This window comes from Rhinolophus ferrumequinum, chromosome 9 (assembly GCF_004115265.2).
Source record: "Rhinolophus ferrumequinum isolate MPI-CBG mRhiFer1 chromosome 9, mRhiFer1_v1.p, whole genome shotgun sequence".
Taxonomy (NCBI): Eukaryota; Metazoa; Chordata; class Mammalia; order Chiroptera; family Rhinolophidae; genus Rhinolophus; species Rhinolophus ferrumequinum.
In genome coordinates this window covers 86,008,531-86,296,888 of record NC_046292.1, presented here as the reverse complement: position 1 = coordinate 86,296,888, position 288,358 = coordinate 86,008,531, and the positions used below count along the sequence as shown (strand labels likewise).

The 288,358-nt window shown below is 42.1% G+C and overlaps 2 protein-coding genes and 1 pseudogene across 2 annotated transcripts; 1 reads left to right on the top strand and 2 right to left on the bottom strand.

Annotated features, from left to right (window-relative positions):
• Positions 1–69,316: 69,316 nt before the first annotated feature.
• Positions 69,317–217,071, top strand: BMP6 (bone morphogenetic protein 6). The gene is made up of 7 exons (XM_033113919.1): positions 69,317–69,978; positions 186,801–186,993; positions 200,290–200,438; positions 201,112–201,309; positions 214,619–214,695; positions 215,671–215,781; positions 215,878–217,071. Exons 1-7 carry the CDS (start codon positions 69,351–69,353, stop codon positions 216,025–216,027), a joined length of 1,506 nt encoding a protein of 501 aa, XP_032969810.1. The 5' UTR covers positions 69,317–69,350; the 3' UTR covers positions 216,028–217,071.
• LOC117026711 (EP300-interacting inhibitor of differentiation 1-like) lies at positions 117,228–125,035 on the bottom strand (annotated as a pseudogene).
• A 193-nt stretch (positions 217,072–217,264) lies between the features above and the next one.
• TXNDC5 (thioredoxin domain containing 5) lies at positions 217,265–242,929 on the bottom strand. Its single transcript, XM_033113920.1, has 10 exons — positions 242,748–242,929; positions 238,904–239,053; positions 234,258–234,363; positions 230,746–230,842; positions 228,169–228,284; positions 225,558–225,644; positions 224,778–224,921; positions 221,805–221,887; positions 220,177–220,306; positions 217,265–218,942 (listed from the first exon to the last, which is right to left on the bottom strand). Exons 2-10 carry the CDS (start codon positions 238,990–238,992, stop codon positions 218,820–218,822), a joined length of 975 nt encoding a protein of 324 aa, XP_032969811.1. The 5' UTR covers positions 238,993–239,053; positions 242,748–242,929; the 3' UTR covers positions 217,265–218,819.
• Between the last annotated feature and the right edge of the window lie 45,429 nt (positions 242,930–288,358).

The following is a 288,358-nucleotide window of genomic DNA, read 5'->3' as shown; positions in this document are numbered from 1 at the left end:
TACCATGATTGGCTCCATAGACCCACCAAAGTCTGCCCATGGAGTTGAGAGAGACTTATTCCCATACAAAGGACGTGGCTGCCACACAGTGGATCTGCTGAAATGGAGGGTAGAAGTAATGACAATTTTCACCCTATTTAGTAAGTTGCTCAAGGTGATGTAGTTAACAAGTGGTAGCTAAGATTCTGATCCAGCAAACTGACTCCAGAGACAGTTGTCTTAACCCACATAATACAAATCTAAATATCTTTATAATAAAAATTATTTGAGTGAATACCTCAATTCAAGTCTATTCAATACTCAATTTTAAGAAAGACTATGTGAGAAAATATTTTAAAAGGAGAAAGAGAAAAGATAAGTAATTCTGTATCAGTTATCAATGCTGTGTAAGAAATCACCCCCAAACTTAGTGGCTTACATTTTGTAGTTTTTAGGGATCAGGAATTTAGGAAGGGCTTGGCTGGGTGGTTCTGGCTCCAGTCTTTCATGTGGTATGGTCAGACAGTGGCTGGAGCTGGAACAGCTGAGGCTGCCCATACATTTCTTGCTTCATGTAGTCTCAGAGACTTGTCATGTGGTCTCTCTCCATAGGCCACTTAGCACTTCCTTCCAGCATGGTGACCTCTAAATAGATAGATGGTTGACATGGTAACTCAGACCTCCAGAACCAAGTGTCCCAAAAGAACCAGGGGGAAGCTTTGTCACCTTTTGCCATCTGGTCTCTGAAGTCACACAGCATCCCTTTTACCAGTTATGAGCCTATCCAAATTTAAGGGTTGGAAACAGACTTCCCATCAATGTGGGAGGGTTGTTAGTCAATTGCAAGTAAATGGTGTGGGTTGTGAGGTATTGTGGCCATCTTTGGAAAATACAATCTGCCACAATTTCTATACTTCTGTTTTTGATGGGTTCCTGAGATCTTTAAAACAGAATTAACATGTAATGAGTAGCCTACAGAGTTGCTTAGAGACATCCATAGCTGTTGCTTGCTTTCAAATTTCAATGAACTTCTTTAAAACATGGTTTCAGAGGAAAGTGGTGATTCCTTCCCCACCACAGCTGTGTTATGCAGGAGTTTACTTCTGCATACCATTTTTTTCAATGGCAAGAACTTTGTTTTTCATGCTTGTGAGTTAGAAAAGGATAAAATTGGGAGGTTGGGAATAGAAAAGAGAGATCAAGAAGAGCGGGTTTTCCACTAAAATTTCGGCTAAAGGAAGGAAGATGAGGAAAAGCTAATCTGGGACTTGGACCATATTCTCCTGTCTGTGGAAGGGAGGAAGCTGAGACATTAGTCAGAGTTGCTGACAGCACCTGCTTTGCCTTGAAGTGATGCTGGATAAGTCAGGCTGTGTACCCTGGGTGGGGGGAAAGGGTGGGGAGAAATACCTACTCACCCAAGAGGCGGAAGAACAGGGCTCCACAAAGCTCCCCAAACATCCAAGTTGCTCCATGTCTCTACAATCACAGCAAGAATGAAAAATTCCATGTCATAACACTAGTTACAAAAATGAAAAAAAAATGTTATGTTCATTATCTATAATAAAGAAAAGCAAGCATTTCAGTAAAATCAGAAGAAGGAAGATTGGGAAGGTTTTCTGACTATTAGGGCATGATAAATAAAACAATAATAGAAAACTATTACTGCAGATTTAATATGCATAAAATATCATTGGCAAATTAAAAATAGAATGACTGACCTTATGATGCAATCCCATTTCTAGGTATTTATCCAAAAGAATTAAAATCAGGATCTGGAGGAGATTACTTGCACTCCCATGTTCATTGCAGAATTATTCACAATAGCCAAGGTTGTGGCCAACCTAAATGTCCATCGAGGCATGAATGGGTAAACAAAATGTGATGTACACATACAATGGAATATTATTCATCCTTAAAAAGGAAGGAAATTCTGACAAATGCGTAGCTATAATGTGTATGAACCTTAAGGATGTGATGCTAAGTGAAATACTTGTAAGCCAGTCACAAAAGGACAAATATCATATGATCCCACTTACATGAGGTACCTAGAGCAGTCAAATCCACAGAGGCGGAAAGTAGAACGGTGGTCTCTAGGGGCGAGGGGAAGGGGAACGGGGAGTTGCTGATCATCGGGTAGAGTTTCAGATTTGCAAGATGAAAGACTTCTAGAAATACGCTGTACACCATTATGTCTATAGTTAACAATACTGTACTGTACACTTAAAAATTGTTAAGAGAGTAGATCTCATGTATGTACTTTTTGCTACTATAAAAATATTATTGGTAATTTATTTCATAGTTTGTCTTTATGCTTACATTTTTATGAATATAAAATGTTACCAAAGAGACATGGAATTTGTATGTTTACTTATAATTTCTCCTTTCCCTCTTTATTTTTGCCTTCGCATTTCCAAATTAAACTTCACCCTGAAGCTCTTAGAAATCTAGCTCTCATGGCTGGGGGTGGGGCACGACAGTGATGCCAGATTCTTAGGGAAACTGTATGTGATTATCATTTTTTAAAATCAAAATTTCATTAATTAGTGCCTCTGAGTCTATAATGTGAGCAATTTTCTAAAAGTGTTTTACTGTAGGAAACATGCAATGAAGTGGGAGCTCTTAATTAATTGCTTTCCTGTTGGTTACCCCTTTATTGCTTGTATTTTCAACCAATTTTCAGAAATAATTTTTGCACTTCAAAATGAGTACACAAGGTCAGGAAAGTGACTAAAAGATATAAGCTTGCAAGAGTAGACTATCCGAACCATGTTAATTATTTCTGGTCTTAAAAAAATATTTTCAATTAAAGTGATTTATTCATTTTTTACTGTTTTATGCTTTAAATAAAAAAAAGCAACCTTCCACTTCTCCACAATAGAACAAAAACATGCTTTGGGAATAGAAGGTACTATTTTGACAGTTTCTGAATAAGAGTTTTAAAGTGACCAGGAGCTTTCTGAACCAGGAGGTTGTGGCTCCAGTTTTAAAAGTTTCCCCCTTCCCTTGAAAAGGATTTTATCTATAGTTATGTTTCATATTTGAAAATATAGAGTTGTTCAAACTATTCTCTAGGTTAAGAATTAGTAAGAAGAAGCCACTGAGGATGGCTAAAATGAGTATCAGAGTTCTATAAAAATCTTAATAGACCCTCAGGGGCAATCCAGTCCTATCTCTTCCTTTTTCAGATGAAGAAGGGGGACACATACTCTGTTGTCCTACCTGACAGTGTGATAGAAGGCTGGAAATCCGGCCTGGAATCTAGAAAACTGGGGACACGAGGTTGCAGTACCTGTGATCTCGGCCTCGGTGTTACTCTGCTCAGGCTGCCATAACAAAGTACTATAGACTGAATAGTTTAAACAACAGAAACTTATTTCTCTTAATTCTGGAGGCTGGAAGTCCAACGTGCCAGTTAATTTGGTTCCTGATGAGAAATCTCTTCCTGATTTACAGAAGGCTGCCTTCTTGGTATGTCCCCATGTGGGAGAGAGAGAGAGAGAGAGAGAGAGAGAGAGAGAGAGAGAGAGAGAGAGAGAGAGAGAGAGAGAGAGAAAGGAGAGAGCTCTTTGTCATAAGCGTCCCACCCTCGTGACCTCGTTTAACCCTAATTACCTCCCAAAGGTTTTATCTCCAGTTACCTTCTCCTTAACATTGCAGGGTAGGGCTTCAACATAGGAATTTTGGGGAGACACAAGTCAGTCCATATCAGCCTCCCGTAGTTACCTTCTTTTTGAAATAGATTCTGAGCTCTGATTTTCTGCAACATGTTCAGGAAGAGAATTACTTCTCAGTATATTGGTTTTAATATCTGAAAAGTGATTCTTTCCAGCAACTTCTCAGAAATGTCAAAGTTTATTTGGATAATAATTGCATGTTCTCAAATACCAAATCTACTCTGATGCCTTAATTGTAAAAGGTAATCCGAGGTATATTTTAATGATTGTGACCATTTTTTGAGAAATTGTTACTCTAAGTACATTTTTATTAGGATTCAAAATTCCTTTTAACTTGCAGGGTCCACTTGGTGTAGTAGAATGAGTTCTAGTCTAGATGTCTCAAACCTTGCGTTCTAGCTCTGGCTCTGAAACTCGCAAATCTAAACTGTCAATTTTCCCACCTTTAAAATATCCCTTCCCTCCAAAATATTTGGGAAAGATGGATGGATGTCTCCCATCTGCTCCAAAGGTGTTCATATGACTTCTTAGAGCTATGTTCCCACCCCTTTTTTTTTTTTTTAACTTTTATTGGGGGATATTGGGGAACATTGTGTTCTCCCATGACCCATCAGCTGTTTTTCAATCTCGTTGTGGAGGGCGCAGCTCACTCGCCCACGTGGCAATCTAACCGGTGACATTGGTGTTATGAGCACTGCGCCCTAACCAATTGAGCCACCCGGCTGCCCCCTGTTCCTACCTTTTTGAATTTAGACTTCATTTACTTCACCTTTGGTCTCAGTCTGGAATCCATGGCTTAATTGTGCATGCGTGTTGGTGTGTGTGCTCCGTATACCTGGACATACATACTCGGCGTAAGGAGATCGAGCAGGAGCTTTATCCTCCAGTGATACTCATCCAACACCAACCAGTTTAGAGAAAGAGGAAGGTGTTGACTCATATAAGCAAACAGTAGAAAGAACAGGGATGACCAGAACTAAAGCTCTCGTTCACTTCTTTTTTTCTTTTTCTTTTTTTCACATGCCATCATTCTTTAAAACTCTTTTTCTCCATAGGGCTAGAATTATTGCTGCTGGTAGCACTGGGCATACACCTTCCTGACATTTCACTCTGACAGGAAAGGGCTTCTTCCAGCTTCAGCTGAACAAAACCGGGTGAGGGTTCTGATTGGCCTGGCATGCATCCTGGGCCAGCTGGAAGAGCCTAGCTGGGGGACCAAGAGCTTCCCTTGGACTCATGTGGCATGGAGGTGGCACTGAGCAGCTCACATGTGGACCACATGTTAGAGTAAAGCAATTTCCCCAAAGAAGAAAGTGGGGCAAAGGCATCACTACGGGAATTGTGAGCTGGGCAGCCACCTAATTTCTCAATCTGTTTTTACTACAGTGAAATGGGCCTCACACCCCTCTTTGTAGTTCTGTGGAGCTTCTCTTTATAGCTTACTACACGTAGTTATATGGGTGAATCAGATTTTACTGAAGGACTGGGGAAAAACCTAAGGGAATGACAACATATGGTGAAAAGAATTGCAAACCATATGCTGACATTGCCCATGGTCTAAGGAGCAGCATGCAAGGTGGTAATTCATGTCTCATAGGGGACTGTGTTCTGATAATGCCAGTTCCTGCCCTCAGGCCTTCATCTCTCTGTGCCATGTCCCTACTTCCTCTAAGCTCCACCTTGACTCTGCACCTGCCATTTGGGAAACCCTATTGCAGGGATTGTTATGCCCAGGAGACATCCTTCTCCTCCTAGCAGTGCTTTCCCAAAGTCTTAGCAAGTCAGTCTAGAAAGATCAGCCTAGGGAGGACAGATGTGGTGGCTTTTGCCACTTTAGGTCCCCCAGAATGGTTCAGGCAATGGACTTTGGTACCACTGCATCAAAATATCTTGGGTGAGACTCTTCCATGAGACCGTCCTGACCGACTTATCATGGTTGTTTTTTATGCCCTGCCCACCAGTGTGAGTTTTAGAAATGCATAATTATTTTCCTGATTGTCTAGCAAAATAGATTAATACTGTCCTCATAATTCCATAACTGCAAGGCCTACTTACTCACAATGAAGTTCTGTTCACCTTGGATTTCAAATTGTTTCCCTATGCGTCTGTTGGGGATAATAAACAGGCCCATTACTCAGCCATACTGAGTGTCTGCTCCCTTGGCTACTAAAAACAACTTGCCAACACACTGAATTTCCTGCTCAGAGGGGCTTGATTAGCTTCTTTGATAAGGATCATGCTTCCTAATCTCTGTCTGGGGAAGAGAGGTTGTTTTTTTTCTCACTCCATTATGCCAGTTATTTTACTTTGGATATCCACAGCAAGCGTGAAAATTTCTTTGAAGTTTATGGTGTACTTTAAAATTAATGTAAATTTTGTATTCTACTCATTACATTTCTGTTTATTATATAAGCAATGTGTTAAAGCACTTTCTATTGAGAAAAATATATTTTCTGAGAAGATGTGTCATATTTGTCCTGTTATCCTGTTATTTTCTAGCTTTGAGTAATTCTTGGCAATGAGTTTGAGAGGCCCAGTAATACGGAATCACAGTATAGCCTTACTGCCTCCCTCTCCTCCAACCTCCAATCTTCTAGAGCAACTTTGAGGATTCAAAGCCTTTGTAAAACTGAATTTTAGGGGATCTAACCTCACCCAGATCTTAAAGGGTGATGAATGGAAAAGAACTTTCCAGACAAGCTTAGGACAGTCAGAATGCCCTTTGGCATATGTGACACTCAAACCTTCTTTCAACAACTTCCTGACTTGGGACTTCACCTTCATATACTCACTGGCCTCTTAGGAATCACTGATTCAGATATTTCTCAGCTGCATGTAGCACCACCAACTGCTGGTCAACTCTTAAAGTCAGGAGGTGGAGATCTTGGGTTGGGTGTTTATGTGAGTCAGGATATTCATACTCCTCTGGACTGGTAGATGTGTTTTCCTGCCCAGTATCCATTCACTCTACTCTGATAACCACACCCCAATATCCCTGTGGGAACCACCCCATAATCCATTTTCATTCCACCTACTTCCGGTGGTTTTGGCTTCTTCAAGGTGCAGAACATATGACTCAGCTATGGCCAATGAGGGTGTCTCTGTTCCCTGGCCAGGAACCCAGTATGACTCAATGAAGGAGAAGAAAATGAAATCCTATTGGGCTTAAAGCCTGAAAGATATACAGTCTAGATCTTCTGTAGACATCTTGTGATCAGGAAGGGAGAGACTGTCTGAAAATAAGGCCAAAACACAGGATAGGCCTTGGCTAGTAGCCCATGTGATGAAGAAAAACTGGGTCCTGGTGACATTGTATGGCATTTAAGAAAGTTATGCTTGAAGCCAATAATACCCCTGAACTTTTCAGTTATCTTAGCTAATAAATTACTTTTTTTTTTTTGGCTTAAGCTTATTTGGGTTAGATTTTTGGTCTTTTGAAACTGAATGAATTCTAACTGTATGCTCCATGTAAGCAGGAATCTTGCCTGCCTAATTTACCACTGTGTCCATAGAACTGAGAAAAATGGTTGGCACATAATAGGTACTCAAGAAATATTTGTTGACTAAATGCGTGATAGATAAATTAGCACCAGGAGTAAAAATTAGCAAGCAGCAGATTCTGGAATAGGAAATTGGCTGAATCAATGTTGAATGGAAGCCTATTCAAGAAATCCTCTGTCCCTGGTTGTAAAGTTGGCAATACTTATTAAGTGGTAGTGAAAATGTTGGTCTAATTTTCACCTGGTATGTGTTGGAACTCACATAGTAGACTACCAAGGGTAACACTAGGTGACTTGGTAGGAAGAATTCTTAGTGTTGGGGTGTGCTGGTCACTTTTTGTGGCCTTCAGTGAGGGCTTACAAGAAAAATGCAAGTTTAGGCCAAATTCAATTTGTCATTACTTAATTTTGAAGACAACCCCCAGTCCTAAATTCATGTCACAAAGAAGCGAGTTGGTAGAGTGTAGCTTCTAAGTAAAGCATTACCTCTTAAGACCATCTCAAATGTGACTACGAGGGATAATGGACAAGAAGATCTTCTAAGAGGGAGAAACCTTGAGCCATGGAAGGAAATGGACAAGGAAGAGCCTCCCACACCATCCATATGAGCTCAACAAGGATCCAAGGCCAATGCCAGGAAGTAAGTTTTCTTGTTTTTGTCCAGCAGGACATGATATGTGCTTTGGATTGGTGAGCACTCTGTTATTTCCAATTCTTGCCTTCCCCAAATGGTGGGTTTATGGCACATATCTTGTTCTCTTCCCACCATTGTACACTGAGTGTCAGGGGTTATTAAAATTATCATTTAGTTATATACTATCACATTATGAGGCATGACATTTTTCCTTGACTAACCAGATTGCCTATCATCCAGAGATCCTAGGCTTGGTACTGGGTTAGATTTGGATTATTTTCTTTTGGAAAAGGGTAAAATACCTTTGGAGAAGATATTTTAAGTAGGTGAAGCAACTTGAAGGGTGTGGGAATAAGGATGTGTGTGTGTGTGTGTGTGTTTGTGCGTGTGTGTGTGTACGTATGTACGCAGGTACACAGCCAAAAGGGGAAGACTGTAATTTACCAGTGGGATATGAAACATTTCTAAAAATCAAAAACCTTTAAGCAGTGATGACTCAAAATGGGATGGATTCAGAAGTCAATGAGCATGGACTCTGAATGCCCTCTTCTGAAGAAGCTGAGAAAAGCCAGGACAGCTAATGCTCACTGTTGATGAGGCGAGTCCAATCCTTGCCATATTTGAATTCCAAATCTAATCTGTGCTAGTATAGGCTGGCAACCAAGTCAGGAGGTGTCATATTAGAATGCAAGGAGATAATCTGGGGGGCGGGGGGGGCGGGGGTCCTATCCTTCTAGTTAATGTGACATCAAAGCTCTCAAAAACTTCACTTGATTGAGGAGCACTAAAAGGAATAAGGACTTACTTTCAGGAGAGTATCTAGGAGTCACATGGCAAATCGATGCTGACTTTCATGAGGAATCCTGAAGGATAGACAACAGATAAATAATACCCTCATTCTCCACTAGAAGTAGCTCATTCTACATAATGTGATTTGGACTCTTATTGGTCAAACTCTTGATCCAGACCCAGAATAGCTTCATAAACTTCACCTAAGGGACAAGAGGTGCCTAAATCTTATTTCAAGGTTTGGCTTTGGCTCTAGAGTTTATCCTAAGCTACTCTGCTTCTAGCAGTTGGAAATAGATACCTGGGTTGAAAATTGGTCTTTTCCCAGGACTAGGTCTGATGTGGATGTAGTTTGTGCTGGGGTTTCTGCACCCTCTTTGCCTGGGCCAATTTCAGGGGGTGGGGCACTATTATCCATAATTTACTATTTGACCCTCTGTAGGCACCCTAATATGTGGCTGCTGTTGACCAGATGGGCTGTGTTACATGGAGGAAAAAAAGATTTGGACTTTATTAGGATAAAATAAATTTCCAAATTAATGAAAACCTGAGGAATCAAATGCTTCTTACATGTGATTATCAAAGTAAAGCATTGTTTTAGAATGTTGTTGACACAGGTCTTGGAACTGTGAGTTCATAGACATAGTGCTGTCATGGGTGGAAGAAAATTCTAATTTAGGTTATTTTTAGAGAAAATTATAGGTTTTTTGTTTCTCCTAACATAGAAAGGACCATGTTTTCAATGTCTTTGTGGCTATATCATGTTAATGAGGATAGTAAAAACATGTGTCCCTAACTGTGGTTAGATCACTCCTCATACAAGAGGGCAGGCAGTCCACACATGCATAGTTCCTTTCTAAAAGATTTAACACTTATTTATTGCTTATGTAATAGGTCTAACATACTGCTAAGTGCTGAAGGAATATAAAAAAGTATGTTACATAAGATACATTTATTCCTTTTCCACCAGGAGATCCACTGACTGAAAAAGGGCAGTTATCAGAACACCTTCTGTGGCTGTTGGCCAGATCGCAGTGGCTTTATCTCCAAGCCACATTACCACACCTTCCACGTTCATTCGTATTGTCTACCTGTGGTCCTTTGAGGGGATGGGGTGGAATACTTTCTCCAATTTGTTATCTTGAAAATGATTAACCATTTTCAACTCAGGGTTCCTAGTAACTTCAATCCTACTTCAAATCAGCAAGCATTTCTTTCATGGTATTGCAGCTGTAGGAGATACAAGGCCGACTTTGTGAATTTCTACCCTTCCAGGGTCACAGGCTAGAGCGGTGATTCTTGGTGCTGGCAACCTATCAGAATCATCTGGCAAATTAAAAAAATATGTAGATGCCTAGGCCCCATTCTGGGACTAGGACCCAGACATCATTTATTTTATTTTTTAAATAAACAGCTCTTTAGATGGTTCTAGTAGGCATCTAGGGCACTGATCTAGACCGAGCAAAACAATAACAACATCTTGATAAATATAATAAGTAAGATGTAAAGAAAGGCGGGAAGAAATTAATATCAAACGGGAATATTAAAGAGCTCTTTTTGGAGAATGCAAGTTTGGAGCTGGGCCAGATTACTTAAAGTTTTGAATTTTTATGTCTGCCTTTCATAATTCCTTCCCTCCCCCCGCATTTTCCTGTCCTATTAATAGGTGATTAGCTGTCCCTCTCACAGCCGTGGGTATATGTCTATGGCAGCCCATTTCTAATGTAATATTTCTAAGCATCTGGGGCTAGGAAATTTAATTTCTAAGTTTGTTGGAATTGAATGAAAATTAAGAATAAATAGGTTACACTTTCCACTAAAAGAACTAGGACTCCTTGGAGAAATGGCTGACTCTAGGTCTGGAGCAGGAAATGTATACAGTAAACCTAGGTCATCTTATTATGCCAGAAAGCAAGGAAGCTATCAAAGACTAATGGGGTTCATATCATAAGGACACAAATCCATCTTGAGGATGCTCCCATAGGCCAAAGAGGGAGAAATGTAAGTTTCAGGAAGGATAATAGCTGCAATGGATTAAAACACATTAAATATATAAATAGCCAAGGGTTCATAATGATACTAACACCCCAAAACAATAAAAGCAGGAAAACCTCCAACCCTAGTCATGAGTTGGAATTACTAGGGAACTATGAAAATTCAAAATTAAAAGGAAGCATCAAGTACTTGTTCTCCCTTTCTTGTATTTACACTTTCAGGGTAAATGAACAGTTGTTGGGAGAAAGTTCTCTTTTAGCAGATTTCCAGTTAATCAATGAAGAAATTTTTAAAAAATCACATTTTGCAACCCCCAGAGAGTCCAGGCAATGGTCATCAATGGATCTATCTAGCAATCATCTATCTATCTATCTATCTATCTGTCTATCTATCTATCTATCTATCTATTTTTCTATCTATCATCTATCTATCTATCTATCTATCTATCTATCTATCTATCTATCTATCATCTATCATCTCTATCTTAGCTACCTCTTGCTGCATGACAAACCACCATCATGGGGGTCTCCCTCGGTCACTCAGGTGGCTACATTCTACGGGAGCTCGGCCAGGGCTGGAATGTCCAAGGTGGTCCAACTCACACCTGGGGCCTTGGTGCTGGCTGTCACCAGGGAGCCTTTATTCTCCTCCAGGTGGCCTCTCATCATTTATATGTCCCAAGCTTCCTCACATGGTGGTTGCTTCCGTAAAGGTGGAGACATACCTGTCAAAGCTGGCAGGTCTTTTAAGGACTAAACTGGCAAAAGACACAGCATCACATCTGCCACAGTCTGTTGGTTGAAGGAAATCACAAAGTCAATCCAGATTCAAAGGGAAAAGAAATAGAGTTCAGCTCTAACGGGAGGCATGGTCATCCTTGGGAACAATGTACCACTGTGTGTCCCTGGCCACAACAATTCATCCTTTCTACATGCAAAATATACTTCACTCTCCCCTCAATATTTCCAATTTGGCATCAGCTTAAAGTCTGGATCTTGTTTTCTAAATCAGGTCCTGTGGTATGTGGCTTCTATTAATCTGAGACCTATGAGCAAAGAAGACAAGTTAGCTCCCTGATACTCACCCAACGTACAATGGAGAGACCACACACAGTAGGCACTCCCGGTCTAAAGAGGGACAAATGGAAAGCATGTAGCCGTCACTCTTCCACAGCAATTCTGAATCCAGATGCACGTCACCAGTTCCCACAATTCTGGGGCCAAAGGTGGGAGCAATTGCTGGTAGTGATCTCTGGCAACCATATATCACAGATACTAAAGTATTAGGTGAAGAGTTTGTGGAGAACTTTGCGCTGGAAAGATGAGGCTGACATTGTGTGAATCTAATGACCAGTTTTGGCAGTACTCAAATGGAGGCAGCCAGAATTATGAGCCTTGTGATGCAGTATGATAGGAAGCACATAACATCACTTAGCAAATATTCCTGTCCAAAAATTGATCCATCTAGACCTGACAACTAGTGTACTGGAAACACAAGAACTAGAGGAACAAGTTAAACGGCACAGGGAAGCAATGAGCCAGATCCAGAATGCATGACATTCTGAAGGATAAATGACCTCATTTCCTCAGCAACTCAATGGCATAAAAAATAAACACAGAAGGGCTATTAAAGAATCAAAGGGAATTAAGAGGCGAAGCAATCAAATGCAATGTGTGGATCTTATTTGCATCTTGATTCAAACAAAACTGCAAAATCACACCTTTGAGACAATCAGCAAACTGTAATTATAGTTGGGGTATTAGATGATATTAAGGAAATATTTAAGTTAATTTTTTTAGGTGTGATAATGGCATGGTGGTTATATTAAAAAATGGAAAGTTCCTTTCAGTTGGAGATGCATACTAATCTGCTTATGGGTAAAATACAATGTTTGGGATTCGCTTTAAAAAATTCTGGACAAAATAAATGGGGCAGGGTGGGTGTGTAGAGGGAGAAACAAATAAAAAAAATTGGTAATGTTGGTAATTAAAGGTGGGGAATGAGTAAATGGAGGTTCTTTCCACTTCTGTGCATGTTTGAACATTTGCATAATAAAAGTTAACAAATAATTTCGAATGAAGGAACTGGATTAGGGACTTTCCTAAATAAATAAATGAAGTGCCAGCCCTTGGGGGCAGCAGCGTCTTTGGTAGTCGCAGCAGTGACTCAACAGCCTGACTTTGGCTCACTTTCTAATTCTCAGCTGGATGAGGGTAGGAGGAGACTGTGGTTAAGGCAAGCTGTGAGTTTATTTGATAGCTAGGCTCCACTCCTGACTCCTGGAACTTTTTATTGAAAATCAAATAGTCCTTTGGCTTACACTAGACAAATCAATCAACCAATCCATCATTTATGGGGCTCCCTTCCTTTTAAAAAGTTAATATTTATTATTTTAAAGTAACACATGTACACAGTTTTAAGAAGTCAAATAGTTGTACTCAATTTACAACAAAAAAGTGTAAGCAGCTCTTTGCTCCCCTCTTCCCTACTTGGATTTCCTCTTGCCAGAGCTGCAACTTCCAACACTTTTAGTTCTTTCTCCTGTTATTTATTTCCATATGTCAGAATAATCTGTTTATCCCTTTTCTCTCTTTCATTTTCCAATTTTAGATATAACCCTCTGACCTCCTACTGAAGAAAGTGAGGATTTAGCTCTTACATCAGCCTCCACACAAACAAACTTGCCTCTTTTCCTATTTTTCCAGTAGCTTCATTTTTTTTTTGTTAAATCAATATTCAGTGTTTACACTATGAGAACCAGGTAAATATTGTTCAAGCCCAGCCAAGTAGTGAACTCAGATTCTATTTTCTGTCTTGTGAAATGTTTTAGTTTCTCAGATGTTAATAATTGTCTCATCTGGTCATTTATTCATTTGCTTAGTTCCCTAGGTACCTATGGCTCCAACACCCTACTGGAGTTGTGAAAGTCCAGCAGGTTTTAAATACACTCAAACACATTGGGAGTTTGATTCCATTATTTTTTTTCTTTCTTTCTTGGAGACATCCTTCATGGATATCTCTCCTGCTCCTGAATGAACTGTCACTTTGCAGGCCCATTTCACAGATGTCATCTGGAGCTTCCTTTCCCCTCTTTCCTTTGCTGGATCCCTTGCTTCCGAGATCCCAGGTCTCTTTCCAGGTTTGATCCCATATTTTGGTGGAGCACACCTTTCTGTAATTTCTTGAGGAAGAGCATGTAGCGAGGGAATAATAAATATATAACGATTCCATACAAGAGAAAAGTGAAGAGCCAGGTGTATCTTACCACAGGTTGGGTTCCTTGTGAAGCAGATTCTGAGAAGCAGATTAATGTGCCAGAGGCTTATTAGGGACACTCTTGGGATCAGTACTCTAGAAGGGAAAGAATCAGGATTGGGCAGAGGGAGAAGATGAGCTGCGATGCCATCTCAGTGAGGCCTTAGAGGCCGCTGCAAGTTGTTCTGAGCCTTCAGAGTGATTCCCAGTGGGGTGAGGATGCCAGGCCTTTATCTACCCATAATCAGGAGATGGATTTTGGCCGCTCTGGGAAGTGGGTCTGGGCATGAGTGAGGCACCTCTCTTCAGCCAAGGTAATCCCTGTGGGGCTGAGGGGTGACCAGGGCAGCACATCACTGCGTCCACCACAGTCCACCCCTCTGCCGCTTGAATCCACTTCCTGGTATAGAGGCTGGAAGCAGTTCCTCCAGGATTCCAATGGGCTTCTTTTCCAGGGAAACTGAGAAGAGGGCGGGGAGTGGGATAAACTATAGCTCTTGCCAGTGAAGCTGGTCTGATGTCCATCACCATTCTCCTCCACTCTCTAGTCTACATTCCTTTCACCCTCAGCTCGCACCTTTGCTGGTCTCAGCGACTTAGTTGGAGTCATGACCCAAACCCTCATCTTTCACGATCTGAACTTCCAGTCACCATGCCTTCTGTAGGCCATGGCTGCTGCATTTGTCCCTTTACTGTCGAATAAGGCAAGGGAGGGCCAAGATGCCATAGTAGATCACCCAAAGGCCAAATATATTACTGTATTTTGCCATATAATGAACTTTTTTGCCCAGATTTGTGAGGAAAAATATAATGATGCGCATTATACATGGGTAGTACTAATTCCATATCTATATAAATGTTTTTAATTCTTTTATTTATGCTTATGAGTTAAAAGTGTAACAATAAAATAAATAAATGCTAAAATTCCTTTATAATACAAAAAACAAGTACCTAAACATAAACAAATAAAAATTTGAATTAAAAAATTAAAATGGAAGACTTTTTTCCCTGAAAGTTTGGGCCAAAAACATGGGTGCGCATTATACACAGCAAAATACAGTATTTCCTGATCCTCCTGGAGAACAGCAGCTGAACCTCCTCTCGACAGTTAGGTTCGATTTCCTCTGCCAAGATGGTGACTCCTCTTTGTGCTTGCTGGTCTTTTGGCAGAAGAAGTCTGAAGTGCCCAATTCGCAGTTATAGCTTGAAGTTTAATGGGACTCCTGCTGTGTCTCCTGGCAGAAGGCTTCCCTCTTTGGGATTCTCTAAACTTGCAGAGCCCAGAGGTGCAGAAATATGAAGAACCAATTCCCCAGGCAGGTTCCTGGAAGTGATGGTGAGCAGGGCCACTCCTGCTTCTGCCGTTTGATTCCTGGGTCACGTATTCTTCCAAATGAGAACACAGTGCCATAGGAAGGTCATTTATTTAAAGTACACGCGGCCTCCCAGAGGATGCCTCTCATCCTCATTAGATATTACATCCCAGCTGGCACTTCGCTTTTGCTTTCCGTCACTCACTCCCACCCGCAGCCTCTGGGTTGGGCAGTCTGTAATACGGCCAGTGTCTCCATAGCCACGTACTCAGGCTCACGTCTCCTTTGCTATTCAGTGGACCTCCTTTTCTGATATGATGCCATGTGGACTCCTGCACTGCACGGTGAGCTCCTAGAGAGTGATGCTGGCTGAGGGCTTATGAGCAGAAAAGACAATTCCATATTCATAATATGTGTGTATTCTTGTCAAAATGAATCACTGTCCCTTCTTGGATTGAAGGGATCCAAGAAGGGATCACTACCAAGTGGCTGGTTGGTTTTCTCGAGGGACAATGACACACCAGGGCCTCAGCATCTGTCTCTGCTGTTGTCAGTTTTGACATTCAGTAGTGGCAGTAGTTAGAGCTCCCTTGATACGTGGATGAAAAAGGGGTCACATGCTAAACCTGACAAGCTCAGGGGAGGCCAGCGTGGCAGGCCTTGCAAATTCAGAGACAGAAATTAACCACATACAATGGTCTGAACATAAAAATTCCTAACTAAAAGTGGGTCATGGCCGGTAGTCACATCCTAGGCCTGCAGCTTCCTTGACAAAGGTCAGTCTTTACCTTAAGTGAGACTGTCTATTGTCTTTTTGCATCTAAGATAACATACCCTTGGAATGTCAGAGTAATCGCTTTTTCCAGACCTGTCAGGGCACAATCCACAGCACCAGAGCACCAGACTACAGAACCCCTCATTGTTATCTTGTTCCCCGAATACCATCTCTATGAGCTATAAAATGTTAATTAGCCTGTGCCCATCAATGTCCAAGAAGTATGTGTCTCTCCATTTTACTTTTTATCCAATCCCAGAGATTTTCCTGCTTTGCTTTCTCTCACCCCCTTAATCTACTACCACCAATGGATTTCATGTAACTTTCTTTACATCACCTCCTTTTTATTCTAATATATAAAATAAGCTGCGAAAAGTGCCATTTTCTGGAGCATTTTCTTAATCCCTTTGGATTTTGCTTCCCGGCAATTGTCAACTTGGCTCAAATAAACTTATTACACTTCTGTAGAAGTTTGGATGTGTCTTACGTCAACATATGGAAGCCTATACTTTTGCACACATGTTTAGCCTCCATCCCTGCAACTTTTGATTCTCTGTTCATGTGCCTGTTTTCATCAGCACTATTTGGCTGGTGATAGAGTCTGGCTGATGTCTACAGCTGGACCATTTCTATATGGTTGTTCAGTGCCTCTACCATGGGAGATGCTCTCTGGTGGGCACTAACATGTGATGCAAAGATCCTCGCTTCTGCTCACTCTCGTATATCTATCCACATGCCTTGTCCCCAGGCCTCCTTGTCTCTGAGCTTTCAATCTTTCTCCATCTACTCATGAGTCCATGTATATTCTAACCTCCAGTCACATCTCTTTCCACATAAAGTGGATGACCTGGTGCACCACTGGCAGCTCTGCCATTGGGAGGTTTCTCCTTACTATTCTCTTTCAAGGCCACCCTGAGTGGTGCTGGAGTACAGCTGCCACCCACTTTTGGTTGAACCCACAAATGGAGCTGACCCACCCATGATCAAACTCAGACGTTTTTTACTCCAGTCAGTTGGTCATAAGGAACCCCCTACATAGCCATAGATATGAGTGGAGGGAGAGGGGCTGGCACAGTAGTGATGGGTGACATATGGGGGGGTCCCAGTTACCTTCTTATGCAGCTTGCGTGGGCCTTCCTGTCCTGCTCTTTCTCAGTCTTCGATGAAACACTTCCATTTTGTGATGGGTTATTGCTGGACCTGCCTGACCTTATAACTTGGTATATCTGACAGAACCAGCTTATGACAAGCAATGGTGTCTGTGATCAAGTGGTCTGTCTTTATTAGGGCCTTGTAGAATATCAGGAGCTTTTTTAATTTATTTTTTTCATTTTTGGAGAGGTATTATGGTCTGTTGCAGATACCATGGCCTTGGTCTACAATGGGGTTGGCAAACTACGGCCTGTGAGAAAAATCTAGCTCACTGCCTATTTTTGAGCTAAGAATTGTGTTTACATTTTTCATTGTTTTTACAGTTTTAAATGGGTGAAAAGTAATATTTTGTGACGTGAAAATCATATAAAATTCAATTTCAGTGTTCATAAATAAAGGTTTATTGAAACATCGTCATGCTTATTCATTTGTGTATTATCTATGGCTGTTTTTGTGCTGAATGGCCGAGCTGAGTAGTTCCAGCAGAGAGTATCTGGCCCGTTAATCCTAAAATATTTACTATCTGACACATCATAGAAAAAGCTTGCTGACCCATCCCTGCTCTAGAACCCTAAGACCTGTGTTATAATTTATGCCATAAACTCTACATGGCATCTTTTTCTACCTCTGATACCTCTGATGTCCTAGGGTCTGTTAGGTTGTACGGCCAAGGGGCAGGGCCGCTTGTTCTGCAGCCTGAACCCACTGCAGCAGCCTTTCCTGCTCTGGAGCTCCCTCACAATGGGCAGCTCTTCAGATCACAGCAGATAGGCCAGAACAATATTCCCAGCTGTGGAACATGCTGCTTCTAGAACCTAAAAAGGCCTAAAAAACTTTGTAATTCCTCCTTCATGGTGAGAGGTGCAAGATGCCAGGTGCCAGGTGCAATAATTTCTCCTTCACTTTGGAGCAGGTGTCCTGGCGTGCTCTAGACCATGGGATATTTAATAGGTTTTGCCAATGTAAAATAGGCTCCTAATCTTTGTAGGGTTATCGCGACGCTCTGGAGTGCATGTATCTTATCAGGGCCTGCGATGTACTGGCCACTTCTTGCATATCTAGTTCAGTGAAGATGATGTGGTTTATGCAGTGGGCCAGTGTGATGTTCTGCAGGATGTCCAGCTGGTGCTGGTCTTCTCAGACTGCATTGTGACAGGGGGTGGGAGAATCACATAGCCTTGAGCCAAGGCCTATGTGTAATGCGGTTGTCTCTTTCCAGTGAATGTCTGTTTCTAAGCTGGGTTGTTTTTTGCTAGGAATAGAAGAGAATGCATTTGCCACATCAATGGCTAGATACCATGTGCTTGAAGCCACGCTAATCTGCACGAGGAAAGACACCACATCAGGCACAGTGGGTGTAATTGGGATACTCCCCAGTCAGGTCTGCCGCCATCCTCCAGCATCCTCCAGCATCTGGATGCAGATATGATGAGGATCACCACCCTTTCACCCTTTGGGTCTTTAAGACTGGCAATAATCTCAGCCATTCTCCATGGGACATAATATAGGCTTGGCTGGGGAGGGGCAGTTTCAGAAGCTTCTACTTTGTCTTTCCTACTGGAAGAGCTCTTACCCCACAGGCCAAGAAATCAACGGAAGAGACTACCAAGTACATCTATTGCAATTATACATTTAGAGACTGGGGAAATGAGCCCTGGGTGGGTCTACGGAACCAGCGATCCACCGCGAGCTATGTGTGTCCCACTCTAATAAAGGCATAATGCCACTTTGGGTCATCGGGCATCAATGTCAGCTTGGACCATGTAACCAAGAGTCTTGAAACATTTGACATTTGAGCATTTCCCTTTCTCTAGTGTCCAGCTACCTAAGTTAATGCCTGTAGGTCAGGGAAGACTGGGAGACTCATTACCATGTATATTTTCTGAGGTATTTCAGGGTTGTTTTTCCTGGGGCCCAGGATCTCCTTTAATCAGCGGGTTCTGAGTCTAAAAACTGCCTTTGGTCTAGAAACAAAGAAAGTGATGATGACTGCTGGGGCGACCACCTCACCTCTAGCTCACCCATCCTTGATTTGCTTTGATTGTACAGATTAAGGTGTGGCCGTGAGGCGGCTCATCTATTTTGCCTTGAGGGGCACTGTGTTCTATTAATTCTTTCCCAACTCCCTATGGGTCAGGCCCCCTGGCTGCCCCATTGAGCCCGACACTCACTGTGATAATTGCCTCCACCTGGCCTCTATAATTTGGTGGGGTTTCCCATCTCCTTTCCTGTTAGTGAGCTCAGTTCTGTGGCAGCATCTCCTGCGGAACCACCACTGAACCTCTGAGTGCCACTGGAGCCCCTTTCACCAGCACCTTCCTTAGTGCCTTGGGATACAAAGCACCCTCTGGGCTTCCCCTGTTATATTGTCTGCCCCAGCATGCCCGGTTTTCTGAGCTTTTCATTCTCTTCATCCACCATCTGCAATGGCAGTTCTGGCATTTATACCTCACTTACTGAGAACCATTGTTTTTTCCACACTTCCAGGATGTGTTTGCACCATCTCCTGAGGCCTTGCCAAGGTGTTAGATCCTGTATCCCAGGAAAAGGCTCCCAAACCGACAAACCCTCATCCAACCCTCTCTAGGGCTCCCTTGATAAAGCACCCTCAGAACCAGTGCTGTGTGTGTTCTCCCAGCTCCTGATAGTATGTGAAGGCTAAGGTCAGGTGCTGCAGCTCCTCTTATCTTTCCTCCCTTAGCAGGACCAGCACAGCCCAGCAACGTGATGAAGTGACTTAACCCTGGTTATTGGCCTGGTGGCAAGAAGCTGGGGGCGGAACAGATCTGAGTGGGGAAGGGGAGGAATGTATCCTGTGGAAGAAGCCTTTGTATTGTTTTCAAGCAAGGAGGAGTTCTAGTTCTTAAAGCGAGGGCAGGGCACTTCTGCAAGCTCCGAGGGTTTAGGGAAATCTGGGAATTCAAGACTTCTGGATGCATCAACCTAGAGGTCCTCATTTCATGGGTCAGGGTCCTGTTGTTTCTCAAAAAGGGCCCTGACCTTGGTCGAGATGACCTACCTTGGTTGGCTTAAACTTCTTTTGAGCTGAACTAGTTTCAGGACTTGAATCTTACTTTTAGGATTTAAATTCTTGAGCTTGTTCTCAGCCTCCTCTGCCCTCCACTGCAGGAGATGAGGATCTCTGCATGCTACCGAGGAGGCCCTCTGGCTTTCACACTTAACTGTTTTTAACAGCTTTAGTCTGATATGACTCACAAACCATAGAATCCGCCTCTTTAAAGTGTACAATTTAAATGTTTTTTTAAAGTATATTCGTTGAGTTGTGCAACGATCACTCCATTCTAATTTAGCAAAATTTTTTCCCCTATAAAGGAAATCCCCTATTAGCAGTCACTCCCAATTTTCCATTTTCTCTAGCCCCTGGCAACCACCAAGCTACTTTCTACCCTGTAAATTTGCCTATTCTGGACATTTTACATACAACGAATCATACAATATGTGGTCCTTTGTAACTGGCTTCTTTAATTTAGCATGATGTTTTCAAGGTTCATCCATGTTGTAGCATGAATCAATACTTCATTTATTTTTATTGCCAAGTAACATTCCATTGTATAGCTATAGTAGATTTTTGTTTATCCCTTCATCAGTTGATGGACATTTGTTTCCACTTTTTGGCTATAAGTAACTAATGCTGCTACCAACATTTATGTACACGTTTTTGTGAGGACATATGTTCATTTCTGTTAGGTAAATACCAACGAGTGGAATTGCTGAGTCATAGGGTCACTCCATGTTTAGAATTTTAAAGAACTGCCAAACTGTTTTCCAAAGGAACTGCCCTATTTTACGTTCCCACCAGCAAGCATGAGGGCTCCAATCTCTCCATATCTTTGCCAACACTTGTTACTAACTGTCTTTTAATTATGGCCATCCTCATAAGTGTGAAGTGGTATCTCATTGTGGTTTTGATTTATATTTTCCTGCTAACTATTTTATTGATGTTGAACATATTTTTATGTGCTTATTTGCCATGTATATATCCACTTTGGAGAAATTTAATCCTTTGCCAACTTTTAAATTTGGGTTGTCTTTTTATTGTTGAGTTGTAAAAGTTCTTTATGTATTCTAGATACGAGTCCCTTCACACATACATGATTAGTAAATATTTTTTCCCATTCCGTGCACTGTGTTTTCATTTTCTTGATGGTATCACTTGTATCATAAAAATTTTTAATTTTAATGTAGCAAATTTATGTTTTTCCTCTTTTCACTTGTACTTTTGGTGTCATACCTAAGAAACTACTGCTTAAGTCAAGTTTACAAAGATGTATTTTTGTTTTCTTTTACGAATTTTATAGTTTTAGGTCTGTGATTCATTTTGAATGAATTTTTATGTATATGAGGGGTAGGAGTTCAACTTCATTCTTTTGCATGTGGATTTCCAGTTGTCCCAGCACCAATTGTTGGAAAAAAACATTCTTTTCCTAGTGAATTATCTTGCTCACACTTAGCTTTTAATTGCTAATTTTAATCATTCTCAACTTTTCGTTTCTTCCCTCCAGGGCTCACTTAAACTTGGCAATAGCCATCCATTTCTGTTGTCCTTATATGGTATACCATCCAAGTTCACCTCTGGTGAAAGTTTTAACAGTTCAGCTTCTACCTGCTCATCCACAGAATGCTTACACAGGTGTCCCTCATATAAGAACACGAGCATCTGCCTGCACCGTCTGATGTCATTTCATGGTATTCTTGCCCATTGCTTACTAGCTCCATCCACATGGCCTTTTTCTTCAATCTCCTGCCTCAGGGCCTTGACATGTGCTGTTTTCTCTGTCTAGATGTTCTCACTCTTTTCCTGTCTCACACCTATTCAACCTTCAAGTCTCAGCTCAGATGTTACCTCTCCAGGGGGACCCACCCTAACTGCCCCAACCTAGATTAGTTCTTGTTAGCTATTTTCTCACGGAATACTGCTCTTTGCCTTCATATTTTTACACAGTACACTTTTTCATATTTATTTGAGTGTGTACTGGTCAGTCTTCTCCACTGAACTCTAAGCCCCTGAGGACAGGAACCATAGTTTGTTTTGTTTTGTTTTGTTTTTATCATATCTGTTTGCTTCATTCCCAACACTTAGCACAATGCCTGGCACAGAGTAGGTGCTCAGTATACATTTTTTTTGAATGAACGAGTGAATGTGCCAACAGCAGAAAACAGAGAAAGAAAATACCAGTGCAGCATCGTGAAAGGTGGCACTGGATGAGATGGGCACTTTTTATGCTACCCCTGGCAGCTTTTCTCAGTATTTCTACCATTGTCATTTGGGGCCAGGTAATCCTTCATTGTGGGGCTGTCCTGAGCATTTTGGATGTTTAGCAGCATCTCTAGCCTCTATCCACTCGATGCCAGAAGCATGTCCCACCTCCCCACACCCTCCCAACTCCAGTTGTAACAATCAACAATATCTCCAGACATTGCCAAATTCTGAGGGCAGAATTGCCACTGGTTGAGCACCACTGTTTTAAGGAGCCTGAGGTTGGGGAACAGGGGTGGGTGTTCACTTTTATCACCATATGCTTTTGTAATGTGTAAAATTTTCACAGAAAGCAGGTATTCCTTCTATTAAAAATGAGGGGGAAACGTTGGGGTTGATGACCACATCAGACGCTATGGAGATAAAGATGGTCATTGGGAAAGCATGTAGAAGTGGCTTCCAGATGCTGTTGGTGATTTGTGGGCACGTTCAGTGGTGTGGCGAGAAGATGAAGCCAGGTGATGGAGGGGTACAAAGGGCCCAGGGAGAGAGTGGTGGAGGCCCAGCATTTGGCAATAAAAGGAATGAGGAAAATAGAAATAGATTAGGGGCTGTGGTGGTAAAAGCTTCTCAAATGCTATCACTTTTCCTAATTTTAAAATCCTAAAAAAAGGCTTTTCTCAATTTAAGATATTTGTGAAAATACATGAAGTTTGGTGACAATTCCAGAATACTTTGACTTTGCAAATCCTAGTAGAAAGTCCTATTAATTTGCTATGGCTGCTGTTCTTTCTGGAACAAAATATCAAACTAGGTGGCTTAAACAACAGAAATGTATTGTCTCACAGTATAGAAATGTATTGTCTCTGGAGCTAGAAGTCTAAGATCAAGGTGTTGGCAGGACTAGTTCTTTCTGAGGGTTGTGAATATAACTGCAGAACCAGCTCCAAGTGGTCCTATCCTGTTTAACAAGATACTGAGTTGCTTTTCAAAGACAACGGACAAAACCACAAGTCATGATGCAGCTGAAGCATGAGCAGAGGAGAGAAGTTTGACCTTCAGCTGCACCCGGACTAAAGTCTTGTCCCTCCCGCCACCGCCACCAGGGAACCAAAAGAAAAGGAACTTGAACACCAGAACCCTTTCAGAAGCAAAGGGTCTGTTTTCCAAGAAGATCCGGTGCTGACGCTTCTTATCATGAATGGCCAAGCTCCAAGGTCCTCCAGTTACAATTTGCCCCACTAGTGCTTCCAGACACCTATTTCCCCAAAACCCATAAAACCCCGAACCCTGGATCTGGGCGTTGGGGTTTTTCCAGTGCAAGCTGCCCATTCTCCGTTTGGTACCGCCATATAATAAATGCCACTTTGCTCAGACACTTGAGGGAGAAAGATCTGTCCCAGGCCTCTCTCCTTGGCTGGTAGGTGACCGTCTTCTCCCTGCGCATATCTGTGTCCTAATCTCTTTTTATAAGGACACCTGCCAATTAGAATAGCGTCCGCCCTGATGACCTCATTTTAATTCAATGACCTTTTTGAGTTAAATACAGCCCATCCTGAGGTACTGGGGGTTAGGACTTAAAACAAATGACTTTTTGGAATGGGGGGCCAGGGGGACACAATTCAGGCCATAACACTAGTGACCATCTCAGATGGGCTGGAAGGCCAGGGTTTCCTACAACCAATTTTCTCCATCTGCACTACAAAAGCAGTCAAGGTGGCCACTGCTGACCACTGTCCTCAGCACTCCCTCTCCCTCCTTGGTCCTTTACATCGTCCCCTTAGTGACACACACATTACACTCCTGGATCCTAAATGTGTCCTGACCGCTCCTCATTTATCCTGGGTGTACCCAACGTATTTGAATCGTCTCAAGGCCACTCCTCTTTCTTTCCTTGCTCATTGGGCACTTGAACTTAGAGAGGTTAGGGAAACTGAGGGTTCAAAGCCACAGTGTATATAATAGTGTTTGGGGCTTGGGACATAGACAGGGAACCTCCCTAAAGTGTCCCCACCTTCACAGTCCTTTGGGTGAACTAAGGCATGCCTAGGAATAGCTGTGCTCCTAGAGAGACATCCTGTTTACTCTGAAGCATTTCTGAGAGAGTGTGTCAGCTCATGTTCTGTGGCAATTTGCTAATGACACGGTATCGCTATTAAATATGTATATAGGAAGGTAAAAATAGGTTGAATATTTTCTAAATAGCTCTGGCTCAAAGTGAAATGGTGCAAGAGTTGTTGGTTCTTTTTAAGGCAAAATAAAGCTGCTCTTCATCCTTCCCAAACCCCCTTATACTTCATCCCAGGACAAACAAGAAATCCCCCAACTGAAGAAAATGAAAACGCTGTTCTTGACTGGATCGCTTCAGAAATATGCTTGGATCTGAGAGTTCCAACTTTTCCGGGACTTATTCTTACAGAGTCTAACCCTTGTGGTTTTTTGGTAGGAGGTAATTTCTATGCTGGTTATGATTTGAAGGAGCTGGCCCACAGCTCAACCTTGTTTAAATTGGAACAAGATGTCACCAGTGGTCTTGCTCTCATAGTAGGCACTTGAAAATAGATTCTTGTAGACAGACGGGCCCAGACCATTCTGTGGGACTCTTGTTCATTTCCATGACTAGAATGACACCACCACTCTTTCATTGCATTTCAAGTGCCTTGTGCCGTGTAGGAAGTGCGAGTTGTTATGGGTTTTTTTTTGGTTTTTCAAGCAATGAAGGCAATGGCAAAGAAGTTTTCATAAAAACAAGTGACAAATTTCACTCAAGTAACTGACACATAAAAGGAAAAAATTAGTTTGTGCTTTGAGCTAACTAGAAACAAATGGGACTGGTTCTCCAAAGGAAAAGTTGGAGTTTAGTTATGATACATCCCCTCCCAGACATCTAGGAAATTATACATACTGTACCCTCTGTTTATAAGAATATGAATAACATGATTGTGTGCACAGGGTCAATTGCAGTTCAGATGAGAATTTACTGCTGTTAAGTAGCAACTGCATAGAGGCAGAAAGAGCTGCTGTTAACCCCTTATTCACATGCTCCAAATGCCTGTCTTTCCAGAAACCCTTAGATTGATAGCTCCTTGAAGCCAGGAACTATGTCTTTGGTATCTTTAGATATCTCCCCACACCCAGTGTGGGACATGGTGGTTGGCACACAGTAGGTATTCAAGCGAGTGAGTGAATCCCATTTGATCAAGGAGAAGCAGTATCTGGTTTTTTTTATGGTGAGAAATGGGTGTGGTTTTATTTTAGCTGCATTGTTCTGAGTCCCCCGTGTGCTGAGCAACTGAGCACTACAAGAACCAGGAACTCGCTCTAAGACCAGTCACTTCCAACCACTTCTCTCAATCTGTTAGTGCTATTTGCACCCCACACAGTATCTCTACAGCAGCAAATGCTGTAGCCAGGCCCTGGGCCTCCATTCCATTCACCTTCCCACCCACCCAAGAATGGGCACTGTGTCAGTTTGGAGAGGAGGAAAGCGTGGCCCAGAACGGTTAAGCAGTCTGCCTGAGGTCATGCAGAGAATGACATGACCAGGATTCACACTCAGACTAGGCAGAGTTCAAAGGCCACCTCCCATGCTGCCCTTCGTGAGCTTCCCAAAGGGCTCATGCTTTATTTCTAAAGCCCAGCCATCTGAAGTACCATAGAGTCCCAGACCTAGGCACAGAAATCAGGCCAGCCTGAGGGGTGTTGGGGATTTCCGGAAAATCCCAGCCTATGATCCACCCCCTTACTTCACTGGAGACTTCTGTTTTGAACATGATTATCTAGGGCAGGCTTCAGCAATGGAACCACTAAGAACACCAGCCTTAGGAAAAGACGTGGGTGGAAGAAAGAAGCTAAAGGGGAGGGGATGTCCAACAGGGCTAGCGCAGCCCCAGGATGTGGAAGACGGGAATGGGGGAGGGAGGGAGATGGTGTTTTGCACCTCAGCTCTTGCTGCCAGGCCTCCGTGGGAGGAGGGCGGGGCCCCTCAAGGGAAGATTGTTTATAAGCACCTCAGGCCTTTTACAGCACCAGCGGATGGCGCCACTTCCTTTTCTTCCAGGTTAAGGCCCATCTGAGTCACTGTGCCATTCCAGCCACCTGCAGCCCCCGAAGTGGGGCTGGGGAGGAGTCAGACAAATCCAGCTGTGATTTGGACCCTCTGTGGGCAGATTACTTAGCAGCCTTGTATCCTCCTTGGGGGTAATAATACCCACCTTATTCAACTCCTGTGAGAATCAAAATGAGTCCAAACATGTGAGGTATTTAGAAGAATGCCTGTCACCTAAGCAATAGTCATTGACTGTTAGTTCCTGTTCTAAACTCACCCGTCCTCAGTCCCCCAGTCAGGGGGATACTCCACATTGTGACCTTCTTGGGTCAGCTTGAGGTGGGGTACATTTGTGTTCAGACTTGAGCCCTTCTTCTCCTGTGGTGCTAAGTATGACCCTGGTTTGAGGAGGGGTAGTAATAAGTGAATGAAAGCATGGACATCACCTGGTCTGTTCCATGTTTCCTGAAGACCAACGATGTGCCAGACACTGTGCTTGGGGTAGAAAAATGAACACACACGGCCCCTGACCTCAGGGACTTGCCATTCTATCTGAAGAGGTAGACACATTAAATAAGTTAAACATTGTGCGCTAACTGCCATGACAATAGTTTGTGTAGAGTGCTGAGAAAGCATACAGACTCTCAGACCCTTCTGGGCATGCCCTGGGAAGCTGAAGATAGTTTCCTGAAGAAAGTGGTGCCTTAGTTGAGTCTCAAAAAATGAGTAGAAGTTAGCCAGTGCAGTGACCTAGCACTTGTCAATTTGAATAAGTTGGAACTACGTTCCCCAGAATTCCCTTACCTATATGGTTCTGGACTAATGACTGACCACAAGAGACGTTTATATGAGGCCTGGAAGGTAGAAGAGAAGCAGCAGCCACGCTTATGTCCAGAATGGCAATGCATGGCCAGCTGTAGTTCACACTTATGGTTGCAGACCTGTTGCCTTACCTTGTTAGGATGGGACAGCAACTGGGCCCGCAAGGACTTCTGTTCCCACTGGACTCCTCCTTCAACTTCTCTGACTGCTGGGCCAGGTGTGTGTTTAGCTCTGCGATGAAGGATGCCAGCTTTCTCTCCAGTATCACTGAAGTTAGAGGTGTGAGGAACCAACCCAGGCTCCCTCATCCTTCTGAGCTCCCAGCTCATCAATGTGCGTTCTCATTTGCCCTTGCTCTCCCCACTTCACGTCCATCTTTCCTTCCTGACTGCCTGCCCTGACTTCAGGCTCAGCACCAGATGCAGAAACAACAGTCATGCATTGACCGTTTAACCAGCTCCCACTGCTGTGTAGGACCAAATCCCTGTAACGACCCACTTGTTCCATATCACTGCCCTGGTTCTACTTCTCTGGTCAGAACTTGACAGGTAGATCAGTTACAGATGTCAGGGAAAAAGATGGTCCAGGCAGGAGAAAAAGAATGAGCATAGTCATGAAATGGTGGGGTATATGCAGAGAACCACAGGCAGCTTCGTATTTCCAGAAATGAAAAGAGATTCAGGGAGAAGAAGATGAGGCTAGAAAGGGAGGAAATGGCTAGACCATGGAGGGAATCGAATGTCATGCTAGAAGTTTGGTCAGTACAAGAAGCAGCTGACTGAAGGAAGCTTCGAAATGCGTAATAAAGCTGCCGTGGGCGATCTATATAATCTATTATTTGTTCTATGAATAATGTTATGCTATTTGTTCTTTGAATAATGTTCCATGTGACAAATCTTTAGATTATACTACTTGCTTTAAGAAATGTTGTCTTCTATTGTCAGATAATGAGACTTAAGTAATGCTTTCTACTGGGATAGGGTAAGTTAATGGCGTCTAAGAAATAAAGCACAGATTTTAGTGGCTTAACACCACAAAGGATTATTTTTTTTTTCCCCCACAAAGGATTTTTCTGATCATGTCATACTGGTCAGATGGTTTTCCTTGGTGGCTCTTTATCAAGCAGCGTCTTGGGGCTCCAGGGTCCTTTCATCTTGTACACTGCAATCTTAAGTGTGTGGTCTATGAGACTGCCAAGAGAAGGGAAGAGACTGTGGACCATCCTGCTTGTGGGGGCAAGGTTAGTCTTTGGCCGAGTCTGAGAGTGGCTTATATAGCTTCCGACAGCTCTTCTAGTGTAGTACCTGGTCGCGCTTCCCTGACTGCTTGGGGACTGGGAAATGTGGGCCAGGAGAAGGAAAATCAGAGGGGACGCATAGCATTGTGTCTGCCGCCCTTATCAGCTTGGGAGCTTTTATTTATGGCTCCGTCCCAGCAACAGAGTAACTGTGTTAGCACATGGTTGGGATTTACAGGCCTCCTTTTCCATTACACAGTTTAGATTTCTCTTTTTTGTTCCCATACTTTTATATATTCTAAGATAAAAAAATTAAGTCCAACTTTCACATCACAGCTGAATGCTGTTATTCTAACATTTAAAATGACTCCTCTATTTCCACCCAGACAGGGCAACCCTTGCTTGATAAACAACCTTTATACGGAAATAAACAGAGTAGAAGGGACTCTCTCTAGAACACTTTTCCTTTATTCATTGGGTGCCAGGGTCTGAGTTAGAGAATATCAGCTAGTACAAATGTAGAGTGATTGTTCTTTATGATTACAGAAATGCAGAGAGAAAACGAGTGACTGGAGGCCAAGAACACAATCACTCTTCCCGTTTCTGTTCATCTGGGGTCCCCACAGTCATAACTAATTGCTGGGGAAGCAGCATAAGCAAGATACCACTGGTGTTTTGATTGTATTTCCCCACAGACACAATGTTACCAACAGTGATTAGGTGTGTCTGAAAGAGAACCACCAGTCTTACACACTTTTCAGGCATGTGATAGATTAAGTAGGTGAAATCGAACCATTTATTACATTGGTTGCTGCAATTACTATATTACAAATTCCAAGCAAAGGACTTAAACTTTTGAAAAGAGACCCATTCTTTCCAATTTTCAAGTGGTTCCAATTGTAAAATTTTCATGTCATAATGTCTTAAAGGTCCAAATAAAATGTTTTGAAAACTGTAAGATACTGCACAAAAGGTGATCATGTTTTAATTTCCTTTTAGAGAACCTCAGATTGAACCTTGGCCAGGCAATGGTACCCAGATATTTGGTCACACCAGTCTAGATGTTGCTGTGAAGGTATTTTTTAGATGAGATGAACATTTAAACCAGTAGATGTTGAATAAAGCAGATTACTCTCCTAATGTGGATGGGCCTCATCCAATCAATTGAAGGCCTTAAGAGAAAAAGACTGATTCACCGAGGAGGAAGAAATTCTGCCTTGAGATTTGAGCTGCAATATTAACTCTTCCCTGAGTCTCCAGCCTGCTGACCTGCCCTACAAATGTCAGAATTGCATGAGCCAATTCCTTAAAATAAATTTCTCTCTCTCTCTTTCTCTCTCTGTATATGCAGGTGTACACATATCCTATTGGTTCTGTTCTTTAGAGAACTTTAACTAACACACACGTATTTTCTGAGCAAAGGAAAACAGACAATTTTTCCTAATTTTCATCTAAATTGTTTAGATTCTACACACCTACAAAATGTTCTTTGAGAGATACTATAGTGCAGGGGATCCTGCCGACTTCGCCATGTGTCATGCAGGGTGTCATGCGGGGTCTCTGGTCCCGCTCCCCACATAAGAACGCAGGACATGGTGAGGCCAAAAAGGAACACCCACGGAGCCATAGGTAGGGGAGTCATACTACTATATTCTCGCTGGCGGCACTATACTCTCACTGGAGGCTGGATCCACACTGTCCGCAACCCACCATCCTAACTGTAATCCACGCTTGCCAGCTCAGCCACCGTCTTCTTGCTAGCCCCCATTTTCTGCTAGCGTAGCTACGGCAGTTATATTATTGCCCAGTGGCTCACTGGTTACAGCTGACGGCCAACTAGCCACAGCTGATGGCCATTTGATCGCAGTCGATGGCCATTTACTACCTGAGCCAGCACCTTTCTATGTGAGGCCGAGAGCCTGGAAAATGCTTTTTGGGGCTCTGTCCCCACAGACACCAACCCAGCTGATTAGGAAATCTGATATTTCTTATTGGCTTTTCTTTAGCTGTCTTCAGGCTTTTATTTTGTATAAATCTTTTATGATGTGTCCCACTTCTGCATTCTGGGCTTGAGGGCAGAACAGCCAAAACACTCTTAGGTAGGACAACCCATAATCCAGCAATAAATCCAGGACTCTTCACTCTTCAGTCTCTGGAAAGGATTGTTCATACTTTCTGCAAACTCTTATTTCGACTATGATAAGGAGTTAAATTCATATTAAGTACACATTAGATACATTCCCAGAAACAAAGGAAATTGGCACTAACTACTATTAAATAGCATGTAGGACAGAAGCCAATGGAAGAAATGAAAATTTAAAATATGACTGAGACTGTCTCTGACCTGCCCCTCTCCGCCCAGGCTTGGCTGGCGTTCTGACACTCTGTGATGTTCCATGTTTGGAAAATGGTTGGGTATTTGAACAAGAAGGGTCACAAAAAGAATAAAATGTCAGCTTTATGAAGGTGATTTGTATTGTGGGAGATCTTGCCTCCTAAATAATGCACATAGAAGGACCTCGGTCCTGTAGAGAAGTAACAATGCTGCTCTTATGGTCGTCCTTAGGGCCCGTCAGAAAGCTTTCATGTCTGTTGAAGGAATTAAAATGAAGCAAAGTGAGAAGCCGTGAAGAATTACACACAGCAGAGGTTAATTTACGGATATCTAATCCAGGATACGTTTTAGGAAGCATCTCATTCTTTTCCTTAGAAGACAGTGAATTTAAAAAGATTCAAAAGGAAGGAAGGGGAAAGGAGGGGCCGATTCGGAGTTCAAATCGTTCTAACCCTTCTCATGTGCTCTCTTTCTTTCCTTCTTTGGAAGCTGGGGAGGTGGGATGCATCTCCTAGATTAAAATGACCCATCATAAACCTCATAATGTCAGAAATTTGAATCTTATTTATCATTCACATTGAAGACAAAAGCGATAGCGTTTGCAGCTGTAGCTTGAACTGGTATTTGAGGAGTTAAAAGTAAAAGCATATAGCAATACAGGTATGGATTTAAAGTTAAGACTTTTATTTCAGAAGGCACAGATGAGAACAACTGGGGGCGCAGAAAGTTGAAATTTGCACGCACAGAGGAAACATGGTTAGTTAAAATACCCAGTATTACTGAACTAGGAGTAAAGATCTATCTGACTTCATACAGCCCTACCGTGTGGGACCTTGGTGGAATGACAGTCCACTTTCTGCTTTTCTAGTGACAATAACAACTATTTTAATTTACATACTTGTAGGGTGATGGTCTTTACCCCTGAACATTTAGTATTGTGCCTGGGACACAGCAGGCTCTCTCTGCATGGCTAAGAAATCAATTTCCTCAAGAGATATTCTAAAATTAACATATCAATACTGTGCCATAGTATTCCATAGGATTGTCCAAATTAAATCCTGGAGAACTTGTTTTCAATCTTGGGTTTTCGTTTCTGATTGTGTGTCGTCGGGTAAGTCAATAATCGTTCCAGGCCTCAGTTTCCTCATCTGTAGGTTCAACTAGATGGTCTTTAAATTCTCTCTGGCATTAAAATCCTATGATTCTATGAAACTAGCTTCACATAAACCTTATTTTGTAATTCGATCCAGTTCAACCATAAATATTCAAATATTTATTAAGTCCAGTCATCCCTCAGTATCCATGCAGGAGTGGTTCCCGGACCCCTCGTTGATACCCAAATCCGCGCATGCTCAAGTCCCTTATTTAAAATGGTGTAGCATTTGCATATAACTTATACATATCCTCCTGCATACTTTAAGTTTCTCTAGATAACTTCTAATACCTAATACAATGTAAGTGACGTGTAAATAGTTGTATTGTTTAGGGAATAATTACAAGAAGGAAAAGTGTGTACATGTTCAGTATAGATGAAACCTTCGTAGGTCTCACTACATAGTACACGTCAGCAACAACGTAACTTTTTAAAAAACACCATTTTCCATCTCCAGTTGGTTGAATCCCTGGATGTGGACAGGGAGGCTGACTGTACCAGTATGAGCGAGACGCTACCTTAGCTACATGAGGTACGTGACTATGAAGGCCTGCCCTTGACGGCAGAGCAAACTCAGAAAGGGTAGAAGGCGTGGCATGAAGTAAGTACCAGAAAGTTCCAGAACCCCTTGAGCGAAGCCTTGTACCCTTCATATTGGGATGGTGACGTTCTGAGAAGTGGGGGAGGAGCTGTGTGCTGAAAGAAGAGAAGTAGAGTGGAGGCCCAAAGAGAAGTGACTTCACATATCGCCAGAGATGGAGGAGAGCTTCGTGGAGGAGCGAAACTCAGCACGTGTTCGGGAAAAAGCAAGTATTCCTCTTGAGCAGGATTAAAGGTGTGTACAGACGAACAAGGAAGGTGAGATGGTAAATGTTGGCAATTTGCAGAGGGCCTTGAATGCAGAACCCAGAGACTTAATTGACTCAAAATATTTCTGTGGAAGGACATGAGAGGATGTCATGTGACAGATGAATCAAAACAGAGAGCAGAGGTCGGGGCACATTCATTTAGTAAGAACTTGGGGATAGATGGCGATAGGGCAACTTCTTTACTCTTGCCCAGGTTCAGCAAGGAGAGCTTGCTGCAAAAATGGCCTATGGTGAAGGAATGTGGTTGTGGTGCTAAGATTTAGTGCTTCTGAAGGTGCTTGCTAGTTTTGTTAGAGTCTCCCCTGGAAGCAGCTTTCTAAGCCTGCTATTGACACAGTCCATGGTGGGGGAATTTAGCTTTCCTCCTGGCTCATCTCCCATCGCCGGTTTTTTTGGCTGTTCAGCGGTGGCTGGGTACATGTCTGGATGAGGTGGCTCTGAAGGGCACGCCTGTCGGTGATCCCTTTCTTCTTTAGAAGGATAAACCACATATAAGGATACACCACATATAAGGCCATGCTGAAAATGGGAGAACCAGGAGTCCCTCTGGCTTTAATTGTTGACTTAATTGCTTTTTAATTTTTTGGCTAGCATCGATGGCAAAACAAATGAGGTTGAAATGTTTATTCTTAGTTATTCATCATAATCATAATAATTAAATGATCATTGTTATTATACCAGGAGGATCATGTTACAAAGCATTTCATCTCATTTTCTTTACTTCTTTTTAACCTGCCTATTTTGTTTGTTCAAGCAACTCCCAGCATTTTGTATGCCTTTTTGAAGTGGCAGCCCCTGAAATTTCACACAAAAAGGGCGTAGGACAACAATCCTGGATAAAGGGGCTGGGGGACTTGCTTTGTGTCTCATGGGATATTTATTATATTGGGAGTGGCCCTGCTAGGAAACTGAGGGGGATGATGGAAGGCTGCAGTCCGCCAGCTCACTCCAGCACGCCTCCCTCCCTCTCAAGTTCATCTGTTAACTCACCCCCTCCTGTTTTCTAATTTTGTTTCAGGCTATTGAGCCACTGAATGACCTTTTCTCGTTTTGCTGCTTTCTTCCTGGGGATTTTTGTTCCCTTGCCTGTCTTTGGCGAAATCTCTGTGTGTGTGTTTGAGTTTTTACTAAGTTTCTATTGGAATTTATTTCATACCTTTTTTTCCTATTGTATTTTCATTTACACGATCTTGCCTTTTTGCAGATTAAACAATGGATCATTCGTTCTTGAGTTTTAGATGGTTGGATATCTTGACACACATGTAAGAACAGATGTTTTCATGCAAGTATGACTGTCAAAGTTAATTCAACTTTGTTTGCAACCACTATTTTAATGAAATTTGGATTTTTTCAGCTCTCACTCTTTCCTGCTTGTGGCATTTTACTTATTTAGAAATATAATATTCACTACAGAGTAGAATTATATGTTATTCCCTTGTGGTTGATATCTTAGCCTCTGAAGCTGACTTTCTAAGTTTTCAGCATGTTCGAATGTGATGCTTCCACAGTGGGCAGGAAAACCCAGTTCATGGTAGTTATATTCTTCCAAACAGTTGCCCTAGAAGTGATGTACTCAAGGTTTTCAGTAAGGTTATCTTGCTTTATCTGGTGAACAACTAAAACACACACATACACACTGCAATGCAAACCTTATGCTCAACAAAGAAAAAGGTACAGTGCACAAAAGGAAGGAAAACAAAGAAGAAAGGCAGAGCTAAAACCTTCTCAAAGTAGTGCATTTGTTTAAAGTTGCTAAATTATGCATTTTGGACCCGAAAAATGTTTGTGAAAAGTGGTCTGAAATTATTAGAGTGTAATAATCCTTTCGAGCCCAAAAAATGTTTTGAGATTTTGTGATGTGAAGCAGGACTCTGAGGTGGCCAAAGAAGGAAGTGCATTTGGGAGCCCTGACGATAGGCTGCGAGACAACCCTGTGACAGAGAACTGGTTTGTCCCTGCATGTTTAAAGAGTGGGGATGGAGGAAGCAAGGGGGTGACAGAGCTAACAAGAAGGGAACGTTGGTCTGAGAGAGAACATGCCATTTCATTCTTCCAAGGTTCTGTATGTGACCATGGGCAGTGAAGGTAGCTGGAGCTGAGGCCAGCAGGGACCAATGAGTTGGGCAGGCTGCTAGGTGTTCTGCATGGATGTCAATGTCACTCAGCTAGCTAGCAGCTCAGGATAGAGAGCAGAACCACGAACCAGAGAAAGACTGACTCTTCTCATTGCCCTCTATAACCAAATGTCAATCCATCACCCATTCGACAGTCATTCAAAATTCAATGTGCCTTAAGTACCAATCATATGCTAGACACTGCTACTGGAGTTCCAAAACCACTCCAGACAGGATTCCAGAGCATGGGAGCTTGTGCCTGAACGTAGCAGGTGTCTCAAGCAGAGCTTGCAAACTCCCGGGGTTCTGGGGGCCAAGCTGGCCCTGTACGTGATGAAGCCAGTAGGTGGAGTACATAGGGAATGTTTGGCAACTGTGGTAACTGCAGGATTCATAGCTCACCTGACGGAGGCAGCCATGATTCTGTGTTAGCAAATCTTCTGATCTTTTTTAAAGTGAAAAATGTAGACTTGTGGGAGTGACATTTCCCAACCCTAAAATTTTAGCAGGCAATTAAAAAAATTAAAAACATAGTATGGGCCAATGATTTGTGGTCTCTGATCTAAATACTTAAAGCTGCAGGCAGCCTTGGGTTCCTATTCTGGTTTTGCCCCTCATTTGCTCGTGATTTTAGACAAATCACGTAACTTCTCTGGACCCCAGTGAGCTCATCTATAAAATGGAGCAGTATGCTGTAGAGGATGAGACCTGGAGTTTTTCCCAGTTCTACGATCCCATGATTTCAATGTCTAAATAGACTTCTAATGAATTTTCATCTGCGAAGAAGGGTGGGAAGCATGGGGACCATGTCTTTTATGCTCCTTCTTCTGAAATGTGTAGTGTCAACAAAGCACTGCCACTCTGGGGGCATTCATTTTGGTGAGCAATATTGTTTAACTGAACTCAGAGAAGGAGCCAGATTTAGAAGCTACCATAGTCAACTTTTGTTTCTCTTCTCTCCTTGTGGCCAACAAGAGAGGTAGGATGGTATAATGGAGTTGTGCAGACAGACACATGCTGGAATCTCAGATCTGTTACTTATCTTCCCCAAGTCCCAGATGTCACCAGCTGTAGAGCTAGAAAAGCGAATGAATGCCCTCCCATAAGAACTTGTATGCTTTCCTGTGCCGAGGTGAAGCATATCATCCACTGTCTGTATGTCTATTTGTCTTCTGTTTTGCCTCGAGTGCTAGAAAGTTTACCAGAAAATAAAATACCTGGACCAAATTAGCTTAATTCTCTAAAGAATTGCTTAAATTAATTATAATTTAATGTCATAATGTCAGATTTTCAAAAATATGTGCTGTCTTCAGAATTGTAATTAAAGCTTGATTCAAAATGGTTGCTCAGTATTTCTTTTTTTTAAATTCTTTTTTATTTCTTATTTTTTTAAATTTTAACCATTTTCGTGTTCCAACTTGTCTTTTTTTTAAATTAAAGTTTATTGGGGTAACAATTGTTAGTAAAATTACATAGATTTCAGGTGTACAATTCCGTATTACAGCCTCTATAAATCCCATTGTGTGTTCACCACCCAGAGTCAGTTCTCCTTCCATCACCATATATTTGATCCCCTTTATCCTCATCTCCCACCCCCCACCCCCCTTACCCTGTGGTAACCACTAAACTATTGTCTGTGTCTATGAGTTTTTGTTTCTCATTTGCTTGTGTTGTTCTTTTGTTGTTTTGGGTTTATATACCACATATCAGTGAAATCATATGGTTCTCTGCTTTTTCTGTCTGATTTATTTCACTTAGCATTATAATCTCAAGATCCATCCATGTTGTCACAAATGGTCCTATTTCATCTTTTCTTACCACCAAATAGTATTCCATTGTGTATATATACCACAACTTCTTTATCCATTCATCTATCCAAGAACATTTTGGTTGTTTCCATGTCTTGGCCACCGTAAATAAAGCTGCAGTGAACATTGGAGTACACGTGTCTTTATGGATAAATGTTTTCAGACTTTTTGGGTAGATACCCAGGAGAGGGATTGCTGAGTCATATGGTAATTCTATTCGTAATTTTTTTGAGGGAGTATTTCTTATATGGCAGATAAACTAAAACTTCCTGTGAATAGGCTGGAGGGTTTACTGTTGGTTGTTATTTGGCTCCCTACTGAGCTTTTGCTTTGCTGAGTAAGGTACGTATGAAGGTGAAGGGCACCAGGCTGAATTGCTTGGATCAGATGAAGAGGATTTTTAGAGCCTGTGGGTGAGGAGTAGGGGAATGGGAGCGGGCTGGGAAAGAAAAGCTAGCTGAAGAGGGGCTGGAGGAGAGGCCTTGGGACAGACAAGGACAGAGATAGCTAACACCAAATTAGATGAGGTTCTGCCGAGTGCTGTGAGACATGATCCTTTCCTTCATCTCCTCGCAATACATTCAGGAATATCAGCACCACTTGGCAATGATTTTTTCTTTTCTTTTTCTTCTTCTTCTTCTTCTTTTTTTTTTTTGCCAACGATTTTTGCTTTTTGTTTTTTTGATGTGATGAAATGATGAGGCAATTTCAAGTTGTTCAGGGTAAGATAGGCCACCTAAATGGTTCAGCCACCCATGGGTTACACTGATAAAAGTTTCCCCAAAATATTTTCTCTCCAAATATTATTGTCAGGAAACAGCATGTATTGCCAAATAAAAGGATATGTTTCCTTCTGCCTAACGAGAATTACGTGATTCATTGAATGTTTTATTTATTTGTTTAGCTTTGGCTAAACAAGGTTAGAGTGAGATTCAGTGCTTAATTGTATATCACCAATTCCTAATACACTTCTTTCTCTATAATTTCTAATCTCTCCTTCCTATGTTTATTTTAACTGTATATCTTATATGTTTTAAAGACATCTCAAATTTGTGTGTTTTGAGACACTCCAAATCATTGGTGGAAGCCAAGGAGGGTCTAAACCAGTGTTGTTCAATAGAACTTTCTGCAACAATGGTAAAGTTCTGTATCTGTGCTGAACACCAGTCGTAGCCTCTAGCCACATGCGGCTCTTGAACAATGCAATGTCGCTAGTGCAGCTGAGGAACTGAATGTTTAATTTGATTTAATTTTTAATTAACTTAAACTTAAGTTTAAACGCCATCTATGGCTAGTAGCTTCCATATTGGACAGTGTGGGCCTAACCATTTATATATAAACAAATGCGTCTGAACTTCTGAAAAGGGGTCCTTCTCAAGTTTAAATGTTCTTTTTTACAATATCAATTTACTTAGACATTATTTTGTATAATAAAGAATGCTTAGTGCATTGCATTTGTATAATACGGAATTATAAGGAAGTTTGAGCCCCATTTATTCATTAAAAATAACAAGATTCACCAAGTACTTTGCATTTACTGGAGCTTTGGTAGTTCCACTATCAGTTATATCCAAACTTTTACTAAATGACTGAAAATGTGACTTCCTAAACATCAGCACCAGCTGATAACTATTATTTTAAATAGGAAGTTTGTGGAAAACAACTTAAAAAAATAAATTTCAGTTCTACTTTTAGACCTGGGTAGTTACTTACCCAGGTGTTCCCTTTATAGCTATTTGTTTCAATGTTCTTACATATTTTATGCGCTTTCCTGTATCTATGTTAATTTTCACAATAAAAATACCAAAAAAAAAAAAATGAAGGTTAGACTTTTTCTTGTTTAAAAACTTAATATGATGAAACTAAAAGTGTACATTTCCAAGACTGATTAAGGAAAAATCATGAAGAATCTAGAAGTGAACCCAAGAACAAGTGGGGATTTACTATACAATAAATGTAGCATTTCAAGTCAGTGGAGAGGAAATATGAATTGCTTCACACATGGTGATGGATTTATTCTTATCTATGTAGGATAACACTACATATTGGAATTTACATTTACTGGTATCAAACTATTGCCATGTGAATTTACAGTTTTAAAAAACCCAATGGGGTTTTCTAAAATAAATGGTGTTGGGTATACTGTTTAGCTATTCAAGATCAAATTATATCATTAAATTTATATTTATGTTGCAAATATTTAAGTTAAGAGCAAAACTTGATACCACATTTCCCCAAGAAGTTTCTATTACGTTCAGTTTTAATTAAAGCTGAAAAAAGTAAAAATTTCAAAAGATAGTAAAGCTGGATTAAAAGTGACTAAAGAAGTTAAATTTAAAAAATCACTTTTGGAAAGAAGTTTATTAGTCCTAAGACATTTTCCACCTTTGTCTGCAGATTTTAATTTTTCTTACTTAATTTTAATCTCAGTAGGTCGAGATCGTTTCCTTAATAGTCACCCCAAAATTAATTCCAGATAGATTAGTGTTTACACAGAAGAAAGTGAAGTAAAAGATAATAGAAAGCATTGGTGAAATTTTTTTGATAATCTTTTAAGGGGGAAAGGACTTTCTAATCATAATACTAAACACAGGAACTAAAAAGGAAAATAATCAGAAATTTGATTATAAACTTAAGAAAATCTCTTTGTAGCAGAAAACTTCATAAGCAAAGTAAAAACACAAGTAAACTTATTTAGAACATAATGACAATTGACAGTCTGATTTCCATAAAATATAAAGAGCTCTTTCAAATTACTAATAGAAAAATGGGCAGTGTCCAAACAGGCCCTTCACAGAAAGAAATACAAATGGACAATGAATATAAGATACTCAAAATCAATTACTAAAGAGCTTCAGAAAAGAACTTTTGATACGTAAGTTCATTATTTTTAAGGAAGTTGAATACTTTCAATTGGCCTGCAGAATTATATTAATGTATACTATCTCTTCCTTAATTTTAGACTCATTATGTGTACCTTTTACAGAATATTTGGCAAATGTTTTCTTTTAAAACAATCTCTTCACCAATTAGAATGACTTTTTTAAAAAAGACAATATTAAGTGCTGGTGAGGATGCAGAGTAACTGGAATTCTCATTCATTGCTCGTGGGCATGTAAATGGCACAGCCACTTTGGAAAAAAATTTGGCAGTTTCTTATAAAACATACATTTACCATATAATCCAGCGATCCCACTCCTAGGTATTAAGCCAAGAGAATTGGAAACTTTCCTTTACATAAAAACTTGTACATAAATGCCAAAAACTGGAAACAACCCAAATACCCTTCAACTGGTTAATGGATAAACAAACCGTGGCACATCCAAATACTGGAATACTATTCAGAATGAAATAAAAGGGAACAAATTACTAGTTCACATAAGAACATGGATGAATCGCAAATGCCTTATGTTAAGTGAAAAAAGCCAGACTCAAAAGACTACATTTTGTATGATTCCATTTATATGACATTCTGGAAAATGCAAAATTATGGGACCAGACCAGTGCTTGCCAGGCGCTGAATGTACAGGGTGGGGTTGACTACAAAGAGACAGCTCGAGGAAAGCTTTGGGGGTGAGGGAACTGTTCTGTATTTTCACGATGGTGATCTGACTCATTAAAGTGTACTCCAAAAACAGTGAATTTGACTGTATGTAAATTGGAAAAGTGAATAAAAAGCTAATGTGTTTCTAAATTAAATATTGGATTGAAAACAAACTATATGATTGTTTTGACTTAGACTTGGTTATTTGTCTCTTGTTTTGGAAATAAACTTCTTTTAGATTGATATCTAACATACATATAAAAGTGCACAGATTATAAATGTCACAACTTGCATATGCTGAGCTAATCACCACACAGATCAAGAGATAGAGCATCACCAGGGGCCCCTTTTCTATCCCCTTCTTCCTTTCCAGAAGGAAGCAATATTCTGACTTTTAACACCATAGATTAGTTTTGCCTGTTTTTGAATTTCATATAAATAAAATCATACAGTATTGAATATTGCACTCCTCTTAAGAGGCATAGTTATATTTTAAACTAGTTTTCTATATAATTATGTATAGATAAGCCAAGTAACAATGAAGAGATTGGACTGGTAATCACTATGATTTCTTCTAGGTCTCAACTTGGGAGTCGGTGAATCAACAAAATTGTAAAATATTTTTTTGTTTGAAATGCATTTTTGGCTAACCAAACTAACCACCTTTTTTTTTTTCCCCCCAAGCTAATCTAAAGGCAATGATTTGGGAAATCATACCGTACTGTTTCTTTATGATCTCCAGAATTATATTTTTCTCCAGTATTATTTTCCCTGGTATGGATAGACATCAGTCTTAAAATTGGCCTGATATACTGATCCTGTCATATGATACATCCTCAGTACTTTACCAAATGATGATCTATGAATTTTTCCTGCTTTGTTCTTTTGAGATCATGCTTGACTTTTGCTCAACTATATTTAAAGCTGTGGAGAGAAGCGACTTCTTGAAAAATATGGTTCTGAAGTCTGCTCTAAACTTAAATATTTGGGAAAGTAAATCCATATGGCAGGTCTGGTCCCAGCTTGATTCCTGAATGATTGGGTCCAAGATCCTTTATGAATTTGTATGAATGTGTGTGTGTGTGTGTGTCCGTCCTTTGTTGTGGAAGTCAATTATGCTGGTTTTTGTTTGTGTTATTCTTTCCAGTGAGAGAAGCTGGAGTATCAGTTCTGAGTTTCTGGGTTGGGGCAGGTTTTATTTTCTTAGCAGTAACCAAGCCACAAAAGGGAAAACCAGAACAATCTCTGACAATTAAAAAAATCTTGAAAAATGACATCAATAACAAATACTAACTTTTTAAGAGTTCAATGCATTCTCCAACTAACCCAAAGCCTAAATTAAATATTACAGCCTTAGATCCTTTTCACCAAGCCTGACGGACCAACTGCTCTCCCCATTGTTGGAGTCAACCACAACCACACAGCTCAAGTGAAGGGTGTCCCCCGGCTGGGTGTGACCAGCAAGGCCACCAAACTATGGATACCTTGGCTATTGTAACTCAAAATGCTCCAAAAACTGGCCTTTGTGAATAGGGCTCAGCCGCAGACTCTTCAATTACATTCCTTCCTTTCCTCTCTCTGCCTCTCCTTAGAATTCCAACCTTGGGTTTCTTGTCTCATGGTGAGAGTTTTAACGCAAATAAAATGAGTTTGAGAACATGACACAATTCACATATGTAATTATAAACGACTTCCATAGGACTAAATAAAAGTTGGCACTAAGGGACTATAATTAAAATCACAAAATGTTAGAAGTCTAATTTTTTTTCATTCTGCAAATGAGTTACTTGGCTCAAGAAGGTACGTGATCGGCCTACGCTCCATTGGTAATTAGTGGCAGGGGAGGGCTAGTATCTTGGAAACCTCTGATTTTTCAATCAAGCACTCTTTTTCTGTTTTTCTTTTTTTCTCCCAGAATATACTAAGGTACGTTGAGACTATTGCAGTGGAAGCATGTACATTGGAGTAGTGTCTCAGGAATTTTAGTTAAGATATTTAGTTAGAGGGATTTATTAGACCATGTAAATGGATAGTCTGAGAGAGGGTGGACTTTAGGAATGGCTTGATCTGGCAGCTCAATGATGTCCTCTAAGACAAGGTTTCTTTTCCAGCTTTCTATTCCATGGTGTCATCTTTTGTGTTATAATATGGCTAATTCAACACCTCCCTGGTCTGTATGCTTCTGTATCAGGATCCAAGAAGTGAGTGAGGGGTTTATTCTAGAAGCTCCCAGGAGACCTCATCAAACCTCTCCTCACATGTCATTGGCCTTAATGGCTGATGGGTCCTTTTCTGAACCTGCAACTGTGGTTAGGGGGTCAGGTTCTGCCAATTAACTTACGTCTCAGTCATATATATTGTTCTGAAATCACATTCCCCTAAAGCATGTGCTGGCACTGAAGAAATGTGGATAAAACAGTGAAAATCAAGGTAGTTGCTAAGAAAGGGAAAATACATGTAAGGAGGTAACTCCAGTGTCTACTATAGTTACAAATATCTGAAATTAACCTGAGCTAGCTTAAATAAAGGGTGGGGATTAATTACACGGGTACAGGTATGTCTCATGGAACTCAAGGACAGGAAAGCAAAAGGGGAGTCAAGAACCTGAGAGCCATCAGACACCAACATTGTCACTTCCTCTGCTTTCTCCATCCCACCCCACCCCCACCTCATCACAGGGCTTTGTTGTTTCTCCATAGACCATCAGGCCTTGGGCTTCAGTGCGGGTGGCAGGAGGCGACTATCTCTCAACTCCTGGATATTCACATTCCTCCACCTTCAGCACATAGACACAGACTGACTGCAGTCTCTATGTTGAAATCCTCATTCCTGGGAGAATCTGCTTATGGCAAGGTAAGCTCAGACATCTGCCCTGAGATAGACAGAGCCCAGACAGGGCTGCTGGGACCTACCTGTGTGGCGTGGGATGAGATCGGGTATCTGGTGGCCAGTGGTTCTTAGGGAAGCCAAGCAAAAGGAGCATCCTGGAAGGCCCCAGAAGAAGGATGTTTGTTTTCCAAGAGCTCCTGGTCCTGGGGAAGAGTAGATGGCGAAACGCCTATGTGAGGGAGGTATCTTTTGCCAGGTAATCACTTCGACTCCTCTAGAATTCTCAGCTCTAGAGTGCGGAAGAAGAGGTGTTGGAAGAGAAAGAAGCAGATAGCATGGGTAAGAAAGGAAAATTCTGGCTTCTACATAGTCTCAGAAATTTGAGAAAATTCTACTTTGCAGCCATAAAAACCAAAAGGAGGTATATTGGTAAATCACAGGTAACCTTTTCTGGTGTTTGAAACTAAAAATCGGCCATGTTAATGAGAGCTGGTCCACAATGATCTCTTTCAAGCCCGAATCTCCATACTGATGACCTACCAGAGCTGGGTCCCCAAGATAGTATGTTCCCAAGGTTCTCAGACTTAGGTGTCTTGCTCTCTGTTTACTTTTGGCAGCCCCACCCTTTCCTCTGGGAGGTGAGTCACCTGTGAGGGTGGCAATGTCTGAAGTCTGAGAGCAAAGTCAGACATGACTCTTTTGGGGGCTTAAAACTGTCAATTGTAGTGAGGGGTCATTTTGAATTTACCTTTGAGGAAAAAATCTGTCAGAGAGCTTTTGTCTGTTTTACTGTTTTACAACTTCCTCCTAAACCCAGTACAGGCAGGAGGGAAAGGGAAGTAAATAGAGCAGTTGGTGCCTTTTATGTTATCTCATTTAATACAGATTTGAGAAATGAGAAATTTCAAGAGGGTTTCACCCCAAGTGATTTCAAACTTCCCACAGGAAAGAGATCATTTTGAGGGACCTTGGACTAGTAATGAGTACATAGGGGAAGGGAGCCGAAGTTGAAGGGTTAAGAACATGAATAAACTCCAAGGTAGCTCTCATTAAGGAAGCACTGCTAAAACCCACCGGAGTCTGACAGCAGAGTAGGGAAAAATGGGAGACGTGAAAGAAGAGGAAAGAGGATAAGATCAGTGACTGCCATTGTTAAACCTAAACTGAATTTTTTGGTTTGGATACTTGTTAACAATAACAAGAGCTGGGCAGTAACTTGTTTTTTGGGTTTTTTTTTTGTTTGTTTGTTTGTTTGTTTGTTTGTTTTTATACCATCCTGGACTTTCTAAAGCTCCTTTTTCAGTCATGATATCATTTCATCCCCCAAAGCCACATTCCAAAGTAGGCATTCTACCCATTTTGTGGATGAATAAGGTGAGGCTTGGTAAGGTAAGCACCTTGCTGAAAGTCTCTTGCCTGGTAAGTTTTGGAGCTGGGATACAGATTCAGATCTTCTAATGAATTATGCTGTCTTCATACTTTCTCACTATGTCACAATTAAGAAAGCACTTCAGCCTTTATTATCTCACTTGATTTTCACAATGATGCCGTAACACAGATCAATTCATTTCTGTTACGCAGATGAAGAGATTCGGGTTAAATGACAATAATATTTAACACGTACTAGTTCCTTATATGGGTCAGGCTCTGCATTAAGTTCCCTGCACTATTATCTCCTTTGATTCTTACCACAGTCCCAGGCTTCTCCATTGTAAAGCTTGAGAAACCGAAGCTTGGAGAGGCTGGGATGTTTGCCCAAAGCTGCACAGCTGTGAAGTGTTGCAGCCTAAGTTCCCGCACAGGCGATCTAACCCCGGAGCCTGCATTCTTTGGCAGTCCGCCAAGTGACGTCCACACAGGATCACTGCTGGGCCTCTAATCCAGGCTGACCAGTCTTCCTACCGCAGCCAGCACAGCCCCGCTTATCTTGTCAGCCAAGCCCTAACTCCAGCTCATTAAATTTACTTATTTAACAAACATCTATCCGGTCCCTATCAAATGCTAGGCACTCTGCTAAATGATAAGGAAGAAAACGCACAAAATGTGTTTGTGCGTTCAAAGAGCTCACATACTAATGGGGAGATGAGACAGCGATGTTCCCAGTAAGTGCTGTGACAGGAGTGTTCTGTGTGCCTGGACCACCTGCACACTGAGCATCCATGTGTTTCCGTGCGGCAGAGTTGTCACAGTCAGGGCCTGCCCAGCCCATGGGCACAGTGGACCCAGTGCTGAGGACCCACGGTACCTTCAGCGGTCCAGGAAGATACTTTAGTTTCTTATAAAGTCAGCGGAAGAAATTAACTTTCAGGTCTAAGAATTTGTCTTAATATATGATACTGATATATTTGTCTTGTACTGATACAGTATATATAAATGCAATATATGATACATATAATAATTGTATATTTTATATGTAATGGAGAAAGGGGCCAGGACGGCAAAAATGCCTACAGCCCACAAGAGTCATAGTTTGTCCCTGATTGTGCCAATGTACTGGAAGGCAAAGCCCTTGCCTGGGTCTTCGACCTAGTTCCACCATGTGCTATGTGACATGTGACATGTGCTCCTTCCATCCAACTTCCATTCATTACCTATTGAGGATCTGCTAGTTTTATGTGTCCACATCATTTTCACAGCTGCACTGGGCTATTCTGCAAGGACTGACTTGTGTGAGGTGGCGGGTAGGAGGACCTTGCCTAGGCATTATCATCCTACCCTCTTCATTCTTGAAAATATGTTTTAAAGTCTTAAAATAGTTTTCCCCTTGAAGGAACTTTGCCCCCACTTCTTGCTGTTGATGCAGGAGGTCTCGTGGCTGTGAACCTGGGTAGGCTTCAGCTAGCTGGAGGTAGGCGAGGAAGAGAAAGGAAGGCACAGGAAGCGGGCTTCTAAGGTGTGGACCTACCTGGGTAATGGAACCCGCAAGAGGTTGGCCGTGGAGGTTCCTGCAGAAATGCACTGGGAAGGTAGGGCTTAGAAGGGCATGGCAGCAGAACCGCTCTCTAGCTTTAGGAACTCTGAAGGCTCTTTCACATCAAACAAACCCAGACACAAAAATGCCTCTGGAAGGATAGCTGCAGCTAATGCTCTAGCATCCTAACAAGCAGTCACTACTCTGGGCTCTTCCATTTGCCCCTTGTCTGCATTTTCCTTTGCATTTGGAGAAGCCCAAGGACTAGGCCACTTGGGTTCACTAGCCTGTTGGGGCTATTGGATCTGTCTTGCCCGAGCACAATAAATGACAAAAATAAATAAATGACAAAAATAAATGTTTGGAAACAGGTGAGTTGGGATTGGCCAAAACTGACATGACTAATGGCAAAGGGTACCAGGGTTTGGGTCCACCTTCCATTACCACGAATAGAAGAATTATTGTCCTTGCTAGAAAACTAACATATGCCGCGTTTATTCTTCATATGTGTTGCTGGGGATATTCCTAGCAATAATTAATAATTAAGGCAATAATTCATTTTGGAGTCTCTAGGAGTTTTGTTTTGTTGTTACTTATCCATTAGCTCGTGTGACAAATACAAACTGAAGTCTATCAAGTCACCCACTACTTACTCACTCCCACACCTTAATGGCTCCCTGCTCATCTCAAAAGAAAGACTGAAATGTTTGTCAGGGGCAAGTGGTTCCTGCGTGGTCTTGGTCCTACTCAATCACCATCCTCACCCTTGTACGCCCACCCCCTCTGGGGCTCTGCTGGCTGTTTAGGGGTACCACACGCTTCCCTGCACTGAGCGTTTGCATTAGGAAACAACAGTCCCCCACCTGGATGGCTCTCTGCTTACTCTTCACTCCCAGGGAACTGTCTCACCCTTTAGGTTTCTGCCCACCCTTAGGTCTCTTGTCTACTTAGAGATGCCTCTCTTGACTTCCTGGATCAGGTCTAACTCTCTTGATACTATGCTCCGTCAAATGTGATGTTCTTATCGCAATTGTTTTGCCAAACTTATTTTGTTATTCTTTGATTCATGTCAGTTTTTCATTCTCGATTCCCTCTCACGAGGGCTGATACTGCTCACTGTTGTATCTTGATGCCTAGAGTATGATAGGTATTTGATAAGTCTATGTTGAATAAATGACAAAAATGAAAAAAAGGAAGAGTAAGGCAAAACAAAATCTTGCTGAGAGATTAGAAAAGCAAAACAAAGCATTACTTAACATACAAGTCATTTCTTTGAAGTAAAATTGGCTTATCACTATGATACCTAAATTATTCATGTCACACACAGTTGGGTTGTTTTTAGAGTCCCATAACTGAGCCTCACATACAAAATGATAGATGGCTATTATGTATTTTTTCCTTCTCTGTATTTTTCTTAATGGAAGCAAATGGAACTTTCCAAATATCACTGTATGATTGGAAAAAGTGAAGCAGTCTGTAGTGCCATTTTGGGGAGAGGAGGGGGAAGAAGGGGAAAAGATTCTGAAAAGGGTTTATGTTTTCTAATCAAAGTCAGATGTAGTAGAACTGATTTTATGTTGCTTAAGTAATATGCTTCATTTTCTCCACCAGTGGTCTTGTCTAGCATAGACTGTTCAGAGAAAGTCCCTTGAAGATAAGTGTGTCCTTTTAATTCTGAATATTTTATACCTTAGCAGTCTGCTCACTCAAGCTTTCAGCACGGCAGAAACAACACTTTGGGCAGACCTGAGGCAACTTTGAATAAGAACCTGCTTGAGAAAGATTTCCCTTACAAGCTAAATGTTACATTTCCACTCAACAGAAAGGTACTGCTGTGTGGCCATAAAAAGCTGGCCCAAACCCTGTAACCTTTGCAGCTAGCCATGTTATTTTTGGTTCATGCCAACATGGATCACAGCTGTGACTCAACAGAGCCACTGAAGCAAGAATTCAAAGAGTTTAAAGAACAGCAAACTCAGAAATGACTTTTTTTTTCTTATGGTGTCATTACGCAACATTTCTTGTAGTTTACCTTTTCAAATTTACCAACTCCATACAGATGAGCTCAGTTGTTGTTTGGCAAATGAAATCCTGAGTTGCGTCAGCACACTTCCCCAAATCCCACTGCAGGCTAAGGATGATGAAGCTTTCCTTTCTGGGGTGTTTGTTTTACGTAAGTAGTGACTTACTTTTTAGAGGTAAAAAAAAAAAAATCTCTGTTGATATATTTCTCCTTCAAATAAACCAAAAATAGGATTGGAGTTTGGTTTAAGCATTAATAGTTCCCCATTTGAAGATGACGGAAAGTGCATATCAGTTGGTTCTGTTTTTGTTTTTGCTTTTTACTTAATCTATGTGAATTAAATGAAGCTGTGAGCTTAGAGGTCACCAACTAGAAAACAGGCATGAATTCCAGTAGATAAGATATGAGTATATTTATCAACATCCTTTAAACTTTGGGTTTCATTTTATTAATTATCACGTAAACTTGAAGAACAGTCCAGTTCTCCCATTTGAAGCTGCATAGGAAAAGGGGACCTAGAAGAAATGATGAAACTTATCCCATAAGTACTGTTTTTTAAGCTTTGAGTGTGACTTGAGAATTCTAAGCACTAAAGGGTCAAGGTGTTATTTTTTGTAATTATTTGCTAGATTAGATCATTAATCAAATGTTTCAGAGAACCGAGGGAAAAGGCAACACATCCAGTTGATTTTTTTCTTTGGGAAAATAAATCTAGATTTTGTTGTATGGTTGGGCTCATTGCTTAGGCTTGCCACTTAGAAAATGCTGTTCATAGAAAATGCTTCCACTGAGACCAGACTCAGCTCTTCATTTGCTACTTACATGTAAGCTGAAAATGTGGAAACACAATTATAGGGCTTTCCTTCCAATAGCAAGGTGTTAGCCTAAAAGAAATTATATTACTATGGTACCCTTTCGATGTGGTAGGGAGCCACCTCTATAATCCCCTTAGGTGCTGTCTTCAATCATTGATGGAGCAGGGAAAGCAGGAGATGCTTTACCAAGTGAGCGTCTCATCTGGGACTGGTCCGGGACTGGTTCAGTACATGGCAGCAGCAATTCCTCTTTAATTTAAACTGATGGAGCTTCTGCTTTCTTTGGCCTTGTTCTCTTGTTTTTAACAAGTTCTTACATATACTTGAAAGCTAGGAACATTAAAGTGATCTAGAAAATAGTTCTTATTTTTAACAGAGATTAATAGAATTTTTTGAACGAGGAGATTTAACAGAGGCTAGTAGAATTTTTGAACTAGGAGAGACTGCAAAAATCATGTAGGTTTCCCATTTTATTTATAGATGTCGAAAGTAGCACAGAGAGGTTAAGGGGCTAACGTTACACGCTAATATGTGGCAAAACTATGATTCACAGCCAGGTCCAATGTGACCTAGAACCACACCACCTGCTTTAGAGAACAAACTTGGCCAAAGAACAGACTGCTCCCAAGAACTTGGATTCATAAATCTTAAAACAAATTATTTAGATCACAAACGTCATGAGAGACAACATTGAGAATATTAATACAAATGGAAGTTGTGACTTTTTAAAGACAAATAAAGCGTCGCCTGTACCCTTATGCGTATAATGATTTTCAGATTATTTTTTAAGTTGTTGAAATTCAGTTTGGCAAAGCGATTAACTTTGAAAGACAAGTTAGTAAACTAAAGTTTTATATACTGACTTTCTGTAAACAAATGAACACTGAAATGTTATCTATAGAAATGAAGATTCATTTGTTCCTAGCACACATTAGGAGTTCAACAAATATTTGTTGAATGATTGAAGAAGAATTGCAGTGCAGTGGAGGTTAGCATACGATTATAGACACATTAATAAGGTGTATAAAACAGTGTTGAGCAAAACAAGCCAGAAACAAATCAGCATACTGCATGATTTCATTTATATGAAGTCAAAAACAGGCAAAGCTACTTCTGTCAGAAGCCAAGATTGTGGTTATCCTAGAGACGGGTTGTTGGTGGAAGGGGTGTGAAGGGCTGATTGTGTTGTTTCTTGATCTGGGTGCTGGTTATAACAAGGGCTCAATTTGTAAAAACTCATCAAATTGTGTATTACAACATATGCACTTTTCTGAATATATATTATACTTGAATAAAAACTTTTAAAATATGTATAGCATTTTATCTTATGAACAGAACAAGTTAATAAATGCTAAGCCCTCAGAAGAAATCCCAACAGCATGAGTTAAAACAAAACAAAACAAAAAAACAAACAGAAGTTGGAATGAGGGTTTTATTTTTCATAATGCTGTAAAATTTGCAACTCTTACACTGTCACAGGATAAATAGAACACTGACTTTGGTTTCGAAATTTATGCAGCTGCCTCCATAGAGTTTTGACAGTTTTATCACATATTTGGCAGTTACAAAAACATGTTTTAGACAGCAGGATGATACATGCAGATGTTGGTAGGGCTTATATATCCATGGTCTTGTGAAATAGAAAAAAATTTCAGCAAAAAGAAACCATTATGCTGGTCTATTGAATTTCTTTGTCAGCTTTATGAAAGCACTTTTAGCACAATTGACTATATAGTGTTGAAGGATAATCTTTTTAAATTAGTTTTGAAAAGTCACATCTAAATAAATGCCCTTTTTAGAAAGAATATGTTAGACATATTAATTCTAAGTGCCCCCTCTTTTGTTGAAGCAAGGCTATCCTGTGAGGCACTTAAGGGAAAAGACGCAGGGATCATGGGTAAAAGGATGTGGATGACTTTTTCACATGTAGCTATCTTGTGGTTGTTCTTTGCTGAACTAAAAAGTTCATTTACTTAGGATTTTTACCAGTTTGATGTATAAGCTCTTCTCCAAGAGAGGATGATGTGTATTTCTGTAGCCATCTTTTAGAATTTAAGAAGTGTACGATTTCAAGACTCCCGCAAGGACACAGGCCCTCCTGCTTCTCCCAAACGCCATGTACTTTGAAGCTAGTATCCTGTTACTTTAAGTATAAGAAAGGCATTCTTTTGTTTAAGATCTTTGTTCATTCAACTTCTCATGGCCATGTTTCTTGCTTTTACCAACTAAGTTAAATTGTAGGTGAATGAATGCACATCACAACATGTTGGTCTCAATAAACTAATGCAATTAATACATCAATTTTTTTTTTTTTGGTAAATAAAGAGTTTCCATGATTTCTCCTCAACAGAATGTGTGGTATGTAGTTCTAGGTGAATTGAAAAAATAGATGAAACTAGAACCAGGTGACAGCTACGGGCATACATAGTTTGGCAATACTTAAGCAATTAATTGGGCTATTTTTTTGGTAAGGGAAACTTACTAAGGAAACAAGCCTTCTCTAAAGAATGAAACCTAGTAGCAGCATCATATTAATGTTTATTTGGCACTTTACAGTTTACAAAGCACTTTTCATATTGTTTCCCTTATTCAATCCTCACAACAATTCTACTAGTGCTAGTTAGGAATGAGTCTTACTCCTGTTTTACAAATGAGAAAACTGTGACTCAGAGGTCAGAGCCAGGGCTGTGTCCCTGTGTCCTTAGCTGGGTTATAGCCTTTCCATGACACCATGCCATCCTGTGACCAGAAATGGAGGGATTATTTTTTTAATTTTTGTTTGCAGATGATATGATATAATTGATATACTGAAGGCATTATTACTTTCAAATTGGACGAAGCTATTCCACAATAATAACTCATGTTATTCAACAGATATTTGTTGAGTGTTTCCTGAGAGCCAAAACAATGCTCGGTTCTGGGAGGAAAATACACATGGGTCTTGTTTTCTTGGAGGCGATAGTGTTGTGTCAACAAGACACACATGAAATATTCCTGCATAAATAGATAAGTAGTTTAAAAATATGATAAATATTACAAAGAAAATCTAGAGAGTGCTATGAGAGATTATTACAGGAGAAATAAATCTAGACTGGGTAGGCTTCTTTGAGGAAGTGACATTTAAGTATTAAATAAGGATTGAGCTAGGTGAAGAGTTGGGGTTGGGGAGAAAAGGGACAGAGAGAACAAAATGTGCCAAGGCCCTGAGGACTTGGAAATTGAAGAAGTCCAGGTGTGACAGGAGGGCAGTAAGCATTGAAGAGAGGGGCATGACTCTGATGCTGGAGAGGTTGGCAGGACTTTTGGAAGCCATTGGAAAATTTGAGCAGGGATACAGTTTACATTTAAGATCATCAAGGCTGATGCAAGGAGAATAGATTGGAGGGCAGGTAGGACAGAGCCAGGGGAGGACAGTTTCATAAAAGCCGAGAGATGAAAGTGGTTTAAGAACAAGGTATAGGTCGAGTTGGTTGCTATGAGAAGTTTCTAAAGTAGCTCTTGGACTTGATAACGTGGAAGCCAATAGTGACCCATCATGGAAGCCAGATCGGGGTGGGTTGAAGTGAGACTGCACTTCATAGGAACCTCGCTGTCAAGGGAAGAGGAACGATGAGGAAGGGGCTGGAAGGGGTGTGTGTTGGGCGAAGATTGAAGGGAAGGTCTTGAAAGTGGAACATACTAAAGCATTTAAGGGGCACAATAAGGAAAGTCATCTATCATTGAGGGGAAAATTGATGGTGATGATGGTGTGTGTGTGTGAGAGAAAATGTCAGACAGACACACACTGTTGGCTAATCAAATGAGCAAAGTCCTTGGGAAGTCACAAGGCCATGTGACTAGAGTGCATATGGAGTATATTGTACTGTTTTACGCTGTTCCTGGGAGAGGAAGAGATACCTCCTTTGTTGTGACAAAGTGGAACATACTAAAGAGGGGAGAAGGAAGAGTTTGGTTTATAGATTTGGTGTGGGAAGATGAAGACATTTCATTCTTGTAGGTTCTCTTGCCCTCCTTATGAGGCACAAAGCAAGGTCATAGTAAAAGGCAAAGGAAAGTTAGAGTTGGAGCAGATTGAGGAGGTATGAACTTGGCATTGAGTGGAAATGGAAAGGAAGCTACCTGGGCAGTATCCTTGGGAAACTGGTATGATCTTGAAACCAGTTCATACTGGTTTTTTTTTTTTCCCCAGCAGTGTTTGGGGCTCATTTAGGTTTGGGAGAATATTGGAAGAGTTATTGGTTGATTCAGATTATTAACAATTTATAGTTAGGTATACTTCCAAAGATGCTTATGACTTCTTTCAAAATACTAGGTGTGAATATAATGCTGTAAGAGCAACTGACTGAATTCACAGGTCTTCAGTGGCACTGACATAGCACTCCTGGCTTGTGTATTTCTTCTGTTGGGAGTATAAGCAGAGATTTAGGCAAAGAATTGAAATTTAGAAGTTGGAAAGTTAGTTTCTGGCTCCTAAATTCTACTGGAGTATTACATACTTCATGAGGCTGGTAAATAAAGTTTAGTAAGTCCCATCATTAGTTTGCATCTCTAGAAGTATGCTTCTCTAGAACTTTAGGTTATCTCAGCATACACAATTTCAGTAAGCCCTCAAAGTGACTCTCTTGTCCCTTGTCTGAATTAAGGCGAAACCACTAGCAAGCTCTGTTACCTCCACACGCCATCCTTTCTTGGCCCTGCATCCTTCTCCAGATTTTATTGTCTCTCTATTATTTTTTTTCATGGTGGACCTTCTTCTCTTTCTGCTCTCTCCACTTCTTCCCTTTCCATGAACTCTTCAGCTGCCTGTACACCAGCTTCCACCCCTCTGCTATTCACTTCCCAAGATCTCAAATAACATGCTGATGGTTACGTTCAGTGGCAACTCTTTAAATACCATCTCCCTTGACCTCTCCTGTAGCATTTTCATTGTAGAATCTCCTCCTTAGTGAGTTCTATGGCACTATTCTCTCCTAGTTTTCCTGAGTCCTCTTGTCACTCTGTGCTTAACCCCCTCACACTGGTGGCTCCAACTTCAAATCCAAGTCTCCAGCCAGGCTGGTACTGAGGGATATTCCTGTGCATCCAACTAGGCGGCTCCATGTGAATGGCCTGTAAAGGCCTCACACTCAGTATGTCCAAAGTGGAACTCATCATCTTCTGCTCAACCCTCTGTTTTTGCAAATGTCATTGCTATCTGTCAGGTTCCTCCAGTCGGAAACCAATGGACCTTTGTAAATGTCTCCTTCTCCCTCCTTCTGATTAATCCGATTAATCACAAAGACCAGTCTGGTCTATATCTAAATACCTTTTGCCTCTGTTTACTTCACATATCACAGTTGCCATCACTCTAATTCAAGCCCGTTTGCCCCCTCTTCCTGAAGAATGGCAGCACCCTTCTTTCCTTTCCTCCTGTTTCTAGATGCATCTGCACAATCTACCTGCCACACTGCCAGCAGAGCCATCTTTCTAATATGCAAATTGAGTCTTGTCACTCTTTTGCAAAAAAATTCTTCAATGTCTGTGTATTACCTATAATATATGATTTTACTCTTTAGAGGGGCACACAGGTCTCTTCATAATTGGGTCTCTTTCTGTTTCTTTAGCCTCAGCCTTTGACTCAGGTCTCAGAGCCCTTGCAAATCAAGCATATGTATCTACTTATCAGTAACTGTGATCTTTCATGCCTCTTGGCCTTTTCGTATACTGTTCTCTCTCTCTAGAATATCCTTCAATGAGTCTTTTCCACATAAAGTGAGGCATTTACTATTTTCCTGGCTCAGAAATTGGGGGCCCCAAATGGAGGGCAGAGAAGCTGTGAGTACCAGCAACTGCCCACATGTAGGGCCAGACACTCCATCGGTGACTATTAAAAGAGTCCGCAGAAACTTCCCTCCCACCCTCAGTCGTGACGTCTATCCCACATTCCCAGAAGAGGGGACTCAGTGGAGTCAGGAGTCCGGGCCTGGTGGGGAAATGCATGGCTTTGTCATATCCTCACCATGGAGGCGGGTGTCTGTTTCCCATCAAGCCAAGCAAACATGCGGAGTGGCAAGAGAATCACTTACAGAGATGAGTGAAACACAAGAAAGGAAGGATGGTGTCTCACCTCTTGGCTTGATGCTCATGAAACTGGAAACCTGTTTCCACTCTGATGCTGCTATAGGAGCAGAGGAAAGTATGGTGAAGGGATTTGAGGGGGAGCTTGGCATGTGTCCCCTGGAGTTTAGGAGCATACATATCCATAGAAACAAGTGCCTCCTCTGCCTGCAAATTCTAAAGTGAGAGGCTTTCTAACCCTTGCCAGCAGGGTAAATAAAGACCACAGTTTAATATGCTTTGGTTGAAGAAGATGGATGTTGGTGGTCTTCATTGTAGTTCTCTCCGGCCTTCAGGGGACATGGGAAGGATTTTAGTGGCTTACATGGCTCAATATAAAGGAGCACAAAAGTTAGGTGAGAGGCAGAAAGGAGGCATGTAGGAGGCATCTAGGCCAGCAAGGGAATGCCCAACCTGAGGAGATGATTGAGGGCACAGACCACTGTTGGAGCCAAAGACACTCCTGGTACCTCTTTCTGAAGGGATTCTCAGTGATGGAGAAGGCAAGGGTGAGCCTGAACACAACCCCCAAAACCATACATCCTGGGTATAGAGAAGCCACCATATCCGCAGAGGGCACCAGCCTCCGATGAACTAGAGTAGATCCAAGATGCTCCCATCACCACCACCAGTAGGGCATCAGTTGCTTAGGATAACCTCTGTTTTCTTGTTTGTTTCTCCAAGTCCTCATGTGCGGAGGAGTTAGCCCAAGGAGACAGAGTGGGAAGAGGTGTCTCAGAACCAGATTACACCCTTCTATCCAATTCAAGGTGCTGCCATAGGAGAGTGTTTGAGGGAGAAGAATAGCTTTAAATTGTGTACATGCACGCACACACACACACACACACACACACACACACACACACACACATACTCACACACACAGTTTTAGTAGTCAGGGAAATATATTTGGAAATGGAAACAGTAATTCCAGTGCTTCAGTGTTCCTATACGTCAGCTTATCCCAGGTTTTCTTAAATACTGAACACGTTTACATCATAAAATTGACAACACTAGCAGGGGCACCTGAGATATTTTGCAAACTTGGACTAATGTATTGTCTCATTGATGAATTAATCCCTCTAAGAAAACCATTCCAAATATATTTGTATCCATTTAAACATTAGAGATATTCAAGGAAAAAGAACAAAATATCAAAAAAATTGAAATTTTAAAGAAGATAGCTAATATAAATCAATGGTCATTGAATTAAGATGTACATCAAGGTAGTAACAAATTAAGAAACGTTCATATCCATCAGTAAGCAGACTGAAGCAATCACAACCAACAATTCCCAGCATTCTCTGCTTGGGCACACCATTTTTTAAAGGCAGATTATCAACAATAAAGAAACACAACTTTATAATGCAGTCACAGAGTTTTCTTGTAGTTTATTATACTTGAAATGAATTCTAGAGAAAATTAAGAGAGCATATGCTTATTTTATTTTGGCATACTGTGAAGAATATACTAAGGAGCTATAGTGTTCTGTGGAATACACTTTGTGAAATGTTATTCGTATAAGGTTTAAAGCACTGGTTATTCAAGCTGTGGACCAAACAATTGGCTGGGGTGGTGCTTCAAAATCTTAGACATTTTAGTGATGTCATTGGAGTGTTAAACTGTATGGTCTTTTAAATTGAAAGTAAGTGACAAAGTTATGAAATCTTCCCCAGCTGTGTTAAGGAATGGGGAATGGGAATATGAGAGAGTACAGTGGAACATGTTAGATTAGAGAAAAATACAAAATGTTTTACATTTTGACCCCATTGAAGTGAGACTTCTTAATAAACCGGTTATTCAACACCATCCATCCTAACCATAGTTCTCTAGTTAACTTGATTTCTTACTGTTCAAGGTTTCTGTTTCTGGCTTTCTTCTCTGTATTTGATTTCTATTGCTGTGGAACAAGTCAGCCCCAAATTTAGCAGCTGTAAACAACAAACATTTATTATCTTACGGTTTCCATGGGTCAGGAATCGGGGGATAGGCTACCTGAGCATCTCAGACTTAAGGACTCTCGTAAGTTTGTAGTCAAACTGTCAGCTTGAGCTGTAGTTTTATCTGAAGGCTCAGGTGAAGGAGGACCCCTTCCAGCCTCACTCATGTAGTTGTGGGCAGGATTCAGATCCTCCTGGGGTGTGTGGGTTGAGGGCCTCGCTTCCATGCTGGCGGTTGTCCAGAGGCCTCCCTCTGTTCCTTGGCAGGTGGGCTTCTCCACAGGGCAGTTCACAACATGGCAGCTGGTTTCCTTCATTACAAGTGCGTGAGTGAGAGTGTCTGAGAGGGAAGCAACATTCTTGTCATAACTAATCTCACAAGGGACATCCTGTCACTTCTGCCATTTTCTAATCATTAGAAGTTAAGTCCAGTCACACCCAAGGGGAGGAGATTAGACAAGTTCATGACTAGCAGGAGGTGAGGATCATTGGTGGCCATCGTAGTGGCTTCCTACCAAATCATCTCTCTGCACAGCGCCCCCGACTCTCTATGATCTGCCCTGTATAACTCCCATTTGCCTCTGATGACCTGTCTGCCTACTCTTTAAGAAAGTAGTTGACAAGTTGTCTTTTATCTTCTTGCAACTAAGTCTCACACCTTCATCTCCAGCCATTTCTTCTTCTTTCCTCTTGTTTTCAATGATGAATTGCCTTCCTGCCATCCCTAATCACAAATAAAAACGTCTCTAGGCTCCTTGTCCTCCTAGAGCTGTCATCTCATTACTCTGTTCCCTTGTACAAAAGACTTTTGAACAAGGTGTTTTAATAGTTTCTCCACATCCCAATCCCAATTAAGGAATCATGCTTCTGCCCCTATCACGTCACTGAAATTATTTTTGTCAAAGTCACCAATGATTTCTATGTTGCTCCATCCAGGGAGCATTTCTCTGTCCTGGACTGCATTCAGCACAGTTGAACATTCCCTCCTTCTTTCTTGATCTTAATGACACCACACATTCATAATGTATATTTTCCAATCAGTCTGGTCACAACGTTTCAGTCTCCTTTGTTACTTCTCTTCTATCCACACTTTAAATGCTGGTGTTTCCCAGAGCTCAGTTCTGTGTCTTCCTTCTCTTCCTCTTTCCATAACTGACCTCATCCATTGCCGGCGTTTTAAATATCACTTATATGTAGATGAACCCAAGGTTAATTTATTCAGCTAATGCTTTCTCTGAACTGTAAGAATGGTTTCTCTAATTGTTTTCTTGGTAACTCCATTTGGAAATCTCAGAGGGACCTCAAACTTAACATTTATAATTGAACTTCTGTTTTCCAACTCTCCTGTCCCTAACTTATTTCTCTCCAGAGTTCTCCACCTGAATAAATGGGGACACTAGCCACTTGCTGCAAGTACAAATCCTTGATTCCTCCTCTTCCTCAGTGCCCCATTTTAATCTGTTACCAAGTCCTATAATTTCGCTATCTCCAAATATATGTCCAATCCATCCACTTCTCCTCCACTGTCTCTACCCTCCTCTGAGCCACCGTCTTCTGTCACCTGACTTACTATAATTGTCCCCTACAGGCCTTCCTGCTCTTATGCTCTGCAAAGCAGCCAATTAAGTAGTTTAAAATCCTGTATCAGACTGTCTCCCTTGGTTAAAATGCTTTGATGCTGTCCTTGGAAAGATCTAAATTTCTCAGGATCCTATATGATATGTCTCTTGCTTATCTTTTCAACCTCAGATCATTGAATTCACCCTGTACTTACTATGGGTCGGCTGCATTGGCTTTCGTCATTTCCTAAGCACACTGAGTTGTTTATTTCCATGCCTTCGTGCATGCTGTTCCTTCAGCCTAAAATGCTTTTCTTCACTTTTCCTCCATTGTCTTGTGCATTTGTCAAAACTCGTAATTATAGATTTATTCATTTATTTATTGCCTACCTTATTAGACTCTAAGCTCCATAGGGACAAACAAAGCCCATGTCTGCTTCGTTCATTTGTATAACCAACACCAAGCACTTTGTAAGTACTTAGTAAATATAAATATTTGAGCAAATGAACAATCTCACAGTCATGCTCCAAATCTCACCTCAAAAACTGCCTCCTAACAACGTTCCCAGCCCCTGGAGTCTTTCCAGATTCCTTCAGGCTAACCTTGGGATTCCTTTCCCTATATATAAATTTGACGTACTGTCACTGTAGCATTTGCCATGATGTATTGAAAGTTCTTTGCACGTCCATCTCCACATAGACTGAAAGCTCCCTGAGGGTGGGAACCTTGTCTTTTCATCACTAAAACCCAGTGCCCTCTCTACAGTGCCTGCTCTACACCCAGTGCTTGACAAGTGTTTGCCAAATGCTGTGCTGAGGGTCCTTGACAACAACCCATTCTTGCTCATGGGTGAGAAGAAGGAAGCTCTTTTCCGGGCTCAGGGACAAAAGCCAGGCCCTCAGCCGCTCTGCCAGCTGACCCCCCTGGAACCTGAACTATTGCCGGTCTGAGCTTCTCCGGGAAGTGCCCCTTAGAGGCCTTGATATTTTGCTGAGTGAAACATACTTAGAGTAGAAAAGCAAAGAACATAGCAGTCTTTTTTTAAAACATCACCTTTATTGAGGTATAATTGCTATGCAAAAAGCTGCACATACTTAATGTATACAATTCAGTGAGTTCCGCCATGCATTCACCCATGGAACCATCACCACAATCAAGGGAATAGACATAGCCAGCACCTCCCAAAGTTTCCTTATGTTCTCCCTCCTTTTTTGGTAAGAACTTAACATGAGCTGTCCCCTTTCAACACAATTTAACTGCATAATGTAGTATTGTTGACCATAGGCTCTTCATTGTACAGATCTCCAGAACTTATGTAACTAGAACACGGCAATCTTGAAAATAATGTTTCTTGAGTTCCTCCACTAAAAGGTAACAGAACATGACATACAGCAAAGGTAATTATGATAAAATGCTTAACATGAAACACACACTCTCCTAAATTTGGAAGTGATCATAGCATCATTTTATTAATTTAATAGAAGTAGCACTTTTATTTCCCTTTAGCTCATTTCTAATGACAGGGACAGGTCCCTTTCTTTTCTTAGGAAAGTGACAGGAGCCCCATTCTACTGATGTCATCTGGAAGAGCTTTCTTTTACTGATTCTGGGGAGTCTGAATTTGAAACAGGTGTATGTGTGCATTCGAAAGAATCTGTTCCAGATGCCAGAAGATTCAGTTCTGGTGAAAGACGTGAAGGAAAGTTATGAGAACAAGTGTCCTATTCACATGCTAGGAAAATAAATGTTTTACTAATCCTTGAATAATATTTTACTCTGAGGTGTATTGGCAAATTTCAGTTTTATTTCTTTATGAAAGTCTCATTTTTAGGAATGTGATTTATATACATTTAAGTAGTTGAGGTGACTGTTAAATTAGTTTCTGTTATCCCATGCTAATATGTATGTAGGAAGAGAATAATATAGTTTTAAAGCTATGACATTTTGGTTATATTTAGTGAATAATTTAATATTTATTATCATTGGCTCCAATTTAGTTTAACTATTACAAATGCACATAATTTTCTATGCTTTGTGGTCTCTTCGTGGTAGAGAAAGTATGTGATCAGAAAGGCGTTCTATGTGTTCTCTTTCCCCATCCAAGTCCTTAAGCAATAAAATTCTATCATTAAACAAATGTTTATTTAGTACCTTCCTATGTGCCAGGCACTGTGCCATGTGCTGGGGTGCAGTGGGGCTTACAGTCTAGATTTTTGGCTCGGTGAAATGAGGGATAGTAGATTCTCACCTGCACAAATCAGACTGCATATCTGGAGGGTGGCTTACAAGACAGCTACTTGTTGCCTGTTCTGCCCACTTCCCCAGTTCACTTGTTCCGAGAGTAAATTCACTAGTCTCCATATGGAATTTGGGAAACAATGCCATATAAAAATCCAAGTAGCAGTTTCTACTAATTTCTGAAATATACCATATGAATGTTATTGGAGTAGATTTGGCTTACCCAAGTAACAGGAGAGATCAATGTGTCTTTGATCTTAGCCAAAAGTCCGAGAAGCAATCGCATATACTCATCACCAGGGAGGAGTGACCACACTTGTTTTGCAGTCATTAGAGAAACTAACAATTGACATTAGATAATCAACATGTGGGTGTTTCAAGTGGGCTCCAAGAAAGCCTCCTCTTCCCCAAAGGCTTCTGCTGTTCCAGCAAGGGACATCTGGTGGCCTGGACTGGGGAAGACCCTTCTGTCCTGTCAGATAGCACCAGCAGGGATGAAGGGTACCCCACCACCACCAGACAAACCAAAATAACACCACAAAGTCTCCAAAAATTAAGTTGCCATTGGAACCATGGCCCACAAAAGTAGGCCAGGACCTGCATGCTAAAACTAAGCAGGGTGACCACCTGATAAAATAAAAGATTTAAATAGGCCCCAGAGACTCCTAATATAATAGACATAATGTCCAGGATACAAGAAAGAAGAAAAAAATCACCTATCACACCAAACTTGAATGGAAAAAGACAATCAGCTGAGATGTAATACCAAGATCAATAAGGTATTGAATTCTCCTACATTATCCAAATCATCAAGGATTTACAAAGTAGCTGTCGTAAATATGCTTCAACAATCAATTACAAATTCTCTGGAAACAAATGAAGAAGTAGAAAATCTCAGAAAATAAACACAAGTTATAAAAAAAAGTAAAAGAATCAAGTGGAAGTTTTAGAACAGAAAGAATACAATTACATAAATAAAAATCTCTCTGGATGGGCTCTCGCAGAGTAGAAATGACAAATGATAGATTCTGTGAACTTCAGGATACCTCAATAGAATTCATTCAATCTGAAAAACAGAGAGAAAATAGACTGAAAAAAAAATAATCAGAACCATCAGCTATTATAAATCTAACTGGAATAAAAATATGACTTCCTACAGTAGAGGAGGTAGCCAAGCTTTAATTATTACATTCTAAGATTAAAGCTATAGGAGTATTTAAAAAAATAAACCATTTATTTTTACATAATTTAAAATCTACAGAAAAGTTGCAAAGATAGTACAGAAAGTTCCCGTATATCCTATACCCAGTGTCTCCAATTGTTAACATCATACATTATTATGGTACATTTGTTACAACTAATGAACCAATATTGATTCATTTACCAAACTCCATACTTTATTCAGATTCCATTAGCTTTTGCCTAATGTCCTTTTTTTCTGCTCCAACATTCCATCCAGGATACCATATTTACAGAAGTCCTTTTAAAATTAAGTCTTAATGGCCAAACTTCATATCTTGGAAGAGATTTTATGTTCAGAGATGGAGCTATTATATTATTACATAGGGAATCTTGTTGGAAGGCTGTCAGGGGACTTGTCTTGAAGCTGTTCTTGGGTAGCAAGTACTCTGTTGATTTTGAGCAGCTGTTATAGTACGGATGCTGGTGGAGATTATGGGTTGGCTAACATCCCTCAGGCTACCCCTTCTCAGTGTTTTAATCCATAAACACTAGGACATGTTTTCCTCAATCCACAGCAAATTCACACTACTACACCAGGCCTTGTGCAACCAGGAAACGATGCTTTGTTGTCCCTGTACAGGGAGAGAAGTTGTTGGCATGACTTGTTTTTATGTGCAATTAGTACCTTCTCTTGGCATAGGGTCTGCCTTCGAAATGTGTCCAGAATCTAACCACTTTTCTCTCTCTGCTGCTTCCGTCTGAGCCTATAAGTCATCATCATCTCAGACCTGAACATTAACAAGAGTTTCTTACCTAGTTTCCCTGCTTCTGCCCTGGCAGCTCTATAGTCTGTTCTCAACACAGTGGCCTGAGAAATTCTTTTAAAATTTAAGTCAGCTCACATCGCTCTGCTCAACACCGTCCAACGATCCTCCCATCTCATGCTTTTTGTTGTTGGTAATGGCAGTTCTTGTTTTTAAATCAAATTTTCATTGCACTGTAACATACATGCACAACAGTGTATGAATCACACGTGGACCGCTCACTGACTGCTCCTGTATAACCACCCCCCAGGTAATAAAATAGAAACTCTTGGGAAACTCCCTTGGTTACATCCAATTGTGACTCCTACTCTTCTCTACACAAGTAACCACTAACCTGACTTCTAGATTCGTCTGGTTTTGCATTTTATATAAATGGAGTGACAGATTGTGTTCTTTCGTGTTTGGTGCCTTTTCCACATTATGTTTGTGAGTTTTATCCATGCTGTTGCGCCATGTTATGCTTGTTAAAAGCTGAAGTCCTTAGGATACCCGGGGCCCTATGCCATGTAGGCTCCCAATTCCCACCCTCTGTGGCATTCTGATATAATTTCCTGCTGTTAGCCTCTCTCATGTCCTCCGCTGTAATCTCACTGGCCTGCTTGCTCTTCCTCTAACTCACCAGGCGTGGCCCTGCCTCAGTGCCTTTGCACTAACTGTTTTCCACCGCCTAGAAATCTCATTCCCCAGATATCCTCATGACCAGTTCTCTTTAGTCTGTCAGGTATGCACTCAAGTGTTGCCTTCTCTGTGAGCCTTACTGGACCATCCACACACTCCCTATCCCCTTGTCCTTGTTTGATTTTTCTCCACAGCACTTATCACCACACTATGTACATATTAGTTTCCTGTTGTTGCAAAAAAAAAAAATACCATGCTTTTAGTGGCTTAAACATGATCACAACCATGATCTCACAGTTATGTGGGTTGGAAGTCCAGTAGGCTTGGCTGCTTTCTCTGCTCTGGTTCTCCCCCAGGCTGAAATCAAGCTGTCTGGGGAGTCTCTTATCTGGAGTTTTTGAGTGTGAATCCGCTTCCAGGCTCATTCAGGTTGTTGACAGAATTCAGAGTTAAGACTGAGGTCACTGTTTTCTTTCTGGCTGTTGGCTGAGGTTTGCTCTCAGCTTCTAGCGACCACCTGCATTGCCTGGCTTGTGGCCCCTTCACCTTCAAAGCCAGCAAAGGCAGGTTGAGTCCTTCACAGGCTGCCACATCTCATCTGTCTTCCTCTTCTGCTTTTAAGGACCCATGTGATTACACTGGGCCCACTCGGATAATCCAAGGTAATCTTCCTATTTTAAGGTGACCTGTTTAGCAAACAATTCCATCAGCAAAAGTCCCTTTTGCAATGTAATGTAACATATTCACAGGTGTAACATGGGGCAGAGGGCAAAAATCGTGGGGAACAATATTCTGTCTACCACAATATATTTTGTTACTTATTTTGTTTATTGTCAGTCTCCTCCTTCTAGAATCTATGAGAGCTGGAATTTGTGACTTTCTGGTATCCCAAAACCTAGAACACTGCCTGGCACATAGTAGGCATTCAAATATTTGTTGAATGAATGAATGCATACTAGGTAATAAGTATCAACATGATTTCCCTTTGATAAACATCCCAGACTTTCTCTTCCTCTTTAAAAGGTGGCCTTGACTTTTATTTTAGCCTGATTTTATCTAGTCGGTGGGGTTTCCCCCACCCCCACTGGTTATAGCTCTGCTAGTTAAGGGATTGGCAGCATGGTAACGTTATATGGCACCTCCTAGTGGGTACACAAGAGACACATTGAGGACATGGGATACAGAGGGGGCCCCAGAATGGAGCGACACTCAGAGGCTAGCACAGGCTATGAAGCTTCAGGCACTGCCCAGTGCACCTAAGCGTCCAGTGAGTTCTTGGAATAAAACTTTTCAGGGATAGTAGAGCTAGTCATGGAAATGGGTTAAGCATTGTTTTGCTCAGTAAAAATAAAATAAAATAAAATAAATAATAATAATAATAATAATAATAATAATATTTAGTCTGCACATGTCAATTATCTCATGAAAATTTTAGAAACTAATCATCTGGATGTTTCTAAAGACTCCATTGCTTAATATTCTGTAGACAGCCTCATTCCTAGGATGATAAAGATCTGAGTTTGTGCAAAAATTTTGAAGCACACACAAGTAACAGATTTGCCATTTGGGTTACAGTGTGGAAAAAAATCTCTGGAAACAGATTTATGTATTAGTTTTTCACTTTGCCACCAGATGTCCTTCATGAGTAGGAAAATATGATGGCTTGAATGATATTTTGAAGTGTGAATGCCCAGCATTTTTGAATAGTTGACAGTGAAAGGAAAGTGTGAGTGAATGTAAATGTTACCACAGGCTTTTGGATGAGACACGTATTTTGAAGGCTGCCTTACAGGTGTAGCTTTCAGAAGCAATATTTGTTTAACTCTCAGATTTTCATTTCTCATACTCTACAAACATTTACTTAACATATTTCCTTTTCACTCGACTCCAAATTGATATTTAAAAAATTTTAGTAAATTATATTTAGAAATTAATATTAAGAAATACTCAACCCCTTACATTAATATTAAAGATAAAAATGCAGTAATTTTAAGTGGAGTTTCCCAAGGATTCAAGATGACCAGACCTTAGGCTTTTCAACACAAGAGCAGCATAGCTTATTAACAGTTGTATGTTAAATTAATTCTAAAAGCAGTTGCTTACATCTTCAAGAAAGTCAATTGAAATGGGCCAAGGTATGTTTTTAGTATAAAATCAAAGACTGCAATTGCAGTTTACTGGGAATAGTGTAATTCAAAGGAAAGTATAGAGCATAGAATATTTAACATACCAATTAATAAACAGCATCTTTAAGACATAGAAATTATTTGGTCATGTGTGTTATAAATGTATAACAGAAATCCTCATGATATAACAGGAATAAGGACAACTGCTGCTTCAGTGAACTTGTTGTGCGAATTACCCTGTGCACTAATAATGAACGCTTGAGTACGGGGTTCTCACCCATCCCAGTATCACCAAAGGCATGGGACAAACCTGTGCTTTATACTGAGGCTTTCTCACTCCTTCATTCAGAAGGCAGGAGTGGGACAGGCAACCTATTTCCAGAAAACTGAGGGCCATCTGTGTGAAATGTCAGCCAAGCAACCAGATGTTTGATATGGATTGGCTCCCACATCCGGCTTCTTGACCGAATTCCTCCTCTTCCCACCCAGATGTTTTGGAGACACGTACAGAGAACTTGATGAAGCTTGTCCAGCGACCAGAGGAAGGGACGGTAATATTTTGGTGTCCTGCAGGGGGCGAAGTTACCTCTGCTTTTTCTCCAGTCTGTTCACATGTTCCAGCAAACTCCAAAGCCAGACCTACTCCTGTCCCTTTCTGCCATCCCTCCTGAATCACATCTGGACTTTGCCCAGCTCCCTGTCCTAAGACTTCTGGAGAGAGTGTGTGTGTGTGGGGGGGGGGGCGGGGGGGTAATGGGGTTGGGTCAGAGAAGCGGGGAGTGGGTGACATAGTGGTTAGGGGTTCCTCATCCACTTGGAGTTCCTATTGGCTTGGAAAAACAGTAGTTCCAATTTTTAGGTTATTAACATTTTAGAACGGTTTGCCCCTACTGGAACCAAAGGCTTTTCTGAGTGTTTTCTGACAATCATGTGTACATGCTAGGACTGGTGGGGATATGAGAAGAGCACACCCTCTTTTGTGGCCCTCTCTTGAATAGTTATTGTCCTTATGATCATTGTCATAACTCACTTCACATATTTTTTCCCCTGGCTCTTAAGAGAGTTGTGTGCTCTTGTTTTCATCATCTGGAGGTAACTTCAGTGTCCCCCTTTCCTAGCACTACACAATAGAACCAGAGAGGCCATCTTGGTGGAGACGGGGAGCCCATGGCAGACCTGAACCAGGGTTGCTGCTCAAGTGTTTAATTGATAATTAATCATTAAGTATCATTTTGTACCCATATCATACAGGTCCATCTACTTCTTACCAAGTGTCTAAGAAAAGAGAAAAATGGGGTGTAGTGTGTGTGTGTGTGTGTGTGTGTGTGTGTGTGTGTCTCCACTGGGTCATATATGCATTTATAAGAGGTACATATATAATACAATAGATGGGTCCCAACCTGCTTCTGTGTTTTAAATGGCATAGCCCAACCTAGGTACCCTTGTCTAAGCTCAAGGTTTTTACAGTTTCCTAGTGCTTTTCCCACTGCTCTTATAGGTTGCAACTGCTTTTACTCTGCTTGTGTCTCACTAGAAGTCTTAAGAAGGTGTGATTGGTTTGAAAAAGGAGCACCTTGGCAGGAAGCTTACATGTACTGGCTGAGATTTCAGATCTTCTGATCAGTGTTCTTGGCTGCTGTGATTTTATACACTGCAAAAACTTTATGCTTGTAACGAGTCCCATACAGAGAAAGATGTGATGGAGGCTCTTGAATTCTAAGGATCCTTGGCATCCTAGACCAAGTAGTGATGTCTTTTCATTTCAGGTGAATAGAATGCCTGCAGAGGGTGAAAGACTGGCCTCCAGTTTTGCTGAAATTGTCTTGCCTGAGATCAATGGCTTTGGGGCATTTATAGAATAAAAAACTGTCCTAAGTGACCACTGTGTCTGGGCCAAGATGGAACTAATGAGAAAGAGCGATTCAGTAGATTGATGGGATGCTGGGAACCCCCACACCCAATCAAAACATATTCTTTGAAATAAGATGAAAATGCGTATAAGCTTTGGATCAGCAGAAACCCCATGATCTTATCAGTCCACACATCCCATTCTCTGGCTCTCAAATGACCTGGACTATATGAACTAAGGCTGCCAGGTTCAACAAACTACAGTTTTGGTTTGGATGGTGCAAGCCAAATATATTGGCATCCTGAAAGGCAGATGGTGGCGGTGGTGATGTTTGGTAGAGGGGGCAGTGCCTTGGAGAAGGGTTCCTGCCATGAAAGTGTACGATGCATTTTACCTGCTTCATCTTGTCTAATGCTCACAGCAATCTGTTTCAGGGCCCTGCCTGCTATCCTGGATGGCAAGCCCCCACCCTAACTGGAATTAGCTTTACTGCCTTGCCTCAAGTTTCATTTATCTTGCATCATGTATCTTGCATCTATTGTTTCAATACATTAAAATGCAATGTTAACAAACTGGAGAAGCATTGAAACATTTCCAAGAAGGTAGGGGGTGGCTTTTCTATTATATTACCTGATTACACCCTCTTTCTTTAGGGCATAAACTTAAGAAGCAAACCAAAGCCCAAATGAAGAGATACGTGAAAATATTTGGCCCCAACATTCAGGACGACGGGTCTGACTTATATTTGGCCCCCTCTGCGGGCCAAATGTGAGCAGCTTCTGGGAAGGTGTGTCCCAACTTGCAGCAGCTGCCTTTGAAAGCCACGTGTCCGCTAAATGCCTATATTACATCAATAAGAGAAACCAAGGAAGGAATGGGAAAATTATCACTTTTCTGTTCTTCTTCAATCCAGGCAGCCTTGATTTAACTGGATTTTGCTTTTATCTAGTTAAAGCATCAATCGAGGAGTTTCATGTGTTCGGTTGACATTGGGTTGTTGATTAGATCATTCTTACTAGTGATGATTTCTTTGCCTTTGCTACCTCAAAGCTCCTTGGGTGCCTCCAAGAATTCTCTGTGTACTTGAAACCGACGCGCCGCCCAGGCGACGCCTCCGGGGAGAGGGAGGGTGAAAGAAGGGGGCGGGCCTATTTAAATACAGGAGAGACCGGCCTCTCCATTGGCTGCCGGCCTGTCCGTTACCGGGGAGGGCGGGAAGTCCCAGGGGCTGGAGTGCGGTACCTGAGCTAGAGGCGCACCAGAAAGCCCACGTTGGCTGCTGCGGGTAGCGCAGCGCTGGGAGGCGGGAGACTGTGAATCCGGCGCCGACGCCGCTGCCACTGCCCCGCGCACCGGTCCCTTTCTTTCTCATCCCTTCTGCGAGCGGGGTTTGCAGGGCAGCCGAAAGAGCACTGAACGTAAAGGAAGATCCTTGCCGCCTCCGCTTGGGGAGTCGAGCAGCGTGCGGCGATTTTGAGGGGGAGCGACGGTGCCCGAGGGCCGAGGGGCGCGGAGTTCGTGAGCGAAGGGAGTTAAGCCTCGCGGAGAAGATTGGCATCTCGGGACTTCTTGTCGCCACAGCCTGAACCCTACCGCGGGGTAAACTTCACAGCGGCCGTGCGAGCCTGGGAGAGGCGTGCGTGGGGATGCTGCCTGGCTTCCCCCGCAGCTGGTGAGCGGCCCGGCTCCCCAGCCGCCCCGGGTCCCACTCAGCCGCCTGGGAGGGCGCGGAGCAGCGCACGTGCGTGAGCAGCGAGGCCGCAGAGCGACCGTGCGGTGACCTGACCAGGGGCGAGGGCGCAAGCTGCAGCGCAGCCCAGACTCCGGCGCACCTGGCCTGGACCTTGCGCTTCTAGAGACCTGCGCGGGAGTGTGGGGCTCTCCGTCCTCTCCTCCAAGTTGTTCTCCGGCTGATCGGCCCCTTCTCCTCTCCTGCAGTCTGGGCAGTTGGGGGCGCCCCAGTGGACCATGAGAGATAAGGACTGAGGTCCAGGAAGGGGAAGCGAGCCCCCCGAGAGGTGGCGGGGGCTGTTCACGCAAAGGGCCACAGCGGCCGCGCTCCGGCCTCGCTCCGCTGCTCCACGCCTCGCGGGGTCCACGGGGCCAGCCCGGCCGGGCGGGGATGCCGGGGCTGGGGCGGAGGGCGCAGTGGCTGTGCTGGTGGTGGGGGCTGCTGTGTAGCTGCTGCGGGCCCCCGCCGCTGCGTCCGCCCCTGCCAGCCGCCGCCGCTGGCGGGGGGGCGCTACTGGGGGACGGCGGGAGCCCGGGCCACGCGGAGCAGCCGCCGCCGTCCTCCTCCTCCGGCTTCCTCTACCGCCGGCTCAAGACGCACGAGAAGCGGGAGATGCAGAAGGAGATCCTCTCCGTGCTGGGGCTCCCGCACCGGCCCCGGCCCTTGCACGGCCTCCAACAGCCGCAGCCCCCTGCGCTCCCGCACCAGCAGCCTCGCGGGGAGCCCCCTCCCGGGCGGCTAAAGTCCGCACCCCTCTTCATGCTGGATCTGTACAACGCCCTGTCCAACGACGACGACGTGGACTCGGCGTTGGACGAGGAGAGGAGGCAGTCCGGGCCCCGTGGAGGGGCCAGCGCGTCCCAGCTTCGGCAGCCGCCCCCCGGAGCTGCGAACCCCCTCAACCGCAAGAGCCTCCTTGCCCCGGGATCTGGCAGCAGCGGAGCGTCCCCACTGACCAGCGCTCAGGACAGCGCCTTCCTCAACGACGCGGACATGGTCATGAGCTTTGTGAACCTGGGTAAGAATTTGGGGTAGCGTAACGACCAGAACATTACCCCCTTTCCAGGTTCCCGGGCCAGGTACGGTGCAGGGTGAGAGGGTGGAGCCCTTGGAGCGCGAGTCCTGGCTGGCGAGGCGGGGACTCATGGATAGGCGGGCTGCGCTCCCGCCACCTGCGCGGCCGTGGGCAGCACGTGCGGTATTCGGTGCCGCGGGCCGGGCTGCGAGCGGCGGCAGCGGAGGCGGCGGACCCGCGGAGACCTCAGGGTCCGAAATGCAGCGCCTCGCCGGCGCGTCTTTGCGGGCGCCCGGCGCACGTTCCGCGCTTTCCTCAAGAGTGCCCCGCTCCGGCCGAGTTAACTCGACTGTGGCAGAAAAGTCCGGCTTGAGTGTAGCCAGCTGGGAAGGAGAAGGCTCCACCACACTCTTTCTCCTCCTAATTGTTTTCTTTTGCACCCTTAACGCGCTGAATGTCAGTTTTCCCACCGGGACTTTTAGGGAATCCGACAGTAGCTGAGAAATTTGGAAACTTGACGTGACTGTGTTAAGTGGTATCCACGGAACTGGGGGAGGAGAGTTGCCGAGGAAGGTGCCTAAAGGACCGCGGAAGGCGCGCTAGTCCTGGCCTGGCGGGGCTCGCGCGGGTTTGGGGCTGGAACCCGAACCCAACTGGAGTAACCAATCCGGCACTCGTGCTCACATGCCTTTTGCTAGTTTCCCCAAAGGCTGAACTTCTCATCAATGCAGCCCAAGCTTTAAGGGCAGAGAAAGGGTGCGGGTTAGGGGCCGGGGTTGGGCGCTGAGCTGGTCTGCACCAGTTGCTAGGCAACAGAATGGAAATTCAAGGGCGGCTAAATCGGGCTCCGCCACAAATGTTCTGTGGCAAACCCGGACGCAGTCACATAGCCTTCCCCCCCACACACACCCCGCCCCGAGTTTTCTCATCTGTAAATGAGAACAGTGTGAGGAAGCCTTTTTTTGTTGTGGTGGTGGTGTCATCAATGCCTCCGATTAGTTCTACTCTTCATTCATAAACTGACTCAGCGTACACAAAGGGATAGTGGGGACCAGTTCTTGGCGGGGAGCAATGGGGCTGAAGTAGCCACGCCCGGAGTGGGTGCAGCGGCGTTGTGGGGTGCGTCTCCGCAGACTAACTTACCCGTGGGGCGCGTGGCTCTGCCCAGGCCCTAAAGTGGGTTGGCAGACACTTGCTAAAGTAGCACGCATGTCGCCAAGCCACGTCAAAGACCTCCGTCCGTCCTTTCAGGACGCTATTTACTTGAATGACTCCCATGTAAAATATTTTGGCGCGTTCTTTACAAGTATATCTATGGGAGGATTCCTAACTCCGCTGAGTTTGGGGGGAAGAAAGGAGGAGTGGGGCGAAGGGGGGCGGATGTGGAACAGAACGATTGGCATCCAAGTGGCGCAGAAATCCTCCTGGGAAATTCATGAAACCGAATCTCACAGGGAGTGGAGGCTCCAGGCCTGCCAATCTTGCTACTTGCAGTGCCAGGGGTTCTGATTGGACAAGAATTTTCACAATTTATTGGAACCAAATCCAACGTTGAGCTACTTCCAGGAAGCATTCTAAGGAAATTCTCCTGCCAGTCAATAAAGTTGGGGGAGGAGGGTGCAGGGGACCAGCGCTATTCCTTATGCTGACATCTCTGCTGCTTCTGGCTCAGTAAATTCCACCTCTTGCCCTCTCCCTCACCACCTCCACCCAAGTTCCCTGACAGCCATGGGGAAATGTTTTATTACCTCTTGGGGGTAGTTTTACCTCTGGCTCCTTCACAGAGAATCACGCTAAAGGCTCTGGGAAAACAGTGCCTGGGGCTTGGACCAAGATTCTCCCCCTTGGGTGCCCACCAGCATCACGGTGGGACGCTTAACGGACTAAGGGACGCTGGGACTTCTCCCCAGAGCCGTTAAGTCAGAATCTTTGAGGGTCTCTCACTCCTTTTTTTTAAGTGCCTGAGGTTTTTCTAATGTACCACCAAAGGTTAAGATGCACTGGCACGGGACATCCTGATGTCTGAAGAAAATCAAAAAATCATCCTGGTAAGAGATTAAGAGCAATGCTTCTTTGCCGTGGCTCCCAACATTGTGCACATTAGATAGAACCACCCGGGGCTTGTAAACTCCCAGATGTCCAGGTGGTACCTGTATCAATTAACTCTGAATGTGTAGGGTGGAAGCCAGGTATCAGTATTTTTAAAGATCCCCAGGTGAGTCCAGTGTTTGAGAACCACTGCCTTAGATGGTATTTGAAATTGTCAGAGTTGATTTGAGGCAAGTTTGTAAAGTACGGTGACATTTGCTGTATTTAATGACCTCCAAATTCTCATTCCTTACTTTTCTGACCTTTCCTGGTCTACAGGTACACACTGCTTCTGAGTCACACTGCTTGAAGCTGGTTGTCAACTAATCCTGCTAAAGTGATGGTTTAACATAGTATCTCCCTAGGGATATTTTCACTTTTCATAAAGGATTATTAAAGATCAACAAACCAACCAACCAACACCACTGAACCATTTAAAGAGAATTCAATACTAGTATTAATGTCAGGCCTGGGACAGCTTGAGGAGGAACTGAAAGAGATTCCTGAGTAGGAAACTGTGCCTCAAGCCCCTCCTATCAAACCACTGGACTTTCTGACTACAGGTTATAGCTATTAATCTGTAGGTCCAGTGCTGGATTCCACGTGGGTACTTTGGAGGAGAAAACCTTTTCCAGATAAGTAGAATCAAGTCACAAAGCCATGCCACCTGCCAGTCAAATAATTCTCTTAATCCATTTAGCAGTAGGAAAGGAGGATTTCATAATAAGGCTAAAATGGCTCTAAGCAGGACAGTTCATTTGAAGAAAGTAATTGCTTAGCAAGGTGGATTCTCTAAATAAGGATGCTGGGAGAATTCCACAGATTTCCTAATCCATGTGAATGGCATGTTAGCTTTTGCATTACATGACTCAACTATTAAAGAACTTACAGAAAGATACACGTTGTAGTATTGTGTTATAAAGTACTCTTACGTCCACTGAGTTAGATTAAATTATAAGCAAAGTATAAGGGAAAGTGTTACATAGTTGTAAACATCATTTTTCCTTGGGACTGGGGAATAATTTACTCATGAAATACATTTAGAAACCCTGAGCCTTGTCAGCCAGAGTGGCTATCAGGAAGTATGAATCAACAGGATAAATTTCTCTCGCATATCCCAAATGCTGGTCATTGGACCAGCTCACTGTTGTTTTTGCTGACTGTTTTAAACTCCCTCTGGGTGAATAGGTTGGGGGTGTGTTACCTCCTAAGTGCTAACTGGCTAGTGTGCAGAGTGCCCCAGGGAAGTTGCTGTACTTATGAATCTGCATTCAATCAGGGCCACAGATGCCATTTTCTATTTGTTTTCTAATGCTAAAAATGTCTTGGCAGCCTAATAAGCAAGCCTGCCAATTTGGTGACCTTGGAGAAGTATCCCGAAATATCCTTCAGGTCTTAGCTTAAAATTCACCTTCTTAGAGAAGCCTTCTCTAACCACTCCACGGAAATCAGCGCTTGCCCCCACCCCCACCCACTTCTTTACCAGCACACCACCCTGTTTATTTCCTTAGTTGCACTTATCACAAGGAGTATATTTTTTTCTTTGTCAATGTGCTTACTCATTTATTTGTCACCCCTCTGGGATATCAACCTCAAAAGGCAACCAGGCTTATCTACTATTGTAACCTGAGTCCCTAACATAATTCTGAGCACATAGAAGGTGCTTAATAAAAATTGAATTAATGAAATTATAGACATATCCCTCATTTAAAATTTATATTTCACTAATCTGGTGATCTTTTAGAAATGGTATACCTGTAAGTAAGGAAGTGAGGATATTTAGGACATGGAGGTATGGTGGTATTTGATGTATATCATAATGCTTTGTTAACAAACCTCTTTTATACTAGTTACCCATATGTATATTAATTTGTAATATGCATCACATTTGAGACAAGTTCAAAGGTTTCTTTAAATCTCTGCATTTCAGACTTCATTTAAATATTTTGAATTAATGATTTGTTGATCTACAGGTGCTAGAATAAAAATGAAATAAACTCAAATTATGCTTAGAAAAGGGAATCAGTATGTATTCGTAGAAGAAATAAGAAACTTGTACTAAAAATACTGGCAGTCTTATGACAAAATTACTCTCAGGAATCATAAATTAGAAGGAAAATGGAATTATTTTCTACTTGTATTTGTAACCAGGTACACTGTACTTTTTCTCATAAACACAGGATCAGTTATACTATTTTTCATTTAAGCTGACTGTAGTTGTGTAGATTTTTGTTAGCAGAAAATAAATCCATGCTGGCAAGCTACTCACAGCAAAAATAGTTTCGAGAGTGGTTCAAAGAAGCAATAGATTTTCTCCTAAAGAGATTCAAAATAGTAAATGTGAAATTCAGTGGTATTTCAACAAAAAGTTGTACAAAGTGTTCTTAAACTCAGATCAAAGGGCAAGCAGATATCATTGTTTAGACCTCAGATGGTGTTTCCTCTGGTTGTCCTTCTAAGAATGGGTATAAATCCTTTTTTAAATATGCTGAATCATGCTTAGTTGCTCTACTTAAGCGCTTACCTCTGATTAGCATGGAGGAAGGATTCCCAGTGCTATAACAGACTGAGTAAGTGAAAAAAAACCCCTCAATGTTCAGCACTTTTTTCAGCAGGAAATAATTATGTTTCATCACTGTGTCTTCACAGCTTCTTTAAATATTGGCTTTCAAATTAATATTTTACTTGAATATGGGGGGAGTGGGTAGGTGGGTGAATACTGGATATCAAAGGTAGCACAGCAAACTCTTAAAGATAACAGCTCTGTTATCTTTGCCTCCCCCTCATCTGTTTAAGAGCTGAGTTAAAGGAAATTGAAGAGGGTGAAATTTCTTGGATAATTAACCAGCTTTCTGTAACTTTTTCACAAGTCAATCCCACTCTCTGCTTCCCATCCTGTATTTAATGTGTATTTTTTTCTTAATATAAAGCCATTACAGTTTTCTTTTAATTTTTCTATTTTGTTTCTTATTGTGTTCCCTCCACCCCATCCTCTTGTCTGAATTTTAGTCACCTTACCTTTGCCGCTTTCAGCAGTGGGAAGGAAAGTAGGCAATATTTTAAATCAGATAATTGTGTTTCTGATTAGAAGCTTCTATAAGTATCAGAGTAAAAGGAGTAGAAATCAATGTAAAAACTCCCTAAGATAGAAACAGTTTGCAGAGTTGCCATGCATATAAACAGCTACCATGTTTCCTCGAAAATAAGACCTAGCTGGACCATCAGCTCTAATGTATTTTTTGGAGCAAAAATTAATATAAGACTCAGTCTTATTTCACTATAATGTAAGACCGGATCTAATATAATAATATAACATAATATGTAATATAACACCGGTCTTCTATTAATGTTTGCTCCAAAAGACGCATTAGAGCTGATTGTCCGGCTAGGTCTTATTTTCGGGGAAACACGGTATTACACATTAACTCTCAACTCAGCCACGAGCTGGGCAACATAGGGCCGGTATGGGGGACAGCTAGCGTCTTTTCGTCTTTTGTGTTCCCCACAAAGATCTAGTGCTTTCTGTTGTTCTTCTTTGTCTGTTTTCATCATGACAGCGAAGTTGCTTTTATTCAAACATATTTCTCCTCTCAAAGTCCCCTCCCCTCTTCAACACCCTGGCTCCCATCTCTCTACTTTTGCCCTCTGGAAACTTGTGAGCCAGAAAATGTCCCCATTCTCAATATATGGAAGTGATGACAATTGTATCAAGGAACAGGAAAACTATTCTTGGTTTAATGAAAGTTAGAGTTACAAAAGAACCAGGGCCATCAACCTCTGAAGTTTTTGATAATGCCAGAAATTCTCAGAACCTCAGAGTTATACTTGCTAATCGTCCAGCACAAGCATTAGACATAAATTACATTGTAGTTCACTGAAGTTGGTTGGCTTGTTTGGTTCAGTTACTAATGTATTGAAAATATTGTTCTCCACTGTAAATATATAGTATTTCAGCTCCTGTATGGATAAAGTAGACTCTGGAGCTGGCTACGCTCACAGCTACCTTCCATAACATTGTTTTTCTGGGGAAACATGCCCAGGCAACCTATTTTTATATAGGGTGTTCTCTATCATCAATAGAAAGTTTGGGGTTATTGGTAAAATTTGTGGTATCCGTAGATCATAGAATTTAGAACTTTAAAGATTCTTGCATATCATCTAGTCTCATGTTTGCAGTTAAATGTGTTAGATTTATTCAGGATCATTGCCCCTTCTCTGCTGTTGCATCTTAAGGCTGAGGGACCACCAACAGAACCACAGGGAGCCTAAAGCACAGGGGAATAGGGCTCTAGGGCTGCGGGTCAGGCCTGAGTGGGTAATTAAGGCGAAGTTACAAAAGCATGCGAGAGTACAGCCTCGGGCAAGAGGTGGGTTTGCCCAAATCTGGAATTCTTTGTTTTCTCTTAGTGGACAGCATTCTCTCCTAGAACTCTGCTTTTAGAAAAGAAAAAGCTATGCACATCTATAAATATCCACTTGTTCAGTGTGTGGAAGGACGGTTGACCCCAAAGAATTGTTTTCTGCTCCGAAAGTGAGTTGAAAACCACGTTGCTCTGAGCCACATTGTTTCTCTGACTCCTGCAGGCACCGATCCTCTTCCTGCCCTTCCCATGTCTATTATTAAAGAGATTGGGTCCATAATAGAGATGATATCTAAATTACATCAGGTAATTCCTTGATAGGTCCCTATGGTCTCGTTATCTCTAACCCAGTCCCAGAGGACTGGGTCGAAGACTCCCCTTCAAACATTTTTGCAGAATGAGGGTCTGGCTCTCAGTGGGAGAGCCTTCCTGACGTCCAGGTTCCTGGGCATACGCCCTTGATGACGAATCCTGCTACATAGTTTGGGATTGTCCTAGGCTTGAAACATCCATTCTCCACGGTGCTGATTTTCTGTTCGGATTGTTTTCTCATCATCCGAGAGCGCGGCTGGGGGGAGGAGTGGAGGAGAAGCTTCCCAGCGGGCAGCAAACAGCGCCCCCGCTGGAGCCCCGGTGGGGCCTCGCCACCCTGAACTTGGATATCAGCCGGGCTCCTAATTAGGACTCTCCTGCCACTTACCCTTTTCACCTTGTCCAGAATGTGACTTCCACCTTAAACATCTGCGTTTGTTGATCGTGGTTCCTGTGTTTATAGTCTTGTTGGCTTCCTGTACATGAACATGGGCTGGCAAAAAGTTCTGATTCGTGTATCAGCAGAGCAGAGCGTGAACTAACCACACGGCCGGTGTGAGCTGCTTCAGGTGCTGATCAGGCCGGGAGGTTTTTTGAACTGGCCTGGCTTGATCTCTGAGAGCAGTTATTTTCTCTCCCCTCTTTTAAATCTGTGAATTACATTTAAAAATTCTAAAGACAGAGCATTGTCAACTGAAAAATTAAGCACTAAAAGGTTCACTTGACTGTTTTTTTCCAGATTTGATTTGAACATCCATATCACAATCAGTTAACAACAGAGAAACTGGACATTTTTTTAATAGACTTTAGTTTTTTAGAGAAGTTTTAGGTCTACAGCAAAACTGAATGGAAGGTACAGAGATTTCCCAGATACTCCCCGTCTTACACATGCACCGCCTGCCCCGCTGTCAACATCCGTGGGCTGACTGGTACATTTGTTACTATTGATGAACCTACTTTAATACATCGTCATCACCCCAAATCCGTAGTTTACGTTACCATTCGCTCTTGGTGTGGGACATTCTATAGGTTTGGACAAATGTATAATGACATGTACCCATCATTACAGTATACAGAGTAGTTTCACTGTCCTAAAAATCCTCTGTGGAAAAGCTGTATTTTTAACCAGAAAACCAAATCACTAAAAATCTTAAAAATCAAAATATACAATTTGGGAGACTAGAAATAAAATGCCTTTGTCGAGTAATATTTTGTTTCTGGTGTTTTACCACATTGGTGCATAAATAAGTAATTTTGATTGACTATTTGGGCCTTAATTTCTACCTGTGTGTTGACACCAAGTCCATTAGAAATTTTTCTCGCTCTGTTTCTCTGTCTCTCCCTCTCTCTCTCTCAGTCCCTCTTGTCTAGGAGTTTAAAAATCTTTTTTCTTCCACATACTTTCAGTGAGGTGTCTGTCACCATAGTACCTAGACAATCCCTCAGGCAGAGATATGAGCTATTAAATTTCTTCCTGCCTTGTGCCCTGTTTGATCCATGCTCGGCAGGATTTGGGGGAGTAAAAGAAAGAAGCCTGAAGAATGAACAAGAATTATAGGAATTCTGTGCTTGTAAATTATTGAAATTTGGGGGGTTGTTAGGGGAGGGCTTAAATAGTTTTCCTTTATGAAAATGTATATTAAAACTTAGTGTGACTTTGAATTGAGAAACTTATAAAAATATCTTTTGCTGGCCCTAGAGGCAGGATCAGGGGACTTTCAAAGGTTTCGTTAGGAGAGACTGTTTAGAGGAGATTAAAGCTAAATGAATAGAGACTCCATAAATCCAACGGTCTTTGTCAGTGATATGTGGATTAAGCTGATTTGCTTTGAACTGTTTTCTATGAGAAAAGGCTACACAGATTAATGGTAAATAAATGAGAAAATACTATAATATAAATTAGCAACATACAAGGTCTGATAATTAAGTTCAAAAACTTGTTGCAACAATGTTGCTAACCTTTTTTGATATCAGAGGGATTATTCATTATGAATTTGTACCACCTGGACAAACAGTTAACCAAGGTTACTATTTGGAAGTGCTGAAAAGGCTGCGTGAAAAAGTTAGACGACCTGAACTTTTCGTCAACAATTCATGGCTCTTGCATCACGACAATGCACCAGCTCACACGGCACTGTCTGTGAGGGAGTTTTCAGCCAGTAAACAAGTAACTACATTGGAACACCCTCCCTACTCACCTGATCTGGCCCCAATGAGTTCTTTCTTTACCGGAAGATAAAGGAAATATTGAAAGGACGACATTTTGATGACATTCAGGACATCAAATATAATACGATGACAGCTCTGATGGCCGTTCCAGAAAAAGAGTTCCAAAATTGCTTTGAAGGCTGGACTAGGCACTGGCGTCAGTGCGTAGGTTCCCAAGGGAAGTACTTCGAAGGTGACCCTAGTGATATTCAGCAATGAGGTATGTAGCACTTTTTCTAGGATGAGTTCGCGAACTTAATTGTCAGTCCTCGTAACTTTAATGAGTGCTGTTGAACAAATAGCAATTCATTTGAGATGTTTTGGGAACTTGTGAGCACTTCTTTACACATATTGTACAGGTGAGACATTTCATGAATTCTCCCCAGTTCTCCTCACGTGAACTATCCATTTTCTCACTGAATTCTAGTTAAATCACCCACTTCTTATCCTCGCTCTTCCCACCCTTGTCCCCGGAGATGAAACCTCTCAAAAAGAGGGAAGAGCTTGGGGCCATGGCAGTATCAGTGGGCTTGAGAAATTCAGCTTTGTTCCATGACATCTGACTTAGTATGTGCTGTGGTTTAGCTACCTCTCTGCTAGGATAGATGTTTACCTGAGCCAGAAATTAGACGATGCCAAAGGGTAGTGCTAAGACTTCTGGTGAATAACACTGAAGAGGACACAGGTGCCTTCAGCTGAAGATATTTGGAGTGTTGTGTTTCTCCCAGGGGGCCATGACACAGGCCTTTGCATTTTTATGGGGGTCTACTTAGAGCAAAATCCTTTAACACCAGCTTTGGGAACAAGTCCCACAAATCTGGCACCTTGGCTATTTCATCTCTTTAACTGAGGTTGTTTGACCTTATTGTTACACACGCATACATGTGTAGTCCCCAGTGGAGGTTAGTTTCCTTCTTTCTGTCTTGCTTTTCCCTCCTTTCTTCTCTTTTTTTCCCCTCCCATTAATGAATTTGGCAACTCCATTGCATTTGTGTCAATTATGTCTGTTCTTTTCCCGCAGTGTTGGTGACTTCAGTTACCCTTAACCTAGCAGAGTGGACTGGACTCACCTCCATGGGCCCCAGTCGTTTCTTCCCTCAAAATGATTCATTGCGCACTCACCACCGTGGGTACGTAGCTGGTGCTAGGAAGCGCTTAAGGCCTGTTCCGTACAGAGTTGAGGAAAGAGCCCTGACTCTTTCAGGAAACTTGAATCTACCCTCTAGTCTTAGTATTATCCCTTCCCCTAATATCTTGCTCAAGCCACTTAACCAAATGTCTCTTCTTTTCTTTCCTGTAAAATGTGAGTATTGGGCTAAGTGAACATTTTCCAAATAGTGTTTCATGAAACACTACTTTTCCAATATGTTCTGTAAAAGAACATCATAGAAGCACTTTGTGTCATATTCCTCTGTTTGAGATTTACAAGTCTATTAGCACAAGAAAGCCCTGACAAGCCCAGTGGAGCAGAAGTCTGTTACGGAGTTTTTTGAACTTCCTTTTGCCCAGTAACCCCTTTTTTCTGACACACCCTTGTGTCAGACCCGGACCTCTCTGCCCCCAGATCCACTCCCGACCCATCCCCTGGTCTTCTGTGTAGGGTAGGGGCGGGACCCTAGCAGCTAGAAATGCAGTCCCCAGTTCTCTCTGGAAGGGCCGCCTTCTTCCATCTTCTGGCCCGAGGTGCTCCCCTCCTTCCTGGAGCTGGAATTGCTAGTCCGTGTGTTGTCTCACCGTGACCTGCTTGGCTGCTTAGCTCTCCCTCTGCTCTGCCACCAGCTAGCTCCCTGCATTAAATTCCCTCTGCTGTGAACACTTGCAGGGGTTCTGTTTCTCTGGTGGGACCCCGATTGTTACGGCCTCTTAATTTCCTGGAACAAAATAGGGAAACCCCAGACTGGATGGTACTCAGAAATCAATTCTAGGAGTGTTCCCTGTTGTGTATGTCTGAGTGATTATTTCTTTAAACAGCTTTTTTTTTTTGAGGTATAATTGACATACAATAAGCTGCTTGTTTAAAGTATGCAATGAGGTAAACATTGATAGCTATGTGTACCTGTGAAACCGTCCCCACAGTCAAGTTAGTGAACATATCCAGAGCTATTCTTTTAAACAGTTCCCTAAGTCAGGGAATGAAATAATCGGTCCTAACACACAGGAGCTGCAGTGAGAATTCCCATCCTTCACTGATGCCGTTGCTTTTCGTGCTTTTACAGGCTTTGAACAGCCTTAAGAATATGCTGAAGATGTTTGTGAATGGTTTTCTTGGATCAGAGAACTGTGGGATCAAGCCGGCTCTTAGCAGACGTGACTGGCCTGTATCCTATATCTTACTTCCCATATTTATTTTAAGAAATAATAAAAATGGGCAGATATCTTTTCTAATTTTGAGATCAAGCGTCTAGAGCACTTTGGGGTTGTTAGAGATCCTATTGGCATCTTGCTTCTAAATACTCCAGTTTAAAAGATTTGATCCTCCTGGAAAAATCAGAGATGCTTCCCATGTTTCTGTTTTAAATTCTGGCAATTTAGGTAGGACACAAATTCAAGAAATTTATGGAAGTAGACTCCAACTTACCCTCAACTTTCCCTCCTATGCTTATCCTTCTCCAAATGTTCTGTAAGCTTAAATAGAAATTGCATTTTTTTTTTTGCAAGAAAACATAACTATTGTATATCTGTCTGTATGGCCCTTTGCCTTAAAGAATGCAAGGCAAAAGCTGAGATTTTTATAGTTGTAAATTTACATTAACCAGTAGTGGATAGTAAGATAGGGGAGAATTTGGAGAAAATTATTATTTAGCATAGCGTTAAGATTCTGAGTAACACCCAATCACATAATACAACAGTTTTATGAAATTATTTACTCCCCCCCACCCCCACCCCCCGCATTCAGGGAAGCTGCTCTTTCCTTCCCACCCACTTTCTCCTCTCCCCTTGCAGGCTGATTTCTGTCCCCATCACACTGCTGAAATTCTTCTATGAGAGGCAACTCATGACTCAGTCTGGAGTCTTCATCCTTCTTTCTGAGAGCCTTTATCAAGTTGACACCCTCTTTTCCCATGCTGTACAGTGCTTCTAAGAAATTCTCTCCTTGGCGTCTGTAATGCTGCGTGTTTACTTTTAGTTCTTTTTCTATCCCATAGACCGCTGCTGTGTTTTGGGATATTTCCTGAAGGAAGCAAAAGGTTTGGAAGGGTTGCCCTGTGGCACTAGATCTACCTGTGGGGCTGAGATAGCCGTGGTTTGGGGTGGAGGGAGCACTTCCAGCCTCAGGAGTGAGGAGATAATATGTGGCCATAGGGCATGATGACAGGCAGGTGCCAGGCTTTCAGGTGAACCACTGTGGAGGCTGAGCGGCCTCGTAGGAGAGAGAACCATGGTGATGGGGAACCCAGCAGCTGGTGTATTCAAAAGGCCACATGTCAGCTACAGGGAGGTCTCCGTTCTGAACACCTCCTCCTGTATTTGCCCTCTCTTTTACTAACCCACGTATTCTAAGTGTGTCCTGCGCCAGAATCATATGTTGACTGCAGTGCTTCCAAACTGGCTTGAACCACTTATACAAGAACCACTTTGGTGTTTTTTTTTTAATTTTAATTTCTGTGGACCTATACTTTTGTAAAATTCACTAAAAATGAATTACTAGAAAAGTGAAATGGGAAAAATCCAAAACGCACATGAAATCCAGCCTCGATTTTAATTATTCGAATCCACTGGTATAAAATGGTCAGTGAAACTGCTGTCAAACTGTGTAGGTAGTCTCCATTTCCGTACTTACCTCCCTGCAGGCCAGTCACAAAGAGTTTGTGGGATCAGCACAGACCTGGCCGATGTACTCATATGCAGCTTATTGGACCCTCCCCGACCAGGGGATCTGGTGTGAGGATCTACTTTTAACAAACTCACGTGGACATGAGAGTGGTGACTAACGTCTGGGAACTAGCTACGTCCTTACGCAGGCTCAGCCTCTGCCCTCACTCCCTACATCCAATCAATTTCCAGACGTACTGTTTCTGCTTCTAAACTGTCTCACTCCCATCTGCCAAGCTTTTCTCTCCACTCTCTCCCTAAGTTCCCTAGATGAGGGCTTTAAGATCTTGAGCTTGACTTCTCTGCTGGTCTCCTCCAATGCCAGTCTATCCTTGCATCAACCCCAGCTCAGTTTTTCTGTAGCACAGATGTGATCTGTTATCCCTCCCCTGTCACCTTCATTGGATCCTTACGGTCTACTGAATACAGCCATCTGACTTCCACTCCCTTTCAATTTCAGCTCCTCCATTCACCTCTGCATACGTGTCATTCAGCCAACTAACTCTGCTCCATGATTTCTCCCATTTACATGGTGCCATTGCCCACTTCCATATTCTGAGTTCTATCTGTTCTTTAAACCCCAGCTCGAGTGCCGTCTTATTAAGGAAGCCTTTCTGAAATTTGTGACTTTCCCTAGTGCTGAACCCCACAGAGTGGCATTCTAATTTCAGCTGTATGTTAGCAGACAAGCTCGGTGTGGCTTAGAAGAAAGAGTTGGGAGCCTTGAGTGCCACTCAGTTGGCTCTGCCACCCAACACCTGTGTGGAATTGGGCAAATCAACACCAACTTCTCTTGATTCTTTATCATATAATGCTGTATTTGTCTTGATGCTTCCTCTCCCCACCAAGTGCGTAGCATGGTATGCTACTAGCTGATGCTCAGTTTCTCTAAAATAAGATAAAATAAAATTGGTGTGTGCTGTCTTTCTTTCATCACTAATAACATTAAGCATTTCAATGAGAGAATTCTACGCTGTGAAACTGTGCAGATAGGAGAAATGCTTACTAATTTCCATTTGCAGCAGTAGTTATACAAAGATGTTGCCTTCTTTCAGGGTTCATGTTCTGTGACTCTCTAGATGGTTTAGAAAAAAAGGCCTCGGGAAGAAGAAATATTATTTTCCCTCTACCTGATGTCCCGACTTTAAGAAATATTCCTAGGAGTCAGAAAGAAGTGCCATTGAGTCTAAATTTAAATGTCCTGGTCACGCCTAGCAAGCTCGCATGCGAGGAGGTACGATTCCTCCTGCAGGTACCGTCGCAAAATACTTATCTTGTCAGCTTCTGCTTCAGGCCGGCTGGCTTGGCTTACATGGTGAAGGTGTTAGACATTCTGTTTATATAAGGGCTGAGGGGGTGACATAATGTCTATTGAAGCAAAGTCACTTAGTTCCCCACTAGGCAACAGGGAGCATTTAAAAACCGAAAACAGATCAAAGCCATGGGCAGGGTTGAGATACCCCTACCCAGGAGCACAGCAGCCTGGCCAGGGAGGGGGTGGTCTCTTGGTTAGTTGCCCGGAACAGACGTGCATTATTGCCTCGCTGTATTTCCAGACCATTGGTGAAATGAACCAGGCAGAATTAAACTCTGAACAGCCAATCCAGAGAGACTGCTTAAGTAGGCACAAGTGTGTCCAAATAGGTTGGAAAAAATGTCAACTGAGAGTAAGCACATACAAGATGTGATGTTTCTCTTTTTATAGCCTGTTATAAAAAGTTGTTTAAAATTAAACAACTCTTCAGTACTTAAATTATGTATAATGAGACAGGTAGGTCCTGGAACAGAGAGCTTTTCTCAGCCCCTTATCCCACTTAAATTTTGCTCTCTCTACCAGAATATGCAAGACATAAACACTTTCATTTCCAGGATATAAGCCTTCTCATGCAGGGAAGGGAGAGAGATAGAGTTGATACAGGCCACAGAAGTAGCAAATCTAGTTCTCTCTCACATTTTATTTGATGAATTTCAAGGCTGTAGCCAAGGGAAATATGAAAATAATTTGAGACTCGTATTTGTAAATCCCATCAAGTGATAATTTTTTCTATTTTATACTTTTAAAATATATGTAGATACAGATGAAGGTATATTACAGTATACACTCCCTTTATGACCCAACCCCAAATAAGTAATTTATTGTTATTTCTTTCAGCTTTATTCAGGTGCAATTGACAAATAGAAATTGTATATATTTAATATGTACATCATTACGATTTGATGTATTGTGAAATATCCACATTCAAGCTAATTACCATATCCATCACTTCACAGTTATTATTTTCTTTCTTCCTTCTTTCCTTCCTTCCTTCCTTCCTTCCTTCCTTCCTTCCTTCCTTCCTTCCTTCCTTCCTTCCTTCCTTCCTTTCTTTTTCTTTTTCCTTTCTTTTCTGTGTTGAGGACACTGAAGATCTACCCTGTTAGCAAATTTCAAGTATACAATACAGTATTGTTAATTATATTTACATTGCTGTGTATTAGATCTCCAAAACTCATTCATCTTGCAGACTGAAACCTTGTACCCTTTGACCAACATTTTCCCATTTCTCCATTCCCCACTCCCCAGCCCTTGCAACCACCATTCTACTTGTTGCTTCTTCGAATTTGCCTACTTTAGATTCTACATATAAGTGACATCATACAGTATTTGTCTTTCTGTGTCTGGCTTATCTCATTTAGCATAACGCCCTTCAGTTTCATCCATGTTGTCGTAAATGGCACGATTTCCTTCTTTGTTAAGACTGAATAATAATAATATTCTGTTGTGTGTGTGTACACACACACACACACACACACACACCACATTTTCTTTATCCATTCATCCATCAATGGTAAACACTTAGGTTATTTCCACGTCTTGGGTAATTTACTCTTTTATTTTTATTTTTTTGGCTACATTTATGAACAAGTAATAGTGTATACTGTTGCATTATTCAGGACTTAAGGTTAAGGTGTCTTGGCTATTGTAATATCTATCCCTTCCTTGGTATTATTTTGTTTCCATTTGGCTGGATCTTGTTAGAATCACGATTTATCTTATGTCTGTAGGATGGCATCTAACCACTGCCCTTCTACTCCCCTCTCAGTGATGGATGACACTCTTTTCTGAAGCAAATGGGTCATCCTTTGTTTTCAGGGCAGTAAAAATGCTTGGTCATTCTCATGCCCTTGATCTCTCTCCGTCTATCTCATTGGGAGTTATATTTTTGTGGTCCTTCTGGTGCTTGGGGCCTGGCTCATAGGAAGCTGAGCTCAGAATTGAAACATCTGAAGTGCCACCTTGCATCACTAAAACCACAGAGACAACTGGGATAGCCCTATTAACACTACAAAAATAAAATATGTCACCAGAACATTTCACTGGAATGAGGAATTTATTTCCATGAGTCCCTAAGGTCAACTACGGTACATGCTTTTTCCTACTGGGCAGCAAACATGTTTTACCAAACTCTTACCTAAGTGCTTTTTGTTTACAATTCCACAATGAATTCTTGGCTGCCTCCATGTTGATTCCTGCAAATATTGTGATTGACGTCCACACCTTTCTGAGGAAGCAAATTCCAAGGTGCAGTCATCTTTTAATTTTTGCCAACGTTTATTGTGAAAATTTTCAAACATAAAGAAAGATGGAAAGATTTTTTTACAGTGAATATCTGTATACCTTCCACAGCATGCAAAAAAGATCTGTTTATAAAAGGATTACATGTAGCATATGAAGATAAAAGTACATAAGTTCTATTGTCACATCATTTTACGTTCTAGAAGATAAGGTGACAGCGTGCCTTTCACCAAATGGAATCCTAGACACTGGGTAATGCACCCCGAAAAAAAGGTTCCTTAAACTCAAGAGTGTCTTCCAATTAGAAATGGCGGGTTTAATGTGGTTGTCCAGTGTTTATGGAGCTTTTTTAAGGCACCAGGCTTGGTGCTGACTACGGTAGGGAGGGGAGAGACGTAGTTACTGACTCCAGAGCAGGCAGCTGCACGGACACCTGACCTTGACCCTGAACGATGTATGGTGCTGTCTATGATAGAGGTCAAAACAGGATATTATGGGAGCACCTCGGAGGATGTGATGAATTTATGAGGGCCACGGCATTCAGGCTGAGTGTAGACAGAAGAGTTGAATTTGTGCTGTTGGACTGGAAGGCACAGGCCGTCCTGACTGAGGAGCGCAGGAGGTAAACAGTGGTGGGTTTGGGGCATAGGGAGAGGTCAGGAGTGCTAGGTGCAGGGGTGAGTGGGTCCTGGGGGTGGTATGGGACTCAGGCAGGGAGGAGGTTGGGAAGATAGGCTAAGACCAGATTGGGAGGGATACTGAACCGATTCTAAGGAATTTGGACTTTATTTTATAGGCAGTGAGGAACTATTCACAACTTTTCATTAAGACTATGGAATGACTGACGTGTGTTAGGAAGACATTTTTGGTAGCAGTGCAGAGGAGGCCAGGAACAGAGGCTGGACGTGGGGAGACCAGCTAGGACATTTTTGCTGTTGTCTAGGTAAAACCCCCATTTAATCTGTATCTGCAGCATTTGAGGGTCTCTTTGAAATTTTAAAAGTGTTTTGCATTTTTCCTTTCCTCCAATTAAGTTTAGAATGTTTAATAAAGAGGGGAAATTAGGTGACAAATTCATGAATAGCACCTAAGAGATTTTAACTTGTGGAAAAAGTGCTACTTCCAGTAACTAAAATCTGAAAGGTTGTGATTTAAATAGACATTTAAATAGACTCAACCTGGCCTTCCTGGAACTCTCTCCCTCATTTCTCCTTACGATTAAAAACAGCCATTTGTGTGCTTACACTTGCGGTCAAGGTGCAGAGAACATTCTTGTCTCTGAAACTAATTGGCTCAGGAGGAGCCTGTGGCAAGTGACCTAAGCCTCGTTCACAGGCGGCTCAGCCCAACTGAACTGACCAGATTGAGATTCCGCTTCATTTTCCACCTGGTTCGTCTGCACTCTGTTGGCCAACCCACACCTGTAACAGGTAGTGTGAGAGTTAGGTGTCATCTCCTGGGGCTGGAATTAGCCAGTGCCAATTCAAGCTGTTGGCATGCTGTTCTCCTTTTTACCTGCCCAACTAATACATAAGGACCCACCCCTAAGAAAGTTTTGTTTACAGTGTGCAGGTCAAAAAACGTCATTACCTTTGGCCACATAAACCAGGACAACCATGTGTATGAGAGAGAGATGGGTTACACGTGCAGGCATTCAGTGTCAGCATCTGCAGAAGGCGGGGTTCTGGCTCCCACAGTATTTGCCCCCTGCTATCCTGTGAGTATGTTACCTTACCTGGCAAAAGGGAATTAAGGTTGCTAGACGGCTGACCTTAAAATAGGGAGATGAACCTGGATGATTATTCACATGCGTCCTTAGAAACAGAAGAGGAAGGCAGAAGAGCTGGAGAGATTCATTCGATGGAAGAAGAGGCAGAGAGAGTCAAAGGGTGGCAGGGACTTAACGGGCTGTTGCTGTCTTTGAAGATGGAGGAAGGAGGCTCAAGCCAACGACGACAGTGGCCTCTAGAAACTGGGAACAGCCCTCAGCCGACAGCCAGCAAGGAAACAGGGACACCGGTTCCACAACCGCAAGGAGCTAAATTCTGCCAACAACGCCAATGAGCAAAGAAACAGATTGTCCCCGAGAGCCTCCCGAAAGGAAAGCAGTTCTTTCCATACCTTGATTTGAGCCCAGTGAGACCCCGGGTGGACTTCTGACCTACAGAACTGTGAGATAACAAATTTGTGCCGTTCTAAGCCGCTAAATGAGTGGTAATTTGTTAAGGCAGCAGTAAAAAATGAATATAATGTTATTTGTACATGGCTTTGATACTACTCTTGCTCCTTTGGAATCCTCTGAATTAGAGCGATCTGAATAGTGGCATTCTGGCAGGGTTAGACCCACAGGTGCTGGAGGCAGATGGCCAGGGTTTGAAGAGGGGCTTTACCCCTTACTTGTGTGGCGTTAGGTCACGTGTCCTCTCTGTGCCCCGGTTCTGTCACCTGTAAAAGTAGGAAATAGGAGTTGCATTTAGTTAGCGTGGTTGTGAGGGTTGAGGCACTACATGTACCGAGCTTAGCACGGTACCTGGTACATCCTAAGTCCTCAGTAGTTACAAGCTATTGTTGGATTTGTTTGCAATAAGGAGCCATTTTAAAAACCCTCCATGTTCTTTGCCTGTCGTACTAATTAACGTGTCATGCTGGGGATAGGAAACCATCGAAAAAGAAAACTGGAAAACTCATGCAGTGCCTATTTATTAAGTTCTTTTGGAACACACTTATGTATTACATACTCTCTGGAACTTGAGGAGATAATGTTTATGAGAGACATTTATAAAGCTAAAGCACTATGTCAACTTAAGGTAAAATAAAGTAGGACGTTTGGGGGCTACACCAGTTGTGGGAACCACAAATAATACCCTATGAATAAATTCAGTGCCTACAGCCAGCTTTGACTGGGTAGAGACGTTTGTCGTTATTAAGCCTTCCCAAGCTGAACAATCCAAGGCTCATTGTCAATGTCCAAATAATCATCGTACTGAGAAGCATTCAAATTCCATAGGCTTATAATTTTGGAATTCCATAGTCCCATAATTTCCATAGTCCTATAATTTTCATGCATCCTGTGATGGCCTAGTTTCTAGGATTACAAGTGTACTGTTGTGTTATGATGATGTTCTATTCCTGGAATCAGTAGGGGATAAACCTGTCAAAAATTTTTTGGACGTTCCTATATCATTTAGCCAAACCAGGTATCCTAGTAAAATAGGGACATTTTTCAGTACTGCCATTTTGAGCTCTCAATTCAATGCCACTGGTTTTCTGTCCTTCAGGATAAGTGCTTAGAACTTTCTTGTAGATATTCATTGTCTGCTATGTGTTTCCTCTACAAAGGCAACCTCTGTACCTCCAATGGGGAGGGGTGGGCACCGGTATTCCATGTTATTGATAATGCTTGTCAGAACATGAAACTGCTTAACTCAAATTTCCAGCGTCAGAGAGACTCAGGACTTTTTTCTCTAACCAACTTTTGTTTTATGTTATGAATATTGAAAATATTGTAAATAATCAGGTTTCCATTTTCATTTGTCACTAGGAAACTCAGAATTCTTTCTATTTGTTGTATGGTATTTTTTTTTAATATATTAACCTCGTTATTTTCTTGCCTTGTTTTCCTTTCATTCCTAATTCCACATCTGCTTAATGTTTATTCTGTAGCACTGTTATTTCTTTAAATTGCCTCAGATCTATTTCAGAATGGGGCAGGGGAGAAATATATTACCACTCAAAATCAATAATAAATTGTCAGGGAAACCGTTGCGTGTTGTCATGGGAGCCAGTAGGTGCCACCCCCTCCTCGATGGCCATGCCTTTGGGGCTCTTCTCTAAAGAGATGGCCTATACCCTATATTATGTCACCATGCATGTAGGGCTGGAATCTTTTGCCAAGTAGTTATGTGTCATACACAATTCCCAGTGCAGATGGGACGATGTGACATTTCCTGGTTGATTAACTCTGAAGGCAAGTTTGACTTGACATTAAACTTTCTTCGAGTGTGGTCTGTGGATAACGGGCATCAGAATTATTTGAGGAGCTTGTTTAAAATTCATAATGCCTGGCTTCCTTTCCAGAGGTTTTCATTCAATATGTCTGCTAGGGGACCAAAGAATCTACATTGTAAGAAGCATCCTAAATGGTTTTTAATCAAGTGGTCCGTGGACCAGACTTTGAGAAACCCTGCCTTAAAGGATGGCTAGGATTTAAAGAAGCAATAGGTCATACATTCTAGATGATAGAACTAGTGGAAGCAAAGGCACGAATTATGATAATAGGAAAAAATGGGTGCCAGACAGGGAGGCCAAAGGGTGGATACCATGTACGTTGAGGGCGCTTTTCCTACTGTCAGTGCCATTTGTATATCCATCCATTTAATCATTGTACTGCCTATCATGTGCCAGCTGCTTTGCCAAGTGCCAAGGATACCAAAATATATAGATCACATTCTTTTAGCAGCAGATTTTTAGAAGGATGAGGCTGGAGTGTATATACGCAGGACTTTTGGAGTGTCGCAGGCACTGTGATAGAAATATGTTTGGGGTATATCAACTAGGGAAAGATAAGGGCTGCAGGAGGAAGCAGAGGAGTTCTGAAACTGAAAGTTGAGCAGGTGTTTTCTTCTTTTGAGTTTCTGAAGTTGTACAATGCAGTGATTTAGCCTGGGATTTCCCACAGTGACTTTTACAATAACTCATTATTTTTATTGGATGGTTTGCTTATGGTCTACCTGTCTTTTTGATGCTTAATTAAATGACCTATATAAATATAGGGACCTCTACTAGGTGTAGCTTGAGATTTTTCCAGCTCGTTTTGGAATTTGAAATTAAAAAAAAAAAATGAAAACTTCTTTGAGTTTTAAATTCTCTATTCTTTAAAAACAAAGTGAACATTCTGTATTTGAAAGAGAGACTTAATAAATGCTAAGATTTTTTTAATAACTTGGCTACTATTTATTTATTTTTAAGCCTGGTTTCCATGGTTTCAAACACTTTGAGGTTAAATGTCAGGTAACCTCCTTACTCAGCTACACTTCTGCCCCAGTTCTGTGATGTCTGAGCTCTAATTCTCGTCACCTTGAGTGTCTAGTTGAACTGTGTTAGCTATGATGGTGGATGGATCCATCTCAGGATGCTGCTTAAGTCACTCTTAATCTAGAGCTAGAGCGAAAATTCTTAACCTATTTGTCCTTGGCTAGAACCCAAAGCTTTGAATGTTGTTGGATTCCTCTGTACTCAGCCACATTAAGCTCAGCGCCTTTGATGTAGCTGAAAGGCAGACTGGACCAAGTGGTATTGCCTCCCGCTGATATTTAGGTGAAAGCCAACACCATAAAAATGAACGTTTTACTGAGAGTGCTCGCTCTCCTACCTGCAAGCCCAGCCAGTCACACTGCCAAATTGGTCAAAGAAAGAATTGGCCTGAGAATTGCAAAGCGTGTTCCTCTGGCAGAGGAATGGAGCCCAGATCAATCTCATGAGGCTCCCTAACTAAAATGTAGTAGATATGTCAAACACTTTAATTGGAAACTTAAAAAAAACAACAACAACAAAAAACAACCCTCTTAATTTGCTATATTATTAAAGCAATTTAGCTAAAAAATGAAAAAACAATGATGAATCTTTGACTTTTTAAGTCTTACCTTATTTCTCCATTAGCCCACCCTCCTTGGTCTCTAGAAAACAATACTTACTGTTGTTACTGTTGGTACTGTACAAGAACCCAATGATGCAGCAGATACTTGAAAGTATATAATTGCATCAACACATACATTGTCTGCCTAAGAGTAAGATTACAGAAAGATCTGGCAATCTGGATTACACAGAGATGTCATTAAATTATACATACAGATCTCTGCGGAACAATCACAGCATGTGAAGAGCTATAATGGTCGCAGAATTAGACGTGGCTTCTGTCCAGCGGAGTCACTTCTGTGGGCCAGTTACAGACAAACTGGCCACCTGAAGATACCCAGGGCTCTCCTTTTCAAGGTGCATGTGTTTGTTGTTTTTTTGTTTTGTTTTTTAGATTTTCTTAGCTGTAAGGTAAGATATTTTTCTTTGTGAGTCAAATGAGACTATTTTTGAAGAAATCTAATGTGGACCTCTGTGCAATTGATAGCATAAAATGATGTGGAATCTCAGAAATGATTTAAGAAACCAACTCTTTGAGTGATACATACATCCCCTAGCCCACAGTGCTAAGGTGGTAGACACCTAAAAGTTGCTTAGACCCTTCTAGTTACAGGAAACTCACTGCTTCACAAAGATACTTCACTTAGATTTTTTACTGTGATGGTTGATACCGTTCTGCTCAGTAAAATAATTTTCTACCCCCTTAAAACTTCTTGGTCCTTGCCCATTCTTCTAGAGCACGGGTTGGAAAACTTTTTCTGAAAGGGCCAGAGAGTAAATATTTTTGGCTTTGCAGGCATGGTCTTTGTCACAACTACTCAATCTGCTGCAGTTGTGCAGAAGCAGTCCTTTAACAAATGGGAGTCGCTGTATTTAAATTAAACATCATTTACAAAACTAGGGGGCTGGCTAGTGGGCTGTAGTTTTCTGGCTTCTGTTCTAGAGCTATATAATCCAGCTCCTGAATATGAATTACTCAAACTTTTAATTCCAGGCTGGTTGCCCAGCATATATAGGGGCCTTTACTCTCCACCTCTTCTGCTAGGAAAGTCTATCTAAAGTCATTCTATAAATCTGACAAAAGTCTTTAAGGCCTAATAGAAATGAATTTGTAACTGGAATTATCTGCTGTTCTAAATGTGAATAATATGAAATCCAAGATAGTTTTTCCTCTATTGTTAAAGGGTAAAATTTTTATACTATATAATTTTTCATGCCAGGAAGCAATAACTTCAAGAAAGTGCTTTTAGTGCTCTGCCATTGAGCTTTTGTGGCTGGAAGCTGCCATTTGGAGATGAGGACGATACAGGTGAACAAAAAATCTTTTGTTCATCTCCAAAGTGCAGAATCTTTTTCCGGTTCTGAATACCACCATCCTTTTAGAGTTATGGGTTGTGATTTAGTTGGATGCACAGAATAGACGCATGAAGCATTGCTCACATGGTTTTCCCGCTTCCCTCTTGCCCTTTGTAATTTTCTCCTTACTGATTAGCCTCTTCTCTAGTGCCATGGTAGGGCCAGAGTATTATGCGCCGGGCATGATAAACACCTACACCTAGCTCAGGGGATCAAGAATGGAGTCAGCCAGGAGTTGTAGTCTATCGCACTGCAGAAGCAGGTACTATTAAGCACAGATTCAGCCTCATTTTTAAGATTTCACATTATTGTGGTAAGAGCACTGCTGTTGTTAAAAAAAAAAAATTACTGGTCTGAGTCCAAAGTAATTTTAGGCATTAAAAAAAGTTTCAGAACATTTTAAATAATGGTTATTAAATCCAGTCCTGATCTCAGTCAAACACCTGCTACTTAATTGATCAAATAGTCACTGGTAAGCCTTGTCTCTTCCATATTAAGTAACTTTGCTTCAATCACCCATTGACCTTTTTCCAGAATTTTCTCCAGAGACTGGGCGAGGACACAAAAAGAAGTGAAAAATCAGATTTGGTGGGAGAAATCGTTTCTGGTTAAAATGAGTCTTATGTATTGTTGCGGAGAGAAGGTTCTCATTCCCTGCTACTGAAAGTATGGTTTGCCACACCAGGGAGCTGGTTACAAATCCATCTTCTCAGGACTAACCCTTTATCTTTTAATACAGAATTTTTTTAAAAGACCGCTAGGTGATTTGTAGCAAATTAAAATTCTGATCTAGTTCACAGGCTTCCTTCTTCACAGAGGTAACATAGCAGGGCTTTCTTTGTTTCAGCTATGCCCATATTTACAATGAGCTTGAGTTTCTTTTTGAGAGAGCAGGTTGGGGAGAGAAGTCATGCTGCCAATGGTATTGAGACTTTGCCAGGATATCTACAAAATAAAAATATTCTGAATGCCAAAATTATAAGTAAGTGCTATCATCATTCTGGTATATGAACCTTTCTTCTTTTCTAAATAAGCATTAAATGGTATAGATTTTCCAACCATTTACTTTTAACATATCTGTGTCTATATGTAAAGTGGATTTCTTGTAAATACCATGTGTCCCCGAAAATAAGACGTAGCCAGACCATCAGCTCTAATGCGTCTTTTGGAGCAAAAATTAATATAAGACCGGGTCTTATTTTAGTATAATATAAGACCAGGTTTTTATAATATAATATAATATAATATAATATAATATAATATAATATAATATAATATAATATAATATAATATATAATACCGGGTCTTATATTAATTTTTGCGCCAAAGGACGCATTACAGCTGATTCTCTGGCTAGGTCTTATTTTCGGGGAAACTCGGTAGCATATATTTAGATCTTGTTTGTTTTCAAAAATGATCTGGCAATCTCTTCCATTTAACTGGAGTGTTTAGATCATTTACATTTAGTGATACATTTAGTGATTGTTGACATTGCTGAGTTTAAATCTACCATATTTCTACTTGTATTATTTGTCCCATCTGTTTTTTGTTCCTTTTTTCTTTCCCTTCTTTTGGATTGTGTAATTTTTATGATTTTATTTTATCTCCATTATCGGTTTATACCTTTATTTTTTTAAGTACTTGCTGTAGGTTTTACAGCATACATATTGAATTCATCACAGTCTACTTTAAATAATGTTTTACCACTTCACATACTATGTAAGAATTTTACGAAAGTATACTTCAATTTTCCTCTTCTGTCCTTTGTACTATTGTTGTCATACTCTTTACTTTTTAATATATTACAAACCCCTTAATGATATGGTGCTATTTTTTGTTTGTTTGGAGCAGTCAATTATGTTTTAAAAAATTGAAAAATGAGGAAAGCCTTTTATATTTATATACATATTTACCATTTCTTGTGTTGTTTATCCCTTTGTGTCAATCTAAATTTCCATTTAGAATTATTTTTATTCTGCTTGAAGAACTTTTTTTTTAACTTTTCCTATAATACATGTTTGATGATAAATTCTCTGAGCTTTTATTTGTCTGAAAAAGTCTCTGTCTCCATTTTTGAAAGATTTTCACTTTAAATTTTTAATTCTTTCAAATTATAATTTTAGATTGACAGCATATTTTTTCTTTCTCCACTTTAAAGATAGCATTCTATTGACTTCTACCCTGAATGATCAGATGAGAAGTCTGCTGTCATTTTAATCTTTCTTCCTATGTACATAATGTATCTTCTTTTATCTGGCTGATTTTTAAAATTTTCACTTTATCACTGCTTTTCAGCAATTTTATTATCATGTGCCATGGATTTATTTTATGTTTCTTTTATTTGGAGTTCTTTGAGTTTCTTGGATCTGTGAGTTTACAGTTTTATTCAAATTCAGAAAAATTTGGCTATTACTTTTTCAAATCACTTTTAAGTCTTCCTCTTTTCTTCACCTCCTTCTGGGACTCAAGTTACAAAAATGCCAGACTCCTTTATATTATCCCACAGTTCACCAAATCTTGTTCATTTATTTTCAGTCTTTTTCCTCTCTGTGCTATCGCATTTGGCATAGTTTCTATTGCTATGCCTTTAACTTCACAATATTTTCTTGTTCAGTATGTAACCTTCTGTTAATCTCATCTAGTGTACTTTTTATCTGATTTCTAGAAGTTTTATTTGCATATTTTATAGCTTTCATTTATTTTCTCCTCATGCTGATGTTTTTCTTTGGATCCTTCCGCATATTTTTTAGGATTATGATAGCTATTTAAGGTGCTTGCCTACAAACTCTATTCTCTCTTTCATTTCTGTGTCTGCTTCCATTGATTGATTTTTCATTTGGTTGTGAGTTGTATTTTCCTGTGTCTTTGCATGCCCACTAATTTTTGATTTGGTGCTGTGTGCTGGATTTGTTATATTCCTACAAGGAAATTTAGATTTTACTCTGATATGCACTTAAGTAACTTGCAGATCTGTTTGAGGATCTTTTTAAGCTTTGTTATGGTGTATCCAGATCTGCCTTGAATTTAGGAATAATTTATCCCACTATTGAGGCACATTTTTTTACCCAATACTCCATATATTATGAAGTCTCTACACTCTGGTTCTTGGGCACACAACCCTTCCCAACCTTGTGTGAGCTCTGGTCATTTTGTGTGTGTGTGTGTGTGTGTGTGTGTGTGTGTGATCTCAGTGAAGGCTCTAGGAGATAGTCTGCTCTATATTCTTAGCAGTGACCTGGGGCAATTGTAGGGCTTGCATTATTTGTTTCATAACTTTTATCCAGTTTTCTATTTGTTTTATGGTGGAAGGATAATTCCATAGCAGTTAATCCTTCAGAGACCCAATTGGAAAGTCCCATTGTGTGGTATAACGAAGTAAAATTAAAGACTATACTAGTTATATTGTTTCATTTGCAAAATACATAGTATGGTGTATTGATATCCTAGGGCTTCCATAACAAAGTAGCACAAACTGGGTGGCTTTAAACAGCAGAAATTTATTCTCCCACAGTTCAGGAGGCTAAAAGTCTGAGATCAAGGTATCAGCAGGGTTGTGTTCTCTCTGAAGTTTCTAGGAGAGAGTCTGTTCCATGCTCTTCTCTTAGTTTCTGGTGTTACTGGCAATCATTGGCATTCCTTGACTTGTAGAAGCACTCCAATCTCTGCCTCTGTCATCACATAGCATTCTCTCTATGTCTGTTTTTGTGTCTCCTCACATCTTATAAGGACATTAATCATATTGGATTAAGGGCCCACCCTACTCCAGTATGATCTCATCTTAGCTAATTATATCAGCAAGGACTCTATTTTCAAATAAAGTCACATTCTGAGGTCTGGGAAGGATATGAATTTGGGGGGGATATTATCCAACCCAATATATATGGCAACTGTGCACCTCCAAATTTCCTTTGATCCCTTGAAGCTCTGCAGTGTTTCTAATTCTTTCATCCTCCCGCAGAGAAAAAGGAACTTACAGCAGTTTTCACTCTTGATAAGGAATTCCTTTTGCTGATACAAGAGTAGTTTCAGAGATGCTCCTGCTTCATTTCCAGGCCTTTCCCCTTATGTCTCCCACCCCACCCGGCAATCCATTGGTGTTCTTTTATAGTTATATAAGGTACCTAAAGCTCCATCTTCAAAGATATTCTTGCACTCTCTCCCTTTGAAAGCTCACTGCATTGCAGAATAGAGAGGAAATCCCATTTAGCATTTCTCTTCATTCTTTCCGTAGCCCTCAGTCATAACTGCTGGTTACCACCCGGTACCCTGCTCAAGTGGCCACTCTGCTAAAATGGCTACTCTCTGAAAGTTCATATATTTTAGAATCCTGCCTCAGATTATCTTCATAAGTTCCCTTCGTGACACATTTCCCCTAGAAGTGGCTCCTTTTCTAGATCAAAGTTCTGGAGATGAGAAACAGAATCATGGCAAATTATTCTTTCTGGTCAGAGAAGAACGCTCACGCATGGGGAAAACACAAACCAAATATATAACATTTGCCACAAACACTTCACATATTGCTTTACAGAGTTATAGCTCAGCTTCTTTCTGGAAAGATGGTAAACTGTAGAGGTGCCAGCTTCTTTTTGAATTCATAATGAGATTGTGAATGCAAGTTGAATAGCCACCACACTTAGATAAACGATATGCCTACTATCCAGACAGGGAGCTGAGTAAAGAAACAAAGATTCTCACTCAAAGCTAGAAATCACTGGCAGCATCAGCAATAGTGAATTTGGGCTAAATGTTCACCACCAGACATTTTTAAAAGACTAAGACATTTATCTGGGTTTCTACTAGGTCCTTGTAGGGTCTTATTAGATTTGTATTTTGGAAAATGGCCATACCTACAACTATGGTTTGCAACCAAGCCTGTTTGAAACAAGCAGAACAAAAAAAGCTCTGTCTTCTCCACAGTGCCTTGTGAGCGTTGGGTGTCAGTTTTGACTTATTTTGAAGAGCTGTGGTGGTAGTCATGAACAGGTGAAGCATTAGGATGCTTTAGAGGGATTGTTCCCAGAAGGCCGGTTGCCAGACCTGACACATTAGAAAACTACAGCCTTTAGGTCAGGCCGTGCCTGCCAGTTTTGGTGTCCAGTCTTTCCTTTGACCTAACCACAAACCCCCTCGCGCTCTCTCCAGCTACGTTCTGCGTGCTCGCGTGCACAACAGGAAGTGGAGCCAATGTTCCCTTCTCTGCTTGCTCACCTTGTACACAAGTGTATCTGTGGTTTGGGGGGAGGCCATGTGGCGATGGTGCAGCAGTGGCTCATGTAAGACCAACACGAGTGACCTGTTCACCCATCTGTGTTTCCCCTAGACCAGCACTCGAAGAATAGGTCTTGTCGTATTCCTGTGTATGTTCAAGCAGAGCCTGGCACATGCTAGCCATGGAATGATCTTCTGAATGGTTAAATAGTACAAGGAAGCCTTCCGTTTTTCACAATATCATTCTCACTGCTGATTTTGGGCCTCGGGAGCTGTTCCTTAAAGTTACATGTTCTTTAAGTCCTTCACGACCATGGAAGTGTTCTCAACACTAGTAATAGTGTCAGTCTTACCGGGACACTTAACAGCGCCCCTAGGAAGGTCATATATTGCCACAGAATAATTCCATCAGATGTGAGTTTTGCCAGATGTTTCCTTGGGCAGCTCAAGGTAGAGGGGACATGTCAGAGCTTGGGTGAAAAAAAGTGCAAGCAATATACAGTTAGAACTCGCTTTTTTCCTGAGGCCCTCAGCCACCCCTGAGCATGCTGAAATCCAAAGCACTTTGTTTCTAGTCTTGGTTCTGCCGCTAACTAGCTGGTGACTTAGGAGTCACTTAACGTTTCTGGATCTCAGTTGCCCTGTCAGTAACACACATGCTTTTCAAGGCCTTTCTAACACTAAACTCTTGCCTTGAACTTGTTTTGAATTTTAAACAAAGGATTTGTTATATGCGATTAACCAAATCAGATTTCACAAGTTTGAGTGAAGTAAAAGAACAAAGAAGTAAATTTTAAACACCTGCTAATTTCATTCTTAGTTTTAAGAAACCAGAATTCCAGAATTCTTTGAGCCAGTGTGATAAACGGAGACTAGTGAAGGAGAAACAGAAAATGCAGAATTATAATTTATTTGGCCCTTTTCCTGAGTATCTTTGTCAGTTTGCGTGTGGATTAAAGAAAGTGAATCAGAGTGTTAGTGAGGAGCCCCGTTTTTCCACCCTGACTTGGCCACTGGGTGGCTTTGGGCAAGTCACTTAACTGTCCTGGACCATAGTGTTTGAACATGTAAAAACAGAGGCCCGGTGATTAAAATGTGAATATCAAAGTAAAGGTCTTGGATGAATCAAAAAATTCTCTGTGAAATCAGCATTATCTTACGGGGCCTCCCAAGTGAGTTTTCTTTGCCTAGTGCTGTAGTGAATGGGTGGAAAGTCTCCAGTTAATTTTCTAAAATAATATAAGCCTATATATATATATATTCTTTCTCCCTAGATCAGCAATGCCAGCAGATGTGAATGCAAGTGGCACGTTTCGTTTGCGGTCGATTTGGCCCTTGTCTTATAGTGAATATTAAAGTTACAATACAAAACGGTATTCTCTTCAAGAGTCAAACTTTTTCCTCTCACTTTATGCTTTTCTCTGTAACATTTCTGAAGGACCATCTTTGGATTACTTATACACACAGCTGTTTTATGAGACTACGTTGGAGCTTATGAGTCAGATTACTGTTACCAAAATGTTTGTGAAATCACTTCTTAAGTCATATATTTGCATCATGTACAACCTGTTTGACAATCAAAACATTATGCCCTTCAGCACTTGGCTGGTCATTATAGTAAGTTTTCCAGTAGAGTGTTCCAACATAATATAATTGGGTAGTAGACAGAAGGAGCACAGTATATTATTTTAACATAGAATTCCAAGTGCATTTCTCTTTTTGTAAGATTGAGAAGGACATCTGATATTCTGTAATAGACTCAGTGTGATCAGTTAGTAGCATAGAAAATTCCAGTTCAGCTGAGGGATAACCAAACCTAGCCATGGTTGCTGTTTAGTGCAGGAAGCAGGGATGGAAGCATGGATGGGGCCAGAAAACAAGACTCAGCCATCGCCACTGACGTGGTGAGCCAGGAGCGAAGTCTGTATGTCCTCCCTCAGCTCTCACCATCTGGGGTGCCCCCTGACATGGGTGTCTTAGCCAACCTTCAAGACCCATCTCAAACTGTAGCTCCTTCATTAACGTCTTCACTGACCTCTTCTGAGTAGACTTAACTCCCTTACCTTGAAGACTTCACAGCATTTATTTGCACTTCCTGATGGCTCAGTTGTCATTTGTTAACTCTTTACTGCCACTATATGTCTGTAACCTCCTTAAAGACAACGACGTGTCTCACTCACCTTGGATTTGTTATAGGAAAGAGGTTTTGTCTTCATTAAGATGTGAGTAGCCATGTGTTAATGAAATGTTATGTGTTATTTTTCAAAGGACATGTCCTGGCCTGGCCCGTGACTTCCTGGGTTGCCATTTCATGCAGACTATCAGGTTTGCTTTAATAATGAGTTATCTTTCTCAGTGTTACTGGGTACCTACTTGCTAAGGCACTGTGTGGGGACTCAAACCCTTATGCAGAAGTTCTTGGAGTTCACAAGGTATCAGGGGAGATAAGAGAAATACGTAAGAAAAAGGTATGGCGTAAGTATGTTCTATATGCTAATTAGTAGGACAGTCAATAAATACTATAGAAATGTAAACTTAATCTTAACCCATGGTTTACCAAACATTCTTTCTAGCTGTGAACATTATAGTATCTATAACAAAACTTACATTCTGACTTAATGGAAGGATACCACTCGGTGTGCATGTCTGCGTGTGTGTTCACACATTGTAAATGTTTTTCCAATGGACCTATCAGAACACTGCCTGTGCATTCACATTCTCACATTTCTCCTTTAGGGGGTAGGTAGTAAGATGGCAGAGGGAATCCTGATAGTTGGCTTGGTGTGTAAGCTGTCTGGTGACACAAATGTGCCACCAGCTGAAGTCTGTTTTGCAATTATGGTATCCTGGGAGTTTAGAAGAGAGGCCTTTTAACAACTGTGAGATGTAACCACAGCCCACAGAATGTGGCCGTGATTTCCGTTTGACCTCTACACTGCTGTGCATGTTTGCACCCCACACTCTACTTTGCAGGTACTCCTGTGGATACCAGAAGTCTTGAATAAAATAGGTTAGCCTTTAGAAACCTGTGTTTTGAAGTCTAAAGCATACATCTCATCTCAGAAGTGCATTTAGAACTTGGAAAAAGTTCGCCAATGTTTTCAGCCTCTACTCTCTGCAGCCAACCCCAGGGGAGGAGTAATATAAAAGAGATCTCAAAGAAATGAAAGCACAAGACACCCCTTTTCTTTGAAACAAGAGGGCTGTTAAGTATTCATTTCAAAAAAAGAACAATGTTAATTAAGTTCTGTAATTTTACAGAGAATAATGATCTTCTTCTAGATGATTTTATTTTAGAAAGTTGAGGGGACACTCTTGTGGGAATAAAAAAAACACACCAAAAAACAAAAAGTATTTTTCTGAACAGGAAAAGTTTCAAGAAAACATCTGCATTTTCTTTTATGTCCCAGACTTTACCCTCATCCCTTTAAAACACTACTTAAAAAAGAGGCTAGTGGGTTTCATCCAAAAAGCTATTTGCTACAGGGGACCATTTGCCAGATATGAGAGTGTGGTTTGTGGTTTGTGACAGCCAAGTTGGCTCTCTCTCGCTTGGGCAGAACCTCTGATGGATGCACAGAGCTGCTTAGTGGGCCATCCATCCTCTTGTGTCTGAAAAGTGGGGACCCCATCCCTCTGTTGTAAGGAAGTGGCAGGTTCAGATGGACATGCAGGTGCAGCCTGTTGGCCTTGCTTAAAGGAAAAATCTGTCTGTCTATAGAATGTGGAGCCGATAATACAAGGTTCCTGTGCTTGGCGACTGTCTCTCTACCCACCCTTTTGGCTCACCCCGATGGCAAATTATAATTGGACGACAAGGTTGAATATATTGTGTAGTCTGGAGGAGGGGATGCCAAAAGAAAAACTCTGCTGGATCAAGCGTGTGTATCCTGCGTTCATTTCTAGTCCTGTAAACAAACACAGCTGTTGAGTGAAGGATCTGTCCTCAGAAATGGTGAAAAAAAAACAGTGGTGCCCTGCCAGAGAGACCACAGCAGGGGAGAGAAGTTATGTGACAGGGCTTTGGAGGAGCAGGCAGCCCTTTGCAGGGCTGGGACCCGGGATCTGCTGTGTATTCCAGGATAAGCTGGGTGTGATGGGAGGCGATTCTGTATTTTCAGCTGAGGCAGTTCAAGTATTTAGAATGATTGGTGTGGGACGGCTTTGGGGGGAAAGGAGTCTGAAATTTCATCTGCTTTCCTCAAATTAAACCTCTGTTTAATATACAAGCCCTTAGCTGTCCTTTTCTGGGAGTGAGGAAGGGAACTTTTATCTCTCGCCACTTATTCTTGTTTTAAAATAATCTGCAACTTTAAGACAAAGGCATTAGAAATTCATGGGCCCAGCAGCCTGTATTTATAGCTCTTCCAACTAACAATAAGTCTTGGACCACAGTCCTGTTTCTCTCCTCTTTACTGCAAAATGTAGATTCATAGTTTCGCAAAACATAGATTTATAGTATATGTGCAGCGTGCAGAGAACCTGCTGTTATGATGGGCCGGTCCTTTGCAAGTCAGTTGTCTGTTCCAAGACGTTCTGTGGAGGTCAGATTTCTGCCTCCTGGTGAACTCTGGGCCTGGTGTCCCCACATTCTCGTTGCTGGAACTACAGTGTCCTCAGCAGTATCCACACAGTAGGGAGGTCCAGGGGAGACCAGACAGTGAAACCAACAAGGGATTTATTTTGTGCATGGACATCTTGTTACCTTGGCAATTGACAGCTTGAGGGGTTCTAGTTATGCCTTCATTTACTTAACAGGCATTTATTAAATACTTACTGTGTGCAGGAAATTAGTTGACTTTACAGCCAGGCCTTCTCTCAGTAGTGGGAGACTTGTCATAGGTTTGAATTTTGTCTCATTCCCAGGGGTCTTCCTCTCCTCTCCCTGTTTGCAATATCATTTTCAGTGAGTCACTGTCCTCGGCTCTTGGTTTTAAAGAGATCAGAGATTGAACTTTTAAAATGTTTGACTTGAATAACTTGAGTCCCCTCCAGGATGCAAATCCAGTCTTATTCCTTAACAGTTCCCTAGAATTGTTAAGACTGATCACTTGGTGTTTCGTGACTGGTTTTGCGGAGACCGACATTGAGTGCACACTGCGGGAGTCAGCTGGACCACTCAAAAGGGGAATGCTGTGAGCTCCGACCACAGGTAGTGGCTCTTTCACCTGGCGCTCCATCTTCATGATGAAAGTTTGGTCAAATACACTCACGCAGTGCTCTGTTTTACACAATGGGATGTAGCTCATTCCTTTCGTTATAAAACTTTGTTCTTCTAACAAATGGTGGCATATAAAATGTTCCTGGAATGGACATGCCGTAAGACTGTAGAACCTTGAATTTCCCGGTGATTGGTTTAAACATCTCCCTCCAACTTCGTTAAGTTAGTTGGCTGGCACAGGGGTGTCTGGAGTTGTGGGTTTATTTTTCAGAAAGCCCAGCCTGGTTTCCCAGAGAGGGGACACCCCAATTCATTCAACCATACTCGTTGTTTTACCTGCTTCTCAGGATTGTAGGAAGGACAGGGGAAAATTGCATCAACTCTCACCATTACAGGTTCAGAGAGAAAGAATCCTCCCCTCCCAAAAAACAAACAGCTTGGTTGGTCAACCTTTGCTTGGTTCAGTTAGGTTAACTCTGTCCTATGATTCCACCTAACCTTAACAAGAAAGGGCATCAAAGCACACGGTAACCAAAGTACCTACCTCACCTTGTCTGTATCAGTACCTCCCACTTAGGGACCCCGATCCATGTTCTCCCATTAGCTCACTAACCTGACACCCTTTCAGTGCATGCTTGTAGATGCCAAGTATGTCACCTGTTGCTGCGGTAACAAATTTCCACCAAGGCTGGTGGCTTACAACAACATACACTTATTTTCTTACAGTTCTGAGGATCAGAGGTCTGACATGGGTCTCACTGGGTTAACTTCAGGGTGTTCACCAGGCTGCATTTCTTCAGGAGACTCTAGGGGAAAATACATTTCCTGGCCTTTTCCAGCTTTTAGAGGCTACTGCATTCCTTGGCTCATGGCCCCTTTCTCCATGTTCAAATCCAGCAGCATAGCATCTTCCAATTTCTCTCTACCTCTGAGCCCTCTTCCTCACATCTCCCTTTCTGACTCTGCAGCCTCTCTTGTACGAGCCCTTGTGGTTACATTGAGCCTAACTGGATAAGTCAGGATTATCTCCCCATCTCAAAATCTTTAACTTAATCACGCCTGCACAATCCCTTTGGCCATATAAGGTAACATATTCCCTGGTTCCAGGGAGTAGGCCGTGGTCACCATTGGGGGGAGATATTCTGCCTGCCACAGTAAGTTTGATGTCTCGACAACAACTTAACAATTTTTAAGTGGGAGATTCTTTCTGCATTTAATGTATGCTTCCAGTTGGTCTTCTAGCAGAAGGAAGGAAGATCCTGTGCAGAGTTTTGAGGGTTGTACCTCATCTGCAGACTTTTGGAGTAGATTTGTAATTTACCTCTAATGATGAGCGAAATAAAATGGATTATTAGAAACTATTAATTAGAAGGTATGGGTTGGTGGACTACTTCCTATGCTTAAATGTAGACTTGCTGTCTTTAGAATAATGTATACAACTGAATAAAATTAATATATATTTTGAAGGCATGTCCTCTATGCAGGAGACTTTGCAGAATGACGTGTATTTTAGATACCATCCCTAGCCTACTGATGAGGCCCAACTTACAGCCCCACTTTGAAGACTTTTTTTTTTTTAAATCAAACAAGAGCAAAAAAAGAATTAAATACCTCAGGCAATTAGAAATGCCCCAGTAAAGACCAAACCAAAGGGTGTGTAAATAGCATAATATTTTGAAGATGTTTTTATGCTTATTGTGCTTACTATAGAAGACAGTCAACTTCCAAGTAAGTCATTCACTACTATTTGGGGAGCTTCTGGGTTGGTTTCTTTTTGGCACAGAACAGTTATTCCCAAACTGCCTGATCACCAGGGTGTCGTGGTCCCTTTGCAAAGTGTAGAGTTCTGAATCCTGCCTTGAAGATATGATTCAGTAGGTTGGGGGGCAGTGCTCAGGAGACTCGGTTCTCAGCTGTTTTTCTCCCAGCTACAAAGCTGTAGTTATTATTTGTTATCGTAGGTGAAAATTTAATACTGGTGGTATATTCAAGCCAGAGATAATCCTTTCAGGTACCAGCTGGCAAATCTTTTGCACCTGACAATGGTAGTTATTTTTATTTCCTGATCTCATAATTCCAACATGCCTGCCATATCTGAATCTGGTTCTGATCCTTGCTCTGTCTCTGCAAACTGTGTTTTGTTTTTGGTTTTTGTCTTTTAGTATGCCTTGTAATTTTTTTGTTGAGAGACTGACATGGTGCACTGTGTGAAAGGAACTTCAGTAAATAAGCCCTTAGTCATGTGGTGGTGAGATATAAGGGAAGGGGAGCATTCTAGATCCTATGATTCAGGCTTTGGCTTCAGTGAGCCTGTGCCCCTGGGTGAACTTCATCAGTGCTTCTCAGTTTTCCCCCACTTAGGTGGGACAGGATGGCTAGAGGTGGCTGGAGTTGGGTATTTTCTTCCCCTCACAGGTTCGTTAGGCTCTAGTGAAATAATTTCTCATGAGTACAGGCCTTGCTAAGAAGAACAAAATACTCTGGTATACTTCAAAATGGCTACTTGTCCCCCTCCTGTTGGATGCACGAGGGAATTTTTCATGGCGAGAACCTGGTCGAGTTTCTGAAGAAAGTAAAACTCACAAAAGTGTGGGGCCTCCCTGGAGTTTTTAATTCTCAGACTTGTCCACACTGAGGCTCCAGCAATTCATCACTTACAGTTCAGGCTTTCCTTCCCTTGTACCAGTTTCCAGAGAGGTTTCTGCTCTGGTCACTTACAATTCTCTGTATCTGCCTATCTGCCTCTCCAATTTGTGGGGTGTTGGCTTTCCCTGTGACCTCACTTCTCTGATGGATCTAAGTAGAGTTGTTGATTTTCAATTTGTTTTGGTTTTTACTTGTTGTTAGGATGGTCTGGTGACTTCTAAGATCCTCACATGCCAAACCGGAAACCAGAAGTGAAAATTTCTTGTTTCTGTTGCATTTGGTACCCTACCATAGTCAGAGCTGGGTCCCCTGGGTTTTTGCAGACATCCTGACCTCAGCTCCTTTTGCATCTGCTTCTCCAGGCTGTCTTCTGGTCTTGACTTCCAGCTTCTGAACCTATATCTCCAGCCCCTGTGAGGCCTCACCTTGGCTTCCTTGCCACATGTGCTCACCAATTCCATTTTTTTTTCTCCTGTTCTTGCTGATCGCTGTGGCTCCTCTGAAAAGTAGTCACCCCACACTCCGGTATCACCTGATCACACCTCTCCATTCTGCTCACGGGCCTACGAGTTTTCTCTTTCATATTCCAGCAACCCTCTAGGATTGGCTACCTTTTCTTCTAATCATTTTTGTGGGGTAAAGGAATATTTCTTTCTCCATTGAGCTCCCATAATGTTTTATTTGTGCCTTTCTTGTCCTCATTACAGGTCACTATGACCTGTCGTGTGTTGTGGTGATTTGTGTTCTTTTTCTACCACATTGTAAATCGTGAACACCAGAGGGCCTATTCATTGCTGTCCCCCCAAAACACCAGCACAGTAGGTGGTCAATAAATATGATGGAAGCATTATTATACTGACTAGATAAAGCAGTTGTAAAGGGGTTGTAAAGGGGCACTTTCCCCCCAAACCGAACTGATTTAGTAAGTACATAATGTGGTAGTACAGTGATGCAGATAGGAAAAACAAAACAAAGCAAACAAGGTACTCAAATGTCACAGGTAATTTCTGAACTAGAAAAGAGACCAGTGGCAGGTAAAGGGAACTGAGCTAGCTGTTGGACAGGACAAAGCAAACTCTACTGACCAGCTCTTTGCAGACCAGATTTGCCCAAATGACGAGCAACTTACTTAAGCAAGCAGTTCCCAAACTTTGTTCTGCATTTGACTTACCTAGAGAGCTTGTATAAACCTGATGCCCAGGTTGTATCCAATCCTAATTCAATCATGGTGCCTGGGGGTGGGAGCTGGGCATCAGACTCTTAAAGATACCCCAGCTGATTCCAGTGTGCAGAAGAGTTTGAGAGCCACAGCTGTGCAGAGTAGGGGTCAAGTTCAGCACAGGTGAATGTGATCTTCACATCCTGGTTAACACGACCTCTACAGGGTTTTTGTTTTTCTGCATTTTTCTGGTCTTTGAATTTAAAACCTGAAAGACTTATCTGGTAGGATCACAAAGAAGTCAAGCATGGGAAAATACATAAGGTAGTTGCCGTCCATAGAGTTTGGGAATGTCAGGGGAAAAAACATATTTGGAAAAGTATTCTTATAATTTGTAAATTGTAATTTATAATTACAATTATTTTTTTAAAGTTACTGATATGTGGGATATAAAACTGAAAGCAACAAAGGAACAAACAAATAAAGAAACAAAAACTCATAGACACAGACAATAGTTTAATGGTTACCAGAGGGTAAGGGAGGAGAGGGGTGGTAGAAAAGGGTAAAGGGGATCAAATATATGGTGATGGAAGGAGAACTGACTCTGGGTGGTTGAACACACAATGTCATGTATAGATGATATATTACAGAATAGTACACTTGAAACCTATGTAATTTTACTAACCATTATCACCCCAGTACATTTTAATTAAAAAAAAAAAAGTGAAACAAAAATACAATGTAATGAGGTCGATTTTCTTGGATTTTTGAGGTAGATCCTCATAGCGTCTGCAAACAGATAAATTTATATTTTTCTTCCAATGTTCCGTCTTTTTCTCATCTTTCATTATCTAGGATCTCTGGGAGGTCCTAAAAATAATTTTATTATTATAAAGTATATAATAATAGCAACAAGCGGTATCCTTCAGAGTAGTGACTTATGTAAACAGATTTTCTAACGTTGAATCGTTCTTCCATCCTGGAATAAACCCTTATTATACATAATTATTTTAATAGACTACTATTTTCAGATCTTCAGATACAGTCAAATGAGTTTGCTATGCATTTTCATTTTTTTCTATCCTTGTCTACCTATAAGTGGGTGTCGTGTAGGAGACCCTGCTCGCTGTGCCATTTGTTGTGCGAGGCGGCCTGTGGGGCCTCTAGTCCCGCTCCCCATATGAGAACGCAGGATATGGCTAGGCCAACAAGGAACATCCATGGAGCCATAGATAGGGGAGTCATACCACTATAGTCTCACGGGAGGCACTATAGTCTCACTGGAGGCTGGGTCCACACAACCTGCAGCCTGCTGTCCGCTTCTCTGCCTGCCAACCAACCAACTGACCAACCAACACAGCCACAGCAGTTATATCAGTGGCTAATTGGCTAACTGGTTACAGCTGACGGCCAACTAGCCACAGCTGATGGCCATCTACTACCCAAGCCAGCACCTTTCCACGTGAGGCCGAGAGCCGGGAAACTGCTCTCTGGGACTCTGTCCCCACAGTGGGTATATAGTCACTTATATTGTGAACTTAAGGAATGAACTTGAAAGTCTTCTGCCTTGTTTTTAAAAATGCTTGGAACAGTTTAAATAATATGGTATAAAACTTTTAAAAAAAATAAGCCACATCCTGTTTTTAAGCAGTTGAACATATTTTCAAGTGAATTGATATCTAAGTGCTTATTCAGTGATGGGTGTATAGCTTACATCATTGTTAAATTGGTTCAAATAATAGTGGGGAAAAAAAGATCTCTTAAGGAAGGACAGGAATGACATGTAACTATTGGTTCTCCTTTCTCGGATCCTCTGGCCTGCGAGTAAAGTTCAGGTGTCTGCAGAGAGGGGAGTTTTTTTCACGTTTTGTCTGTTGGCTAAATCCTGGACACAGATTGGGACTGGAACCAAATCCCACAGGGAGGGATTCTGGATTCATGGATATAAATATGTATACTTAGAGTCGTTATTCTCAACCTTCCTTGTTGATTTTATGATATCGCCCACACCCTTTTCTAAAAGTGCACCCTGTTTTCAAACCTCCCTGACTGTACACACTACCTTGTTCTTGTAAGGGGTGCCTTGTAAGCATGCAGGTTTCTGGTCCCCATCCCAGATTTACTAACTCAGAAATCCTAGGAAGGGACCTGGGGAATTTATACAGTCAAAAGTTGTCCCAGGTGATCTCTATTATTAGGAAAGTTTGGGGAACAACCTATGTGGAAATAGATTAAAATTCATTACAGCAATGGGTCTCAACATTGACTACACATTAGAATCAACTGGGGAGCTTTAAAAGTTCTTATAATTATCATTAACAAGACAAATAATAACAAATGTTGGAGAGGCTGTGGAGAAAAAGGATACTCATACACTGTTGGTGGGAATGCAGACTGGTGCAGCCGCTATGGAAGGCAGTGTGGAGGTTCCTCAAAAAATCAAAAAAAGAATTACCATATGACCCAGCAATCGCTCTCCTTGGTATCTAACCAAAAAATTTGAAAACATTGATCCATGAAGATATATGTGCTCCGATGTTCATTGCAGCTTTATTTACAGTGGCCAAGACATGGGAACAACCAAAGTGTCCTTACATAGATGAATGGATAAAGAAGTTGTGGTATATATACACAATGGAATACTATTCTGCCTTAAGAAAAGATGAAAAAGTGCCATTTGCAACAACATGAATGGATCTTGAGATTATTATGCTAAGCGAAATAAGACAAACAGAAAAAATCGAGAACCATATCATTTCACTGATATATGGGATGTAAAACTGAAAACAACAAAAGAACAAGACAAACAAATTAAGAAACAAAAACCCATAGACACAGACATTATTTTAGTTGTTACCAAAGTGTAAGGGGGGAGGAGGGTGATAGATGAGGGTAAAAGGGATCAAATATATAATGATGGAAGGAGAACTGACTCTGGATGGTGAAAAAACAATGTGATATATAGATGAAGTACTGCAGAATTGTACACCTGAAACTTTTCTAACTTTAGTAACAATTGTCAACCCAATAAACTTTAATTAAAAAAAAAGTTCTCATAACCAGGCTTCACTCGTCAAGGGAGCCCATCTCTGGAGGTGGGGCCTAGGCATCTGTATTTTTTAAATGTTCAACACTAGCACTGAGAGTCACTGACCTTCAGCATTCTGGAGAACTGAGTGGAATTCTTTGAGATCATTGTAGATTCCTTGTCTTGTTGGGAAATCAAGACTGGGTATAATGTAGTACCGTGTTTCCCCAAAAATAAGACCAGGTCTTGTATTAATTTTTGCTCCAAAAGATGCATTAGGGTTTATGTTCAGGGGATGTCATCCTGAAAAATCATGCTAGGGCTTATTTTCCGGTTAGGTCTTATTTTCGGGGAAACACGGTAGATTCTGTGTATTTGCATAATAGAAATAAGACTGAGACCCTCTTTCTGCTCTGATTTTCTTTCCCTCCTCCTATCTCATTGGTTTATAATTCTTTTTAAAAATCATACTGGTCAATCAAGTTAAACCTCTGCAGAAAAATAGATGAGTACCCGATGTTCAATAAATGTCCATTACTGTTGGTAGAATCTAGATGTCATCTGGGCTCATCCAGCTCCTTAAGCTCTCGACCTGATTGCATTGAGTCTCTACTCTATGTCCTCCTCAAGCATCCTGCTGCCTTGGTGTTTGTGTGGTTCTGTGGGCCACAGCCTCTGGGTGTCTGCTTCTGTGCCTAGAGGTTTTGTTCTGCACTGAGTTGAACCAGATTTGAAATCAACCGTCCCTTATAATAGTGCCATACATGCATAGATAGGTAGTTGTGATCATTCTCCCCACTTTTCAGATGAGGAAGCTGAGGCAGAGAGATTATATAACGTTTTCTGGGATCATGCAATAAGTAAGTGGTGGAGCCAGACATGGCGCCGAGGCATCTAGCTCCAGAGTCTGTTTTGATGCTTTTTCTAGTCCTACAACGTGGCCTCTCAGTGGCAGGTATTACTGAAGACTTTGGATGGCGGGCTGCAGGGGGTGTCACAGGGAGTGATGGCTTCGCAGCCTGCATGGCGGAAACCTGAAACTGCACAACAGTCATCCCTTTTATTAGAAGTCACTTGGTCTGCATCTCTGGCAGTGCCATTAGTCACCTCCCTACCTTCCCTCTCAGGATCACCCCTGGGAACTCCACATTCTTCTTCGTCTGCTTTACAGCGCACTCCTGCTCTCACCTTGCATAACCCTCCAGGTCCTAAGCCCACAGAGAGGCCTCCAGTTAATGGAGACACCCTCCATTTTATTGTCATTCGTTTCAAAGGTATGTTTCCCTGCGTCATTTTCCTCACTCTTTCATGTGCAGAATCACTCCTGCTGGGATTCTTTTCCTTGGTAAATTCAGATCCTGTCCCATAGTTGTAAAGGCCCACAACCCATTCTGTCAATAATGAATTTATTGATTTTTGATGAGATTATAACTCCTGAGGGGACTAGACAAATATATCAAAGAGCAAATCATTCTCACCCTGTAGATGGGCTGTAACAAGCCAGATTCCAAACATGATGCCAGTTCACTGATTTACAGTGAGAATGGTAACTGCCAGTGGGACCAAGTACTTGTGTCCTCCTGCCAGTGTGTTCTGTCCTGGAGGGCTAATGCCACAGAGTCAAATTGTAACCCGGTGTCATGAGGTGTTTCAGCTCCCGCTCCCCATATAAGAACGCAGGACATGGTGAGGCCAAAAGGAACACCCACGGAGCCATAGATAGGGGAGTCACACCACTATATTCTCGCTGGCAGCTGGGTTAGAGACACAGGAAGCAGGAGCCACACTATCCGCAATCCACTGTCTGCTTCTCTCTGCCAACCAACCTCACTTGCTAGCTGCAATCTGCCATGCTAACTGTTATCCGCTCTTGCAGGCTCACCCACCATCTTCTTGCTAGCCCCCATTTGCTGCTAGCATAGCCACGGCAGTTATATTAGTGGCCAATGGCTCACTGGTTACAGCTGACGGCCAACTAGCCACAGCAGATGGCCATCCAATCACAGTTGATGGCCATTTACTACCTGAGTGAGCACCTTTCCACGTGAGGGCGAGAGCCTGGAAACTGCACTCCTGGCTCTGTCCCCACACCAGGACTTGGTTAGGCAAAACCAGAACTAGCATGCAGTGAATTAGACTGCTAACATCAGGATTCTGCTCCGAATCCCCGAGGCTAAGGCTCCCCTACCTCTGGCAGCACTTGGGTACAACCTGTCCGTCTTAATGTGTGGACCTTTCTTTTGTTAGGTCTAGTGAGAGCACCTCTCCCCATGCTTACCGCTCATTAACAGCACGTTCTTACATTTTTTCTTTAGAACATTTGTTCTGATTACTCTCATGCCTCGCAGGCTTGGGAGTCAATCTTTCTCTTTATGGTGGCTTAATTGGATTCTTTATGGGGTGATTTTAAAATTTCATTTTCCAAGGACAATTTGCTCTCGTTTTCAGATTCTTGGAGGGGATTCCTCACTATAACCCTTGTATGCTGTTCACAGTCAGGAAAATGACATAAGAAAGACACTAAGAAGAGCCAAGATTCTCTATTTTCATAGAATGCTGCGCACCTAATGTCTGGTACTGCTTCTGTAGTTGCCACTTACACATGTTCTCAGGTGGTGCACGGAAAACCCAGGGGAACCTCCCTCTGCCCTTCATCTCCTTTTACACACATGTATGCAGCCTGATAGACCTAGTTTTACTGTTGTTTATGGCATTTTTGGCAAAGCCAGATGAGTTCCCTTATTCCAAAGGGAATTAGAAAAAGAACGGGAGAACAGAGAACATCTGCTGTTAATCGTGTTCATTCATCACAATGCTTTTTCCTAGTGAATGTGGTTCGGCAGAATGTGGTTACTTGAGGGAGTAACAGAAAAGCAGAGGTCACTGTGGAGAGTATCCTGTAGACAAGAGCAGGAACTGGGAAAGGAGAGGTAAGCCAAACTTTGCCACAGGCCTGCACTGTGCATAAACATGGACTCCTAATGAATATGTAAATTACTCAAATGAATTTAGAATGTGTACCCTCATTTTATTTCTATTAATATGTATGTGCATTTGTAGACTTTCAAAAGAGCGTCATCCTAAAGCCACAGGTTTTAAAAGGAATAGGGATAAAGAGAAATGTGAACAATGGGCCTACTTAAGCATTAGGACTTACAATTTTAAATATTAGGTAATTCTAAGGTGAGTCTTCCAGTTTCATTAATCCATGTGCAGGTGACGTTTTCTGAGGCTGCTGACTACTCATTTGGAATTTCCATGTATTTGCTTTCCTACATTTGGTCTTCATACTCAGGCTAGATTTAATGGGACATATTCTCTCCCTCCATTTCTCCTTCTCCTGGGAGAGACCCTTTCTTGAGCTTACTTGGAATTTTTGGGTAATGGCATCTTAACCAGTTTGCAGTGATTTCTTGGGAGCAGATGGAAGGGCCAGCAGCCCTGAAAGTCTTTGACCATCACCTCTGTTATTTCCAGAGGGGCCTACGTCATTCCAGCCTTGCTGGCTCAGGCAGGGCTAGTCGTGGGCCAAATTTGAGGAGTGGATGGCAATTAGTGGTGGAACCTGGATTTCGCTGAAGGGTCTTACAGGCTAGAATAAGGTTCCCTAAAGAAATTGTATTTTAATGAAGAGCTACACGTGGCGCACAGGGCACTCCAGGATTTGGGTGGCTCCTTGAGGTCTGCGGCAGAGATAATTCTCAACTTGCTAGCTTCCATTCCGACTCTTTCCTTTCCACCCAAGAGAGCATATCAAAATGCAAGGAGGTGAGTGAGATTGGGGACAGCCCTGAATAGATCTCATTTATAAAAAATGTGACTTTTTTGCAGACTTTGGTATTCTATTACATGTGGTTATGACTCAATGTGGTTGAAAACCACCAGGCTCAAAAGCGGCCCCAGGACAGAGCTTCAGACTCGGTTGTTGCTCAGCAGGCAGGCAGAGGAAGTACAGAGAGGCGGGCAGTTGATGTCAGGTGTGCACTGGTCATCCCGCAGCACATGGGGGCAAGAAGGTGGGGAAAAGCCATAGGCAGCAAACAAAACCCCATGAAAGAGTGAAGGGTGATTTTGAGTGCTTACCATGGACCTGGCCAACCAGGCACTTTAGGATAAAGTCTTGTCTCATTTCATCATTTACAGCCTGAGTGGTACTACACTCATCATTTTACATATTAGAAAACTCAGGCTCAGTGAGTTGCAGTACCTTGTTTAGGTTGTCAGTTGTCAGTGACAGCTCTGTCAGCTGTCAGTGACAGAGCCTGGATTTAAACCCATTTCTTTTGTTCTTTCTATCACATCAGAGCTGCCTGCTTACTTGGGGGCAGGTAGCAGGCATCCAGGTAATGTGAATGGGGTCAGGGAAGAACAGTGGTTCCAGGAATTCTGGAAGGAGGGAGTACAGCAGGAATCTAGTCTCAAAAGCAACACAGAGACATCTCAGTGTCCAGAAGGGAGTGACATGAGCAGAAGGCCTAATTGAGGGCAACTGCCGACAGTGGACAGCAGCTTCTCCTAGGCAGAAAGTGGCTTAGGCTGGTGTGGATGGGTATCCCCGCATTTGGTCCCCAGCTGACTCCAGCAAGGCTGCCTTGTGCCTGTTGTTTTTTGGTTTGATTTTGAGGGGGTTCACTATATTGTATATTACATCCCCAAGACTTACTTATAACTGGAAGTTTGTATCTTTGACCCCTGTCACCCATTCCCCGTGCCCCCACACTCCCACCTGCCTCTGGCAATCACCAATATGTTCTCTGTGTCTGTCAATTTAGTTTTTAGGTTTTTTTTGTTTTTTTTTAGATTCTACATATAAGTGAGATCACATGCTCCTTATCTTTCTCTTTCTGACTTATTTCACTATAATACCCTCAAAGTCCATCGATATTGTTGCAAATGGCAGGCTTTCCTTTTTTTGTGGCTGAATAATACCCCATTTGTGTGTGTGTGTGTGTGTGTACATAAAATATCACATTTTCTATAGCCATTTGCCCATTGATGGATACTTAGGTTGTTTTCATATCTAGGCTATTGTAAATAATGCTGCAGTGAACATGGCGTACAGATATCTTTTCAAGATAGTGTGTTTTTTTTTCCTTCAAACATATATCCAGGGCTGGCCTGGTGGCTCAGGTGGTTGGAGCTTCGTGCTCCTAACACTGAGGTTGCCGGTTCGATTCCCACGTGGGCCAGTGAGGTGCACCCTCTACAGCTAAGATTGTGATCAATGGCTCTCCCTGGAGCTGGGCTGTGGTGAGCAGCCGGAGGTTGGCGTGAGCTGCCGTGGGCTGCCGCGGGCTGCTGTGTGCTGCCGTGGGCTACCGTGTGCTGGTGTGCTGCTATGAGAGGCTGGTGGCCAGCCTGAGCGGCAGGCAGCCATCGTGAGCGGCTGGCAGCCAGCGAGAGCTGCCGGGAGCTGCTGTGAGCGGCCGACTGCCTCAGCCTGGGGGAGCGCAAGGCTCATAACACCAGCATGGGCCAGGGGGCTGTGTCCTACACAAGTAGACTGAGAAACAGTGGCTTGAACCGGAGTGGGGGGGGGGGCGGGGGGGCAGAAGAAGGGAGAAAAATATATATATACATATATATATCCAGAAGTAGAATTACTGGGTCATATGGTTGTTTAGTTTTTATTTGTTTGTTTTTACACAGAACAAGAAATTTTAATATCTTAAATGTTGGTGCATAACCAATAACCTTAATTAGAGGAAGAGACAGAGGGAAACTTCAGGTGGATTTCTGGACAGGTATAAAATCTTTAAAGGTTGATGGCATAAATGTTCATGAAGTCTTGTTTTAGATGTAGAGCTTTCCTTTTACTTGACAATTTTTACTAAACAGTTCTTACGTTATGAAGTTCAACCAGTCTTGCCTGTAAAGTTAAATGAAAACCAGAGAATGAGTAAAACAAATTTCTCTAGTATATAAGGGTGTTAGAAAGTTTTTCTTTGTACTTTCACATACATTTTAATGTCTAAATTTGAAAATTTAGACATTAAGGACTTTTTTTATTTTTGACTTTTAAAAATGGTCAAAGACAATGAATTTTCTTGAATTACAGATCACAGTAGCTTTATAAATGATCAAGATACATGTATAAACAACATTTCAGATGGTCTTGGAAACATTGTAATATACAGCACGCATGACACATATTTCTTTTTGGGTTTGCTTATCCTTCTGGGATACTAAGAATACTTAATTTATCGGACACTGAAAACTTAGCTTTTGATAGATCACAAAGTGGAATCTTCGAAGTTTTCTTAACAGTCTTTTAGTCCAAATAACTCAAAGACATCTCATTTGCTAAGTTGGATATGTTACTTTTTCTCACGTAATTAGTATCAGTGGGCTCTTGTACTGGCAGTTTGTCTTGGTCATAATTTATTCTTGCAAAACCATCTTGTACAGTGAAATAAGAAAGTAATTTCCCCCAATGCAAAGAAAATAATCTGGATCAATAACAAAGTCAAAGCCATATGTGCTTCAGGACATTCTTGAAAACAGGTTTGGGCAGACCTGAGATCCTTTTTCTTTGTTTTCTTTTTTCTTTTTCACACTGTACAGTCACTGCCCTATTCTATTCTGCAAAACAAAACCAAAAAAAATTTTTTTTTTCAACATCAAGTTTTTCATTGGCACAGAACTATTTGGAATAAACCCAAGAGACAGTGGAATGTTGGGTCTCTCCTCAAGTAGTTTCCTCCCCTGGTAACTGCATTTAACTACTCTCTGTCAATAATCTCATCACAGCCGAGTTCTTTGGTCAGACCGTTGACAACCATAAGTGAAAAAAGCTCTTCGATAAAAGCCAACTGATCAAACGGGGTCTTCTCATAATACATCTGAAAACCACCCTCCAGGGCTACTTCTCTTGCTGTGGATGTCCTCTGAAACATCTTGCTGGCTTCTTCAAGGGCTGTAGATACTCTGGCCTGCACCACTCAGTTGCTCGTTTTCCGGATACAATAGTTGTAGTCGTCCTTCCAGGCATCAAATTCCTCGCTCTCGTCCTCACTCTGGAAGTCAGGGCTGCGATCAGGCCTGGCTGCTCCTCAGGGCTGGGCCCATTAGCAAGGCCTCGTTCCCCTTCTGGCTCTGCCATTGGCTGGGCCACCTCCTGCTCCATTGGGCCTTCTTCCTGGAGCTGTGGTGGGGCACGGTTGCAGGAGGGGTTTAGGGATGACTCCCGGCTCCCTGCCTACTTTCATCTCTGGAAGGTCACTCTCGCCAGGCATCACATCCATCTGCAGGTTGTTACTCTTCATACAGCTCGGACAGCTTGTTCATTTCTGACGTTGTACAAGCAGCTCAACCTCTTGCAAGGCATTTTTCTGGTTGTTCTGTTTTTAATTTTGAGAACTCTCCATAGTGGTTTCCATAGCGGCTGCACCAATTTGCAATCTCACCAACAGTGCATAAGGGTTCCCTTTTTCCCACATCTTTGCCAATACTTGTTATTTCTTGTCTTTAAAAAACAATAGTCACTCTAAAAGTTGTGAGGTGATATCTCAGTGGGGTTTTGACTTGCCTTTCCCTGATGACCAGAAGGGGGATGATTCAGAGTGAGGAGGATCATCCAGCTCCCCGCCTGCTAAAGTATCTGCTCTCCAGAAGGAGAGCTTCCTCTAGTTGGCAGGTAGATGTAGGATGTATAGTTTGTGGGTGGGGCCAGCGTCTGCTGCACCCTCCTGGTGTGCCTTGCTGTACCTCAGAAGCTGGGATGCTAAATGTACCATTTCCCAGACCCAGTGCCAGCCAGGGCAAGTTCAAGGTATGACTTACGTTCCCCCAGTCAGATATACCAGAGAGGACTGAAGTGGAACCAATTGAGAGGGTGGGAGTCAGGTGCCTGAGACCCCTCTTTCCTCTAGGACCAGCAGGTCCTGCAGCAGCTTCCTGTGTCTCTGGTGGTGTCTGACATGGTGTCTCGTCCTGGGGCCAGCATGGGGAAGTGGCTTTCTGACTGACCACTGACAACTCTTCTGGCAGGCCAGTTCTGGAGTGTTCTAGGCCTCAATTTTGGAGGCCCAGCCCAGAACCTGTGCCTCCAGCTTTTACACCAAATTGCCTGAATTAAGATCCTTTCTGCTTCAAATGGCTCAGTTGGTTTTTGTTATCTGCAACTGAACCTTTACTGCCTGGGTGAGTCACTGCATAGTGGCACACAAGTACTCACCCTGCTCGGATGGCAAAGCAAGCCAGGCCTTGTGCTTATGGGAGTATTTCCATCTTCCCTCTTCCTTTTCTCCCCTCCTTTCTTCCTGCCTTCTTCCATCTTTTTTTTAAAAAATACTATTTTTTTTAACTTTTTAACTTTGAAGTAAGTTTAGACTTACAGAAAAGCTGTGAAGTCATGTCTGTTAAATGGTCTGAATGAATTGGAGGAAAGATTTTATAACAACATACATGTTTACAACTGCAAAACCTGAAACGGGCAGCTGGATGGCTCAGTTGGTTAGAGCGCGAGCTCTGAACAACAGGGTTGCCAGTTTGATTCCCACATGGGCCAGTGAGCTGCACCCTCCACAACTAAATTGAAGAAAATGAGCTGCCACTGAGCTTCTGGAGGGGTGGCCGGATGGCTCAGTTGGTTTGAGCCTGAGCTCTCAACAACAAGGTTGCCGGTTCAGTTCCCGCAAGGGATGGTGGGCTGTGTCCCCTGCAACTAAATATTGAAAACAGCAACTAGACTTGGAGCTGAGCTGCACCCTCCACAACTAGATTGAAGGACAACGGCTTGGAGTTAATGGGCCCTGGAGAAATACACTGTCCCTCAATATAATTTATAAAAAACAAAACAAAACAAAACTTGAAACATATGAGGTGTGATAAAAAAATATGGCAAATGTTTAAATAAAAAAATGTATTACAGTAAAAGACACACTGCCATTAATCCCCTTCCAAATACTCCCCCTTGTTTTGAACACACTTATCCTATTGTTCTTGCCACTTTCTGAAGCAGTTCTAGAAGTCCTCTTTTGTGAGTGTCTTTAGTTGTGCTGTCGTAGCTGCCTCGATGTTCTGCATTGATTGAAAATGTTTTCTTTTCATAGTTATTTTGACTTTGGGGAAGGGCCAGAAGTCACACGGTACCAGATCCAGTGAATAAGGTGGATGAGGACACACCATAATGTTTTTATTTGACAGAAATTGCTGTACCAGAAGCGATGTGTGACATGGAGCATTGTCATGATGGAGGATGAAGTGAAGACACTCATGAAAGAGGACTTCCAGAACTGTCTCAGAAAGTGGCAAGAACCATGGGATAAGTGTGTTCAAAGTGAAGGGGAGTATTTTGAGGGGAATTAATGGCAGTGTGTCTTTTACTGTAACAAATTTTCTTTTTAAGTTAAACATTCACCATATTTTTCGATCACACCTCATATATCTTTCTTTCCATCTCTTCCCACCAAAAAAAAAAACATTTCCAAAGTACTGAGGCAAGAAATAAAATCCACTTATGGAACCCTGGGCTAGTGTCTTGCTCAGTGTATGTATATGCTGCCTGACGAGCATATAGTAGGAGGAGCAGGAATGTGCCCTTGGTTTACACTCCTGCTACCTCACCTCTCCCACATCCCATGAGTGAAAAACTTTTTAGTAACAACGTATCTTTGTAATAACTGTATATGCAGACTGGGATGAGTTAGCTGCTGATGTTATCATTTAGCAAGATCGGATCTGATGTCCTGATAGAGATGAGTAATTGCAACAGGACATGAGGAATCAGTAACCTTGTGCGTGTGGTCGAGTGAGTTGTACATGGGTTCTGCTGTTCTGTTCCGGATCCTCTGACAACTTGAAAGAATGTAAGTAGATGTTTCCAAGAATTTCTGAAAACAATTTCAAAACATTTGTGTTAAAAGCTTCAGTGACAAGTCTAATGCTTGAGCGAGGCCCCAGCAGAGTGGTGTCATAGGAAACACTGGACTTGAAACCAGAAGGTCTGGGTTTAAATCCTAGCTCTGAAATCTTAAACTTTGGTTGAGTTGTTTAGAAACTCCTGGCCTTGTTTTCTTATCTGTAAAATGATAGGGGTTGAGTGGACCGTTCTGGAGATCTTTCTGGCTTTAAATGTCTCAATTTGTAATGTATTACTGGCCCCCATAGTTGCCACCGTGTTTCCCCAAAAATAAGACCTAGCCGGACCATCAGCTCTAATGCATCTTTTGGAGCAAAAATTAATATAAGACCTGGTCTTATTTTACTATAATATAAGACCCTGTCTTATATAACATAATATAATATAAGACTGGGTCTTTAAAATATAATATAATATGATAAATATGATATAATATGATATAACACCAGGTCTTATATTAATTTTTGCTCCAAAGACACATTTGAGCTGATGGTCAGGCTAGGTCTTATTTTTAGGGAAACACTGTAGTGTCGGTAGCCTGATTTATTCTTGGGCAGTTGAGGGGCAGATCCATTGCACACAATAGGTGAGATGTCCCCCTGTGCCTGCTGAGTTCAGATTTGGAGTCTGATGTCTCTCCCAGCCCTGCTCTGAGGACAAGAAGAGTCCTGACTTATTTCAGTTCAACCTGTAGCTTACAAGTGTTGAAATTTGGCCCAAATCCACTGTTGCCCTCACAGTATACTGTACAGTGTATGCTTCATGCATTCCCTGGAGCCCAGGAGGCTATTCATTCCTTGTTTTTGTCATGAACCAAGAGTTTGGCATCCATGGAGAGAAATAGGCTCTATACTGAGTTCTCACCATAATTGCCAGAAGCCTGTCAGATTTAAGTTCATACTATGGGAAGTTCTAATATTTCAAGTGCTGCTTTGCACTTTCATTCATTCATTTACCTATTCTACCGGTATTTATTGGGTGCTTTTTATGTGCGAGGGGATACTGGATGGACAAAGCTTTTGGTCCATAGGCCAGAGGACAAGATAAAGGATAAATATCAGCCCTGACCAGTAGGCGCATCCTAGTAGGGTGTGGGTCAAGGATAAAGTATCCTGGATAATATAGGTGAATTTAGAATCAACTGAAAACCAAGGGCAACTGGAAGGTACTGAAGGGAGGAGCAGTTCCACTCCTGTCACTGCCTTCGTGACAGAGAGAGTACCAGGGATAATTATAAGATAGGAAGCTCATAACACTTTTCTCAGTAAGAGTTGAGCCACCTACTTCCCTCTGGTATGGCCACCTGACTGAATCACGACTTAGTTACCTAGTGTCTGCATTGCTAGGGTGGCAGGTGGGGAGAAAGAGGCACGTATGGGATCGGAACAGTTATTCTAATTTGCCATTTTCTAAAAGGTGTGCTGGACTATTGTGGTAGTATTAAGAGACATTATGTTTTCTTAAAAAAAAAAAAGGATTCCAAGCAGTTTAAAAGATTTATTTACTACAATATTCAAAGCCTTTTCACATTAAGCTGCATTGTGAAATTCTAAGAAATGTATCTTTTTCTAATCATGGAGTTTACTCCCACCCCATTCATACTAACTCTAGGGCAATATAAATCAGAAGGACCAGGAGCAAAGTATGTCCCATAAGTAAATGCCAGTTACTTTTAGAATTTGAGTGGAGGAGAAGGGCAGTAAAAAGCATTGAATGCATTTTGATTCCAATTGTAATACTTTGGAGGTGGTGGAGATTTAGAGCTTGTATTAATCAGGGTTCTCCAGAGAAATAGAACCGATAGGGTGTGTGTGTATAAATTATTATAAGAAATCGACTCATGTGATTATGGAGGTTGGCAAGTCCAAAATCTGCAGAAACAATGTCCCAATTCATGTTTAAAGGCTAGAAACTGCTGCAGAACAACCAATATCTCCACTTATCAGGCAGAAAGAGCTGATGTTTCAGTATGAAGACATCGGGCAGAAGATTTCTTCCTTACTTGGGGGGAAAGTCAGCCTTTTGTTCTATTCAGGCCTTCAACTGGTTGGATGAGGCCCGCCCACATTAGGGAGTGCAATCTGCTTTCCTCAGTCTTCCATCCAAATGTTAATCTCATCCAGATACACTCTGAAAAGCCAGAATAATGTTTGACTGAATATCTGGGCACCCTGTGGTCCAGTCAAATTGACACATCAAATCAGCCACCACAGAGCTTATGTGGTTCAAAGAGGTAGTGACTGGCCTAGGGTCCCACAGCTGCCTTGTGTTAGGACCTGCCATAGGGCCCAGGTCTTCCAACTTCTTGTCTAGGGTTCTTTCCACCAGCTGCTTTATGGGAGAGTATATCCTTGGAGGAGTCCTAAGATATAAGGGATTAATAGAGCGTGTCTTCCTGGACCCTCAGTTTTCCTCAGTGATAAAGACTTTAAACAGTATTTCTGTATGAAAACAAACATGGGTATGTTGTGGAACATATTGGCAATTCACATGAATGTTTAAAATAAGGCGTGCACTGTTAAAGAAATGGTGGACCCTTAGCTAAGCTGGAGGTATCTGGGTCGTAAAACTTCTCTCTCCTCTGCTCCAGTGATGACCTTGATGGGAAATTTTGAGAATCACAGGGCTGCTGAAGCAGCCTCAGTGGCTGTGGAGACCCAGTTTGGATTCTGGAAAGGTCTGGAGCACCCACAGCCACCACCAAAAGCCTATAATTTTTTTTTCACATTTTTTACAGTCTCTTGAAAAATCAAGCAAATTTTTCTCTCTGTCCATAACACACCTTGTTTATTTTTAATGCAAAATAATGTTTTAAATGATCTCTTAATGAGTAAAATGGACTCTCCAGGAAGGCGATGTATCCTTAGCCTATGAAACTGACTACCCAGTTGGCAGAGACTCAAGGGACCTGGGACTTCTGTCCCCCAGTGGGAGGAATGTGGCAAGGTCAGCTCTCTGACTATGTGACCTTCCCACTACCTTGCTTCCTAAATCAAAGATGACTTTCTTTGCTTAACCTTTCAGGTCAGGTTAGGTTTTTGTCATTATTGGAGATGAATTTGCTAATGTTCTTCATCAATTCCAGTAACTGAGCTCAGTGTTTATAATCTCTCCTCCATGATTCTCAAACGGAACATTTGGGGTAGTAAAGGAGGCATCGTTCTACATCACCTCATGAGAAGAAATTATTTTTGGTAACTTACTTTCCACCCATTCTCCTCACATTAGGATGAAATAGCACTTCAAATATAAGACTTCCAATATTTTCTTTAATTAAAAAGTATTGATTAAAACATTAGACAATGCCCCTAATTTGTTATATAACCAAGGGAGGGACTAAAAGGTAAGTTTTATAATGCTTGGAACTGGACTGTTTTACTTTTGAGGGAAGGTTACCCAAGTTGATTAAGCAAAATTCAGAGCTGATATAAGGAATTTAGTTATTGAAATGGTTGCCTGAGTTATCCATGAAAGCACTGACAGAACTTCTCATACTGCCTTCCGTTGGTTCACTTTGGCCTAAGAGCTCTAACTAGCTGGAGCTGGAACATTTAAAAGTGACTATTTTAGAGACTTTATATAATACAAGATATATTAGCAGAGAAAATGACATGAAGCTAGGTTCTCTGTCATATATACATACATACCAGGGGTACCAAAAAATGTATACAAGTGGACACTTTGGTCAACGTGCTCAAGCAGTAGTTCACCGTAATCTGAAGTGTCTGGACGCTGATGGTAACCACTTGGAGCACCTCTTGTAATGGCAGAAGTCAAACGTGACTTTTATTCATCATTTGTTATTGGTATATGTTAAGTATTACAATTTTAATACAGTTTTCCTTTCTTAAAATGTTTATACTGTTTTTGGCACCCTCTGTATATCTTGCTTTCTTGGGTCCCCAGGAAACAGGATGGTGCCCAAGGAATCTCTCCATTTTCTTTAGACAGTGAGTCCCCTGCCCATTTCCAGTCTCTCAGGAGGAAAAACCTCACGTCAATGTCAAACATATATTCACTAGGGTTGTTTCTTCAGAGTGATCTGCTCCCCAAAATTTGGTCTTGTGTTTCATTCCCCAACTTTACTATTGGTTGTTGTCAAATTAAAAGTGTATTAAGTACAATATATTGAGATGATGTATTTTTATTGACATGGGAAGTCCCTTAGGACTGTACCCTAGTTTACCTTATGGTAGTAGGAGTGAAGAAAAGGGGAGAAGATATTAAAACAAAGAGACATATGGTAGGGTGAGACTCAAGTGCTCAGGGATATAATCTGGTCATGACTCGAATATCTAGTTCCAAACTTTTTCTTAGCAGGTCAAGAACCCACATTACCACAATATGAGGAGGTCATAATCAGAAACTACTGTAAAGCTAGGTAGGAGTGGATCTAAGCTTTCTGACAGCCTCACCTGGGGTTTCCAGCAGGGAAGTGCAGCATTTCCTATGTCCCTGATAGAGAAAGGAGATCTTCCACCTGAGAAGGTTGTCCTCTGAACTGGCCTGCGTCTTCCGGGCCAGGGTACCTGGTGAGGGGAGGAGCACAGGGACGTTGGCTGACTTGGCCAGATCAGCCCTGGGTGCTGGCAGGTAGCCCCCGAGTGAAACTTCAGCCGTCAGACCATTAACATCTATCCTGTGTGTACACTGCACAAGTGTGTACATGCACACGCACGGATACACCACACACACTCTTCAGACAGGCAGCTATCAAGTTGAGAAAGTGGACTGGATACATTTTCACACATTGCATTTTAAAAAATTATACAAGTAATACATGAATACTTGCTTTGTAAGAGCATGTTCTTTAAAGCATTCTAAAGCTCCCCCAGAGTGACTTTGTGTTAAATGAAACATCCCCTCTCTCACTCTAGTACATGTAATGGAAAATGGGAGATACACAGCGTAAATTGAGCTCCCTTGAGGCCAGTTGCACGGGCAGGAAGTGCCTTGTTTCTTAGGAGACTTCTGGCCTTTGCAGGTTTGGGAAGGGAGGTGGGAGAGAGAAGCTGGGAAGACAGGGAGGGAGCTTAGGCCACTATTCAAATAAAACAAAACAAACACAGACACCTAATGAAGACCTGTATCTTTTCTGGCATCATTTCTTTTTTAATAAACAGCTGAAAGTACAGCATAAAACCCTAGTAAACACATCAGAGCTACCAAATTAGTGCTCTTTGCAAACATACCTTTATATTTAGAGCTGGAACCACTCCGGGAGTGACCTCCTCGGAGGTGGCTTGCTTGGGCCCCCGCCCGAGACACGGCTGTAAGCGTTAGTGTTTTCTTTGGCTCACAGAACATTAAATAGTGATGGCTTTGCCGTTCTGTTTTCCTTCCTTTCCCAAAATGAGTGCTAATCACTTTTATATAAGGAGCATTACCTGTCAGTGCAGAAGTCTGGTTACATACATGCTCCTGTTCAGAGATGCATCTATCTCCTCAGAGTGAACAAGTGTGCCATTTGGAAATTATTTTCAATAACTGTTTACTGATGGTCGGCCGGCTTTCAGAGCACAGTATGAAACCTTGTGGGGAGAGGGGTGCTACAGAAGATGTGACATGTCTTTTAGGCATCCTCATTTGAAAGCAGCGGAATATACAGATGATAAATACACATTATAGGGAAATAAATGTGTGTGTGTGTGTGTGTGTGTCTGTGTAACCTCAAAACACAAACATTATTGATAGCTAACATATATTGAGTACTGGCTATGCACCAAACAGTGTATTCTATTCGTTAAGTGTGTTACCTGATTTCATTTCCACAACAACCCTCTGGTAATTGCTGTTATCCCCATTTTAGAGATAAGTAGGCTAAGGTTTTCAAGCTGAGCGCCTAGCTCACGGTCATACAGGCAGCAACAGCGGAGTCCACGTGTGTCTGACTCTGATCCCATCCCTTGACCCCTAGAGGATTGTGCGTCTCTATAAATGCGCCAACACGGCGCTGTGTCCTGGACGCGTTCCTGTGATTGTACATTTACAAGTTTCCCAAAATGAGGGACAGGAAAAACTTGAAAGAAGTAGAGAAATCAGAACGGATGTTCCAGTCTTAGTCACGTCAGACCTAGAAAAGAGTTTGAGATGATCTTATCTTAGCCCATTACCCTTTTACTAGAGTCTGGTTCTACAAAGTGAATTCCCAAAGTCACTGAACAAGACAGTGGCAGAGTTTGTCTTGAGTCTGGGATGCCAGACTGTTCCCCCTTATGCCATTTTGGCCTTGCTCCTGCCCACTCAAGGGGGGTTTTATTCTTTTATTATCTCTGTCGTCCATTTGGGATTTAGTCATCGTGCCTCGCTGATTGTCTTTTTCTCTATTGGTGTGTTATTTCTCCAATAAGATTATACACATTGAGAGCAGGTACTGTCCCACTTTTTGTTTTTCCCGAAGTACATAGTCCAGTGCTTCAAACCATGTAGGTATTCAAATATTTGTGATTTTGAGGTAACATTAGGCACACCACACAATTGTGCTTCTTGGGGAGTAGTATTTCCTGACTTGGGTGCTGCTGGGGGAACTATCGAGGCAGCTGTGGATCCCTGTGAGTCTCCCTAGGAGCTGAGCACCAGGACACAATGCTGTGCCAGGACCCACGTGACAACCCAGCAGGTGTTTGTGGTGGGCACCCACGTAACCAGGCACTGCATTCAAGTGTGATGTCCCAAGTGCCTACTGACCAGGATGCCCTCTGGGCGATGCTCAGGTCATTACCTCCGCTCCCCCCCTGGGTGGATTTACTCTCCGATGAGCTTTCAGTTTGCAAATAGTGTACTTATTAAGAATTATAATAAAGGTGTTATTGCTCCTGCATAGAGCTGTATATTTTCCAAAGTGTTCTCAGGTGCACTGTTTCACTTCATCTGCAAGGTGTTCTCATGAGGCCATTATTCCTATTTTAGAGATGGAGACACCAAAGCGGGGAAGATACTTAAATAGCAAAGAGGTGCCATCTGGGGTCAAGGCGGGATGGATGAGAACAGCCTTTCACTGGTACGTCCTTGGTGCTCCCTGGGTCTTTTCGTGGTGTCTGGTGAGAGTGGGAGTGTAAGGTCTTTCCTTCCTGAAACCACAGGCTGCCTTTGGGAAACGAATTTGCAGCTCTGGTTCACCTCATTCTCCCTCCCTCCATAGACTGTGCGTGGTTGCATTGAGTAGAATGGAGATAGTGCACACACCCAGTAATTTATTTCTGTGCTGCTTCTACTTAACTGGAGTGCCAGTGTGTCATGGCTAATTCCGGAAAAGCAAGATGCTCTCGCCCTTGTGTTGTGTTTCTGTGACCAATTTAACTCTGCATCTCCTGATGTGCACTGCTGGTACCAGACTGTCTACCCACCACAATAGCATTCTTAATTCTTTTTTAAAAATAAGAAAGACGCTTCAAACTCTCTTAGTTATCCTTAATCCTTGAATTAATCCAAATCCATCTTTTATGTTCCAAAACAGCTAGTACTTAGTAAGGGATCAATATATATTTGTGAAATGTGAGTGAGACAATTATGTTTTTAACCTGTATCTCTTAGCAACTTTCTAATCCAAACAGGATAATGCATTGTGTGATAACACAGCTTTTATTTGCCCTGGCACTATCACTAAAGATACTTCCACTGCTTCTTCTAGCCTCTTCTAATTGAAGGCTTAGTATTCAGTAATCAACAGACTATTTGCATTCTATTTAACCCTTACCAAATGTCTATAAAGTAAGTAGTCTCGTTACTCTTATTATCACTTTACAGATGAGGAAACTGAGGCACAGAAAGATTAAGTATTGTGCTGAAGTTCATGCACTGGCCAATAAGTGGTAAAACCATATGCCGTCTCTGGCAGCTTCCCGGCATGCTCCTCGGTGATGCAGACCAAGTCTGTGTGAGGTAGTTTGCTGTTACTCCGTACGGATTCAGATTCAACAAGCATACAGTGAACATTTGCTGTGAGAGGCAGTGTGGTGCAGCGGTAAGAACATGACCTTGTGTTTGATAGGCCTGGCTCCAAATGTTGGTTCTGTCACCCACTGCCTTAGCATGTTATTTGACTGAATTGCTCATTCATTTATTTGTTCATTTAATAAAAGTCTACTGAGTGCCTATCAAGTGCTAGGAACTATGCATGGGATCCAATTAAATGAAAAACAGACATAAGTATCAATCAAGTAATTATAGTGGTGATATAAGGACAAACTGAGGCAAGTGCTCTGAAGGAGCAAATGCTGCTAACCAAGTCTGGGAGGTCTGGGAAGATCCCTTGGAATAAATGGTGCTTGGTCAAAGGCTGCGTCGGCAGGAAGTACGGAACTTTTGAAGAACTTAAAGGTGGGGTGGTATGTGCAAGGTCTTGCAGGGTATATTTGGGATTTTAACCTTTATCTCAAGAGCAATACGATAAAATCATTAAAAGGTTTTTAGTGACTGGTAATGGGGACTAACTTGATCAAATATGCATTTGAAAAAAAATCACTGTGGTTTGTGTAGAGAACAGACAGCATGGAGAGGGTGCAGTGACTGGGGAGCCCATTTAGGAAGCTATCTTAGTAGCTAGGTTAGGAAATTGTGAGTTGAATGATGGAAGAGATGAAGAGAAGTGGATGAATTTGAGAAAGATTTAGGAGGTAAGTGGGCAGGACCTGGTGATGAATGGGACACAGAGGAGTGAGTGCCAGGAGTAGAGGATGATGCACAGGTTTCTGGCTTACAGATCTGGGTAGAGAGAGTGTCACTCATTGAGATAGGGAACTCTGGAAGCTGGAGGGGAGTAGATTTTAATTTTGGTCATGATCATGTTGAGTTTGAGGTGTGTTTGAGGCATCAGGGGGACTGGTTGAGTAGACATTGGTTCATGGAGTTCTGGAGTCCGAAGAAGAGATGTGGGGTAGATAGATCTATGATGCTGTCGGTGTGTGCAAACTAACTGGAGCAATGGGCATAGATGAACTTGGCCAGGGAAAGAGGATAGAGTAAGTGAGAAGGCCCAGGATGGAGCCTTCAAAAGAAACTGAGAAGGAACAGCCCAGGGAGGCAGGAGAAAAAGCAGGAGCATTGAGGAGAGGATATGTCAAGAAGGAGGGAATGATTAACAGTTTCAGATACTGCTGAGAGATCAGTAATAGGAGTAGTATGAGAACAGAAAATTGTCCATTGATTTTTGCAGCATGGTGGTCATTGATTACTGAAATTCTTTTGATGCAGAGATCCAGCAAAAGTCAAATTGGGATGGGTGAGGGTAAGAATAAGAGGTAAGGAAATGAAGATGTAGGATATAGACAACCTTCATGAAATCTGGCTGTGAAGGGAAAGAGAGAGAAAAGATACCCACTGGAGGTGATAGAAGGACAAAGGGGAATTTGTGTGGTTACAGTAGGGAGAGATTTGAGCATGTTTAAATTATCCTTGGAATGATCTAGTTGAAAGGAATGGTTAACTCTACAAGAGAGAGAATAGATGATTGAGAATATAGAATGTAGATATCATTCCCAGATGATTACTATGAAAATTAAGTGAGATAACACATGAAATTCCCTGAACAGTTGATGTTTCCATTCTCTTTGATGTATATTTTTTATTGGATTCTTTCTAATGTTCCATCTTTCTGGTCTGAAAAGTCTTAATTATTTTTATTCCTTGTTACCACTTATTTCTTTTGCATAGAAAAATGATTTCTTTCGATTTTCATTCTCTCTCATCTTTTTTCTTAAGTTCAATATTTGTTTATTATATGGCCAGTTGATATAAACATTCTTTAGCAATTTGGGGGAATCATTTTATACATTATATAAAAATTTAAGATGCCTTGATTTCTAACCTTCATACTGTTTAATACACATAGAATCCTAAAATGTTTCCTTCTTCCTAGTTTCCTTTTGTGATTGTTGACATTTGTTTTGCATTTAATCATTAAATTTATGACTCATCTTCTTGCACCTCCCCATGGTTATCTAAATTTATTTATTTTTTTAATGAAATATAAAAGTTAGTAATCTTTAGTGCCAGTCTCTTTTAAAATGGCCATCTTCAAGGTGGCCATCTTGATGGTCTGTGTGTATTTATTTGAGTGTATGTTCAAATCATGTGATAGTAAAATATTCAGAGTGTTATCACTAGTGTTATTGCAAAATAAAGCTTTTCTCTGCTAGGATAAATTTTTTTAAATTTATACCTCAACTCCGATATATTTTTCCAGAGTTCCTTTATTTTTTAAAATTAACACATTTGGTGAAATTCAATTTTTCTTACAAAATCCTTTGAACTTTAGAAGATAGTATTTGATACGACCATGGGGGAAGATCAAACACAAAAGAGAAGGAAGTGCAGTGTAGTAAGTTGATCTTGGAAGAAGAGTGTTAAGAACTCATCTTACTTCTCAATAGGATGCTAACCCTGAGCTTATAGGAGCAACAGAGGGAAGAAGGGACCAGTTGTCTCCAGAGTGATTGGCTGCCTCCTACCTCAGATTGCCAGTCACATGGCTGCTTTCTCCTTCCTGTGGCTCCAGAGTGTGCTGAGGAAGTGAAGGAGGATTTTGTATTTATTACAGTCTGAGGTGGACTTTTCAGTCCAGGAAGAGGAAGTCCCTAGAACCATCTGTCACCTATTTAGCTATTAGAGATGACTAATACTTCAGTGGCCAAACAAAAAGAGTAGTCATGGAGATGAGGAAATATAGATGAATTCTAGAGAAAACAGATTCCCCCCCAGACACCTGTCCTAGGCAGCTAGAGGAGGGCTGTCAACATTTAAGAATAGGATGGTATACCAGATAGCTTTTTGTGACGATCCACTTTTGGTATTTATAAAAACAGTGCTTGTCTCCTACTCACCAATGCTATAGAGGGAAAGAAGATAGCAGGTTTACTGAGTTTGGCACTCTTCAAGTAAATGATGTTAAAAAAAATCAAGAAATAAATGTGCTAGTTAATAAATATATAGTTGAAAGAGTGATGGTTAATTTGCTGGTTTCTCTTCATTTCTTGTCATGTGTCATGACTTTGTTATTAGCTTTCTCAGGAAGTGAGAAAAGGGTTCTTTGGTGTTTGAAATTCAGAATAGTCAGACACTTAGTAAAACTGGTGCTTTTTCATCAAGATTGTCTTTTTGAGTGGTGCGATAAGCTGGAAAAGAGGCCTTTTTGCTGACACAATATGGAGCATCTTTGTTTCATTTTATCTTAAACTATTTTATCTTAAGCCATTAGAGGTATAAATGGAGGCATGCAACGTGATGATCTTCTTAAATTCATACTATGTCTGATGCTGGGAGAAGCATGAGGAGTAGCCTAGTATTTTGTTGTGTCTTGCAGACCTCTCTTGCCTCAATAAAGTCTGTTTATGGAGAGGGAGGACGTGGCTGAAAAAATACTTGTACATAAAACAGCTGTTAAGCGAATCTCCACACACTGAGATCAAGAGAACGTGAAGAAATATGTCCTTCCATGGACCCTTTTGCCAACTTGGAGCCTCCTCCAGAAAATAAATACAGCCACGCTACAAGTTTCTGGTAACTTAGTTACTGAAAAATAAATTGAGCTACTTAGACCCTTGAACCTTGATTTTAAAAAAAGATTTCTGAATTCTATTGCAGTGATGCACATGAAGCCAAAGAAACTATGCCGAAAGTTCTTTGCCCTTTTATTAACTAATATACCCCAAAGAGTCCTGAAAATTCATGAAGCAGAAGCCGAGGCTTCCCAGTAGAGGGAGAACAGGTCCACGTGCGTTTGTTTCTTTAAACTCCGTAAGTTAAGTTTTCTTAACTTCCTTAAGTTTCCTAAGTTTCCGCTGAATGTTCCCTTCTTTGTGGCTTGGTGTGGTAGAGGCCAGTTGTGCTCAGAGGCTGCCAGGAAAACTGGACTTCCCCCAAGATAGCACCTCTGGGCACACCTTTTCTTCCCTACTAGGAACACTTCAAAGCAATGATTGCCTATGGAGTCCACTATGTCGTTGTTGTTTCTGAAAAATGAGGTCCCTTTAAAATTTCATGCTCATACTTAGACAATTCTGGTCGTGTGCTACAGATGTTTTACAGTTTATTTCCAAACAGCTGTTTTCCCCTTCTTTAGTCTGTTTTTCTTTTCTTTTCTTTTCTTTTTTTTTTTTTTAATAAAATCCCTCTGGAAACCTTTCAGCTCACATCCCTGGCAATGCTCCCTAGAGAAAGCCCTCACATTCCATCCCATGCCATGCTCCCAACCAGCACCTGTTACAATAGGCAGGCCATCGATTTAGCAGGTTGCTGTTCTGTGAGTTAGAAGTAATTTTGTGTATGTGTATTAAAACTCCATATTTAATCAGCCTAGAAAAGATAGCCCCCAATGACAAGCTAGCACTACCTACCCTTTTCTGAGATAACCCAGAAAGTAGAAAGAAAAGCAGTGGTTTATAATTTATAATGTTTACTCAGCGCTTCAGGTAGAAAAGCCCCATGCAGTTGACCAAGTTCAAGGGTCAAAGAGAAGGATGTCCTTGAGGGTGTACCAATTTGACAGTCTGTCCCACTTCATCAGCAGCCAGCTGTTTATCACGCCTGTTCTTTCCAGGTAGGAAGAAAAGGAGTTGCTAAGATTCACAGACCATCCCCAAATCTTGGTCATGGTTTTCACATCCTTGTCCCATGATCCTTTTCGCTAGAGCAGCCGTATGGAACTAGGTTGCCTACTTTGAGTTCAGTCTGCTTTCGTTTCCTTTCCACTAATCCTCAGATAAAGATACTGGGTAGAAGGAAAAGTCCAACGGAAGTGGGCAGCATTGGGGAGGAAAGAGAAGTAAGGAGTTTGGGAGATCAGTCCCTGAATAGCTAAGTGTGGATCAGCTCTTAGAAAAAGGAAAAAGGGTTTATTTGTCCTCTTGCCAGTTGTACATATGCAGATACACCATCTGTGCCGAAAAAATGTGCATGATTTCTCTGAAAGAGCCTAAGTGAGTCACTGTCTGAAATGGAGTTCTACCTCTAAAACAGTTATCAAGTGTTTAGAGATGAGGTGCTGCAGAGCCAAGAGAGTGAAAACAATCCATAAAGGCGTGTTTGGCCAGCTCTCAAAAATCTTAGACACTTGCAACACAGTCCTTGGCTCAAACGTTGGATTTTTCCCATTCATGCACTTTTTTGACAGATGAATTGTTGCAGGCTGCGAAAGAGCTCTAGAAGAAATCTGTTAGACTCCTCACTCAGAGCAGGGATCTATTTGCTTACAACCATGTTAGCAAACCAAGGGGCCGTTTGCTTTGTGCTGTGTGCCGCTGGCCGCTTTTTCTCAGCCAGGGCTGCTCCGTCTGAAAGGGTCAAGGCCACACTTGGCTCTGGCATATTTGTGTGTTAGTTTGGAATGAAGACTCTCAATTTAGTAAATATTAGACACTGGTAGAACTTTGCTGGAATTCGTATTTCTCAACTCCTATGGAATGTTTATTGCTTTCATTATAGTAATAACAAGATTTCTTACACAGAATCCTATAAATCACTTGGTCTTGGCATTTCCCTCTAGAGTTCTCCTTCCTTTTTACTGATTGGCAGGCTCACATTTATATTTGGCATAATTCGTCCACGTTTTGGATTGCTGACTGTGGTCTACTGATTTTTTTAAATCAAAAGTCATTTTGATAAAATTATATCAGGCTGGGATGCCTGTTTCAAGTATAGCTTCACACCATATGTGATAAATGTGACCTGTTGGAAATAATGGAGACTGATGACTAACGTTTAGTTACAAGAATGGTTCAGCCCCTCGTTTTGGGGCAGTCGTTGGGCGAGTCTGGAATATATTTCTTGAATCAATGGGAGAAGATAAGAGTCGTTGGCAGCATTTTGACAGAGCTCAATCAGTGGAATTTAGACCTCTAAGTATTCTTGAGCAGAGGCCCGGTAGGTGAGGGTGCTAGAGAAAGAACAGGCATCATTTACATGAAGTATGGAAAGAACTGGGGGTCATACATACATCAGTCTTCCCAGCTAGACGCCACATGTACTCTGAATAACTTGAACTTAAGAGAAGAAACACAAGAGTATACTAGTGTATACTGGTACAAAATGGATAAACGATTAGTCACGTGCCCCCAAACTGTCTTCCATGTATATGCTAAACAACTACTGACCCCTTCATGCATTTTTAAGGCAACAGTTAAGATTTTTTATAAATCTGAATAGTTTTAAATGTACAATCGTCTTGTAATGCTGTATATGTGCTTAAAATATATTTTCATCAAAATGTTGAAGTTGTGGATTTTCATATTTGGAAATGTCCACCATTATGTGTAAAACAAATGGTGGCAGAGCCAGTCCTCATTATAAAACTAATCAAGCAAATCAGAAGTGGTCACTGTGTTTTCTCATTTTAAATAACCATGTTAACCAGCATGTCTAAACAACCATCTGACTTCTAAACTCAAACTCTAAAATATATAGATCAGAAAGGCAAGGGACTTGCTGTGAATTTGTCACCGGGTAGAAATAAGCCTCCCTTCCCCCCATTATATCGTATCTCTAGTTGTTTTTTTTTAATTAAAGTTTTTTTGGGGGTGACAATCTCTATTTGTTTTAAAGAGAAGTTTTCTGTGCTTTGCTCTCCAGGGCTCTCCCTCAGGAATGCATTCTCAAATTACTTCTTGTATTTGGCACCCGGAGGGTTTTGCATCCCCTGACAATGTGCTTTGAGATTCTGGATGGTAGAGAAGGAAGGGGAGGTAGGAAAGGAAAGCCAGCATAATCTCAGGCTGATCAGTTTCAGGAAAGAATTCATATGGAAACTGAGGTTCTACAGAGGTAATCTACTTTTAAAAACCATTCATGCTCGTGTCCCCTCCAGAAAAATCTTTGTCACTCCCCATGGGTTTGTGGACCTCAGTTGGGAGATTACTGATTGTGAGCATGTACCTCTCAGCAGGCCTATTGTAGAAGCAAAAACCAAAAAGAGCTTCTCCAAAGAAACTGTGAAAAATTAAATTAACTGAAGAGTTGATGGAAGTTTAACAATAGGTAGAAAAATGCAAGGAAGAATGTGTCCCGTGCGACTGCAGTTCACATGGAGTCTTGAATTGAAAACGTGTAGAGAATGTTAGAGCGGGAGACAGACAGACAGGCTGGCAAATGCTCCAGGAGTCTCATGGTGACCGTGTAACTTGCTCCGAAGAGGCCAGTTCCACAGTGTCCTCACAGCTTCCTTTCTGGAAGTGTTCTGGGCTGGTAATCATTTCCCAGCTTGTAGGATTTCTTTGGAGACTCTCCCTAACTGGCCTTTCAAAATGACACTTCTATCTTTTCAAGATTAAGAAGGTTCTCTGCAATCTCTTATGACCCTGGCCAATCTACAGTGGGCCTTGCTGGACCTGGAGGCCCCTGCTTTTCACACCCTCTGACCACCCCAGGAGTGGGGGCTGCTGGGCTGGCCCTTGTCCTGAATCCTGAAACACTGGCCCAAGTTCCTTGCTTTCTCACAGTCGCCAGTGCTGGTCAGTATTGCTCAGTGTTTGTCCAGTTTTCACTTGGGGCCATTCCCTCTGTCAGTTCTCCTGAGAGATACCCCGGGTTCCAGAAGCCTCTTGTATTTTACCAATCGCCACAGCCAGCTTTCTGAACCTGTGACACTTGTTTTGATGTTGGCTCAAGAACGTGCACACACACAGCTGTTTTTACTGGGTGTGTGTGCATTTGTATGTTTATTCAAGTTTGTTTTCAAGTATTTTCTTCACGTGGTCCCTTCCTCCGGCCCCTCTGACTTTGTGAGAATTTTTGTAGCATCTGGCAGAGAGTGGAAGTCGACAGTGCTGGCAGAGTGTCATTGTTCATCGTGGTCCTTGAGGCCCTCGTAGTAAAAACAAGACAGAATAAAAGAGAAACTACGAAGTTTGTCTCTCAATGCATGTAAGATGTCACTGCCTTTCCAAATACTTCTTCCTGTAGGTTTTCCCACCACCACACTTTTAAGCTTGTCTAAAAAAGCATCTTTTCCTCTTCTCTTCTTGTCACATGGAAGAGCTCTAGCTCCTGTCGTGCCAGTTCCAGCTCTTCCTGCCTCCTCAAACCCACTGTCTTCCTTCCTCTTCACAGGTTCAGATTCACCCTTTCTGCAGGCTCCTCCCATGAGCACTTCAACAGACTTGTATCAGTCTGTCTTTCGCAGGAAACTCCCTTGACCTTCTCCTCCTTAAGCACATACTCTGTCTCCCTCCTCCCCTGCCCAGACAAAATTCCTGAAAGTGTTGTCAACACTCATACTTCCCTTCATACCTCCCCTTTCCTGGCCTACCTCTGCTGCCTGGCTTCCCCCACCCAAGGGTGGAGGGGGAGTGCTGATTTGCATGAGAGGGTGGCAACGTTTTTATTTTCTCTATTAAAATTTTGTGATTTATACAATATCCCAGCACAAATAGAATCACACCTTGTTCCACAGGTTTCTTTAACTGATTTCACCTACTTCGGACAATTCTGAAGTAGACACATTATCTGCCCTGGGTGTTTACATTTACTCCCACCACTTCAGTGAGACTACTTGATGAGGTCCCTTTTGCTACATCTTCTCTCCTTGGGGAAGCATCATCTTCCCCTGGCTTTTGTGCTGCCCGACTCGTAGTTTCCCTCTGTAATTTCTGGCTCCCTGCCTCTCTCTCATATTTACAGAGCACTGAAATGGTGTCAGGCTCTGCCCGTGGCCCTCTGTGCCTCTTCCTGCACCTGTGGCAATCTCACCTCCTCCCAGGGCTTCAATTTTGTCTGTTGAGGCTGTATTTTAACTCAGAATGAGTTAACTAACTAACTAACTAACCCCACCCCCTCTCTTTCTCTCTCTCTCTTTTCAGACTTTCCTGTCTAGCTGCTCTCTGAAAATCACTACTTAAAAGTTCCAGGAGCCCCTGAAATTCAATATTTAGAAAACTTACTTCACCCTGTCTCCCAAGCCTGCCACTCTTTGTGTGTTCCCTGTCCAGTGAATGGCATTACCATATGCTCAGTTTCCTAAGCCAGCAAAAAGGGCACTATCTCAGATGTTTTCTTTTCCCTTGTCCCCTGCCTACCGATTTCAGTGGCCACATCATATCATTTCTACCTCCTTAATATATTTTCCATCTGTACCTGTCTACTTATTTTTATCTTTCATCTCTTAGATGTCAATACTCTGGAGGACTTTCTGGATCTCACCAGCACAAGTTAGGTTCTTGTATCAGTCAGAGAAGCAGAACCAGTGGGATGGATGGATGGACGGCTGGATATATGGATGAATGGATATATGGATAGATGAACAGAAATTTATTTTAAGAAGTTGTATCATGCAATTGTAAGGGCTGACAATTCCACATCTGTAGAGCAGGTCAGCAGGCTGCAAACTCAGACAAAAGTTGAGGCTATATATAGTCTTGAGGCAGAATTTCTTCTTTCCTGAGAAAACCTATTTTTACTCTTAAGCCTTCAACTGACTGGATAAGCCCCATGCATATCATCAAGTGTAATCTCCTTTACTTAAAATCAAGCTGATGGTAGGTATTGACCTCATCTGTAAAATACCTTCACAGCAACACCTTGATCAGTGTTTGATTAAATAACTGGGTCCTATAGCTTAGCTGAGTTGATGCATAAAACTAACCATCACAGTTCTCCTTCTGGGTGGTTGTTCCCGTAGTACACATCTCCTAACATATATCCCATGTTTTTAAAATGGTCTGTGTACTCCTCTGCTGGACTGTGGGCAGGCATTGTATGGACAACATAAATTTGCATAAAATAAGAATACATAGATACATACTCATACACACACATTCATACATAAATATATCGGAGTGAATGGAGGAATGAATGTTTGTTTTCTCAGTCTCTTTGTTTTCATGGATGGTCTACGGGAAGCAACATCCCAACAGTGCAGTGCCAGGAACAAGTGACATTTGATGGCAGTGGATAATTGCCAGGAAATGAACAGCATTACAACACGCTATACTACCAACATTTCAAGGTTTATCAGAGCCTAGGCCTGGTCGCCGACAAAACTGCAAAAGAGCAAAATGAAGAACAGATCAGTCACTTTGCAGCTAAATATTTTCATACTCAAGAGACTCATAACAATAACTACTAATTTTTATCTACCATATATTCTGTGCTCAAAAATGGTTACATGATTTTTCATTATGTGGCAAATATACATTTCCTTGAGAGCTTGTTTGGAGGTTCTAGCAGGGGAGCGCAGCTACTCCTATACCCTAGACGGAGAAGAGGGTCCTCTCCTCTGTCGGGGAAGGTCGTCCTCTTCGACCGAGCGCGCAGCAGCTTCGGGAGGGACGCGCATGGATCGGTGAGGGAGGAAGGGGACACCCGCCTAGCCAGCCAGATCCGCCGAATCAACCCTGGCGATCAATGGGGTGACAGATGTCGCATCCAGATCGCCCTCACATCCCAAATATACATTTCCGATCACATGCTTTGGGGTTTCAAAAAGTATAAATTCTTTATTTTTCTATTAGTTAGTTTGTCTTCCATTCTCCACTTATGCCCAATGGCAGATACTTAGTAGAATTAATGCCAGGAAAACTCAATCAATTCGAAGTTTTCTCTGTGGGGTTGCATCTCATTTGTCGGGTGTTCACAGAGGTGAAGGGAGGACATCTTGTCTTAGTCGCCATCTTTCCAGGAATGTCCCCTGGGAGGTAGGTTTGCTCATCTTGTCCTCAGCGCCGTCCTCGTTCCACCTTGATGTCTGCTGATAGGTTTGTGGTTCCACTTGAACCCCAGCCATCTAGCCCCGACCAGCATTTGCTGCTCTCACACTGTGAGGCCTTTTCAGAGCTGCCAGCTACATCTCAGCTAATTCCATTCTCAAGCACATGGGAGGAAATATTCTCTTACTCCCTCTGGGATCTCCAGGAAATCCTCTGTGACTCTCCCAGTCACCCATGCAGCCACTTTTGGTCTGCTGCCTCTGCCCCTGGTGCTGTGAGGAGTCCATGGGGGTTGTAGCCCAGGGCTCCAGATGGATCTCCAGACCCATGGGAAAGTTCTAGCATTCTCATCCCTGAGCTCTGCCTAAGGGTGAGGCTTGTCCTCAGTGGCCCATGTCAGTGTCTCTCCTTTTACTCTTCTTTCTTGCTCTTTACTGTCCCATGACCTGGAGATTTCCTTTCAGGTGTCTGAGAAAGAGTGGAGGAGATACACCTGGTTCAGCACATGTGCTGTCAAAACTATTGTTAGTGGAAGGATCTTGACTTTTGAAACTGAAAAACCAAATGTTGGGCTGTTTATTCTGTTGTTCTGCTGTGATAGTTTCTCAGTGAAATAATGGGTTGGTTTATGTCAACCAAAGTCTAGTATCCCAAATGGGGAAAGGGTGGGAGAATGGGAAGTGGCATGGGAAAATAATTTATTAGTTGAACTCGCACCATAAATTCTGCTACATTTACATTCATCCAGGATCTAGTTTCCTCACTCCAGAGTACAGAAGAGGAAATGAGATGCAGAGTTGACGAGCTGTCACCTGCCCAAGGTCATTAGTGGTAGGATAAGCGTTTGGACAAAAGGTGGTCCCACTTTACTATGCCTGCTGTTCTTAAGAAGAGACCATGGAGGAACCATCATTTTCTAGGGGACACCTGACACGGTGTGAAAGGAACTATTTGTCATAAACTCTTCCTACTCCTGGAGAAAAGTTTCTAGACCTCACAATGCCAGTACTGTCTAGGGAAACAGAGTCCTTTTCAGGAAGCAATTATGTTTTCTCATTGTTTATTAAATTGAAAAATAATGTAACAGCTTCCCAGGTAAAGAAAAAGAAGCATATTGAACATCTCTCTTCTAGACACTGGAGGTAAAGCACCTACTGTGTGCTAGGGTTTGTAGATACAATGGGAATGAGAACCTTTCATAGGGAAAAACATAGAGGCAGGAAAATTTCATTTATACAGTCTGGGATTTTGAAAGAGGCTTGCACAAGGGGCAGCAGAAGCCCCAAGGAAGGGCCTGGCCCAGTAAGAAGTGGTTGGTACAGGTTTCCCAAGAATGGAGTCAAGTCTTAAGGATGGAGGAGTTGGCCCAGGAAGGTATCTGGAGGATGTGATATTGGTGATTGTGGTGGTGGTGGTGGGGTTTCCAGGCTGAGAAGACTGAGGAAGAAGTTGTGGGGTTGTGAAACAGTCCTGTTAGTTCAGAGACTCCAACAGAGAGTGATGTGGCTGGACAGGGTGGCAGGTTCTCAGCCACAAAGAGCAAGTTTGTCATGAAGCCGCTTAGATTCAACCCTGTAGGTGATAACATACCATTGAAGGAATTCAATCAGGAGTGGTGTGACCAGACTTGTGCTTTTAGGTGCACTGCTGGTAGGCAGTGAGAGAGTGGATGGGAGAGAACTTGGAGATGGGAAGTTATGATATTGTCCAGCAGAGAGTTGAGGGCCTGGGCTGAGGTAGTAGCAGTGCAGATGGAGAGCAGGAGACAAATTCAAAGGACTGGGGAAGTCAGACTGGTGGGACTTAGCACTAAGTGGAAAGGGAAAAGGATGGTGGGGAGTGAGGTATTGAATATATTGAAGACGACTCCAGACACCCGTGTTGGATGTGTGGGAGGAGGGTGATGCCTCTAAATGAGAAAATAAGGAGTGTATTAGTCAGGGTTCTCCAAGGAAACTGAACATATGTCTCCATTGGTTCAGTTTATACTCTACACACACACACACACACACACACACACCCCTGGAGTTTGTATATTTACACAAATTCATATATGTTTATATATCAAAATTATATATAATAAATTTATATATAAATAAAAGGAGATTTATTATGAGGAATTGGCTCATGCAATTATAGAGGCTGAGAGAGCCCATGATCTGCAAGCTGGACACTCAGGACAGCTGGTGGTATATGTAATTCACCCTAAGTTCTCCTGAGAACCAGGAGAGCCAATGATATAAATCCCAGTTCAAGGTCAGGAGATGAGATGTCCCAGCTGAAGCAATGAGACAAGAAAAAAGGGGTGAATTTCCCCTGCCTCTGCTTTTTGTTCTATTCAGGCCTTCAGCAGATGGGATGATGGCCACTCACATTGGGAAGGGCCTTCTGCTTTACTGAGTCCATCATTCAAATGCTAATCTCATCCAGAAAGCCCATCACAGACACACACAGAAGCAATGTTTACTCTGGGCACACCATAGCCAGTCGAGTCAACACATACAATTAACCATCAGGACGAGGAGCAGTAGGTTTGGGGGAGTTCAGTTTGAAATAAGTTGAGTTTGGAGTACCCTTGGGAAATATCAAATAGGCAGTTGGAATCAAATCTGTAATTTCTAGGAAAGGTCAAGACCAGAGGTGTCGGATTTGGAGTAATACAACCTGGAGTAATACTTACCACCATAGAATGGACGTGCTTGACCAGGGAGAGTATGTAGGGTGAAGATAAAATGGTTCCTGGGATAGACTAGGATGCAGGTAGAAGAACCCTGCATCCTGTGAAGGACACTAAACAGAATCGGAAATGCATGGGATCCCAAAAGCAAAGGCGGCAAGCAGTCAGGAAGGAGGACGGTGGCATCCATAGCGTCCCAGTCTGCAGAGGTCTTTAAAGAAAGAGACACAAGGGTGCCACGTGGGTTACTATTGGGGAGCTCACTGGTGCCTGCAGGGATGGAAGTTGGGGCAGAATTACTGAGGATGAAGCCACACTGCAGCCACCAGGGCTCTGAAGGCCTCGGTTCTGTTGCAGGAAAGTTCTTCTGTGCCTAGTGGAAAAATAATGTTATTTTCACCTGGTTCCCCACATTGTTGCATCAAGGTATGTTAAACATTTCCCTTCCTCATATGTGGGAATATGATGCCAGAATAGCTTAGCGAATTTTTCCTGAATTCTTAGTAATATCATGGACAGTCTGTTTAGAGAAAAGAAAAAAAAAATCTGTGTGTGTCAAATATCTTAAATTTTATGGGGCCTAAAATGATAGTGAAGAAGTTGCTATTTTGCCAGAAAAATGACTGCTTACAAAATAATATTTTCTCTTTACTGCTTTACTCTTAGTATAATCAACACATGATGAAATTTTAGTTTCATTTCATACAATATTTACTCCACAAGCAAATTAATAGCAGACTTTTTTTAATATAAAAAGGTTGCTGGATTCACAATTTAATCAAATTTTTAGATTTTATAAATTAGTGAAATAATTCAATAAAATCTTCTTTTTCTCAATTTATAGTTATCCAAATCTTTCTGGTAATTTGTTCTGTTTTCCAGATAATAGCACAGTCAGGTCATAAACAGAACTCCAAGTAATTTTTTTTGTCTTGTGAGTTGGGCTTATTTTTTATTATTTATCAATTTAAATTATAAAATTCTGGACCTATGTGTCTTCTTCAAATAATACTTTATTAAAAACTACTGATTCATAATAAGCTTCAATGTAGATTAACGAATCCAATAATGTGGACAATTTGGTAAAGCAATAGGAAACTTTGCAGTAACTACAACAAATATACATCATCATACTCTTTGTGGAGATGACACACTGGAAATTGCAGGTGGTGCTTATTTTTAAATGTATGCTCTATTTAATGTGTCCCTAAGTTCTCAGTCTCCAAAATAAATCTAGCACAGGCAGCACCCCTTCTTTCATCCATCGTACAAAACATGGGCTGTTACAAATCTCAAGCAATGAAGTGTATAGTTGCTTCAACTTTCTCTTGGCATATAAAGCTAAGGAACTAATATTCTAAGAGGTGATGTATTTTAATCCTAATAAGCACCTAAGAATTCATTGAGTGAAAAGTTAAGGTTAGCAATCGACCTTGGCAAATTGATGCTTATAAATTATTTCAATGTGAAATTGTGTTTTAGGTGAGAAACAAGAGTGGGTGTTGAGAGGGAGTAATAAACCATCAAACTTCAAATGGCGACATGTCATCACACCACTGTTCTCATTGGACATTATTCACTAGTGTACCTTTGATTTATTTTTCTCACTGGGTCTGTAAATCTCTTTCTTGGAGTACAAACTGCATGAGTAGTAAGTTCCATGTGCCAAGAGATTGTTTGGTTCATCTCTTAGACTTCAACTTTATTAATAACAGCAACAAAAAAGTGGATTGACGCAAGCTTTAGCAAACGCCAAAGTGAAAAAAAAAAGTTTTTTAGTCTCCACTTTTTTGTTCTTTGTGTATTTCTTTTTGACTAAATGAACTTCTCTATGATAATTTGTTTCATTGTGATGCTTTGGGAAATGTGAAAACTAATAATTCAAAAGATCAGATGTCAATTGATCCATCTTTCTCCCGGGATAGGGTGGCTTCTGCTTGCCATTATATTGTGGAACTTGTGCTTCTTTATCATTCTTTCCTTTAAGCTCAACATGCCTCTAGAAATGCTCCAGTAGTCTAATCTCAGTCTTTTAATTAGTTGACTCTTTGGTTGAGTGAAGTACTAAGGAGACCAAGTCTTGGATTTAATAATGACAGAAATCACCCTATATGTACATAAATGTACAGGGTACATTTATCTCTGTAGAGTCAATTGGCTTTCTTATATTTAAGGCCACAAGCTATACCTTTTAGAGCAAGTCAGCCAAGTCCTTGCCATGAGTCATGAGGTGAACTGGTGCTACGACCAGGTGGCTGAGGACTGGACTCAACAGGAACCACAGCGCTTGTCTCGGTCTGTTTGGGCTGTTGTCACAGAATACCGTCGGCTGGATGGCTTATAAACAACAGAAATGTATGTCTTGCAGTTGTGGGGGCTGGGGAGTCCAAGGTCAAGTCACCGGCATCTTTGATGTCTGGTGAGTCTGCTTCCTGGTTCATAGACAGCCACCATGTTGCTGAACCCTCGCATAGCAGGAGGGGTGAGGGATCTCTCTAGAGTCTCTTTTTATAAATTAGGACACGGATCCTATTCAAGAGGGCCCCTTCCTCCCAAAGGCCCACCTTCTCATCCTATCAGGATTTCAGGAATATGAATTTAGGGGACACAAACATTCAGTCTATAGCAGAGATGATCTAAGTCAATTTCTACACCTTACAGAGGATGCTCTGAGGAGGCCCAAGGAAATCAACTCCCTGTTCACACAGCCTCTTAGAACTGGGCCTGGATGACCACCTTCCAGTCCAGTTTGCTCCTGGCACCGTGTGTCAGATATCTCAGCACATGTCCCATATTATTGTTGGAAGCAAGCAAAAACACCCCGGTTTAGTGTTTGTCTTCCACGCGTTCCATGTTCTCATGTTCTTAACAGTGTATGTTTTCCTGCTCCCAAAGACAGTGACATTTGGTCAGTCCCATTCATCTTGAGGGTGAGGACTCAGATATTCCTTCCACACCCAGGCAGTGAGAGCGGCTGCGTGCCTCCCACTGGGCCAAGGGTGGGAGTGCAAGGACAAATCCTACACCTGCTACTACAAAATATGGCTACATTATCCTTGGTCCCCACAGCACATGTAGCCTAAGGAGGATGACATACAAACTGATTTTCTTAGATTCAAACGTTAGAATAACTAGCCTTAGCTCAGGAACCAGAGAAACCCCTGCTAGGATTAGAGGTGGCTTTATTTCACAGATTCCACAGCTAGATGCCAGAGTGATATAGGGAAACCAGGAACGTGGTCACCAGTGGGCTTTCTGGCAGGCCGAGGGAGATTGGATCATCTCATTACATCATTTTTAATTATTACCTCTTGACCTCACTCACTCACTTTCTCTTAACACATCATGTACTGATTTTAATTGGTCAGTAGCCTAAGAGTAACAAGCTTACCCGAACTTTCCAATATAGAGCCTGAAAACTTCGGCTACTGTGAATTCCAAGGTTTTGGATGGTGAAGTCTGGCAAGGACTCCAAAGGAGGCAGAGAGGAGAGAACAGCTTATTCAACAGAGTAACCTCATTTTAAAGCCTGAGTGCCAAGCTAATTTGTTAAAATTACTACACTCAGTTCTCAATTATCCATTTCAAGGATTATTTACCTTGTGGATTTTCAATGGTCACCAAGTCTCAGCCAATCAAAGCAGAGGGTGAGGGTCAGATGCTACATCAGTAGTGATATATAAAGAGAATTCAGAAAACTGCCAGTAACACGGATTAATTCAGGGGACGGCCTGCTGAAATTATTGAAGAGATTCAAGTTATGATTGTTTCCCCTAACAAAAGGCTATTTGATTCTAGCTGAATGTCACTGTGCAAGTTATTTAACTTTTCTGACCTCAGATTTTCCCTGTAAATAAGGAGGATAGACCAAGATGAATGTTAAGGTCTCCTCCAGTGCCAACACCCCATAAGGATAGGACCATTACTTTAAAATACCCGTGGTATCTGGTAATGAGCTAGTCAATCATTCTGAGCAATCAGCTTACTTTAGTTGTGATTTATAGTTGACAATGGCACCAGCCAAAACCTACCTTTCCTGGCTTATGTTATAGTAGTAGTGCTTGTGAAAAACGAAACATAATGTCTACAGGGCTCAAAAACATATAATCTTGGAATCTTTAAAACTTGATTTTAATTCCAACACCCATTAACATTTGAGCTCGTTTTCTTACATAGGTGTCATTTCCATTTGTTTAAGGAACCCACCGCTTATTGATAAGTGCACATGGTGAAAGGTCAGGTACCAGCAAATAAGTAGACATTCCAAGTTAATGAAGTCTTGAATTGATGAGGTTCTAGTGCATGATGCTTTTTGAGTTTTTCTGTTGTTTACATTATCTTCATCAGTATCTCTTATCCTGTTCCAAACAGATGAGTGTTAATGCAAGAAAGGAAGGTGTGTGTGTGTGTGTGTGTGTGTGTGTGTGTGTGTGTGTGTGTGTGTGTTACCATATGATTTCCTCCCTTTCCACATGACCACCTCCAAACATGTCACATTGACTGCTATCCTTTATCTCAGATAAAGGCTATAAAATGGGATAATCCTTCTCTTTCCTACCTCATAGTAAGTAGTACAGACAAATGAGATAATAAATATGAATATTCTTTTAACCCCTAAGGAGAGAGATTTTAAATACAGACTTAAAAAAATTATTTCTTAGAGTCAAATAATTCCAGTGGAAAACTTTGTAGATAATAATGCCCATAAAACATTACATTTGATCTCACATATTGGCCTTTGCCTCCAGAGCCCAAATGTCTCACAAAACCTTTAACATTTATATCTTGAAAAAGTTCTGCCTCTGCCCTTCTCCCTTGCTGCACCACCGCCCTCCCTACCCCCCTGTTTTGGAAAGCCAGATCTAACCATATCTGGATGGTGGGATCTCTTAGTTCTCTTCTTACTAAGTTCTAGGGCTCTGATGGTAGCTCACCCTACTAACAAAAAAAGTTTTATTTTAGGGCTTGGGGGTAAATTTATATATTTATTCATTCTGTGGTTTCTTTATTGTTCCATTTTATTTCCATGTTTATCAGCATAGTGGAAGTATTTATTGAAATGATTTTATTTTACAAACAAGTTATCAAATTGATTCGGTGGAACTTTATTAATTTAAAAAATTATATTCAATCCACATTTTCTAGTGCCAGTAATTCTTTACCTGAACTGGTCAAGTTAGGTGTCCAGGATTTGGCCGTAAAATAAAACAAATCAAAGGTGGGCCCACAAATCCTTAACCTTGGCCTTGACTCATTTGAAATGGTCAATCCCAACCACGGTTATTTCAGTTTCAGGAACAAGGGTCAGCTTGCCGCAGATTGGAGGTTAGCTGTACATAAACTTTTCAGAATTGAGATTGTTCTCATTTGGCTACTTAATTTGGAAGAGGACATGTGTCTCTGTTCTGGAATGTAGTAATGAAGGCAAAGATGATGAAGCAAAATATTTTTAAATTTTGATGATCCCTCCCATGCAAATAAATAGTATTCCTTCATTCTGGTGGCTTAGCGTTAACTTTTTAGTAGACCACTTATCAACTTAAACTGTGTCCTCTGAAAAACTTCCTTGCGGAATTTTCAGGCTGCTTTGTTTATTGTTATCTTGAAATCCAGTCCTCTTAGTTTTGGCATTACCTGATACCATTGGACTTAAACCAGCTCTTCATCATTGAGCAGTGACGCACTGAGAAACTCAATAGAGAAGCACCTGTAGTGACTGACACCCAGGCCAGACTTTGCCAGGTTGGATCTGAATACATCCTGAAGAGTAAACCCAGGTGAACAGGAAATCATTTCCTTCTGGTCAACACTGAGCTCTGAGATGCACAGTAATCAAATGCTCAGGCCCAGGACAATTGCATGCTGCCAAGTCATGCTTCGCTCACAGGCTTGGCATCCCCTATGATCTCAGGTGGTTTCATAAAAGAGCTCAGGGACTGAAGAGGTCTGTCCAGATAATAGAGCAGTGTCAGAGGAAATGTTTTCCCTCCACGTTTCCCTCCCAGTTGGGAGATGTATGCCAAACTGTGTGGGCGGAGAGCTCCAGTGGCTTGCAGAGTGCAGTGTGAATACAGATGCCTTCTGTATCTCCACGAGATTTGTGGAGCACTTAGGCATGAGCATGGCTTCCATGAGTTAGTGGGCTCTGGAGCCACAGCAGACATAGCCGACGGTGGTCCTGGTTGGCAGAAGCAGCAACCTGACCGATATCTAGCAAGACGTGAGGCAGGTGGTTCTATAGTAGAATTGATGAATAAGATCAGCTTGATCTAGATCAGGGAGATGTATGTACTGCCCAGAAATCTGTAGAAGGCCCTTTCTGTCAGGAGATATGAAGTGCCCTCAACCAGACAGGAATCCTGTGGGTAAATTCCCAGTCAGCTTCCTGAAAACAGAGAGCCTGCCAACAGGCCACTTAGACGGTGGAATGCCCAAGAGAGCTTCAGCTTGAGTGAGAACTTTATGTGAGCCAGTTTGTTTACTACCTAACTTAGCTTATCTCTTATCATCATCAGTTATTAAAGAAAAAGCTCCATTGTTTACCGATACTTTGGATTCAAAGAAAATTGTGAAGCCCAGTGGGAAGAGTGTCTTATTGGAAGTCTTCATTCACTCAATCAATAAATATTAACTGAGTACCTCTATGTTCTTGACACTAGCTGTGTACAGACAGGGGTGAATAAAACAGATATGTCCCTGTCCTCCTGCAGTCTATTGATTCATATGGCAAAGCATCATTCAGGAACTAAGGATACCCCTGATAGTTAATCTTTTCTGAACCCTTGTTTCCAGGGGTGGTAATATTTCACAAGCAAGGTACTCAGAATGAATGGAATAGGCACCATGTTCAGCGTGACACTGGATTTGTGGCATGGCTGAGTTAGAAAAACACTGTTTGATGAGCTTGAGTTAGATACCCCCATCAAGGAGGGGGGACATGGCAGTCACTTGAGCAGCAAAGAAGGTGCAGCCATCGATAACATATGCTTCTCCTGAGCAGATTGCTAAAAGGAGAGGGAGGTGGCAATGGCCTTGAATGGACTGAGAGTTTTCTTTTGGATTGTCATCTGATAATGAAGCATCATTGTGGTTTCTTCTTCCCGGGTAGACAGTCTTAGGCAATGTCCTCTTTCCAGATTTTGAGACTGAGTAGACCTGGCGCCCATCTGGCATTCTGGCTTAGAGCATATATACTGTAGGGGACGAGTGGGCTAGGGGAGGAATTCACTTATTCACTCAACAGATACACATTGAGTGCCTGCTTCATGTTAGACACTGCTCGGTGCTCGGGTTCAGCAGAAGATAAGAAAGACATAGCCCCTAGACTGATGACCCTTTCAGTCTAAGGAAGGAGACAAACTAAAATCAAGTGAACAGAATATAAATGAAATCACCTCAAGCTATGATGGGTCCTAGGAAAGAGGCATATAAAGGGTTGAATAGGAAAATAACAGACTTTGGATGGGGTTAACCATGGCAGGTCCCTCCATCTGAGGAGGTGTGTAGAGAAGTAAAGGATGGGAATTTGCCTTGTGAGGAGCCAAGGAAGAGCATCAGAGGCGGAGGGAGCAGCAGGTCCAAACGCCTCAAGGTGGGCGACCATGGCTGGTTCGAGTGTGGTTGGAGGGTGAGGTGGGCTAGGCTGTGGAGAGAGGCCGTGGCCACATCATTCAGGGTTTGGGATTTCTTGAAAAAGCGCTTGGAGTTTTTTCTAACTAGAATCCACTGAAGCATTTGAATACAGTTGTGACGCAATCCTAGATACCACTATAAGATTAATGGTGTCTTTCAGCTTGTCTTTCTTTTCTTCCCTTTATGCAAATTAAGCTCCGCCCTAATGTCAACCTCTATTCTCTTCACTCTCCTACCTCAAACCTTTGTCCATGCCATTATCTCCATCTCCAGAAAACTGACCACCCTTGAAGGCTCAGTTCACATGGCGTCCCCTTAACGATGCCTTTTTTTCAGTTTTCCCAGCCCAGATGTGATCTCCCTTCTCCACCAGCCCTTTGTAACTTATGAGTACCACTATATTTCATTGATTTCAAGATGCATATTTTCTCCACATTTAACTTCTGAAGTTACATTGTGCCTAGCAGTTGATAATGTATCATAGTTTAGTTGGCAGTGCTTTTAACTTTCTTAGCAGTTGTATAATGAATACTGCATCTTACAACCAGTGGCATCTTCGATGGGATGAAATTTGGTAATCAGCCTACCAAGTAATGTTGTAATCGATATAGTTACATTTCCCTTCCTGAAATGGGGGCTCTGAGCTGAGGGACCACATGGTACCCTTTTTTGTATCCCAAGGTAAGCACACTTTCTCACATGTAAAGTTGATGCTCCAAAATAAATCTAAAATGATAAATGAGAGAAAAATGTGCAGGAAACAATAAAGAATTTACTTTAGTTAGATCTGAGGGAGTAAATGAGAGCATTATAAGAGATGGTGTCATGCAGGGCGGCCTGCAGGGTCTCAGCTCCCACTCCCCACATAAGAACGCAGGACATGGTGAGGCCAAAAAGGAACACCCACGGAGCCATAGGTAGGGAAGTCATACCACTATGGTCTCTCTGGGTTTACACGACGTGCAACCTGCTGTCCGCTTTGCTGCCAACCGACCGACTCTCCTCCACTCTCCTCCACTCTCCTTCAGTCTCCTCCTCTCTCCTCCTCTCTCCTTCAGTCTCCTCCTCTCTCCTCCTCTCTCCTCCACTTCCCTCCGTAGCCGCGGCAGTTATATTAGTGGCCAATTGCTCAATGGTTACAGCTGACGGCCAACCAGCCACAGCTGATGGCCATCTACTACCTGAGCCAGCACCTTTCCACATGAGGCCGAGAGCCTGGAAACTGCTTTCTGGGGCTCTGTCCCCACAGATGGAAATGTCTAGAAAGGGGTAGGTGCCCAGTTTAGTAGAGAGTCCAAATAGCAAGCTAAAGCACTGGCATCTCCCCTGTAGGGTTATCTCAGGCTACAAGTCAATGCAAAGTCATTGTTACGGACCGACTGCTTGTGTCCTCACAAAATCCGTGTGTTGAAACCTTATACTCTAATGCAATGATTTTAGGAGGTGGGATCTTTGGGAGGTAATTAGGATTAGATGAGGTCATGTTGGTGGAACCCTCATGAATGGGATCCGTCCCTCAAAAAAGTTGCTAATGAGCTTGTTTCCTCATTCCACTATTTGAGGACACAGCAAAAAGATGGTCTTATATGAACCAGGAAGCGGGCACTCACCAGATACCAAATCTGTTGGTGTTTTGCCTTGGAATTTTGGCCTCCAGAATTGTGAGAAATAAATTTCTGTTGTCCATAAGCTGCTGAACCTATGGTATTTTTGTTATAGCAGCCCAAACTAAAATAGCCACTAAGGTAGAAAATTAAAGCAGAGTAGTTTAAGTAAGAAGTAAGAAACTAAAGAAGGGGGCTTATTATTAACTTTCTTTTGGTTTTTAACCCTCACTTCTGATCATTTTGCTTATGATTCTCCCACTTAAAGCAGTGCGGATTTTTAAAAAACCTACCTCCTTTTGCTACTAGTCATCTTTGCATGTAAACTGGTTTTCAACACTTCTTTTCTTTTTTCTTTTGTTTTTTTCTTTATTACTCAGTGGAAATCCTAGTCTTAGACATAGTGAATGTCAGAGCAGAATTTTCAGACAGCTCTATGACTATCGTAACCAGTTACCCTAGTCCTTTATTTAAATTATTAATTTCATATTCAATCTGAACTTCAGTGGGGATAAATATTTTAGAATCCAAAGATACATGGGCAATACTGGAAGTCTCCTTCTCTTTCTGTATTATTGGAAAACTCATTCATCCATTCATTCATTAAGCAAACATCTACTGTTTTCTGCATGCCAGTTACTCTGCTGGGTTCAGAAACTACACAAAAAAGTGTGCTCCTTTCCTTCATACAGCTTCTATTCTAAACACAACGAGAGTTGGGTAGTAGGTTATTTATACAGTGTAAGGGAGAGAAAGAGCATTCTTAGGACTATTACTTTTTTTTCAAACAATGGTACCATAATTGATATCTGTTATTTTCTGTTGGCAGTTGATCATTCTATTTACGAGACTTTTTGCCAGTGATTTTTTTTAACCATTAAAATGCAGGAACATAAATTATAGATGCTCTCAAAATGGATGAAAGTGTTGATTAATTAAATCAGATATTTTAAAATATTTTAAAACAAAATTTACACACTTGCAAAGGCACATTTGACCTCTGTATTATCTGCTTATAATGTTTTTAAAATATTTCCCAAATGCAAATCCTTATGATCTAAGAACATCTCAGGGTTTAGCTCAAAATAACCAGATTGTGGTACAACAATCCATTTAATTACTTAGGACTGTTATTAGACATGCGTGGGCAACCATCTGTACTGCATTGGTTTAAATTAGATGATTTCATGATTGGACTAGGTGACTTAAAAAATATTTTCCATCTTTTTCTATGACTGATTTTTAGTATACAAAAAACAGGCATTTCCCAGAAATACTATCCCCGTCTCCACCATCCTACTGCTTGTGAACTTACTTCCGTGTCGTACCAGAGTGATAAAAATCTTTCATAGAAAGCAAATTACTATTAATTTCGAAGCACTTGTATTGTTCAAAACATAATGATATTTACATAATACTGTCATCAATCTGCTGTAAATGTTCTTTGCCCATTTCAATTTTTTGTCCTTAGTCTAGAGAGTCATTAGACCTAGTAGACAAAGCAGCACAGAGACTCAGGACTCCCACCTAAGCTTTTCCCATGTAAAAGAGCTTTGTTGGTCATCTCATCTGTCATCCTTCCAGTGGGGCCAGAATCATCCCCGAGCTCACTGCCAATACCTTACACGATGTGGAGTCATAAATGTTATCTTTTGGATTACAAAGCTATGCACTGACACACAGGTATGTGAAGTGATCTGTATCTATTCGACACATACAACATTATTATCTGTTGCATTATTATCTGTCTAATAAGTTGCAGTCATCTTAGAAAGTAGAATGAATTTGTGTCTTTTTAATTCGATACACTGAGATGTAACTATTCTTCGTGGTTCTCTTTCAGGTTCATTTAAAGAACTGTCTGTCCTGCTGTCTTATTTTAATGGTTTAGGAATTTAATGGATGGAATTTTAATAGTATAGACGCATCAGATGCTCTGGAAGGAGACCAGATCTATCCCCGTTAGAGTTTTGTAGAGGTTTCAAGTAACAGGAATGAAGTGAATCAATGAGCACATATTTCATTATGACTGGGGAAAACAAACAGTGTCAATATTTGGTTCAAGAGCTCCTCCGTTTTAGAAGAGCACTTGCAGGACCATGTAGGGCAGAGTAAAACCCCTCAAAGAATATTTTGAGGGTCAGTAGAGATCATAAAATATTCTAGCACAGAAGTCACAAGGCCATTGAAATCTTATACGATGTGAAAAATGTCCCAATGAAGCTTCCCACACTAAGCGAGGTCATCATGGAAGGTACATTTGAGTCTGTTTATCTCCAGTTGGAATGACACATGACTACAGTCACATTTAGACTCATTACTGTTGAAGTGGGAACTGTCTGCTTGGAAAGAATACAGTCTTCCACACATAGGATTGCTGCATTCTGAGATGTGGGGTCAGCGGTGTGGTTGAATGCTTCTTAGGAGATTAAAATCGAACATTTTTCTACAAAGCCTGCTTAACGCACCATGTTAACCACTTGCTGCCAGCCTTCCGGAGGCCCAGGGAACATGAGGCAAGTGCTGCTCTCTGGATTTCCAGCACCCTGATGCCCTTGCCATCTGCCCCTCACATGAGGGAGGAGGATCTTCGAACAAGGGGACACATACATTGTTATTCAACCCAGCCTGATGAAACCCATTTCCATTACAGTGATCACGCCCTTAGCGTGGATGGGCAGCCTGGAAGCTACATTTCCTATGTCCCATTTCTAGAATTGCTAACCAGATGCTTTCCTTGTGTACAAACATCTTTATAATCCTTTACATTCGCATTGTGAACATTTATGTAGCTTTTCTCATGTGTAAATGGTAATTTCTTTCCTTCCTCTACCCAGACTTTTAACTTGCAGATAAATGTATGGCTTTCGTGGTTATACAAATGCATTCCATCGGCTCTTGATATTTTTCTCTGATTCTAAGGAACACATATTTCTACCGGTGCTGACAAGTAAAAGTGACTTAAATAAAGGGAGTATATCAAAGTAGTCTCCAGAAAATTTTCAGTATGGCCTTTCCTTAGTTACCTCTTTCTAACTTTGGGTTGGACAACTCTAAATATTTTACATCCTAATGAAATTCATATTTTCCACTTAATACCCCATCTTATTAAACTGTGATTAGATTACTTTAAAAAGAAAATTGTAGCTTAGAATTAAAGTTTCATGCTTTATCAAGGGGCTGATTAACCTAGTGTGGCTCGACAGGTAGGAAAGGAAAAACTTCACCTATCACAGGAAGGGAATCAATCGATTGGGTCAGCATTCTCCTCTTCGGTTTAAATCATACCATTGAATTAAAAGTTGCCCCTAGACTTAATAAGTTCTTGACAAGAGGATTTCCCCGTCTCTCTGCCATCCCATTTCAATATTTAACAACACTCTAAGCATCTGATCTCAACATCTCTTGCTTCAGTTGGCTAATTCTCCACTTCCTCTTACAAATAGAAACCAGCAGTCATCTTATATATATAATGCTCTTTATGATTCTAGTTGGGGGAGAGAATAATACCCCACAAAAAACCTTACACCTCCTATTCCATCTTCACCCTTTTCATACACACCTAGCCGTGTTTCTCAAAGTATGGGCTACAAATCAGCAGATCAGCATCTTCTGGGAATTTGTTCGATGTGCACATTTTGGACCCCACCCCGGACCAACTAAACCAGAAACTCTAGGGGTGGGACCCAGCAGTTTGTGTTTTAACGGATCCTCAGGTGATTCTGATGTGTGCTAAGACTGCTATGTAGGAAGTTGGGGAGAGGCAGTCACAAAAGGGAAAGGAACACTCAAACCACCCTAAGAAGAGCAGACTGCCTTCTTCCTCCATCACCCTCCAAGTGCATCTTGAAGACAACCATGGACTGCAGCCCTGCTATGCCCACGTACCTGTGAGTGATCACAGTTCTTTTTTCTGTTACTTACCTAAAGTCTTTCCATGTTAAATAAAAGAAAGTCAGTATGTATTTAAAGGATTGTCAGTTGTGCTTTGATTGGTAGAACAGAAACTTCTGTAAAATCTGAACATTTACTTATAGATAGGGAAGCAGTTCTGAAACAGATCTATTAACCATGCACATTTCATTGACGAGAAACTGCTCAGTGCCTCTTGGAGGGTCGGGGTGGAGGAGCAGGTATTGCAAACCAATTGCCTTATGAAAACCAATTGCCTGGAATTTCTGTGCTGCAGTTAACTGAATTGTCCACTAAACTTTGCATTCATTCTTGGGGCTTGGAAGGTCTAAAGAAGATTCTGATGGTCCCTGAAAATCCTTCCGTCTTCCTTTCCAAGAGGTGCCAAACTTGTCAGATTGTATTTACCTTGAAAGAGAAAACCAGACAGTTGTTTGGTTCCTGTGACCAGAAGCTTCCATTAGCACTTCTGAGCCTCAAGACTCCTGAGATCTTGTGATCATAAGGAATATTTAGAGCTATTTGTTTTTCCAATACAGGGGTTTGGAAAGGGCCCTGCTTCTTCTAATGGATGTATAGCACAGAAATATATTCCTTTTAATGTCTGTGTTGATAAAGATTTAAAAATGATAGCTTAAACATCCTTTAAAAACTTTTCACTTCAGTATACTTAGGTGGAACTCTGATAGCTTTTTGCAACCTGTAATAAACTCACTGGAATGAGTGGGAAATGGATATCATATGTTTCCGGAACCTTCCTTGGGCCCATGGCCAGCAAAGAGCTGTTGTTCAAGGGGTTAATGGTGTCCAAACCTTATTTATGTGTGTGATTAGGAGTGTGCAAGATGTGCCTCTTGCACTCAATCCAGGTTTGTGAAAGATTAGCTGTTCTAAACAGAAATGGAAGAACAGCCCAGAAGAATTGGGAAAAGAATGTGTAGCGTGAGCAGCAGGATTTCTTTTTTTTCCTGTGTGTGGCTATATAGAGGTGGAAGGGGATGAAATGCAGTTTAAAAATTAAATGCAGACTAACTGCTCTCTTCCTCTGAGAAATGCCAGAAAACATTTAATCCAGGAGATACTCCCTACCATTAACCACATTCCACCACCACCATTCAGTGGAAATCTTCTCTGTAAAATAGACTGACGTGGTTATTATTGCAAATGCTGTTTGTTGTTTTCTAGGGTTTACAGCCCCCTGGGTGAACAGTGTGTGATTGTGTCTGGATTTATATTGCACTCAGTAAGTCTTCTGGGGAATAAAACATTATCAAAGATAGAAAAACTGAATCTGATCATGAAAATTGATTATATTACTTCTCTAAAACCTTTTACACTGAGATCACTTATTCATGTATTTGTTCACTGAGAAAATATGTGTTGGCTACTTACTATGTGTAAAGCTAGAAAATGTAGCCCAAAGTTTTCAAGTAATTAAAAAAAAAAAAATATATATATATATATATTTATTTAAATATATAAAAAATGTATGTTTGGCTCACTGAAGAATAAGAATTAAGCATTTTCTCCATGCGAAGTAGTTCATCTTATCCATAAAAAGCAAAATGATACCACTCAAGTTGTGTAACCCCCAAAGTTTAAAAAAACAGCTACATAGCATCATGGGATTCTTAAAGCTCCAAAGGGTATTCAAGAAAATCAAGTTCAATATCCTAAATTTGCAGATGAGCATCTTGAGGCACGATAAGCTTATCTCAAGTGGCTGTCCCAAGGCTACAGAGGCAGTGGTGGAATAGCCAAGCACAGGCGCCATGTTGCTTCCAATCTCCACATGCACCAAACTCTTGCCTTGGTTCCAGCCATTGGAAGTGGATTCAATGACTAAAACAATAAGTAAAGGAAATTGGAAGTCCCTGTTCTTGAGTAGCTCACAGTATTTGTATTTGTCTTAGGTCTTTCTTTGAACGCTATAGACTGGAAGCTTATGAAGTGTGAACATTAACCAGAGGATCAGTTAGGAAGATTATTTTGTGAAATATTCATTAAATTTATTAGTTGCACTCATATTTGAGTGCAAGTGTTTATAAAATGTTAAAATACATTTATTCTTGAGAGAAGGGAAATCTCAAAGTATATGAGAGATGCAGTTCTTGCCTTGCCTCTTTGCTACGTGGGCCAGCGCTTGATTCTTGGGGACAAGGTTTGAGATGAAACGTCCTTCCTGTGTGTCCCCCATGGGGACAGCAATATATAGAGTCTGCTGGAACTGGAATTCTAACCCAGCCACAGCCATACTTTGAAACCCAGGGCCTGAAACGTGTCCCCCCACTTTGATGTATCGTTTCCCCTGATTACAAAATGCCGTGTCAAGAGCCCGAAAAGTGCACCATTATCTCAGTGCAGCTCACACTTGGTGACTAAAGAGTCACATTTAGAAACTTATGAGGCTCCTGCTAAATAGGGTCAAAGGTCAGTATGTAAATATGACTGCTGTCTTCTTGAGAAGGCACCCACCTGTCATCGTATCACAGGCTCTTGTCTCCTTCCCAGGCCACCATCCTCAGTCACTATAACAATGATTCCTGAGTGAACAGATCTGCCCCCATACCCACCCCACCCATGCCTGTCTCCAGAAATCCAAAACATCCTCTCCTGGGTGCTCAGCATTCCCAGCTCCTCCATAGGCATGAACTGGGGATCCTCAGGGTTGGGTTCCAGGAGCAAGAGTCAGTGGGCTATGGAGACTCATGAGGGCCAGGATTCAGGATGTCTGGCTGGTCATGGAGTGGGAAACGCTTGCTTGAGGGATAAAATGACACGAGGAAGAAATCAATGGTGGAAGAGGAAATGGGAAAGAATATTTGGGAGGGAGGTCTGATTTGTAGGCATAACTGTTGCCTGGTAACTAGTTGCCATGGGGGTGGGCCCCCTGTTAAGGCAAATGTATATCCCCTCTGGAGAAGCTTTTTCAGCTGGCAGTTTGTGACCCACTCTAACTGAAACAACTTGGTTAAGGAGACTTTGTTTATAAAGCACTCTGTGTTCTGAAACAGGGTCTAAGTTCAGGGTAGTATTCTTTTCTGCTGTTCCATTTGACTGTAACAGGAGGAGTTTTGCACATGTAACACAGGGTATAATTTGCTAATTGATTCCAGGCGTCATCATTGTCTCTCTAACATCTTTTCCCCCCTTTATTAAATTCACATGGGTTCTCTTTTCCCTTGGTTAAACTTTTCCAGTTAAACTCTTGCAGCGCTGAGAACTCTTCCTGCAGATAACTTCTGTAATGACAGCACCTCATTTTCTCTTTGGGCAGTAAAAGCCCCTGGTGATGAAAATATTTGTGTTTTTGTTTTTAAACTGGGATTCTTAACTAAATGAAAAATGTATGTATGAAAATCACTGCTCTGCAAATGGTTAGAAGAGAGCAGGGTAGTGGCTCGACTCTGAGCTTTGTGTCAACATGGGCAGGTGTTCAAATGGAGAAAACAGGGTGCGGGGAGCGAACCTAGGTCTGCGATTCCAAATTCAACATTGATTTAGTTGTTTCGGGTGAGGGTTGAGTTATATCAAGTCTTGGTACACTTTATATACTTTGATAGAGCTGTGTTATAATTGGATTGAAAAAATGGAAGGACTTTAGGGAAAGGAAATAAGTGAATCTGTTTGCTTGGTCTCAGGACTGATAGTGAATTCATTCCAGATAACAAGTATCCATTTTGAACTTTCAATCTTAGAAAACGTGTCCTTTTAGTTGCTTAAAGAACACTATCCATTCCAGATCTTTGAACAATGGCCTGAACCTCAGATGCATTTTAAAATTCAGTAGTGTTTAGGCAACAGAGAACTTAAAACTTAACAAAATTTAAGCCATTACAAATTGGAAGAAAATAAAGGTGATTATTTAAGTGGTCTAGAGATGGAGAAATGCATTCTAGCTATAAAGTAGTAGGAGACTGTATAACCTATGTGTACATTTATATCTATATCTAGCTATCATATATATCTATATATGGAAATATATACCTATATATTAAACATAAAAATTTTAAACTCACATGTCAAAATGTAAACCAAAATTAAACAAAATATAAAATACATTCATGATATTAACCCTGTGGCATAATTGTTGCAAATATGACAAAAAGTTATTGTACAACAAACCCATACACATCATGAAGGAAAAAAAACACTAAAATTGAATTTAAACTGCGTAAAGACAAAAGTCAGAAGGTAAAAAAATATGTAAAAGACGGGAAAAACATCGAGAAAGAACTATAAATGTCTGTGGTGTATTTTCAACAACTTCTCTTGCACAACATGATGTGGCATCCCACTAGTGAGGACCCACCTGAGAATTTTCTCCCAGGTCTAGGCTTTTTCAGAGCCACTTATCTCTGTGAATGGTATAACTGGCATGGTTTTAAGGAAATCATTACATTGAATAATATATCTTGAAATGCCTACAGATATTCCATAGTGTCTCTGTGATTTATCTTTGGATTTCCTTGATTCTGAACACCTGTGTTGTAAACCGTGGCACAGTATAAGTAGCCAGCTAGAGAATGGACTCTTCATTCCTGCTGCCCCTCTGTTTCTTCCTTTTCTCTGCTCCACCCAGGGATTCAGAATGAAAACCAAGCTGTTCTTGTTTGGTGGCACCACCTGCTGGCCAGTTTTGGGGAATCCAGCTATTCCAATTCTTCCTGGCAAGTAGCTGGTAGCCTCTAGGTGCCAGGACCAGCACAACTAAATCAGTCTTCCCACGGACTTTCTGAGCTGTGTGTTATTATCTCCATTTATAGATGGGGAAATGAAGAGATTAAGTAATTTGCCTAAGATCACAAATGGATGACACGACAGAGCTAAGATTTGAACCCAGGTCAGCCAGTGTATTAATTGTTTACTGCTACATAGCAAATTACCACAAGCTTAAAGGCTTAAAATAACATCCATTTGTTAGCTCACTGTTCTGTAGCTGAGAAGTGCGGGGGCTTGGCTGGGTGGTCTGCTAAGGGTCTTACAAGACCGAAATCAAGATATCGGCCAAGCTGGCCTCTTATCTGAAAGCTTGGGAGAAGAATCCACCTTGAAGCTTATTCAGGGTTTTGCAAGAAATCAGTTCCTTGTGGTTGTAGGACTGAGGTTCCCATTTTCTAGCTGGCTGTCAGCCTGGGCTGCCCGCAGATTCTAGAAACTTTCCATATTCCTCACCAGGCGTTCCCTCCATCTTCAGAGCCAGCAGTGACACACGATGCCTGGAATCTCTTGGATTTCCTTTTTCTGGCCCCAGCCAGAGAAAACTCTGCTTTTAAAAGGCTCCTGGGATTAGATTAGGACCACATGGATAATCTCCCCCTTGATGAACTCAAGGTCAATTGATTAGTAACCTTAATTACATCTGCAGAGTCCTCTTTACCATGTAATCTAACATAATCAGGACAGGATATCTCATCCTGTTTACAGTCCTAGGGATTAGGGCACGTAGTCTTAGGGATCATTTTACGAATTTGCCTACCACAGTCAAATGTCAAAAACTCTTAACTTTTCTTCACTCTTAAGGTGGTATTTATTGTATTCCCCACTTCTGTCTTTCGGTTGTTCACTAGCTTCTGCCGTTCTTTAGTTTTATTTCATGATTTTTCATTCACGTCATGTCCTCTTAAGCTTATCCTTATCACCATCTCTGAATTCTTCAGTAGCAGCTGCAGGGAGTCTCTCTCTTCACCATTCTCTGCCTCTCACTGTATCTCACTGTTTCTTCAGGCCATGGGAGAAGTGTAGTGGTCTGAGGGTCAGGAGGCCCAATCTGTCCCTAAAACACAACGGACGAGCTTGATCCCTTAGTGCCTTGGTTTCTCAGCTGGCAATAACTACTGAATATCTATTAACATGTTTGTGATATATAATGAGCTTAACTAAATGTTTTTTAAAACATTCAAATTATGTGATGCCAAGCTCCTAAGTCCCCTGTTGCAAGACTGTTCTTCCCTTTTTGGGGTCCTGTCTCTCATGATAAACTCTAGGACGCCTGGGATTTATTCAAGGGCTCAGCCTTGGTTTCTCTCACCAAACAATTTACTTGGATGCTTCCTGGAAGTGTGGACTCCCGACCTCCACCAAGTGCTGTGGCACCGAAACACTGATGAATTAATGAATGTGGAGATATTTCTGGATGTTTGGCAGCTACCTGTATGTGTGCGGAATAGCAGAATGGTTAAGAACACATACTTTGCAATAAAAATATCTGGGCTGGAATCCTGGCTCTGACACTAAAAAGCTTTATGAATTGGGGCAAATTTCTCATCAGTAAATTTGGATAATATTGGGAGTTGCAAAAAAATGAATTGTAAAGAGCCTGGTACTGCTTGGCACATAATGTGTTCAATTATTAGTCGCTATTATTACTTTTGCTGCTAAGAATTAATGGTGGCAATAGCAATGCCACAGTCTTGGTTAAAAATGCATTGTGATGAAAACACTTTAGAGGTTAAAGTGATCATAGAAAGATCATATAGTTGAATCATAAATTAATATTAAAATTTTAAAAATAGTTATACACTATAATAAGGGCTTTAAGAATGGAGAAAAATAGCTTACTTCATTCCTATTATAATTAACAATGAACACTTAACAGCAGAGATGTGCTTAGTATTAACAGTTTCCTTTGTCTCCAGTTGCTGGACTTCCTAATACAAACCATTTGTTCAAAAATAGAACAAGAGGAAATAGAACATAGTAGCTTGGATATAGTAGTTCTGGCCTGAAACCAAGTACTTGGCAGGGGCATTTTACTTACCATTTGTGTATTGATATGGCTTAAGCTGTGCTTGCTGGCAAAATGGTTACAGTGTGATTTTGTGACACTTCAGGATGGGGTTGTACTTTTATGTTAGAATGTCTCCCACAGTGAGGACTTAAGGACATCCTGCCCTCTAGGTTGCAAAGCCGTCAATTAGTAGGACGGAAAATTGCTAGAAGCTTGTGCGTATGTTCCCCTGACAAACATATTGAGAAAGGAAGAGGAAAGAGGTGGAAAAGAGAGAAATACCGTGTTTCCCCCAAAATAAGACCTAGCCAGACAATCAGCTCTAATGCATCTTTTGGAGCAAAAGTTATTATAAGACCCAGTATTATTGTATTATATTATATTATACCCAGTCTTATAGTAAAATAAGACCCTGTATTATATTATATTATATTATATTATATTATATTATATTATATTATATTATATTATATTATATTATATTATATTATACTATATTATATTATAATATTATTATAAAAGACCCGGTCTTATAGTAAAATAAGACTGGGTCTGATATTAATTTTTGCTCCAAAAGATGCATGAGAGCTGATTTTCCGGCTAGGTATTATTTTCAGGGAAACATGGTAAGCAAAAGAGATGGGGGAATAAAATAGCATTTATGTTTGTGTAACCCCTGGGTCCTTTTACCTTTAATCCTCTCAACTATCCAGAGAATAGATGTTGTTCCTATTTTAAAGGTAAGTAAACAAGTCAGGGGTCAAATAGCTCTTAAAGCTCACACTATTTGACAAGTAATACAGCTTATTTTGAACCCAGATCTGTCTGACCACAAAACCCATGCATTTTCTTTCCACTGGGATGACTTCGGATTCTGGCCCAAAGTAAAATTCCTAATTAGGAAAGTGTTAACACATTCAGCCATGGTACTTCTGAAGGGGGAAGTAAAGTTAAAACACAATTTGAGAGAATCCCTCCCAGGGGAACATCTGTCAGTTGAAGTTCCATTCATGATTATATTTTCTGTTCATGCTGACTTTTATTTTAGACTAAAGTGTGAGGACTGGTTCAACTTGAATAAAGTGCACTAGCACATCAGAGTATAGTTCGTTAGTTTGGGTGGTGGTTGTGTTTGGTTTTACTTTTTTGCCGTTAGTGTCGGGTTTCCCTATAGGGGTTATATACCGTGTTTCCCGAAAATAAGACCTAGCCGGACAATCAGCTCTAATGTATCTTTTGGAGCAAAAATTAATATAAGACCAGGTCTTATATTATAGTATATGTTATATTAGACCCGGTCTTATATTATACTAAAATAAGACCGGGTCTTACATTAATTTTTGCTCCAAAGGACGCATTAGAGTTGATTGTCCAGCTAGGTCTTATTTTTGGGGAAACACAGTATTAGGTTAAAAAAAAATCCACTATGACATTGAGGGAAAGTACTATAGAATGCTATATAAGCAAAAAATTATTGTTCCACTATGTCTAACACCACTTATTAGCTGATAGTCCTTTTTATTACGGTAATAATTCAGTGTCTAAGATCAGGTCCTTCAGTTAACCAGGGTTGTCTATTATTCTGAACTGTACTTAGAGAACAAAGAGACAAACTCCAAAACAAAGGGAGCCAAGATTTAGGCCCCCACAGCCCCATCACCATTTTCACTCAGGAGAAACCAACTTTTCACTAAAGGGGGTCAAATATATGGTGATAGAAGGAGAACCGACTCTGGGTGGTGAACACACAATGCAATACATAGATGATGTATTATAGAAATATACACTTGAAACCTATGTAATTTTACTAACCAATGTCACCCCAATAAATTTAATTTAAAAAAAAAAAAAAGGAGAAAGAAGAAGAAGAAAATGACTTTTAGGTAGGTCCTTGGCCAAGCAGGGATTGCCTCTAATTTGAAAACAATGCCTTGCCTTTGAACTTTAAAATTTGCCAAGTGCCTTTATATGTGTTAACGAGCTCTTTTGAGTCCTACTTTTTGTTTTGTTTTGTTTATGGTGAGGGCGATAGACTTATACTGTCATCATTAGGTCTTCCGGTCTTCAAGGTTCTTTCAACTAGAAGACACTGTTTCCTTCTGACCCTCCTTTCTCAGTGGACACTGATGGTGACATTCAGCAGGAGCCGCAATCATTGAGGAACGATGCGTTATACACTTATTAAGGCAGAAAACTGCCTCATGTTTTAAAGCGGAATGAAAAGTGTTTTTTAAAATTGTATTGAACCTTCAGCTGGCTAGAATGTTGGATTATCCCAAACACTTCCTGTAACGATAGAAATGTGGTACTGGACTGAGTGGGCCTGGGGAATCATGTGTACAGCCCCCTCACGTTGCCAAGTGAGGAAATGGAGGTCTAAAGTGTCAGCCCGTCTCCCTAGCATTACTCGGCCGGCTCGTCCCCATCTGTTCTAGATAATCGTGTTATGGGTCCGACAGGTGAATATATTGAGATCATGTCTCCATGCCCACACGTTGTTTTTCTTTTTTCTTTTCAGCACATTTATAATTGGACTGTTTCCTTGAAAAAAAAATTTTTGAAGCGTAAAATAGACCAAATCCATGTCTTAGACTGTTTTTGTTCTGCTGATTTTTCTCAGAATTTCCACAATACAAAGAATTGCGGTAGATCAAAAATAAGCAGATACAAGTTAGAGCCAGGGAAGCTTTTCAGATTTCCTAATCTCACTGCCACAGAAGTTTAAAAAAGCATTCTTAAAAGTTTCTTTTGTATGTGAGACCAGAGTGGCAACATCATGTTCCCTTTATACTTTTGAGACATTGTATATTCGGCTGAAGGGAATTTGGGAGAAAAAAATAGAACAGACTTTGGAATCTTTAATACTCCCTGTAGAATCATGTTATTTACTCACTACCACCACTTGTGGGATGTTTCACCACTTCTGACTGTGATTTGGGGAGGATTTTTGCCAGCAGCTGTAGGCAGTAACTAACATCTCTATGTACGTGTGCACTGTCAACATATACAAGAGCAAGTTCCTTACTCTTGCCTGGTGCTTTAAGAGGTTTCCTTTCATGTAGACAAACACTGTCTCTAATTAAACACTAATCACAACCAGCCCCCAAAGGGAAGTGCTTCTCGCTGGCTTGCTCACAGTCACCCAGCTCTGGCTCTGGCTCTCTCCTCACATGAGGATGCCTCATCCAGGGTTTGGGGTCCCGGAGCCCTGGGGTGCAGCTGTGCACGATCCGCAGGACCACGTCAACGACAACTGTCAGGGTCCACCTGGGCCAGCGGTCGTTTGTAGATGTGTTAATAACATTGAAAGAAGGAAAAGACCGTCACGATCTGGGGAAAGGAGATCCTTTCAATGAGCTGATAATTACATTTTATAAAAACATAAACACGTTAAACTTGACAAGATGTTCTTCTCAGATTTCAGAGAGGGATAGCTCATGTTCAACCAGATGAAAGACACGAGAACATGAGTAATTAAAGGGAGAGCTATCATTCATAATGACAAGGTGAATTGTGAGAATTGGTGGGAGAAGAAAATGAGGGAAAGACTAGCTGGAACCAGGCACATATGTAGGCGTGTGTGTGTGATTCTGTGTGTGCTTGCGTGTGTACATGTGTGATCTCTAATCTGGGCATCTTCTAGAGTCTGAGGTTTAACTGAAGTAGATATGCTATGGTAGTAGGGTGACCAACTCGTCCTAGTTTGCCTGGGATTGTCCAATTTCAGCACTGAAAGTCTCGTGTCCTGGGAAATCGATCAGTCTTGTGCAGACTAGCATGGATGGTCACCGTACATCTTAATTAAAGATTCATCCTTAAGACCCAGCTGGTGAAAATGATCCAGATGAAATTCAAACCTGCTCTAACTATATCCCCATTTTGTTGTCTCATTGATCACAGCTAGCTGGCTGGAGTTCATCTAGGTCAATGCACGTGCTAATGTTTTAGGGATTGCACGCCTAAGACGTCAGTATTATCTACATCCGATCTAGACATCTAGCAGTTCTTTAAACTTGAATTTGGCAAACTTAAATAGATAGGCAGAATGAGAAGTGAAAAAGGTAAAGCAGGTGAGAGAAAGGAAGGAAGAGGACTGGGCAAGGGGTGTCGGTCCCTAGGTCCTGCTGAGAAGGTCTCAGTAACGTTACCAAAATGAGCCCAACCGTGGGAACAAAACAAGACTGTTCTGGAAATCCTTTCTAGTTGTGTTTAATTTTTTTTCCAGTTACAATAGTCATCCAAAACTCAGCATGTAAATGAAGATGGTCTTTCAATCCTAAATGTTGTTTTTCCATCTCCCAGCTGGAGTTGAAGTAATACTGTGATTTGCAACCAGAAACAGAAGCTGGTTTTATTTTTTTTTTTCAGTAGCAGAGTCACCATTAATTGGACGACAGAGAGTAATCTCTTTATCAGATGGAAAGAGGCATTCCAAGTATGTTTCTAGTTAACTGAAAGTATTTAACAGCTTCTTCAAAAAATAAAGTTAAGAGTTGGTGAAATTGGTCCACTTAAAGAGTTGTGGTCCACTTAAGTGATGTACTTCAAAATCTTTTATTTTAAATTGTGTAAGGGATTTTATTATAAATAGAATATATTTACAATGAACAATTTATAAAATAGTAATAACCAAAGATAAGGAAATAGAAAGTATCCGTATTCCTTTTATCATCTCAGCTAACTAGAATTTTGTTATATATCCTTTCAGTCTTTTATTAGTTTGGTGCAAAAGTAATTGCAGTTTAAAAGGTTAAAAATAATTGCAAAAACCACAATTACTTTTGCACCAACCTACTAAAAGTTATGTATATACATTATAATGTATATGTGTGCATACAAATGGTATCATCCCATACATAGTTTTATAAATAGATACGTTTTAAAGGTTTGTTCTTTTTTAATTTTTAATAATTGAGATATAATTGACATACCATTATATTAGTTTCAGATGTACAACATGATGATTTGATATGTGTGTATATTGTGAAATCGTCACCACCATAAGTCTAGTTAGCATCCATCACCACACATAGTTACAAAAAATTTTTTTCTTGTGATGAGAACTGTAAGATCTATTCTCTTAGCAACATCCAAACGTACAATACAAGTTTGTTCTTTTTTGTTAAGATTGCTTTGAGTGTTGCAGTGTTTGCTGATACAGGACCAAAGCTCTCACCTCTAGATGATAAATTCAAACCCAGGTGGAGTTGCAGTGGGTTTGGCAGCTCAGAAGCTCTCAGAAACGTGTTTCTTTAGAGTCCCGGGACTTGCTGACGACTGTACGCTTTGGCTCTTTTTGCCTCATGTGATTGTGGCCCCTTCTTTGTTCCCCACCCAAAGAAGCTGTGTCTACTGGTAGGAGTTTTCCTTCTCTGTGGTTGCTTTGTGGCCTGCTCACTGTAAGCATCTTGAATACCTGCATTCTTGTAGGGCATCGGGGGGAGGACAGGTGGCCAGAACCTGGCCCATATGATGTTCCCTGAGGCGTGTAAGATTGCCCAAGAGGGAAGCCAGATCCCATTCCTCAAGTCATTAAATTGCTCATTCTTCATCTTTCATTCTCCCCAGGACCTTTGTCCCATTGAACGTAATTCTGCCTGTTGTGGGCTGTTTCTCCAGGTGGTCCTTTCTGCCAGGGTAACCTCAACCTTCCTGAGCTGAACGGGACACCTAGGCATTCGGGAACTCATCGCCTTGCTCCTGCGTCCACGTCCAGCTGTTGGAGCCATGATCTGGGAGGTTTGGGGCCCTGTGCTCTGACCCCCATCCCCTCCTGCGGCTTGGCTTCTAGTCTGAGTCGGAGACCTCCAGGTTGGGTCGAGGGTTCTTGCACTGTGCCCATCAAGACTGCTAATCCTTGGGTCACCTCTTCTCCATCTGTGTTCTCAGAACCTCCCCTGTAGCTACCTGTGGCACTGTGGTGTAATGATTGGGGGTCAAGTCTCCGTTCTGCCCTGATCAATCACGTGACCAGGGGCAGCTTACTTTCCTCTTTGAGAGTCCTTTCCCCAAATGTGCAGTGGTTGTAGTCATGGTGACTACCTAATGCGGGTATTAGGAAGATTAAATAAGTCCATGTACGTCGCTTTGCAAGCTATCTGGCACACAGTCAATATTCAATATATTCTTATTTAAGCAGGACAGTCTCTACATCGTAAGAATATTCTACACTTGGTACATTAAAAAGGGATCTGTGCAGGGACTTTGGCTGCTTGGAATCTGAGGAGGAAGAGTTGCTGGAATGAGATTTGACCTAACATAGGGCTTAAGGTTATGGACTTCACCTCTCCACAGTCCCTCCACCTGTGCAAGCAGGGACTGACTGCATGTTGTTCTGACTGTGGAAAGGACTATAAGGGGACCCTGGATTTGATGGGGGGTGGGGGCAGTCTGCAGAAACAGTTGGTGCTTTCTTTCCTCTGTCTGCTTTGTGCAGTGCTCGCTCGGTGCGCTCCATCGGATCCTGGAAGCTCTCCTTCTCTCCCCCGCACCTGAGGCCCAGGTCCTGCGGCCTCACAGGTCAGAGCCTGAAGCTGTGCTACTCGCTGACCTATTTTTGTGGGATTCATTTTCATCCTGGGAGCATGTGTGGAAACACCGTCCAACCATCCCTCAGGCCCACCCCATTCTGAGGTCCCAGTTCTCCCCTCCCTCTTCTTCCACTGCTGTCAACCCCTATGTTCTTTCTCACACCTTTTAGATCCTCCCTCCTAATTGTTCCCAGTCCTTAGGGAGCAGCTGGACAACACAAAGCAAAACGGGACAAATTACCAAAAGAGTGGTGTCACTATCAAAAGCGAGGCCAGAACAACTCGCTCCCCAGGCCGCTGAGTCCTGGAAACCCGTCGTGGGCCCTCAGCCCTACGTCCGTCCGTTGTCGGTGGGGATCTGTGCTGGGTGTGTTCATTCCAGTGAATAGGCTGCCTCCTTTTTACTGGCCTTGATTCGTTTTAAAGTTTCTCAGTACGAAACTTGCATGTCACAGCAGGCCTGCTTAGCATTCTCTAGGACACTTAGTTCCCTAACTCCTTCTATCTTTTATTCTCCCTGATTTTCTTTTTTCACAGGGAAAAAGTGTTAGGTTGAGGGATTGCAGTTACCACCAGGACCTGCCGCTCACTACGTTTTCCCGAGTATCTGTGCAGCTCACTTGCAGGAGGTGATGCTGACTGAATTGTTGACACCGCTTTGTTCCAGGGCAGTTGGGCAAAATGAAAGGCGTAATACCGTTCCCTTACAGAGGATTGCACTGTACCCTTTCCAAAATGCTCGCAAATATATTATCTCATTTAAGCACTGAACAGCTCTATGAGGCAGAGGAATTATTATTACCTCCTGTTTGCCAATGAAGAAGATAAAATCGAGGAGGTTACTCATTCATTCAAAGCAATTACCGTCAGCCGTGTGCCATGCACAGCTCTAGGCATATGGGATATAAAAATGCACAACAGAAACTTCTTGCACTGATGGAACATGCATTCTAGTGAAGGAGGAAGGCAATATAGTAATAAATTCAGTATAAAGTCAGGTGGTGACGAATGCAGAGGAGATCAATAAAACGTGTTTTAAGGGGACGGAAAGAAACCGGATGTGCTGTTAGCTAGGTGGTCAGGGAAGGCCTCTCCGAGGAGGTGGCGTTTGAGCAGGCAGACATGAGCAGTGAGAGGGGGTGCTCTGTGGCTGTCGGGGTCAGAGCATCCCGCTGAGCGGGCAGCAAGCGCAAGGTGTCCATGGCGGGAGGGTGCTGTGGATCTATGGAATTGCCCTAACGAGAAACTTCTTCAGTGGCATGAAGTGAGGGCAGAGAGCAAGCGAGGGAGTACATCAGGGCTCTGTGTCCCACCCTAAGGGTTTTCAGTTATATTCTGAAAAGGCTTTTGCTCTGAGAGAGAGGGTATGAGAGAGTTCTACTGGGGATGACATCATTTCTGATATATATTTTAAGATTTTATTGGGGAAGGGGAACAGGACTTTATTGGGGAACAGTGTGTACTTCCAGGAGTTTTTTCCAAGTCAAGTTGTTGTCCTTTCAATCTTAGTTGTGGAGGGTGCCGTGCAGCTCCAGGTCCAGTTGCCTTTGCTAGTTGCAGGGGGCGCAGCCCACCATCCCTTGCGGGAGTCGAGGAGTCGAACTTGCAATCTTGTGGTTGAGAGGACTCGCTCCAACCAACTGAGCCATCTGGGAGCTCAGCGGCAGCTCAGCTCAAGGTGCCGTGTTCAATTTTAGACTCGAGGAATCGAACTGGCAACCATGTGGTTGAGAGCCCACTGGCCCATGTGGGAATCGAACCTGCAGCCTTTGGAGTTAGGAGCACGGAGCTCTAACCGCCTGAGCCACCGGGCCGGCCCCTTTTGATTTATAGTTGATAAGAGTCACTGTGGCCACTGTGTAGAAAGCAGCCTGGAAAAGCAAAGTGGCATCAGAAAGACTGGTTAGGCGGCTACTGCAGGAGTTCACATAAGAGGTGGTAGCAGTGGAGGTGGTTAGCGATGGATTCTTCTCGGTATTGAAGGCAGAGCAGGCAGGACTGGCTGGTGTCTTAGAGGCGGGTGTGAGAGAAGGAGAGGACTCAAGAAGGACCCTAAGCTCAGAGGAAGAATTCAAGAAGTGACGTAATACTGATGCTGTTGTCAGCTAAAGGCAGGTCCTCCTGCTGGGCTGCTGGGCTGATCTCCCGACACTCTTTCTAGAACACTTTGAACAAGAGTCAGTGAGCAAGATCCTTGTGGCCCTTGTGAGTCTTCTAAGAAGTGATACAAGACTCCCTTTCTCCCTCTACCACTTTTGAACATTGACATATATTGATCTTTTGTGAGTGATAAACAGTAGAGGGAGGAAAATAGTAAGTTACTGTTGTATAATCTTTTAATTTATCTCGAGGGTATGGAGGAGTGAGGACAGCCTTAACTGAATAGCCAATTAAACAGCAAGATACCATTTCGTGTGTTGGTAATATCTTTCAAAGCCCATTAATGACCTTTACAATTATTCAATGTGCACATGTGAGCTATATAGAAATGACCTGATAATCCCAAAGGTTTATTAGCAAGCCTTGTAGGTAACAGATGTTTAGTAAATATTTGTTGAACTTAGTGATTTTTTTTTTCCAGCTGAGTATTGAGTGTTGGCTTCGTCTGAAACACGTATATTTCAATTCTCTTTCCACTATCGGTGATTAGAGTCACACCTCCCTTGAAGGTGGGATTCATGTTGTTATTTCCAGTATCTGGCCAATGAAGACACTGAGATGGGAGAAGATGAAAATTGGAGGTGCTTCCCTAGGTGACAACATTAGCTCCTCCTCGATGGAAATGGGACATGTGGGGGAGTCTTGCAGCTGAATCCCAGGCATTTGGTCTTGGGATCACACTCTCACTGCGTACTTTACCCAGTCACCTTCCAGGTTCTTCAGCTGGCCTTTGTTGATATCGTCAGGTCATGATAAATTCTGGCCATATCTGGTGACTTTTAAAATTTGAGGGGTTTTAAGAGACACAGTGTTTTCCCAAGCACCGCTTCTTCCAACCATGTGTGTATCACAGATTCCATGTCCCACAGTCCAATGGCAGCCTGCCCAAGAGAATGTTCTCCAGTCTTCTCATGCTTCCTTAGCAGCATTTTGTTTGAGGCAGGGTCACAAAAAAAGAAAGTCATTCCCGACTCATATACTCGTAGCTCTCCCATTCCATAGTGACAGTTCGTATTTCTCTTTCCATCTTGACTCGACCTGATCACCCTCACGAGGTTCTCCAGCCGGGAGCAGGACTGAGGAGGACCTCAGAGATGGAATGGACTCCAGGTCTCCTGTGAGTTGAGACCACATCACAGTGGCTGTGGCTCCTTCTGGAGGCTTGGGGCCGGTTGATAGTGGCTGTGCTCTATTAGTATCTATCTATTTTCAAGCCTGGCTGGGTGGACTTCCTTGGTTCAAAAGGGATATGGCAACAGTTTCTTTTTCTCTTATGTGCAGGTCACTTCCAGCCCAGTCAAATCCTTTCTGTTGTAGCTTTCATGTTTCCTTTCTCTTGTTCTACTTACTCTCCTGTGTGGTACACACCTGTGATGCATTTATCTCCCAGGTGACTTTCTAATCTTCAGGATGCAGCCGAGTTCAGGACGTGTGATCCCACACCCAGAGAGGCCTATGGAAATGCCTTTTGTCAGGTTGGGTTTGTATCACCTGAGAGCTAGTTATTTCATTCATGCTTTATTTTGCACTGGGCACCTTACTGCCAACTTCTGGGCATTTGAAGGCTATAAAAAGTGAAAGATTAAAATTCAGACCATTAATTGCACCTGATTACTAACTACTTTGGTGGAAGGATTTTTGAGGAAGGCACTAATAGTCAAAGGTAGTTTGAATAATTACTCGGGACTTTTGCTCATTCCCACTTTTCTTTTGACTTGGTTTGTCTGATTGTTGCCAATACCAGACAGGAAGAGGAAAGTCAAGGGAAAGCCTGATGTGGGTGAACCGAGATATGGCACATGGTTGTACCAAATGTGCACAGGCCACACAGCCACCTGTGTGACAGTATCGTGGGTGTTAGGGCAATTGCCTGTTAACTGGGAGCTAGACGAGTCTCTCCACAGCTGTGCGGTCCACTCCTTTGTCAGGTAGTACCGTGCTTCCTGATTTATGTGGGGTATTCCTTGGGATCCCCCAGGCAGTCCCCTTTCCACTTGTTTCCTCTCACCTGTCTTTTTTGTTTTGTCCAGTGAAACATGGCTTTTGTTAATTTCAGTACCCTAATGAGGCTGGAATATTGGTCGAAATAAATCACAGCCCTGTGTCAATCTGAAAAACCAAGGGCAAATGCCCTTGGTGATTTCCCATCAACTTTCCAGCTCCCTCGCTTCTTTCCCAAGCCCATTTTTGCCAAGCCTGTTTGCTGGTCTCATCAATCTGTGATTTGAGATCCTGAAAGAACCGAGATCTTGTGACTTGGCTAGGAGAACCACCCGCCATGTGGACTCACCCACCATGTGGACCTGCTGGGCTTAAGGGAAAACAAAACGTTAAGTGAGCAGTTTAGCTTGGACTTAATCTGGAGGCAAATCAGTAACTTTACACTGCGATACTCTCTCCCTTGTGTTCTCAGGAAAATGAAGTGAATCACCGGAGCAACGAATGTGCTCTTTGGTGCTACACCAATAATAAAGTCTAATGTTTTGAATTAGAAGAGGGAGAGAGAGAGAGTAACTGAGAAATCTTTGGCTGGTCACTTTGTTGTTCCTTTGCCTCCCCCTTTCTTCCCTCAGATATATGCTTGGATAAGAATTCTCTTCTCTAGCCTGGTTTTTCCTAAACTCAGTCTTTCAGTGAAATGACAAGGCCGTGTTAGACGTGGAAATTATTGCAGAGCAACAAATCCAAGTTTATTATTTCACTGAAGGCTGGAGATGAGGAGCTGTGAGAGCATAAGCTTCCAACTCAACCCAAATGTGTTTTTCTTGCCCCATTTGTCAATTAGTAAATCAGAACCAAATGAAAAATACAAATAAGTGCATACCACAAATCTGTCACACTTGAGTGTTTCCCAGCTTATTTCTGTCTTTCTCACTTTATACTATCCATCATCCTCATCATCTAGGAGTAAGCACCCAAAACACCTTGAGAGTTGAGAGTCAATTTTAGTCTTATGAATAAAACTGCTTAAGAAATTACATCGTTCAGGGAAGATTATTCAGTTAACTCAGAAGTTAGGTGATTTATTTGTTTGTTTTTAGGAATGGGAAGATGGGAGTGATAAGACCGTATGTTTACCATTCTTTTAAGCTTCTTGTTAGGTATTTGGTATTTACTGTTTTTTTTCTCTTTTTTTTTCAACTCATACATTCACAGGGTGAGTGTTGTTGTTGATTTTGTTGTTGTTTAATGTAGGAAGCCTGGTCTATAAACACTTTGAATCAGACGGGGCTAAACATGCTGGTATAATTACTGCTCAAAAGAGATGATGAGGGTTTGTTGCCCCAGAAAAGGAAAGATATTCTCTGAGAACAGTCCTAGGAGAAGCATTCTGTTGTGTTTTTGTAAGGATGTGGGGATCCAAGTTTTGCCTATTAAAGGAAAGGAATGGCCCTTTTCTGTGTTTGTGTGTTCACGGCGCACGGCTGTGCTGTGGAGGTGGTCTTGCACCCCATGGTGGTGTTTTTCCATTCTCTTGTTTAGAACCCCTGGGCTTGAGCTCATGTCCCACCCACTGCTCAGCAGCCGTGATCACATCTTGGTTTAGAACTGCAGGTCTTAGTTTGACCAAGAAAGTTTCAAGTGTCTGTCCCGTGCTGCTGCCGGGCCAGGCTGGCTAGTGCTTGAAAAGTGTGGCTCCGTCATTTACTCATTCAGCAAGCGAGTACTGACCACCAGCTATGTGCCAGATACTGTTTTAGGCACTTGGGACAAATAAGAGAACAAGACAAAATTTCCTGCCCTGGTGGTGTGTGTTCGAGGGGAGTTCCAGCCCTCAGCAGTAACGTGCCTGCATTTCCTTTTTCTGTGGCCACTGGTATATTGTTGAGGTGAAAAGGGAGGGCCATGTGCACATGCCCCCGAGTAGAGATGTGTGCTGGCCCCGCCTGCCCAGTGGTCAGGCCACCCTGCACCAATCACGTGGAGGAGAGGTTGGAAGGGATCATGAGAAAGGACTCTCTTCATGTCCCCGTGTTTGGCACACTCGATGCTGTGTGGCGAATAATAACAGGTCATCTGATGCAGTGTAACTTGATAGGAATATGAAACCCCAGTAACCCTGGGAACCAAAGCAAGGAATTGGCCTGTCAGTTACTTTTAACTTTTAAAACTTGAACGTCTCAGTAAACGAAATAGCTCCATTGTCATGGTCAAAAGTCCACTGTGGAGAAAGGCAGGATTTAGTGTTTATTTAAGCTGCCACCCAATGAGAGAAACTGTTGCCCAACATAGTTCAATTCGCAATTATTTAAGGACTGAATTTTCATTTTGTGGAGCTTTCATGCTCTTGCTCTCGCTTTCTGTCTCTGCAGAAGTGTTGATGGAAGCAGTACAATTTACTGGCCACGGAAGTGTGTATGTGAAGAAAATCCTGATGGTAGTGAGCTTGACAAGTAGTGCTCTTAATAAAAGAACGTATCGTCCAGTACTTGGTGGCCCCGCTGGGTGTTTACAGGGCGTTTTGGTGCCCAGGTTTTGGGCCTGTGGGTATATGTTCCTACCCCTCATATCAAGGGAGATCACCAAGCCGGTAAACACAGGCACAGTGATCCACATAAACAGGTTATTGATACCACATTCTAATACATGATACAATAATATTTCCTTTGTTTCCAGATTTTATGGCCACTCTGTAGATGCTTCAAGAGACTGAAAACAAGTAACTTGACCGGGCTAAAAAGAGACATGGCGGCGTCATGACCTCACGTCTTCAGCCTGTTGGTCCCATGTTCTTTCCTGCACACTAGACTCCTGACTTTCAGAAGAGGAAATAACAGCCATTTGATTAGGGTTCCTACCCTTTCAATTTTCCCAGGACTTCTGTCAGGAAGCTATCTTTCTCATCAGTGCTCGATTTTTATTCTCTCTTGTCACCCTTCCACTGTGTTGACCTCTGAGGTATTCTTTTCTTCTGTTGACTATTAGCCTACAACATTTATTTCTCCTTGGTAGTCTAATCCAGTTCCCCTGGACTAACCTTGTTTGTAATCGGACTCAGCAAACATTTATTGCAAACCTACTACATGCCAGAGACTATCCTAGGTATATTCACTCAACACTCATTCATTCTCCAGCCTCTTTCTACTCAGAGGTCTTGCATAGCCTGGCCCCGAGGAGGGTGCTTAGCTAATTGCCCTTGTGTTTGGGACAGGCTGTGATTAAGCTCTGATGCATAATTATCAGCCCCTCCAACATTAACTCTGGGGGATCAGTGGCTGAGCAGGAGAGATGAAGAAGAGGAACAAAAGAGAATGAAAGAGATATACACACAATGAACTGAAACAGGCACTGACATACATGTACACACGTTTGCAGAAGCACTATTCACAATAGCCAAAAAGTGGAAACAGTCTAAATGTCCGTCAGTGGATGAATGGATAAACAAAATGCGGGATATACATACAATGGAATAACGTACAGCCATAAAAAGAAATGAAGTACTGAGACATGCTGACGCTGTTGATGAGCCTTGAAAACATGCTAAGTGAAAGAAACAAGTTACAAAGGATTGTCTGATTCCATGTATATGAAATATCCGCGATATGAGATCCATAGAGATAGAACATGGGTTGGTGGTTTCCAGAACCTAGGTGGAGGGGGGCACGGGGAACTCCTGCTTAATGAGGATGGGGTTTTCTTTTGGGGTGATGGAAGTATTTTGGAACCAGGTAGAGGTGGTGGTTGTGCAATATTGTGAATGTACTAACTGCCAATAAATCATTCACTTTAAAATGGTTAATTTTGGTATGTAAATGTCACTTCACCCTGAAAAAAAAGAGTCAGAAATCTGTTTCTCTGAATGCAGGATAGGATTTAAAAATCCATTCCATCTGTCTTGTGCGTGATGACCTTGTGATACGGCTTGAGTATAATTGAAGTAATTTGAATGGATTAATTTCTTTCCTTTGCTTTTAAAAATTTAACCTGCTTGGAGTTTGCATCCTGAACTCAGAGTGCAAAGCTATATGCAAATTGCTATTCTGGTCCTATCCGGCTGCTGCTTCAATAAATGAACCCAGAGAGATGTATTGAGTCAGTCCCCCAGCTTAGCTGTCTGTGTTCTGGAGAATGAGAAAACATCACTGGGGCTGCAGTCAGAAGCCTGACCCATTCTAGTTCCTTCTGCTCATCGGGAATACTGTGGTGCCCAGGAAAGAGCAGGGAACAGATCCCAGCCCTGGCTCGTGCTCTCATTCATCAAACATTCTTGAGCTCTCTGTTGTGGGGTATGAAGGTGAACCTGACATGGACCCGGCCATTTGAGGGGCTTACGGTCTGGCAGCTGCGGCAGATTTATGAGCATAGAGTAGGGGCATGATGCGAAGGATTGCCGTGGGACAGAATGGGAACCTAGAGTCGAGGGTCCCCAAACCAACTGGCGGTGGGTAGGGTGGAGGAAGACAGTTAAGGAAGGCTTCCTGGGTTCAGTCGTAGAAGAATATTTAAAATCTTGCTGCATTACCCATTAAGTATTTCAAGTAATGGTTAGAGTTCTAGCAAAAGAGGAATACTTAAAATTGCATGGAAACATATTTTAAAGAGTTTCAGTTTGATATTTTTCACCAAAGCATTAATAATTATCGGGGAAATAAGAACTTTGATGTACTCTCCTTGTTTTATGGCTTCAAAAAATTGTTTTTACTTCGAATTACATAGGAGCACCGCAGCATTTTCCAAATTTGGGGCCTGGAAAAGTCTTCATCCTGAAGGTGAGGGAGGGAAACCTCTTTGAAAGGGCAAGGAGATTATATAAGTAAGGGAAAGGCATGAGGTCCTGGGGAGTGTGGCTGGAAAAACAGAACAGTTTAATGTCTCCCAAGAGCATCGTTCAAGGAGGGGAGAGGTGCGGCATGAGGCTGGAAGGCGATCAGGGGAATAGACTGAAGGCTCGAGCAGGCAGGTGACAAGGTCAGAGTTGGGACTGTGGGACTAGCTGCAAGGTGGAGACAGATGGATGAGGGTCAGACTAGAGGTCTGTACAAGGGCAGTGGTTGTGGAGGGAGCAGGAGAGGTGGGTTAGAGAAACTTCCAGAACAGAGCTATCCAATAGAACTTTCTGTGACGATGGGCGTTTACAATATTGTATCTATATAGTACCCACCAGCCACACGTGGCCACTGAGCACTTTAAATGTGGCTAGTGTGACTGAGGAACTAAATTTGTAATATAAATCAATTTACATTTAAAAGCTGCACATGCTAGTGGCTATTGTGTTGGACAGTGTAGTTCTAGAGGGTAAAATCAACGGGAGTTGGTTGACTAATTGTCCAGTTTGGAGCAACCAGATGGACAGAGGTAAACCTACAGGGGCAGGTTAGTGAAGGGGGAGACAGTGAGTTTCATTTTGCACAGGTTGGCTTTAAGTGCACAAGGGGCATCTGGATGGAGATATGTACCCAGCAGTAACATAAACACTTCCCTTAAGGGAGAGCAAGGAGCTGGAGATGGAATTGTGAAAGAGATCAGCAAAGAGATAATAGTTGAAATCATAAAAGTGAGTGGCATAGGGAAGCCCCTTAACTGCCTTTGGCCTCGGATTCCTATTGATATGATGGTGATAATATTTCCTCTGCCTGTCTTCTGGGACTATTCAGAGAAACAGATGAGATAATGTGTATGAAACTGTTTGTAAACTCTTCAAACATTCGGCGGGTTTTATAATATCTTTAGGAGTGAGAGGAATGTGTCCCAAATGTTATTTTCCAAACACACAAGATAAAATGAAGACTTCAAATTCTGGAAGAATTGCAGACTAGATCATCTGTAAGGCCCCCTGCTAACATATGACTAGATCCAGAATAAACAAGAGCAAATATGTCTACAGCGGGAATGTCAGGGACTCAGGGACGTCTTTGAGGACTCCCCTGAGTGTGTACTGTGAGCAAACAAACATAAAAGCCAGGTTTCAGTGAGTGCAAATACCAGCACTACTGCAGACCACGAGACCAGCTTGGGGTCCAGGGCAAGGTGGGAGAGCTGTCCCCAAGGTCCCCAAATTAAGCCAGGGTCCTCACAGGGAAATAAGGGTAGTGTTCCTCACAAACAGCTTGGTATATTGCAGGGAAGCTCCAGCATACCAAGGACGATTGCATTATAAAAGCAACGCGAGAAGCAAGGTCATCTGAAAAGAAATGATTAGTCTGCCATAACGAATACAGACTTAAATTTCTTGTCTCTGTCCCAGTGAGGATATTCTGCCCGTGATTGCTATGCAGTTGAAATCAGAGTGTGAGAGAGTCTTTATTTTTCTCTTTGGGCTCTCCCATCTATGTGTTTTGACTGAAAATGTTAAACTTTTTCTTAATTGTGAAAAAACACATGTTGTAAATATTAATTATTACTAAATGTGGTCTGACTGCTTCTTTATAGCAGTCCTTACAAGTAGGCAAAATGTGGTTATTTGATATTAATGGAAGTCTATCAAGGCTGCAGTTATTCAGTGTAAGTCGTTCCTCATGACACATGTTTATTGATTTAAGTGCCTGAGTGTATTCTCTCATGTTAGCTGCGGTCTATGACTTATTTCCATTGTAAGACGTGGATAGTTGTAGCTGTTGAGCTTCTTCCCACCCTAAAGCGATGTTAACATCTGCATTTGGGTGTGAACATGGTTCTAAAATAAGTTCTTAAAAAAAAAATGACTTGGTGAACCGTTACTATTAACAATGATATGTAGACACTTATTGTTGGTCCTAAAGCTCTTTATAATATATGAGTATGTACTGGGTCTAGTCTTAAAAACCCATTTGGAATAAAAGGGTAGGCCAAGGGAGTTCTTTTGTGGTGACAGAACAGTTCTGTATCTGGATTGTGGTAGTGGTTATAGGAATCTATAGATGTCATAAGATGTCACAGAAGTATATACATACATCCCCAAAGGACATGTAAAACTTGGTAAAATCGGTGTTGGGTCTGTAGTCTGGTTAAGGTATAATGCCAATGTCAATTTCCTGGTTTTGCTATTGTTCTTCAGTTATGTAAGATGTTACATGGGACCTCTCTACTATTTTTTTAATCAATTTCACTATTTGGGGACCTACTTGTAGATCTATAATTATTTAAAATAAAAAGTTTAGGGAAAAAAACACTTGGAGCATGGCAGCCAGGAAAATAGATTCTTCTTGATATTTGTGATTCTCCAAGAACATTAATACAAACGTGTAGAAATATTTGGTGAGTCCTGGAGGACAAAGTCTGTCATCTCACTGTGGTTAAAAAGTGAGTTGGAGAGTTCAATTCGGTATCTCTATGACTACTGAAGGTTGTATGCTTGCAACAGAAAAGTCGAAAGGCTGTTGTTGTTACAACCCTTGGAAGACTAGCCAGAACTGTCCTTGTTGCTTAAAATTAAATAAACTTGTGCCATGGCATGAAAACTTGTTTACAGTAGTCAATGGAATGGCAATTTTAAAAAAAAGAGTTTCAAGTTTTTCAAGTTTGTTGTGTAACTGCAAGTAGAAACATGAAGCATTTGGAAAATGTAGAATTTGAATTAACTATTGAGTGAGTCCAGTGGGAAAATAATGAATATGTGACTACGCTTAAGTGTATTAAGTAGAAAGATTATTCTATTCTTTTCCTCCCTCTCTCCCCTTTCTCTTTTCTCTCTTATATTTGCAGTTGAAATAGGTGCTGTCTTTATTTTTCCCTAGACAACTTTAAGTGAAATAATACAGACTTAGTGGGATGACGTTCAGAAAATACCTCTATTAAAATACCTTTATTATAAAATTAAGCAGTAGAGAGGAAAAAAAGAAAATGACTTGCAGTAATATGAATCAAGAAAAAGGGAATCTATAAATAAACAATATTAGAATTTAAAAAACATAGAGCAGAGATTAAATAATAGGAGAATACTCTGAAAAACTTTATGGTGATAAATTAGAAAATTTAACCCAAATTGACAAACGTCTAGAAAATACATAGACTTAAAAAGAAATAGATAGCTTAAATATTTCTATATGTTTAACAGAAAATGAATGATTAAAAATTTTCCCCAAAGGAAAACACCAGGATCAAATGATTTTACAGATAAATTTGCTAAACTTCCAAAAAAGAGATCGTTTCTTGAAAAGAAAGAGACAAGAAACAGAGGGAACATTCTTCAACTTATTCCAAGAGCAAATATAACTGAAGACCAAACAATACTGTATGAGATGAGACCATCACTAGTGTCACTTAAAACACAAATGCAAAAATTTCAAAACATGAATTTGAAAGGTAGCAGAACAAATATTGTGACACCTAAAGGCCAATGTTATGGACTGTGTTTGTGTCCTCCCATAATTCATATTGTTGGAAATTTATTCCCCAGTGACATGGTATTAGGAGGTGGGGCCTTTGGGAGGTAATTAGGTCCAGATGAGGTCATGAGGGTGGAGCCTCCATGGTGGGATTAGCATCCTTCTAGGAAGAGAAGGAGACTAGAATTTACGAGCTCAGGGCATGCACCAAGGAAGGCTATGTGAGGACAAAACAAGGAAGTGGGCCCTCACCACGAACCTGACCGTGGTAATACGCTGATCCCAGAGGACTTCCAGCCTTCAAGAGTGTGAGAAAAAAATGTTGTTTAAACCACCCAGTCTGTAGTTTTTTTTGTTATAGCGCCTGAACTCACTGAGACAGTCAAGGAAGTACTTGCTTATTAGGTCTAACAATTGGTAATGTGTCTCTTCCTTTCCTATTACTTAATCTTAGTGGTACTGAACTGCACTCCAATATGAGACTGAAAAAAGGCATCTCGCCTTCTTCCCGATTTTAAAGGAAGTGGCTCAAATGTATCATCATTAAGAATATCGTTAGCTGTAGGTATTTTCTTTATAAACTCATTATCAGGTTAGTGGAGTTCTTTCTATTCCTGGTTTGCTAGTAGTTTAGAAGAAACTACAGAGACAGAGCAACCAAATGTAATGAATGAACGCTGTTTGACTCTTGATTCCAATAAACCAAATGGAGGAAGACAGTTTTTTGAGGTATTTGAGGAAATTTGTTTATTGATTGAGTGTTAGAGGACAATGGATAATTATTTTAACTTAGGTGTGATCGTGCATTGTGATCATGTGAGAAAATTTCCATCTTTTGTTAGTATTTTTATTGTGGTAAAATATGCATAATAAAATTTACCACTTTAGCGATTTGTAAGTGCACAAGTTCTGTTGCATTAAGGACATTCACAGTGTTGTGAAACCATCACCACTACGTATCTCCAGAACTTTTTCATCTTCCCAAAGTGAAACCCATTATACAAGCTCTCCCCGTTTCCCCTAACCCCTGGCAACCACCATTTTACGTGCTGTCTCTATGGATTTTTTCACTTAGCATAATGTTCTCAAGGTTTATCCATATTGTAGCATGTGTCAGAGTTTCATTCCTTGTTAAGGCTGAATAATATTCCATTGTATGTATACATCACATTTTGTTTATCTGTTAATCTGCCAATGGATACTTGAGTTGCTTCCACCTTTGGCTATTGTGAATAATGCTGTTATGAACATGGGGGTGAAAATATCCGTTTGAGCCCCTGCTTTCACTTCTTTTGGGTAAATACCCAGAAGTGGAATTGCTGAATCATATGGTAATTCTGTTTAATTTTTTGAGGAATCGCCACAGTTTTCCACAGTGGCTGCACCATTTTACATTTCCACCAGCAATGCACAAGGGTTCTACTTTCTCTACATCCTTACCAACACAGGTTGAGAAAATGCCCATGTTTTTAATAGATCTGTATGAGTTAGAGCTGAAGGTGAAGAGTTACTAGTCCCCCATGGCCTGCAGAGCAGCCGTGTCCCACCCATAGAATTTCAGTTCCCCACCAGCTGAGAGGTAGTGCAGCTAATAGCCCAGGCTGCTGTCAATCTTAACTGTGACCTATGTTTTCCACATGTAAAACTTCCATCGTGTCTGAAAGGAAGACTTTAAGGGAAAAATGAAAAACTGAACACTATGATTTAATGATACAAACATATATAGTAAAACTGTTCATTTTTAAAAGGCAAGCGACTGCTAGACACTGTCGATGGTACTAGGTACCACTTGGGCAGAGGTGGGGATGGCATCAGGGTGGAATACCATGGTATCGGTCATGTTCTGGTTTTTAAGTTGGGTGCTGGCTTCCTTGATCCTTTACTATTCTGCTTTGTTACCTCTATAAATTATATGTATCCTTTTGTTTGTATAATATTACATAATTTACATTTTAAATCTTAAACCAGTAACTTTTATTCTTTAGGGCTGTGGCCCTATGTGTTGGCCAAAGGTCTGGTGCTGGTCTGAAGCAAAAAGAGAGTAGCGTGAGTCTTATAAAGCTAAATTTATTCAATTTCAAGGATTGTATATTCTTCAAGTATGTCCTTTTTTTTTTAGTGTTAGAAGGACCTTTAGCAACGAAATCATAGAGTTAAAAGAATGCAGTTTGTTGTCTTGTTTGTTTTATTGCTCTTACAAAAGGCAAACAGAAAAAAGTAGGTGACCTTGTGTAAGGTCATTACCATTAAAAAAATATTTTCTCTAGTCCTTGAAGTGGAAAATTCTAGGAATCATTGTCTTGGAGAACACAGCACTGTATCCAGTAGCCAATCACCAACGCTGATGATCCTCAATATGGTGATTTCACTTACTTCCCCTTTCACAGAATGCATCTCTCTAATTTAAAAAGTTAATTTAGTGGAAATGTTAATCAGCCCTATCTAAAAACTCATGAGTAAATTTGAATTTCTCAGCAATGACATACTCTAAGCCCAGAGGAGCTGCATTCTCAAATATCAGCTAGTGATAATTACAACTAACATTTATTAAGCACTTACTCTACCATTGACTACCGTGTTTCCCCGAAAATAAGACCTAACCGGAAAACAAGCCCTAGAACGATTTTTTAGGATGGCATCTCCTGAACATAAGCCCTAATGCATCTTTTGGAGCAAACCTTAATATAAGACCTGGTCTTATTTTCAGGGAAACATGGTATTTTTTTATAGATTGTCTTACTTAATCTACAGAAATGCCATCATTCCCTTTTAACTGATAACTGGAACTTTGATATCTTACTTAGCATCACATTTGTTAAGAAGAAGGGAGCTGGAATCAAAAACCAGTTAAGCAGTTAGAGACCACTTAATCGTATATCACACATGGCACCACCAGTGAAAAAGCCAAATGCTAGGGCTACAAAATAGGTACTGAGCGCTGAATTCAGAACTCAGCCTCTCTCATATTTCTTAAACTCTCTGATATTTAAAGCGTTCAGAATCATAATGCTTCCAGGGGGAACACTAAGCTCATTGGAAACATTATTCTTTTACCGTTGTAGTCTTCAAATTCACGTGTAGTCAGTGACCGAATTGTGTTTATTTCTTGTATCCCTGTGAGACATTAGCAAAATGCATTGTACAAATTCAATTGGGGGCAAAAGATTGGGAAAGAAAGGAGTTCCAAGTAAATTCCAGCGACCAGTGGCTGAGGTACCATGAGGAGAGTGAGGAAGGTGGTACAGCTTCCAGCTAAGAGACATGAGGAGAGGTTCAAAAGACAGTAAAGTGTTTGGATGAAAGAACTTAAAAGCAGGTGGACAGCAGTCAGAGACTTTTGGGGCTTAGGAGACCATGAATCTCCTCAGGGAAGGATAAAGGAATCGCAGAAGAAAGTTCAGAGTGCTTCAAGATAATGTTTTCTTGGTAGAGGAGAAATGAGAAAATGCACATATAAGGCAATGAGTTCTAATTCACGTTCTAATAAAATGAAGGCTTTGAACTATGCTTCTGTCTTCTCATTTTTAGATTCTTTATCTCTCCACATCTGCCTGTGAGCATTTGCCAGGATTCTTCCTTAGTCATACATACTGCCTTCCAGCATTTCAAAACCCTTATCCTTCAGAATTGCATGCAATTTCTCTCCTTCCTATCAAGGCCAGACTTCCCTTTTCTCTTCATTTCCCTCCCTTACCCTCTCCTGTCCTCTCTTATCTTCTTGTGTCAGTTGCCTATTACTGTATAATAAGTCACCCAAAACATGGTGGCTTAAAAACAACAGTGTGCTATTGTCTTTGAGTCTTGTGCAATGACTAGGTTCAACTTGGTGGTTCTCTCTTGAAGTCCTCATGTAATTGTAGTCAGATGGTGGCCAGAGTTGGAGTCGTTCAAAGGATCCACAGGGTAGGAGATCTAAGATGGCATCTTCATAATACATGTGGTACCTCAGCTGAGGCAGTTGGGAACCGACTGGACTCTTCCCTTCCTCCTTCCCTCTCTCCCTCCCTCTGTCTCTCTATGCACCACATCACTTCTCTATATGGTTAGCTTGAGCTTCCTCACAGCATGGAGGTTTCAGAGTAGGTGGACTTCTTACATTGCAGCCATCTTCCCCCCAACCAACATTGCAAGAAACCTAAGTAGAAGGAAGTTTAAAACTTATGACCTAGCCTCAAAAGTCACTCAGCACCAGCCCAGAGCCACCCCAGAGGAGGGAGACCACCCAAGGGTGTGAATACCGGGAGGTATGGTTTATTGGGGGTGGTGTACCTCTCCAAAGACTAGCTACCACATTTCTCATATATTGAAATTTCTGTCCCTTTCTCTCCTCCTTAAAACTGAAATACCTTAAGTTACTATCTTATATCTTGCTTCACATCTGTATTTTTTCTTTCTAATTAATTGTATTTATATTTATATTAAGAGCAATTGAAAGACTTCTTTGAGTACTTAAGCATTCTCTGAAATTAATCTTCAGAATATATTTTCATTTATATGATATTTCATTTATATGATACTAAAATTGAAGCACACAAAAGGCCCTACAGAAAAGCTATGTGACTATTTTGTAGAAAGTCTCTGGGAAATCAGATTTGACTCACTTTTTAACTACTGATGATAACATATCAAACGTAAAAGGCAGATCAGTTTTAGGGAAAAGTGATACAGCATCATGTGTGGGTGGCCTTGGGTGAACTCCCCAACAATATTGCTTTTCATGCTTAGCCACTAATTAGAAAACCTGCTCTCTTGTTGGTTTACTTTCTGGTTAGACCTTTTTTTGCTTATATTCAAGCTCTTACATAAGTCAAAGTTTGTCCTTTTTTAACCCAATAAAATGGAAAATAAAATAAAGAGCAATAACTTGAATTGAAAAGATTTGTTGCATAGTCACATGGCAGTTTCAGAAATTCTTTATTTAAAACCTCATACCTATAGATGGCTTAATTTTCCTTAGTTTCTGCAAATGCCACTGAGGTCTTAGGTTCTTGTAGAGAGTTATTGGCTTTTTTAAATTTATTTTTATTTTTTATTTTTAAAAGAAGCTAAATCTCCAAAGCTTTTCTCTGGTGATTATGGAGAATAACACATGTGGGAGAAAGTGGGCAGTTGGAGGTGGCAAATAATTTGATTTTTTTTTCTACCCACAAGCCCTGGGAAAACTGTGCCATAAAGGATTAATTTGTTCATGGGATTTCACTGTGGTTGCCATTAAGAAAAAAACTAACAGGAACAGCAGGGCAGAAGTGTTTCTGAACTCGGGGGGAAAGAGTCGAGGATTTATGGTGGGAAGCAGAGCACTCCTTTTTCTCTTGTCCAATGATTATAAGTTAAGCATCTGAGGCTGGTACTCATTTCTCTCACACAGAACCTATGTAGACGTCTGAAACCTGACTCTGAAAACTGATCATTGGTAGTTGTAGTTTTTCGTAATTTGTCTTCATGCAGGGAAAATGTTTCATTTAAAAAGCCCAGTTTTCAGACTCAATCCTTTCCCAATTAAAAACAAAACTTAGAAAATAGCAAGTTTCATTGGTGATTTACTTCCACATCGCTGTTCTTCTACTTGGGTTCTAAGCACAAATCAAATGGAGACTCCAGCAGCTTCACAGCGCAGTGGGTCCCTCCCCTCAGAGTCCTTCAGCCCCCAGGTTCCACTAGCAGAGGGATGGCAGCACACTTTAGTGAGAGCAACATTTTCTATGAAGCTTTACCCTAAACAAAAGTTGCAATGAACAGCAGGCAAAATTGGGAGCTTCAGGCCGAGGCCAAATGCACCGCTCACGCCCTTCCCCACCAGCACTTCCAAAGGTTGGCTCAGGGCTGCCCTTGGCCATGTCAGCTGCTGATGAACCCACCTGAGGGGGGGGGGGGGCAAAGCAGTAGGAAGGAAAGGGGACTGGGAGGGGTTACTGGGGGCCAGTATCACCACATGCATTCTTATTAATTGTTTTCTTAAACACAACTTCCCTGTGAAGTCACTCTATTCCTGTATTTATTTATTTTTTTTTGCAGATGAGGAAACCTGAAGCCAAGAGTTTAAATAACTTGATTTCATGTAACTTAGTAAAACTAAGTATTTAAATGAAATAAAATCCAAATTTTATTTAATCTTGGGGTAAACAAAGGATTTTAATCCCAGCCTGTCTGCCAGCCTAGCCAATGTTCTTCCCACCATCCTACCCTTCTAATAAGCCGTCGGTAACCGGTAATCCACTTATGAATTAAAATGGGGAGACTTTCTTTTGAGGTGAGCCTGTGGCACTTAGTCAAGTAACAATAGTTGTCACTCTCTCTTGTTTAATCTTATAGTGGAGTACGACAAGGAGTTCTCCCCTCGCCAGCGACACCACAAAGAGTTCAAGTTCAACTTATCCCAGATTCCTGAGGGTGAGGCGGTGACGGCTGCAGAATTCCGAATCTACAAGGACTGTGTTGTGGGGAGTTTTAAAAACCAAACTTTTCTTATCAGCATTTATCAAGTCTTACAGGAGCATCAGCACAGGTATGAGGGCTCAAGGAACCCCAAAGGGTGGGGCTGGCCCCCATTTCTCACCCTGTCACCACATAACCCCGAGTATGTCTGTGGAAGGTGATTCGGAGTTCAGGGCCGCACCTGAGGGGTGTGTTCTGAATTGTAGTGTTTGCCAGCAGCAAGAGGTTTTGCTGTTACGTTGAAGATTTTTCAAATAGTTTTCTTTTCCTAAGCAAGCCAGTGGACGGTATTTACTAAGCATCCTTTACGATCAGAGACCATATGACTTACTAGGGACAAAATGTTTCCCACAATTGTTTAGTCCCTACTTTGAATGATGAGTGAAGGCAGCTAAAATAAATTCACACGTGAAAACTATGGAAGGATGCTTACAAATGGTATGATTTCAGGTGAATACAAGGCTCTGTATTTGTACATATAATATACACATGTTATACATATTATATATGATATATCTTTGAGTGAGTGTGTATGTGTGTGTGTGTGTGTGTCGAATGTATTTTTTATTATTTGGATACAAGGGAACAATAGACTTTTTTTCATGTCTGTATTATTCTTACTTCCTGAAATGAGGCCGGATCGTTTTAGAAAAGAACTGCAATGAAGTGCATTCGTGGGACTTTCTAGCAATAAAGAAAAACTTCCATGGAGTGATTTTGGAGGAAGGGCTGAGGGATGAAGTATTACAGCAGTTCGTTCAAACCTATAGCACACAGGAAACGAGCCAATAACCTTGAATTTTGCTTACTATTGAGGGTCAGTTTAGTAGTTAGGGGAGAATGGAGTGCCTGGTAGGTTAGCATTGTTGCATAGTTCTCAGGGTGCTGAGGTGGAAACTCAGCAGGTGATATGACAGCCTGGCAATTAGACGGTAGATATGAGGATAAAGTTAAAGAAAGAGAATGCAGAGCGGGAGGGAATTCCACATTTAGAGACTCTATAAGGGATTTGCCAGCTTTGATTTTATGAACCAAGTGCAAATTCTTGCTTTTGGTCTTGGAAGTCTGTTGACTTCCCAAGAATGTCCAAAGATTTCCGAATGACTTTAGTTTATCCTGAAGTTACGGATCTGTGTGTGGGTCTGTCACAAATACGCACACTAAAATAATAACAAACGTTAACTCGACCCATAAAAGGTTTATTTTAGTTTTGCGAGCACTACCAACATTTGGCCCTTATGCCTATTCCAATCTGTGATGAGGAAAATAAGAAAGAAGGAAGGACTCTTGTCGGGCTTTGCGGACACATCATGGTATTGAACATACACACTGAGGTTTGTGTGTGAATTCTTAGCTGGAATAGTTCCGTAGTAAGTAAAATATAGTCATCGTGGTATCTTTATAACAGACCAAAATGTTGGAATGAACGGGAAGTTTTCTGATGTCTCATTTTCACTCCTCAATAAAAGTATATATTCAATGACTTAACTGTTAAGGGCCTCTTTTGAAAAACACAGTATTTGTTGCTAAATTTTCATCTTTCAGTACTTCAGAGAGACTTGGTATTCGGTGAGACCTTGGAACTGCTTAGCCATTGAGTTTTCAATCTGCCTAATTATTTGTCCCATTATATTTCTCTGGTAAATATAATCAACTGGTACCATTTTGGCTCAGAGCTTTGTTCAGAATACATGGTTTTCTCTGTCCTGTGGAGGCGGGGGGTGGGGGAAAAGCTTTATAGTGAAAACACTGGATTGGGGGTTTTGTGACTATACATTTGAAAAACAAGTTCTTATTTTTTTTGAAGAGAGAGCTAGCAGACCATCTGTAAGGTTTATGTTGAACTTCAGCCAAAAATGAACAGCTGCCTTCTGCTTAAGATGGTGCTGTCATACTTCCTCAAGGCCAGCAGTGAGTTTGGAAAACAAAATCTCAAACGGTCCCAACCTTTGATGACTGTCAAAGCAGAGTTGTAATTTCTCTGCCCTCTAGGATGGGAGTATGTGGCAATTAGATGGGTTTAAGTTTTGTGCATAGGAAAGAGGAACTTCTGGGAGAATTGGGAGAATTTCATGCTTTGAATGGTCCCAGGTTGGCCAGGAGGAGCTTTTCTTTTCTTATCGGTGGGCCAGGAGCCCAGGCCTCCTGGTGTCTCCTAATGTCCTTCCAAAGGCCTCCAGATTTAACTGCAGGACTTCTGGGGAAGGTCTGATCTCCCCATCTGTACTATCTTGGGGTGTCTTGGCTGAAAACGATTCTCCAGACTGGTGAAGAAACTTATTTGTCTAATCTGTGTTTAAGTGAAATTTGTAGTATTTAATGGGTTAACTTCATTTAACAAATGTTGGCGTTGCAAAATAGTTGGCCTCCTTGAAAAACAAACAAACAAAAAAGTGCAGGTTTTTTAATGCTGTCATATACTCAGCTGAGGCAGAAGAAGTTATGTGTGGGGCCTTCTCATATAAAGGGCAGCTAGGAAGCCCGACCCATAGAGGGTCAAAAACAGATTCTTGGGAGATAGGCCATTGCTGTGAACTGTACAGAAACACATTCCTCGGACTGATAGGAAATCACTGGACCAGGTAAGTTAAAAAAAAGAAAAGTCACTACTTGAATAGATGGTGCTTTGAGTACAGAGAAACATTTGATACTTTATTCAAAACCTGAGAATAAACCCTGAGATAGAATCTTAAGTCCTGAAAAGATCTGGAGCAACTCGTAGAACAACCACCCAGCAGTGTGCACAGTTAAATCAGAATAGCACAGCATGCCTTCTGCACTTTATTTTTAAAATGTGCTCTACGCTATGGTGCGGTGTTTATATTTTAAGATGAATTTAGTGTTAACATCTGGTGTTATAAATCATTATGTTTTTATGATGACACTGGTAAAAATTGGCACTTATAGAGTACTTAGGGTTTGGAAAAGACCTTCTCATATATTCCCTCATTAGGATTTAGCCATGGCCCCATCAGATAAGCAAGGAGGCATATTACCTGTTAGAGAATGAAACATGGCACATATGCATGTTGCCAACTCCAAATTATGCCTAAACTATTGTCTGTTAAGCTTCCCAAAAGTCACCCCAATGACATGGCTACAGTCCCGAGATAAAGGTGAAATGCCAGAAAGTGGTAAGCAGTCTCCTTCTGGCGTGCCTCGTGTCACCATCTCCTTACACTGGATGGGAACATCCCAAGGACGCTTCTGTTTGGATGGCAAGTGAGACAGCTCTGTGGGGGTGAAATGTGTCTGTTAGAATTCAGGCCATGGTACGTAGACTTTCAAGGCCTCCCCATGGAAAACCTGTGCAAACCTTTGTTGATCTATTGATTAAACATTAATCTATTGGCAGCTTTTCTAGAGCAGAGGTATGAAGGGGAGGAAAGACTAGAATACATTCATACAGAAGTTTTGTGCTTACTCACAGTATTATTCATTTGTCCATTTACTTCACCGTTTCTTCTGCATCTCAAACACACTAAGCTGTCTTCATACTTGGATGGTAAAGGCTGCTCGGAATAACTTTTGACCTTTCATATTCATGTATCGTAACATAATGGTAGCATGTTGCTTTTCATAACACGTACTCATGATCGTTATACTTCTATAGTACCTTTAGATTAACTGCAATTTTGAGGCTTTTAAAGGATATCACATTCATTTACATTTCTTATTTGGTTCAAGACATACTTTGACTGGTCTCAATTGGCTTTGTGTACTTAGAAGTCAAAGAGCAGCTCCTGAAAGCCAGCCAGAAATTTTAACTGAGGGACATACTCAGTGTCTGGAAGATGGTCCCTTTTGGTACATGAATTGACCACACTTGCCTCTGCTAGTTTTGAAATTCTATGTTCTACTCTGTATGTTTTGGTGATTGCATGGCCTGACAGCAATAGTCTATCTTCTGTGTATGTATATATATGATGACTTTTCTTCTGTGTGTTCTATCATGGTGAAGTCCTTTGGAAGACATTTAAAGTAAGAAATAATTATCAAATTTAAAATTCAGTTCTTCCTAATATAAGCACTATTGCAACTTATTCCTCTGTTTACAAACAGGCAAAGTTGTTTTTTTTTATTTGTGTATTTTTTAAAGTTTGGCTCATATGTTTCATCCTAACTTCAGAATCCTTAGAATGTGAAGAAATGCACCTCTGAATGAAGGAAACAGGGCAATGCTGCTGCAGAGGTGGTTTTCAAAACAGAAAGATTTCCTAGGGATAGCCCAGAAGCCATGTCAGTGGGGTCTCGGGGAAAATCCCAGATGGAATTATTGTTTAAACTCAATTTTTGACAAAATTTACCAATTCTGACCTATTTTACAGGTAGAATATAATTGTCCCAAGACAGAAAATAACTGTCAAATGGCAAATACACATTTTTCTAGAATTTTTAGTTTGATATGCTACTTGAACCACTCACAGAGGTAGGGATGGTTGGGACATATTTGAGTCATGGTAGGGATATCCAGGAAGCTGTGGGATATGGAAGTGTTTAGCTCAGCAGAATGAACTAAAGTATAGTAATAGATAGTTAAGATCGTATGTGAGCTACTGAAGTTGATTAGATATTCCAGCTGTGTAAGAATAGAAAAACCTAATTAACCCAGTACCATTTATTGAAAATATTTTCCATTTTCAGTTTACTCCAATGGCATCTTTGTCCTAAATCAGGTGATCACATATGTGTGGATCTGTTTCTGGGATCTTTATTCAGTTCCATTGGTTATTTTTTCTCTTTTTCCACCAATAGTGTATTCTTAATTCTTTTAGTTTTATAAGAAGGCTTGATGTCTGGTGTGTAAGTTCTCCAATTTTATTCTTCAAGATTTTCTTGGCTCTTTATGGATCTTTGCATTTCCATATAAATTGTAAAGTAGGCATTTCAATTTCCAGAAAAGAAAAGCGCTGGGCTTCTGTTTGGAATGTCATTAAACCTAGAAATCAATTTGGGAAGAATTGACTCTTAACAATATTGAATGTTCCAATCCAAAAATATGGTATTTATTTAGGCTTTCTTTATCTCGATAATATTTTGTAGTTTTTTTTTGTGTCTTGAGTATTTTTATTACAATTATTCCAGGTCTTGAAGTTTTTGATGATATTGTAAATGGTTTTATTAGCTTTTACAAATTTCAGTGTCTAATTGTTTTGTGCTCACATATAGAAATACAATTGATTTTTGTATATTGAACTTTTCTCTAGCAACCTTGCAAATTCTAATATTTTTTTCTGTGCAATAGTTTGAAAATTCTATAAATATAATCATGCCATCTCTATATATCAGTTTTATTTCTTCCTTTTTAATTCTTATATTTTTTTGTTTCTTTTCATCTTGTTTTGTTGTGCTAGCTGGACATTCAATACAATGTTGAATTCCATTCAGATTTCTAATTTCAGTTTGGAAATCCCTGTCAGATTTCTAAAATAAGGGGGGAAAGATTTAATAATTTACCATTAAGGGTGATGTTTGCTATAAATATTCTTGTAGATACTCTTTATTAGATTAAGAAAATTCTCCTCTATTCCTAGTTTGCTACAAGATTTTTGTTTTTGTTTTTGTTTTTTAATTAGAAATTGGTATGGAATTCTATCAAATTTTTTTCCTGAAATTTTGGGGATGATTATATGATTTTTCTTCTTTATAGTGTTAATGTGATATACTAAATGGTTGTAAAATGTTAAACCAACCTCATATCCCTGAAACAAACCCAACCTGTGATTTATTATCCTCTTTGTATAAGGCTAGACTCAAAGATCATGTCTGATAACTCTTATTATCTAGATCACCTATGGATCTATTTCCATTATCTATTTGTTCCCTTGATTTTTCTCTCTTGGTTTTATTTCCTGGAATGACTGATAATTTTAAAAATTAAATTCGGGACATTATTTTTGAAAAACTCTTCTGGACACTTTTATCTTCTTCCAGACTGGATTTCATTTTCTTCTAGAAAGCAGACAACATGCAGGCAGATTACCTTGTTCTTTATCTTCCAGTGAGGCTGGGTTTCAGGATGTGTTAACGCCCATCTGTTTCTGGTTTTCCCTTTCTCCTAGAGTTTAGCCCTTTAGGGGTCTCAGCTGAAGGTTTAGGATGTTTACCAGAGCCCATCTTCCTGGACTCTGAACTCTAATTTGTAACTCCCCAGCATTGTGAGACTGCCAAAAAGTCTGCTTTGCTTTTTATCCTCTAAGCAATTTCTTTCTGCTTGTTTTCTCAGCTTCTTACTCCATGCATACACGGCTTAATATTTGGCAAAATATTGGAGTTCAAGGCAGCCAGGACTTGAAGAGCCAAGGTCCTAGAGGAAGTGAACCCAAGCTTCTATGAGATCACTTGTATGAGCTCACTCCTGTGCAGCCCCTCTCCTCTGGGACCTTAGCCCTTCAAGTCCTAGCTGCCTTAAACTCCAGTGAGCCCCAGCCGGTGATATTGCTCTGAGCTCTAGGCTCCTGCCCCTTTCTTCCTGGCATCTATACCTCATTCAAGGAATTAACAAATGCCTTGAGATGCAAAGGCAACAGCAAATAAGGGCTCACCACAATGCGTTTCCCTTCGTTCTGAGATCTTTTTTTTTTAATTAAAGTTTATTGGGGTGACAATTGTTAGTAAAGTTACATAGATTTCAGGTGTACAATTCTGTATTACATCATCTATAAATCCCATTGTGTGTTCACCACCCAGAGTCAGTTCTTTCTGAGATCTTAACTCATCAAGTGTTGCCTGTGTTGGATGCTCTAAGATATCTTCAAGCAGGTTTGTTTTTTTTAACTTGTTCTTAGTGGGATCGTTAGTTTGATACATCGTAGCGAGAAGCATACATCCAGAAACTTTGTATTTTTATTTGGAAATCTTTATAATGAATCCCCACAATTGTTGGTGTTTGATTCATTAACCAAATGGTATACTTCTGGAGACAAGACCTAAATCCAATAGTTGATCCAGTTCCAGGACCTCAGAGGACAGTTTCCTTGGCAATGCATTTTTTTTAATAGACTAATTGCTCTTATGAATTCTGTTGGATTTTCAGTGCCGCCTGCTGAAGTGAAGTGAACTTTTATCATCACTGAGATAAAAGTGAGATATCTGAGGCTATTTTCTTTTTTGAAGAGAAGGGCAAATTTGAGAAAGCCAGAATAGGAGGACACTATTATAGTCTGGTAGAAGAAAATCAAAGCCTCTTATCACCGTGCACAGCCACACCTGTTTCTCTTTCTGTATCTGGCTTTCACAGGTATGATCCTCAGGGACTCCTGAAATCTTACTGCTGACCTGATAATCTCTGGCACACTCAGCGTGGGCCTCAGCCAAGCATTGAACTTTTCAGTATTTGATCCTTTGCCCCTGAAAAGGGGGTAATACAACTTACCCACAGCTCAGGTTATGTAACTAGTTCTGTTTATCTTTTTAGTTAAGTGCATATTCTTTATACTTAGAATTATCTACCTGAAATTGTAAAAAGTAAAGGCTCAAGAAGCTACCCAACCTTGTTCCTCAGCCTATTTATGTTCTGTTCTTTGCAAAGGCCCAGTGTAGAAAAGAATATTACAGAAGGGAATTAAAATTACCCTAAAGAATCGCATACACTCAAAAGAATGCTAAATTTGGGGGAGAAGAGAAGTCAGGGTGTGCTGGGCAGAGGAAACTGTTCTCTGGGAACTGCTTATCTACTTGGTAAACATGAAAGAGAAAGGGAAAGAGGTTTTAATTTCTGGAAACCATGTCTTCTGTGTTATTCATTCCCAGACACTGATTGCTGTGATGCATTCATCTCCTTACCAGGACGTCCAACTTTGTGGGAGGCAGGATATGGTAGTGGTTAAGATTATTTTGTGAAACATCTTTTTTTTTTTTAATCACAAATTAGCAATATTTTTGCTGTTTTATTTCCCCCGTATTGGACAAGAAGGATATGGAAACGTAGGATTGATGATGGGAACTAAAACATATAAGATTTGCACATAACATGTATAAAAGGTGGCAGAACTCCTTGTTTAATCTGTACTTGATCATTAGGGCACATTGGAGTATACCCCAGTGTATGGGAACATTATTTTGCTTCTGCGGCCAAAGAGGACAGCTTGTTAGGTAGCCATACATTTGTCTTAAGTCATCTTCCACCTTCCTCTCTCTTCCTGTCTTGGACACGTAGGAGCAAGCCTTTAATAATACTGCTACTTTGGCCGTGGTCTTACCTGTGATTCCAATTATTAGTCTAGGTTGATAACTCCCTGAGGGTAAGGCCAGTCCATAAGACAATCAAACATTTACTTGTGGAGCAGCCTACATTTGCGTTGCACTGTTTAGGAAGAGGAGCAAGAATTCTTGAGAGCAGATGGCTTTGCACCTGAAGTCTAAGAAGCCGAAGAAGGTAATACTACCCCAATTTAAGAGAGAGGGAGCATGCTGTAGGTCAGTGGCTCGCAAAGTGTGGTCCCCAGACCAGTAGATCAGCATCATCTAGGAACCTATTAGAAATGCACATTCTCAGGCCCTACCACTCTAGGGTGGGCCCAGCAGTCTTTGTGTTAACGAGCCCTCCAGGGGACTCCAGTGCAGCCTGAACTGAAGAGCCACTGCTGTGGTGGCTAAGAGCGTACATATGTAACACTTGAGCTACACGGTCCGTTTCAAATCCCAGCTCCGCACTTCCTGGCTGTGTGAGCAGGAGCACACTACTTAGCCTCTTTTCCTCAGTTTCCTTGTCTGCCAACCTGTGGTGGTGTTCATACTCTTTACCCCTTATGGTGGTTGTGAGGAGCTGACACATCTAAGGGCACTTAGTGCAGTCATGTAGTAAACACCGTGTCAGGGCTTGCTATGTTAATACTCCGACAGCAAAGTGATTTGTGTTACTTTGGTGAAGATGAAGTATCCCTTACAAAGTTAAGGTGCCTTTGACATTTAAACCTTCTCTTCATACTATGTTAGTCCTTAAGGTGAAATTTGGGCAATATCAAGTGGTGTAAAAAATCAATGAGAGCTTAGCTAATTATATAATAATAATGTCCATTCATCCTTGTTACTCAAATCCATGTGTGTGTGTACATGTGTGTAGCACTTTATCCTGAATTGTAGTGCTATCTTTTTAAATCCTATTTCTTTTCTATCTTTTTAGTGGTAAAAGTTTAGACATAATCCTCCACGTATGATATATTACATAAGGATAAAGTACAAATCCTTGCTTTACTGTCTGATTTTCTGAAATGATTGATTTTTGGCTGTCATTCCATTTGAAAATTGAATTTTCCTCATTGCATACTAATAAAGTACATTTATTAGTGTGGTTCGTCAGTGTATGAATGTTGTTTTGTATCTTAGTTTACATTAAGACAGACACACAAGTGGCAAAGGAGTATGTTATGAAGAAATAAACAAATTACGGAGTCACCTTATCAAATATTTCATAAATTTGCTTGCTTCATACGTCTAAATTCCATTTTATGAAGAACCCATTTGTAGTGAATAGTTAGTAGGAAGCACAGTTGTACTTCGTCCAGGACAATGTGACCTTAATGGGTGCCGTTTGTCAGGAAAGGTCAAAACCCAGGAGTTCAGGTGCATCCTGACTTTCTCCAAGGGCAAAGGAGAGAAAGACCCTGTGTTTGCCCGTGGTGCTGTCTGCTTCTCAGCCTGCTGGAGGATCACCGACAAGGAAGCTGTGTGATGGGACCACACAGGGGTGACCTTGCCCCGAAACACCAGTTCTACTAGTCTTATGAGTGACTTGCTGGTCAGGTAACTCGAGCCCCAGGGTAAATTTTTGAAAATTTCTAGAAATTTCTTGCTACGTTTATTAATTGTTAAGAACTTCATTTGCCCACAAGGATAACAATATGAGGAAACTCATGCCCTCGAGTTGGGATAACATGGAGAATATTATTTTATCCTTGAAGATGGGACACATATTCATCATGAAGCGGGGGTCTATGAGTTGGTTGAGAACAAAATAGGCAATAAATTCATTCAAAATTTTTTGATTTTTCAGGATTTTTTTCTCTTCAGGATTTTTTTCTCTTGCTTCAGGATTTTTTTTCATTATATGCTCAGTTGAGTGTCAGCGATCTCAGTAGGAGGGTCCAAATAATCCAGTCATGGTGGCCATTTTGGCCAGACCCTAGGATTTTTTTTATCTGGTGGCGACACATAGTTTAGACGGGAACAACAGATCTCAACCATGCTGCGGTGAGATTTACAAGAGAATTGTTGTTTTTCAGTGAAATCAGATGCATCTTGTTTGACGCTATGCTTTTACAAAGACGATAGACTAAAGAGGCCATGTGTTATTGAAGAAAAGTAAATAGATGTGGTTCAGACCAGAGCCATTTTAGAGACTTACCATAAAGGGTGAACCGGTGAAGTAGATCCTTAAAGCTGTAATTCTTAAAGGTCCTCACCTGGCTGTGTGATTGAGTGTCAGTGATGGTCTCAGTCTAGACAGAGAGCATTCGGCTTAGGATGAGGAAGAGAGCAAGACTGGGCAGTCCATCTCGGATCCCTTCCTGCATGGACCTTTCACCCCTTCCTCTCCTCACCCTGATGTGAGAATCCGCTCGTGATTTCTGATCCTGTGCCGCCCTGCCTATCTCACTGTGTTTTCTGTATCCACCTGATGTTGGCACTTATGTACAGTAGATTTTGATCCCTTATCTTACTCTGAGCTCTTGCTCAGCATTTTCAATCTGTGCCCTGGACTTTTCTTGACTTTCTTTGTTAGAAATGTGGTAGCTAAGAGCCTGGGCTCTGATTTTAAGTTCTGGTCACCCCACTTACTACCAGTGACCATAATACACTTACACTCTCTAGGCTCCGTGACGTCAACTATGGAAAAGACACAATAATAGCACTTGCCTCTCCAGGGAATAAAGGAGAGGCTCTTGGAGCATGCCTGCATATTGAAAGCACACAGTAAATATTTGTTGTTCTCTCTCCATTTAGTCCATTATTTTAAGTCCATACCCTACCTCATCTCCCTTCCAAGGGACCTAAGCATCCTAGATTTAAATGTCTAAATTTGAGAATGCCTCACTGATATCTTTCTAGGCTCAGCTGTTAGACCATGTTTGTGTATTGCACAGGTCTCTTAAGCAGTGAGGACCAGAATTATTATGTTAGAGTCAGGGAAGTGTGGCAGAGAAACAACATGAATTCCTGGGAGCCCAGCCTGACTTAGGAGCAGAGTCAAGATAGAAAGGCAGGCTCCTCATGTCCGCTAATCCCCACTAACCCTAGAGATTTCATTTCTTTCACATGGAGCGTATTCTAGCTCTTTCTACCAGCTATGCTCCACTCATATCTTAGACTGTATTTTTCTGCATCCTTGTTACAAGACCTTAAAAATGATGTGTATCATCGAAGCTCTGTAATAGTGAAAAGGGACCCTGGGCAGGAGCGCCATGCACTGATCCTCTCGGCCTCAGGGACAGCATTACGCCTTGAGATTCTCACTGTTTTTGTTCTAGAGGGCGCTCCCCTGACATGACTACTCATACATCTTGTGCTTCCTTCAGGACCAGGGCTGCTTTTCCCACAGTACCGTGCGTGGTGTCAGTGTTGTTTCTGGATAAGGGTCTTCTCCAACCTTCCAGAACAGAATTTATGTCTTCTTGCATCTTAACTTCAAAGCCTTGGACTTGCAGTCCCCTCTTGCTGTTTTCCATGAACACCCCCGTCTTCCTGCTCACAGTTACCTCAGTAACGGGGCGGGGAGGTGATTTGTCAACAGGGGGTGTGACACATACGTGTGGGAGAGCGCTTTAAAGATGGCAGGCCTGTATGTGCCCCCCGCAGGCTCCGTTCAGCAGCTGAGTAAACGACTTTTAGCTGTACCTACTGTTTCAAGCTTGGAAAAGATGACAATAGAGTTTCCTTCTAACTCTAAGCCATGTCAACAGGAAAATTGTTTCCCCTCTGAGACATCTCAAATTCTTAACTCAGATGTTTCACTGGTTTCACAGATATTTGATAGAATAAATTGTATTCATTTGTCACAGGTTGTCTTTCTAATAATCTTAAAAGGCAGTATGTCATTATGGAAAACTCTGAATCCTCTTACTTTCTTTTCACTAGCTCATTATTTCACTTTCTAGTTTTTGATCTTGACCACACGACCGTAACCTCACTTCTGAGCCTCAGTTTCTCCAGCTGTAAAATGGGGATAAAGATGTACTGAGTTCTCAGGATTGTTATGAGGACCAAGTAAAGCAAGGTATATGAAAGAGCTTTATAACTGATTTAAATGTACTTTATTAGTATTGAGATGCTAGTCTTCAATTTAGTATTTAATTCCAGTAATTTCTCTATTCTGTAAGATATTTCAGCAAAATATTTCCAGCACCGGGTATTTGAATCTTTCCATGGCCAAAATATCCCCTTCCCTATCATGGAAATTTCAGGCCATTTCATGCCGGTGAACCGGGGACGTCAACTCAGATTTAGAATGTCCTTGTAACACGAAGGTGTCATCCCCTAGCACTGCTCTGCCCTGATGTGTGGGTGAGCATGAAGAAACCCTCACTCACAGCCCCTAGGGTTATGTTAATTGAAAACTGTAAAAAAATATAAAAATATTCCCTGTGGAGCCCAGTGGAAGGAATGGACTCAACGAGTTTGCCTCAGAGAACCCCAGCCCTGGCTCACAGCTGCACTGGGATCAACTTTAAAATCACTCACCATACACCCACGATTACACAGTCCAGACGAGAAAGGACTTGACACTCACCGTAGACCATTCAACCTTCATTAAAAGAAAAGAACTGATGATTACTCAAAAATATGATGTGGCTTCTTATTTCTCCTTATTTCACAGGCACTAACAATGTGAAGGTTGTCAGGTTCTAATTTAAAAAATGAGCAGAGCAAAACTTTGTAAAGGCTTCTGTTGATCCTGATTTTAATATATTCTCAATTCTTTCCCTCATTGCCCCTACTTTCTCTCTTTTTAGAAATCATTAGCCACAAAGTAAGCATCAATATGACATCTGTCTATCTGTCATTTATCTTTATCTATCTATCTATCTATCTATCTATCTATCTATCTATCTATCTATCATTTACACTAATGACAAAAGATTTGATATAAACATCACAGCTCTTTGTTCTGGTGAAGCTGAGGGTTCCTCCTATGTTCGTGAGAAAGTTGATTTCTCTGAAGTGCCCTGGCATGTATTAATTTCTCTCCAGATTGTATCCCACATGGTATCACACCAGCCTGGCCTGTGGCAAGTCACTGTACACAGCACTTTATGGTGGATCTGATCTGATTTTGACATCTTTGATTGTGACACCAAGGGCTGGACAGAGTGAGAAGGAGCCGAGGGGACAGCGTGCTATTCATGGTGCCATCTTTCCTTTCTTTCAGAGACTCTGACCTGTTTTTATTGGACACCCGCATAGTGTGGGCCTCAGAAGAAGGCTGGCTGGAGTTTGACATCACAGCCACGAGCAATCTGTGGGTTGTGACTCCACAGCACAACATGGGGCTTCAGCTGAGCGTGGTGACTCGGGATGGTAAGTTTGCCCAAGTCAGGCAAACAGTCATTGTCATTCATTGCCTCACAACAGTGTGGGGAGAACTGGGCTTTACAGGCAATCCTCAGCTCCAGGCTGACTTCATAACTGCTGTTTGCAAAGCAAACCTTTTCCTGAATGGACTAGGAGACAGTTAGCTGGTCGAGGTTACAAGAGTAACAATGGGAGGACAGGTCACAGAGGCAGAAGCTGGTGGGGGATGCTGAGATAAAGAGAAAGATGGGAGCGTAGTCTAAATTCTGACTGTTGAGTACGTTTGCAAGGGAACCTCTCCTCCTGCAGCATCAGAGCTCAGCAGCTTGATGTCCCCTCACGGGCCCCCACACTGGGCACACTCTGTCTGTGCAGTCGCCTCACTGGTTGGGATGAATATGATCAGAAAGAAAGAATGAATATGAAAGGAAAAGACTAGCAGAAATGGCAGAGCCTGCGAGCCAGCCCTCCTTGTTTAGATTCACAGACCTTTGGAAGGAGTGTTTGGATTTTGACCATCCAAAGGGAGGCTTCAGAGACCTGAGAGGGCATGATGCTTTACCCTCATGCTCATCTTTATGATTTGCCCATGGGAGGCCAGGTGGGATGAGTTATGTACGGTGGCTGCAGGAATAGGTTTCTGTGGAATAACGGGAGGTGTACTTGGGTTACATTTCAGGACTCAGCATCAACCCCCGAGCCGCAGGCCTGGTGGGCAGAGATGGCCCTTATGACAAGCAGCCATTCATGGTGGCCTTCTTCAAAGTGAGTGAGGTCCACGTGCGCACCACAAGGTCGGCCACTGGTCGGCGCCGCCAGCAGAGTCGCAATCGCTCTACCCAGTCCCAGGATGTGTCCCGGGTCTCCAGTGCTTCAGGTAGGTTTGGGTGAAGCCTGTTTTTCCAGGAAGCCTTGTTGGCGCTCAGGCCTCAGTGAGAACAAAGAAAGTGCAGATGGTTTCACATGGTGCACAGCTTCTGCCCGGCAAATACACAGGTCTGCAGGTACCTCATAGTCACCGGTTATCAGATGGGTTCCTGGGGCCATCAGCAGAGAACAGTGGTACCCAAACATAGGGTCTGCAGGCTGCAGACATCCTGAGTGTCTGGTTTTCCAGAGAAGTATCCTGCTGTTTGGTAAGATTTCTCCAACTCTTTTTTTCATTCACATAAAAATCCTGAGAGCACCTTGCTTTTCTTCTGGTTGTATTATGCCTGGGAGGTTGGGATGTACAAACTTCATACATTTGTATCATGAACTTGTATTTGTCAGTGCTCTTGGCTAGAAGTGATGGAAAGTCAACTCAAACAACCCTCTATGACAGATTTTATTGGATTTTTAACTCGGAAGTTCAGGGATTCTAGCTTTAGGTGTAGTTGTCTCCGTAGGCTCGGATGATATTAAGAATCCCTCTCTTTTCCTATTTGCCTTGGTTGGTGGCATTCTCAGACAGACTACCTCTATATGGTGGTAAGGAAAGTAACCAGTAGTTCCAGGATTTTATCACTCTTGGCAACCTCAACTTCAGAAAGAGAATGTCTCTTTCATGGTAGCGTCAGTAGAAAGCCAGACTGGGGCCCTGTGCTCACCTCTGGAGCTACCATGTTTCCCCGAAAATAAGCCCCAGTAAAGATCATCAGCCAGGTGGATGCATTTAGCACATTATGACAGTGTTCCAGAAGAAGATGACATGACTGTATTTGAATAAATGTAGATTGTTGTACATGAAAAAATAAGACATCCCCTGAAAATATGCCCTAATGCGTCTTTTGGAGCAAAAATTCATATAAGACCTGGTCTTATTTTCCGGGAAATACGGTGTAAGGCCCGACCTTACTTTCAGGGAAACACGGTGGGTAATAGGGTCAGCCCCATCCTGCCCTGAACAGGCCTGTTCAAAGGGTGAGAGAGAGGAAACAGGTCTCCCTGCTTGAGTGTCTGTCCAGTGGTTCAGAACTTTTCCCTCCCATGCTGTACCTTTTGAGGAAGTGGCATGGAAGGTCACTCGTGAAAAGAGGTGTTCTGGCTCACAGAGAGTAAGTATTGAATTCAAACCCAGGTGCAGTTCTGGGTTTTCTTTGGCTGTTTAAATAGCCTGGGAATCTAGCATGAAGTTCAAGACTTATTGTGGAATTTTCACTCACTCTGTGACTTTGGACAATCCTCATCCATTCCAGCTTCAGTTCACTCATCTGCTCAGTGGGGACGATGAATATTTAGTAAATTTGTTGGTATTAGATGTTGAGCATGTGATCTGGCTCATAATAGTGCTCAGAAATTAGTTGCATCCAGTTGTTGGAAGTAGCTTGTCAGGGCGTATGTTAGGATCCTTGGAAAGCATGTAAATTTCTTCTGGAAGATGCATTAATTCTGCCAGGAGACTGTTTAAAAATGCCATCTTCAGGCCAAAACATGGCCTGAAAGAGTGCATACCGCTTCCCAAAGTCCCCAGTTTTTCTTTGGGAGGAAGGGTTTTGAGTTTAGGTTCTGACCTAATAAACCACTTCTTTTACCAGTAACTTGGATGTGAAACCCGAGGATCCACAATCCAGCGTGATGTGACATTTTGCTTTTTGTCACCCTGATGTTTCTTGGAAGCATTAAACAACATGGGTACGCCTGGGTTTACCACTAGAAATAGTCAGGGTTGGGTTTTTTTTTTTTTAAAAAAAAAAAGAAGAAGAAGAAGGAGGAGAAGGAGGAGAAGGAAGAAAAGGAGGAGAAGGAGGAGAAGGAGAAGGAGAAGAAGAAATGAGTGCTTTCCTTTATTCACTTCCGAGGAAACCTGCTGAGTAGAGTTAAGAATCTGAGAGATTTCCTCAGGGCGTGGTAACGGGGGAGGTCTGCCTATCGTGGGCTTCAATTCATTAACGAGTTGTGGTCAGTTTGGTACTGGGACCTCAGACTTGAAGGCAGCCCTTGCAACGTTGATTGCTTTTAAAATTAAAATTTCACTTGATTTATTCAACAGCCCCTCCGCTCCCCAATACACACATGGAGTTTTTCTAAATTGAGAAAACATGTTGTCTCTGATTTTGGTTTTAGCAGTATCACCCAATTATTCTTTTCTAAGTTCCTTTCAACTTTTTTTTTTCAATCTGATGAATAAATTAAATATGAATATGAAAGTTGATCTAATTTGTAATAAGACACAAGTAGATTTGCTTTCTCTTGGTCTTCCTGCCCCTCCAAACCCCCCACCCAGGCCTTTCAAATTTGCTCTGCTCTTTTCAGCAACACTAAGGCAAAAGTGTCCATCACAAATACCTCTGGGCTCGTTTATGTAAATGCCCAGGCCCCCAAGGAAGTATGACTAGAAAGGGTCCTCCTTGCCTCTCACTAGCTTCAAAGACCCTCTCAAGTGGGTCTGAGAAATTGCTTGTATGAGCCCCACTGAAGTGCTATGTTACGTATTTGGCTCTTTCTTCCTTATCTATCCTCGCCGCTAGTGGGAGTGGACGTGCAGGGGAAGATTGCTCTTAGACAGAGAGGATTTCCAGAAAGATGGCTTTCTACCCCAAGAAATGGGCCGTTTGGTTTGTGCTTTGTTTCCAGGCCGCTGTGGGGCCAGATGTTTCTGTGCCTTTGTGACCCAGGCAGATGCTGCAGAGACAAAAAGTTGTGGTCTCTGGTGTGACTCCAGCAGGCCTTTCCCATTGTAAATCTTTCGGAAGGTTGAAGGAAGAAATTACTTTGCCTCTGCTGCCCCCCTTCTTCCATAGCGTGTTCCCAGGGAATTAAAATTTCTCCACTGAAACAACCACCACCAGGAGAAACCCACTAGAGACTGTCCTGCATCTGGGTGAAGAAGTTAACATGATTCATGAAATTGCCTGTCATCAGGGTGAAACATGGCAGGGAAATATGTGACTGTTTTTGGAACAGAGCTACAGATGCCTGAGACGGCAGGACCAGTCCGCAGCAAGGGAAAGGCCCGGAGCCCCGTTCACACCCTCCCGGCCGCTCACCCCAATCTGCTCTAACATCTGTCCTTGGCCTTTAAGTTGGACTTTCCAAGCACATGTACCAAACAGCGGGTTTGGATTGAAGTTTCCCTGGATGTCTTTCACTTGCCCTTGCTTCTTTGCAGTTGTCTGCTCCAAATGAATGATGGATGTTAGCTGTGTTGTACTTCTCCAGTGGGCTAGGATATCATCTGGACAGTGTCACTGATCGTTTTGATACATGCTTTACTAGTCCTGGTCCACGCCATGCTGTGCAGCCCGCTGGGATTCTAGTGAACCTGGCATTTCTTTTTCAGCCTCCATGGCTACCAACCTACTGGTCTTGGGACACCCTGCCTTTCACTTTTAACTCTCATTTGGTAGTCTCTTTCTGCCAGTCACCCTCTTTTATAGTATCTTTCTCTTGGGATTCATTATTCTGTCTTTTGGGAGATTATGACACCATCTGGATAGTCCATTACAAGGGCTGTGAACAAATGGCCTTGAGGGATGTTTCCATGTGGTCATTCTCATACCGATCTAGCTCAGGTCCCAGGATCTTTCTAAGACATCTTCGGAGACAGGGTAGTTAATGTGAGTTCAAGTCAGCTGGTGAGTCAGAGATTTTCTGCCATGTCAACCAGCTGGCTGTCAACACTGTGACTTAGAATTGCTCTTTCTTTTGGTAGATGATAGTTTGAAGACATTTTCTGCCACTTTTAACAATCGTGTAAAATTGGGTTAGATGCCTGTTAGGACTCTTTCATCCTTGATGTTTATGTTGCCACCACCCAGCTCTGCCAGCCATCTATAAACCAGCAACTTCTCAAGACCCTGTTTTGTCCTTTGGAATGAGCTCTTCAAATGCTATTAGGTTGGTACAAAAGTAATTGTGGTCTAAAAGGTTAAAATAATTGCAAAAACCACAGTTGCTTTTGCACCAACCTAATACCTTAGCATTTCTTAGTCAGTTTTCTTTCCAACCCACCTAAACATGTATCTTCAAGGACCCAGGGTGGTGCGGGATGTGGCTCTGGTTCCTTCAGATAACGCGTATACTGTTTACCTTCTTGTTGATAGTTCACATCAACAGGACCAGTCAGGACCATTCAGTATGCTTCCAGATAAGAAAAGTAACCAGAATTCATTACCTGCAAAACAACAGTTCGGGGACTTTATTATGTCTATGAAATCTTTTGCTACAGATTTCAGGGAACTCCAGTCCACAGACTAGAGGGCCTTATTCTTACAGATCACTGTGTATTTGGCTTTTCAGTTCCCGGCAGGTTCCCCACTAGTTCACCATTTGCTTCCATGCGGTGGCATGCCAAAGCTGAGGGGAGTGACCCACCAAGGACATCCAAGCTTAGGAAGAATGGACTGTTGGTAGTTCTTCAAAGGAGCTGGGAATTTTAATTTGTCATTTTGATCTTAAATTAAAATTTTATGGCCTGCAGCTTGGCTTTCAGATGTCTCAGTGAGGAAACAGAGGCTTATTCAGGGCTTTCTAAGTGAACCCAAACAATTCTCCACAGCTATCGAGGACAGGTATAGCATTAGTGATCCGAAGGTTAGAATCCTTTCAAATGCCCTATTTATAATACTTGACTCTCATTTGCTCTTAGTGCCTTTCAGATAAAAGTTACCAAGGAGTGAAGCAGTCTGGAAAGTTACCTTCTGCCCCAGCTCTAGGTTCACCCTTATGACTGTGCTACTGGCAGCGATGCTTAAAAGCAATAACAACAAGGCATAAACAGGTGCTGCAAGATGCCCGACAATGCCCGCGCAATGCCAACCCCCACCTCCTGACAAGTCCTGGCTCTAGGAGACTCAGTGCAGCAGGTGACAGGGGGACAGAGATGTTGGAGCACAGGAGGTCTTAACGCTCATTCTTCAAGGGAAGCCTTTGTCTATTTTCAAGGTACAGAGCTCCGTATTCTTTTATAATCAAGACAAAGCCTGGGAAAAGGCCAAAGTCCCACACAGATTAAATGGAGCCTTATGAGATCTTGAAATCCTGGGGTGACAGAAGAATACTATAGAATATCTGTTGCCTCTCGTGCTAACCATCCATGTTGTAAACAAAATCTAGACTCTGAAAACTAAGCTGTTGCCCCCACCCCCAGCACTTTATCAGATTATTGTCACCAGAAATCAAGATCCCGTGTGGTCCCCTTGCCTCCTGTAGTGTCAGTGGCACAGGAGCTGGGCTTCTTCCAGCGTGTTCTCAATGACTGTGTTGATTCTGTGGGGTATGTGGGAGCCAGAGACTTGTTTTAGATAAGACGGGATGATAAGTCCTGGAGATATGGAAAGAGCTGGCCAGACCACTGAAGACAGAGGTGTCGTTTTAACAGCTGCTTGTTATCCTTCTCCTTGTCATTCTAGGAGAGAAGGGAAATAAGAGTAGTGAATTGTTCACTCTAAAACACAAGTTTGTTATGGGAAGACTCTGTATCCTGAGCTCAGAAAACACCAGGAACTACAGCGAGAACATGCCACGCTGTTCCCAGCTCCTGCCGCGCCAGCATTTTCCTGGCTGAGTGTGTGGCCTGCTGAGCAGGGACACCAACCTGCAGCTGGCACAGCCTGTGGGGTCAGCACACCAGGCCCAAGTAGCCCCTCTGCCGAAGCCCTAGCCGGGGGCTCCATCTGCCTACTTCTCTCCCTCCTTCCCTCTCACCTTGTTTTGCACGATTGTCCTGACTCTGTCTTTTTTCTGCCTTTTTCTTTCTCCATGTTTTCCCTGTTGTTTCACACTCCTCCTCCTCTATTGGGGTTGGAAAGGAAAGTGGGCTGGGCCTGGGCTGCTGTGACTCACGTGCAGGCCCCTCCCTGAGGCTCCCAGGTTAGCTGTGTGGCCCCAATTCAGGCCTGATGGTGGGTGCCCCTCAAACTGGCCAAGCAGAACTCCTTGCAAGTCAGGGTCATTGCCGTGCCCTTCCTTGCCCTTCCCATCCAGGGCTCATTCCCCTGAGAAGCTCTGCAAGGGAGGCCTGCCTTTCCCTGCACATAGCGATTCGGCTTCAGAAATAAACCAGGAGAGGCTCCCTTGCGCTTTACTGTGTATGTGGCTTTTCAGGAGGACAGGAGACAAGGGATGCTGCGTGGAATTAACCCAGATACCCTCCAGAGGGCTGTGGGATATGACCCTCGTGTTTGGGGAGAAACAAATGTGCGGTGTACATGGCCGCTGCCTGGGGACGGGGATGCCATGACGAGGTGGCAGGCCAGCTAGCTGCTGTCCCCTGTGCCCTAAATGAGATAAATGCCCGCTGCAGGGCCCTGTTTGCCTCGGGCCAAGTGGGGCTCATGGGGTGGCTCCCACTGTCATGTGGGCCCACCCAGACCCTTTTCCCCCTTAGTTTTCTTCTGTAGGTGGAACACCCCTCAGTCATCATAGGGAGGAGCAGAACATAAGGTCAGGGAGTAGAGGCTGTCACCAACGAAAGTGAGCCTTAAGGTCACGGCCCAGCAGTCAAGAAGAAAGACCTCCCAGCCAGAACTGACACGACTGTGGGAGTTCAGTCCTAGCCTGCGTGGAACATACAAATGAAACAGAGGGACAGGGGGTCTGAGAAGTACAAGGACGGAGATGGGGTCAGTGAAGAGTTCTGTGTTGTGGGAGCCGCAGCCTTGGCCCCTGTGGGTCCACCCAGACGTGCCTGGTGCCCCCATCCCCACTCTCCAAGCAGGACTCTCAGATGTGGGAATTAAGTTACGTCTGAGCAAAGACAAGAGGCTTGCTCATCATACCCTTCTGCCATCAGCTGGACTCCAGGAAAATGCGCCTCCATACAGCTCATTTCACGCTGGCCTCCTAACACCTCGGCCCCTAGAGAACCCAAATCACAAATAATAAAGACACATCTAGGACTTGGGAGAGTGATGCCACAGCCACCGATGAAGCTGACACTTTATTCCATCAGAAATGATTGACGGGACCCCTGTTGTCACCAGCCACGAGAAAATGGAAGATACTGGCCACCAGTTTGGCCATTGGCAATGGACATGATACTTTGGTGTGTTTCTATACCACTGGTTAATCACTCAGAATGCCTGGATGAGATGCGAACCTCCTTTGGCAAATACCAGAGGAATAAAGACTTATTATGGAACACACTTTGGGCACCGCAGCCTGGACCTCTCTCCAACTCTGTTCTCTCCCCACTTTCCGAGAGGGATGGTGCCTGCCTCTGCTCGGCAGTCTCTGTACCTTCCCCACTGCAGCGCACGGAGCTTCTGCTGAAGGATCTTCACTTAGGGACAACCAGGCAGGTCTGTCTTGGATCTTTAAAGTTTCTCCGCTTCCCCCAGGGTGGAGACTCTGACGCTTCCTGTATGATGGTCCCCACTTGCCCCACACGGAGAGATGAAGCCAATTTAAATTTCCATGTAAAACCCCCGTTTTAATGTTTGTAATGTTTATTTGGGGAAGAGAGGAAGGAGTGGTGCTTTTAAAACCAATCGTAGCTGAATGTCTCTCTACTGAAGCAGCCTGTAAAAGTGGGGATGGGAAGCAGTGTTGCTAAGAGCAATTAATATGCTTCTGATAACTTGAAAGTTATCGGAAGAATGTTTCTCTCCTGTTTAAGAGAACACGTAGCTACCTTCTTCTGGCTACGGAAGAACTTAGTCCTGGGGGGTTTTATGACTCTTATATTTTGTCCCCTGATCACTGAACAGTGTTTTGCCCAAACCCACCTGTATGTGGGCCCTGCTTGTCCAGGTTCCTCTGGATGACCACCTTGGGCCTAGTCTGGCTGGATCAGAATCCCAGTGGGGTTACTGGCACTTGCCCTGCCCTCCACTCTTAGGCCAAACAATCATATGGAATGATTAGACAGCCAGATTTCACTTTTTATGTTCAACATCAAAAAAGCCAGATCCCTTGAAAATTTCTCTCAGGACAAGACTGGCTTGCACCATAGCTGCGTTAAGGGGAAGTGCAGACAGCGCTGGTGTCTGAAGACAGACGTGTATGAATGGGGTGATGCTATCACCTGTGTGTGATCGTCTCCTCTAAAGGGCAGTAGCTCAGCGCTAGTGTCTGTTGGCAGTATCTCAGGGCTAGTTACCTGGACAGCAGACCTCCCATTCCTGGTCAAGGGCACAGCCCCTAATAAGACTGTTCTCACTGCAGATGCCAGCTGCAAGTGGGGTCCCCAACTCATGGGTCTGGGATGCGGCCCAAACACCCTGATGGTTATGATGCAGGTCCAGAGGGCCCATGAGTGAAACCAAGGCCTGCTGCCCACAGGATGGTTTGCCTGCTTCTGGTCTGCTGCTCTGGTTTGTTTGTTTGTTGCATGTCTTCAGCACTGTGGCTTCTTTTCTCTGCCCTGCCCTTGACTGGTGAACCCATCTGGATAAAGCTGTATTGCCTTCCTTTCTCCCACCAGAGTGGTTATGTGCCTGTTGAATTTCAGCTGTATAAATTTTCACTGGCTCTATCCAGACCATTCATCTAAACAAATATTGGGCGGGGGGTGGGGGGAATGTTTTTTTGCAATCTGTCAATCACTAAAAAACAAAACAAAACAATGCATGGCAGTGTGATTCCACTGCAGAACCCAGGGTACCAGCTCTCTGAGCAGCAGACATAAGTATTTTGAGGGGCATTGACCTTCACAAATATTTATACATTCTTTGCCAGCACTTAGCATGGAGTTATAAGGAAACTTAAGTGTGGCCTGAAAGTGTCTGTAGGAAGAAAAACAAGAGAGCCAAATACCTCCCTTTCCTCTCTCTGGTCCCGATCTTGACTGAACAACAAAAATGCCAGTGTCTAGCTCTACAAGAAATAGCTGTTCTTGCAGAGAAAGTTTTCTTTGTTAAGCATTGAGAGAGTCAAATGAGCAGGAAGTTTGAAGCCGACGAGGACTGTTGGTGAAGGTGGAAGTGAAGTCCTTCGCTCTGTCCCCTTGGTTCCATCCAGCAGAAGAAACTGAAAGTCTAAATATGTAGTGGTTGTCCTTGTCTGTGTTCTGAAACCAACTGGGTGTCCGACAGTGCAGTTTGGTCCTGACACTAATCACCTGGATTTAGCACAGACCCCGCAAGTTCAAGGGCACAGCCCCTAATAAGACTGTTCTCACTGCAGATGCCAGCTGCAAGTGGGGTTCCCAACCCACCTGCAGTTGTGTGCGACTTGGCTACCAATTCAGGGGTTCCCATGACCCCTCTCAGGTTTGATAAGGCACTAGAACAACTCACAGAACTCAGTCAGGCACTATACTTACGATTACAGTTGTATTATAAAGAATGCAGAGGAGGAGCAGCCACCTGGGAAAGATGTATAGGGCAAAGTCTGGCGGGGGCAGAGAGGCTGGACACAGAGCTCCCATATCCTCTCCTCGTGGAATCTGGGCAGTTGGCTCTCCCGGCACACCAATGCATTTGCCAACCAAAGGTTTCACTCAGCCTCAGTGTCCACCGTCCTCATGGGGGTCTCATTACTACTATTCCTACCACTACTATTCATGATTGATTAAATCATAGGCCATGTGATTGAACTCAATCTCAAGTCTCCCTCCATGGAGGTCAGGCTGGCCCCAAATTCCAAGTGTCTAATCACATGCCTGGTCTTTCTGGTGACCAGCCCCCATCCAGAAACTTTGTAGGGACCCACTATAAGTTGGAATTCTCATTTAGGGAATTCCATGGCTTTTGTAGCTCTGTGCCAGGAATCAGGACAAAGACCAGATGTATTTGTCATTATATCACACTGCCATGTCCACTAACCTGGCAAGGAAAGCTGTCCTAGAAATCTCTGCCTTTCACATAGCCAACAACTCCAAGTTTGATTTTGGGGAGATCTTGGTCCCCAGCATAGAGAAGGCATTTTGGAGGAAGTTTACTTTGGGGGACACAGGCCAAATGAGGTTGGGCAGGGAAAATACCAGACTGAGATTATAAGTAGGGGGATCATATAACTTATCTAACCCAGGACTCCTTCAAGAGTGCAAGGGGACCAGGGCCTTGGAGTTTTCAGAAGGTGACCCTTGCATGCAGCTGGCAGGAGAGGAAAGAACAAGTGCAGGGCTGCAGGGAGTTCTGGAAGGCCAGGCCAAAGAGCAGCACACCTCCTGTCTCCCCACATTCATGAGCATAACTTAAGCACGTGGCCACACCTAACTGCAGTGGGAAATGTCAGATAGCTCAGTGCCCAGATACGGGCTTTTAATAAACACATAGTGGCCCCCATCAGACTGTTCCTAGAGTGTGCCAAGCAGATTACTTCCCCAAGGCCTTTGCATTTTTCATTCCTGCTGTACGGGTTATTCTCCCCGCAGATAGACTCACGCCTTTCTCCCAAAGTTCCTTCAGTCTATGCTTAGAAGACACTTTAACAGAGAAATGGTCTTACCAACTGTATATGAGATAGTGACCCACTCTACCTGTGCTTCCTCTCTTCTAACTGAATAATAATTTAGCTACTCAGGGCTTTTGACTGCATGGAATAGAAGCAGACTAATTACTTAAAGTGAAAAATCATTTAAGGGTAGCAGGCAAATGACCCAACCAACAAGGTTGGAGAACTAAACTCAGAATCAAGACCTAGCTCAGACCTGGTCGTGGGCACAATGTAGTTTCAATGTTACCACTGGGGCCATTACCCTGAACATTTGCTACCATTCCACCCATTCTTAGTTTCCCCCTTGAGTCACTGTCGCAAGGCTGGGGGTATCAGATTGGCTTTAATGAAGTCATGAACCTGTATTTTAGCTGCCAGGGACAAAGGCAATAGCTATCCGTTGTGGGAAATGGGATCTTGATTCCTTTCTATTCCTCCAAATGAGAAGTATTCCTGGAAGCTGGTTAGCCAAAGCAATAAATGTCTGCTACAGCTGGGTATAGAATTCTATGTTGCTGGCATAGTTTTTGGTATTTTTTATGTTATGTGTTTTTGTTGTTAAGAAGTTTGTTATCAATTTTCTTTGTTTTTTTTGGAGGTAATTTTTTTTTTTATCTCAGGGTTGCTTTTAAGAATTTTCTCTATATGTTTGATAATACTACAGTTTCACCAGCTGTGGCTACAAATACTAGAGTTTCACCAGATATGGCTAGATAGGAATTTATTTACTCTGCTTAGGACTCATTGTGCCTTTTCAATATAAAGACGTTCTTCAGTTCTAGAAAATGTGCAGACATTTATGTCTTCAACTATTACTTCTCCCCCCATTAGTCTCTTCAGAGATTCCTATTAGAAATAACATTGGACTTTTCATCCTATCTTCCATATATCTTTACAGATAGTCATATTTTCTGGCCATTTTACTCTGGGTTATATTTTGGGAAGTTTCTTTAAATCTATTGTTCAGTTAATTCTCTTTTCAGTTATATCTAATTTAATATTTAACCCATCCATTTTGTTGTTATTTTCGATGATTATGGTTTTTAGAAAGTTTTATTTGGTCTTTTTCAAATTTACCTGTTCATTTGTATGTTCTTTTCCCATAGTGTTCTTACTTTAGGGTTTATATTCCTTATTTTCTCTCTCCCATTATTTTAGATATTCATTTTTATAACCTCACTTGGAAACTATTCTTGCCTGCAGTCCCTGGGGTCCTATATTTTCTTTGTCTTGCACTCAAACTCTCTTCTCAGGATACTTTATTTCTTTGTGTGGTTGATACTTTTTGTTGAGGGGTTATTTTCAGCAGGAGGTTTTTGTTTTGTTTTGTGGTGTTGGTGGGTGCTTGTTTGCTTTTACTGAGAGCACCCGTGGTGCCCTGCTTGTGAAAATTTCCCTCCAGTGTGGTTTTACATTCATTTCTTCCAGGTACTTGAAGTTATAGCAAGGGTGGTTCTGAAAGGTGAGGAAGGCATGTGGGGAGAATGAATAAACTTAAAATTGGCAACCAGTTCAAAAAGGTAGCCTGTCTCTCCTCCTAGGATAGGTCACTGGGCTGAGTTGATACTTTTAATCTCTTTCTTTTACAAAATCACTAGTTAACTTCTCCAATGGCTATAAATTGGCTCACCCAAATCTGCGTGTTCAGTCCTGCTTCAGGTCCAGGAGGTTCAGGAGTGCAAGTAACAGAAAACCCAACTTTAAGAGGCTTTGAGCAATCAGGTAACTTATTGGCTCATGTGATTAAAAAGGACAGAGTTAGCATACAAATGGGCTTAGGCTCTCATATCCATCAAAGTCCATTTTACATTAAGACACTTTCTCCAAAGTCTTCTCCTTACCTTTCATCTCTTCCCTCTCTTGAAGTCTCAAACACCACCACCAGATCAGTTCTTTAGAATCCCAGCTCTGAATATCTCACCCTCTGGCCAGAAACCTCCGAAGCCTTATTTAATACTTCTAGTAGAAAGTCCAAATAATTTTGGTTGGCATTCTAAGCCATTTCTCCAACTTTATCTCAGGTGACTCCTCTTTACATGTCATTCCAAAAGAACTGCTCTCTTTTCCTCTTGCTCCCACCCTATATTCCCAGTGAGATTTCCCTATGGCCCTGCCCATAGCATTCATATTCTGTTTTGTACTTGAGTTAGTTGTATACATGTCTCACACCACCCCTTTGATTCCCTGAGTTCCTAGAGGATGAAAGCCTTAGGTAACCTACCGGTATTTTCCTATTTCCCATGGTGCCTAGCAGAGGGCATGTCACACAAGAGGTGCTCCAAATGGTCTAAATGAATCAGGGTATTGCCGTTCCTTTTGCCAGTGATTAGGTTCAGCAAGGCTAGTGTCTCCATCTCTCCCCCACTCCTGGGCCTCCTAATTAGGCCCTGCTCCATTGCACTTCCTTCAGGATGCTTTCCTGGCCCAGCAGCTGCCTTGAAAGGCCCTGTGCAGCTTCAAGACCATCCCTGTACAGAGTGACCCTTGCCTGGTACAGTCGTCTTTTACTGTGAATGTGACGTCTTCCAAGTCAGGTGCCTGGGGTGTTTTGGGCATCTTGGCACACCCCCGCCACAGGTTTTGCTCACAGCAGGGGCTTAGAACAAACATCTGCTGCTTAAAGGAGTCCATTCAAGTCAATAAGTGTGTGTCATTTGCCTGAGTGCCCAGCACTAACCTCTGAGTGGACGTCAGAGTACGTGAAACACCCAAGCAATCAGGAACCTGACGGAGCTGCTTGGTGACCACATTTGTGTCTAGTAGGGGCCTTGTTCACTGCTATCCTCAGCCTAGTACAGTGCCTGGCTCATGGCACACTCTCCACTGAGTTCCTACATGAGGGAATGAATGAGTTAATGGGTGCCTCTTTTGATCTCCTCCAACAGATTACAACAGCAGTGAACTAAAAACAGCCTGTAGGAAACATGAGCTTTATGTGAGTTTCCAAGACCTGGGATGGCAGGTGAGTTCTCGGGACAACAAGGGGGACAAAGTTCTTTTCTCCGTAGTCTCTTGCCTCTTCTCTTTTTTATTTTATTTTATTTTTTTAATTTTATGAATTTATTTGAGCCAAACCGGAGACATATGCTGGGGAGTAAGATCTCAAATGCTCAGGAGAGTAGCAGTTTTGCAGCTTCTTTTCAGTCTCTTCTCATCTTAATGGCAACAGCCAACGTCAAAACCCTTTGGGATTGAGATGGTTCCTTCCATGGAGGTACTTAGAAGCCCTTTCAAATGCCCAGGCTCTTTGGAGTGAGGTGGGAGAAGGCCTGCCTTCTTGGGCACACCGTGCCCACTGGCACCTTTCCAGGGACTCCAGGGTTCCCCAGCTCTGTGTACCTCAAAATCAATAGCCACCTTCCCCAGGACTCTTCCCTCATTCTTTCAAAGTCCGCAAGGCGTATATTTGTATTTGGGCATTTAAACACATTTTAATTGTTTTGAGAAAGGGTTGGAAAAACAGATCACTAGTTAACTTCTCCAAAGGCTATAAATTGGCTCACCCAAACTATCTAGAAGAGCACAAATGTTTTGCCCCACACCTGAGAGCCACCACTAGTTTATAAGAAGCAAATTATAAGTGACAAGTGATAGAAGATAGAATTTCCATGTGCACGTGGCATTATGATGACAGGCAGGACCCTGGGCTCCTTGAGAGGCTCCGTTTGGTCCAAGTACATAAAACCAGTGCTCCCAGACCAGCAGGCGGGTAGCACCTAAATGCCACGTGGGCCTGTGGAAGGCGCGAGGGCTGAGGAGTCAGACCAACCAGGTTCACACCCTAGCTTTGCCACTTGAACATGAACTTGACCTCCCTGCCCCCGTCTCCTTACCTGTCCATGTGAGTAATCCTTCTCACAGGATTACCGAGAGCGCAGGTGATGTGAAGAGTGTGTATTCATCACCTTTTCACTGCTTCTTTTTGCTTTAAATTAAGGACTGGATCATCGCACCCAAGGGCTATGCTGCCAATTACTGTGACGGAGAATGCTCCTTCCCACTCAATGCACACATGAATGCGACAAACCACGCGATCGTACAGACGTTGGTGAGCGCTGAGATTTCTGTCACTTTATAGGCAGGAATAAGCTAAGGGCAGGTATAGCTTCTAATGGAAGCTTTTCCTCCTTCTGTTTTGGAACAGGTTCACCTTATGAATCCTGAGTACGTCCCCAAACCATGCTGTGCACCAACGAAACTAAACGCCATCTCGGTTCTTTACTTTGATGACAACTCCAATGTCATCTTGAAAAAATACAGGAATATGGTTGTAAGAGCTTGTGGATGCCACTAACTCAAGTTGCTGGGGACACGAAAACTGCCTTGGATCCCTAGACTCCATCTGCCTTAATACACACAGAAGCACAGTGAAAGTGAGATGATGCTCTGAAGCCATCTCATGCTGGCTGGTGCCTTATTGCCCAAGGAAGACGTTCAAGGACCTCATTAATGATTTGCCCACGTGGTAAATAACGTGAGTAGTTGTTGGTCTGTAGGAAGCTGTTTGAATGTCTATTGTATGAAGTCCAGGAACTGCAGAAACATACCTTGGAAGAGTTTCCCCCTTCCCTTCCACAAACGCCCACCAAAATTAGTTTTCACTTTAGATCAAGCTGTGTGTGGTGTTAGTTAAGTAAACAGGGAAAATAATCTTAAAGGAGTAAAAGTATTCTTGGCTAAAGTATCGGCCGGTTTAGTAGTTTCTCAAAAGGTAGATTTTACAGATAACAGAAATTGGGTGAAAATACCTCTATTCATAGATTTCATTCCCAGGAAGGTCAATTTCATGTAGGCTCAACAGCCTGGGCTCTGTGGAAGTGCCTTCTGTCTCTACTCGGTTACGCGTTTGTGCTGGCGTTTTGTGGGTGTGAACATAGATTTCGGTTAAAAGAAACCGTGTGATTTCTGCACCTCTGTCCTCCCCCACTTGCTGTTTTCTTTGCTAGGACCAAAAGTAGACCGCCCATACTGGGAGGTGAGGCTGCGAGGCGTGAGAAGCATTTTTAATAGCCATCATTGTAACCGTGTAACATGCGAAAGCAAGTCTGTGCCTCTTCTTTTTTGGAATGGCTCTCTGAAAAGCACATTAACTTCAAGAGCGCTGGCTCTAATTGCATCTAGTTCAGTAAAACAGTTCTTCCCCGTTTACTATATAGCATATCATGTCGCAGGGTGAGAACCAACCAAGGAAATAAAATGCGGAAGGGGCTCCCAGCCTTTAGGAAGGCGTTTGGATGGCCATGCTGTTTATGAACTGAAATCAGTTTTCTCTTGTAGAAAGTGAGACTCAGATTAAATCTTAGAATATTTTTAAAATGTCTTTCTCACAATCATGTACTAGGAAACCAATTTCATACTAAACTGATTAAATAATGCATTTATGATCTATAACTGTTTGCACTTACAGCTTTCTTGTAAATATAAACTATAATTTATTGTCTATTTTATATCTGTTTTGCTGTAACATTTAAGGAAAGACCAGACTTTTTTTAAAAAAAGAGTTTATTTAGAAAGTATCATAGTGTAAACAAATTGTACCACTTGGATTTCCTTTCAAGACAAGACTCATGATGCAAAGCTGAAGCCACTCATGAGGATTGTGCTTCTCCAGAAAGTTGGGATTTTTGAAAGAACATCTGTGAACCATACGTGATTAATAAAGATTTCCTTTAAGGCAGAGGCTGGTCGAGATCCTGCTGTTGTCATCTGTGGCAGGCAGCAGAAGTGGTCTTATTTCTGAGGTCCTTACCACCAAGTGACTAGATTCCCCGAGCATAGGGGGAGGAGTGAGGAGTGCTGGACACCGAGGGGTTACTATGAGAAGTAACTTGATGACAAAGCACATACATAAGCCAGGTGCCTGTCTTTAGGAAGCCAGTCCTGCGGTTGCTTCTTTCCAAGGGAGATGGTGAAAAGGTTTGGAAATCGGGATGGCATGAATTCTCACGACACTAGCACTGATGGTGGCATGGCCTACTGCAGCCCTGCTCCAGCCCTGCTACTTCATTCTTTGGTCTTTAGGTCGAGTTAATCCCACTCTTCATACAGCAGAGGGCCAACCTCCACGAAGACTGACGATGGACCGTGAGGCCTCTAAAAGGAGATCTGGGAGCAGAACATGGAACTGCTTCCGGTTAGGGCCCCAAAGTGGGGCTGCAGGGTTCTGCTGGCCCCTCATACCCACCCTGGAAAGCTCATCTAGTCCTCCTGCCCTCAGTGGTAAACACAACCAGAATCTGTCTATGAGTTAATACAATAGTTAGGACAAGTCTTGTAGAAATTTCCATACCCACATTTTCCGTGGGAGACATCAAATCTTAAACATGGACTTAAACCTGGATTTTAAATCTTAAAAATCTTCACATGGACCCTGACTTCATGTTAACATAACCACCGAAATCTTTCATCCATGAGAATCAAACAGAAGTGTCCCTCAACAGTAATAACTGATTTGACAAGTAGCACACACGTAAGATTGTGGCATCAGTGTTCTCTTACTCAGGCACGTGTCAGAAGTCCCACTGCTTGCTATGGCAAACCTCTCCCGATGAGAGGAGTATTAACAGAAATAGAAAATCCAGGAGTGGCCATGAAGGTATCTTCCAGAGGTATGGGGTTCAAACTGCTCCAGGCTACGGACCAATCACATTATTAACAAGTCAATTGTGACCTTCGGGTCAGAGGAACATCGTTACTGCCACAGGCCACCTTTCCAGAACTCATGGGCAGTTCAAAAACTATGCTTTGGATGATGCTTTCACCAAATCACTCAGGAGCCAAAAACAGTCCAGCAATTTGATTTTCCTCAACTCTATTTTAGTCTCAAAGGAAACCATTTAGATTTCATCAAGAGAAGGTTACAGGGGATGATAGATTGCCACTGAAAATATTTAGTTTGCAGAGGGGTCATGTTTACTTAGAGAAACTTAGTGAAGAATCTGTAGAGTGTGCTGGCTTAAGACACACATACCAAGAAGGTACCACAAGTTCAGTACATCCAGTTTCCTGAACATTCGGCCACACCCGCGGGACTTGGTTCCTGCACGTGGGGCCCAGGCGGCGGGCAGGAGGCCTCCACCTGCGTCTTCACAGCTCGTCCTTTGCCTGGCGCAGAACGAAGTGGTGCAGTGATTCCAGGTCTCTGCCTCCACTGTGCTCACTGACTTTCTTCCCTCCGCGGAAAAGCAACAGCGTGGGATAGCCTCGTACCTTTAAAGAAAAAAATTCAAAATTTGAAAACCAGTGGTCCGAATCACACACACATTGCGCCTTAAATAAAACCAGAAAAACTCCTACAGTTCCAGCCAGGAAAGTCTATGGTTAAAATTTTAAAATGCAAAGACCATTGAAAAAGTGCCCCGTAGTTCAGAAAGCAGAGCCTTGGGGCTATTCACCTTTCAACGCAACATTACGTTCAAGATTAGTGTCCAAGGGATGCCCTACCCAGAAGCAGAGCTTCTCAATCTTTCCTGTACATATGACCCTGTGGGGATCTGGTGAAGGTGAATATTCCAGTTCAGCAGGTCAGCATGGGCCTGAGACTCTGCATTTCTGACAAGCTCCCTGGTGGTGCCCACTGAGTAGTAGCGAGATCCTCAAGGAGATACATTTTCCAGCTACAACTCACCTCTTTTCTCTTTTGAGAAATTTTAAGGCACACACACACAAAAATGATAAGTAAAAAATATCTGTGCTACATCTATTCTCAATCTGAGGAGATAATAAACTTCAGAAGCCTCAAAAGTGTTTTAAGAAAATAACACAAAAGAAATATATAAATTATACATTTTATAGGTTATCCAATGGTGCTAACAGCACGGAAAGAAGGCAAGAGTTAAATGAACACTCCGAGCATAAGATTGATTGGCTTGTTGGGGGGGCCCCCCAGGAGGAAGTTGACGTTCCAATGTTTCCTGTATTCAGCCATCATACTTTAGAACGCTGGCTTCTGTCTGAAAAGGAAGCCATGAGGTGTTTATGATGAAGGCCACAGCCAGCTACCTATTCTGTCAATGAGAACGTCCGTGCAGGTAGCACCCCATTCTCCATCTGGGACTCTCAGTTACTGCCCAGCCTTGTACCTAGATAGCAAGGCCTAAAAACCCCCACTGAAATGTGTATACTGATAGAAGAACAAAGACTTTCCCTTTTGAAAAGCATCTCTTTTGCTTTTCAAATGAAAAACAAAACAAAAAACACAACACCTCAAAAGGACACAAAACAAAAAACACAACACCTCAAAAGGACACAAAACAAAAAACACAACACCTCAAAAGGACACAAAACAAAAAACACAACACCTCAAAAGGACACAAAACATGCTTTGTCGAGGGGCTGAAGGCAGTGTGTTAGCCTGGTTGAGTCCACAACGCCAAATTACAGTTTCATTGGGGATCTGCTCCCAACACTTAAGAGTCCCCATGTTTTCATCCCATGTACCCACCGAGTACTTGCTGCAAATATTCCGTTCAGCAGTACAGTCCACTTCAGCGATCTTGACCTCTGCCAAACCAGGGAATTCCTTTTTAGAGAGTTCTTCCCACGTGGGAGCCAGATTCTTACAATGACCACACCTAGAAACAGAACAATGACAGTTTTGTTGAACTCTTGGGCCGCGCTCACTCACCTACATTTCGCTGCCAAGTCTTGTTTTTCTGTCGGAGTCAACAATTGCCTAGAAATTTCTAAAACTTCAAATTCTTCCACTGGGGGCACTAACTTTTCCTGCTTCTCTTCCTCGCCCATCCCAAATAAGGAAGTCAAAGTCAGTCTGAAGTCCTTTTAGATAACCTGAGAGAAACAAGCTGGGTCCGAAAACAGGTTTGGAGTTTGAAACCATTTCCATGATACGGTAAATTGGGATAACTGGTTTATGAATGCACCATGAACAGGAAACAAATCAGAACATTAAAAAAAAAAATCACTTGAATGCCAGAAACATTTTAGATCTGATTGCTCACGGTCTCAACACTTCAAAACAACTTTTCAGCCCTTCTGAAGCTCCAGTGATTTGGTGTGAACAAGAAGTCGTGACAATGTTTCACTCAAACTGTCCCCTCCACCCGGCACTGTGTCCCTTTTCTGACTCTCCCCACTACATGAACGACTCCTCTTCAGTAAAAAGGGGTCTTCTGTCTTCAAACTTGGTCTATACAGCTTTAGGATTTTTTAAAAATAGAAAATGGTTCTGAAGGCATTATTTACTAGTGTTTCTGTTCTTTAAGAATTGAAACTGCACAACTCATACGAGTCATGTGCTCATTAACTTTTTATCTCTACTATTATGGTTTCTCAGGAATATCTGAAATGCAACAAATTAAAGAGCAAAAATTACATGAGGTAACCTTCCTTGTTCACATTTAGAACAGAACCTGTCACTGTCCTCAGCACTCTGCTTTCCCAAATGGATTGTTTCATTTGTGGAGACAAAGTGGTCTTCAATTTTCCAGCTGAGGAAACGTAGGTTCCAAGGAATTAAAGCACACCCAGAGTTACAGGAGTTCACGGGAAGCCTCGGGACCTCTCATCTTCCTGCCACTTCAGGTTGCCTTGGTCTCAAACCATATGCATCCAGTCCGTCTCTGCTCTGGGCCCTGAAGACCAAGTGGCAAGAGGTGCAGGTAACTGGGTAATACACAGAAGGGCTCTAACAAAGCTGAGCTCAGCTGGATTTCTCCGTAACATCTACGAGACTAGGGAGCAAAGCTCCATCATGATTCTCATGGTTTATTTCACCAAAAATGCAATCTATTCAGAAAAGTACACAGATATCACAAAACCTAAGTTTTGCATGGCCATCATAATTCTCCTCCACTGTCTTCTCCAAAGCAGATTGAACTTTAAAACAAATTAACCTCATTCTCCATAAATACTGTTTATTAATGCCACCAAACTTGACCATATCTAAATGTGAGCATAATGCTAACATTTCCTTATTTCCTAAAACATAACCTTTATGTCAATGTAATATCTGCCCAACCTTGGGCCTGCAGGCTTGGCTAATGAGCTGAGAAATATGATGGGACTAAAGTACACTGGGACAAAGTAGTTTCTAATCAAAGAGCTGCTTACCAGGGAGCATAAAACTTGATGAAAGTTATTCCTTCTGCAATGGTGTCATCGAAGTCACTTTCCGTGAGTGCCAACACAGTGCCCTTCAGGGGAGGGAAAAGCCACAGTTCAAACACATCACTTAGAGCAGAGTGGGTGGGGCCATGCTTTGGGACTGCAGAAATATGAATCCATAATGTTTTAAATGCAGTTACGCATGCCCCCAGGTCACATAAAGTACCTACACAACTTGCACTTCACAAGCTACACAACAGGGCAGGGCAGACAGTCATCCCAGGTCCCATGGGTGCTGGGCCCCGGAGATGCTGTGAGGAGGTGGCCGGATGCAGTCCTGTGTTCTGCCCTGGGAGGGCTCAGGCACAGCTGACCTTCAGGGCTCTGGAGTGTGGACCAGCCAGCTGTGGGCAGAAGCGCTTAAATCTGCCTCCCAGGCCCGGTGCCTCCAAACACCCACCACGGGCCCTCCTGACGTCTGTACGTATGGGGCTCCTCTCACTGACTCTACCAGTCTCACCTATGGACTCACAAAAATTACCTTCTCTATGTCATAGAAGGACCTTACAAGATGTTACAAAAGCAGAGGGAATGATGTGTATGTTACATACAACAGGCGTCTTTCCATTTGTAAATTCAAAGTACATGTAAACACCGCGCATCTCAGCTCTGGCTGGAGAATGCAGGGGAAAGGTGCCACAGGCAGTCTGTTCTAAAGTGATTCTATCTTGATAGTTCTTTACAGAATTATGTCTATGTGTTTCTCCAAAAATGCATCTGCGATTCTCATGAGAGCAAGCATCAGGATGATTTATCACGTGGCTGAGCACAGCAGGGCTGCCCCACCTGAGTCTAGCATCAGGTGACGTATGTCAGTGCGTGGGAGGCAGTGTGCTGAGGGGCCATTGTAGAACACTGCCATCTTTCTTTATGTCCAGAAATATGACGCCACACTCACTGAAAGACCCGCTTCATGGTGGAAAACCTTATTATAAATAGAAACCGTTCTGCATTTGATGGAACCATCCATAGCATATAATTAGACTCAATTTGGGATGGCCTCCATAACCACCGTCACACACACTCCTCTAACACATGTGGTCGTAGCAACTACACCATCATTTGTTTACTTCTTAAACCAAAACTTCAACTTTAACACCCAGGCGGTCCCCAACCTGTGCGAGTCCCACTAAGGGATGGGCTGTGGGGGGAGGAGACCCCTTACTCCCCAACCCTGGTGGATGGGGAAGGTGGCTTGGCTGGTTCTTCCAATTCTACACAACTAGGCCCAGGAGCGATGGCTGCAGCAGTCATGATCTCTTCCGTAAACGCTGCGGGTGGGAGAGGCATTCAGCCATACCTGGCTCTCTGCCCTCACCCCGAGGAACAAGGGCAGCCCGCCCTTGTGCCCCCAATGTCCCCATGTCCCAGGTGAGAACCTGGCATGCTATGAAGTGTAGTGTGAACTGAAGCAGCAACGTAAGTATTCTGCTTTGGAAATACGCTGACAAACAGGCCTTATGGTTCTTAGAAAGGAAATCCAAGCATTGTTTCCCTGGGAAAACATTATTTTGACTCCACTTTAATACAAATCTCATTTTCACCCATGGCTTCAGCGTTGTCTTCTACCTAAAGCTGCAGACACATAAACCTATTCATCCAGTGCGGACATCCTGCTTTCGCTCCAAACTGATAGTTACCTGTCCATCGGACATCTCCACCTAAATCCTAAATCTCCACCTAAATCCTAAATATCCACCACAGATGAAAATCCACATCTTGAAAACTGAACTCATCACCTCCTTCCTCCCTGGCCCTAATCTCGCGTTCGGTGCCGTCCTCTACCAGACATGCCCCCAATCTGAGCCACCTCAGTCCCCACCATCCTAACTGGTCTCAAAGAGTTGGGCTTCTTTGCTGGCTTTCTCCTTCTCTCCATTCCCACGGTCACGGCCTTAGTTTGGGTGTCTCAACATCTTTTATGACCTAATACACCAGTTTTCCATCTGTTTCATACATGCCGCTGCCAGTCATCTTTCTAAAATTCAAATCTGCCTGAAACCCTCCACTGGCTGGCCGACAAAGTCCTCTACAACCCGGCTCTCCTCCTCTCTGGCATCCTGCACTGCACCCCATGCCCTCCCGCCGACGGCTGGCCCTGCCCTGGACAAGCCTGGCTGGTTCGCACCGAAGAGCAGCTGCTCACGCTCTTTCTCTATAAGGCAAGCCTTCCCCACCGCGTCACTCCAGCAAATACCACCTCATCTTCCAGCTCCTCAGTGACACTTCCTGCCTATCTGCCCCCACCTCTCGAAGCAACAGTGACCAGCCCTGCACACTTTATCACAGCCCCTGCGACATCTGCATGCATGTATTCTCATCTGTCTCCCCTACTAGACCCAGCACTCTACACAGGCAGGAAAACGGTCTCAATTTTGTTCCCCGGTGGCCTAGGACAGTGCCTGAAACATAACAAGGGCTTGATAATCGCAGAACAAATGAATCTATAATAAAATCTTACACTACTGAATGAATGAAGACGACACCTCAGTAAGCCAGAGACTGCCTAAGCCAATTAAATATCCCACAGCCATCTGCCTTTCAGTTCCAACGTGCACATCCTCCCTGCTTTAGATCTTTCTGGGGTCTTTACCACAGGTTAAAGTAAAAAGATTGCAGCACGTTACGGAAAGGAACAGAAATGGGGGCCCAAGAGGCAGCGGACAAGCTTTCACAGCACATACCCTCAAGTATAGGTGTTGACTGAATCAAAGGGAAGAATTTCCAGAGATTTTGACACCAAATACTCTTGAGGATTTGTCTCACATCCTATTTCCTTGTTTCGGGGAAGCTTTTGCTTACATCTATCCCTTCCAAGCACGTACAAGTAGTTGAAGGAAATGTTTTGTGCTGAAAAGTCAGCTGTAGCCAAATGTTGGAGGAGAATACGTTCCACGGGCGGCTGCGGCAGGCACCCACCTGGTCAGCCTCGGGCTCGGCAGCCAGCACGGGGGCTTCCGAGGGCTGGGCGGGCTCCGGGGTGCCCTCCTCCGCACTCTGCAGCTGCGACTCCACATACTCTCTCAGCGAGTCCAGATCCCGCTTTCCCTTGTACTGGTCAGTCTGTCCAGAGAGAGGCCACACAGAAAGGCTGCTGAGTTAGGACGCTTAAGTTTTCTGAATCACTCACACCTCCTCCAGGGAGGAGGAGACATCACTCATCAGATGTCTCCACATGGTTGTGAGAGCTGTGCAATGTGTGCTTGCTCAGATTTAAACGGGAAGGCAGAGATTCTAAACCGAACGCTTTGGCTCTGGTGAGAGAACTTTACAGCTCCTTCCTTCTGCAGACCTACAAGTCACAAAAGCCTGGGTGCTAACTCAGCTATTCTGAGAAGCTGAGCACCGGCCAGGGCTGGAAGGGAGGCAGTGAGAACCTTACCAGGAGTAACCATTAACCTCCCTCAGAGGTTGTGATCAGAGCAGTTACCCCAGGACAGTAGATTTGGGTTGTTCTAGTGACAACTTGAGCCAAATGGAAGGTTTCGAAATATTATATAACAACTGACAATTTTTCTCAACTACCCAAATCTCATCAATTAAGAGAAAGACATTTTTGTTCCGTTATAGGTATTCCTTTAAACCAGTGCCCAAACAATCCATACTGGCAATTTGCCACAGCTATTAAGCCACTTGACAACTCAGCCCACTGTGGTTCAGAGAAACGTTTTGTTTCAATACTAAAACCTTAACACATACCTTTTTACCATCTCGGAACCAGAGGAGAGTAGGATAGCCACGGACCTGGTTTCCTGAACAGAGTTCATAGTGCTGTGTACAGTCAACCTATGAAGAAAGATCACATTCCCTGTTTCTTTGTGAGCCTTCCGGATAGAAAGGGACTATTGGGCACGTGGTAGTTTTTTTTAAAAAAGAGAATTTCTGAAGCCCTTGATAGTATCTCTGCCAGCAGGCTGCAATTTCTGCAGACTTTTCCTAAAAAAGCTACTACCCCCAAATACACCTCAGCTGATGGAGTAGGTTGGCTAGATTTACTTCAGAGACATTTCTTTCCACTCACTTAACATACCCATTTTTAAGCAGCAACATTGTACTGTTTCCCCAAAAATAAGACCTAGCTGGACCATCAGCTCTAATGCGTCTTTTGGAGCAAAAATTAATATAAGACCGGGTCTTATATAATATAATAATACAATACAATACAATACAATACAATATAACATAATATAATATAATATAATAATATAATGTAATACAACACCAGGTCTTATATTAATTTTTGCTCCAAAAGACGCATTAGAGCTGATGGTCCGGCTAGGTCTTATTTTCGGGGAAACAGGGTAGGTGGAGAAGACAAGAGGAGCCTGACATCCGGAGACGGCGGGCCTGGCTGTGGGTGACGGACACCCACTCCAGTCACGATGCCGGCTTAGAAATGTATTCTCATGTTCAAGCTTACAGAGTTTTAAAATCAAGGAGGAGCAAGCAGTCAATTTTAAATAGGAGGACTTGGTATATGATAAAGAGAAAACTGAAAAGATGTCAAATTAAGATTATAGTATGGTCTTAATTCTATAAACTCAATTTACCAACTATCACAGTTCTTCAGATTTTTTATTTCATTCAAATCTTTATAAGATTCTGCTTATTCAACATGTTCATGAAACATTTTATCCTAAGTCACTTCTTCCTGTTTGAGTTTTTCCAATTAGTATTAAAATCAGCTATGTGGGACTAAGTTATTTTTCACTATGTCAACAAAATAGGATGAAATGTTCTTCTAACAGATGAGACTGAAGTCAGAGAGCAGTTCAAGTGTTAAACTGAAGCATAGGAAGCCTCGAACTAATTCGGGGTTGGGGGTGCGTTTTTAGGATCCAGTCTAACCCACCCACAGAGATATCCAGAGAGGAATGGCCACAGTGCACTTACTTAGACTGTGTCCACTTGTCCCTGGTTCTACTAGAAGCCTCTTTTGACATAAATTAAAAATAAAATAGGGGCGGCCTGATGGCTCAGTTGGTTAGAGCACAAGATCTGAACAACAGGGTTGCCGGTTCAATTCCCGCATGGGATGGTGGGCTGCACCCCTTGTAACTAAGATTGAAAACGGCAACTGGACTTGGAGCTGAGCTGCGCCCTCCACAGCTAGATTGAAGGACAATGACTTGGAGCTGATGGGTCCTGGAGAAACACACTGTACCCCAATATTCCCCAATAAAATTTATACAATATAAAAAAATGACCAAAGAGGTGAAAGCATTAAAAAAATAAATAAAATAATCACCCATCAAAGTTTAAAAAATAAAGTAAGGAAGACGAGACAAGATTATTTTATGATGACTTCCATGAGATATTCAATAAATATAAAATCTTAACAACCATCACACACATATACTAGAACACAGCACTGAAAGTGTTTAGCAGACAACAGTGAAAAATCCATTTAACAACAACCATTACAAGGTACTAGCCATTTGCTCCATGCCAAGCACCGAGCTAAGCATTTTATCCTCTGACCACCAGTTAGGCCTTGTCTCAGTTTCACAAAGGGGAAGAATAAGGTGTGGAGAAGTGGTCCTGGGTTGGCCAGTCAGGTCTATCTGACTCTCGAATTTATGTTTTTGACTATCTCACTATGCTGGGCAGATCGTCTTATTAACTAGAGGTCCTGGACACATAGCATTACTCTGTATACAAATCAGCCCCCTGGCAAAGTAGAAAATTAGATAGTTATTAAAGGACACCCAGGCAGGGGTATCTGGTGGGTTCCAGAGGATGGATGAGATTAAAAGTGTCTGATGGCCCAGAAGCTGCTCTGGATATTTCCAGAAAATCCAGTTACAATGGAGTTGTCAGACATTACTTCCAGCTTCTCTACATAAAGGGGGGAAAGCTGGAAAGAATTCCAGGCAGCAGGGCAAGCTGGAGCTCACCACGGGAGGGTCTTCTGCATGCCTGTGTGAGCACGGAGCCGGGGGTCCTTCAGGAAAGAGCTCCTGGGTGAGATCAAATGTGGACAGTCTCCAAGCATGTCCAGTGAACGTTCTCTAAGGCTCTGCCTCCTATCTTTGCAGAAAGGGCTTTGGGGCTGCCAATTCAGAATTGGCCATCACTTCAAAATAAACAAAGGAGCCAAAGCTATAATTTATCTCGAGGCTGTGGAAAAGCCAGCACACTCAAAACCAGGCTGCCATCTGTGAAGGTGAAATGAATTATCAAGTGGCACACTAAATGGAAATAATAAATCAAGTTTGCGACTTTGCGCACAGAATGAATAATGGGCTACACTGCTAATTAATCCAGCCAAAGGCAGTCTATTTCCAGTTTAATAAGGGCTTTCACTTACCTTGCCAATCTTGACAGTTCCGGAATGTTCAAGGCCCAGAGCCAGCTGCTCCCAGGTCGGAGCCAGAGCTTTGCAGTGACCACACCATGGAGCGAAGAACTTGATAAAGTGGTCGCCTTCCGTGGGAAACCAAGGCAGACAAGAGGGAAAGGAGGATAACTGACATCACACCTAACTAGAGAGTGAATGGAAGCATCGATTTTTGTCCTCTTGCAAAGCTCCGTTTTCAGTATGAACCCTTTAACTGGTCAGTGACTCTCCATCAGAAATGTCTATATCCTTCAGTTCATAACGACCCTCAAAACAACAACTAATATGTCATCTTTGGAGGACAACAGGGAACCAACTCATTATTTGGAAAACTGGCAACAAAGGGAAAGAATCAGGCATTTAAACCTGTCTTTCCTATAGGAACTACACTACTGAATAACCAAGTGATAAACGAGGGCAAGTTACTCTTGCTAAAAAAATGCTTGAATTAGAATAGCAGCATTTGGCATCCTGATTGAATTAGCAGATCTAGGCAGTGACTGCTGTGGCTGCTGGCATCACAAGGAGACTTCAACAGCTATGAAGTCTTGCTTAAACCCCCCAAAAACATCCAACAAAAACCGGTAATGTCTTTCAAACCAAGTTCAGTTCACAGGGAAGAGAAAAACCAGGGACATGTGAAACCACACCATGGGGATATACCCAGAGAAGTCCACACTGCAAAACTACAGGTCAAACAACCTACGTGGTCAGCAAACAGAATGTGAGGGAGGAAAAGAGATGGAGGGGGTACATGTAAATAAAACAGACATAAGAGAGAGAGATTTTAAAAAGACCAAACTAAACTACAGTGTGTAGGAACTCACACTTGAGTGGTGAAGCCATAAAGAAAAGCAAGGAGTGGTTTTCACAAAAGTCGGACGGCGCCCCGCCCGGGGGCTGTGGCTGGGATGGGGTGAGGGGAGGCTGGCAGTTTTTTTCCTTGAACTGGACAATGGTTACACGGTGACTGCTTTATAACAATTCACTGAGCCCCGTGTTTGCTTTCCGTATCTGTGTTTTATTTCACAATAAAATAAAAGGTTTGAAAAAGTGAACAGTACTCTTTTGGCTCGGAGGAAAAAACCCGAACCTTCAAACATCATTATTTGGACATTAAAGATTTTTTTCTAGGCTGTTCTACCTTGACGAGCCTGGGGCCTCAAAGATGTCAGCCTGAGACCAAACTGAAAACAGGCTGTGGCCAGGGCAAGAACTAGCCAATGGACGCCGAGATGGGACTTGGGCTCGGGCAGGATGCTGCCAAGCCAGTCCTCACAGCAGACACCTCAGCACCATAGCAATGACGCGTTTCAAGGAAATGTCAAAAAACTTGCTTCAAAAAATTAGCCACTGATCTGCAAAGCTGACACCGTGTCTCTCCAGACAGCTTTCTGGCTAACCTTGTGTGGTGAGGCGGAGAAGGAGCGCATCCAGGAGCCCATCAGAGTATCAAGGGGAAGCTCTAAGGGCAGGAGGCCTTTCTGAGGCAGCATCTCCAGAAGAAGGCCCTGCAGAGACGACTGGCTTAGGGCGGGACCAGGCTGGGCCTGTGGGGAATGGTCTCTAACAAGGTGATTTCGGTAGCACATCCTGCAGGGAACCCAAGCCAGTCTCAAATTAAAGTGACTCCCCTGCAGAGGAAAACCCCTTGAAGTCCCACTGTCATAGCACTGGTACAAATTAAATAACCACCTTTGATGAAAATGGTTGAAGGCATCACAATTTTAGACCTTAAGTGTGGTAGGGGAAACCTCATTTAGACACTGAGTGGGGTGGGGTCATGACACCCAGCATGAAGTTACAAGGCCAGATACAACAGTAAGCCCTTTTTCACAACAGTTCCAACCCAGTCTGATGGGAGGATTTCTCTCCATGGCAGCATCTGAGAATGGGGGGTCAGCAAGGAAGCTGAATTGGCTTTCAAGTCATTCACTGCTGAGCCAACACTTCTGAAACGTGTGAAGAAAGGAGGACTTATTATTAATAACATCAGAAATGGTACATAAATCATCTGGATATTTTGGAGACCATTTTCAAAAGATGAGATGTGGCCTAAAAAAATATTTTAAGTGTAACGAACACGTACTGTGGTTCACATGTCATAATAGTCCCTTTAAATTCTAGTTTAAACAGATAAGAGAAACTTTTGTTTCTGCCTCAGGTCAACAACATACGATTAACATTAATATAAATAAACACTTTCTTATCCAAGGGTGCACAGCACAGCTACACAGTGTGCACACTGTACAAAGTAAGTGTGCCCATTCATGACTTGTAAGCTCCAAATTCTCACACCGAAGGCTTTAACTTAGCATTAAAACCGGCATTTCTATAGGGACAGAGACAAAACGAGGAATAATTTCTGAAAGGAGGAGCATTAAACGGTGATGTTAATGGCTCGTGAAGAGAGAAACCCTTGATAATCTGTGCCACAGACGCTGCTATCTATGCGCCCTCAGGTGGCCAGAAGGACAAGCCCAACCAGCCCAGGAGTCCCGAATGGTGTGGTTCTAAGAGGTGTGACCACCGCTGTGATCGCCGTACCTTGTGCGACGTGCAGCTCGAAGTTGCTCGCTGAGAGCTCATACAGCCCCTGCTTCTGCTCAGGGGCTCTGGGCGGTTCCACTTCTGGCTCTGGTGTCTAAAAGGAAGCAACAGAAGAATAGGCACTGGGTTTGTCTGTGCAGACATAGTGAAACCTGTCAAGGCGGTACCCTGTGTCTATCTAGAACCTTCTCCAGAACCTGTTTGGAATGCTGGTGTGCTGAGGAAGACTAGGGCAGGAACCGACTCTGTCAGGGCTTCTGGATGCTTCCTAAGAAGCCGTTTGCCAGCCTCCCCCTCAGCAAGTACTCCAGGACTGACATTTGAGGCAAGCAGGTGACAACCATCCCCTGCTCAACCTGTCCTTTGCTGCCCCAAAACTAAACCAAACAGAGCAAACTGAAGGATAGGTCCGCCCCATACTAGTACTCTGTCCCGTTCTGAGATTTCACACAGAATTCGAACTGCAATTCCTAATGGCCTGGATCTGCGGGAAGGAGTCCCTAAGGGCACAGGGGGAGCAAAATGTACACAACTTAGAACGAGAAACCACCAGAGAGAACAGGAGGGCCTGGCATCCTTTATTCCCACGAATGGTAAAAAGAAACAAAATCCACAAACTGTGAAGGAAGGTAAAACTCAGAAGGACTGATAATAGAGAAAAGAAGGTGATGAGAAGGTAAATTCAGATGAACGAAAGGCAACAAAGAGAAAACCACTGGGCAAACATGAACTGTCCTTTTAAGGAAGAACATTAGTCACAGGACTAAGTTTGGGACAGAAACACACAGTGATGGGGTGAGAAATGGCCGAGCAGACACCCATGTGGATAACTCTATAGTCACCACTACATCCTACACAATTCTAAATTTCTCAATTTTTGAGGCCGGTACAGCTGAGGTGAAGAAAAGATCACTGAATTCCCATTTTGCTACCCACACGGGTATTACTCAACTGCTGTCTGGCAGTTCATTTTTCTATTACAAAGCATATCCAAGTTAAGTCATTAAAAGCTTTAAAAGGGCTGACGGCTCAAGCTGTACAGTTGTAATCATAAAGCACCACGAGCTTTTCCTTTCTGTTGCTGGCTTGTCAAAACTTCCAAAGTGCAAAGCACCCCCACAGAAGGATGCCCACGAGAATGTCGGCTGAGTGAGTGGTCAGTGAGTTGCAGTGAGGTGAAACAAAACACTGTATGTGTTATAAGATATTCAAGGAGCTTTCAGTATCAGAATGTTCATTTATGGCATCTAGGGGACACTCACTTCCTGTGTTCTGCGGCAGATACCACAGCGGCCCCCACCATCACAGGAACACCACAGTATATCACAGAAATGGGTACACTCTAGATTCTTAAGAAAGCCTGCCTGTACTGCTCAAAAGCCATAAAAGTGGTCTCATTTCTTCTTCTTTTTTTTTGCCTTGCAATTTTATGCCTGGGAATATATTCTAAAAACGTCACTCAAAAGTAGTAAAAATGTCCCTTACAAAAATAAACGTGTTCCTTATGGCACTTCTGATGACAGAATAATTATAAACAATCAAATATCCATTGACAGAGCAGAGCTGAATTATAGCAAATCCACATGACGGTATAAAATATCAATATAAAGACAATATAACTATATAAAAAGATCATTAATAAATCGAACTGTTTATATGATTATAACTGTTTAAGAAAAAATACAAACAGAAATATTGCAAACATAGACATATAAAAATTGGGGTAGAATGTAAGAAACGGCAGGTTTTCTTTGAGTTTCTTTAATATTGTCATAACACTAGGGAGAAAAATCTAAATTCATTCTGTCTAAATATAAATATGTATATATCTAGTTACTTGGGTATAAATACAGATGAAGAACTTTTAAAAAAAGTTTTTGCTTATAGTAAACAGCAAAGTTCAAATTAAAAAGAATTTTCAGTTCACAATATAAAGTATGAATATCTGAACTTTTCTACAGTAAGGCACATGGTCATTGTTTCTAGCAATTATCCGAGACCTTTTGCTCTAAGACACCAAGGTACAGCTGGTGGGTAACTGGCTCTCTGGTGGTGAAGGGTGGGGTCCATGTGGCCATGGCCCTCCATACAGAGGGACAGGACACTGCCCCTCAGGAAGTCTGCGCTGAGCCTGGGCCTGGCCTCACAGTCCTTCCCAGCCTGCACTTCGGGCTGTCACTTCCCTAAATGGAAGCTGGCCCATGAAATGAAGTTGCTTGGCCATCCTGATACTGGCTGCTAGTTTCTTGAATAAAGTCATCACAGAAGACTGGCTCTTTTGGTGGAAAATTTATTTGAGAAATTTTTTTGAGACTATTAACTCCTCTTTAAAGTCAGCTTCCTCCCATCAGAGAACATTTTCACAAAGGAAACAATCTGAAATTTAAGTGTATATGAAAGTCACACCTGCTCCTCCAGCTCTCTTGCCATGACAGAGATGCAAATTTACTGAGAGGTTTGTGCTTTTCCGTTATCTAAAATTAGGTAAGTCTCTGGTCAATGCTTAGGCAACACCATATTCCGACATTCTTCACCATGCCCTTACAGACTTTAAAATGTGAAGTATAGGAACACTTAGGAAGCAGCCGGATTTCTGATCAGCTGTGACATCTCAAGGGAGAGTTGTCACACAGACACCCTGGAAAATGACACCAATAGCAGGGGAGCCCCCAAAAGACTGCTGCAACTGCACATGAGCACAAAGAACCTTCAAATCCGGGAACACCTACCCGATAGTCTTAGTGTTTAAATTGAAATTGCGTTCAGACTTCAGATGCTCTTAATATTTCATCAAACACAGAGCATGGGAACACTGACCATCTTCACTCGCTCACCAGGACGACACCACAGACCTTCAAAGTGCAACCGAGGCTCTGTGGCCTGAGCACTCAGCATTAATCCGAAAGCACCACACACGGAGAGACACTTAATGAAGGGTTTACAATCGTAACGATTTATAAGAAAATATTCCCAATGTCAAATAGGGAGAGGATTATACATGTTTTTTAGTAAGTAACATTATACACAGCTACGTCTTTAAAAAATATCTCAGAAATCACAGTTTCCACCATTTCCTGATATTATCCTTAGTGCAGGGAGGAACATTAAGACACCAACATTTTAAGGGTATTAAATTATGTTATCAGCAAAGCCAGTTAGGGTCTTAGGGACTGAGGGCTGAGAAGAAAAGGGACAGAGTTTCAGCTTTAGAGATGAAAAGAGTTCTGGACGTGGACGGTGGTGATGGATGCCTGACATCATGAATGTGTTTAATGCCACCGAATTGTACACTTAAAAATGGTGAAGATGGTAAATTTTATGTGTCATTTTACCACAATAAAAAAACTGAGAAGAAAAAAAAAGTTAATCTTTACTTACGTTATCAATGAGTTCTAAAAAAGTGAAAAGCAGTCTCAAAATGGTAGCCTTAAGTTTTCACCTTAACTGGCCTCTTTATTACCCAAAAATGTAGGAAGAAAGAGAGGGAGGGCAGCTTTCTGTGCACTCACGGCAGGTTCCTCGTTCAGCGTCTGTAGCATCCAGTTTTCCAGGGCCTGGAAGTCCCGGGGACCTTGGTACTTCACAGCTTCTTGGCCAGGCTTGAAAAACTTCAAGCTGAAAGGGTAACAAAGGATTAGACAGAGCATATTTTTAAAGCCCTTCAAACGGCTCTGAGTAAAGAGCACTGTCTTATCAGGGAGCAAACTCATTTAGTGAAGCAATCAGAAAACGAGTTATCAGTGGGCTCCAGCTAGGCACCTATCTGCGGCTCTCTGATAAAACTCGAAAAAAAAAGAAAAATAATATTCCAGGAGATAACATATTCACTTAATCCTAAACTTAAAAAATTCATATTTTATTCAAGAAAAATAAAGCTGAGGTGAACACATCAAGCCTAACGCTGTGACTTAAACCCCAAGCTCCAAGCGTTTAGTTGTGTAGAACTCTCAAGCTTTTCCCTGCTAGTATCCTTCCCAGGCTTCAGTAGTTTTTATGCTCTTTTTTTTAATTGGAACTCTAGTAGAAATAACATTGTTTTGCAATAAATGTATTTTCAGTCTACCATGTCAGCTACTGGACTCTTACAAAGCGTGAATATCTAGATAGTGTGAGAATTCAAGTCTTCAACTCTAATAACGACCTTGACATTGGTTGATACAGTCTATTCACTTTCCCACCGAGAAGAAATCTTCTTTTTTCTACATGTATTAGCCTCTGAAGATATCTACAGATAGAATACAGAGCATTCCTTTAAAGGTGAGCGAATGACATAGCCAGATGCTGAAAGTAATGCTTCCAGATCCTGTATCATTCCACTGGTGATGGAAAAACATGCTTGTGATAAAACTTGATAGAAGGTATCAAGGATGGATGGGGGAAATGAGGCTACTGACAGAAGGAAAAAAACACAGACAAGCGCTTCTTTGGCAAGCCTACTTATCCAAAACACCTCTAATATTTCTATAGCATGTTCCTGGAGTTTCTTAGTAGAAGCCAAATATGCAGTGTCAGAGTGTAACAAGTCAAGATATGCAGAAATCAGAACTGGGGGTTTGAAAAGCTAACTCCCCCAATGCCTTAAAATGAAGTTTCATGGCTATAGGAGAATACCAGCACATTAGCTGGAGTAGGCACTTAAATTAAAATGGGCTTAATGGACTCACCCAGAAGCTAAGATCCTGTGACGGGCTTAGGTGCTGTCCTTATGTGCCTCCAACAGAGAATATACGCGGATGTCACACTTCCTCAGTAGCTTGTACTTTTATAACCGCAACAAAAAGCCAAACTCTAACTGGATTTGGCCATTATGCCTGTGACTTCATGAAGTTTAACATTTTTAGCAACTCCAAAGTGTGATCTCACAGTTATGAATGCCCGCACCCACCCCTGGGACCTCGCAAAGCTCTGGAAATGTGTGTTTTGCTCAGAGAACTAGAAGGTGCTTAGTATACTTTTCTACTTCCCTTCGCTCTCTCAAGCGTCTCCCTCCCCCAAAGAGCTTCAGGATGGAAAATAGGCGGATCCTCAAAATATCAGAAAAGACCAGGCATTGTCAGACTCATTCCCCATTCCTTTGCTAGCTTTAAAAATCAGTAAAATCTAACATGGGACATTTTTTTTCTAATTTGGTGTGCTTTGAGCAAAACAAAAATAAGTAAGTTCTAAAAATCTCTTCTCGTTGGCTTGAAAATCTTTCTATCTGCCCAAGTCTGAGATTCTTCCTTAAGTTCATGGAGCCTAGGGATAGAATCAGAGCTTCCTTCACAGACTTTTCCGTCTGACTTCAATTCTCACTATAGACGGAGATGAAGGTGAGGAAGGCCAAAGTACAGCTCCAAACGTTCCTGCTATTACCAAACCTCCACATTGGTGGGCATTTGGGTTTTCTAAGTGGTCTATTTCTTTCTCAAGGAGACTGCAGGGGAGAAAACCCCCACTTATTGGTCACTCTGGAATAGATGTGATGAAAGTTCTACTACAATAGATGAGATGATGTTATGGGTTGAGCCGTGTCCTCAAAACAGCTCTGCTGAAGTCCTAACCCACAGCACCCATGCCTGTGACCTTGCTTAGCAACAGGGTCTTTATAGAGATAAGCAAGTTAAAGTAAGGGTCACAGGGTGGACCCTCAATCAATATGACTGGTGTCCTTACAGAAAGGGGAAAATTCAGACACAGAGACAGACACGCACACAGGGGCAGGGCCCCGTGAAGACCTACAAGTCAAGGAACACCAAAGCCTGCCAGCAGACTACAGAAAGCTGGGAAGAGGCGAAGAAGGAGGCCTCGCGGGTTTCAGAGGGAGCATGGCCTCCTGGTGCCTTGATTTCGGGCTTCTGGCCGCTGTAACTGTTTAAGAATAAATCTCTGTTCTTTTCAGCCAGCCGGTTTGTGGCACTTTGTTACAGCAGCCCTAGGAAAGCTCCTTTAGCCCTGCCCCTGCTCACGCATTCCCAGATGATAAAGATCATTTTCTGGCTCAATGGGAAGACCTCAAAACATTTTCCTGAGCAGTGAACCATCTCTAGGGGCATGGGAACCCCAGTGCTCTCCCTCCCCACTCCTCTCCTCCAGTTAAAGGCGCCTGGGGAAGAATGACATAAAAGTGGACATACTGACACACACCCTGTGCTCAGGCATTTTATATTCATTATCTGCTTCAGGCCTTGCAATGTCTCTGTAAGACGGGTACTGTTTTAGAGTGAGTAAAAGCTCACACAGGTAAATCCGTGAATGCCCTAACGTGACTATTTCATGCAGCACATTCTGCTTCCTGAATCCAGTGAAAAGGAGCTCTTGTCGGGCATGTGCAGGCCCGTCATGGTCATGGAGGCTCCTCTCCACACCACACTCAGTGTGGTTGTTTTTACAACATAAAACCAGTGTATGGTTTTCTTGGGAGACCATATCTTCTAAATAAAAATCAGGACACGTGATCCAACATGGATCTTTTAACATCTGTGAGTAGCACCTATGGAGTTGCAGCCAGACAGCTCGTCTGGTCAGGTCCAGGTAGAACCCGACTCCCCTCTCTGTTGCCCCAACATCTGCCTTCTCAGCCCTACTACAGCATCTATTGTCTCACCTTCTCTGTGGTGTGGCTGGTGTTGTACGCAGCCACATGGCCACAGGTGGCCAGCTGTTCCAGAGTAAACACCACAGCCACCCACCCACCCATCTTTGCTGCCCCTGGGCCTTGAAGTACCAGGCTCTCAACAGGTAAGCATCCATCTCCTCCCCTGCTCCCACTCCCTGGCCGCTTCTTTGGGATAGTCTCCATCTAAGCAGAGTTCACTCTGCAGACAATGCTACGAAGCACAGGACGGCAATGCCTTTTAGGCAGGGACATAGAGTGGGGAATATTATCTCTATTGACCTGATAATATTGACCCGATGTAGACTTCAATTATGGCACTTAGATTGGCAAGCATTCACCAAAGACCAAGAGTTCCAGAGTCCTTTATGGAAATACCAAGTTTCCAAATGTTAGGGGAAACCTAACGTTTCCTGGGTATGCTCAAACCAGTGTTTGCACCGTTATTTCATATAACAGTGTTATGGGAGGCGGGGTAGCTATCAGCATCCTACTTTAGACTTAGAGCTTAAATAGTGTGGCCAGAGCTACATGGTAAGTAAATGTTAGATCTGGGGTGCACATCCTGGCTTCCAGGTTCCAGCCCAGAGTTCCTTCCACTTTTCCATGCTGACTCTCAGGCTTGAAGATAAGCTCAGGTTTTATATAGGATTTACTTAGTGCATCAATCTGACAAATATTTCAGGCATTGCAGTGACGAACCCCTCCCCCATCCTTCTGGAAACAGCACCTTCCCTTTTTAGGAGAAGGGCTCTTCACTCCAGCACTTGCCATGTGCTCTGAATGGGGCTGCTGTCTTCCTACAAGACCCTGCGTCTCTGACCACAAGGACTATTCCTGGAATGACCGCCCCTCCAAGCTGGGCCAGCTGGTGGGGGGCCCAACCTACCACGGCAACGGAGAGACTCAGAGCCAGGAAGTGAGGTCCTTCTAGGGGAGACTCAGTAAAAATAGGCCCCCAAACCACTGGAGCTGAGTCTCAGAGCTTTTCCCACAGCCTACTAATTAGTCCTCTCTTTTGTTTATTAAGCCAGTTTCAATTTTTTAGAAGCAATACTCTTTTTGACTGTCAAGGGGGTAAGTAGTAGCACTCGTCAGAACTGCTGTACTCCATTTTGTTACCTTTCTGTGCAACAGAAACAGCCGTGTGCTAGTCACCTGGAAATTACTCGAGGAAGGATGGTTCGGAATGACAGTGACCAAAAATTATTCGTACTAAAATTGATGACAAAGTCTGTGCTCACTGTGCACACGTACTTGTGAAAATCACACGTGACAGGACCTCATGAAGACCGCCCTTTTTGTCCTGCAAACACATGCTCTTATAAACAGGAAAACCCCATACTGATTAATTAAAGGGTTTCTCTATACAAGGTAGAAAAAGACAGCTAACAGTTTTCAATGTGACCTTTCCCTAACAACTGGGACTGCCGCTTCCATTCAGCATCTCCTCATTCCTCAGACGGCAAAGGAAGTTACCAAAAGTGTAACTTGGACTTTGTCTGGAGAAACTCGTGGGAAACCTGGAGGGTATGGGAGACATGTATTCTTCCCACTTACGTGGGATATCCTCGCACCCCCTGGGCAGAGCACACGCTGGAGTCGGCCGTGCAGTCCACTTTAGCCACGTAGACCTTGGCATCTTCCATGCTGTTGTACTTGTCTCCCAGGTTGTTCCAAGTAGGCTGCAGCCGCTGGCAGTGCCCACACCTGTAACAAGGTGAGAGGAACAACTACAGTGAGTGCCCGACCCACCTCCTCAGCCATTTCCATAGGGCAGTAGGGCTCTCTGATTCTTTCTTTACACCATCGCAGAGATGGATTAGCTCACAATCACTACAGAACCTCACTGCCCTGCTTACAACCTCCAGAAAGCCCCTGCATTGTTCTCAGCATGAAATCCAAACTTATTAGCAAGCAAGGTATTGTGCCAGACCCTCCCTGATCTGGCCCCTGGTGACCTCTCACTTGACCTCTAGGCCCCAGCTGCCCTCCTTCCCTTGCAGTCTTCCTGTTAGCCACACTGCAATATCTGCAGTTTTCTGAAAGGGCCATAGCTTGGCTTGCCCTGGGAATCAGTACATACTCTCTCTGATGCTTCTTCCCTAAGCCCAATGGCTAATTCCTATTTGTCCTTCCGGTTTAGTTTGGGTGTCACTTCCTCCAAGGAGTCTGCCCTGACTCCCCAAGCTGTTTGGTGCCCATTCTCTTTTCTTCTGAAAAGCAATCCGGCTCCCCCTCTACTGCAGCAGCTTAGCACTTCTTGCTATAACTGTCCTTTTATTATTTAGTCAGGTCTCTTGTAAAATACATATAAACAAGTACCTGCATATGCAAGCCAACCTCAAATTAAATTCATTCTGCATTTTCTCCATTGAGAAGCTTAAAAAAAGTTTGTGGCCACTCAAACTTCTAAATTTGAGATAATCAAATGTATACTTATAATATCCATTGTATGAATTTAACTACACACAGATATTTTTAAATCACCTGTTATTAAAAATACTGTGTTAAATTAGAATTACAGCTTCTTGCTGCTCCTCACATCTCACATTTCTTGACAGCATCAGTATGTTTCCCATCAACTAAATCTACTCTCTGATTCATACAGCTGGTCACCACCTGTAACTATCAGCTGTCTGCAGTGCCATATTTGAATTCTGTATGAGCCAACCCTGGAAACTTTATCTCAAGCTTCAAGTACAGTCACATATTATGGCACAGGGGTTTTGTTTCTGTTGTATTTTTTTTCCCCATTCACCTGCTAGGTGTGTATCCATGATGTGTACAGTGTAACTACTTGCTGTATTACTTTTAAAGTGACCTTTAACACGCTTGCTTATAAGAACACCCCACACTTATAAGTGTGAGTTCATCTTCAAAATAATTTCTCAATGAAATCTCGTTGCCTCTTTTCTTCCTGACAGATGACATCAATAACAAGCATCTAAAGGTAGCACTGAAAAAAATCTGCCTCAAGCGAATTTGTCTTCCCTAAGCAGTGCTTTCTTGGCCAGCTAAGAGAATCCCTGCTTCCTAAAAGATTCAGTCAAATGTAGTATGATTCCGTCTTTTCTGGAAGATAACTGTGGGGGAACGCCAGGGTTATATTTCAGTCCATGTGGCATAAGGGCCAAGAAGACAGCACTGTCCTTTTCACAACTGTGTCCCCAGTGTCTAGCACACGCTTGGCATGTACTGAGTGTTTGGCAATTTCTCAATGATGGATCCATAGGTTCCATGTTGGCGGTACTTTTGCTTTGGGACCCTTATGGCTACAGCACAAACATCTGAGAGAGCGCCGCATTCAGAAGGCAGCCTGTGGCCATGCGGAGCTCTTGCTCTATTGAGCAAATACCTGGTCCCCCCAGGGAAACGGCCCCAACCTTGACCTCACCGTCACCACCAAGTTCAGTGGAACCTGCAAACTGTCCATGGAGAAGATGTTGGCACGAAATCTACAGCAGTGGGACAACCCCAAAAATACATAGATCAATGTTTTAGTTACATGATAGCCCTGCATCCAAATCACATGTGGGGCTTCCAAAATTCCCAAGGGACTGGAAAGAGATGGGGGAGAGGGCAGCCCCCAGCACATTCTGAGTTCCATTCTGCTGTTAAAGTCTAAATTTTAAATGCCATCAGAGAAACCCACACGTCTCTACTTAAATATTTTGTAGTAGACTATTCAGAAGCAAACAAATAAAAACTTTAAAAGTTACTTTTCCTGGGAGCATCCACCTACAAGTCCGTAAGTCACATACAATGAAAAAGGAATTAACTTAATGCCAAGGGGTCACGTTTGCCAGTCTTCTCCCTCACTCAATCTAGGACCAGCTGGTGAGTAGTACGGAGACTCCAAAATTAAAACTCCACTGGCACTGCATGGACTTACTACATCTACATGTCAGTCTTTCTTTAAAAAAGAAAAAGAAAAAAGAAAATCCACAAATTTATTCCACTGGAATAGGCTCCAATTAAAAAGTGTATTTAATTACTATTGAATAGTTACTCTGAGAATACTCCTTCCCAGCGTAACTATTAATATTGAATAATTATTTTATGCTACAAAGTATTTTCTACACCACTGGTAGTTCTGAAAATTCAAGTTAGTTAGTTCTTGGGAACTGGAAACACAATGTACCCCATACATTGTTATTACATGATAGCTGTGACCCAGAAGAGGCTCAAACAGTTGATGTAACTCCATTTGAACTGAAATACAGTAATAGTCTGAATATGGGGAGAAAGAAAAAACTTTCTTCCAACGTCCGCCAGCATGTTTTCTGAATAGGTCGTTTTCTTAGGCATCTTCTCTATATTCTTTCCTACATGCCTTTCCCCACCTCTCAATGAGCCTCTCCCTGGCACTAGGGAAGGACGCCAAATTCTGCAATAAGCCTACAAACTGTCTGGTGCCCTAATACTAGCTTTCTGCTGTCCCATGAGAACTTCCCTTCATTGGGGCATCTAGGCCTGGAAGGAGAGCACTACCTGTGCTCGAGTGAATGGCAGGAAGTCTTTCACTAGGACAACTCTCAGGGAAGGGGTCTCCGAGGTTGCCGGAGGAACATACCAAAGCCCCTACCCCAGAACCATGGCAGGAGGTACGTAGTGATTTCTGCACCTCAGTTTCCAGGTGAGCAAGTCTCAGCTGATTGGAGGGCAGGAGGTGCCAGAGGTCAGCCTTGAAGTGAGAGGCTACGGGATCCTGTCACTGAAAGCACAGCTCACCATCCACTCCAAGCTGCGAAGAGGGCCCCATTATTCGCACTACTCTAGTTTCTCGAGGTAGCACAGGTACCTTCTTCTGCCTGGGTCATCCTTAACTCATGAACACACAAAGTGAGATATCACACCTTCGTGAGTTCCTATTTTTCAATTAAACCCTCATGCTGAGGATTTGCCCTGCGGAGAGTGAACGGAATCCTACGTCTAAGTGTCGCGGCTGCGGCCCGGGTTGGCAGCGGCCGCCACACGTGGCCCACGGGTCCGGCCGCTCGCGCAGGCCGCTGCCTCCAGCTGGCGCATTAAGTTTGAGGCGAGGGACAGGGGATCTAGGATCCCAGCAGCCCAAAAGGGCAACGACCCCCCTCCTCCTCCCCCCATTCCTGGGATTCGGAGGAGGGAGCACCAGGAAGGGGAGGGGCGGGCCTACTCCCGGCTCCCTCCTGGGGACCGCCCCTCCTGCACCGCCCCGGCCGTCTCCCGCCACGTCAGCCGCCAGGGCCCCAGCCCGCCGCCCCCACCTCGGGCCCGGTGCCCACGCCGCTCCAGCCTCCGGCCCGGCAGGTCCCCGGCCCACCGCGGTTCCCGGCCCAGGGCCGCTCCCGGCGCTCCGAATGCGGACATGGGGGGCGACCTGTGCCGGCCGGGGCCCCGAGGAGGCGGCGCGGCCAGTTACCAGGCGCGAAGAACATGATGAAGTGCGCGGCGCTCTGGATCCCGTGCGTGAACATCTCGGCCGTGTACAGGTGCTTTGCGTGCGGATCCTGACCGTCCCCGCCGTCGGCCGCAGGGGCCCCCCTCCGTCGCCCCCCGGCCCTGGGCCAGGGCGCCCCAGCGCCCGCCGCCGCCATGACCCAGCCAGCAGCAGCAGTAGCAGCGCGGCCGGGTCCAGGCGGCCGGCGCGCCGCTGGGAGGAGGGCGTCCGGGGCGCGCGGGCATCGCAGCGGGGCTGGCGCGCTCTCGCCGCGGCGGCCGGACCTCTCCGCTGCGCCCGCCCGCTGCGCCCGCCCCCTGCCCCCGCCCTGCGCCCCGCCCTGCACAAGCCGCGCCCTTCCTCGCCCCGCCCCGCCCGGCGCGCCCGCTCCCGGCGGAGGCTGAGAGCGCCGCGCTCCCGGAGCGCCGGGCGGGGCGGGAAGGAGGGAGTGGGTCCCGGCCCTGGAGAGCCTTGCGTGCCTGTCCTCCAGCACTCACCGGGGCGCTTCGGGTTAATCCCACAGGGCCGGTGCGCCTTCCCCAAACCCTGGCAGTGCCCGCTCAGCTCAGAGCAAGGGTGAATATTAGAGGATCGGAAAGGCAGGCAGGAAAGCCACAGAAGGGAATGTTAGCCTTAGTTAATGTTAACATACACAGAGACCCCGGCCTTTCAGGCAAAAGGAAGAAAAGAGTTGCTCTCAGCAGAATGTAGGAAATTGAGCAAAAGTGGGTGGGGTTTGCACCTGAATGAGTCAAACTGTTGGCCAGACCTCAACTGTGATTCTGGGCCTTAGCTCAGAGGTGTGTGAAACACGCAGTTCCAAATGAAACCCCTGCCTGTTATCCTTGCCCTGCCTTAACTTGGGAGTGAGTAGGAGAAAAGGTCAAAGCCGCCTCTTTTAGACAAGTTCTTGCGAGGGCTCCTTGCAAGGCTGGCTGGTGTGTCCTACTGTGCCCTGAGTCATGTTGCATTAGAGTTATAAAGATGAGTGACAACACCCCCACTCTGGCTGAACTTGCCCCTTGTGGAAGGGCTGAAAGGTATCCCCTGGGCTTGGCACCTCACAATTCACACCTGCACACAGGTCTTATTGCATATGGTGACTGAAGGTTCAGACCCGGCCCTGGGGATCTGAAGCTAATGAGGGACAATCCCTGGCTGCTTCCTGGGATCTTGACTGGTCCTGATTATCCTCAATCCGGGAAACCGAAGGCAGTGAATCCTAGCTTGGCAAACAGGGAAGCGCCCAGTGATTCACCTGTCATTACAGGGCTCCAGCCTTAGGTTCCAGACACTACTGACCTTTAACCATGGTTGCCAAATGCCCAAACCCCAATTTCCATTCAAAACCTATTCTCCCAAACACTTACGCTTGAAACATGGGAATCATTCCCCACGTTTCCTCATTTCCCTTATCTCCTATCATTCAAACAAGCACATTTCTTGGAACTATCATTTCTTTCCACCATTCTCAGTATTCATACCCTGATCAGACCTCAATCCTGGCCTATTGCAGTAGCTTTCTAAGTATCTCTTTTGTTCAATGGCTGGAAAATTAATGTTCCTAAAGCTTGCTTCTGACCATAGTAGTCTGCTGCTCGACTTCCTCCCCTCCCCCACCTCAGAGTGAAACGCAGACTCCTTAGTGTGCCACTCAAGGCCCTCTGTGATGTGGTTCCATGTGCGCTGTGACCTTGTGAAGCTCACTGACCACTAGAATCCCCCCAAAACCTCATACCTCCCAACCCCTTCAACCCCTTGTGGTATTGGGAAATTCCAACAAAGGAGTAGCAAACACACTTATTGCATCAACGTCTTTCCTTATCTTTGTACAAACACAGAAACATAGGAGGCCTCTTAAGTATTATTATTCTTTCACACCTTGAGTCCCTAGAGCCAGGAAGTAAAGCAGCGGCTTTCTTGCTCCCCACTGCTCCTTCCGGATCATTTCTCCCCCTTCCTCTGGCAAAACCCCAGCTCTCATCTAATTAATAATTAGGTATGGCATCCACTGCTCTTCCGGTTCCTGTCATCCACTCACTTCCATCATCTAACTTCTTCCAGGTCCTGTCCCCCACCCAATCTCATTCACGGAAGACTTTGCTTCCTGGCCTCCCCTGGCCTGTCTTCATTCCTGGTGTTTTTCAGCATCTGGGTGGTTGATCATCCCACCTGTCCTTCAGTGACTCCCTCCCAAAGGGAACCCTAGAACTTGGCATCACCAGAAACTGCACTGTTTCCCAGGATGTGAATTAAAGGCATCCCCTTCTGTCCAACACCTCATGTACTTACGTTCACTTGCCTCAGGTCACCTCATCATGACCTCTGAGTTCCCGATGCCATCACTCAGTCTTCTCACAATCCACCAGACTGCTGCTATGTTTTCCCTTGCCTCCCGACCAAATTACATCCCATGAGTTCTCATGCTTATACTTACTGCCTTGCCATGCTCTCCCACAGTGAGTGGCTGAAGGCCTAAGAGGTAGTTTGTTTCCCCACTGAATGCAATCCCCGTCTACCCTCCTTCAGCCACCATCCCTTCTGTCAACTGGACGTCATACTTCTCTCAGAAAATTGAAGCCAAAAAAGCACGAACTCCCTCATCTTTTCACCAGCAAATCTCGACAGCCCTGCAGGAGCCCTCCCCCTTCTTCCTCTGGTTACAAGGGGGTAGAAAGTAACAAAGCATCCCCCCTCCTGGCACAGGCCAGTCCTCCACAGGTGCTCTAGAGCCCACCCAGGGCTGGCTGAATAATGCCTTCCGGGTCCTAATCCCTGGAACCTCTGAGTGTGACCTTACAGGACGAAGCAGACTTTGCAGCTGTGATTAAATTAAAGATCTCGATGTTGGGAGATTGTGCTGGAATATCTGGGTAGGCCCTAAATGTAATCATAAGTGGCCTTAGAAGAGACGGCAGAGGGAATTTGACTGTAGATGAGTAGACAATGTGACCAGAGAAAGGAAACATGTGAGAACACTGCATTGCTTGCTTTGAAGATGGAGGAATGGACAATGAACCAAGGACTGCAAGCCCTTAGTAGCTGGGAAAAGCAAGGAAACAGATTGTCCCCTAGAGCTTCCAGAAGGAACTGTGGCCCTACTGACAATTTCATTTTAGTCCAGAGAAACTGAATTTGAACTTCTGACCTCCAGAACCATAAGAGAATAAGCTTGTGTTGGTTCAGGCCCCGACTTTGTGGTAGTTTGTTAGAGTGAGCATGGACATGGATACACCATCCCAGCTCACCTGCTCAGCTGTGGTCTCTCTCTCTCTACATTAATCATCAACCGCTCCCTCTCTGTTGGGTCATTTCTGTCCACGTACAAGCATACTTTAGTATGTCCTAACTCAGAAAACAATTGTAAAGCCCCTTAAGCTCATGACCCTCCAGCTACTATCCCCATCCTTTAGTTTCCCTTCATTGCAAAATCTTTCAAGAATTATCTGCATTCGACTTTCCATTAATTCTTTAGCCCATGGCACCCTGGCTCCCCTAGACACCATAACGAAGATGTCCACATGGGCATCTCCTCCTTTCATTGGGCCCCCTGGCAGTCGGCACTGGCCAGCTATGGACCTGCATGTGGATCAAACACTTGGCCTCAGCTTCTCTGATTTGCCTCCTACCTTACTCCTCACTCCTCAACCCAACCTCTACATGTTAGTTTCTCAGAGCTTAGTCTCCAACGGACTTTTCCTCTCTCTATACTCACTCCCTAGCTGATCTCATTCATAGCCATGGCTTTAGACACTGTCTATATGCTGATGACTCCAAAATTTATATTGCCAGCTGAGACCTTTTTCCGAGCTCTCTTATCTACTTGATATCAGCACTTCTTTATCTTAACAGATATAGCTAAAACCAAACTTGTGATTCCCCGTAGCCATCTGCCTGTCCTTCGGTTTCCCCACCTCCGTAAATGGCACTGCCCTGCTGTTTGGACAAACCAGAAACCCAGGCTACATCCTCCTTTCCCCTCTTTCCTTATTGTTATGTCTCAGTCCCCACTTCACATCAGCAAGCTCAAGCATTTCCATTTCTGAAATCCAGCTCCAACCTACTTTCTTTTCCACTACTGCCATATCCCTTCTCATCTTGTCGCCCAAAATTGTCTCCTGGTTATGTTACCAGCCTTGAGTCCTTCCAATCTGTTCTTCATTCCACAGCTAGAATTGAATCATCTCCCTCTTTCACTTAACTTCCTTCAGTGCCTTCCTTTTCACAGAATAAAACTCGAACTCTTTGCCTTGGCTTTCAAGGGTCTTCGAGGGAGATGCAGTCTCCTTCCATGCCACTATGCCTCCGCTCCCCTAGGTTTTAGCCATTTGCGGTGATTCCTAGTACCCTCCGAGTGTTTCCCTCCTTCACACCTGTACAGATCCCCACGCTTGTTCCCGCTCCAGTCTTCCCCTGTGACTGGCCTTGTTTTGGCCCGCGGGTCTCCTGCCCCCACATCACCTCCTCAGGGACACCTTCCCCAAGCACCTCTCTGCAACAGCCTCCCTCTGCCTACTGCGTGTTCTCCATCATGGCATGGTTTAGTTACTGGATGGCCCTTTCCACAATTTGATGCCATTTTGTTGCAGATTTACATGTTAAGTTAGCTAATTGGCCTTCTCCATCAGTAAGCCCCCACAAAAGCCAGATATACCTATCATGTTCACCACTCTTTCCCTGGAGCCCAAATACCTGGCACATAGTAAGTGCTCAACAAATGTTGGGTGAAGGAGCCCATCTCTAATCAAATCTCTTTCCCAGATTCTACTAAGACTAAGTGACTTAGTCTTTGCCAAACATACTTTTAAGCTGTTCCCTTTGCCGGGAATGCTTTTCCCCTCTTCTGGGACAATCACAGTCTTGTGTTTCCTGGTGACCCATCAACACCCCAGCCCCAAAGCCACTGGTGGTGCTTACCTTTCCTCTGAACTCCAGCCCTCACAAGTGATGTACTTGCAGCTTTCTATGGCAGCACCTATGAGTGCCTCTGCTTAGATTCCCACCTCTGAGCAGCCTGACTTGCAGCTCAACAAAGCCTGAAAACAGCAATATATAATTTTTACAACAATGAAGTAAATACAACTTTCTCAGGAAAGACTTTTCTGACCCTCAGCAGAGGTTATCTCCCTGACCCCACTAAGCTGTTGTACCTGTCCTTTCTCGCCATACCTGAACAGAACAGTAATTACTGTATTTTGCCATGTATAATGTACTCCCATGTATAATGTACATCCAACTTTCAGGGGAAAAAATCTTTTAATTTCTTAATTCAAATTTTTATTTGTTTACATTAGGTACTTGTTTTTTATTGTATAATAAAGGAATTGTAGCATCTATTTTTAATATATTATGGTACAAGAATTTTATGTAACAAATAATTACAAAACACAAGAACAGATACAAGGTACAAGAAATTTAATGTACCGTAACAAATTTACGATATTTACACATCATAGAAGGCCAAGAACTCTTCGTAGTTGCAAGTTCATCGTAAGTTCAACAAAAACCGATTATCATATTCCAGGCTATAGTTTGCATACGGATGTCAGTATTGATTTCTAGAGTTACACTTTTAACTCATAAGCATAACTAAAAGAATTTAAAAACATTATATAGATATGGAATTAGTACCACCCATGTACAATGTGCATCCTTATTTTTCCCTCACAAATTTGGGCAAGAAAGTGCACATTATACACGGCAAAATATGGTATTTTGTGGTAAATTTCTGTTTTGTGTCAAGCTTCCCTTTAGACTCATGGGGTGAGGGGTCTGAATGTGATGTCTGCTATGGGCACTGCATATATGTTTGTTGAATGAAGGAATGAATGAAAAGTCACATTTGTTTACCCTCAGATACTGGCTTCTCTGAGAAAGAAGCCTGATCGTCACAGCCTGGTCCCAAGCAAATAAGGCAACAGGCATGGAGATCAGCATAACGACTACTACCAAACAGTGTTGCTGCCACTGGCCCCCTCATTGTAAACCTGTCACCTTCACAGAACTGTACCCTCATCCCTGACAGCATCCTGAGAGGTGTGTGGCAAAGCTCTTGTTTGTGAAGTTGTCCTCATCCAGGGGACCAACGATAACTGAAACAGGGAGGAATTGCTACTGACTGAGAAAAACTACAGCTTTTGTTTTCCACCTCCTGAAGGTACAATAAACCCCCAATGTGTTGTCACTTTGGCAAGAGGACCCCATAGAACATTGTTAATACAGAAAACCGAATGCCACCATTTGACCACTTTAACAGGTGCATCCTGAGTTATTATGGGGCTAAAAATGCTACTTTTAGGCAGGTATTGAAAATATTTACATCCTGTTGTTCTGTTGATCAGAATATTCTGGAAAGTGTATCTAAAGAAGAGAAACCCTATTTTTCTCAATGAGTTTTTGTAACTGTTCAAATATGATGGTTGAGAAAGAGGGCAAAGCTAGAAGATTGCTTTCATCAGGGAAAGCCTAAAGAAAAAGACTGAAGCAATTTCCCATCTTGGAGTCACCCAGGACAGTAGAACTATTTCCAGTATTTTAAAATGGTTAATGGAAATGTGCTATTTCCTCATTACCCACAGAACCTCCTTGGGCAACACGGCCCACCTCCTCCTAAACAATTAATAAGCACAGGAAGGCATATGACAACGTACCAGATTCAGTTGGGGGAAACAAATCTTCAAAATCCATGTGGGATCCATGCCAGGTAAAAAACTAGAGTTCCTCTGTTGAATGGATTGTGGCCACTAAGATGAAGGAACGGTGCTTTTTCTCAAAGTCCATGAATATCTGGCCCTAGCGTTCTACTGTGGCTCATTTAGTCCTTGACCACGTTGGCTCTCCTGCTCCTTGTCACCCCTGTCCTTCTCCAGGTGCCTCGATTGCTGGATGCTGGTGTAGCAGCTCTTCTTCTGTCCTCTCACAGACCCCCTGGGAATGGAGCCAGGATGCTGATGCAGAAGCTTGCCCTTCAGCACCCAAGTCTGAGAACAGGAGAGCAGTCTCCTCCCCGGAGTATGATGGCTGCTCACTGAGCAGTTCCACCTTTCTCTTGGCCGTGCTAACTGGCGCTAGTGGCCTTCGCCATGGTTTGTGTTGTTCCTATGAGCGTGGGGACATACTTCTCTCATGGTGCTTAGAGGCCACCTCATAATGACTGCCTGAATCCCAGAACACTTGCAAATTCGGAATCCAGGAAAATGGTTTCCCTGACTGAGTGGCTGTCAATTCCAACTGCATGCTATATTCAGCTGGGGCTTGAAGACAGTACTGCTGCCCTGGCCTGGATCCCAGAGTTGAGAAGCGCTGGGATTAGATGGTGCAGTCAGGATCTCTGCTCCTGATAACCTGGAGAGGGGTATTGGTGGGCCCGTAGAGCACACAATGGAGCAAACTACCAAAGGAATGCTGGTGTCCCTGGGAGTTAGCAGGTGTTTTCTTAACAAAAGACCCTTAAGACTCAAACACGCTTGCAGAACACTGGGTTTAAACTGAGACAAAACAGCCAGGAACAATGCCCAAATTATACCACAATACTGCACAGATGGAGGCGCCACTGCTACCACCGTTGGGTGCAAACTTGGCCCATCTCACCTATTCTACAAGACACTGGATATGATCTCAACAACCTCTGCCCTGCCACCACCCTTGCAAGAGTGGATTTTACAGGACATCTGCCTCTTCAAAAACTAGCTTCCAATGAAAATCTCACTGCATTCAGACTGAATAGTCTGCACCCTAGTTCTAACTTGGGATGTGAGGTGGAAAGCCCCACAAATAGGCAGACCGAACCGGCACCGTGCGCATATGGCAGCCTAAAAGAACGATCTGATACAGTGGGAAGGGGGGAGAAAGAAAAAGATACCTTTATTTACCAAAGGATGTCTCATGGATTTTACTATGTGAGTGTACCCTAGGAATCTCTAAAAGTATCATATGTGGTGTTTTCCAAACTTATCTGATTATGGACTCCTTTTTGTTTGAGGTATATCTTGTGTCATTCATGCTTTGAAGACCTCTCTGTGAAAGGCTTTATTAAGGTTAGGTAATATTTCACGTGGAGAGATAAATGTCTGGTTTCACTTTCTACAGCGGCAACAGCTCCTCCTCTAGTTCGCGTACTTAGCTGCAAAGAAATTCACTCAAATGCATGTCAGTGTCCAGTTTGTGTCAGGCAATGCTAGGTGTGGGGATTCCGCAGTGACTGACATAGACAAAAGAAACAAACAGAACCTCTGTGTCATGCCAGGTGTCATGCGGGGTCTCTGGTGCCGCTCCCCACATAAGAACGCAAGACATGGTGAGGCCAAAAGGAACACCCACGGAGCCATAGATAGGGGAGTCATACCACTATCGTCTCGCTGGTGGCCGGGTTGGAGACACAGGAAGCAGGAGCCACACGATCTGCAACCTGCCGTCTGCTTCTCTGCAATCCATAATCCACACTCCACCACGCCACGCCACTACACCACCTTCTTGCTAGCCCCCATTTGCTGCTAGCATAGCTACGGCAGTTATATCAGTGGCTAATGGCTAACCTGTAACAACCGAGGGCCAACTAGTCACAGCTGATGACCATCTACTACCCGAGCCAGCACCTTTCTACGTGAGGCCAAGAGCCTGGAAACTGCTCTCTGGGGCTCTGTCCCCACACCCTGCTATAATGGAACTTCAATGCTAGCTGAAGAAAGAGCCAATAAACAGGATATAGATGATCTATATTAATTAACGCAGTATTAATCAGTGGTAAACGCTAAGGAGAAAACAAGGCAGGGAAGGGATATTTAGTGTCAGGGTGTAGATGGACTGAAATTTTAGGAAGGGCTCATTGGGAGGTAGTTTTTGAGTAAAGATGGAAGGGAAGTGAGGGAGCAACACATAATATTTGAAGGAAGAGAATCCCAACTGAAGGGACAGCAACTGCAAAGGACTCAGAGCAATGGGTGAGGGAGGGGGTGAGAATTAGAAAATGTGATCAAAGAGGTAACGGGCACAGAGGGAGGCCAGTTCAAGGTGAGAACATTGGTTTTTGTGAATGAGAAGGGAAATCAATGGAGGGTTTTCAACAGGAACATGACATGCTCTGACTTCCATTTCTACAGCGTTGCTCTGAAAGCTGTATTGAGAAACACAGAGCGGGCAGGAGATCAACTCCACCGAGCTATTAGGGAGCTATTACCATACCCCAGCTGGAGAAGCTGGTGACTCTCATCAGGTTGGAGGCAGTAGGGTGATGAGAAGTCGTCAGATTCCAGATCTGTTTTGGTGTAAATGCCAACAGGATTTGCTGGTTGTGCAGATGAGGGTGGTGAGAGAAAGAAAGGAGTTAAGGATGGCTTTGAGGTTTTTTAGCAAGAGCAACGGATTGAGATGTCATTAACTTTGATGGGAAACAGGTTTTGGGAGGAAATAGTCTTGTAATGCTGAACATATTAACTTGGAGATGGCTGCAGATACATAGAGTAGGCTGTTGGATATTTGAGTTCTGGGCAGAGATTTGGTCCAGATATGAATTTGAGGGTCATTAGCATGTAGACAGGATGAGATCACTGCGGGAGTGAGTGTAGAGAAGAAAAGAGGTTTGAGGGCTGAGCCTCACTATTTAGAATACCTGCAGATGAGAAGGAACAGGAAAAAGAGACTGAGGTGCAGTCAGGAAGGAAGGAGGACAAGCTGGTAACTGTTGCCCTGAAGGCCAAGAGTAGCCATGTTTCAAAGAGGAGGGAGTGAGCAACTCTTTCAAATCTGCTGATATGTCTTGGTTTGGCCTGGACCATCCCAGTTTACACCTGTGGACTTAGTTTAATTGTTACTGGCACCCCATTCACTCTCAAATGTGTCCTAGTGTGGACAATACATTGACAAGTCGTCCCAGTGATAGGTCAGGTGTGATGAGCCGTAACACTTACCTCTGGATTTAACAATGTATAGGTCACCGGTGACCTTAGTCGTGGTAGTTTGGGTGGAGAGGTGGCAGCAAAAATCTGATTAAAGTGGCTTCAAGAGTGGCAGGAAGAGAGGAATTGGAAACAATGAGTATAAAAAATGTTCAAGAACTCTCTCATAAAGGCATGCAACAGTAACAGAGGGGAGAGTGTGGCCAAGAGGGTTTTGTTCTTTTAATATAAAAAAAAAATAATCAGCACATTTCTGCTTGATGAGGCTGATCCAGAAAAGAAGGAAACATAGATATAGCAGGAGATAGAAAAGAGAATTTCTGGGGTGATGTCCCTGAGTGAGTGTAGGGGGATGTCACTAGGTGCATAGGAGGAGGGGATGGAGCACGGACAGTTGTCTGTAATAAGAGAAGGGAGGGCACAGTGGGTAAGAATAGATCCGGAGAGATGGGTAGATGTGGTTGGTGGTGGGAGGTTGCAGTGCTTTTCTTTTGGTTGCTTCCATTTTTTCACAGTAATGGAAAGCAATATCATGAGCTAAGAACGAAGCTCATGATATTGCTTCCCTAAAAATGAAGATGGGGGAAGAAATACTGCAGGTTTGGGGAGGGAAGAAAAGGTCTGAAATAGTTGTCTAGCAAAGAAGGAGAGCGTGAATGCATCGGGGCAGATTGGTATGATTGCCTGGTGGCTTTGAGGGCCCACTTGAAGTCACTGTGACATACCTGGATTTTCTCCTGGCATGTTCCACTGTGTGGTGCAGACACAAAATAGACAAAGAATTAGATTTAGCCAGGGTTGTGATTTAGCCAAGTGAAATAGCAAAGGCAGAGAGAGGCAACAGAGTGAGAGTGTACTTATATGTAGGTGGGAAATGATTGTAGTTGACCCAGAAATTTAAGCAGGGTAAATTAATAAAATGATTATCTAAATTAATAAAATGATTATCTTAAGAAGTTGTAAGACTACTCAGCCATATATACATACAATACACAAGTTCATCACAGTTTGATATGTTAATAATTTCCAGTGAGTCATCTGTCAATTAGTTTTTTGAGAAGTCGTGTTCTATGGCTTCCCCTCTAGTTCTAATAACTTGTTTAGCTCAGGCCTTCACCACTTCCTGCCAGGATTATCTCCACAGCATCTTGGCTATTACTCCTGGCTCCATGTGTTCCCATTTAGATAACCTGCAATTATTGTGGCCAAAATCATCTTGAGACAACAGGTGTATCACGTCACTGTCTTGCCCCCAGATAAAACTAGCTCTATATTTCCTATCTCACCACAAATCCTCTACCTGGCTTTTGTCACTCCCTCTACATTTGCAAACTTGTTTCTTACATTGTTTAATTATGCTTGACACGCTTGTTTCCTTATTGCCCTTGCCAGATGTTATATCCATTTCCAACTCTTTTCCTCCTTTTCTCATGCCATGCTTTCCTGCTTTTCAAAACTCAACCTGCTATACATATTAAACTGTGAGGAGATGAGTGAAATTGGAGTGAATCTGCCTAAGACTAAAGCTGGACCAGGACAACAGAGAACCACCCATTCCCTCTTCCCACCACCAGGCTAGCAAGCACCAAATAACAAGCAAGAACAGTTTACTTCTGGGGAGGAGGTAAGAGCATGGATACAGACCTCCTTCTCTTTGGCACACAGGAAGACTGAAAGTTGTGGGTGGAGATGGAACATTGAGGAAAATCCTCTGGAATCCCAGCCTCCAACCTAAACACAAGGTAATGCTGGAAGAATAGAAGCCAGTGGTGTAGTGAAGGTAACCATAACAACAATAAAACTCCAATCCACCCGAACTCCTGAGTAGATCTACTCTACCTCCGACACTAATGGCCTAACAGACGAGGCGCGTTCATCTACAGGTATAAATACTATTTACCTTGGTGTTGATTGTTCTATACATGATTTTAAACGTTCAATAAAAAATTACAAGACACACAAAACAAGAAAAACAACCAAAGTCAAAAGACAAATCAATCAAAAGAACCAGATTCAGATTTAACACATATATTGAAAACTATCAGCAAGGATTTAAAAATACCTATAATTCGGGTATAAAAACTAAATAGAGATCTGAGATGGCAGAGAAGATAAACACCGTGCTTGCCTCTTCCTCTGAACAAATTAAAATTACAACTAAATTTAGAACAACCAACCTGGAGAACTATTTGAAGTCTAGCTGAACAGAAGTTTTATAACTAAAGATAAAAAGAAGAAGCTACGTCCAGACTGGTAGCAGGGGCATATATGGAGAATGGACTGGCTCCAAACCTCTGTGTCGCAGTTGAGAATCAGGAGGGATATCTCAGCCATGGAGGTTCCCCCTGGAGGAGCAAGGGACCCCAACCCCATATTGGGCTCCCCATCCTGGAGTACTGGTGCTGTGAAGAGGAGCCCCCACAACATCGGCTGTGAAAAACAGTTGGGATTCCGACTATCAGGGTGAGATAGAAGGCTGTTAGGAAACCCAGATGTCCTCTTAAAGGGCGTGTGCACAGACTCACTCAAAGGCACTCACCCTGGGCTCCAGTGGATAAACAGTGACACAGGGGATGTCAGAGACATACGGGGAGAGATTGAGTTGTGTGTCTTTAGAGCAAGGACCAGAGGGACAGTTGCCGTTTTCCCTATGTGGGGTCCTTCTCCAACACAGCTGGCAGGTGGACACCATCTTTCCTGTGTTAAGCCCTCCCGCCATGCCCATGGCCAAATCTGAATCTGCATTGGCCTGGTGAACTGCTCACTCCACCCTGGTTACTCCCTGAGACTCTTCCCCCACCAAACTCACCCAATGCCCAAGGCACTTTCTCCACAAGTAGCCAGTCCCACCCGTATTGCATTCTTTCTTGTACAATTTTTTGGGGGGTCCAAGAGCACCAGGCAGGTGGCGACTGGCCTTGGTGTACTCTGAAACTTTTGTTGAGTAGCTCCAGGATCAGCACTGGCATGAAACCAGAATCTACATTAACCTGGTGACCACAACTCACTCCACTCTGGTGACTCCCTGAGACACTGCCTGACCCAACTTGTGTACCGCACGATGCTGTATAGTGGCTGAACCTTATGGAAGCTGGCAGCAGGCCTTCGGGTGTCCTGGCTTTTTGCAAAGCTACCCCAGGCCCAGTACTGGTGGCAGCCATCCTCAGTTTGCAGCATGGCCCTCCCATATGTCTCCAGGTTTAGCAAAGGCAGTGACCTAACCTGGATCTCTTTGTAGCTCCTGACCAGGTAGTCTCCAGCTGTTCACAGGCAGTGGGTGACCTGGGCCTGCACAGGAGCCCCTTGCAGGAGGCTCCAGAACAAACAAACTTGGAGGTTGGCTTCAGGCCACAGCAAAGCACCACCCAATTAGCCCCACAAATGGCATACCCAAAGAGTTTTCTGAACAGGCACCAGAGACCACTGGGTGAATCTCGCTCAGTGGGGTAAGACCCCTTGCATAGAAGCCCCTAAGCTGTGAACGTGGCCAAACCCCACAGCCAGTCAGCCTGAGGGTTAATCCCACCCACCGATGTGCCAATAGCAATCAAGGCTCAACTATAATAGGAGGGCACACACAACCCACACAAGGTACACTCCTGGAGCACCCAGCACAGGTGACCAGGGAGAATATGCCACTCGGCCCCACAGGGCACCTACTGCATAAGGACACCTGGCCAAGACTGGAGATATAGCAGATCTACCTAATACATAGAAAAAAACACAGAGAGGCAGCCAAAATGATGAAACAAAGAAATACATCCCAAATGAAAACACAGGAGAAAACTCCAGAAAAAGAACTAAACAAAACAGAGGCAAGCAACCTACCAGACACAGAGTTCAAAACAACGGTTATAAGAATGCTCAAGGGACTTAGTGAGAACTTCAACAACGAGATAGCAAGCATAGAAAAGGACATAAACATAAAAAAGAACCAGACAGAAGTGAAGAATACAATAACTGAGATGAAGAATGCACTAGAAGGAATCACCAGCAGACTAGAAGCAGAGGACTGAATCAGCAGTTTGGAAGACAAAGTAAACACCCAACTGGAACAACAAAAAGAAAATAGAATCCCCCCCCCCAAAAAGTGAGGATAGTTTAAGAGACCTCTGGGACAACATCAAGCGTGAAAACATTCTCATCATAGGAGTACCAGAAGGAGAAGAGAGAAAGCAAAGGATTGAGAACCTATTTGAAAAAATAATGACTGAAAATTTTTGTAACCTGGCAAAGGAAGTAGACATATAAGCTCAGGAAGAGCAGAGTCCTAAACAAGATGAACCCAAACAGGCCCACACAAAGACACATAATAATTAAAATGGTAAAGGTTAAAGATAAAGAGAGAATCCTAAAAACAGAAAGAGAACAGCAACTAGTTATTTATAAGGGAGCTCCCATAAGATTGTCAGCCAATTTCTCAACAGAAACTTTGCAGGCAAAAAGAAACTGGCACAAAATATTCAAAGTGATGAAAGCAAGGTACTCTACCCACCAAGGCAATCATTTAAAATCAAAGGACAGATAAAGAGCTTAGACAGCAAAGAGCTAAAGGAGTTCATCACCACCAAACCAGTAATACAAGGAATCTTAGAGGGACTTCTTTAAGACAAAAAAAAAAACAATAAATAAAGAAAGAAAAGATAAAAAGTATGAATAATAAAATGGCAATAACTACATATCTCTGAACAATTACTTTCAATGTAAATGGATTAAATGCTCAATCGAAAGACACAGGGTGGCTAAATGGTTAAGAAAACAAACTCGCACACATGCTGCCTATAAGAGACTCACTTCAGATTGAAAGACACACACAGACTGAAAATAAAGAGATGAAAAAAGATATTTCATGAAAATGGAAATGAAAAAAAAAATGGGTAGCAAATACTTATACCAGACAAAATAAAACTTTAAAACAAAGGCTATAAGAAAATACAAAGAAGGACCCACGTCCGAGTATTTATCCAAAGAAACCCAAAACTCTACTTTGAGAAGACATCTGCATCCATATGTTCATTGAAGCCTTGTTTACATTGGCCACGATGTGGAGAGAGCCTGGGTGTTTGTCAATAGAAGAATGGATAAAGAGGGGTTGGTACATATATACAATGAAATATTGCTCAGCCAGGGAAGGGAATGGGTTCTGCAGCAGCATGGATGGACCTAGAGGGTATTGTGCTGAGTAGAGTATATCAGACAGAGAAAGATGGATGTAATGTGATTTCACTTATATGTGGAATCTAAAGAACAAAACAGACAAGCAAACAAAACAAGAACAAACTCATAGACACAGAGAACATTTTGATGGTTGCCAGATGGAAGGGGAGTTAGGGGTGGTTGAAAAAGGTGATGGGATTCAGAAGTACAAATGTGTTGTTACCCAGTAGTCATGACGATGTAGGGTATAGCATAAGGAATATAGTCAATAATATTGTACTAACTATGTATGGTGTCAGATGGCGTCTAGATTTATCAAGGTGATAGATGGAAGGGGGGTTGAGGTCAGGGTGAAAAAGATGAAGGGATTAAGAAATATAAATTGGTAGTTACAAAGGTAAGTAAGGGATTTAAAGTAAAGCACAGAGAATATAGAGAATAATATGGCAATTACTATGTATAATGCTATGTGGGTACTAGACTAGTCAGGAGGATCACTTCTGAAGTGACACAAATGTGTAACCACTATGCTGTATACCTGAAATTAATATAAAGTAATATTGAATGTCAATTGTAATTGAAAAATTTAAAAAGGAGGGGGGATGAAAGATGAAGGGGAATAAGAGGTCCAAATTTCCATGTATAAAACAAATAAGTCACGGGGATGTAATGTACAGCACAGGGAATATAGTCAATGATATTGTGAAAGTGTAGTACAGTGTCAGATGGTTGCTGGACTTACCATGGTGATCACTTCTTTAGGTGTATAAATGTTGAATAACTATGGTGTATACCTGAAACTAATATAATATTGTATGTTAGCTATATTTTAATAAAAATCCTTAAAAAAAGAAAATAACTATAATTTGTATATTAGATGCTCAAGCAGGAAAAAGTGTACAACATGCATAAAGAGATGGGGAACTTCAGCAGAGAGATGGGAACTATAAGAGAAAGTCAATTGGAAATACCAGGGAGAAGAAAACCATGTTAACTTAGAAAAACAATGCCTTCAATAGGCTCTTCAGTAGCTACAAAAGAGCTGAGAAAACAATCAATAATCTTGAAGATAGGTTAATGGAAATTACTCAAACTGAAAAACAATGAGAAAAAAAAAAGAAAAAAAACAACAAGTCATTCAAAAACTGTGAAATAATAAAGGGTAATTAGCATCCCAGAAGGAGAAAAGAGAGATAACTATGTACAAAGAAAATTTCTAAAACGAAGCTTTCAAAATTAAATACATCCAATCACAGATCCAAGAAGCTCAGAAAACCCCAAGCATGAAAATACCAACCAAATAAACAACAACAAACACATCTAGACACATGTTTAATGGATAGATTTAATAACTATATGCATAGTATGTTTCTATTTGTAAAAAAGTGAATTGATTTTTTTCTCTGGAAAAATAATCATCAGAAAATTTATAATAATTATCTTTGTATAAAAGGAGCTCAGGAGAGTTTTGTTTCTGCTTTGTACTTCTATTTTCTTTGAATTGAAGATAAGCAAAAAAGCTATTTTCATTGACAAAAATCTGCCTATTTCTTTGAGTTGGGAAGTTTATTCCATTTACATTTATTTTCACAAAGAATGTGTTCTGATTCATTCTTCAGTTTTTATTTTGTTTTTCTTTTCTTTAACATTATGTGAATTTTTTCCATCTCAAATCGTTTGTTATATAACTAATTTACAGTTTGGGCAGCATTTGTCTTTAAAAGTTTCAAGAACTTATATAAACGTATACATATTTGTCTACCAATTCCAAGAATAAAACATCCCAAAATTAAGGATTCTGTTTAATGTATCTGAACCTAATGACAAAATTGGTTTATTTCATTTCCTGCCACCTATTCCTTCTTTTGTATTTATGTTAGAGTTTAGACATATATTTTCAAGTTATCGTTTTATGTTATATAAATAGATATGCTGACTTTTAATATACTTTTATTCAGATTTTATTCTACGGTACTTCATTTAAATGTTCATTGCAGTCCTCAAGTGTTACTTCACTGTTTGGAGGCATCTATATTTTGATTAATTACTTGATTTACTAGAGCAGTACTTCTCAAACTTTAATGTGCATATCAATTACATGCAGATCTTGCTAAAATGCAGTTACTGATGCAGTAGTTCTGAAGAAGGGCCTGCGGTGAGATTCTGCATTCTCCACAAGGTCCCAGCTGACATGCTGCTGCTGGACTGTGGACCACACTTTGAGGAGCAAGGGGCTACTTCTCTCAGAATTCACCCCCGCCTCACCCCCTGCCCACCATGAAGAGTATGTGGATTGTATATTTATGAATCCTTGAATCTCTGAAAATGTTTTTCTGGTTCTTCACAGGTGAAAGACAGCCTGGCTACATAAGGAACTTTGGGCCACAAAGCTTCGCCTCCAAACTCTACAGACATTGATGGCATCATTGATTTTAGCATCTATATTATTTTAAAAAAGCTATCCTGAGACCAGTTTTTAATCTCCTCCACTTTTCTTTTCTTTTGCATATAACCTTCTTTCAGGGTATTAGTTCTTCATTTTTACATAAATTTCAGAACTTTCACCAGGGTATGTTAAATGTTTGAATCTCTTTTTTTTGCCTAGTACCCAGTGCTTATTTTAATTGGGAGATTTCAATCTTTGGGAAGTTTTTTTATGTATTTGAATATTGCTTTTCTGGGTTTTTTTTCAGAAATACCAGCTATCCACACATTGGATCTCCATTGTATGACTATGATATCCCACATAACCGTTTTATTCTTTTTTGCATTATTTTTTACATTTATATATATATATATATATATATATTTTTTTTTTTTTCCCCCTTTTCCTAGCCTGTCTTCTGTATTACTGAAATAATTTTTGGTAATGTTGATTTTGCTCTTTACTGCTTCTAATGAATTTTGAAACTGGTTCTGCTTCCATCTCAATGTCGTCTCATTTTACAGTTCATTTAATGTTATAGAGAGCATATTTTCTTGAATATTATTGAGAATAAAGAGCAGATGTTGTTGGAAATTCATTGATTTTTGCCACAAGTACTTTTTAAAAATATACACAAGATTGCCACAGGGATATGAAAGTCAATTTGGGGGAATGTAATCAATAATGTTGTAAAGATTTTGTAGGGTATCTGATGGACACTTGTCTCATTAGGGAGACCACCTCAGGGATGATGTAGATGCCTGATCACTACACTGTACACCTGAGGCTGAAGCTGAACAATAATGAATGTCAAGTATAATTTTATATATATATATAAATTTTATATATATAGCATATATATATAAATTTTATATATAATATATATTATATATATAAATTTTTATATATATAAATTTTATATATATAGTATATATATAGTAAATATATATATATATATATATATATACACACATATATAGTTACAAGAAGTGGAGTACAGCATTAGCATTAGGAATAGAAATAGTGGAAATGTAATGGCTGTGTGCGATGTCAGAGGGGTAGTAGAAGGGGGGAGGGAGGTTATCACTGTGTGAGGGGTATAAATGATAAATGTCTAACTATTACATTGTTTTGTACACCTGAAACTAATAAAAAAAAAATATATATATATATATATATATATATATATATATATATACACATATATACACTTTCTCTGAGTCTTACTGGTAGGATTTCACAATAAAGAATTTTTTTGTATTAGTTGGATTCTTTCTTAGTGATTGTTGATCATCCAGTGATTCAGTCTGAGGGTAGGTAGCAAAGAGAGCCACAGGCTATGCTGACTAGGGAATTTGGTCTCTGTAATTTCTCCTTGATCTAGCCACTCTGCTGGCAGCAGGCTTCTGGCTCGGCCTCTGACCTGGCACATGAATATCTGCCTCTTCAGCCCAGCTTTCGTACACAGTTGTTATTGTGTCAAGAAAGATTGGCCACCATCCAGGGATGCTGCTCCCACCACCACCAGCAGCCTTTTGTTCAGGGAACTGGTCCCTTCTCTGGGGCCTCCCAATTTCACCAGGCTGCTTATCCCAAGTACAACCACCTTTACACTTTGGGAGACTTCCCCTCCAGAGATGAAACCACGGTTCTTCACTCATTACAGCAGCCTGGATCTCTGAGTCTTGTGCTGACACTGTTAACGGGGGATGCCGACAGCCCACACGAGCCAGACTTCACAGGACACTTTCTAGTTAGCCTCAGAGCCCTCCCTTTTCTCCTGAAGTTAGCAGCCTCTCAAGCCCAGAGACTCCATGGGGGCCACGACTTCACCTATTTACTTCCCAGGAGGCCATGCCTTCGGGGATGGGTTTATTTCTGCCATTTTGATGATTTGCTTTCTTAGCATTCTGTGTAAATGGATGCTTTCCCCAATTTTATATTTCTTAGATTATTTATTTAGGAATTGGTTGGGGATTAGTGTTTAGAAATAGACTGCATGCAAAAGCCAAGCCTCTTTATCTGAAAGTCCCTGTCTTAGTCCATCCAGGCTACTGTGACAGAATACCATAGACTGAGTGGCTTAAACAACAAAAATTTATTTCTCACAGTTCTGGATGCTAGGAACTCCAAGATCAAGGTGCTGGCACATCCAGTTTCTGGTGAGAGCTTGCTTCCCGGTTCACAGATGGCAGTCTTCTCACTGTGTCCTCACATGGCAGAAGGGGCTAGGAAGCTGTCTCGGGGCTCTTTGATAAGGGCACTAATCCCATTCATGAGGACTCCACCCTCATGACACAATCGTCTCCCAAAGGCACATCTCCTAATACAATCATATTGGGGGATAGAATTTCAACAAATGAAATTTGGGAGGATACGAATATTTAGTCTGTAGCAGTTCCAGAACACTTTTTTAAATGAAATTATAATTATCTTAGGTGTAGTGATTAAAGCAGGATTTTCTTCCTCTTCCTTTGCTTTTAAACAACGTGGCCTTTCTTACATAGTATATTTTAAACTTGAAAAATTAGAACTGGCATTCTCTTTTTGCATTGTAGATTAAATAGACTTTAAACTAAACGTTGCCTTCATAATTAAAGAGAATCTAGTTATGAATTTGCTTGGACTTGAAAAGTGAAAGTTAATGCCCTGACCTTCCAACGAAAGACTCTTGAGCCCCTATTTTATTTTATAAGCAGCTGATTTAGTAATATTGTAACACTTATTACATGTACACCAATTGAGAGTGGATTAGCAGCCATCTGTGAAAAAAATCACAACAAAACTCAGCGCTGGTATATTTGTGTTTAAAGAAACATCAGTTTAGTCCTCCTAATTTCCAAAGAATGATTATTTACTTAATATATCTATTTAAATGAGCATATTGAAATTTGAGTCAATTTTCCGGTATCTGAGGCAACAAAATTAATTTTAAAGTTGTTTATAAACAGAGACTCTTATGGAAAACTTTGAGAAATGTTTTTTAAAAAGTACACATGTACATTTTCACCTGCTCTCTTTTTAAATTTTTAGTAAATTATATCTCCATAGAAATAAATGTCATTTTAAAGAATTTTAGTCCAAATTTAATTTCTTTTGGAGATGTTATTATCTTTTATTTTTTCCTCTTTTTGAAATCTATGTGTGTAAAGAAGATCAAAGTTTAAAACACTTTAATAACTGATTGCATTAAGGCAACAAAATCAGGACTTCAGTCTTCATGCTTTCAAATAATGGAAGACCTGTGAAGGCATGTACTTTTTGACCAACATTAAAAATTAGGTCTTGAATGTCTAGTATTTAGGCAGTTATGCCTTCTTGCTCAGTGTTTTACTAAACATGGAAGAATCTACGGTCTCACACATGTGGGTCAGACAAAATATAAAATAAACCAAATGCATTTAATGATGGGCAAACCCCAGTGATGTAACTAACTTTTCTGCTCCATTAAAAATCTCTGCATTTTTCATAAACACAGTGGTGTTACTCCTGTTGTTCTAGCCAAGTCCCAACACACGCAGTGGCATCCTCCCTTTCCTATCAGAGGAAGAAACCCGGGGCATTCTTAGCTGTGTAGTGTTGCTACGTGCAGTCAGGCAGTGGTAACTGCTTACATCTGTGTCACTGAGGCTTAAGGAGTCTGGAATTTCTGAGTTATGTGGCTGTCTGTGCCAAAGACTTCCTGGCAAAGTGTTTTGTCTGCAAAACAGACACAATAACGAGGACCGCAAATAGATTTTAAGAAATGCCCTACACCCTGGAAACTTCTTCTGGAAGAAGTGAAGAAAGAAATCCACTTTTCCTAGAAAAAAGGTGCCCACAGCAGACCTAAACTTTGTCCCTTGTATAAGACAATAAGAACTATTTTTTAAATGCAAAAATGGGCTAGGGATGGAATTTTCCACTAGAGATCTAAAGCCAAGTCCAAAGGGCCCCGTCTTTGAGGTTCTTGAGAGGTCCTTCCTAGTTACGCCACTCCAACCCATCCAATCAGGACAGCAAGCATGCCTGGGGTTAGCTGGTGGGAGATGCAGACTCAGAGGGTGCTGTTATCTATGAACTGAACTGTGTCCCCCCAAAACTCATATGTTGAAGTCCTAACCCCCAGTACCTCAGAATGTGACTATTTAAGTGAATAAGAACTTTAAAGTGGTAATTAAGTTAAAATGAGGTCATTGGGCTGAGCCCTACTCAAACAAGACTGGTGTCCTTATAAGAAGATGAGAATAGGACACAGACACACATAGAGGAAAGACCATGTGAAGACACAGGGAGAAGGCGGCCGCCTGCAAGCCCAGGAGAAAGGCCTCAGAAGGAACCAATCCTGCCAGCCCCTTGATCTAGGACTTCAAACATCAGAACTGTCAGAATATACATTTCTGTTGTGTAAGCCCTCCAGCCTGTGGTAGCTCTAGCAAAGTAACACACAATCCAAGTCTTCCACTCACTTGGTGAGACTGAGCCTCAGAATATCCTTCCATTTGGGAAAGAGGTGTGTGTCCCAGAAATAGATGACTGCTGATGAGAGAGCTCTGCCGGTCCTTACACAGCTCACTGAAGGAGGATCCCTGCTCTGCCATCATGCTGGACTTCCTTTTCTTATTTTCCTCTCTGTACTTTTTAACATAGCAAAAGATGACCAGACCGATGAGCAAGACACCAAGTGAAGTTGCCGAGAAAGCTCCAGGGGACACCATGCAGCCCCACACTGCTCACAACCCATGCCATCTGTGGCTGCACGGGTGTGTGTCTGGGGTTCTCAGGAGGGGCACTTCGTACAGAAAGTATGGCTGAAGACATTGCTGGGAACCACGAGGTAGGCATTTTCTGTGAGTCAGGCAGTTTTTGCCATTTGTGGAATAAAGGAAGTGAACCTTCCTTTGGTTCACATTTCAATTCACATCCAGTCATTTGTAATCCTCTCCCATCCATCAACATAACATGTTGTCCGCGGAAGTTTATTTCCAACCCCAGGAACCCTTTTCACTTTGCACTGCTGGGTGACAATATCCCATCATTGTACACTTGCTCCATTTATGTGTTGACGCTTCTCCAGATTTGGGATCACTAGTTGAAAAAGGTACTCAACCTTTTAGATCTCAATAGCTGAATGGTAGATGTCTCCAGAATATGAAATAATCACACGGTCCCCTGTTTGGTTATCATCTGGTGACATAAGTGGCTCCCTAGCTTGATTAGCAGGGCAGATAGGCGGTTTCCCGCTGGGCTGTTCAGGAGCGTGTTTCCCAAACTTGCAGTGGAACCCAGGCTTCCACGCATGAGCAAGGCCCATGTCAGGGCGTCCGTGTAATGGGCCCAGTCACTGCGCCCAGGCCTGATCTCTCGGCGCCTTCTAAGCTCCTGAATCTTGCTCGTGACTCACTCACTGCTGCCACTCCTGTTACATTACATTTGTGATATTTAAAAAAGGCAAACTAATTAATGGGTGCCTTGAGGATTTACAAAGCTCACAGTAAAATATGTTTTGTTTTCACAGCTGTGCTCACACGCTCAGATGATGCCATTTCAAGGGAGATAGCATGATGTCATGTTGGTGACAGCACAATTGTCATCCTGCTAAAAAAAAAGAGTATTGTGATCTCAATGGAAAAGAAAAGTGAGGCTTTCATCTGTAAGCTCAGACCCCATTTACTGCAATAAGCTCCACCTTTGAGCAGGGCTGGGAGTGGAAATTACTACAAGCTGCTGAATACAGATGACATCATCTTGCCACCCACAAATCTTATGAGTTTGACAGCCCGGAAGATGGCATACACTGGGAGGAATACAACGCCAAGTCAGTTGAAAAGTTTTGTGTGTTTGAGAAAAAATATTTTCATGAAAACTATTCTCTTCTCCATTTTCTTTTTTGGTTTGGCAACCGCCACTATAATGAAATTATGACCATAACAGCAAGCCATTACCTTTCCCCAGAGCCATGATCAACAGCTCCCTCTGTGTGGAAATGTGTACATTTTAGAGCCCTTTCCCAGTAGAGCTTTCACAGCTCAGGGCTCTGGAGGCTGAGACTTAAATGACTACATATGCTATTAGTCCTTCTGCAACTTTCCCTGCTGTGCTGCTCATCGCTGAGACTTTCTGGTCCGTCCACCAGAGCTCGTATATGCCACAGAGGGGCTGAAGTGGTCATAGGTCAAAAAGAGAGTGTTTCCTCCTTGCTCATCCTGCAGCTACTCTCATGTGTTTGACGGAATGCTGGGCATTTGTCTTTGATTACATTCTCTTCCATGAAAGGACACACCTTCATTACACGACCTAGAGTTGCTTCTATCTGCAGCTCTAGTGTCACTGTCATTTTGGATATGCTATTATATTCATATTAGGGAACTACATATGCTGGTAATCATAAAAGTGGAAAGAAAAGGGGGCAATTTCAAAGGAACAAATGGCACCAAAACCATAAGGCACCCTTGACACAAATGAGGCATTGGGGGGAAAAGATCCGTCTCTCATTTACTCACTCTCAGGGCTTGGTCTTGTACACTGAGGATTTAGTGGAAAAGCTGGTTTAAATTACATTTTGGTCATGTTTTAACCATCAGTTTCTTCACTATCCACTACTCGTTGGAGGGCTTTACAATCAATGTGTTTCAATACCAAGCACCAAAAAAGTGAGGCTTTGACATCGCTCTTTCGTGACAACTGTAATTCCTCAAGTCCAGATCTGGGTGAGCCAGCGCTCTGCAACAGTGCCACCGCTGGTTAGGAAGACTCTTGACTATACTTTTCATAATAATTTGAAAGGACTGGGTTGCCATTTGCCAGTGTTTACCCTTTCAGGGTGTCTCATACCCTGGGGAACGTTTTGGGAAAGCTGATTCCATAGGGCCCTTTAGGTCTCACAGAAAGGGTGTCAACAACACTAAGTATTACTTGGACAGAAAAAGGAATGAAAATATCAGGACTTTAGACAGTCTTCTTTCTCACCCTCCTCCAAATAGCCTCCCATAGGGGTCCTGGGCTCTCATCCATCTCTGTTCTCTGATTCTCATCCTGTTACAGCATTGATTTCAATGTAATTTGTGTTAAATTTAAGTGAAAGTGCGTTTCCCACTATAATGCCAATTCCTTAGGGGCAGCAATCACCTCTTGTGAATCTTGATAGTCCCTTCAATGTACCGATTCAGTAAACATTTGTTGTATTGAATTATGCCCTCAAAAAAGTTACCAGATCTGAGGCACTTGGGGTTATACTGACAAAAATCTCTAGAAAGAACCACTAGAGTATTTTTTAACCATTTTTATTGGGGAACAGTGTGTTTTTCCAGAGCTTCATGTCAAGTCATCATTTTCAATCTAGTTTTGGAGGGTGCAGCTGACTGGCCTATGTGGGAATCGAACCTGCGACCTTGGTGTTAGGAGCACTGTGCTCTAACCACTGAGCCAAATGCCTGCCCCGAGTATATGTTTTATTCATGAATTTAATATGCAAATTCAGTACACCATTCCTATATGAAACCTCCGGGGTCAAGATATATCAGAATTTTTCAGATTTTCAAAACTAAATATGGTTCTTGCATTATCTTGCACATTATCAGTGTGTATATTGACAAAAAAGTAAAGGGAATCAATAAGGACTAGCCTAACACTAGTTCAGGTTATGGTTTACCATCAAATAAATTTGGTGAACACTTATGTAAAATACTCTTTGTTTTCAGTGCTTTAAATTTTAGAACAATGAAGGATTCTGGACAATATTCAAAAGGAAAAATACTTCTTTTACATTATATTTCTATAACTAATAAAATACTCCTTTTAATAAACACTATAGTTTATTTCTGTACTCTTTCAGTTTTTAAAATGTTATAAGTAACCTATTAATGCAAGCTCATTACTTAAAATTCCAACAATAGAGATAAAGCAAAAGCCCTCTTAAATGTCTTCCCTTCTCATGTCGGTTTTCTTTCACAGGACTCCCTGGCTTTCTGGAAACTCCACAGGTACACAGCAGAGTACAGAGCAACACTGTATCTTTAAGGTCCTCTGGCAAGGTGTCCTCACCTCCATCTTCTCCTTTGACCCCTCCTTACCACACCCTTAGAGGTATAGAAGGAAAATTATATCGTATCCCATGTGTAGAGATGAGAAACATCAGAGTTAATTTAAGAACATTAAGATTTTTGTTGCTTGTGATAGAGAGCCAACAAGTGGAAAAGATGAGAATGGAAACCAAATGTTCTGACCGTCAACGTTCTTTGTGTTTTCTGCCATCACCACAGTCTCCATCACTGTGGGGATCCCTAACACCGTGTCCGGGGCCAGTGGTCATGGGTGGGTAGATGTGCTTTTATCTAAAAGTGGGTCTCCTTGGAACAAGGTAGGCTGTCTCCCAGGTTGCTGAGGACCACCCCCCATGCCCCCACACCGATCCGGTTTAGCCTGGGAGCTTCACAAATTCCTGGGAATTGTGTGGCACATCACAACACAGACTTACCAGATTGCAGTAATGTCCCCTCCTATCTCTACAGCAGCTCCTTAACTTGCCATTTCATTTGCTCTAAAGTTACTGCTGTTTCTTTTTTATAAATGTGTGCAATTTACCATTTTTAGTCCTCTAAAATCACGTTTCCCATGATCATATTTGTATCATAATTTTCAACAAAGAGTACAAATAACTTCATGTATTATCTATTTGTTTGTCTGTAAGAAGAAGGAATGGGTTTTCTTCTTCTCCTTCATGGACGGCTTCTATGGCTTAGTCTGTGCCTTCCCATTCTAGAAACACATCTGTTCAGCAATGGAGAAAGCCTTTCTCATTCAAAGGAGATTTCTGGAGAGATTCTGAATAAAAATTTTTAACCATAACATCCGGGAGGCAAGTAGAGAAGATTCTCAGGGACAAAGGGTGACCAATGAGAGACGAGAGTTTATTTTTCTAATCTGGTATCAAATGCAGTCTGTTAAATGGCTATTAGTGCTTATTAACTAGATCAACAGTGGCTGCTCTAAATAGGCCACATTATTTGGCATGAGTTCTTAAGGAACTTGTCCTAACAACAGGAAAACAACGGAGAGTAGAGTTATACAGAGAGTCATAGTGCTCATAAGAAATTGTTTCACATTTTAGAATAAATGAAATGGTACAGAGCATTTGAATTAGACATTTGCCATAATCAAGAGTAATCACTTGCCATTGTTTTTTTTTTTTTCTCCCCAGAATGTATAATCACTTTGCTATACGACAGGAGTAAATTTTTAAAAATCTTCAGTTCCTCATTGAAATATGTTAACTTTTTCTTGGGGAAAAGGGGGACAGGTAGTTTAGTTTCTTAATTTGTAATTTTAGAGGAAGACCTTCTGTTTATCTAATTCAGTGCGTTTTAGAAAAAGTTGTTATAATTATGTTATTTGATCTACTATTATTAAAATGAAAATGGCAGATTGAATTGTTATTTAAAAAAATCTCCCCCTTTCAACTATAATTTAAAAATGAATTAAAAAAAAAAGTCTCCCCAAATGTCATTAGTCCTTTGCTTAAATCATATCTTCAAATAATTGAAATTAGCTAGGTGGAATGAGTTTTACTTTCTCTCATCTCTAATCATTCTTAGTGCTAATCAGTGCAGACAAGGATTTCAGTGGTGCAGGGTAGGAAGAATGGAGGTCTAAAGAAGTAAACGAAGGCCTGAGTCAGACCAGTGGCAGGGGCTTGAGAGAGAGGCGCCAGATTTGGGAAACTCAGTATCATCAACGCAGTTCGTGCCTAGGAGGGAGTGGGGCTAAGGGAGAGGGAGAAGTTAAGCAGGATTGTGAAGTTTCTAGATTGGAAACCACTTTGAGAGAACACTTGGCTTTACTCTGGGATGTGGGAAACAGAGAGAAGGAAAAAGGGCAAGAGGAAAGAGAAGCTGTCTGTGAGGCCTGAACTGTGCGACTGAGAGAGGGAGAGAGGGCTCTCTGACTCGGGCAGTCGCCAGTACTCCACAGCAGAGAACTCTGTGGACCCTCTCACCCAGTGAGCTCGGGCTCACTCATCCAACCTCCTCACTACTGCTCATCGCTCCTTCTTTTTTCTCCAGGCTATGGGCCCTTCAGCCTGTTTGGCTTGATTTTGCTGGTTGCATGCGTCCTCTAACCAAACTCCCACCATTGAGTCTTGCTCACTGCCAATCCTTCCAATTTAAATACAAACTGTGTTGCATCAGTCTTGCTAAAAACTGATCAAGGCTTCCCACTTTGCCAGGATAAAATCCCAATTCCTAATCTCCAACCTCGGCTTTAGTCATCTCTTATCACTCCCAGCCTCACACCCTTACTCCCAAGAAACCGTAGCGCTGGCAGATGCTCTCTCTCTCTCCAGTCTCTGCCCAGCCTGGGTGCTGTGTCACAATCCCTCTTTTTGTATGGCTAGCTCCTTCGGTGAGACTCAGAGGTTGACTCCCTCCACGCACATTCCTTGATTTTCTGCCCTTCCTAGTCAAGCAGAAACGTCTCTGTTCTCTCATTCTACCTCTCACACTTCTCAGAGAGTGTTCACCAATTGTTAGCTGTTCATTGTCTATCTCCCTCCCTACACAGAGATGCCATAGTTTGTATTTTCTTCATTTCACAATTCTGGCACCCTTCATAGAGATTTGTGAATTAATGACAAAGGTGGCATTTCTTCCATTTCAAAGGAGAAAAGGGCTTTTGCTTGGTGGAAACGCTATTTCTAGTTTACTTCTCCTTTTCCTTGTGAGAAACAGCACTGAGGGGCAGGCAGGACACCCACCCCACCTCCTGTGCCTGTGGAATGTCTCATGGGAGAATGAGCAGCTTTCACATGGAAGTGCTACAAACAAGAGAAACACTTAAGGGAGAGCCAGATTCCAGGAAACTGGTCACCCCAGCTCCATTTTTAAGTTCTTATCTTTCAATTACCCAAATGTTTCTGGGAAGTCCTACTTGTAACATAGCCAAGTATGGGCATCTTTTACTGAGTGACTCTGAAAGGAAAATCCATCAGAGAAGGAAGAACTGTCATGAAGAAGCATTTTGCAACACCACTGGGTATATTCAAAGGCATATAACTTCTCACAATCCAGCCACACAATGGGATCTTATGGGGGAAATGAAAGAACTGAAGGAAAGGCAAGACACACACACACACGCACACACACACACACACACACAGAGCCAAAATAATCAGAAGGCATCATTAAGAATTTGGAAATTCTATACTAAGCATTTCCACGTATCATGAAAACTATTAGTAAGATGTTTTAAAGAATGAAAGCATCCATAAATAACGAAAGCCACTTTTTAAGTTCAATGCTAATTTTATAGCCATTTTATAGTTCAATGCTAATAGCCCTTGAAAAGGGCATAATGAAGACTTTTTTTAAAGTTATAATCATTTCTAACAGATAACAATTATTTGTAAGAAGGTGGCAACTAATAAGTGTTTGGTACATGAGTAATAAATGTTCTTGTTGAATATATAAGAGTCAGGTTTTTAAAAAAAATTTCCCAATTTTAAGAATAATTTTATATATGTATGTATACATATATATGTGTGTATTACACACTCATACGTGTATGTACATATATGCTATAAAGGACAAGTTTAAGACCATTGATTCCAGTAAGAGATATTGCTAAATACTAAATAGTCATTTAACCTACATTACATTTTGATAGGTTTCATATTAGCCAAGTCATATCTCATTTTGTGGAATACAGCTCTTTTTTTGAAAGTTAGTGAGAAATTAAGCTTATGCTTATTTTATCATCATTAACTTTACTTATAAAATTCAAGGTATATTCCAACACGTGATACAATGCAAGCAATAAAAATCATAGTGAAGGAGTAGGCAAATTTGAAAAAGTCATACTTTTAATGGAAAACTTACTTGAAAAGCAACATCAATATTTATAACTCAATGTATAATACTGAGGCTTAAAATATTATACTGGGAATTATATTCCCCTGGGCCTCACTAACTCTACTGAAACCACAAAAGTGTCTTTCTTTAAATTAAATTCGTGATTTTATTTCTACCTCAAGGTGAAAAATTCATTTTTTTAAACCACACACTTGTCAAATGACATTTATTGAAGGTACCACTGATGGCACAAGAAGTTTTTTTAGCCTTATAAATGCTTTTACCTAAGAAACTACTCTGGACTGACTCTGCTTCTTTGAAATGTGTAGGTAGAGTATGAACTCAGGAAACTCATTATAAATGACTTGTCAGTAATATAATGTGGAACAAAATAGAACTCTCAACTAGCACCCACAGCAGACCAAAGTAAATATGTGACTACTTCCCCACCTTCTAAACTAACAAAGGAAATATGTTTGACTATTTCAAAGTAGTGATATGCCCACTGGTATGCCGGTGATATTTAACTATTTTCTTAAAGTTTGATTTTGCAAAGAAGGAACTACTGTTACCAGTCATTTACCAGTTAATTCCTTTTTGTAGAACCCACACACGAGTCTAATTGTTTATTGGGTGTGTGGGGGTGGGGAGTGGGGTAAACACACATAATTAGGGTTTTGTTTTGTTTTTTAACTTATATGGGAGAAAATATTTTTTTAAAGTTTCCAATTACATTACACCATTTCCTCTAAGGGACAAAATGAAGTCACAGATACAGTACCAAATGACACCAGAGAAAAAGTTTCAGCATAAAATTCAAACTAGTGAGGGTACTGGAAAGCATGTAAGGTTGGGGAGAGGTTTGGGGTCAAATTTGCCTTGACCACTATTATTTTTTTTTTTTGTCTCCCTAGAAGGAATTGTCACAGTTCTCCAAAATTTAGCCAAGACTGACATTTTCTTTGGTCTTAAATGATGAATAGACTCTCCTTTTGCGTTAAGGGTATATTAGAGTTGACCTCTTAATGTCCCCACTATTTGACATGCACATTCCTGTGATCTTTGTATTTGCTTTATCAATTGTTGCAGGACACTGACAAAGACATATAGAGACCCTAAGCAATCTCTTTGGTGGCAATGCTGAGAGCTTTTAGATCTTTCTGGGGACTTTTCCAGGGCTGATGGTGGATTCTGTACATCCCAAACTCTGCAGAGCCGAGAAGGGTGTAAGATCCTCAGACGTAATCTCCAGGTTCAAATATGTCCACACTGCTGAGCTGGACTTACCCCTCCTTCTAATCTTTTTTGCTATTTCCTCAGCCACATGTCTTAGAACTTGGACGTTACAGTGATAGGAGGGGGCTATAAAAAGAAGCTGCAGTGTAAGTTTTAATCTATAAGAACCTCATTCGGGCATTTAAACTTACACAAACTTACTTGAATTCATTTCTTTGAGCTGAAAGGCAATTGCATCGCCTCTCCCAGTGTTGTAAGTAGGCACCATGAGCCCAATAAAGTGTCCCAAGATTTTGTAAGTCAAACCTGCAGCTGCTGAAGGGACAGCCCAGGAGGAGTAACACAGTTCTCTCCGTGTCTTAGATGAATGATTGTTTACACTATGGAAAAATATCAGATCATCACTAAGTCCATAATGTTCTGGAAATATAGATATTGAATGCAAAAAGAATATTCTCTTGGCAATATCTATTAAAAATTGTTCAGACGCTTATTTTCAGAACCATTTCTAAGAATTCATCCTAAGGAAATAATCTTGGAGGTTACAAAATATTTTCTTGCCTGTGGGTTTTGTTTGCTGTTATAAATAATACATGTTCATCACTAGTATTTATTACAATAGCAAAAAAGTTAAAATTTTTGATTAATTACATCTATGGTTAAAACACCATGCAGCCACTTAAAATGATGCCTTAGTAGACTATTTAGTGAAAAGGAAAGTATCACATAATATATTAAATTAAAAACTGCCACAAAAAACCGAGCCCATTTATTCAATGAGGTATTGCACGTGATAGGCTTAGCAGCAGGTTAAGATTTAAATTATTGTTATATGTACAATAAATGTTATTATCTACATAATAAAAGACTGAAATACATATTCTGAAACATATATCTGAGTGGTATCTGGTATCTGTGTGATAGGATTATAGATAATCTTATTTTCTTCTTTCTGGTTTCTGTACTCTGAATTTTCTACAATGAATATGTAAGAATGAAAAACTAATGAAAATTACTGCTCTCCACAACTATATTCTTAAATAGGATACTCGATTTAAATTCCTTTTTAAAAGTACCTGGAACTAATTTGTATAAATTCCATGTGCCACTTAATGATAGGGATACTTTTTTGAGAAATGCACCCTTAGGTGATTTCCTCATTGTGCGAACACATCACAGAGGCACTTACACAAACCTATATGGACAGCCCACTGCACACCCAGGCTTATGGTGTACCCTGTTGCTCCTGGGCTGCAAGCCTGCACAGCACGTTACTGCACTGAATACTGTAGGCAAGTGTAACACAGTGTGTATTTGTGTATCTAAACATATCTAAACAGAAAATGTGCAGTAAGAATATGGAATAAAACATAAACAATGGCACTCCCGTGCAGGGCACTTACCATGAATGGAGCTTGCAGGACTGGAAGTTGCTCTGGGTGAGTCAGTGAGTGAGTGGGGAGAGAATGTGAAGGCCAGGACATGACTGCACACTGCTGTAGACCTTATAAACACTGCACACTTAGGCTACACTACATAAAACAACATGAGATTAAATCAAGCACAAGAGAAAATGATGCAATCAAGACACGCAGTAAAAACAGATGTGTAAGCTACTGCCAGTGTAACACGGCATACTAACAGCAAAATTTTCCTTTTATAAGTAGAAAGACTCCAAAATAACAATAAAAAGTATAGCATAGTAAATACATAAACCAGTAACACAGTCATTTACTATCATTATCAAGTATCATGTACTGTACATAATCGGATGTGCTACACTTTTATCGGACTGGCAGTGCGGTAGGTGTGTTTACACCAGCATCATAACAAACGTGTGAGTAATGCATTGCACGACGATGTTAGGATGGCTATGTCACAAGATGATAGGAATTTTTCAGTTTCATTATAATCTTATGGGACCACCATCTTATAAATGCTCCATCATTGGCTGAAATGTTATGCGGCGCATGGTGGTAGGTATAAATGTCTATAGATTATGTTTATCAGAAATAAAGTTTTAAAAATATTTACTCTTATTTTGCAACATCAAGAGAAATAGGTTTGATATTTTTGATAAGAAGAAAAAAATAAAAATCTTACTTGTAGAACTGTGTCAAAATGACTTTCATGTGATCTCATTGTTTTCCTCCCGAAAAGTTTGTATATTCCAAATAACAAAACTGGGTATTAATTACATTGCAAGTTTTTTGATGGTAGGAATCATTTCTTATTGGCTCTTGTAGTCTTAGAACCTGACCCCAAACACATACTCTATATTGGTTAAATGAATAGGCTAACAAATGTTTAAATGTGTTTTACACAGTCTCTATAATTCTCCATTTATGCAGCTATCAATATACTCTCATCCACATTAAGAAACATTTCTCTGTAGAAATAAACTGGAGCTTGGACAACCGAAGAGGATAGCATTTAGAAAGTGACTTCTATGTGCTGTTTACTATTATCTCCTTCTGGAGATGGAATCAAGAACATAATTGCGTAACAGAATTTTAAATGGTTTAGGTTTAGGTGAATGACCAAAGGTAATGCTGTGGCTTCGCGTTTGACTCTCTTCCCCTGAACCAAGCAAACTGACCTGAGAGGCATCAGATGGCATCCGTGGACCTTATTAGCATCATGCTATAACCAACCAAGCAAGTCTATCAGGACCTCTCAGCTTGGTGTGTGCCAAGTCAATGAGACATCCTGCAATTCATCTGCAATGGAAGGATAGGGCTACCTTCTGCTCTCCTTTGTAAATAATCAAGATTTGGGGGCGGGGGCACATGTTCCTTCAACGAAAGTTTTCTTATAACCTGCCTATGCCATTCACTGCCACGTGGTTCTGGTGTCCAATACCCTTCCATGTGTGCAGGCTACTTCCTGCTTCCAGGAGTATGAGGTCTGACAATTAAGTTCACGAACTTGTTGCAACAATGTTGCTAACATTTTTTTGAAATCAGAAGGATTATTCATTATGAATTTGTACCAACTGGACAAACAATTAATCGAGTTTACTATTGGGAAGTGCTGAAAAGGCTGCGTGAAAAAGTTAGATGACCTGAACTTCTCACCAACAATTCATGGCTCTTGCATCACGACAATGCACCAGCTCACACGGCACTGTCTGTGAGGGAGTTTTTAGCCAGTAAACAAATAACTGTATTGGAACACCCTCCCTACTTACCTAATCTGGCCCCAGTGACTTCTTTCCTTATCCAAAGATAAAGGAAATATTGAAAGGAAGACAATTTGATGACAGTCAGGAGATCAAGGGTAATAAGATGAAAGCTCTGATGGCCATTCCAGAAAGAGTTCCAAAATTGCTTTGAAGGGTGGACTAGGCACTGGCATCGGTGCATAGCTTCCCAAGGGGAGTACTTTGAAGGTGACTATAGTGATATTCAGCAATGAGGTATGCAGCACTTGTTTCAGGATGAGTTCGTGAACTTAATTGTCACACCACATATATACCTGAGTGGAATCACCCAGGTACAATCCTGGTAAGGTTCAAAAGCTCCTCTCGGAGCAGGAAACTATTAACTGCTGAACTTCCCAAGCTAATTTAACAGACTAACCATAAAAAGGAAACTCTTGATATTAACAGGTGTCCATGTTGTTTTGTTATTGAAAACTCTGGTAAATAATCCCAACTACAAAGAAGAAAAGTGGCACTTTAAAATAAATTCAGATGATTCAAAAGTTTAACTATTGCTTCTAGGAGTTAATTACTGAATGACATGTTTCTTTTCCTAAATAAACATTGACTTTTTGACATCTGGTGTTGGATCTCTCACATTTATGGATACAGCTCAGTTCCTGGGTAGAGCGGAGTTAGTTACACAGAATGAGTCATCAGGCCACACCTCAGTGTACTCACCACTAGGACACTAATAAAGGACTCACAATAATTTCACAGATTTCATCTCTGCAAGGAGTTCCATAAGAGGAAAAATGGTTCTTAAACATAAGAATGGCAGGGAAAGTTGGAAAGTTTTCTTATATTAAATACTGATTTGGTTCTGTTACTCTGTGGGAATAATTTAGCATTAAGTTTATTAAGTCATAACATGAAGAATAAATTCATATGCTAGAGAGCCTAATTTACAACCAAAACTTCCACAGGTCTTATAGCTTATTATAGTTCAATTTCCTTTAATATCTTATGTCTCCCACTTTAGGGACTGAAATTCTTCAGAATTTCCTGTGATTTTTTTTTTTTCTTCTAGTGTTAAGGAAAGGAAAATGATCTTTGGGGTTATATAACATAGAGAGTTGAATTCTAACATGAGCAGAGGTCTTAAGATATGAGGTCAGGTATAAAGGAATTAAGAATGTATATTGATGTATATTGGGCATAATTAATGTAGACTATAACTAGTTTCATAAAATAATTGTAAAAAATTTCTTTAAAGAAAAAGTTTGGAGTGACGTCATAGGAAGCAGGGCGCACTTTCTGAGTTCTCCTCCGGATCTTGTTGCAAACGGGACCTATAACCCATCAAAGAAATTTTCACTCATCACACAGGATAGCGGGGAGATTCGTGGATTACTTGAAGCTAAGAAATACTTGAAGGTGTGCTATTTGGGCGAGCAGGGGACGGAAAAAGGGGAGCAGCGTGAAAACGCCCGGCCGGCAGCGGCGGGAGAGCCCAGCCCCCAACGGAGCCTCAGCTGGCGGGGGCGAAAACCGAAAACCGCTGTGCCGGGCACGCACGGGATCCCAGGCGGAGCGGAGAGCGCGGGGACCAGGAGGTGGGCTCTTTCCCTGCGTCCCACGGCTGATTTCTCCCACCGGGAAACCGGCCAGGGCGCCCTTCTGTGAACAAGGAGCACAGACTCCATACCTGGGCCCCTCCCCCGCCCCGCTCTTCCAGGCGCGCACGGAATCCCAGGGCGGAGCGGAGAGCGCAGGGACCGGGGTGGGCTCTTTCCCTGCGTCCCACGGCTGATTTCTCCCGCCGGGAAGGCGGCGCGCCCTGCTGCGGACGGGGGGCGCAGTCTCCATACCTGGGCCCCCCCCCCCCGCTCTTCCAATCCTACCCCGCCCTTCCAGAGACTGGGACTGGAAACCGCGGTGGAGCCCCGCTGTGCCAGGCACGCACGGGAGCCCAGGGAGGAGTGGAGAGCGCAGAGACCGGGAGGCGGGCTCTTTCCCTGCGTCCCACGGCTGATTTCTCCCGCCAGGAGGGCCCTAGCGCAGACAAAGAACATAGCCTCCATACCTGGGCCCCTCCCCCGCCCCGCTCTTCCAATCCTACCCCGCCCTTCCAGAGACTTAAACCGGCCCCTGAACCGAGGAGTGGTATCTAAGGCTCAGGCTTTGGGAAGCCTGACGGGCAGCCCTGACCCAGGCAGACTGGGAAATGTGCGTGATTTTGGCTGCGCTAGGAGAGAAGAGACGCCTCCACCCCCAGCCACCACCTTTTCTGGCCTGCGGGAAGAGGGCGACGCACGGCTGGGCTGGGAGAGTGAAGACCCCTCCATCCCCAGCCCCCACCCTTCCTGGCCTGCCTAGGGTGGGGTGGGCGCAGTTGCAGAGACACACCCGGAGATCAGCAGTGAGGCAGGCGCAGCTCTGGGCTTTCAGCAGATCAGAAATTTCCCGCCCGCACTCACACTGAAGAGGTGCCTTAAGACTCAAGAGTACTGGTCACGTATCTGGTGGTGCCACTCTCAGTGTGCATATGTGCAGGCAAGGGCAGAAACTGCACTGACATTGTAAAAACTATCATCCAGACCCCTCAGGCCCACGCATTTAAGTCTGCAGTCCCAAAGTCTCTCTGGGCACCAGGTGACCGGCTCTGCCTGCGCAATAAGCAGGGGGCTCTTTGGTACAGCAGAGAACAACCTGGACATTGCTTGGTGGGCTTAGGCCGAGACTGTCGCTGCTTTTTGTATTGCTTTGTTTTGTTATGTTTTGCTTTGTCTTTATATCTTTGATGTCTTTGCCTCTGTCGAGTGGGGGTTATCAGGTGGTTTTGCATGTGAACGTATTTGATATTTTTCTTTGTTGTTGTTGTTGCTGTTGTGCTTGGTGATTTGCTTTGTTCTGAAACTGCCCTGCCGGGGCCCAGCTTGTGAGGCACGGTCAGCAGATCAGAAGTCTCCCGCCCGCACCCATACACACACACTGAAGAAGTGCCCTAGGACTCTGGAGTTCTGGACAAAGGGCTGGTGGTGCTACTCTCGGTGTGCATACGTGCGGACAAGGGCAGAAGCTGCACTGACTTTGTGGAGACTATCATCCAGACGCCTCAGGCCCACACATTTAAGTCTGCAGTCCCAAAGTCTCTCTGGGCACCAGGTGACCGGCTCTGCCTGCGCAATAAGCAGGGGGCTCTTTGGTACAGCAGAGGACAACCTGGTCATTGCTTGGTGGGCTCAGGCCGAGACGGTCGCAGCTTTTTGTTTTGCTTTGTTTTGCTTTGCTTGGTTTTGTTTTGCTTTGTCTTGTATCTTTGATATCTTTGCCTGTGTTGAGCGGGGGTTATCGGCTGTTTTTTTTTGTTTGTTTTTTTTTTTGCATGTGAATGTACTTGATTTTTTTTTTCTTTGCTGTTGTCGTTGCTGCTGTGCTTGGTGATTTGCCTTGTGCTGGAACTTCCCTGCCGGGGCCCAGCTTGGGTGGCACGGGACTCGGCATATCCGGGGGCCAACTCCAGACCAAATCGGAGTGCAGCCGGGTTTGACCTGCAGGTCACACACCTAGAGGGGGTTCTCTGCAGGCTCTGGAGCCCATAGAGGCCAAATCACATTGAGGTGGTCAACCCTCACGCAGCAGAGCGCCCTGCGGGGGGCAGAGCCAAGTCTCACGGCGGGTCAGCCCAGGAGTTGACCCCACCTGCTCACTAGCGGGAAGCAATTAAAGATCTTCTTGAACGGGACAGTGTACACAACACAAGACTCACCTTTGGAGCACACGCAGAGGAGGACGACGTGGTGCGAGTCAAATATAAAGGACACATACTATATAAGATAACCTAGCAAGAACTAAGAACTCTAGGGGATCTACCTAATATATCAAAATAAACACAGTCAGCCAGAATGGGGAAACAAAGATACACATCCCAAATAAAAGAACAGAAGAAGCCTCCACAACTGGAACCAAATGAAGCAGACATAACCAACCTCTCAGAGACAGAGTTCAGAATACTGGTGATAAGAATGTTTAAGGAGCTTAGAGAAGACATAAAGAAGGATGTAGAAATCATAACAAACAAGCTTAGAGAAAACATAAAGAAGGATGTAGAAATCATAACGAAAAACCAGTTAGAACTAAAGAACACAATTACCGAAATTAAGAACTCACTTGAAGGAATTACCAGCAGGCTAAATGAAGCAGAGGATCGAATCAGCGACTTAGAAGACAAGGTAGCAGAGATCACCCAAACGGAACAACAGAAAGAAAAAAGAATAAAAAACCATGAGGATGGCCTAAGAGACCTCTGGGATAACATCAAGCGCAACAACATGCGCATCATAGGAATACCAGAAGGTGAAGAGAGCAAGCAAGGGATTGAGAACATATTTGAAGTAATAATGTCTGAAAACTTCCCCAACCTGATGAAGGAAACCAACATACAAGTCCAGGAAGTGCAGAGAGTTCCAACCAGGATTAACCCAAACAGGTCCACACCAAGACACATTATAGTTAAAATGGCAAAGCTTAAAGACAAAGAGAGAATCCTAAAAGCAGCAAGAGAAAGACGGAGGGTTACATACAAGGGAACTCCCATAAGACTATCAAATGATTTTTCTACAGAAACATTGAAGGCCAGGAGGGAGTGGCAGGAGATACTCAAAGTGATGGAAAACAAAGGCCTACAACCTAGATTGCTTTATCCAGCAAGGCTATCATTTAAAGTTGATGGAGAGATAAAGAGCTTTCCAGAAAAAAATAAGCTAAAGGAATTTATCACCACCAAGCCAGCATTGCAAGAAATACTAAAAGGACTTCTGTAAATAGAAGAAAGATCAAAACAACCTAACTACAAATTTAAAAATGGCAATATCTATGTACCTATCAATAATCACTTTAAATGTAAATGGATTAAATGCTCCAATCAAGAGACATAGGGTGGCTGACTGGATAAGACAGCAAGACCCTTGTATATGCTGTATACAAGAGACTCACCTCAGAACAAAAGACACACACAGGCTGAAAGTGAAGGGTTGGAGTAAGATATTTCATGCAAATGGAAACGAGAAAAAAGCTGGAGTTGCAATACTTATATCTGACAAAATAGACTTTAAAATGAAGAACATACTAAAAGATAAAGATGGGCACTATATAATAATAAAGGGATCGATCCGACAAGAGGACATAACCCTAGTAAACATCTATGCACCCAACATAGGAGCACCTAAATATATAAAACAGGTACTGACTGACATAAAGGCAGAGATCAACAGTAACACTATTATAGTCGGGGACTTCAACACACCTCTGACCACAAGGGACAGGTCTTCCAGACAGAAAATCAATATGGAAACAACAGCCTTAAATGATACATTGGACCACTTGGATTTAATCGATATTTTCAGAACATTTCACCCCAATGCTGCAAAATACACCTTTTTCTCAAGCGCACATGGAACATTTTCCAAGATAGATCATATGTTAGGCCACAAAACAAGTCTTGATAAATTTAAGAAAACTGAAATCATACCAATTGTCTTCTCTGATCACAATGCTATGAAATTAGAAATGAACTACAGGAAAAAAACTGGAAGGCACACCAATTCATGGAGGCTGAATAACTTATTACTAAATAATGAATGGGTCAAGCAGGAGATCAAGGAAGAAATCAAAAGATATCTCGAGATAAATTAAAATGAAAACACGACGACCCAAAATCTATGGGATGCCGCGAAAGCAGTCCTAAGAGGGAAATTTATAGCTTTGCAGGCCTACCTAAAGAAACAAGAAACATCACTAATCAACAGTTTATCTTCACATTTAAGGGATTTGGAAAAAGAACAGCAAAATAAGCCCAAAGGGAACACAAGGAAGGAGATAATAAAGATCAGAGCAGAAATAAATGAAATAGAAACCAGAAAAACAATACAAAAGATCAATGAATCCAAGAGTTGGTTCTTAGAGAAGATAAACAGAATCGACAAACCTTTAGCCAGACTCATTAAAAAAAGAGAGAGAGGACCCAAATTAATAAAATCAGAAATGAAAGAGGAGAAGTGACAACGGACACTGCAGAAATACAAAGAGTTTTAAGAAGTTACTATGAGCAACTATATGCCAACAAATTTGACAATTTGGAAGAAATGGACAATTTTCTAGAGGCGTACAACCTTCCAAGGCTAACTCAAGAAGAAACAGAAAGCCTGAATAGACTGATTACCACCACAGAAATTGAATCAGTAATCAACAGTCTCCCAACAAACAAAAGCCCTGGACCAGATGGCTTTACAGGTGAATTTTACAAAGCGTTCAAAAAAGAATTATCACCAATTCTCCTCAAGCTCTTCCAAAAAATCCAGAAGGAGGGAAGACTCCCAAACACTTTTTACAAAGCCACTATCACCCTGATCCCAAAATCAGACAAAGACACCACAAAAAAAAAAAACTACAGGCCGATATCTTTAATGAACATAGATGCAAAAATCCTCAACAAAATATTAGCGAACAGAATTTAGCAATACATTAAAAAGATCATTCACCATGATCAAGTGGGATTCATCCCTGGTATGCAGGGGTGGTTCAACATCTGCAAATCTATTAATGTGATACACCACATTAACAAAATGAAAAATAAAAATCACATGATCATATCAATAGATGCAGAAAAAGCATTTGATAAAATCCAACAGCCATTTATGATAAAAACCCTTAAGAAAGTGGGAATAGAGGGATCTTATCTCAACATAATAAAGGCCATATATGACAAACCCACAGCTAACATCATACTCAATGGGGAAAAGCTAAAAGCATTCCCCCTAAGATCAGGAACAAGGCAAGGTTGCCCGCTATCTCCGCTTCTATTCAACATAGTTCTGGAAGTTCTTGCCACAGCAATCAGACAAGAAAAAGAAATAAAAGGCATCCAGATTGGTAAGGAGGAAGTAAAGTTATCACTGTATGCAGACGATATAATACTATATATAGAGAACCCTAAAGACTCCACCAAGAAGCTATTAGAGCTGATAGATGAATTTAGTAAAGTAGCAGGATACAAAATTAATATTCAGAAATCAGTTGCATTTGTATATACCAATAATAAAACATCAGAAGGAGAAATTAAAAAAACAATCCCATTTACAATCGCTCCAAAGACTATAAAATACCTGGGAATAAATTTAACCAAAGAAGTAAAAGATCTATACTCAGAAAATTATAAGACACTGAAGAAAGGAATGAAGGAAGATATAAATAGATGGAAACACATATCATGTTCATGGATAGGAAGAATTAATATAGTTAAAATGTCCATACTGCCTAAGGCAATATACATATTCAATGCAATTCCTATCAAACTGCCAACGTCGTTTTTCACAGAAATAGAACATATAATCCTAAAATTTATATGGGACCATAAAAGACCCCGAATAGCAAAGGCAATCTTGAGAAATAAGAACAAAGTGGGAGGTATAACAATACCTGACTTCAAATTATACTACAAGGCTACAGTAATCAAAACAGCATGGTACTGGCATAAAAACAGACACATAGATCAATGGAACAAAATAGAGAGTCCAGAAATAAATCCACGCCTATATGGCCATTTAATCTACGACAATGGAAGCAAGAATGTACGATGGAGTAATGACAGTCTATTCAATAAATGGTGCTGGGAAACCTGGACAGACACATGCAAAAAAATGAAGTTGGACCACCTCCTTACACCATATACAAAAATAAATTCAAAATGGCTTAAAGACTTAAATGTAAGATCTGAAACCATAAAATACCTAGAAGAAAATATAGGAAGAAACTTCTCAGACATTACCCGGAGTAAGATTTTTACTGATATATACCCTCGCTCGAGGGAACTAAGAGAAAAAATAAACATATGGGATTATATCAAACTAAAAAGTTTTTTCACAGCAAAGGAAACCATCAATAAAACAAGAAGGGATCCTACTGAATGCGAAAAGATATTTGCCAATGATATATCTGATAAGGGATTAATATCACAAATCTATGGAAAACTCACTCAACTCAACTCCAAAAAAACAAACGATCCAATTAAAAAATGGGCAGAGGACTTGAAGAGACATTTTTCTAAAAAGGACATACAGATGGCAAACAGACATATGAAGAAATGCTCAACCTCACTAACCATCAGAGAAATGCAAATAAAAACCACAATGAGATACCACCTCACCCCAGTCAAAATGGCTATCATCAATAAATCAACAAACAGCAAGTGCTGGCGCGGATGTGGAGAAAAGGGAACGCTTGTGCACTGTTGGTGGGATTGCAGATTGGTGCAGCCGCTATGGAAAAGAGTATGGAGGTATCTCAAAAATCTGAAAATGGAACTACCTTATGATCCAGTAATTCCACTCCTAGGTATCTATCCGGAGAAATCCAAAACTTCAATTCAAAAATCTTTATGCACTCCTATGTTTATTGCAGCACTATACACAATAGCTAAGACATGGAAACAACCAAAATGCCCATCGGTAGATGACTGGATTAAGAAAATGTGGCACATTTATACAATGGAGTATTATGCAGCCATAAAGAAGAAAGAAATCTTACCATTTGCAACAACATGGATGGATCTAGAGAACATTATGTTATGTGAAATGAGTCAGACAGAGAAAGACAAATACCATATGATCTCACTTATATGCGGAATCTAAAGAAAAGAATAAGTGAATGAACTAATCAGAAACAGTTTGGGAGACAATGAGGAAAAACTGAGGGTTGCTAGATGGGCGGGAGGGGTGGGGGGTGGGGGGGAGGGTGAGGGGATTGGAGGGCAATCGGTGACCATAGGATGGCCACGGGCTTGAAAATTAATCTGGGGAACGTAATTTGGTGGTTACCAGAAGGTAAAGGGGTTGGGGGGTGGGGGATGAGTGTGAGGGGGATCAAATGTATGGTGATGGAAGGGGAGCTGACTCTGGGTGGTGAACACACAATGTGATTTATGGATGATGTGATACAGAATTGCACACCTGAAATCTATGTAATTTTACTAACAATTGTCACCCCAATAAATTAAAAATAAAAAAAAAAAGTTTATTTACTTCATTTTAACAGCCAGAAGACAGATTTGAGAAATTTTAGGGAAAAAAAACAAAATTCTATTCCTCTTTAAGAAGTGCAGTGGGTCTCTTTTTGTTGTATGTAAACTGTGAACTTAGCTTTTAATTCATTCAACAATGAATACATACTGCTAAAAAGTTTTCTAAGCAGTGCGGTGTAGCAGAGAAGAAGAAAGACAAGAACTTTGGCTCTCTTAGGGCTTATAGTCTAGTGAGGGAGAGAATTAATATATAATTAAAAAATAAAGTACAAGGTCTTTTCAGCTAGTGCTAAGTGTTATAAATAAAATAAAGCAGGGTAATGTAATAAAAAGAGTGAGAGTGGGGTGGGGATAGCATAAGCTCAGTGAGAAAATGACAATAAGCTGAGACATGAATGACCAGAGGAACCAGATGGGTGTATGCAAGGAATGGAAAAATGGACAGAGAGGCTGTATTGTGAGAGAAGAGCAACAGGCTGTGAGATGAGAGGGGTATCAGAGGCAAAACCATGCAGAACCTGACAGGCCCTGCTAAGGGATTGGCATTTTAACTGTAAGAGAAGCCTCTAGGAGGATTTTAAGGAGGTTGTGATATAATCTGATTACAGATTTCAAAGGGGGTGACATGGGTGGGAGTGGTACAGTGAAAACCATTTTCCTCCATAAAATCAATGAGAACACCCCAGATTTGTCCAAATCTATTTTTACCAAACTCTGGAAGTTAACTAAAGGCTTGCAACAATCTGGGCACCATTTATTAAAGAAAAAGACCAAAAAAAAAAAAATCTCAATTCTTGGCTATAATAGCAAATTTTGAGGCACTTGAACTTGCCACATACCCATCCCTCTCTACCAGCCTCTGCAGTAGCTTTGTAAGCGAACAACCCAACAATCGCAGTGAAACTCGGAAGCCTGCAGTCACTGGAGGAAACAGATGGGGTTGGAGCCCCTCCAAAACCTCATTCCTAGAGAATGGTCATGATTTGACCTACCTGGAAGTTCCTTGGAAAACCTCACTCAGAGAACTTGCCTTCATTACTCTGACTCAGAGCTCACCAAGTAGAAACAGCTTTCTCCCCTGAGGACATTTGTTGAAAAAAGAAAAATCAATGGCTGTTGTTTAATATCACAGCTGCTTCAGGTGGTGATACCAGTTGGGGGGAAAAACAGGTTGACATAAACACTTAAGAATGAAAAGCTGGAGAATAAGAAGTCCATAGCAGGTTTTGAAAATCTCCAACAAATTCCTGGTACTCTAGAAGACTGTGTGCGTGCTCCGAAAAGAACTGAGCTCTCACTCTGGATAACTCTGAAGACTTGTGAAGCAAAAAGTGAAGGCTAAGGCAGAACTGTCAACTACCAGGCTGAATGTTGAAGGAATGCCCAACGCTCACACACACTCTCAGCAAAGAATGAGAGACTTATTGGTTTCAGATGTTTGAGAAAATATCTGACCAATTATTAGTTGACTAGTATACTACCTGAAAAGAGACTTAGTGATCACACATAACAAAGGATATAGACTTTATAGAATTAGTGTTGTGCGGGGTGTCAGGCGGGAGACCCTGCTCGCTGCGCCATGTGTCGTGCGGGGTGACAGGCGGGATCTCAGCTCCCGCTCCCCACATAAGAACGCAGGACATGGTGAGGCCAAAAAGGAACACCCACGGAGCCATAAGTAGGGGGCTCATATCTCTATACTCTCGCTGGCAGCTGGGCTGGAGACACAGGAAACAGGAGCCACACAATTCTCAACCCTCACTGCGCCGCTTGCAGACTCAGCCACCATCTTCTTGCTAGGCCCCCTTTTTTTCTGCTAGCGTAGCCACGGCAGTTATATTAGTGGCCAATGGCTCACTGGTTACAGCTGACGGCCAACTAGCCACAGCTGATGGCCATCCAATCACAGCCGATGGCCATTTACTACCTGAGCCAGCACCTTTCTATGTGAGGCCGAGAGCCTGGAAACTGCTTTTTGGGGCTCTGTCCCCTCAATTAGTTCAGAAAAGTCACTAAATAAACAACAACAAACAAACAATAGAACCTGTCTTTAAAAGGAAGGAGGAAAACTGGCTTTCCAAAGTTGCAATATTATACTATTTAAAAAGCCACATTTTAAAACAAAAATTATAAGACATAAAAAGAAGCAAGAAAGTGGCCCATACACAGGCAGAAAAACAAACAAACAATAGAACCTGTCTTTAAAGAAGCCTAGATTTGGACTTACCTGACAAAGACTTTAAGTCAGTTCTTTTAAATATGTTCAAAGAAGAAAATCATATCTAAAAACTGAACAAAAGTATGAGAATTATGTCTCACTGTCTCATCAAATGGAGAGTACCAATAAAAATATAGAAATTATAAAAAGAACCAAATAGAAATTCTGGAGCTGAATAGTACATTAACTAAAATTTTTAAATGTTTAAAGATTTCAGAAGGAGATTTGAGCTAGCAGAAGAAAGAATTAGTGAACTTGAAGTTAGATCAATTGAGATTTTCCAGTCTGAGCAACAGAAGGAAAAAGAATGAAAAAACAGACCCTCAGAGACCTCTAGGACACCATAAATACATCAATATATACATAATGGGATTCCTAGAAGGAAAGGAGAGAGAGAAAGTGGCAGAAAGAATAATTAAAGAAATATTATCCCCAAACTTCCCAAATTTGATGGGAAAAAAACAGTAATATACAAAACTAAGAAGTTTAACAAACAGCAAGTAGGATAAACACCTACACACATCATAATCAAACTGTTGAAATCAAAGCCAAAGAAAGACTTTTGAAAGTACCAAGAAAGAAATGAGTCATTATGTACAAGTGATCCTCAATAAGATG

What these genes read in the sequence shown, in the direction of transcription:
- BMP6 (XM_033113919.1), top strand. Translation starts at nt 69,351, where the DNA reads ATGCCGGGGCTGGGGCGGAGGGCGCAGTGGCTGTGCTGGTGGTGGGGG. An exon ending in CCGGGTCTCCAGTGCTTCAG is followed by an intron (nt 201,310 to 214,618) that starts GTAGGTTTGGGT and finishes CTCCTCCAACAG; the next exon opens with ATTACAACAGCAGTGAACTA. An exon ending in TCCAAGACCTGGGATGGCAG is followed by an intron (nt 214,696 to 215,670) that starts GTGAGTTCTCGG and finishes CTTTAAATTAAG; the next exon opens with GACTGGATCATCGCACCCAA.
- TXNDC5 (XM_033113920.1), bottom strand. Translation starts at nt 238,992, where the DNA reads ATGGAAGATGCCAAGGTCTACGTGGCTAAAGTGGACTGCACGGCCGAC. An exon ending in GGGGTGCGAGGATATCCCAC is followed by an intron (nt 234,364 to 238,903) that starts GTAAGTGGGAAG and finishes TTACCCTTTCAG; the next exon opens with CTTGAAGTTTTTCAAGCCTG. An exon ending in CCGAGCCCGAGGCTGACCAG is followed by an intron (nt 221,888 to 224,777) that starts GTGGGTGCCTGC and finishes CCTCCCCTGAAG; the next exon opens with GGCACTGTGTTGGCACTCAC.